This window comes from Ambystoma mexicanum, chromosome 3q, assembly GCF_040938575.1.
Source record: "Ambystoma mexicanum isolate Mex_15411 chromosome 3q, UKY_AmexF1_1, whole genome shotgun sequence".
Lineage (NCBI taxonomy): Eukaryota > Metazoa > Chordata > Amphibia > Caudata > Ambystomatidae > Ambystoma > Ambystoma mexicanum.
Genome location: NC_090926.1, coordinates 1,248,702,860 through 1,248,991,217, shown reverse-complemented (window position 1 = coordinate 1,248,991,217; position 288,358 = coordinate 1,248,702,860). Strand labels below are relative to the sequence as shown.

General features: G+C 46.7%; 1 protein-coding gene across 2 annotated transcripts; it reads left to right on the top strand.

Annotated features, from left to right (window-relative positions):
* Nucleotides 1-83,833: 83,833 nt before the first annotated feature.
* On the top strand, nucleotides 83,834-260,610 carry PRKCSH (PRKCSH beta subunit of glucosidase II). 2 transcript variants are annotated; one of them, XM_069604226.1, is made up of 17 exons: nucleotides 83,834-84,047; nucleotides 85,596-85,712; nucleotides 86,941-87,036; nucleotides 89,548-89,605; nucleotides 90,038-90,155; nucleotides 94,541-94,670; nucleotides 95,288-95,372; nucleotides 106,821-106,899; nucleotides 130,648-130,734; nucleotides 141,498-141,656; nucleotides 180,727-180,814; nucleotides 198,097-198,166; nucleotides 220,260-220,349; nucleotides 247,088-247,162; nucleotides 248,059-248,158; nucleotides 258,863-259,007; nucleotides 260,341-260,610. In XM_069604226.1, the coding sequence occupies exons 1-16, from the start codon at nucleotides 83,948-83,950 to the stop codon at nucleotides 259,001-259,003; spliced, it is 1,593 nt and encodes a 530-aa protein (XP_069460327.1). In that variant the 5' UTR covers nucleotides 83,834-83,947; the 3' UTR covers nucleotides 259,004-259,007; nucleotides 260,341-260,610. The 2 variants fall into 2 exon arrangements, with proteins under 2 accessions (XP_069460327.1, XP_069460328.1); XM_069604227.1 differs by lacking the exon at nucleotides 141,498-141,656 and having other exon boundaries at nucleotides 83,886-84,047.
* The last annotated feature ends 27,748 nt before the right edge of the window (nucleotides 260,611-288,358 follow it).

The window sequence follows — 288,358 nt, the reverse complement described above, 5'->3', positions numbered from 1 at the left end:
GTGCATAACATTGGGAGAATGTTCTGCAAAGGACCCATCTTGAAGTGTTTCCGCGAGATGAAGCAGTACAGAGCCTCGAAGGAGCGAAACCGCCCAATGCTCCGGAGACCAGAAACACCCGCAAGTAAAAACCCCCGACCCCTCTGTGGAAAAGGAACGGGCATGAAAAGCTGCCTTCAAAAGTAACTCGGTCAGGGCCATTGCCATCGCCAACTACTTGGGCAGCGATGGGGAACAGCAATACGAACCATGCAAACCAAGACAGGGGGAGACAGGAAGTTCACCTGAGAACCCCTCCGGACAGTGTCCAGAGCCCAACAATTCGAGCACCACTGGGCCCATATCGAAAAAACACTGCAAGCAAATTACCAAAAAGTTTGGAACCGTCAAAAGGAAGCTAAAGGGCAGCCTCCCACTGAGACCCCTCCAAACCCGCAGACGCACATGCCTGCGAGCCGACAGAGTAGCACCACGGCCACGCACTCCAGCAAATGCCAGATCGGACAAAAGTGCAACCTGCCGCAGCATGACAGCCAGCAGCGGGGCACAGTTAGAGCCACCGTCAATGGCCACCTTTAACCTCCTGAACCACTCAGCACAGCCTCTGCAGTGTAGGAGCCATAGATATTCCCCCCAAGGGCCAGATGTGCACCAGCAGGAAACCACTTCTGACTGCAAACCACCCACAGTGCACCAAGTCCCGGACAGCCGCTTCCTCGGCCGACCCAGAGGAGCTACCCACCAGACTAGCAAGGACATCATTGATAGTAAGGTACCAAAAAAGGAGTTTAACTATGACTCCGGAGGGGGACAGAGTAGTAAGGAAGGGAGCAATGTGCAACACAGCATTCCAGGGCTGCAGTCATGCTAGTTGACAGCTAATCGAGTTCAAAACAGAGAGCATGTTAGCTGCAACAGACATCCAGTGGGAAAAGGAGAAGTGTGCTTTAATTTCACAAAAACAGGTATGCAATGGTGAAAAATGGTTGCAAAAAGTAGCAGAGCTGTGAACTGCAAAAAACAAAGTAGCGGAACACCAGCCCCCAACCGTCCCCGCTCGCTTTGACCACTGCACCCCCCTTTTCCTTTCTATGACCTTCCTGGACAAGGAACATGTAGCCGACAATTTCATCCACCTCTTGCGAAGCTCAGGAGAGGAGGAAGATGAGGAAGAGGAAAAAAAGGGCAGGAGAGACCAATCACCCAATTCCCCCGGCAACGGGCCGTCACTGCCGTGATATACCTCCATGCCCACCGGAGAACACAACAACAACCCCGCCTCGCTCCCCTGAGGAGGGGCCAACCTGCCCTCCGAAGGCACAATCACCACCTGTAGTCCACTGGGTCCTGCAGCATTCCGGAGACAACAGCACGTGCCATGACTTCTTCATATGAAAGGAAAAGGAAAGGGCGAGGTGCCCTAGTGCAGCATAGCGATCACCCATGGTGTGCAGGAACAACAAACATGCATGCCACTAGCTGAGTTTAAAATATTGACTTGCACCTCAATCAGCCATTTTACTTTCACATACCTGAGGGGGATCCCGATAGCTCAACAGGTGGCACCTGGGTCCCCCAGCAACAATATGCGGGGTCCAGGCCACCTCTCGAGCTATCGGGATCCCCCGATACATATCAACTGCAAGCCAGGATAAAACCCCTCCAACAGGGAAAACAAACAATCCATCCCCATGAGAACGGGCCATTAGATTCAACGTTCCCCTCAAGACATGGAGAAACATGAACACAAAAAACTCCCCTCCCCTCTGGAGGAGGAGCCCCCCCCCCGTAAGGGTCACCAAACAGCCGTAATGCTGCAATAAATGGAACGCAGAGTCCCGCTGGGCCTACTGGAATGGAAAAAGCATGCAAATGCTCCCCACTCAGTCCCCGCCCTGGGGCATGCCTCCACGGCGGCTTAGGGCCAGGCAAAAACCGGGACCCAAGCTCGCAGGGGGCCCGGGAGCACGCCGCACCTGGAGGAAACCGAGGCCCTGCCACACAGCCCCACCAGTAACTGTAGCTCCCCAGAGTCCCTTGCTGGGAACAGTCCAACCTGCTGGGGGCAGGAACATTTTTACTGGATACCGTGGGTTAACGAGAGGAGTTATAGGAAATAAAAGAAATAGAAGAAGGTCCTGTGTCGGAGGCAGGGGCCTCATGAGGTAAGTACTGTGACGAGGAAGAGTGGACGTGGAGGTAATGTCAATATGTACATTTTACTGCTCGATCATCAGTGATTTGCGTGTGGTCTTGTGGCTAAGTGCCTTGCCTCACAGATAAAGGGTCTGAGTTCGATTCTATGTATTGTAATCTTCATAGGTCACCCCGTGTTCCTCTTCCCCCTCCCAATACTCATTTATGAGATATAATGATAGTATTGGAAGGCTGCTATGTCAGACCACATAGTATGGTGCTGCACACCCTATCACCATTTATTGTGGTCATTCTGAGCCATAGAGTGCAAGGCACAACAGAGCACAAAACATTTCAGTGTCACTCTCCACGTTTACATACTGCACAACTCATATGCTTTTGCCGGGTGTTACCTTCCCTGTAATCAGTTTATTCACCCACCACGCCCATTACACGCGCATACACTTCAATGGGATATTACGTGCCAAAAACAAGGTGTTTTCACCCTCCCTGGGGACACAAAAGGTAGAAAGTTATGTGTTTAACCTATAATGTCTGGTAAACGGGTTTTGCCAATGTGAGGGAGTAAAGGGCCGTTTGGGACCCCCCTGTACATTTTATACGAAATGGACCACTTGCGCACGCACTACCAGGGGACGCCTCCATTGCCCTTACGCTAACATCAACATAGGTGGAGCTATTGCGAGATACACTTGGGTTCCATTTTGTATACCCTCGACTCCATCTTTGGACTAGGCTGCACTCCGATACTACGAAAAAGGTTCTCTCCTCTCTCCAGTACCGCGCACAGCGCGCTCATGGCCCCCACCTTTTCTTCCACTGTCCGAAGCTTCACAAATCCCTTTTCTCAAGGTTGCGCCGGGGATAATTCAAACAAATAACAACATGTATCTTCTCACTCTTCCTCTGAGATCACTGTCCTGTGTGTGAACCGGCTCGAGCCATGACTTGTAGCTCATCCATCTCCACAAACCTGCTCCTGCCCTTTTACCCCCGCTGTTGGAAAATTAGTGCTAATGTAACCCTGTGCCCTCCTAAGGTATTTTCTTGATGTACCAGAAGTGTGACCCTGCTGTGCAGCCCACCCCAGAGTGCCCCCACTAAATCCAGACCTCTGTCGCAGTATATTGTGCCCTAAAAGTAACATATGTCATTATACTCCCCACTTGCCTTGATGTGCCGAGAACCACCCAGTCTCCCAGGTTATCACAGAGGACAAGCCCCCTAAGCCCTGTACCTCATAAAAGTCCCGATGAAAGATGATGTAATCATGTGTATGCAATTTATAGGTTTGCAAGATTTACTCAAAGGTAGACCCATGATTGTTGTTTATTATATGTCTAGTGGTAGTTTCTCATGCCATCTTAGTTAGTGTCAACTGTATCTCACTGCGCCCTAACCCTCACCCTCACCCCATCCAGACACAGGCAGCTGGACCTCGTGACACACACCCTCCCGCCAACTGGGCAGCCTATCCTGAGGAAGCAGCGCCCACAGAGCCATATGGGACATCACTCTCCAGCCAGTCATGTGCCAGCATTGTAACCTATATTGTGATGATGATATTTTGCTTTATAATCCTGTGTAATCGTAATGTTTGCCAGAGCGCTCTCGAGGCAGCAGAGTTCTCTGGATGCCAATTTCATATAAAGACTTATTAACCTTGCAACCTGTTCTCGTAGTCTCATTCCCTACTGGAATGTGTCTTTTATTATAAGTTTGTTCTGGTGCAACGGGGAGTGAGCCTTTACACCACTGAGGCCACTGTGCAGGGCCTAAGGCTCCAAAGGTGACTAACACATGTGTCTGTTTTCTTAGTTCTCTGAATGTATACCAGAGCTGCCAGGCCACAGACCTCTGAACTCACATGCTTTTGGCGGGTGTTACCCACCATGTAATCCGTTCACTCACCCACCAAGCACCTAATCTGCCTATACAATTCAATGGGCTCTCACCCGCAAAAAAGGAAATCTTCTGTTTTCACAAACCCCGGGGGCAGAAAAGGTAGAGCCATGCCTTGCCATGTCCAGACAGTGCCATGGCTCTTCCTCCAGAGAGGTGAGATTCTGAAAGAAGGCTGGTAGTAGAATGTCCTGTGATCTTGGGCAAAAGGGCAGGGTCACACTTCAAGATCAAAGCATCTGAATGTACTTTTAGATGGGCTGAATTGCCCATGGGGCCAAGGGCATCAGGGCTTATCATGGCTTATCATATCAAGTCTCCACCCCTGCCATGCATCCTTTCTGGACCACCACACTCCACTCCGCCTACCGTGGCCGTTGTGCCCTGCAACCGGCACCATTATTTCTGGACCGTCACACTTGGAATGCGTGCGTATGAATGGAACAGGAGGAAAAGTATAGTGAGGAACACTGGGCCACACTATGGTCATGGGATCCATCTCCCTGTTTCCGTGGCACTACAACCTCAAGCAAAATGTCACCAGCTATGTGGTCTCTGGTGAGAAAACCGATTCACCACTGGCTTCCAGAACCTTCCACATTAGTTCTGGGAGATGCTCAAGGGAGAAGACATCTCCTGGGAGCATGGGGACAATCTGCTGAGATGATCTGCTAATGTGGACTACCCCTGATGGATTAGATGGTTCTTTTCCTGATTTCCTTCTCCAGAATCTCCAACTTAATGGACCGTGTCCGTCCTTGGCTATCAATATACGTCATCACTGAGGATTTGCATGTACTGCTTGATTGGCTATCAACCCGAGGCCACCTGTTTAACTCTTCCGGTGGCTGCTAGCTTTACCCAATTCGAGCAGGAATTCCTATCCCACAGGGCCCATTTCTCCTGGCAAATCTTGGGCTGGGGCCAAGCCTGATTTGCATGTGATCTCTCCCCTTTTGTAATGGCTACCAGGTTAAGAGCGATGGTCTGGAGGGTAGCCCAGAGCAATGCCAGAGGTTGAGATTCATTCTAAACCTTCCAGCCATCACCCCTTTTGTTTTGCCCTATCACAACTCTACATCCTATACTGTAAATTCGCCTCTTAATTCTTTCGGGGCTGCTATCTGAGTCTGAAGTCATGGGAAGTTGGAACCCAGAATCTGTTTATGTGAGACAGTAATGGCCTCATATCGACTAGAAACACACAAGAGGTCATATGCCCTCCCGAGCATGCAGTCAGACCTCTCTGTCTTCTGGGAGAGACACTCATCCTATCCCGATGGAAATTGGCTCAAATGAATGTTAGCATTTGTTAGGGTTCCAGATAGGATTTCCTTTGTTTATTAGGAACCCCCACCTGGACAAACACCAGCATGCCCTCTGCACGTGAGCCACTGTTGCAGGCCTGGGCGCCGACCAGATCAACCAGTCATCTAAGTACAGGAATATTTAAAATCCCTCCAGGTGCCGAAATGAGACGAGTGATTTGTTGCTAGAAGCTTCTCAAAGACCCTGGAAGCTGTTTGCAGCCCAAGCAGCAGCAGCCGAACTGGAAGTTCCCCTCCTCTACTGCGAACCTCACTACTTTTTGGGTGAATCGACCTGATCAGCACATGGTAATATGCATCCTGGCAGTACATGTATGCCATTATTCTCTGTAAGGTTTCTATCCTGAATCTTGACCTGAGTGAGAGTATGAACCTGCTTAATCACTTCAGGTCTAAGACTCCAAAACTCAGAACCGGCTCTTGACCTTGGGAATTATACAAATAATTGCGTAAGATGGCACCAGCACTCTTGTTCTTCTCTGTGCTCCCCCTTGTCCTTTCTCTTCAACGAACTTCAGCCAGCAAAGCCTAGCATCCTCACAGCATATCTTATCAGCAACAATGTCACCATTGGTATTCAATGGCTGCTATATATAGCTTACGTAGAACTGGTTTCATGTTCAAGCTTGAGTCTGATTATATTCTGCCCCCCGGATGGCACAATTATTTGAAACTCTGGGGTAATTGAAATTGGTTATTTATAACATGATTAATACCCAGAGGTTTCTAACTGCGGACCCGGGGATCAAACCTGTGTTGCTTCACGTCGTCTTGCTTCCAAGGGGAGCTTCCATGTTGCTCCACATCATCTTGCTTCCAAGGCGAGCTTCCGTGTTGCTCCATGTCGCCTTCCTACCAAGACGAGCGCCCGTGTTGCTCTACATCCTCTTGCATCCAAGGCGAGCGCCCGTATTGCTCCACGTCGACTTGCTTCCAAGGCGAGCGCCCGTGTTGCTCCACGTCGTCTTGCTTCCAAGGCGAGCGCCCATGTTCCTCCACGTCGTCTTGCTTCCAAGGCGAGCGCCCGTGTTGCTCCACATCGTCTTGCTTCCAATGCGAGCTCCTGTGTTGCTCCATGTCGTTTTGCTTCCAAGGCGAGCGCCCGTGTTGCTCCACGTCGTCTTGCTTCCAATGCGAGCTCCCGTGTTGCTCCACGTCGTCTTTCTTCCAAGGCGATCGCCCGTGTTGCTCCACGTTGTCTTGCTTCCAAGGCGAGCTCCTATGTTCCTCCACGTCGTCTTGCATCCAAGGCGAGCGCCCGTGTTGCTCCACGTCGTCTTGCTTCCAAGGCGAGATCCTGTGTTGCTCCACGTCGTCTTGCTTCCAAGGCGAGCACCCGTGTTGCTCCACGTCGTCTTGCTTCCAAGGCGAGCTCCCATGTTCCTCCACGTCGTCTTGCTTCCAAGGCGAGCGCCCGTGTTGCTCCACGCCGTCTTGTTTCCAAGGTGAGCTTCTGTGTTGCGCTACGTCATCTTGCTTCCAAGGCGTGCTCCTGTGCTGCTCCACGTCATCTTGCTTCCAAGGCGAGCGCCCGTGTTGCTCCACGTCGTCTTGCTTCCAAGGCGAGCTCCTGTGTTGCTCCACGTCGTCTTGCTTCCAAGGCGAGCGCCCCTCCAAGGCGAGAACTTTGCCACTGAGCTAAAGGACATCTTTGCAGTGTGATATGGTTCCACACACACTTGTACAGGATTTTGTTGAATATATAAACACAATAGATCACAGAATCCAAGTAACTGCACAATTTGTCAGTCCCTGTCCATTTTCTTTATGTACCCCCCACAACCAAAGGTTTTACCAACAACATTTCCCGCACACTCAGATAAGAATAATCTTTTGCTTCATTGAAGATTTCATCCTCCAAAGTTGCATACAAGAGGTCCGTACAGTCAACCCGCAAGAGTGCAAAGATTTGAAAGTGATGAGGAGCAGTGTGTGAGAGAATTGAACACTATGATGCATGCACTCTCTTTTCATGGCTATCCCACAATGGAACTGATATCAGCTAATCCCAAAGTGCACGTTCAAAGTGCACGTTAAATCGTGATACTCGTTGCTGCACCCCGGGACTGAATTTAGTGAACAGGCTTTGCACTACATATCGAAATATTCTATACAGAGTAATAAAAGTAAAAACAACATACATTGGAGCATTTTAACATTTGACAGTAGGACAGAGAATTATTTTCGAACAACCCTGTTTTTCCATACAAGCATAGCAGTAATCTTTATGATTGATTAATATGTTCATTTATCTTTACTAGTCTCGTACTATTCTCTCTATCAAACTCTCCGATCACAGAATCCGCTTCTTCTCACTGTCCCCAAACCCCCCTGTGCTTCTTCCCGTTTCTGATCTTAGCTCCTAAACACTAGAATTCTCTCTCTCTCTCCGTTCATCTTCATCTCTTCGTATTTTTCAATCTAACATGAAAGGTCATCTTCTCTCCCTTCTTTCTACTTAGTGACTTTCTGTTTTTCTCCCCATCCTTTATTTATTAATGTATTTTTCATTTTGTACCGTTTTCAATATTTTGTAATAGCGCTTTAGCGAAAGGCGCTTTATAAATTCAATACATTAATTAAACATGTGCTGATGATACCGGGCATGAAAATGGAGCATACGCACTAGAATGGGGACCTTTACATGTTTACATTGCATTAACTGTAATAACATCATTAACAGGAAACAGGTGATTCACCCTAAGGCTCAAAAAAGGATTTGTCACAGATATTTTGCTACCTTCAATGCTGCAATTATTATCTATTCAATTCAGTGTCTATGCGGCTTCTGCTATTGGGGAAAATCCACAAGAAAGGTTGTGAGAAACCAGAGGGCGCCCTCACATATATTCCCCTTGGGTCATCTTCTCGGGTGGCCAGGGAAAGGCAATCGCTCTCGGATCCCGACCCTGGGGGTGGAGAAGCAAGGGATGATTGCCTTGGTGGAGGATCCTTGGGGAGTGTGAAAGAGATGTCCTCAGGTGAAATGCGGTATTCCACATTTCCATTTCAGGGAGAACCTGATATCCCAAAGAAAGTTGTAAGGTGTTGCTACCCCTCTCCCGCTAACCTGGAAATTGCCCAAAGATGGTATCACTCTAGAAGCCCCAGAAGAAGGGTAAAGAAGTGAAGAGGTAAGAATAACACAGGATAGACATGGTATCCCCCTTTTCCTAATCTTGACCAACCTAGCACTCCCCCAACCTTTATGGGTTATTGCAAGACCTTTCCCCTCATTCTCCCACATTTAACACTTGAAAGTACTGGGACGAGGAAGAGGAGACTAAGAGTAATAAACACCATACCTTCATTTGACCACTCTGCTACTGATACAGTGAAGATGCCTCTAAAGTATGGTGAGAGTCAGGCAAGTCCCCTTAATTATGGTCCAGCAAGTCTAATTAGACATCCACACCTGTAGCCTGTCAAGGGGCTGCAGGTGTATAAAAGGAGAACATTTAAGGAGAGAAAGGGAGCGACTGGGAAGCCTGTGTAGGAAAGACCAGGGGACCCTTTCCATGAGGAGGCAGCCATGGGGGGACCTGAAGTTGACCACGATGTCGGCTGGCAATCCGGGGGCGTGGGAGTTTCCGTGACGGAGCTTAAGCAGCTGGCAGCTGCTGGGGGGCCAAGCTAACTGGCCATGTGAGAAGACGCGTTTCCTGGAGCAGCTCCTTCGATCCGAAATTGATCCGTATAATGTGTGCACCCGCAAGAGCCCATAACAGCTGTAAGAGCAGGGAAAGTTTTATGAAGACCTGGTGTTGTGAGCAATAGCAAATGTAACAGTGCCCCTAGGCGAACGGCGATCCAAAATGGTGGCACAGAACAAAAGATTCGGCAAGGAATATTTGGTGTAACACCCTGAGTGCATGAAATGCAGAGCACGATCGGAATAGAAAGGCAGACCGTGGCGTTCTCGCACTGTTGTGCGCACTGTAAGCCAGCATGGCAACATCCTTGCATACTGATGTGAGCGAGGTGCAGGAGGTGGAGGGAGTGACACAAGGCGAAATCACTTAGCCCTGACACCGAGGGGATACTGTTGCACGCAACGGAAGCGGTTTGACTCCTGCAGACGCACAGGGCTAGGAGACAGCCCGATCAAACGGCTGCAGCCGGCTGAAGCTAAAGAAGGCAGAGAAGACACAGTTGCATTCGGCCTCTGGGGCAACAATAGCGAGACCCAGCAACACCCGTGCGTGCCTCAGCCCCTAAGCGTTACTTAGCAGGAGAGCACAAAGCCTGCAATCTACTGCACGTGGAGAGATGGGAGGAACGTGCACCTATGATGGTGGCCCCTCAACAAAAAGAAAGTACGGGCGAACTAAGTAAATGCTACAAACTTGAGAGAAACAGTACTGTGGATGTCGTAACATGTAATGCCCCGGATGGATTTTAACAGTGCAGCTAGACGGCCTATAGGAGTTGTGCAGATGGACACTGTAAAATGGCCATATGCATAATACAGATGAGACACACCAAGGAGTGCCCTAATTGACGCGGCCTCAGTGATAATGATAGTGAGCAAAAGGAACACTGGAAGCACCATACTGAGCGCCGGATAATAACAGTGGATGACACTGTTAGGCTGAATCCTGTGCAGTGCCCTTAGGGACCACTACACACAATTAAGACTACAGGTAGCAATACAAGTTTTACCTTTGGTACAAGCCTGTACTACTGTGTTAAAGTGGTAGCAGTAGTGGAGCAGCCAGGCTTATCTCAAGAGTATATGAGCAGTAGCAGAGATTACACAAAGGGCCACAATTACTGTGATTTCAAGCAAACACTGACTCAAGGTTTCAGGTAAAAAATATAAGTACATTTATTTTTTAACCATTGGTTATAAACACAACACTTCTATTAATTCAAAATCACACGTAAAATACACTATAACCAACCAATTCACTTTGGTACACTCTAACTCAAGGTAAGTACCCTATGTTTTAGCAGACCGGTGTTGGGAATACGTATGCGATCACTTTTTGACAGTAATGACAGTTCAGTCTTACTAAAAGAAACGCGTATCCGCGGCAAGAAATGTTACCGGGGCAAAAACACACTTACCACCTGAATTAACCAGAGAGAGTTGGGGGCAAAAATCATAGGCAATACTTTTGTCAAGGCAGACAGAATCAGAGAACACTAGTTGACAGGAATTCAAGAGTCAATAGGCCGGAGCCAGTGTCAAGTGGAACCGGGTTCCTGTTGTCGAGGATCACACAGTCGGACAGTTCAAGATTCAACGTTGCCAGGAGTACTTAGATATTGTCAACAGTGGAAGCAAAAGTTATAAAAAGGAGGGAAAACAAGGGCAAGCCTTGGAAGGGAAGAAAAGGGGTTCACCCTAATTCTTCAAGCAGAACACAGTACCTTATTCAATGAAGAAGCTGGTGCCACGGCAGTTGTTCCTGGTAGTTTCCTGCAGACCAACGGTTCCTGGAGCTTCGGTGCGAAGGAGGACGTCTGGAGGGGTCTGCACCACACAGGGATGAGGCCGGCAGCAGCGACGGTGAATAAAAGGTGCACTCCTTAAAAACAGGAGAGGCTCTTCAGATGGCTATCCGGACCACTACAGCTGTGTGCAGCGATTTCGACCAAGAAGAGGATCCTCTGGCTGTGGAAGATGAGCTGGTTATCCCCACCAGGCTCAAGGGAAGAAGACTCCGGACTGGACCTTCTCTAGTCGTTGAAGGGTAGATAGCTCAGGACTGCAGCAGGGCTTTACCGGGATGGGGTAGTTGCAGCAGCCGTCTTCTTCTCTGCTTTTCTTCGGTTCCTTGTAGTTCCAGTGGCGACACTGACTTCTAGCCCAAGAGACCTGCCTTTTATGTGAAAATCCCCCATTCAAACATTCTGGCTGTCAATCACGCAGCAGGGGGTTTTTCCAGCCCAGAAAACCACCTCAGCCAATCATGGCAAAGTGTGACTTGGGTTTCCTAGAATATCCTGTGCAGGGGGTGACTACACCCCTCCCTCACATTCAGCCCACCTAGACACCCAGGTGCCTGGAGGAGGGCTTCTTGGTAGAAGCCCGCCAAAAGACAGTGAACAAAGGAGGCAAACCTGGTTTTTCGTGCAAAGTAAAACACAAGAAGGACTTTAACAAAAAGAAATGGCAAATAAACCCAACCGGAGCCAAAAGAAAAAGTATTTGGTCAAGCGGGTTTAAGTTTGAGGATAATATAATAGCCTAAAACAATACCTCGTTTATATAGTATAATCATGGTAGAAAAGTTAGGGTAGATACCACTGCTACCAGCCAAGTCTAAATGTTAAAAGAGCGAAACAATGCTCTAGGAGGTACAGATACAAAGGACTAAGGATTAACCCTTTCCAGTACTCCATGTCAGATCGCGTGTACTGGATATGTGGTTAAATGACTAAGTTAAGTTAATGGCAACTTTACCCTTTTCTGGGGGACAGTAGTCAGCCTCAGAAATGGAGTCGGTGAGAAGTCTAAAAGACAACCCTGTGTCACTGCACTGAAGGTGCTGTGTAACACACAAAAGAAGGGGGCTACTGAAGTGGTGTACTCTAGAGTCCACAATCACAAAAGCAGATGAAATACACGTGCCAAAAACACAGGTAAGAGTGAGAAAAAGAGGCACACTCTTACCAAGTGAAGAAAATAACTCCAGAAATCCAGCAAAGCTGCTGGGGGACTCATTAGGTGAGGGAAATTAGCCATAAAATGAGAATTCTCACTTGCCCTCCCCAGACTAAGGGACAGGAGGATTTAATCCACTCCTGGATGGATCTCATATCTCTAGTCGGTTATAAACATTCTAGAGAGACCATCAGCATTTTGGTGGTGACTTCCTGCTCTGTGCTCGATGGAAAAATCAAATCCTTGTAGGCAGATTGACCATCTGAGTAACTTTGGGTTTTCCCCTTTCATTTGCATCAGCCATCTCAAGGGTTGGTGGTTAGTCTGAATGATGATTTAGATACATACAAGTATGGTCTAAACCTCTTCAGTGACCACACAATAGCAAAACATTCACGTTCTATTGTTGCCCTCCTTGTCTCAGGATCCTTTAAGTTCCTGCTAATGAAACAAATGTTTGTATAATGAAGGGTTTGTGATAGTCAGGAGCTCTTAGGACTGGAGCTTGACAAAGGGCTTTCTTCAGACCTTCAAAGGCTTGATTGCACTCCTCATTCCACCTGACCTTTTTTGGGAATTTGGGAGAGGTGATGACATTCAAGGGAGAAGGTATGGTCCCATAGCTCTCTATGAAGTTTCTGTAATACCCAGTGAGACCTAAGAAGGCTCTCACTTGGGTTTGAGTAGTTGGGATGGCCCAGTTTTGTACAGCTTGTACTTTGCTAGGCAATGGCCTTATTTCACCTCCTCCTGCCTCATGTCCAAGGTAGACCACTGTAATCTGACCAATTTGACATTTGCTTGCCTTTATGGTCAGAAGGGCCTGCTCAAGAACCTGCCATATATATCCTAGGTGGTCAATATGTCCTTTCCATGTAGGGCTGAACACTGCAATGTCATCCAAGTATGCCATGCAGAAGTCCTCCATCCCATTCAGAACTTGATTGACCATCCTCTGAAATGTAGCAGGTGCATTCTTTAGTCCAAAAGGCATTATATTAAATTGGTAGAGGCCAGCTGGGGTGGAGAATGCAGTTTTCTCCTTGGCATGGTCTGTCAGGGCTATTTGCCAATAGCCTGACGTTAGGTCAAATATACTGGGCTACTTGGCTGCACCAAGTTTGTCCACCAGCCCATCTGTCCTAGGTAAAGGATGGGCACCAGTCTTTGTGACTGCATGTAGAGCTCTATAGTCCACGCAGAATCTCAACTCCTTGGATCCTGCCTTTGGTACAAGCACAACTGGGCTAAACCATGGGCTGGTAGAGGGCTCTATAACCCCGAGATCAAGCATCTTGTTGACCTCATTCCTTATATGGGTTCTTACATTGTCCGACATTCTGTACCCCCTGCTTTTGACAGGCAAACAGTCACCAGTGAGTATGTCATGCTGTCCCCAAGGGGTCAAGCCTGGTGAAGTGAGAACAGGGAGGCAAACTGATTTAACAGTAACTTGCACTCATCCTGCTGGTCAGATGTGAGACTGGAAGAGAGATTAACTCCTTCCACTTTCTCATCTAAAGGTAAGCCTCTGAGGAGGTCAGACAGAGGTTCACTCTTCTCCTCCTCCTAAGCTGAAGCTAGAAGCAGAGCTCCTATGTCAGGTCTAGAGACATAAGCCTTTAAATGGTTGGTGTGAAAGACTCTGGGAGCCTCCTTAGGATTGCCTAAGTCCATCAGATAGTTCACCTATCCAGGTTTACCGGCAGCCTTGAAGGGTCCTACCCATTTGTCCTGCAAGGCCCTCTGCCTTGTGGGGACCATCACAAAAACAAGCTGGTCTTGAGAGAACTCAACCATGTTAGCCTTCTGGTCATGCCAATGTTTGACCAGAGCTTGACCAGCCTTCAAGTTATCACTTGCCTCTGCCATCATGTGTGATATTCTCCTCCGGAGACCTATCACATAGTCAGTGACTCTGACTGGCATGGGGGAAGGAGCACTCTCCAACTCCTCCTTAATCAGGGCCAATGGACCTCTGACTGGATGGCCATAGAGAAGTTCGAAGGGACTGAATCCTACTCCCTCCTGAGGGACTTCTCTATATGCAAAGAGAAGACATGGCAGTAGAAGGTCCCACTTTCTTCTAAGGGGTTCTTCTACAGCACCTATCATGCTCTTCATAGTTCTGTTAAACCTCTCCACCAACCCATTGGTTTGAGGATGGTAGGCAGTTGAGAACTTGTAGGTGACTCCACAGGTTTTCCACATGGCTTGCATGTAGTGGGACATAGAATTTGATCCCCTGTCAGATATCACCTCCTTAGGAAAACCTACTCTGGTAAAAATACCAAGTAGGGCCTTAGCCACAGCCGGAGCCGTAACAGTCCTCATAGGTATGGCTTCAGGAAGTCTAGTGGCATGATCCACTACAACCAGGATAAACCTGTTGCCTGAAGATGTGGGAGGGTCAAGAGGACCAACAATGTCAATCCCAACCCTCTCAAAAGGAACTCCCACCACTGGGAGAGGCACCAAGGGTGCCACATTCTTGGCTCCACTCTTGCCAGAGGTTTGGCAAGTGCCTGCAAGTGTTACAGGCTGTTTGGCTGCAGACTCTGCTGATTTAACCTCCTGGACTGACTGACTGCTGGACCTACTATCTTTGCTGCGTGCCGTTGGCAAGAGGAAGTGTTCTCTATTCGAAACGTGTCGTCTTAGGACTTCATGAACCATAATCCCCGGTGCTGCCGGCTGCCCCTCCCCCTTCCTACTGGGATTGGTGCACATTCTTTGAAAACAGCCGAGCACGCGCACCGCGCACGCACCGCAAGTGCCTGCAAGTGTTACAGGTTGTTTGGCTGCAGACTTTGCTTGTTTAACCTCCTGGACTGACTGACTGCTGGACCTACTATCTTTGCTGCATGTCGCCGGCAAGAGGAAGCGTTCTCTATTCGAAACTTGTCGTCTTGGGACTTCATGAAGTAAATCACTTTGTTTTGGTCCCACTACTGTGTCTTGCCCACTGGAGTCAGTGTCCCGGAGTCAGTGTCAGTGTCCTTTGCTTGTGTTGCCGGTTCTTCTCCAGCTTCACTCACCACCTACCTTTTTCTCTGCAGCCATAATCCCCAGCGCTGCCTGCTGCCCCTCCCCCTTCCTACTGGGACTGGTGCACATTCTTTCAAAATAGCCGTGCACGCGCACCGCAAGTGCCTGCAAGTGTTACAGGCTGCTTGGCTGTTCAGCTGTGCGGGTGTGTGATTTAAGAACTTAATTCTTTATTTTCTTTATTTGGTTTGCTAACCCTCCATGCTGCGTTATTCAAACAGTATCAAGGTAGGAACAGTGTCCTTTAGACATTCGAGTGTATGTAACAGTGTTTGATAGTCCAATGATATCCTTCTGAATTTACTAATACACACTGAAAACTGACTATCGCAAAGCTCTAGGCTCTCGTACTCCCCTTTAATATAAATAAACAATGGCAAACGGTCTCAGAAGTGGCAACTGTTCATGCATGGCGCAGCCCGCTAGTATTAGTAATGAGACCGAGATTGAGAAATGTTCCACACCCTCTCTAAACTGTGATGTTGATGCTGGCAGCACTAACCCTGACACACAGGATATGATACCTAATACATCAACTATCATGTCTCCAGGTCCAGCCAAGGAAGGGAACTCGCTTAATAGTGATTTTGATATCAAAGCATTGGCTGACCTGGATTCTCGTATTAGACTATCTATTGGTCTGTTGACTTTTCTTATTCCCAGAAATCATGACCTACAAGAAAATGTATTTGGAAATGATGCTCACTTGCCATCCAACACCACGCTGTCACTGTCTAGGTCAAATATCAGTAATTGTGGTGTGGCATCCTACTCGGAACTTCCATTAAGTCCTGATCCCGGTATTCCATACTCTCAGAACAACGGTAGTGACTCTAGTATATCTCACACCCCCAAAGACCAAGAACCTTTTACTTTTCCAGTAATAATAAGAATTCTTGATTTGCTAGATAAAGGGCACAACGTCACCCATTTAGAACTGAGAGACATTATATATACCATGAATGAGATCGATTCCAAGGTGAATAGGATGGAAGGATTCATTCTTGCTCTAGATGGTCTCTTTTTGAAGACAATGACACCCATAGAGGCCAAGATTATGATCATACACAAACAAAGCACACAAACTATAGAATCCTGTCCTGATAACACAGCGGACCATGTGACTGAACCATCAAATGAAATTGTTTTATTACGAGGTGAACTAGCGACTATCAATTCCGCCCTAGTCGATTTTAGGAATAAGCTTGATTCATCCAACCTTATTTCTTCACCAGAAAAAAGGGTGAAACCTGCTGATAGCCCCTCAGTTTTACTGACACTCATTGATGAACAGAAACAGTCTACAGGCTCTGCGGAATGCGAATCTGAATATATAGGTTACTCATCCAGAAGATTCTGCAAAAACCAAAAACGCTGCGTCAAATGTGCGGAAAAAAACGTAAAAAATTCCAAAAAAGAAAATCTGGTGAGCCCGGACAGTGGCGGTGAGGATGCAATAGACGTGGCACAGCTTTCCGTGGAATGTCAATCGAATCTGGGTGCTGACCGTAAAAATGAAGTTAAGATAAAAGAAGCCAAATTAATAGCAATTCCTTGCGGCAATCTGAAAACAGTTTCAGCCGAGGTACATGCAGAACCTGCAGATACCTCGCCCACACATGTTCTAAAGTCTGGCTCAGATAATATGAATGACACTGAAGGGGAAGTACTGAAAATTCCAAAAATACTTCCCAATTACTTTCAAAGTGCTGGTAGAAAAAAAACTTCTAACAGATCTACACTTTCTCCCTATCACTTAGCAGATCTAAATAAAGCATCCAATCAGCCTATTGGAGGAATGGCTAAAAAGGCTTCTCTGCTCTATTCGGAAACATTACTAAAAATTCAGTGAATGCTCAAGCTATGAACTCTATCAATGTACCTATTACCTTAAATGGAAGTGGTAAGCATGCCATACTACCTAATGATTCATCTAATGGTAAGACTCCCGCACAGAATGAGTTTGTGACTGGTGTTTCTGTTTGCGTTGTTCATGAAATAGACAAACAACCATCGCAGAGCAGTCATTTTACTGTTTCAAATATGCAAGAGTCTATGCGTAAGGCGTTAACAGCTGGCATTCCTCCAATTGAAATAATCAATCAGCTTTTAAATACACAAGCTTCTGGGAATGAATCTAACGCACACCTTGACTCTCCACATTGGGAATTATATCATCTAGGATATTGATCACATCGCATTAGCCCCAACTAACAACTTTCATATGACATGTCATTTGTTCTCTGAACATGTATTGAAACTTATTTGGTCATACAGAAGGGAACTTTTTGAAATGGGATTCTCATTGTTTACATATAATAATGAAAAACTGGCAGATGAATGTTTACATGCTAAACAGCGCTGTAACTCAAATGAGCAGAAAATTAATGGTGATTTGATACCTAGTGCTAAAAATGATAAATTTTGTATATATCAACTTTTGACAATCGCCCATACCAATAAAGAAATGGCATGGTTAGAACCATTGGTAAAAACTATATTTGCGGCAAATCCTGACTTGTTTACATCATAAGTTAAGGAGAAGTTTGTTTTTACTGTCCTTTCATGGAACTTGTGTGGGTTTAGCAATATTCCTATTTGGTTTTCCACGCTTGCAAAATTACCAACAATTTTCTTGTTCCGAGAAACAATGAAAATGGATACACTAGTTATCCCAGATTACTATTCATACTGCTCTCCTGCTTCTAAAGGTGTTGGAGGCAGGCCTTTTGGTGGACTAGCTATCGCAATTAACAATGCCGTTGCTTGTACGATAACTTGGTGTATTCATCTATTCATGTTTTAGCGGTAATTTTGTGCCTCGAAAAGCACGATAGAAATGCAATCCTAATAATTAATGTGTATTGTAATCCCTCGAAATATTCTATTCTGGATATCTTTGATGACCTAGATTGTTGTTTTGATCAAGCCTCAACCATTTACTCTATGAGACTACTGTAGGCGGGGATTTTAATTCGCAATGTAATGGCCTGCTCTTAAATCATCTTGCGTGTAATCAATCTAATTCAAATAGTCGGAAAAGAGGAGCAGAATTACGTGATTACTTTGAGAATTGGGGCATGTCATTTAACAAATTCATTCAATCTTCTAATGTACACACCTGGAAAAGAGGTAAAATTAGCTCTGGATTTATTTTTTTGTGTCTCTGATTCACTGTTATCTAGAACTGACTCTGCTAAAATTGGGGACATTACCTACAGCGATCATACACCTATTGTTCTTACCACTTCACTTGATACGATCAATGGCATTCTAACACCTGTTTACTCCCGATCGAAATCAAAAGGGATAACACTTCCTTGAGATGGAATCCCACTTTATGCAGGAAGTTAGCAGAGCGGGTGCAAAATCATCTTAAAGGCTTGACTAATTGGGATTCCATTAACTCATGATCTATTGATTACGTGAATTTAATTATCAATGATTGCATTGAAGACGCTCTTAATCATTACAGAACCAAAATACCTCTTTCTGAATCTACCCACAAACATAGATTCAACTACAAAATCAAAATGTTGAAAAGATCTAAAAATCGTGACATTAGAAGACTAGAAATTGGGAATCTACCGGTGTTGCAACACATGTTAAAAAAGAAGTGTATTGTCCTTGAATATAAATACAAAATTAAAGGTGTTCATCTGGAGTATTACAATGGGCAAAATTGTAAAATCATCAAAGCCATTTGTTGTCGCAATTCACGTGACATTTGGACTGCGCTGAAAAAGGGAAATGTGCCATATAGATTAGACAAGTGTGAAATAAAAGCTGAAACATGGTTATCCTATGTTAAGTAGAAATACATGATATCAGCCCGCTTTGCCAATCTAAATGATGGCATAGATCCCCGTTCGCCCTCTACTCACTTTGGTTGGTCCAGGTATGACATCATGTGGGCCATTAAAAAATTGTCTAATTCTCGTGCTCCGGGCCCTGATGGAATTCCATCTTGTGTATATAGATCTGACCCTATCTTTTGGAGTATGATCCTAAAGATCAAATTTGACAGTATCCTTCAAAAGGGTTATATTCCGACGTCTTGGGTCACCTCTATTCTTATACCTCTCTATAAAAAGGGTGATTCCAGCTTACCCGAGAATTATCGACCCATATCTTTGACAGATGCAGCCGCAAAGGTTTTCTCTATTTTAGTCATCTATGACTTAGAAAAATATCTAACTACCCATAAAATCTTCTCAAAATGTCAAGTTGGATTTTGACGCCATATGGGAACAACCCTAAATGCCACAATCATGGTCCATCTGATTGCTGGAGTTAAAAGAAAGGAACTTGGTACCGTCTACATTGCCTCTACTGACATATCTTCTGCATTTCATTCAGTTGTGCGTCATGTTCTATGGAACAAAATGTGTAAGTTTGGAATTCCAAAATATTTTATATACTGGGTCACCAAATTTCATACCAACACTTCATGCAGAATTCGTTTGACTCGCGGGGGACCTCTAACTGAATCCGTTCCTCTCCATCTTGGATTAAAGCAACACTGCAATTTTGCAGCCTTGCTTTTTAATCTGTATCTTGCAGATATAGACAATCTTTGGGAATCAGCTACCACATATCCTGCAAGGCTTTGCTCACTTAGACTACAGTGGCTAGCCTTCGGAGATGACCTAATTTTTTTTTTACTTAACTCCAGCTGGTCTTCAATCTAAATTGGACATATTCTCAAGGTTCGCCTATAATCATAATCTTGTACCCAATCCATCTAAGACCCATGTTATGATTTTTCAATCCTGCAAAAAGCTTAAGAAATTTAGATGGAGTATTGGTGATATCCCCATACTTGAACTAAAAGAGACCATTTATTTGGGATACCGACTGAGTAATGAAACTACTATCAACTCATGGGTATACTACTTTAAAGCAAAAAGCTAGACCTCTATTAAGTCAAATGAAATTCATTTTTTCTAAACTCTGCAAATTCTCAATTATACCGCTCCTCGAGTTCCTTACATTAAAAGTGGAACCAATTCTTCTGTATGCATTGGATATTTGTCCTGGTACCCTGCTTAAGGAATTGGATTCATTACAGGGCAGCATGGTTAAAAAAGCTCTGCGCTTGTCTTTATCCATTCCCAACTGCATTATCAGACACGAGATGGGTCTTATTTCCCTATCCACCAGATTTACATGGCGTGCTGTATCCAACTACTCCAAAATTCTGAATTGTCCCCATAATTCAATCTATCAAGATTTCTTTGACTTCAAAAAGGGTTGCTCCTCTAGTTCTATTACCAGCTATTACATAACTATGGATACAACTCTATCGAGCTTGAGTGTTGATAGCGATGATTTGTACAGGGGTCCAAATTATGTGAAACAAAAGCTATTTCAGAATGATTGGTGCAAAACCATTGATGAAATTACTACTTTGTGCACATACAAGGAATATGTGAAATTCCCCCGGAAAAGAGATGGTTGTAGTGATTACCTTAAAATGTTTCCATGTAACATAACTAGAATGTACTATATGCACTTCAGGTTAAACCAATATCACACCCTTGAACGAACAATGTATTGGGGATCAGCTAAAAATAAGCAGGGCATTTCTAACTGTCGGTTCCCTAAAAGTACCGAACGGAACGAAACCTTAAAGCATCTTATCCTAGAATGCCCTTTTTTTAGGGATGAAAGGACAAAGTCTTTTTTAAGATTTGTTAATGTGAATTATGAAGATTGTATGATCTCACTTTGGAGTCAACTTATGTAAGGTAACGAGAAGGCATTCATTTTTGCGTTGGTTGTTTTCCTAAAAGTAATTGAAAAAGAGATTATGTTACTTTAATGATATATTGTTCTTTTAATTTATAAAACTGTTTTAAATTTGTGTTTTTAATAATGCATTGTTTTGTAAAATTGTTCAAATCGGTATTGTTGAGTAATTTTGTAAAGGTTCTTTGAACCACATACAAATAAAAAAAAAAGTGTGGCAGCTTCAGCAGAATTTGTCTACTTGTGAACCCATTTTAGGCCAGTAGAAGTAAAGGGAGAGCCTTTCCTTGGTCTTCTTAAAACTTAAGTGACCAGCCAAATGTATCTCGTGGGCTAACTGCAGAAACTGGAGTCGGTTCACTTGAGGTACTACAAGTTTCTTGCAGTCTCCAGGGGTTGACTCAGTCGGTTCACTATAAAAGAGGACATCTTCCCAGTGCAACCTATACTTCCCAGGCTCAGTCCCTTTGAGCTGAGACGTTGCCTGTAGGCGAAGACCTTCCAGGGTAGGACACTCTCTTTGTCCTTTGCTGAAATCTGCCCTGTTGAGTCCACCTTCTGCCAGTAAAGACTGCAGCTCAGGATGGTCAACAGGGTCAAGATCTCCTACCGGAGTAAGATCTTCTGCTAGATCTGATTCCTCAGTATCTATCTGAACCATACAGGGTTGAACCTCACACTCAGCCTCAGCTGGTGGAGGAGTCACAGATGTGACTTTGGACAGTCTTGGAGATGTCCTCCTAGGCACAGGGGTGCTTGCTGATTTCTTGTTGGCAGACTTAGGGTTCCCCTTTGTCTCTTTCTGTCCTGCAATAGCAGTAAGTAAGTCCTGTGGACTTGGGGTGATAGTTTCCTCTATCATATCCCCAGGAGAGCCTCTCAAGGTTCTCTCCCTTGCAGACCTTGTGAGCTCCTGCTTCCTCCTACTGGGGGGTGTGGGGTACTAGACACAACTCCAAGAGTTTTAAGGTCATTACCCAGCAGAACCCTCCCAGGTATGTTATTTTGCACACTTACAGGTATTCTGACAGTCATGTCATTACACTGGATGAGAGCTGGTGACTGTGGAACCATTTGCACAGGGCCTCCAGCTAACTTGGTGAGGTGTTTGGGTGCCTTAGCAACATCCTCCACCTTGAAAAAACATTCATCAACCACAGTTATGCTGGCTCCAGTGTCTCTGATGGCAGGGGTCTCCTGACCATTCACAAGAACACTATCTTTGTAATACTCTTTAGTATTATCTGGGATTGAGTTATAGACATCGAAGTTCTGTTGTTCCCAAAGACCCACGGACACTAAAGGAACACTAGCTGAGACTCTCATGGGCTCATCAGCTAGTAACTGAAAGTTTCCACTGGTCATAAGTACTTCATCCACCTGGGAGAAGGCTAAGGAGACAGTGTTGATCCCTAAAGGTTTACCCTTACATCTGGGATCTCCTTTCACATGGTCAGTTAACCCACAAATGATCTCTGGAATGGGAGCTTGTTCTGACCGCCATATGATTTGGGACCAGATGGCACACTAGCCTGATTCAGTTTCCCTTGGGGCTTACCCTGGTTATGTTTGGGGCCCTCTTTTGGATTGGAGTTATTGGAATTCTCTTTGTTGTCTTTGTTGGGCTGCTTCCCCTCATTCTTTTTCTGAGTAGCCCCAGAATCCTTGTGATTAGCCCTGTTGGCAACCCACAAGTCAGCAGCCTTAGCTAGCTTCTTGGGATCTATCTCATTTGAATCAGCCAAGTGCTGGTTAAACTCAGGAGAGCAGACATCAGAAATAGACTCCAACATCACAAGATTCCTCAAACCTTCATTAGTGTTCACTTTGTAACCCTTAACTCAACCATCTACGTTTTTCAAACACTCACACACCCATGTAGCCCAATGGGTACCATCATGCTTTCTGAGGGTTCTAAACCTCTTAAGATACTGCAAAGGGGTCTTCTCAAACATAGCTAATAATGCTAGTTTCACACACTCATAATCCTGTTTATCCTCCTTCCCCAACTCCGTTACAGCATCACTTGCAACAGGGGGAAGCCAGGAGAAAAGCCAGGGAATCAGATGATTCCCTGAGATACCTTGAGTCCAATGATTGGACTCAAACATTGCTAACCAATCCAAAATATCAAGTTTAGTCTCATACATACCAATCATTTCCTTTGGCATACAGGGTCTCTTAGGGCAGGAAACCCTAGAAGACTCTGGGAGAGAAGCATTTTCTACATACAATTTCTTCATCTCTAGTTCATGATTCAGCTCCATTTCTCTGAGCCTCAACTCTTGATGTTTCATGGCAGTTTGTACATCAATTTGTTTCACTTCCAATTCAAGTCTCATTTTCTCAAGCACAATAAACCCAGGAGTAAGTGCAGGACCTGTGGGGGTCCCTGTGGACAGAGGTTGTGCTTTCTGAGCAGTTAAAGGAGTTGTAGGGTTTCTTAACAAGGTCGTATCTACTTCTTGTAAAGTAACACTCTCAGAATCAGAAACATCAGTATCCTCATTTGCTGGAGGGGTAGGCCCTTCTGACCCACTCTCCAGACTTTGCTTTCCTATTATCTTTGCAACCAATTCGGATTTCTTTCCTTTACCAGAGAGACTCCTCTCTCTACACATGGTTCCCAAAATCTCAGCAGTGTAGTTTAAGAGACCCTCTTCAGTGAAGCTTTCCATATTTGACATGATTTCTCAGTTAAATAGAAATAGTGGTGTTAGCCTTGTGGTTAGTTGAACCCAAGCAATAGCAGCACTCTAAGTGTAATCACTCTACTTCCAAATCCTCACCGCTGTACACCCGTGTTAGGCAGAATCCTGTGCAGTGTCCTTAGGGACCACTACACACAATTAAAACTACAGGTGGCAATACAAGTTTTACCTTTGGTACAAGCCTGTACTACTATGTTAAAGAGGTAGGAGTAGTGGAGCAGCCAGGCTTATCTCAAGAGTATATGAGCAGTAGCAGAGATTACACAAAGGGCCACAATTACTGTGACTCAAGCAAACACTGACTCAAGGTTTCAGGTAAAAAATACAAGCACATTTATTTTTTAACCATTGGTTATAAACACAACACTTCTATTAATTCAAAATCACACGTAAAATACACTACAACCAACCAATTCACTTTGGTACACTCTAACTCAAGGTAAGTAACCTATGTTTTAACGGACCGGTGTTGTGAAACAAAAGACCTTACCGGGAATACGTATGCGATCACTTTTTGACAGTAATGGCAGTTCGGTCTTACTAAAGAAACGCGTATCCGCTGCAAGAAATGTTACCGGGGCAAAAACACACTTAGCACCTGAGTTAACCAGAGAGAGTTGGGGTCAAAAATCATAGCCAATACTTTTGTCAATGCAGACAGAATCAGAGAACACTAGTTGACAGGAATTCAAGAGTCAACAGGCCGGAGCCAGTGTCAAGTGGAACCTGGTTCCTGTTGTCGAGGATCACACAGTCGGACAGTTCAAGATTTGACATTGCCAGGAGTACTTAGATATTGTCAACAGAGGAAGCAAAAGTTATAAGAAGGAGGGAAAACAAGGGCAAGCCTTGGAGGCGAAGAAAATGGGTTCACCCTAATTCTTCAAGCAGAACACAGTACCTTATTCAATGAAGAAGCTGGTGCCACGGCAGTTGTTCCTGGTAATGTCCTGCAGACCCACGGTTCCTGGAGCTTCGGTGTGAAGGAGGACGTCTGGAGGAGTCTGCACGACACAGGGATGAGACCGGCAGCAGCGACAGTGAATAAAAGGTGCGCAGGAACAGGAGAGGCTCTTCAGATGGCTATCCAGACCACTACAGCAGTGTGCAGCGATTTCGCCCAAGAAGAGGATCCTCTTCGGTTCCTTGTAGTTCCAGTGGCGACTCTGACTTCTAGCCCAAGAGACCTGCCTTTTATGAGAAAATCCCCCATTCACACAGCCTGGCTGTCAATCACGCAGCAGGGGGGTTGTCCAGCCCAGACAACCACCTCAGCCAATCATGACAAAGTGCGACTTGGGTTTCCTAGAATACCCTGTGCAGAAGGTGACTACACCCCTCCCTCACATTCAGCCCACCTAGACACCCAGGCGCGTGGAGGAGGGCCTCTTGGCAGAAGCCTGCCAAAAGACAGTGAACTAAGGAGGAAAACTTGGTTTACTGCACAAAGTAAAACACAAGAAGGACTTTAACAAAAAGAAATGGCAAATAAACCCGACCGGAGCCAAAAGAAAAAGTATTTGGTCAAGCGGGTTTAAGTTCGAGGCTAATATAATAGCCTAAAACAATATCACGTTTATATAGTATAATCGCAGTAGAAATGTTAGGGTAGATACCACTGCCACCAGCCAAGTCTAAATGTTAAAACAGCAAAACAATGCTCTAGGAGGTGCAGATACGCTAAGGATTAACCCTTTTTAGTATTCCATGTAAGATGGGGTGTACTGGATCTGTGGTTAAATGACTAAGTATAGTTAATGGCAACTTTATCCTGCAACACTACCATCCTTTCCAACACTCCATGCGCTTGGACTGATCACCACCTTATTACCTTCACCATCAACAAAGGCACTCAAACACCAGGGCCTTCCTCCAATGCCCCACCCACACTCACAAGAAACAACAAAAACATCACACTAGAGAAACTCCTCCCGTTACTCCAACCCATCATCGACTTCTCACCCACCATGACCAATCCGACTGAACTAGTAGAGTTATACAACACAACTATCCTTAAGGCCATAAACACCATAGCACCACTCAAGCTTCGGAAAGCCAAACCACGAGCACACCTCAATTCTTGGTTCACCCCCAAACTAAAAACACTCCGCAAATCCAAAAGACAAGCTGAATTAGCATGGAAACAGTCACCATCCACTATTAATAAGACATCTTACGCACTGGCATCGAACATCTATAAATCAGCCATCATCCAGTCTAAAAAAAACATGTACAATGAAAGAATCAGCAACGCCAAATCTAATACCAAAGAGCTCTTCAATATCCTGAGAGAACTCGAATCACCCTCCCCCACTCCAGACACTTGTAACAAAGACATCCACTGGTGCACGAGCATCCAGGAAGCACTCCTAGGCAAAATTGCCACACTACAAGCCAAAATCCTGACAAAGAAAGAAAGCCTCACCCTCACTGATAACACCACCCCCTCTACACACACCCACACCACCCCCCAAAACGATGACAATAACCTCTTTGAGTTTTCCACCATAACCATCAAAGAGGTTGAAGAAATAATCTACTCTCTTAAACCGTCCAAATGCCAAGGCGATACCTGCCCAGCCCCAGTCATTAAAGATGCAGCCAAACAACTTGCTCCCTTCATCACTTCCCTCATCAACTCATCTTTCACCTCCAACATAGTGCCCAACAACCTCAAGGACTCCTGGGTTCTTCCTTTACTTAAGAAGCCCACCCTTGACCCTAATGTCCCCACCAACTACAGACCCATTACGACCGTACCCTTCCTACTAAAAATCCTCGACAGAGCTGCCTATCTTCAGATACAGAACCACCTTGAGAAAAATAACTTACTAGGACTCAGACAATCAGGATTCCGCCCCAAACACGGCACTGAGACCGCCCTGATTGACCTTAAGATACAGATGGACAACATTAAAGACAATGGTAAACTAGCCATCCTTCTCCTTCTTGACTTATCGGCCGCCTTCGACCTGGTCAACCACGACATCCTCTGCAAACATCTATCCTCAGCAGCCAAATTTTCAGATAACGCCAACGCATGGATCCATTCCTTCCTTAACAACAGATCCATGAGAGTCTACGCACCCACAGCCTCTGCCATCCCAGCCCCAGTCACTTGCGGTGTCCCCCAGGGCTCCTGCGTCTCCCCCACTCTATATAATGTGTTCACGAAACCCCTCTTTGACATATTGGACCGCTTGGGTGTCATCTACACCAACTACGCAGATGACACCCAAATACTGATCCCTTTAACAGGCGACTACTCCACCGACCTCACTGCTCTCAACAACATTTATTCCATTATCCAAGAATGGATGGCCAAGCATGGCCTATGCCTCAATGACGACAAGACCGAACTTCTTCTCCTAGGTTCCCAACCCAGACTTAATAAACTCGACAAACTCTATCAAGCATTCACTATAGACGGCAATAACATCATCGTCTCTAACAGCGTCAAAACCCTAGGAATCTACCTCGACTCCTCCCTCACACTGACAAGACAGATCAATTCCATCTCATCAGCCACTGCTTACACCTGTAAACTCATCAATGCCAGCAGACCTTACCTCTCACCATCCAACTGCATCACCTTAGCCAGAGCGCTAGTCCTTTCCAAAGTTGACTACTGCAATGCGTTATACTTGGGAACCAGTCAGAAAAACATCAACAAACTACAAGTCATACAAAACAACGCCTTGCGAGCAGCCCTGAACATACCCAAACATGAACACATTTCGGACGCCAGACGCACCTGCCATTGGCTATCCATACCACAAAGAATTGAATATAAAACCATCTCACTCACACACAAATGCCTAGCTAACCAAGCACCCAGATACCTATCCGACAATCTCAATCACCACACCCCAGCGCGCCCTACCAGATCAGCTCAAACACATTGCTTAAATATCCCAAGATTTAAGCTCCAAAAAGCAGGTGGCTCCAGCTTCCCCGTGCTTGCCTCCAAACTTTGGAATTCACTTCCACTCGAGCTGAGATCAGAACCTTCCTTTCACAGATTTAGACACAACACCAAAACTTGGCTTCAATCCAAAGAAACGTAAACTGCCTAGCCCTACCTCTCTAGCATGCACCAAGACTGTAAATTTGTAATTATGTAATCGGTTTGTACATTTCTGTTGTATTATTCTTGTTGTATTCAGGGCAAGCGCCTGGATGCCCTAGGGCCAGGCGGCGCTATACAAATAATAAACTAAACTAAACTTTACCCTTTTCTGGGGAACAGTAGTCAGCCTCAGAAATGGAGTCGGTGGGAAGTCTAAAAGACAACCCTGTGTCACTGTACTGAAGGTGCTGTGAAACACACAAAAGAAGGGGGCTACTGAAGTGGTGTACTCCAGAGTCCACAATCACAAAAGCAGATGAAATACACATGGCAAAAACACAGGAGGTAAGAGTGGGAAAAAGAGGCACACTCTTACCAAGTGAAAAAAATAACTCCAGAAATCCAGCAAAGCTGCTGGGGGACTCACTAGGTGAGGGAAATTAGCCATAAAATGAGAATTCTCCCTAACAGACACAGCACTAGATACGGTTCAGCTGGGTTGACTCTCTATAACAGACCACATAAAGAGGCACTGTCATTCAGGAGGTGAACCAAGGAAGATGCGTTATTGCCTCAGGTGACCTAGGCAGCCTGTACCGGTGAGGTAATGTGGAGGCTGCTTGTGGGATAACATTGACGGATATACTGAGTGCCGGTATACGCGGCGCAAGTGAGAGGGGTCCACAAGTGCCCCAAAGGCCTACAGCCGGTAGGTGACGGAGGCCGAGTAGCTGCTGACCTGACTCTGCTGAATGCTCAGGGGAGAAGGACGTACCTTCACGACAGATTAGGTCTTCTATAAACAAGGCCCAGGGTGCCCCACTGTAGCGGCAATCAACCCGCAAGACCCAGAAAGAGGACCGCCAGAGAGGCACTGGGTACCGTAATGGCGGCAAAGGTGACTAAGGGGAAAGGGAAACAATCTTCACTGGAAATCTTCACAAGACCTGCTCAGACAAGAGAGGGAGTCAGCCCACAGGAGCAGACATTGCAGGGAAAGTGCGGACAGCCCAGGGAGGACCAGCAGATTCTGGCTACCATCGCGGAACTGAAGACGGCTTGGGAATTGAAACTGGGAGAACTCAAGATCTCCCTAGAATCCAAAATCGATGCGGTCAGCGTGGACGTAAACCTCCTGAGACAAGACGTCAGGGCAATAGCAGAACGCACGGGCACACTGGAAAAAGAAGTAAAAGCTAATACAGAGACCTGCACTGCAAACGCTAAGGAGATACACCCTATGACAAAGGGTGACCAACCTAGAGAATAGGGCAAAAGAAGCTGAAGGGAGAGCACGAAGGAATAATATCCGGATCGTCGGACTTCCTGAAGGAGTAGAGAATCCCGACCCCACCGACTATATTGAGAACATGATATTGCAGGAGATCGGCGCCGGGGCACTCTCTCAAGGATTTGCGGTGGAAAGAGCACACCGTGTCCAGACAAGGAGACTCCCACCAGCGGCCCGGCCTTGGCCGATTATAGCAAACATTCTGAGCTATAAGGACAGGGAAAAGATTCTTGAGCACTTTCGGAAAGGTGGAACGATAAACAGAGCGTCAGCAATGATCACCGTATACCCGGATTATACGTTCCTGGTCCAAAAGCAAGGTTTCAGTTTTGTGGCAGCGAAAAAGAGACTGCGAGACTCTGGTATAAAGTACAGACTGCTTTACCCAGCAAACCTGAAGGTGTTCCACAAAGACAAAGCGCTCTTTTTTGACCCCCCGAAGGATGCTTCTACATGGATGAACAGGATAAACTGCCCAGACAGGACGGAGGTCCCGACGCCAACTGAACAGGATAAGTGAAACGATGTCCTCCTTTTTGAAAGACGATGGGTCTGCTGGGTTGGGCCTTAACATGGTCTCCACTTGTGATATATTAATGAGTAATGCGGGGGACGTCACCAGGACCAGTGTGTCGCCATACATGAAACACTGTAACCTGCTGGAAGATATTTAACACATAGAGAGATAGATGCACTGAGATTAGATTATGGGAGCAATGCCGGAGACCTTATCCCCTTTAGTTAGATTAGTTAGGATATTAGTTGTAAAGTATCCACCTGCTGCGACCCTTAACCGGCACTAGCCGGACAAGGGCTGAGATGTGGGGGAGCCTGAGATCTAGGGACGGAGCTGGGCAACAGTTGGGGGGGTTGGGTTAAATGGAGGGTTTGGTTTGGGGGCGAGAAGGGTGGGGGGAGGAAGTATTGAGGATGATACAGGGAAACAACACGGTATGTCTAAAAACACAACTTAAACCACATGGGGGGAGGGCGGGCAGAGTAGGATATGGCTAAAATGGGAGACCTGAGGAAAGTGACCTGGAATGTGTGGGGATTAAACACATACATCAAGCATAACAAAATTATGATGTAGTTGAAGCGGCAAAAAATAGATATAGCAATGTTACAAGAAACCCACTAGACCAAAGAAAAATTAGAATCGATGAGGAGGAAATGGAAGGGGACCACAGTGTATGCAAGGGGGTCCTCATATGGATAGCACCTCATGTTCCCTTTAAATTGTTACAACAAGAAGTGGGACCAGACGGGAGAATGGTGTTGGTTAAGGGGTTGATGGGCAATAAAGTAGTCAACATGATTAACATTTATGCCCTGAATAATGACACCGCACAGTACTTTAGGAATGTATATACCACTGTCAGCTTACATATGGATGGTAAGGTTATAATCGGAGGAGACTTCAATTGCACACTAGACCCTGTGAGGGACAGGTCTGATGACAAGATGACCAGACCGAATCCCGCGGCAAAGGCCCTGGCCACATTCACACAAGATTTCCAGGTGATCGAGATATGGAGGGAGCTTCATCCGCAACGCCGTGGGTATTCACATTACTCAGCACCACATGATCTACACACCAGGTTGGACTACATATCTGTGGCTGACACCCTGGTGGAGGAGATTAAGGAAGCAGAGTACAAAGAAGTAGTCCTATCGGACCATGCGCCCCTGGTTGTGACGTGGCAGATATCGCTGCCCAGACCGAGTATCCGGTCATGGAAGCTTCGAGCGGAGGCGCTCAAAGACACTGGGCCTCATTCCGAGTATGGCGGTAAGGGATAGCGGCCACCGGTAACGAGACCGGTGGCGGTATTCCCTTACCGCCATACTCCGAGTTCCCTCTGCGCCCTCGCCCTTAACGCCTGCTTTGAGCAGGTGTTAAAGTCGAGGGCGCAAAGGGGCCTCCAAGCATATAACGGTGACCGTAATGAGCGGTCACCGTTATTTGCATCTTCCCCATTCCCATTGAGCCCTATGGGGGCTCATTTAGGAATGGGGAAGAGCCTTGGTGAATGGGGAATTACCGCCCTGCCAACCTTGGAATGGGGCGGTGATTCCGCCATCCACCAAGGCGCTGCCGGTCCGGGTACGGCGTCAACCAAGGCGTTAATAGCGCCATTGGTTAGCGCCGTACTCGGAATGAGGCCCACTATCTTTAGAGAAGACTTAAGGGAGGCCATACGAGAATATTTTTAAATAAACACAGGAAGTGTTGAATCGGCTGGTACGCTGTGGGAAGCGTTTAAGGTAGTGGTGAGGGAGGAGGCGATCTCAAAGGCGGCTAGTCTACAGGGGGCATACCGGCGGACCTGCTAACTACAGAAAGGGAGATTGAAGAAATAATGCATGTGGGGCGGGATACCCCAGAGAAGGCGGAGACCATACGACGCCTAACGGAAACATGTAAGGCCCACTGGGAGAGACTGTGCAACCTAAACTACAGAAAATACATAGAAAGACAACATGCTGAAGGAGACAAACCAGGCACGCTGTTAGCCTGGCTGTGCAAAAGCAAAACCCTGAGACAGGTGATAGGGGAGATGAGCCGCGAAGATGGCACACTCGAAGACACCCAGGAGGGGGTGAATGAGTGCTTCTATAGATACTAGTGCAAATTGTACATGGGCAAGATATAAGGGGAAGGACTCAATATGAACGAAGCATTAGAAGAGATAATCCTGCCCAGTCTAGGGGAAGCAGACAGAGATAGGTTGGAGGCGCCATTAGAACTGGAGGAATTGGAACATGTAATCCGTACCCTGGCCACTTGCAATGCCCCAGGGGCAGACGGGCTCCCAAGCAAATTTTATAAAACATACATAATAGACCTACTCCTGCCTCTGATAGCTATGTTGAACGGGGCGTTCGAAAGGGGCAGGCTACCAGGGACTCTGAGGGAAGCGGTCATCATCCCACTCCTCAAACCGGGTAAAATGAACATGGACTGCGGATCCTATAGACCGCTATCGATGCTGAATCAGGACAGCAAAATCCTCACTGCAGTGATGGTAAACAGGCTGAGACCAATGATCGGCGCCCTACTACACCAGGACGAAACGGGATACGTCCCCAAGCGGTGCATCTCCAACATTCTCAGGAGATTACACCATATTATAGATCAGACTGAGGGAAGCGCCCAAGAAATAGCAATAGTCTCATTAGACGCAGTCAAAGCTTTTGACTCAGTTAAGTGGCCATGGCTGCTGTCGGTCCTAAAGAAATATGGGATAGGACCTGGGTACCTGCGATGGGTGAAATTAGTGTATAATGAACCAACCGCCAGAGTCCGAACAGGATCCGTGGTTTCGGAAAGATGGACGATGAGCAGGGGAACTAGACAGGGATGCCCCTGGTCTCTGATGCTATTTATTCTGGCGTTGAAACACTTAGCAGCATACCTCAGATATCATTATGGGGAAGTGGGCATCAAGACGCAGGGGGAGCACCATCTGATATCAATGTACGCAGATGACATACTGCTGTATTTGCAATACCCGGAAGAAAATCTGCAATATATACTTGAGGTACTTGAACGATTTGCACTACTGTCAGGCATAACGGTAAAACCGCGAAAATCCAGCATATTCACTTTGGGCAGGTATATAGGTGTACCAAAATGTGCGTTACCTGTGTTACAGATTGAAGGGGCGGTGGACACCTTTCAATATTTGGGGATCGATATATACCATAAAGTGGAAGATGAACATGAGAATAAAGGCAGTGAAGGATATTCAAAGAAGTATGACATTCTGGACAAGGTTGCCCCTGAATTTGATGGGGGAGAACAGCATTGATCAAAATGATAGTATTACCTAGGTTGCTGCACAATTTTGCAAACGTCCCATATTTAATACCCAAACGTTTTTTCTCCAATTTACACAGTATATGTAGAGGGTTTATTTGGCATAACACCAGAAATCAGATAGCTCTTTAGAAATTACAAACCCACATGCTCAGGCAGGGATAAGACTGCCCAACTTCGAGGTCTATTACCTGGCTGGCCAACTCCAATTTGTAGCAAGATGGCTATCCGATGACACCACATCAGAGTCCAGGCTACTGAGGGTGGACTGTGCACCTTACTTTCTAAATGAGTGGATGTGGGTGACCGACCCCCCAAAAGAGAAAAGGTCGGCACTGCTGACCCTGGGCAGAAAGATCTGGCACAGGGCCTGTGCTGTAATGGGGAGCCCTCTGCCGTGGTCCCCACAAATCCCCCTTGTAACACTGGGTGGTATAGACAAACAACTGAGGCGAACCATCCGGGAACACTGGGAACCAGTGGGAGTGACAACAGTGGGAGATGTGTGGCGGGATGGGAAAAAGATGGAGTTCAACACACTAATAGAAGACATGGGCTTACACAGCGGATGGTATATCACATACGCTAGACTGATAAAGCTATTAACGAAGACATGGTCGGAAACTGAACTGGCCCAACGGCCAGATGCACCCATAGAAACATTCCAAGCAGTGTCAGAAGGAGGTCATGAAATCTCCAAAATTTACGAGATACTGATGGCCAAAGTGGGTAAAGAGGTGGCACAGGTCAGGCGGGTTTGTGAAGAGGAAAGTGGGGAGATCATAAACGATGGCTTGTGGGGGAGGATGCAAGGATATCATAAGAAAGTGTTGAGGAATGCCAGATTGCAACAGATTCAGCTGTTACATGGCAGGGCATACATGACCCCTAAGAAAATCGCCAAGTTTGCGAAGGCGGCTAAGCAACACTGCCCAAAATGCGGGGAAGAAAACGCGGGGATGGTACACATGTTTTGGGATTACCCTGAAATCGCTAGATATTGGGGAGAGGTAGCAGGCCGATTTGCTGACAAGGGGATTAGACTGGTGGTGGACTCCTTGTGGGCATGTATGGTGGGGGGTTTCCCTAGAACGCGAAAACTTAAACATGTGAGCAAGCTCAAAGATCTAGCTTACATTTTGGCTTAGCGTAGGATTGCCATGGGATGGAAGGCACGGGAGAGACCCAACATAGAAACCTGGTGGAGGGACCTCCTAAAATGGACTGAGGCAGAAACTGTGGTTTGGAGGGAGGTAGCTTGTAGAGAGGGTGAAGAAGAAGCAGGAACACTGACAGAGTGGCAGCACTTACTTGCATCCTTAACGGCTGCGAAGCCTGAAGAACTGGCCACGGATAGCTCCCCAGATGGTGACACAGGGGAAACAGTTGTGGACTAATATGCCGTGGTTGTTGATTGAGAAACTGGAAGGGGAGAGGGGGGTGGGCTTGGGGTTCCATGCAACGCATTGAGGTGCACTGTTTGTTGTTTGTTGTGAAAACCAATAAATATTTAATTTTTAAAAAAAGCAGCTGGCAGCTGCTAACGAGCAAAGGAAAGAGAAAGGACGCTGGCCACATCCACCCAGAGGCAACAATGTTGCCGGCATATGGAGAAGTGGAACTGGCAAGCAAGCAGGGCTCGCAGAGGTCAGAGCGCCAGCCTGGGAAGACTGAGAAAGCAACAAGAGTCGCCGGAGCAAGACGCAGCAGACCGGTGAATGTTGGGGAAAGACACGGACAGGCTGCGTGCAACAAATGAAGCACTGTAGGAATGAAAGCTTCAAAGCAAGATAAGTACATATTGAATGCCGAGGTATCTAAACAGCACTACACTGTATATATTGAATACCAACTTGAATGGAAGTGAAAATTATCGCTAAACTACACTCATTGAATATTGAACTGAATGGAAGCTGAAAAAAGCACTAAAACTATATATATTTAATACTTTACTGAATGAAAGTTGTAAATAGAGTTAAACAACACATATTGGGCCTCATTACGACCCAGGCGGAAGACGTCCATGCCGGTGTCCGCCATGGCGGAATGGGGAATTACCACCCCATTCCAAGGTTGGTGGGGCGGTAATTCCCCATGCCGCCATGGCCCTTCCCCATTCCCATTTTTGCCCCATAGGGCTCAATGGGAATGGGGAAGGTGCTAATAACGGTACTGCAAATTGCGGTACCATTATTAGAACCAAAGTCCCTTTGCGGGTCCCTACTTTAACGGCTGGAAAAACCAGCCGTTAAGGTCGGGTCCCGCAAAGGGACCTTGTAATCAGGCGTTAAGGGTTTAACGGCGCCGACACCTTTTACAGCGTCGTTAAACCCTTAACGCCAGGGTCGTAATGAGGCCTATTGAACGCTGATCTGAATGGAAGTTTTAAAACAATGTTCCCTCAAGCAGATTGCATACCGAATTTACAGAAATCCTCAAATTAAAACCAGATTGAATATTGAAAGGAAATATAAACTTTATAAACAAAGCAAATGGCAAATAAAGGCACATGTGGAAGTGTGAGAAACCTGAAGATGCCTCACCAGCTAGTCCCCGGGGATCTGTCGTCCATATGGCCAGACACAGCCATCTCTTTTGGATCCAGTTCCTGGGAGTGGACCAGTGCGGGAGGATCACCTAGATGAGGGGTCTTTGGGGAGTGGGAGTGGGGCGCTGGATGATGAGACGTGGTATCCCCTTCCCTGTAACACCTTTTCCCCATCCTACCAGGTAGGATACCTAGGAACTCAACCCACCGCCCCCTTTCCCGACACCAAACCTTTCTAACGGACAGTTCACTGTAAGTGACAACGGAGTAAGACCAGAGCCATATACCTGACATGTCCCAATACAATGGTCAGGCAAGGGCAGGCAATTACTGACCACTACTCACACTTGACTTCCATCACACTTCCCCACACAGACAAAAAAGGTGGAGCACAAAAGCACACTCTGAGCGAGTCAAAACACACGAGGAAACAGCCGTTCCAAGATGGCAGTTTAATATGAGTAGAAAGGCGGCAAGACCAGAGAGGGTTGCAAGGAGGGAAGTGCCCTTGACCTTTAAAGACTGTTACTTTTGTGAACCTTGGAAGGTAAGACACCTAAAACCAGGAACTAAAGCTGATCAAACCAGTACAGTGTATCAGAGGTACCCGGGGGTCTCCTGCGTCGATAACAGTGCCACTGTGGTACTGGCCTTGGCTCCTACAACAAAGCAGTGTCAATAAAGACAGCACGGCTGGTGAGTCAGAGAGATTGATACCAAACCAGCCTGTGTTTTGAACCAAGGTTGCAAGCAGCTACATTGTATTAAGATATCTAAACAGAACAGTGTGAGATGAATGTGACGCGCGACGCAAATATAATTGGAAACCAAAGGAGTAACTGAACTTTGGGAGGCCAGGAAAAGATACCGTAGACACAGTGTCATTCGAAAGTCTCTGTTAGGTATCCAATTGCTGCTAAGTGTGAGAAAAGGGGAATCTGGACATCCAAATTGTCCTGCAGTGGGCCAAGCTAAACACTGTGCACATTCTAAAGTTTTTGATGGTTTAATGTACACTGCGATTGGTCCGAGTCTGGCTGAGGGAGACTAATTGGGTAAAAGAAAGGGACCTGAGCCCGCTGAGGGGGATCTAGGGTGAACCGTGAGTCACCCAATAAAGAATATTCTTTTAACATTTTGATAAGGGGATCTGTTGAACTTTTGTTTTTGAAAGAGATCTGAGCCCGGCTGAGGGGGATCAAGGGTGAACGCCCATATTGAATACTTGTAAAGAGAAAAGAACTTTGGATCTTGTTTTTGTACATCAGACCCTCTGGATCAAGAGACTTTTTGAGAAGTAAAGAGACTTGGATACAGAAGGTCCTGATGCTGGGAATGGAACTGTATCCTTGTGCCGCAGAAGCCAGAGTGTGTGCTTTGCTCGAGTAAACCGCTTTCCCTGTGCTGAAAACATGGGGAAGGGAGCCAACTGTCATGATCTCTGCTTCCAAAAGGTCAGGGTTTTCCCAACTCCCTTGGAAGCGGATCCATAACCCAGGTTCCGAGTGCCAACCAGTCCCAATTGGGACCTTTTGGACCCAGTCCTGGCGCCAGTGGCACCAGGCTCATAAATATGCCCAGTCCCAGCGCTGGAAGCGCCGGGCTCATAATGCTTGGGTGGACTTACCTGCAGCAGACCATGCTGCTTACTTGCCTGGCAGTTGAGCCTCTGATCCTCTTCTGTTTGGAACTACTTTTCCTGTTGGGTGGGGCAGGAGCCACTCCCTAGATTCAGAACACTGGAACTCTTCTGGAAAGCAGGAACTCTTTTCTTACCTAGGCGTGGCTGTGGAAGGAGACACCTAAGCACTACAGGAGGCTATTTAAACCACACCCGATGGATGAATCTTGCTTTGCGTTATTCTGCATCCTCTGCAGCAGAACGCTCATCGTGTCTTCTGCATCTGATCCTGGGCCTAAGGAAAAAGGCTTACCATCCTGAATCCAGTCTTCAGCAACACCTATAAAGACAAGAAAGAACAGGTTAGCATTACGGTCTTCAGTGACAGCTCTTCACTTACCTGGTCCATCGGCTGTCACCAACGCCTCGCGCTGCATTCCGGCATCTGAAAGACAAAGGCTTACCTACTCTTCGTGCGCTCCGGAGGTCTTCACACTGCATTCCGGCATCTGAAAGACAAAAGCTTACCAACTCTTCGCACGCTCCGGAGGCCTTCGGCGCTGCATCCCGCATCTGAAAGACAAAACAAGGTGCGTTTAAAGACATTGGGGAACTTTAATACTCACGTGCCATTACTCCTTTCCACATCTAACCCAGTGGGTATTCCGGCACCCTGCAGCCGCTCCGAACTTGTACCTGCAAAATAAAAAGACAGTTAGAGCGCATCGTGAAGCAGGCAACAAGCGCTTACTTACGTGCTTCCAGGCGCTTCTATTCATCACACGGGCTCCATCTTCAACTCACTTCAGCCCGTCATCCGCCATCGCCGGAACCCTGCAAAACAAGAAACATCATTACTAAAGACTTTAAAGACATTAGAATTACTTGAAACTTACAGTTCGTGCAGTAAACGACGGACAGCAGTCCTCTGAAGTCAAGAGGCCTGCTCCCCTTATCCAGTGAAGAAACTGGTTACAGCACCCTGCCCCGAGGCAGATGGAGAGCACGGCGTTCACTTACCTAAGGTGAGAGCGTTAACCTTTGGGGTTCTACAGGAGAAGAGAAAGGGAAGAAGAGAGAGACATTCAATAACCCAGTTCCTTAATCCCATATTTTCTATCTGCAGACATCTTACCCTTCGAGTCAGACATACAGTGCACAGAGGTCCAGCCCAAAGAGACAGCCGTGTGTTACACATCACCTTTGAAGATACGGTATACGCCCAGTCAAGACCGGCACCTCTACGGGAATCAGGTGAGCGTTACACCAACGCCCGAACATTTTGACATATCATTTTGTGAACAGGTCTTTCATTTGCATGAACATTCCCCCACACTATTTGTAAATTGGCAGTAGGATTGGCAATAGGTTTTTTAGTATAGGCCCTTTTATTTTGACAAGACTCCACTAGGACTGTATTATTATTATTGGATGGTCGTAACTTGCAACCATCTGTAGATTTAGGTTTTGATAGGTGTGTTTCCCCCCTCCTTGTGAAAGTTCAATAAACGCCCTTGAATTGTGGTCACTTGTATCTATCTTACTTCATTACCATGCCTTACTTACATATGGTGTCAGGTGTGGGATGTGATTCAATTGATAAAAATTGAAGATCCATGCTGATAATTGTCGTACCACCAGAAGGGGAAAATAGAATAGTTGAACTCCTTGACTCTGACCGTGTATCCACTCTAAAATAAGTTTTACTTTCTCAACTACGTACCTCGACTGGTCAACAAGATCTGTTCTTCAAAATACAGGTACTCTTAGATACACTCCCACAACTCTCATTATAATATACTACAGTGGGGTTGAATAATATTGAAAGTTCATCCAGCCTTTACCTTTATTAGGCCAAGTGCCCTAAAACCCACCGATCCGGAGTGTTTATTTTTTGTTACCTCACTGCTATCCTTTGTCGGACCATCAGGGCTAGGGACCAAACTAGAAAAATAATTCCTTGCGGTGGAGTCAGCCTCAGAGGAATCAGATGACTTCAAGACTCTATCCAAAGGAGTCGAGACCTGTTTTTTTTTATTCAGAAAAAAAACACAGAAGGAACCCATAACCCATCGGAAGAAATGGCCGACCTAACATTGATTATAACCCAGTTAGCAGCCCATCAGATGCAGGCTGAAGTTAGAATCCAGGAAACGAATTTGGTTCAAATTTGGAAGCTAGGCCCCTCTTGCCCCCAGGGCATACTTCAACCGTACCTAGAAGGTAAAGATCTAGAGAACTTCTTTTTGAAATTCGAAAGGTTAGCTGACCAACTAGGATGGGAAGATGGGAAGAAAACCTAAAAAAGATGTTTGTTAAGAGTTCATATTCTTCCTCTCGTCCCCTCTCCTTCTTTTTCTCCTCTTTCTTATTTTTAAAGATGCAAAGTTCTGTTTTATTTACTATAGTTATATTTAGAAGTATAACTTTTCTTTTAATTCCAGTATATTTAGATTTTGGAAAATTGATGGCTTGTAAGATTATGCTGTCTTTTTTTGTTTTCTGAGTTCTTTTTCTATGAAATGTTTTGTGGAAAAAAACACATTTGTTGGTTAAATCACTAAATAAAAAAAAAATAAAAAAATAAAAAGATGCTATTTGGGTCCTCTATTGAAAGGCGAACTACAGACCGCCTACCAACTACTCAATCTTGCCCAGGGAGCCACCTTTGTATCCATCAAGGAAGGACTCTTAAAAAAAGTGGGGCAAACTTGCAATTTCTAGTGGAATACATTGTGGGCCATTAGATTAAATCCAGGAGAAACCCTCCTGGAAATGGGTGAACGTATCAAAAACCCTGTAGCCTTTTGGATCAATAACAAATCCTTAGAAGAGGTGATAAACCTGCCATCATCTCTTGACTGGGTTGTCACTGATCTCAATGTGCTGATTGTAACTGTAAATTCCTTATGTAACTACAACACCGTAAAGTGCCTTTGCATCTTACCTTTGCTACACTGATTGTAACCTGTAGCAATGTATGTACCTTGTAACTAAGACACATTTCCTGTCACAGCGCCTCAATGCATCCGGGCTGCCTGTGAGCTTTATAAATTTAAATAAAATAAGAAATAAAATAAAACATTATCACACTAGAACAGTTCACCAATTCCCAACCCCCTTTTTTTCCGGAGGCCGTTTTACAATTAAGTCGGCCTACCCTAGCCATGGCCATTGAAACCGCACAAACCACTCGGATGCGGCCAAACACTTCCACTCGGTACATTGAGGTGAGAACAGAAAGATTACAAACATGCCCACCAGCCCCAACCTCAGGGGGTCGACAAACAAGGAGGGTCACATAAAATCAAAGAATGGATACCAAGAGAAAGACTAGAAGCCAGGAGATCTGACCCTAAAACCAAAGATGAAAGTAAGAGGGAGGGACCTGAAGAAAGCAGACCACCCCTCTTATCTGCGTTTCATGTAGAGAAACTGGGCATTTGGCCAGTCTCTGTCTGAAAAATGTAAAAGAGGACCCTTTGGAGATAGGCTGTTGAAAGGGAGAAGAGTTGGAAGAGTTCGAAGAAGATCTAGAGACCTTCAGCATATGTTTGTGTCCGTCCTCTACTGATTTCACATATGAAAAGTCTTGGGTAAGAACTAAACGCATGAATTGACTCAGGCAGCAAGCAAACGACCATAAGAACTGACTTGGTCACAACAACAGATCTTGAGACATTTACCCTAGTTAGAGTTACCTGTGTACACAGAGACAAGTAAGTATACCCCAAATTACCTGTACACATTAACATCTGGGGCGAATCCTGTTTAATATTGTCAGATATCATTCCTGGACTCCCCGAAGAAGTTATTCTGGGTTGGGATTTCCCTACCTTTTCCACTCTCTTGCAGCAAACTCTACCTCCCTCTAGACATCTGCCATGTGGAAGGCCAAGAAAAGATACCATACACAGAGCAGTCCGGTGCCACGTGTGTGCTCATTCGAAGGTCTCTGTTAGGTATCCAACTGATGCGGAGTGTGAGAGAAAGAAATATTGAGAGTGGTCTTGCAACGGGTCAAGCTAAACCCTGTGCACATTCGAATGTCTTCGATAGTTTAATGTAGATCAGAATTGTTTGGAGCCCGGCTGAGGGAGACTAATTGAACACAAGAAAGGGATCTGAGCCTGGAAGAGGGGGATCTGGGGTGAAGCATGAGTCACCCGAAAAAAAACTATTTGAACATAGTTGGAAAGGGATCTGAGCCCGGAAGAGGGGGATCCAACGTTGAACTTTTGTTTTTGAAAAGGGTCTGAGCCCGGCTGAGGGGGATCCCGGGTGAACACCCACATCGAATACTGGAAAAGAAAAAAAAAATGTTGTGTTGTTTTTGTATACCAGGCCATCTGAGTCAAGAGACTTGCAAGAAGTAAATAGGCCCGAATATGCTGAATGATCATTTTATAAACACTTTTTCATGAACATTACCCCACATTATTTGTAAATTAGTGGTAAGGATTGGCAATCGTTCTTTTCTTTTACTATAGGCCATTTTTATTTGACAAGACTCCACTAGGACTGCATTATTATTATTTGATGTTCGTAGCTTGCTGTCCTTATCCTCCTCCAAATTCCTGCTTCTTCTCCAACCTGCTCCCTTCACCACTCTCCTCACCTGAGTCGCTTGCCTCCGTGTCGTCTGGTTCTAGATGACGGTGTGCCAGGTAATCCTTTTCTTTCTTAGGACGAATGTGCCTACCTCGAGTAGAAGCCACTGTGACACCAGTAAATGGCGACTCGGCGGCCCCTATTCCGGAGACAGGCTGTACATAAGGGGAAAAAGCCCAAAGGCAGAAAAAAAAACCTTCCAGCAAAAACAGGTACATAGAAATCTCGAGCTGCCTTAGTTGTAGTAGAAGAAGCAGCGTACCAGCAGAGCAGTCCGAGAAGGCACAGATTCGAAGAGCTGTCTAAGGTAAGGAAAAAAGGTAAATAGTGGTAGTGACCAGAAATCCACAGAGGAGGGAGCCGAGTAGCACAGAGACGGGGAGGAGACTCAGGAGACAAGGCAGACCACTATTTGAACAGACAGAGGGAAAAAAACAGAAAGCAGCCGTGGCCAGGGAGGATGCCAGCCAGGGCAAAGATACAAGAGAAAGAGAAAAAAAGAAGGGCTGCGAACACTAAGCGGAGAGAAAGCGCACCGCGAGCAGGAGCCAGGGAAAAGAGAAAGAGCTTTGGTTCAAAGCGAAAAGGAAAGCACTGAGCGTTTTAACCAAATGAGGAAAAGCTATCCGGAATGGTTGCAACGCGCCGACTGCTGGGGCCATGATGGAAATCGACTAGAGCGTGACTTCTCATTCCAAAACAACGTGATAGAACATTCAATGGCGAAACCGTCGCCAACGCAGTAGTAACCGCCAGTTGGTCGGGTGTATGACAGTATGCCCCCTCTTAGATCCCCGGAACACGGGTTTGCTTGGGTAGGTTTGTTGGAACCGAGTAAGCAATCTGGGTGCATGTACAAAGGAAGCAGGTTCTCAGGAGTCCTCCGACCTTGGGTACCCCTTCCAGGAAATAAGGTACTCCAGTCGACCTCGGTATTAGCGAGAGTCGCAGATTTGAGAGACCTCATACTCATCTTCGTTAATGCCATGTATGTTTTTGTGGTGCAACACAGGTTTGCGTGTTTCATCAGGACAAAGGTTTTAAGGAGTGAAGAGTGAAAGACAGGGTAGAGAAAGTTTGAGCTTGTAAGTTACAGGATTAATTCTAGCCAAGATGGGAAAAGGCCGTAAGAAGGGGGGAGACAATTTGGAGGGGTGATCCCATCTTGGCAGGAATTTGGTCGATTGCAACACCTTTGTGTCTACAGTCCAGTCAGGGCACTTTTGACGGTGACGATCTGCTTGTGTCTTGTATGTTTTAAGACTGGCTTCCAGACAGTTCTTTGCAGTTTTGTGAGCCTCCCCAATGTTTGTCAATGTAGTTTCTACCACCGGTAAGCTGCTGGGTTGTGGGAATATGGGAAGTATTGCTCGTGGATGGAGGCCATAATTACAGTAGAAGGGGAAGATCCCTATTGCTTTGTGTTTAGAGTTATTATAAGTAAATTCAGCCGTTGGAAGTAATTGCACCCAGTTATCTTGGTGTTGGTTACTGTAACACCTGAGATACTGTTCAAGTGTAGCATTGAGTCTCTCTGTCTGCCCATTAGTTTGGGGAGGGAAACCAGATGACAATGCACATTCCATGCCTAGACGGTCGCAGAGGGCTTTCCAGAATTTTGAAATGTACTGGCTACCACGGTCAGAAGTAATCTTGTCAGGAAGACCATGCAGCCGAAATATATCTCTGGCAAAGACCTCTGTCATGCCTGTCGCAGTAGGCAAACCTGTTCGGAGGGAAAATGAGCCACCTTTGTAAGAGTGCCTACTGTGACCATGATACAGGTACACGAATCGGATACGGGAGGTTTCACTATGAAATCCGTGGATATGTGGCCCCATGGATGTTCAGGTATTTCGGCTTGTGTGAGAATACCAAGTGGTTTGCCAGTGGGATTCTTTGCCATGGTGCAGACAGAGCAGGATTTTAGATAGTCCTTCACGTCTTGTTTGAGGCTAGGCCAATGAAAAGATCTTCCGATAAGCTCTGAAGTGTTGGATTGTCCTCTGTCTCCCGCGGTCTTACTATCATGACACCAGCTTATAATCTTCCTGCGTATAGGTCCTGAGGGAATGTACAAACGATCTTTGTAAAACCAGAGCCCATCCTTCTCTTCATAAGGACTATCTGGACGGATCCAAAACCAAATCCTCCTTGACCTCCTGAAGGAACGAATTGACCCGTGCTAGTATTTTATTTCTTGAGAACATTAATTCAGTCGGATGTGAAATGTCAGGGTTGACAGAGTCTTTGTGCGAAAGCGCTTCCGCCAGGGTATTCTGAGATCCGGGGAGATATGTAATCTGGAAATTGTATTGAGCAATAAAATGTGCCCAGCGGGCTTGATGAGAATTTGAGCATTCCATTGTCTGTAGGACCTGAAGGTTCTTATGATCGGTTCTAAGCAGAAACGGGCGACGGGCCCCTAGGAGCAGATGACGCCATTCTTCGTATGCCTGTTTCATAGCCATAACAGTTCCTTTTCAAGGACAGTATAGTTCAACTGACCGTCAGAAAGAGTCCTAGAGAGGTATGCAACCAGAGATTCCACACCTTCCTCTTCTTGAAGTAGAGCGGCACCGATAGCTGCTGCTGAAGCATCCGTCTGTACTATGAATGGCTTAGATTGGTCTGGTTGTCGTAATATTGGAGCAGAACAAAAAAGTGTTTTGAGTTGGCAGAAGCTATGATCCGCTTCAGGGGACCAAAAAAACGGTCCTGCGTTTTTCTTCAGTAGAGTGGTAATGGGAAGGACAACCTCTGCAAACTTGGGGATGAAACGTCTGTAAAAATTAGACAGACCTAGGAATCGTTGTACTTCTTAGACAGAGGTAGGGGTAGACCAGTCCATGATAGCTGACACCTTCCGAGGATCCATGGTAATAGCATGTTCGGACAGTATAAACCCCTAGTAGGGAATGGAGGTTACTCCAAATACACACTTTTCCGGTTTGGCAAGTAAGTGGTTGGTTTGAAGGCGATCGAGCACTTCTAACATGTGCCGGTTATATTCCTCCTTGTCAGTGGAATAAATCAGTACGTCATCTGGGTAGATAATTACAGACATACCCATCAAGTCTGAGAACATTCGGTCCATAAATCGTTTGAAACACTGCCGGGGCATTTACCAAACTAAATGGCATGACCCTGTATTCGTGTAACCCGAAAGGAGTACGAAAAGCGGTCTTCCATTCATCTCCATCAGAGATACGGAGTAGATGGTAAGCGTTCCTGAGATCAAGTTTGGTAAATATTGTGGCCCCCTGTACAGCCTCAATGATGTCATTAATCAAAGGCATCGGATATCTGTCTCTGATGGTCACCTTGTCTAATTCTCTGTAAGCAAAACAGGGTCTGAGTTCAGCTGAGTCCCTTTTTGAGATAAAAAGGAAAGAGGCCCCTGCTGGAGATTTGGAAGCCTGGATGAGACCATTGTGTAGGTTAGTATCCAAATAAGTCTGTAGAACCTTCTTTTCTGTTTGTGAAAGAGAAAACATCCGGCCAAAGGGAACCCATGCATTAGGCTCTACATCAATCAAACAGTCCTCTGCTCAACGAGGAGGTAATTTCGCAGGTTTCAATTCCAGGAACACATTTTCGTACTGAGAGCAGATTCGGGGCAAAGCATGTACCCCTGTGTGAGCCTTAGCTGGTACTGTAGCAGTCTGTACCTTGCTGTATTAGTTTGTGGAAGGCACTGGTGCTTACAATATGTTGACTCAAAACTTAATTGGTTGGTAGCCCAATCTATGCAAGGATTGTGCTTCCTAAGCCAAGTGATTCCGAGTATGATAGGAAAATGTGCCGCCCTAATGATGTCAAACCGGAGTAACTCCTTATGTTGAAATATGGTAACCGGTAGGTCTTCAGTGGTATGAGTAATGGGTGAAGAAGAGAGGGGGGAGCCGTCCACTCCTTCAACGGCCTGACCTTCCTTGCGGGCCAGTATCCGGATACCTACCTTTTCCATCCACAGTGTATCTACAAAATTACTTGCGGCACCACAGTCCAAGAGAGCCAGTGATTCCACATGTCAGCGATTGATTTCCAGGAGTACGGTGACAACCATCAACCGAGAATCTTCTTGGGTTCCTGTAGCAGAGATAGAGAGCGACACATATGGACTAGTGTTTGTGGCTACCCCCCGGAAACCTGTCCCTCCTAGGTCCCGGGGTGGTCGTTTCCCGACCGTCTACTTGGTAATTCTGAGCATTCTTTGAGGAGATGTTTATCTGAGCCACAATAAGCACATATCCCTTCTCTCTCCGACGCCTTCTTTCTTCGGCAGAGAGTGGTGCTCGGGTTGTTCTGATCTGCATTGGCTCTTCTCTGGGTAGTGTAGAAGAGGGTGAGGAGGAGGATGGAACTTCACTCATGAAAAGGTTTCCTCAATGTTGTCTGCGTTCTGTTCTTCTCTCCTGAAGGCGATATTCAAACTGTAATACAGACGACAACACGTATGAAAATGTCGAGGGGAGCGAGCCAATTCGTCTTTTATTTCTTCTTTTAGACCCCTTCGAAAGATGGCATACTGACCTTGTTCCGCCACACCCTGCTCCTGCTGCCAATGTTTTGAAAGTAGTGATATAGGACAGAAGGTCTGATGTCCCCTGACGAACATCCAGTGGGTCTTCACAGGCTGTGAACGACAATTCCGGCCTTTCAAAAGTTTGTTTCAGAAGGGCTTGGAAAGCCCCAAAATCTTGTAGTACGGGATCAGCATTGGTAACTAATGGTATCGCGCGCGCAAGGGCATTACCCGTCATGTTGGAAATGAGAAAACCTACCCGTGATTGATCTGTAGAAAATGCTCAAGGCCTAAATGTGAAATATACAGCGCAAGCCTCGAGGAATTCCTTGACCCTCTTTGGGGTACCATCGAATTTGCCTGAGGATAGAGCCATTGGTGGTAATTACATAGGTGGTTGCTCTCGAGTTCTGATTAACTTTTTTAAAACTGAGTTTTCAGCCTTTACCATCTGTAACTCTTGAGACAGACCTTGCACCGCGGTCCAGAGTTCTTGAACCTGCTCCGGTGTTGCCATGGTTTCTATCTGGCGTTGCAAACTTATCCTCCTTCAAACTCCTGTCACCCTGCTTCTTCTCCAACCCGCTCCCTTCACCACTCTCCTCACCTGAGTCGCTTGCCTCCGCGTTGTCTGGTTCTAGATGACGGTGTGCCAGGTAATCCTTTTCTTTCTTAGGACGAATGTGTCAACCTCGGGTAGAAGCCACTGTGACGCCAGTAAAAGGCGACTCGGCGGCCCCTATTCCGGGGACAGGCTGTACACAAGGGGAAAAAGCCCAAAGGCAGAAAAAACCCCTTCCAGCAAAAACAGGTACGTAGAAATCTCGATCTGCCTTACTTGTAGTAGAAGAAGCAGCGTAACAGCAGAGCCGTCCGAGAAGGCACAGATCCGAAAAGATGTCTAGGAAAAAAGGTAAATAGTGGTAGTGACCAGAAATCCACAGAGGAGGGAGCCGAGTAGCACAGCGACGGGGAGGAGACTCAGGAGAGTCTGACAAGGCAGACAACTATTCGAACGGACAGAGGGAAAAAGCAAAACAGAATGCAGCCATGGCCAGGGAGCATGCCGGCCAGGGGAAAGATACAAGAGAAAGAGAAAGAAGAAGGGCTGCGAATGCTAAGCGGAGAGAAAGCGTGCAGCGAGCAGGAGCCGGGGAAGAGAGGAAAAGAGAAAGAGCTTTGGTGTGAAGTGAAAAGGAAAGCACTGAGCGTTTTAACCAAAGGAGGAAAAGCTATCCGGAACGGTAGAAACGCGCTGACCGCTGGGAGTGCAAAGGCTATGTACTTCCCAGCGGCGGCCATGATGGAAATCGACTAGAGCGTCACTTCTCGTTCCAAAACAATGTGATGGAACATTCAATGGAAACCGTCGCCAACACGGTAGTAACCGTCAGTTGGTCGGGTGTATGACACTTGCTCCCATCTGTAGATTTAGGTTTAGACGGGCGTTTATCATACCCTTGTAAAAGTTCAATAAAGACCATCACTTGTGTCTGTCTTACTGTTCATACCATGCCTTCCTTACACCATTCTATAAGTACTTTACACTGGTTTACTTACCAGAGGTATTGCATTGGTTTTCTATTGTGTTTGCTAATTATGAATAGTACTTATCTGAAGAATTAGCTTTGCCTTTGTATATATAAAATAAATCATATCCCAAACCTGGGGGTGGACGACCGAGGGAGGATCACCTGGGTAGGGGATCCCTGGCTTATGAGCGGGGGAAGGCCCCATGTGAGACGCATTGCTATACCGGAGAAGAAGGAGAGAGAACAAGATCCCTAAAACCTTTGTAGGTTGTACCACATCTGTCACCCTTCTTCCCAATAAAGCTCCATTACTAGAATCCTACCACCCCTACACCTCTGGTAAACCAATTAAAAGTACAAACCCTGTTACAGTAGGAAACAATCTCTCTCAGAATCCTTTTTTTCCTGTTGCCCACCAGAATGGTCATTCCTGTCTGTTTCACAAACCCTATCAATCTTACCCTTATGAGTTTATCAAACCCTCTGGTACAAAGGCCATAATCCCATATAGCACCTTCTCCCCATCCCACTATGCAGGACAATCAGACACACTAACCCCTTGCCTTTCCGACACAAATGCTCTCTTACCCCACGAGAGACAACGGACTAATAAAACTGTTTACCTGACATGTCCCAACCCAAGGGTCAGGCAAGGTCAGGCAATTGACCGGAACCTAACATACCTGACGGCCCTTTCCTTTCCCCACAGGGATAAAAGGTGGAGCACGAGAACACAGTATGAGCAAGGCAGACTGCACAATGAGAGAGCTAACTCAGCACGGCAGTTCAAAAGGAGGAGAAAGACGGCGCAAACTGAAAGGGTGACAAGGAGAGAATTGACCTTGCCCTTTCTGAGCCAGGCCTGTGAGACCTCCGTAGAAGAAATCGTAAGACCTTGAACAATATTTCAAGTGTGTTGCAGCAGATGTCAACGGTACATGGAGCGTGCTGATAAGCAGGACCGAGGGAGACACATGCTACCGTGGTACTGGCCTTGACTCCCAATACAAGGAAAGCCAAACGGTTCATCACAGCCGGTGAGTCGAGGGGAGAAGCGATTAAAAACCGAACTGTGTTGAATTAAAGTCGCAAAGTGGCACATTGAATAAAGTTCAAAGAACTGTAAATTGTTAACGGAAGAGCAGCTGCAGAGGGGAGCGGCACTACGTGGGTGCTAACTCGAGAGACTCTGGTTGATCCCGGGTTGATTGAACTACTGATACCAGAAGGCCTTAGGAGAGCTGCCAAGAAAGGTCAAAGTGGTCCAGCAAAATCCCTGTACAGTCAAAAGTCTTTGATCGACAAACCATTGAAAAAGCAAGGTAAGTGAATCCCACATCAAGAGAGAGAAAAAGGAATTAAGAAATGGCAAAAGTGAACCCAAAGGAGGGATGCCAATAAAGAGGGGCGAAGACTAAAGTCCCAAGAAACAGTGTGCTGAAAGAAACAGTGTATTGACAAAAGTGAACACGGCAGAGGGATGTCCATGGAGAACTGTGTAAAAAGACATTAAGATAACTGTTTGAAAAGACCTTAAGATTTGAACATGCCAAGGAGAAAACATCTTTAAAAAAGCCAGAGTACCTGATGCAGGGAGGCAAATGTTGGAAAAGGGTCTGAGCCCAAAAGAGTGAGATCCAGAGGTGAGAAACCATCACTCAAACAAAAAGTGAATTCAATAGAGAAGTCATTTTGAATACAAGTCGGAGTGAACCCGGCATGAGGGAGGCTGATATTCGAGAGGGGTCTGCACCCGGAAGAGGGGGACCCAGGGTGTACGTTCCTAAATATATATACCATGGAAACAAAATAAGATCTCAACAGACACGAAGATAGATATTTAAATGGACCACAGTTTATTATGCATGGCAGTGTCAAGCTGATTGGCCCGAGAGGACCGCGTACCTGTAGTCTTGGTGGTTGGTCTCGCAGAGGTCGCCAGTCTGGAGTCCAGGAACTGATGAGATAGCGGCACGAGGAATCAGCCTCTCCACCACCCAAATGAGGAACTGGGTGAAGGATGGACCAACCCCCAATGTCACAAAGGCACTCTCCCAGGTAAGCGTGACAAGAGGATGTAGGCTCAGATGGAGGGAACCATAGTCCAGGTAGAGCTTGTTGTCCAGACCATGAATCTTCCAAGAACCTCAGTGCAGCGACAGTTGATAGATAGACCAGTGTAGCAGAAAGGTATTCGTAGTAGGCAAAGGAGCTTGGCTGGTGCAGATAGTTCCAATGGTACACAGGATGAGATTCGGAGTCAGGCAAGACAGGAAAGAGTGAGGACAGTTGGAACTAGTTGTCTGGCCAATTAGAGAACTGTAGGAACGTGCCCAAGATGGAACAGGGGGAATGCAGGCTAGTGTGGGATAAGTCCCCTCTACACAATGATGACTCAGGACAGAACTCCGGAATGGGCTGAGGGAAGACTGACCCAGGGCAAAACCTAGGTAGTAGCTGGAGGCTGGCTGGCCCAGGGCCGAACCCAGGTGAGGATTGAAGGCAGGCAGGCCCAGGACAGGACCCGGATAAGAACTGGAGTCAGGCTGGCCCAGGGCAGGCCACAGGTAAGGACTGGAGGCAGGCAGGCCCAGGACAGGCCACAGGTAAGGCTGGAGGCAGGCAGGCCCAGGACAGGCCACAGGTAAGGCTGGAGGCAGGCAGGCCCAGGACAGGCCACAGGTAAGGCTGGAGGCAAGCAGGTAAGCCCAGGACAGGCCACAGGTAAGGCTGGAGGCAGGTAGGCCCAGGACAGGCCACAGGTAAGGCTGGAGGCAGGTAGGCCCAGGACAGGCCACAGGTAAGGCTGGAGGCAGGTAGGCCCAGGACAGGCCACAGGTAAGGCTGGAGGCAGGTAGGCCCAGGACAGGCCACAGGTAAGGCTGGGCAGGAACAACGAGGAAAGCGAAGCGAACCGCGTTGAGACGCGGCCCGCTTTGACTCGCGGCCTCTTTTATGGGCCGCCGGCGCCCGAGAGGCCTGGAACGCAAACCGTTCCGTTTCCGGGCGCCGGCGAACCCAGAACGAGGCTTGGAAGGCAAGCCCCCACGGCGCATGCGCGGAACCGAGAGAGAGGACCTCCGCGCATGCGCCGAAGGCCGCCGGCCCTGTAATCCGTTGCTCCCCTCCCGGCGAGTCCCCAGACGCGAACGCGCGGGTAGACTCGCCAGGAGGAAATGGGAGCGGCAGACCCCAGTCTCCCGCGTGACATGACACTATGCCCCCTCCCAGGAAGACCCGGGGCCCCAGGCTTCCAGGGAAACCGTACGTAGAACTCACGTATCAGCCGGGGAGCATGCACGTGCTGGCGCGGTTCCCAGGTACGATCACAGGCCGGGTACCCCTTCCAGTCAACCAAATAGTGGAGCACCCCTCTACGGTACCGGGCATCACAGATCTCGTGTACCTCAAACTCAGGGACCCCCTGTACCAAAACAGAGGCCGGACGAGGAGAGGTGCGGCCATAATCATCGACCACATAGGGTTTTAACAGGGACACGTGAAAAACGGGATGTACACGCCAGGAAGAGGGTAGGTGAAGACGGAAGGCTACAGAGGACAACCGTTTGGTGATAACAAAGGGTCCCAAATATCGAGGGGCCAGTTTGACGGGCAGATTGCGGAGAGGCAGGTTCTTTGAGGACAACCACACCTTGTCGCCCTCCTGGAAATTAGGTTCTGCACTCCTCTTCCTGTCTGCCTGTCTCTTCATCCGATCCTTGGCTTCACTTAAGATCTTGTGTGCAAGTTCTTGCTGTTCCCGGATGTGTAAGACCAGACCATCAGCAGAGGGAACAGTACTAGATGGAACTGGTTGAAAAGGCATTAACCGAGGATGTAGACCAGTGGAACAGAAGAATGGGCTGACTCCAATGGAGGCATGAACAGTGTTGTTGTAGGATACTTCGGCCAGATCTAGCCCACCTTTCCAATTAGACTGTGTGGCATTGGCAAAACAGCGGAGGTACCCCTCCAAAGTCTGATTGGTCCTTTCGGTTAGCCCATTTGTCTGTGGGTGATAGCCTGAGCTTAGAGCTCTATGTATTCCCAGATGACCACACACCTGTCTCCAAAATGATGAAAGGAACTGGGTACCTCTATCCGATATGATTTTCTCCGGTAGGCCGTGCAACCGGTAGATGTCATGCAGAAACGCTGAAGCCATTTGAGTAGCTGTAGGGATTTTCCGGAATGGGATGAAATGGGCCAGTTTGGTGAAGCTGTCCACAACCACCATTATACAGGTGTACCCTTCAGATGGAGGCAAATCCACAATGAAATCGGTGGCGATGGTATGCCATGGATAGGGAGCCACTTCGGTGGGCATTAACAAACCCAATGGTCGTCTTCTGGGAACCTTGCACTGGGCACATATTGGACAGCTGTCAATGTACTTCTGGACCTCGGTCGCCCAACCAGGCCACCAGAACTGTCGGGATATCAATTCTCGAGTGGCTCTGACCCCGCGATGTCCTCCTATGGGTGAATCATGGAATCCGTGTAGAATGCCCCTTCTAATGGCTCCTCTGGGTATGTAGAGTCTTCTTTGAAAAAACAACAGTCCGTCTCGTTCTGATACTAGTTGCCGACTAAGAAGGGACGTTCTTTCTGGATCCGACCGAGTGGCTTCCGCGATGGACTTAAGGTGAGAGGACAAGGCCAGCAGAAAATGGCGAGGAGAAATCAGTGGCTGTTCTGGACAGGGCGTCCCATCTACGTTTTCCAGGGACCTGGAAAGCGCATCCGCTTTCGTATTGGAGGTTCCCGGGATATAAGTAACATGGAACTCAAACGGAGAGAAGAAGAAGGCCCACCGGGCTTGACGAGGAGTCCGACATTGCAGAGAGCGAAGATATTGCAGATTGCGATGGTCTGTCCGCACCTCCACAGAAAAGCGTGCTCCGAGGAGAAAATGTCTCCATTCCTCGAATGCGGTCTTGATGGCTAACAGTTCCCTTTCAATCACCGCGTAGTTTCGTTCGCTGGGACTCAACTTGCGAGAATAATAGGCTACTGGATGTTCTACCAACGTGATAGGATCTTTCTGAAGAAGGACCGCCCCTACAGCAAAGCTGGAAGCATCGGCCTCCACTATGTAGGGCAACTCTTCCTGGGGATGGCGCAGGATCGGGGCAGCCATAAAGGCCGACTTCAATACGTCGAAAGCCCGGGAAGCCACGAGATCCCATTCGAACGTGATCTTGCTGCTGGTTAGCCTGGTGAGGGGCGCCGAGATCTGTGAGAACTGTGGGATAAAGCGCCTGTAAAAGTTTGCGAATCCCAGGAAGCGTTGGAGAGCCTTGATATCGTGTGGATGTCTCCATTCTTGTATGGCTCGCACCTTCTTGGGATCCATCCCAATGCCTTCTTGATTGATAACAAATCCCAAGAATTCAATGCTGGGTTGGTGAAAGCTACATTTCTCCGCTTTGGCGAACAGGTTATTGACGGACAGCCGATGAAGGACCTCACGAACATGTTCCACATGCTCGTCTAAGGATTTAGAGAATATCAATATGTCGTCCAGATAAACCCAAACGGATAATCCTAACAGGTCACCAAAGATGTAGTCCATGAATCGTTGAAAAACAGCGGGAGCATTACATAGGCCGAAAGGCATAACCCTGTATTCAAAATGCCCAAAAGATGTCTTGAAAGCTGTCTTCCACTCGTCCCCACTCCTGATGCGCACCAAATGATAAGCTCCGCGGAGGTCCAATTTGGAGAAGATTCGCGCAGTATGCAGGGTTTCAAGGATACTGCGAATTAAGGGTAAAGGATACCGGTCCTTGGCTGTTATGTCATTCAACTGCCGGTAGTCGACACAGGGTCTCGATGTACCTTCTTTTTTCTTTACAAAAAACAGGGGGAATCCTGCAGGCGATTTCAATGGCACAATGTACCCCTTTTCTAGACTCTCCGACAAATACTCCTGAAGAACTAGCTTCTCGTCACGTGTCAAAGCATATAGTTTCCCATGGGGAATAACGTGGTCCGGTAGCAGGTCAATGGAGCAATCAAAAGAACGGTGTGGAGGAAGGGGTATGTTGCCAGGTTCAGAAAACACTTGTTTGAATTCGGAATATTCCTGTGGGACCAGAGACGTGGAACATAGATGAACCCCATTGCTGTCCGTTATTAGTGAAGTCGAGACGGTCCTGGTGGGAACCGGTAGCTTGCATTCTTGAGCACACCGTTCGGATGAAAAGGTCAAGGTCTGGGTTCTCCAGTCTATCAAAGGATTGTGGTGTTGCAACCAAGGTAATCCCAAAACCATCTTGTAGTTCGGTGACTTGATAACATCAAAGGCTAGTTCCTCGTAATGATCAGCAATCAGAAGGGCCAGTCCAACTGTGAACTGACTAACGGGTCCAGAAGACAAGGGAGTACCATCAATAAGCTCCACCGACAGAGGCGTGTGTCTGGAAACGAGTGGTATCTTATGTCTGGTGACGAACGTTTCGTCGATGTAATTGCCAGAAGCCCCACAGTCCAGTAGACCGGATACTTCCAGGTTCTTGTCTGGTAGTTTAATTCGGACCTTCAGGGTCTGTAGTACCGCTGGTTGCATGGGCAGACGTATAGAACAAATAACAGAAGGGTCTGAGGAAGGAATGGGACCTGTCGTTGCCCTTCCTGTATACGACAGGTCTCCTAGTTTCCCGACTTCTTCTTCTGCGGACGCAAAGGACACGTACCCAAATAATGTCCAGCTGCTCCACAGTAAAGACACAAACGCAAAGACCTCCTTCGTTTCTTCTCTTCTTCCGTCAAAGGTCCCCTCATGGCTCCTACTTGCATGGGCTCAGGTCCGGACTCGGTCGACCCAAACGAACCAGCAGGTGTGTTGGTTGTCCGGGGACCGCTTCTGTCAAGCCGACGTCTCTCAGCCTTTCGTTCGGCTAGCCTTTGGTCGATACGGAGTACTTGATCGATCAAGAGTTGAAGGCTCTCTGGTTCAGGGATGTGAAGTAACTCATCCTTGTACTCCTCTCTCAGGCCTCGACGAAACAGTGTCTTCTGTGTAATTTCGGGCCACTGGGAGTCAGTAGCCAAAAGTCGGAAACGGCTGATGTAGGTGATGACGTCATTGCTTCCCTGTTTGTAGTCCATCAATTGATTCTGTGCAACGGAGGCCAGGTTCGGCGTCTGAAATACCTCAAGAAAGGCCTTTTCAAAGGCAGCAAAGTCATTCAAAATAGGACTGTTCGTAACCACAAACGGAGTTGCCCAAGCTAATGCGTTCCCAGTTAGGTTCCCCAAGATATAACCAATCTTGGCCCTATCAGTGTTGAAGTAGGTAGACCTGAAGAGAAAGTGTATTCTGCAGTGGTTACAAAACTCCGCCACCCGTCTAGGGTCTCCGTCGAATTTGATGGGTGTTGTATGAGCCAATGATCCCTCTCCTTGAGAGGTACTAGGTGCTCCTTGCGTTATCATTTGTCGTAATGTTTGATTCTCCTGACGCAGGGCGGTCATCTCGGCCCTGAGCGCTAGCAACTCGTTCCTCATGTCCTGCGATTCATCCATCTCTGAATCAGGAGGAAGGCGTCTCAATCTGTCAAGCTGATTGGCCCGAGAGGACCGCGTACCTGTAGTCTTGGTGGTTGGTCTCGCAGAGGTCGCCAGTCTGGAGTCCAGGAACTGATGAGATAGCGGCACGAGGAATCAGCCTCTCCACCACCCAAATGAGGAACTGGGTGAAGGATGGACCAACCCCCAATGTCACAAAGGCACTCTCCCAGGTAAGCGTGACAAGAGGATGTAGGCTCAGATGGAGGGAACCATAGTCCAGGTAGAGCTTGTTGTCCAGACCATGAATCTTCCAAGAACCTCAGTGCAGCGACAGTTGATAGATAGACCAGTGTAGCAGAAAGGTATTCGTAGTAGGCAAAGGAGCTTGGCTGGTGCAGATAGTTCCAATGGTACACAGGATGAGATTCGGAGTCAGGCAAGACAGGAAAGAGTGAGGACAGTTGGAACTAGTTGTCTGGCCAATTAGAGAACTGTAGGAACGTGCCCAAGATGGAACAGGGGGAATGCAGGCTAGTGTGGGATAAGTCCCCTCTACACAATGATGACTCAGGACAGAACTCCGGAATGGGCTGAGGGAAGACTGACCCAGGGCAAAACCTAGGTAGTAGCTGGAGGCTGGCTGGCCCAGGGCCGAACCCAGGTGAGGATTGAAGGCAGGCAGGCCCAGGACAGGACCCGGATAAGAACTGGAGTCAGGCTGGCCCAGGGCAGGCCACAGGTAAGGACTGGAGGCAGGCAGGCCCAGGACAGGCCACAGGTAAGGCTGGAGGCAGGCAGGCCCAGGACAGGCCACAGGTAAGGCTGGAGGCAGGCAGGCCCAGGACAGGCCACAGGTAAGGCTGGAGGCAAGCAGGTAAGCCCAGGACAGGCCACAGGTAAGGCTGGAGTCAGGTAGGCCCAGGACAGGCCACAGGTAAGGCTGGAGGCAGGTAGGCCCAGGACAGGCCACAGGTAAGGCTGGAGGCAGGTAGGCCCAGGACAGGCCACAGGTAAGGCTGGAGGCAGGTAGGCCCAGGACAGGCCACAGGTAAGGCTGGAGGCAGGTAGGCCCAGGACAGGCCACAGGCAAGGCTGGGCAGGAACAACGAGGAAAGCGAAGCGAACCGCGTTGAGACGCGGACCGCTTTGACTCGCGGCCTCTTTTATGGGCCGCCGGCGCCCGAGAGGCCTGGAACGCAAACCGTTCCGTTTCCGGGCGCCGGCGAACCCAGAACGAGGCTTGGAAGGCAAGCCCCCACGGCGCATGCGCGGAACCGAGAGAGAGGACCTCCACGCATGCGCCGAAGGCCGCCGGCCCTGTAATCCGTTGCTCCCCTCCCGGCGAGTCCCCAGACGCGAACGCGCGGGTAGACTCGCCAGGAGGAAATGGGAGCGGCAGACCCCAGTCTCCCGCGTGACATGACAGGCAGCAGGAGAAGTCAGCTGCTCACTAACAGGCCAAGCCCCAACACTCAGCTGTCGCACTAGCAATGAGAGCCCTCTCTCTCAAATGAGCAATCCGCACCCTCTAGCAATGAGAGCTGCAGCACACACTACCCCATTTCCTCCTCTGAGAGCTCACGCGCTCTTCTACTGAACAGAAATCCACTGTTATACATAGTGGCATTGACGTACATTACATGCGTTGGGGCATTCCATGGAAACAGCATGCTTCTACCTACGTGCATATATTGTTATAGCATGAACTGTACTGGACATATTCTCTAACAAAGCAAGGCATATTGCGAGCATTCCTGTCTTTCGTACAAGTACAAGACAGCCTATCTTTGCAGAAACGAAAACATTAATCATGCTATCTCCGCAGTCAAGGCTGTTACTCTGTGCTAAGGGATAGCTGACAGTCTGCCAAGAGACAAGTTATTATGATAACATCTCTGCACTGTGTTCAGCTGCGTTCAGCATTAACACATTTCCTTTCGTACTCAGCAAAGCCCGATTCATAATGGACATAAACAGACCACAATTAGCGCTTAGAAAACTAGAATGTGCGCTTGTCGTGATATACAAAGTGCCAATTTGCTAATTAGGGCTTTAGATGACAGCATTAGCCGCTGAAAGCCAATAGTTCATTCAAAATATGTGTTAAATGCTGAAAGTAATGTTGACAGTAATCTGTGGTAGCGCCTCCATTATGCACTAGTGAGCTACAAGGAATATGCAGGCCTAGTAGGGGTGGTAGGTCACATTATGCATTGTAGATAGACAGGCAGGGCGAAGGCCCCAGTTCTGTAGCTAATAGAGACATTATTGGAGGGTTTGGAGCATTATAGTACCTATATAGCGCTTAGATCTTTGAAGTGCTATGGGCACTAAGCTATGAGTGCATGCCTTTTAGAGCTTGCTCACATGGGGTTAATTCATCTCGGCTTCTGTTAGAATATTCTGCCTTTCTAACTGTAGCCCTGTATGGCTTTGTAAACAAATCCTGTTTCCCTGAGAAGGCCTGGTACGGCCTTGCCGACACGCTGATAAGGACATTCCAGTGCTTTCGTGGAGAGGGCTCCAAGGGAGGGGTAGGAGCGAGCAGGGAGCATCTCAGAGAGAGTTGGGTTTTTCCATGAGCAAGCCTATATTTTGCACAGGGAAAGTTCTGGAACTGTGCGTCATGCTGATTGACGGCACGAGAGCACAAAAGGTGCACTCACCCATAACTGGGCGGGAGATCGATCCGTGGACTTGGTTCGAGAAAGATCGAGTGTCCAGAACCTGATGCTTTGTCGGAACCCTGCAGCGCTGTCATCTGAGCGGGGCTGGCAACAGCTAGCTTATGAGGGCCAGGGTCTCCCAGCGCTGATTGAAGGGGCGTAAGACTGTGTTTCTCTATGTTTCTCTAAGTTCTATGTTTCTCTATATTTTGTGTTTGCTCTAATGAGCTTTGTAATCTTTGCTAATACTTGAATTCCAAAGTGTTGCTAAATTCACTGTTTATGCTTTTTTGTCTAATAAATGCTAAACATTTTGAAGGTGTCATTTTTCACTGGCATGAGTTCACTGCTCAGCACGATAGAACCTGTATTTTGGGCTGAATTGGGTAATTTTTGCTCTCAAGGGCTGGTCCCGAGGAAGATTTTCTACTTTTCAAGACATTTGGTGGCAAGCTTTGGTGGGATTGTGCAAAGCAGTGCCTTGCTATGAAATGACAAATTGTGTGAGAGAAAACAGTGCAGATTGAGGAGCAGGCTGTCGCATTTCCTTGGTCGTCTCACTGCAGCTCTGAGACACCCAATAGACAGCACTTTTGTGTCGGCTTGCCGATGCCGATAGCTTGTGTGGTTAAGACTTTCCCCTTCAGTAAATCAGTCGTGGCTGACTTACTGCTTGGGAACGAAGCCAGGGAGCAGAAGGCGATGAACAAGCGGGAAATGGCTATGTTCAAAGCGCTCCGATGAATGATGAAGAAAGATTTATGTTCAATTAGGAAATAATTTTTTCATGCGGTTTCCCTTGACAAAGTTGTCATTTGGATTGCAAAGTGAGACGAACGTTCTTGCTCTATTTTGGCATGAGGGCAGAGAAAAGAAAAATAGTGGTGAGGATTTGACATGCAAATTGTGAATAGTGATTTAAACATTGAGATCCAGTCCCAGTGTGCTAGCGAGTGGGGGGCTGTAATGTAAGGAGGCGAAGGTTCGCTTTTTAAATTTATGCTTTTTCAAGTGTTGACACTCCTGAAGATAACGTGGGAATGAGCTGAGTTTAGGAGAAAGAGTAACATCTGTGTTGAAAGCCTAGAGGGTTGGTTTTTTTGGCAAATGTAAATTCCATGTGCTGGTGGTGCATTCTGTTTAAGGAAACACACTAAAATGGCTACAATGCGTTTTAGCTGTGCCATGCTTACAATGGGTGAGAGACTCACTTGAAAAAAAAAGTGAGTGAATGGTATTTGGATTTTCGATTTCTGTGTATTGATTTGGAATTGCAGAATCAGTTTGCAATGGTTTGGGGGAAAAGACAATTTATATTTTCTAAATTGCCCCTAAATTGCCCCTAGAATATGTGACTGTTCTCACGCTATGCCATGGATTAAAGCACTGTTGCTATTAAGTGATGTATGTTTTGGAAATTATAGTGACATGTTGACTGTGATACATGGTGAAAAAAGGTTGTTGACAAATTAACAGCCCACAAGCAATACAGAGTGTGGGTTATTCATGCAGAAATCGTGCAGGGAGCTGCACTAAAAATGACACTAAATGCACTATGGTTTGGCGCTGTAAAGGAAACAATTGGTTTTAGTTTGGCAATGGTACAACAGAATGAAAAGTCTGTGTGTGAGAAGACAGCACAAAGATTCAGTGGGCTGCGGGTTCTTTTGAAAGATCGCACATTGCATTGGAGTGGGTTTGTGTAGTCAAACTACAAAGTCACCAGAAAGAAACATGATTTTACATGGGACCTAGATCAGCAGCCTGTCTTTAAACAGGCTAAAAGATGCTTTGCAGATTTACAGAATTACATGGAGTTGAATCTGATGACAAGAAAAAATGCCTCTTTTGAAAATGAGAGTTCGTGTCGGCTTGCTGTGCAGAGCTTTTGGCTTGAAGATATGAATTGCAAGGACATTCCTGTCATGGGCTGGCTGAAATGGCTGTGGGAGGAAGGCAGGAAAGCAGAATGCCACGCTCCTGTTCAGTGAGATGGTGTTTACAGAAGCTGGCAGATATGGGAGCTTTTTTTTTTTAGTTGCTGAAGCAGCGCTGAAAACAGTTAATCTGGATGAACTGTCTGAAACGAGTGCCTTCCATTGAAGCCGCCCCAGTTTATGAGTTATAGGCAAAGAGACAAGCTTGCTGTGTGCGTATGGTGCTGCCATGTGCACAGGAATGATAAACAATAGCCGTTCCTGCATTCCATCCCCTGTGAGAGACACTGTCAGTGTGAGCAAAGAAAAAGGTGGGGGTGCAAAGCCAGAATGCTGAAACTGAACTGAAGGCAATAATTGCTGTGAGTGAGAAGATGAAAAAGAGCGTAATCTACCTTACACATGCTGATGTACGCATGCTTTCTGACACTGGCATGGAATAACAGAGCTGATCAGAAGCAAGGAAATTGCCCAGTATCAACACTGGAAGAAAAAGAAATGCTGCATGCAGATGGCAGGCTGGGCCCATCACGCATCTGAATATTTGGGGAAACAGTGCACCTGTGAATGGGCTAAGAAAAGACAGCTGCCCATTTCAAGAGACATTGCCGTGCAAGCTGCCTCCCTGTGCCCCATGTGATGTGAACTGGGGCACAGGGATGCTACATCTTAGACCATGCTGATATATTCTTTACCAACTATGCGGACGATACGCAGCTGGTACTGGAACTCAGCGGGGACCATAAAACTGACAACAACAATCTAAGCAGTATCTATTACATCATAGAACAATGGATGGATTCCAACTGGATGTGTTTGAACGCCAGCAAAACTGAGCTGATGATCTTCGGATCTACCCAAGCCAGAAACTCACTGCCCCACGACTACGCAAATTTCAAGATCAAGGATGCTAACATCAAAGTACTTGAGAAAGTAAAAACTTTGGGTATGATGATGGAAGCGTCTTTAGGAGCAGAGGCCCAGACTCAATACATTAAAAAAACCTGCAATTACTACTTGAGACTACTCAGAACTATTAGCCCGTATCTCACGGAGAACAACTGTGCCACAGTAGCCAGAGCAACCATCCTCTCCCGTTTGGATTATGGGAACGCACTTATGCTAGGGGCCAACAAAAAAAACATCCAAGCGTTCCAGATTATCCAAAATAACGCAGTTAGGATAATCAAATGCAAATCTAAATCAGACCACATCAGTGCATCTCGGAAGGAATTACACTGGCTCAAAGTGGAGAGCAGAACCCACTTCAAGGCTCTCACAATAGCCCACAGATGCATCCACGGGAAGGCACCAGGCTATCTAAAATCGAAAGTACGTCCTTATGTTCCAAGCCGTGCCTTGAGATCCTCGGATCAAAATAGGATCGCAGTGATGCCACACAAACTTAGATCTGGACTGGGAAAATCTTTCCCAGCAATTACAGCAGGCATCTGGAATAATCTGCCAGCCCACATAAGGAAAGAACCTAACTACTTACGTTTTCGTAAATTAGTGAAAACATATCTCTTCAACTGACCTCGACTTTCATGACCCACTAATTCCTTGATTCCAGGAACTGTACGGTCCATTTCTGTTGTCTTTGTGTTCACGTTTCTGCGCCCCGAAACTCGCGAGTTAACGGCGCAATACAAATAATTAAATAAATAAACTGAAGTAAAGCGCTGCGCACTGGAGAAGAAACCTCTAGGCGCTTTAAGAAGTGAAAATACACTGCTGGCAAAATGCAAACTACATTGCCAGGGCTGGAGTAAATGACAAAGTCATTATGGCGTTCCAGATGGAAGCAAAACTGACAAAGGTAGCCGTTTGGCAGGAAAAAACATGCAGAACTGAGTATAACATGAACACTGCACATTAGCCATGATCCAGAAGCCTCACGGCTTAGTGCATGAATGAATGATTTGTTGAAGCAAATAAAGAAACTGACTTAGACTATCGCTCTCAAAGGGATGGCCCAAGAAATCAACAGATATCCTTTGGGAAACTGACAAGTGGAAAACCAGAGGCTTGAAAGACACTAGCTGTATGGAGAAAAATAAACAAAGCTGCTTGTGCAACTGCAGGCGGTATTGGACTGAAGGACTTTACCTATGAAATATGGAGTGATGCCAGCAGGGCAACCTAAATCAAGATCATGTAACACTGGAAGCAAGTTGGCGCCTGGCATTCGTGATCGCTTTGGTGACAAAGAAAAGCATTGATCCATTGAGAAGTGCGACCTGGGTACTTATTATATGGCTTTTGTAAAATCACAGATCAGTCTAAAGTACCATTGACCAACTATGATCGCATTGCACAAATGAGTTTGTGATTAGGCAGCTACACCCCGTATGGTTGAGTGTAAATAATCCCCCAGTAACACAAAGAAGGGTGACCAATAATTGTGGTAGCAATGATAAAGTGGGTAGTTACCTGATGAGACTTCTGAAGGTGGGGGTGGTGTTAAGGGAAGGGGTGGGTAACGCTGATATTGTAGTTTTGATGACATCCTAACGTAGATAACAATGATATTGTACTTTTGATGAAATCCTAACATTTCTGTCTGTATTTTGCCTAGGCAAAATAAACCAAGACAGTTGCGTGCCATGATTGGGGTAGACGTGTGCAATTTGCGGGTGATTCTGATCAGTCAAGCAGACGCATTCTCAGAGAAAGCGGGTCACTGCGATGTGCTATGTGAACTTTGAACCTGTCCTGCACCGCACTCAATGCTGCTAATGTGCGTGACGCGTGAGGACATTTGTTCTGCAACCTGCGAGAAGTGTCCAACAGAGTAATAACTTTTGCTGAACTGGCACGGTGCAGACTTGGCTAGTTAGCAAACATTTGATGCTGCACATACAAATGATTCAGTTGCTGGAAATAACCTGGTTGGTATGTTTTGCCTTTCTTGTTTAAATGTCTGGGGACAATGGGTTGTGGACTGTGACATCATGCACCACAAACCGCTGTGGGAAATAGCACTTGATTACTAACACTTGAAAAAAAATGGTTTTCAAATGCATTTTTGAGATGAATCTGAAAAAGCGAAATGTTTTGCTCTTCCAACTGAATTGCTTTAACCAGAGATGCTTTGCCTTTTTTAAAACTACTACGTTGCACGTAGCCAGGAGTATGATTTATGAATTGTGGGGGCAGCAGGATTATGCGAGCAGGAGCGTAATATGTTTTGAGATAAAATGAGTGCGCACACCAAAGTTAGCTGTGCGTAGGTTAAGGTTCTTAATTTGAAGAAATGCTGCTGAGTATATGAACTCTAATTTGAGATGGTAACCTTTGAAACACAAGGATACTTTTACAGCCAGCCTTAAGGCGGGTAAATGAAACCATGACTGACTTGATACTTGATTTTATGACACAGTGTGTGCACACGGTTTATGTTAAAAACCAACAAGTTTTATGTTTTTATGGAGACGGCTGTCTCCAGCACATTGATGCAAGGAGTCACATTTTGATTGTAGACATTTAGAGTAATTCATTAGGAAAGCGCTACAAATGAGTATCCACATGGAACTGCTAGCGTACTGGCCTGGCACATTGTCTGGCATCTTTTGTCACTGACTCATATGACTGGTGCTTATGAAATCCTAGACCCAAATGTTTCAGTGAATGGATCCAACAATTTGTTTGATGTTTCATGTTTTTTCTGACCAAAGAACTGCAGCAAGTGTTCTCGCCAAGATTTTATGGACTATAACTTGACTAAATGCATTTCATACAATTGTACGATGAAACAGCCACTGCCAGATGGTAGTATGGTGTTTGTATCTAAAACTAATATTGTATATGGTAGGCATCCCACTTGGAGAAGGGTATTCTCCAAGTCACACAAGGTAGAAACTGTGAACATGCTAGATTTTCCAGTAGTAAGGCAACATTGAAATTGTAGGCTGGTAATGCACACCTCTATTATAGTGATACACTTAGATATAGTTTTGTCACAAAGCAATATGCCATTATTACAACCAAGCTGCTACAAATGGAGTCAATTTCTATGGCCCATCACCAAAGTGCGCGTAGCTAGGGAGCTAGATTCATTAATTGCGGGAGCAGCGGGGGGTAACAGGAAATTTAAACGCTTTTGACATAGAAACTGTGCGCAATAAGCTAGCCGCTATGGGTTCTGATGCCAGCTCTGCTACAAAACCTCTGGCCTAGTGGGGCCCATTGATAAGCCCTACCCTGCGCAACACTGCTACAAGTATTGGCCACCAATGCAGATGGAAAAACTTTAGCTATGAAGACATTTTTTCTGGCATAGGGCAGGTCAACAAGACTGCTAAATACACACGATGCATTTTATGGCAAACATTGTTAAATCAGCAGGTGTTGGCTTTTCGCTCCGAGTGGGGGCGACTATCCTCAACCCACTGGCACACAGAGCTACAGCTACCAGCAAACATATGGATTAAACCGCTTGCTTTTGATTGCATGAATAACACATGCCATGCTTTAATGCAAATTAGTAGAATTGTTTTTTATTTAGATAACCTGGTGCCCATGGATTCACCTTGCTCATGAAATTACATGGTTTTTGGTTGGGTTCTACTAACATGGAGGAAGTGTTTAATCACACAGCCCATAGTCACGTTTGAATCCCCTGGGATCAGGGGGGAGGGTAGGCCCTTAGAGTGGAAGGATGCCAGGTTTAGAGCAATAGTGCATTGTAGAATAGACTACACCAGATTGCCTTGATATTTTAACCGCATGCTGCTCTTTAACTGACAATCAGTTATATGATCATTTTTTAGGTATTTTTGTGTAGGCCAGGTTTTGGCTAGAGTAAATGTCCATGTTCACTTTGTGTACATTTTTGTTTAGGTAGTATTTTTACTAACCTTGCGTGCCACGCTGACTAACCGCTAGAAGATAGAAGATAGTTTGCTTAAATCTCTTGCAAAGCCCCAAGGTCTTTAACCACCTCATTTATCACTGCACTACATACTATGTTGATGGGTATTAGCCAGCATTGTCGCCCACACTTTGAAAAGGGGTGGAATGTCGTGATATACAAAGTGCCAATTTGCTAACTAGGGCTTTAGATGACAGCATTAGCCACTGAAAGCCAATAGTTAATTCAAAGTATGTGCAAAATGCTGAAAGTAATGTTGACAGTAATCCATGGTAGCACCTCCATTATGCACTACTGAGCTACAAGGAATATGCAGGCCTAGTAGGGGTGGTAGGTCACATTATGCATTGTAGATAGAAAGGCAGGGCTAAAGCCCCAGTTCTGTAGCTAATAGAGACAATATTGGAGGGTTTGGAGCATTATAGTACCTATATAGCGCTTAGATCTTTGAAGCGCTATGGGCACTAAGCTATGAGTGCATGCCTTTAAGAGCTTGCTCACATAGGGTTATTTCATCTCGGCTTCTGTTAGAATATTCTGCCTTTCTAACTGTAGCCCTGCATGGCTTCGTAAACAAATCCTGTTTCCCTGAGAAGGCCTGGTACGGCCTTGCCCACACGCTGATAAGGACATTCCAGTGCTTTCACAGAGAGGGCTCCAAGGGAGGGGTAGGAGCGAGCAGGGAGCATCTCAGAGAGAGTTGGGTTTTTCCATGAGCAAGCCTATATTTTGCACAGGGAAAGTTCTGGAACTGTGCGTCATGCTGATTGACGGCATGAGAGCACAAAAGGTGCACTCACCCAGAACTGGGCGGGAGATCGATCCGTGGACTTGGTTCGAGCAAGATCGAGTGTCCGGAACCTGATGCTCTGTCGGCACCCTGCAGCGCTGTCATCTGAGCGGGGCTGGCAACAGCTAGCTTATGAGGGCCAGGGTCTCCCAGCGCTGATTGAAGGGGGGTAAGACTGTGTTTCTCTATGTTTCTCTAAGTTCTATGTTTCTCTATATTTTGTGTTTGCTCTAATGAGCTTTGTAATCTTTGCTAATACTTGAATTCCAAAGTGTTGCTAAATTCACTGTTATGCTTTTTTGTCTAATAAATGCTAAACATTTTGAAGGTGTCATTTTTCACTGGCATGAGTTCACTGCTCAGCACGATAGAACCTGTATTTTGGGCTGAATTGGGTAATTTTTGCTCTCAAGGGCTGGTCCCGAGGAAGATTTTCCCCTTTTCAAGACAGCGCTTTACAAAATAACAAGTATATCTACATTATATCTTTCTGCAGGCCTCTCAGCAAACGTTGATCCATGATAGCTCAGAATGAACTATAGTGCTAAACAGAGTTTACATTAATGCATGAATGGATTAGCTCATGCTAACCATATAACATTGCAGATTCACAAGGGGTGAAGAAACCTCACCTCAAGTGCAATGCGAGAGGAACTTTTTATTAGTTATGTTGAACATATCAGGCCAAAGGAAGCAAGAAAGCTAACCTCCGAAGATCCGAATACCAATATGAACTGTTTGTCGGTCTGACCCCGGAAGAGGGGCACCAGGGGTGAAAGGCATCACCCAACATACATTTTAAAAGCAACTTTGATTTGTTATTTGTTTGCATCAGGTCCTCGAAGGCAAGAGACTTTTAGGAGAAAAGAGACTTGACCATCAACGCTCCTGATAGCTGAGAACGGAACTGTTGTCTCGTGCTGGGAAAGCTCGAGAGTGTGCTGTGCTCAGAATTCCCACCTTGCCCCGTGCTCTAAACGTGGGGATGGGAGACCCCGGCTACACATCCTGACTTATCATTATGAACCTTAACCCACACTCGTTTTGTATTAGTAGTAAGGATTGGCAATAGATATTTTTAGTATAGGCCCTTTTTCTTTACTAGCCGCCACTAGGACTGCCTTATTTTTCATTTGATGGTCGTAGCTTGCTCCCATCTTAACTGTAGGCTTAGATCAGGCGTTTTTTCCAACCTCCAAACTCAGTTGAATAAACGCACTTGCACTGTCATCACTTTTGTCCGTCTATTCTTGATACCGTGTCTTCCTTACAGAGCGCCATATTGTTCTGCACGCTATATTGTTGCTGATTCTCCCATTTGTGTGAGCGCATTCTTGAGATTTCGTGATAAAGCACTCACTCTCACCATTCTCACACACCCTCACTTCTCTCCTGCACCATTCTCCTCATACCCCTCTCTACTGTCCTTAGTCTCTTCCAACACCCACTCTCTCTCACTCTACCTACTACCCTCACTCCCCAATTTCTGTCTCACAGTCTTGCCTCACTGTCTTTACTTTTACAGATTTCACTCCCTCCCCCTTCCACCCCACTTACCTTCCCTTTCTAGTCCTGCACCATTAACAGTAGTGTTCCTGGCAAGTCCGCTCCCGATCTGCGATGCGCCGTCATATAAAGGAAGAAGATACTTTATAATCCCTTCTCCTCATTCCATGGCGGGCATATTTTCTTTTCTTCTTTTTCTTTCAGTTGTAAAGCGCTGACAGTGTGCTCCGATTAGGACTTGGTAGGTCTTCTTAAGAGGGCCCAAGGTCGCTTTTCCCGCCGTCAGCTACAGCCCTTGATGCACAGGGGTTGCAGGTTCCAGTACTTCTCTGGTCGGCGACAAATGCTGGTGCAAGGTCTTCTGGTTGGAGAATGCAGAAGAACTCGATGCAGGGCCCCTCTCAACACACAACTGAATGCAGGAAAAATGCTTTGGACGACGGCCACAGATGCACAGCAACGCAGGGGGACTCATTTGCTGGGGTCAGACTTCGCCTCCTATCTCAGATCCCCTTGTTGCTAGAACCATGACATTTGGCAGAGGTGAGTCTTGTAGCATAAGCTGGCGATCCCCCAAGTTCCAGGCCTCAACGTGGAATGGCGACATCTGCAACACAGTAGCCCAAACTCTGAGCTGATCAGCCACTGGGTACTCCAGGTGCACTTCCAAAGCCTCTTCTTTGCAGAAGTTTTGCAGCTGGACAGGATACTTGGCTCCTTAGGTTTCTTCCAGGATCTCTCTAGAGTGGGTGCAGGGGTCGTCTTCTTATCCAGAAAGCCAGGTAAGAGACACAATTCCCACTAGCCAATCACAGATCTGGCTCACACCCACATACACCCCAGCAGTGGTCCAATCAGGATCACTGGTGGCACAACTCATGAATACCACTCAGACACACTGAAACCAGATTGTGGATTGGGACCAGACAGTCCCAGCCCATTTTCTGGCAGCAAACACACATGCAGTATCACGTGAAAAGCCTCTGTTATCCCGGGCATTGAAATTCCATATAAGGATTTATCTGGCCACACAGGCCAGGAAGAAGGGTTAGTGACAAGATGACCAAGGGACAAGCAAATAACCATGAGACACAGCCATGTTTGGACACTAGCCACAGTTGGTAGCCAAATGTGATAAGGCTAAAGTAAAATACACCAGAAAATAGCAAAAAGTTGCTGCTGCCACCAGCTTGTCCCTTAGGCATACATACATTAACCAAAAGTCATCTGATTGTTAGTCTAGGGCAAAACGTGTACTACATTGTTCTGCATTGTAAGATGCAATGTACAATGATAAAAAGTTACCAAAAGTAGCAAGACTAAGGGAAACAATGTTTCCCAGTACTGACAGCCTGAAGGACATTTCAGATTCCACATATCAGATCAACAAAAGACCGTGTAGGGAAGCTGAAGGCTTCACTGCACTGCAGAAAGAGCAGGTCAGATTCAAGAATGTAAAGCAAAAAGCGTGGGAGTCAATAAAAATGGAAAGAAAGGTGCTGCAAAGAGAAATCTTTCCTAACAGTCACACATACACAAAATGAAAACTTGGCCTCTCTATCCATACTTAAAAGCACAGGTACTATTCAATGGCGCAACATCATTGAGCAGATCGGGCTCTAGTCCCCCCTATATTTTGGGCTATGTTGACTCGACTCAGCTGACCTACAGAGCCGTAGCTGGACACAGACGTTAAACAGCTCCTGGGCATCGCTGTTAACAAAGGCCCTGAAATTACTGACGTAAAGTATTTCATTGTTAGCACCTGCATTCACATGCATACATTTTTAGGCAATTGAAATTGTGATGTGGGGTTAGTACTTGAATGCCAGGGAAGTAATGTAAAGGTCGGTGGGACAGGAGACAGCTAATTCTGACATGATCTCTATGGCAAGGAGGGTGAACCAGCTCAAGACCGCCAAAATGGTAGATCGAAGACAAATAAACCTTTCTCCGAAGAGCGCAGCCTGCAGAGTAGAAATAATACCTGCCAGGCCAGGGGCTTGAGCAAAAAGTGAGGAGCAGCAACAGAGCTAGAGGGAAGAAACAATACCACAATGTAAACAACAAACCTCCGGCCACGTAACTCAGCAACAACCCGCCTTCAGCAACCCCACTCTTACCTGCTGTGTAAAGTGATAAAGTGAAGAACCTACGTATCCATACACAGGTGCTGAAGAATGAAGAACAAGGTCCCAAAAGAAAAGTCTTAATCCAAGTGCAAAGAGTCCAAATAACCTAACCCGAACGACATGAGGGCGCATCTAAGTAAGTTCCAACAATCCCAATAGAAACAGCAAAGCGCCCCAGATGAACTGCAGGTAAATGACCAGGGAGAAGTGCAGCAGAGCATGCAGAAGTCACTGGAGTGAAGATGAACTGCATGTAAGTGACCAGGGAGAAGTGCAGCAGAGGGACCAGAGGTCACTGGAATGGATGCCAAAGGAAGGATGATGCACAGAAAGTGAAAACAAAGTAACTTGCAATCCCTGCAAAAATCTGTTTTCCACGTGGGTGGCGATAATGTAGAAGTCTGGGCAAGTGCGCGGAGCTTGACAATTATCAGAAAGAAACCAAGCGTCTCTCAAGTTCAGGGGCTAAAGTCTAGCAGTGCCGGGGAGGATTCCAAATGTTCGCTAACCATGTAGAGAGCAGTGGAATGGACCGGGCGTCAAGAAGCAGATAAGGAGCCGGCAAAAGGCACTCCTTTAAACAATTCGGAAATCAAGATATCAGGAATACACAAATTATACGTGCGACTTAACTTGAGGACATAACGTAGTTAAGGAGAATCAGAGGAGTGTTTCCTAACGGTACTAATAGTGTTGCCATAAGGAAGTCAGGCGGCACGTCGCATACGCATCACGTGACCGCCTCTAGTTAGGGGATGTTGGGAAATGTAGTTTCCCTGACGTTTGCTCTGAAAAATAAGCCAAGGCAATCCCCAGATATTCTTGGTCAGACGTCTGTACAGCGGGATCGGAAGCCGGGTCATGACACATTCACACAGCATTACATAAGTGTGTGGTTTCAGACATGAATGAGAGAGTTAACTGCTTGTAACATTGGAGCTTCACCATCATAGTCTCAGAATGAGCAAGCAAGTTAGATGCCCCCACACAAGTAAGTTTGCCCCTCCCAGCCAGTCTCTAAAGTTAGCGCCTCTCCCAACATTTGAAGGGTTAGCCACCACCGAAATGTTATCCTAGGTGGACCCCTGGATGTTCGCACTTGCATTTTGTTAGGCAGAGAGGTGAGGGAAGCATTTCCCGAAACTGGCAGCATTAAAGCTTTACTGCGTTTGTGCAGAAAAATGTACTTAAACAAACACAGTAGAACTTTAAAGCTGCTACTTTCAATAAAAGCTTCGATTACCTCTTGCCGTATTGCGCTTGAAGGTGTACTATTTGATAGTTGGTCCTCACACCAGACCTTGGGGGTAGAACAGAGAGTACGGGGATTCCAAGTTTGCGCTGTCCAGTTTCTGAAGTCCCCCTGCCCCAAATATAGGTTTCTGACATCCGTGTTACTATTCAAATAAAGGTGTGATTTAAGCCTTTCCTACATATTACTTGAACCTTCCCTGATGTCTATGCATAGCTCTCGAGTTTTGGGGGCCATTACAAGGCCACCCAGTCACTTTTGCATGGGTTTCTGGGACCTTAGCTCACGCAGGTTTGCTTTCCTCAAGTCCAGAAGAGGGCTGTAAGAGGTGAGGTGTTGATTCCTCCTAAGTTGTTGATGGCAAGACTAAACAGAGTTGCGCATGAAGGACATTTGGGTATATCGGCTACATTGAGAAAAATTAGAGACGTTTTTTGGTGACCAAATATGGATTCAGAGATAAAAAAGTGTTGTGAGGCTATGTGTACCATGTCAAAATAGTGACACAGTTCTTACCACAAGAGTAAGCCCAGTGATTTCAGTGGATTTGCCAGCAGGCCTGTGGAAGAAAATAGCAATAGACATAACAGGTCCTTTCCAAGTATTTATTGCCAGAGGATTGCAAGTATTTGGTGTGCGTGATGGATTACTATTCAAAGTGGCCTGTTGTTCAACCCATAAGGGAGATGAATACCATTAATTTGATGATACTTTTAGAAAAACTATTTGCTAATGAGGGTACACCAGAGAACATTTTTCAGATAAGGGTGTACAATTTAAATCGAGGGAGATGGTGGAATTCTTGAGTGAATATAACGTGGAACATGTGTGCACCTCTTTATATCACCCACCATCTAATGGCATGATTGAAAGATTCAATAAGAGATTGAAGGAATTGGTCCAGATGTGTGTCTAGAATAACTGGAACTTCAAGAGAGAGATGGGTAAGTTCATTGTTTCCTACCGAACTACTCCCCAAAGTGTAACAGAAGTATCTTCTTTCCAATTAATGAGAGGAAGATTGCCTTGTTATAGATTGTGTACTGGATGGGTGATAGGTGAAGGAAGACAATACAAATGGGATGAAGGAATGCAAAGAGAGTTACCAGAGACAGTGCAAGATAAACAAATGGAGCAGAAGAGGTATACCGATGACAAACAAGGTGCTAAAATGCTTGGAATACAAAAGGAAGATTGGGTCAGAGTAAAGGTCTCCGGAAAGACGGTTATGGGTCTGTCAAGATTTTCAAATCTCAAAGGGGTGAGGGAGTGTAGGGGATCGTGTTAGCATTTGGAAAATCGGGAAAGATGGAACAAGAATAGGATAACATCAAGTAATGGTGGAAGAAGTGCATGGGAAGAATGAATTAGTGGTTTATGGCAGGATTTGGTGGAGGACCATAGAGATAATGATCAGAAGGATACTCCTGTTGTTGAGGAGATTCAAGTACAAGGGAGCAGCAGTGAGAGTGTGCAAGATGAAGGGAGAAACGGAACATGTAATGCAATTCAGAGAAAGATCAAGATCCATATTGAGGGGTCCTCCTGTGAAACTTAAGGATTATATAATTTACTAAAGTTCTGTTCCAATATGTTGTTGTTAATGAAAAGATAAAGATGATGTGTTGCATCCTTGGCTTGCACAGTTTTCTCTTCCTCGAGTCCTGTGCGAGCCATGGAACGTTTAGTGGTTGATGGTTGAGGTAGAGTGTCAACGTCTTTGTTCTCTCCGTCCACCACTCTCCCTCCACTCCACATTCACTAAATACAAGCAATTAAATTACCTTCTTCTGGTGCTTTATTTACATCCCACAAAGTCCCAATAGGAAAACCAGGAGAGTATCCAGCATTGGGGGTAGCAGGGGGTGGGGTGCTTGGGGCGTGTGTTAGGCAGAATCCTGTGCAGTGCCCTTAGGGACCACTACACACAATTAAGACTACAGGTGGCAATACAAGTTTTACCTTTGGTAAAAGCCTGTACTACTATGTTAAAGTGGTAGCAGTAGCGGAGCAGCCAGGCTTATCTCAAGAGTATATGAGCAGTAGCAGAGATTACACAAAGGGACCACAATTACTGTGACTCAAGCAAACACTGACTCAAGGTTTCAGGTAGAAAAATATAAGTACATTTATGTTTAAACCATTTGTTATAAACACAACACTTCTATTAATTCAAAACCACACAAAAAATATACTACAACCAACCAATTCACTTTGGGACATTCTATTCCAAGGCAAGTACCCTGTGTTTTAACGGACCGGTGTTGCGAGACGTTACCGGGAATACACTTGCGATCACTTTTTGACAGAAATGACAGTTCGGTCTTACTAACGAAACACGTATCCGCGGCAAGAATTGTTACCGGGGCAAAAACACACTTAGCACTTGGGTTTACCAGAGAGAGTTGGGGGCAAAAATCATAGGCAATACTTTTGTCAAGGCAAACAGAATTAGAGAACACTATTTGACGGAAATTCAAGAGTCAATAGGCCGGAGCCAGTGTCAAGTGGAACCGGGTTCCTGTTGTCGAGGATCACACAGTCGGACAGTTCGAGATTCAACATTGCCAGGAGTACTTAGATATTGTCAACAGAGGAAGCAAAAGTTATAAGAAGGAGGGAAGACAAGGGCAAGCCTTGGAGATGAAGAAAAGGGATTCACCCTAATTCCTCAAGGAGAACACAGTACCTTATTCAATGGGGAAGCTGGTGCCCTGGCAGTTGTTCCTATTGGTTTCCCGCAGACCCACCGTTCCTGGAACTTCGGTGTGAAGGAGGACGTCTGGAGGGGTCTGCACCACACAAGGATGAAGCCGGCAGCAGCGACGATGAATAAAAGGTGCGCTCCTTAAAAACAGGAGAGGCTCTTCAGATGCCTCTGGACCACTACAGCCGTGTGCAGCGATTTCGACCAAGAAGAGGATCCTCTGGCTGTGGAAGATGAGCTGATTATCCCCACCAAGCTCAAGGGAAGAAGACTCCAGACTGGATCTTCTCTGGTCGTCGAAGAGTAGATAGCTCAGGACTGCAGCAGGGCTTCAACGGGACGGGGTAGTTGCAGCAGCTGTCTTCTTCTCCACTTCTCTTCGGTTCCTTGTAGTTCCAGTGGTGACTCTGACTTCTAGCCCAAGAGATTCGAAAATCCACCATTCACACAGCTTGACTGTCAATCACGCAGCAGGGGGGTTGTCCAGCCCGGACAACCACCTCGGCCAATCATGGCAAAGTGCGACTTGAGTTTCCTAGGATACACTGTGCAGGGGGTGACTACACCCCTCCCTCACATTCAGCCCACCTAGACACCCAGGCCCCTGGAGGAGGGCTTCTGAGCAGAAGCCCGCCATAAGACAGTGAACAAAGGAGGCAAACCTGGTTTGCCGTGCAAAGTAAAACACAAGAAGGACTTTAACAAAAAGAAATGGCGAATAAACCCGACCGGAGCCAAAAGTAAAAGTATTTGGTCAGCGGGTTTAAGTTCGAGGCTAATATAATAGCCTAAAAGAATACCACGTTTATATAGTATAAACACTGTAGAAAAGTTAGGGTAGATACCACTGCCACCATCCAAGTCTAAATGTTAAAAGAGCGAAACAATGTGCTAGGAGGTACAGATACAAAGGGATACGAAGTAACCCTTTCCAGTACTCCGTGGAAGATGGGGTGTACTGGATCTGTGGTAAAATGGCTAAGTAAAGTCAATGGCAACTTTACCCTTTTCTGGGGGACTGTAGTCAGCCCCAGAAATGGAGTCAGTGGGAAGTCTAAAAGACAACCCTGTGTCACTGCACTGAAGGTGCTGTGTAACACACAAAAGAAGGGGACTACTGAAGTGGTGTACCTCAGAGTCCACAATCATAAACACAGGTAAAGACACATGGCAAAACATGGGTACGAGTGGGGGAAAAGCTCACACTCTTACCAAGTGAAATAAATAAACTCCAGAAGTCCAGCAAAGCTGCTGGGGGACTCACTAGGTGAGGGAAATTAGCCATAAATGAGAATGCTCCCTAACAGCGAGCCAGGAAACTGCTACATTCCCCCCAAATGCAGTGCACGTAATTCCATATGGTCTCATTTGCGCCTACAAACCGCCCACCTCTGCCCCAATCTACTTTTTTGGTAAGATTAGTGGCAGATGGCATTTTAATACATAACAAAAAAAAGAAAAATGTAGAATAATTACAGTTGCAGGGAACTCATCTATTGGAGCTCTGTCCAGGCGCTCTGGGGCAAATTCATACAAACCTCCTAATTTGCATATGGACTGCACCAAAATAAGTGACGTCACGGAAAAGGACTTGCAAGGAGCATCATCAGTCTTTGATACTTGGGGTCACCATGGAAGTACCATTAGAATAAGTTCCATAAGTAAGCCAAGTGGCAAATAACTTTGTGGTGCAAGATACCTAAATTGCACTATTGTTATATTTGGAGCAACTCTATAGTCATTCGTTTTTTTTAATGATAGCATGATACATTAACATAAGCTCTGAAGTGAATCACTAACAGAGATGCATATAAGACACAGTGGGCCTCCATACCGGGTTCCAGGTCCGGGTTCTTTCAATGAGGACTTACCGGGCCATTCCAACCTTGGAGGACCCGGTAAATCCTCATTGAAAAAACCCACCCCCATTCCCATTTGAGCCCATATAGGGCTCAATGGGAATGGGGAGGGAGCCGTTATTAGCTCCCTGGTCCCCTTGCGTGACCCGCTAAGGATGTCTGGTCTGACCAGACGTTCTGAGCGGGTCCTGCAAGGGAACCTCGTAATAGGGCAGGATGGGTTTACCGGCGACGGCACCATTACCGGCGACGGCACCATTACCGGCACCGTTAAACTCATTCCGCCCACCTCGTAATGAGGCCCAGTGTCATTAAATGATCTGCCCGGGATCACACACTTTGGTTAAATGGTGAAACTGGGATGTGGACAATTTAAGCAACTGAGCACATCTTCACAGGTTTAGTTGATATAGATATTGATCAAGGTTTCCCTTTTCATTTCATGTGCTTAAATAATACATTATTTATAGCAATACCTTGGAAGAAAAGCACATTACATAAGAAACTACCCTTTCATAATTAACTTTGCAGTATATACATCATAGAAATATGTTGAACAATAAGATGGCTTTCGTTTTATTCTACCCATCCTGCATGCAAAGTCACAATAGCATCATGCAGATGAATATGAGCCTAACAAATCCCCCTTCAGTTTTAAAGCAATAGTCATTATTTCATAAAGCCTGCAGCATTATGCACCCTTCTCATTGCTGATCACTCCCTAAAATGCACATTTCTAATGGGGCAAAAGTCCCTGTTAATAGTCCCGCCGCGCTCCCATCAGTGCCTAATGGCTCACATTCTGATGCTCTGTTTACACAGAGCAACGTGATAAGCCCTCTGATGTCCGGAGCTCCTTGAGGCATTGTCCTGGCAGTGGGACACCGCGCCCGTTCGGACAGGGTACGGTGCCCTGCTGCCAGGACAATGCGCGTGCTGGGCAGGAATTGCTCAGCACACATTTGTCGCGTCCTCTGCCTATGTCCACAGACACACACATTAGCCTGTCTGTCCTACTTCACTGTTGGGGACATTTAGAGGCGGGAGGTGGGGTTGCATAGTGATGGTGTGTCGCATTTGATATTTAACAATGGTGCCGAGGAAGCACTGATGCCCACTCGTGCCGAGCCCGGTTTTCTTTTCGGCGTTCTCCAGTCCTGTCCATCGAGACTTGCTGAATACTCCACGCTCGAGTGGCCCTCACACTCAGCTGCACACGGCGGTGCAGAGGAGCTGCTCTTCACTGCAGCCACCAGTTTTGCCTTGGATGCACGCTGCGCTCCTGCTCCGCACCGTGACCTCATTGCGGGGTGTCACGCCCTGCACATGACACCAGCTCGCCTCACTTCACGAGACAAGCAGCATGCCTACAGGAAGCCCAGCAACACCGCTGCCAGCGCACATGTTTTCACTGAGAGCCAACCATTTTGCTGTCGCACAGAAGGTGAGAGAATGAGCCCACGTGCACCATATCACAGTGCCCCTGTGCTAAACGTGGTGTCACCATGTCTGAAAATGAAGTGGACAGCAGCTCATCACGCTGCTAGGGTGGAAGGGAGCCATGAATCTTTGCAACTGCAGGCGGTCCCGTCTTTTGACATTTCCAATACCAGCAGCCTGGCACCACGCTGTAATAGGTGGCTTTAAGAAAAGAGATAAACATGTACATGGATGCCACAGGGTAAGGGAGGAACGCCGCCTCAGAGGCATATTGATGCATTCACTGGGCCGATTGTATGTGACATTGTATTTGAGATACCAGAGAGCACAACTAACACATTCCAGGGCATCATTGATTCATTCCAAATATTTCACACCGCTACTCAAGAAAAGGGAGAAATACTTGACAATGTTCTCATGAGATTGTGCAAAAGAGTGAAATATTGCGACTTTGAACATTATTCCAGAGAAGAAGCATTGAATCTCAAACGATCGATGGCTGCGAATCAGCTGAATTTCGCAAGAAACTGTTGCAGAAAACCAGATCCTTGGGGGAATTTCTGCAGCGCGCAAGAGCAGACATGGCGCTATCAATGCAAACTGAATCTCTGGGTAACTTTAAAATTATGCAGACAGCACCTGCTGCACCTCTGTGCCAAATGAGGTCGGCTGAGAAGGCACAGATGCAGGATCAGAAAAAGGTCTATCGCTACAGATACAACACCCCTCATGTCGGCACATGCCCGGCTGTAGGACACACCTGTGACAAATGTGGGGGCGACAACCATTTTCAGTCGGTATGCAAGAATATCAAATACTTACAGAAGCCTCGCACAAACGGGGAACAAAGCAGGACACGAGAAACCTCCCCTTCCAGGCACTGTCTCCAACCAGCAGAAAACATAGATCTACCAGCAAAAGACGAGAGTCTCCCCACAGATATAAACAGCAACAGGATAAGAAAGACGACACCTAGCGAAGGCACTCACCAGATGACTCAAGTTAGATACATGGAAGTCTCTCCTAGACATCGAAATGATTCAAATTCCTCATTGTCCAGTGGCGATTGGAAAAGTGGCAATGTCCACACAATAGGCAACAAGACTGCAACTGAATACAGTCCGACGATACTGCTCCAGATAAATGGAAGCTCACGTGAGTTCCTAATTGACACAGGCGCCACGGTCAACATGGTAAATGAAGAAACCTATCACGGACTCAAAATCAAAACGGCACTACAGACGCCTGACATAGTCATCTATCCCTACGACACAAACACTCTATTGAAATGCAAGGGCATGTTCAAAGCCATGTGCACCTACACGGACAAAACAGAGAGGGTGGGGATATATGTGGTGAAAGGTGAAGTGCCCGGAGTCAGCATTCTCAGTTTAAAATCTGCCATACAGATGGGACTGGTGCACATCATGTACCAAATCAAGACCGCTCACACAGTAAATCCAAAGGATATGATCGGGAAGACGATCCCGACACTATTCAAAGGCCTAGGCAAGTTAAAAGTAAAAACAGATCAAACTACACATCAACCCGGAGATCAAACGGTTGGCTCAACACTACCGAGGAATCTCATTAAACATACAAAAGCAGGTAGAAGATGAGATACAATCACTCCTCAGCCAGGACGTTATGGAATATGCTACGGGACCCACATCCTGGGTATCGCCCATCGTTCCTGTCCCCAAGAAAGAATATTGCAACAATATTTGCATCTGCATGGACATGAGGGCACCAAACATAGCTACTGGAAGGGAAAGACACGTGTCTCCAAGAATGATGGACATGAGGCACATGTTACATGCAGCGAAAATCTTCTCGAAATTAATAAGGGGTATCATCAGCTTGAACTGCATCCCGATTCCCACTATATAACTACATTTTCCACCCACCTAGGAATTTTTTGTTACAAGCGACTTAGTTTTGGAGTCTCGTCCGCGGCAGAAATTTCCCAAAATGAAATACACCAGGTGATCAAACATATCCCCCAATGTCTCAACTACAGCTATGACATCCTGGTATTCGGTGTGACACAAGAAGCTCACAATGATGCGCTACGTCGAGTTTGCATGGCGCTCAAAGAGGCCAACTTGACCATAAATGCGTCCAATTGTGAGCTGAGTAAAACAACACCCAAATTCTTTGGGCACATTTTCTCGCAGGACGGGATGCTACCCGACCCAGACAAGGTAGGAACCTTGGTTGAAGCACCCACGCCCATTTCTACATCAGCAGTCAGATCATTTCTAGGCATGGCCAGTTATTGTACCAGGTACATTCAAGATTTTGCCTCAGTAAGCACTATACTACATCTCCTCACAGGAAATGGGCACGAATTTGTGAGGTCCACGGACTGCGAAGATGTTTTCCAAGAAATTAAAAAACACATTGCTTCTGCCTCATGCATAGCCTAATATGATCCCGAATTGGAGATAGAGTTGACTGTAAATTCAAGTCTGGTTTGCCTGGGGGCCATCCTGGCCGAAGTAAAACCAAATTCTTCTGCACGCCACATCGTGGCCTGTGCAAGCCGAAGTCTGTCACCTAGTGTGCGTACTCACAACCCAAAAAAGAAAGCCTAGCGGTAGTCTGGGCATGTGAACATTATCATTTATACCTGTATGGCCATAAACTCACTGTCATCACTGACCATCAAGCCCTCACAACTATCTACGGCCAATCAACTGCCAAGATGTCACCCTGAATTGCATGATGGGGATTACGACTACAAGAAAACTCATTCACAATCATCCATCAGCCGGGGAAGGACAACAACCCAGCCGACTTCCTGTCGAGATATCCATTGCCCACAAAAGACAGAGCACAATCCATCAAGCTGACCAATACATCAAATACATAGTCAGCAATGTAATGCCCAAATCTCTCACCATCCCTGAACTGCTTCAAGGCATGCGTCAAACCCCCATGCTCATGACAGTGAAGGACATTGTGAACTCGGGGAGATGGTATTAATGGAAGAAAAGGGGAATGCCCTTATCTGAAACAGAACAAAAATTGCTTCCAACATTTCACCTACTGAAAGACTCTTTATCCATATCTCTGGAAGGTTTGATATTGAAAGAAGACCGAATCGTCATTCCAGAAGAGCTGCAGGACAGAGTCATTGCCATGGCACATACTCGACACAGAGGAATTGTGTCCACTAAGAGGCAACTGCGGACAAAAGTATGGTTTCCACAGATGGTCAGGAAGATCGAGAATGTGCTTGAACATTACATCCTGTGTAAAGCAGTTGCAGCACGCACATTGCCACAACCGCTCAAAATGACTGCAATGCCATTAAAGGTCTGGGACAAAGTTGCTGTCGATATGTTATGACCTTTACCGAATGGCACACATCATAGACGAAATGTTGAGATTCCCTGAAGTTCACCTGATACACTCGACAGCAGCACATGCAGTCATTCCAACTTTAGACAAGACATTTGCAGACTATTGCATCCCAACCATTGTAAAGTCGGACAATGGTCCACCGTTCAGTGGGCATGACACTGTAATGTTCACAGAACATCTGGGCTTTCAACAGAGGAAGGTCACGCTTCTATGGACACAGGAAAATGGCACCATTGAGCGTTTCACGGCCAACCTCAAGCGCACCTTACAAGTCTGCTCCATTACAATAGGATTGTTCATGCAAGCTGTCTGCATCCTTCTCAGAGGCTATCGCAACACCCCTCACACACATCTCCAAGGGGGTGTGCCCATTAGAACTGATGTTTGTCAGCGTTGTGAAAACCACTCTTCCACAAACCAGTGACAGAGAGGTGACAGTGGAGAAAGACCTAAAAGCCACAAACAAAGAAAGCAAGGAGAAAATGAAGACATACGCCGACGGCAGAAGAAAGTCAAAGGACTATGACATCCATATTCTGCAGCCACCATACCAGTTCTGTTCTGGATTCGGGGTCTAAGGGCACTGCCTGCTGATATTTTAGCCCTTGCTGCAGGTGCTTTAACGTGAATCTTTGCAGGGCCCGATAGTGCAGAGGCCAGGGGAATATCGCTTGAATCGATGTTGCTAATAGCCCCACTATTCTCGCTATCGTCCTCAGTGATACCACGCTCTTGTCCAGACAGCTCCTGATCTCTCTCTTGATGTCTCTCACTTTCCTGGCTGGTAGCTCCAGTGTCGCTATCTTGGTGTCTATAATGGAGCCGAGGAAGTCTATTCTCCTCATCAGGATCATGTCTGATTTCTTCACATTCACTAGCAAACCTAGGGACGAGAGGAGCTTCTTCACCCATCTCGTCTGAAATTGCAGCGTCTCCCTGCTGTCTACCATCATCAGGATGTCGTCCAGATATATAATCATACAGATGCCGTTCTCCCTGATCGCTGCGTCTATCAGTCTCATGAGTTTCGTGAAAGCCCATGCGCTGATGCTAAACCAAAAGGCATTGTCGTGAATTGCCAATATCGTTCGTCCCAGGCGAATGCTAGAAAGGGACGGTATTGCTCCTGAACTGGTATTGTGAGGTATGCGTCTTTTAAGTCTATCCTTGTGGGCCAGGCTCCTTGTTTTAGCATGTCTCACAGCTAGTGGATCCCCTCCATCTTGAAGTGGTGATATGCCACCCAGCTGTCCAGCTCGCTTAAGTTTATTAACGGCCTTACTTTCTCTTTCCTATGCACCAGGAACATATTGCTTATGAAGTTTGGTGATGAGGTGCATGGTTCAATAGCTCTCTTCTGCGCTAAGCGCTGAAGAGAGCTGTGTAGGCTTATCCTCTCTGTCTGGGCCATATGTATCGGAGGGGGGTTGGGCTTTGGTGAGGCTCCTGTAAGAATTCCAGCTGAAGCCCTTTGGCCGCCTGCAGCACCCAGGCGTTGCTGGAAAGCGTGCACCAGTTTTGTTAGAATCACCACGTTCTCTCCGCTACTGGAGGGTATGTAGTATGCCTCACCCGTGGGGAAGTGTTGTCCTCTTCCCTGTCCCCTTACTCAGCGTCCTATCGGGAATCAACCTGTCACAGGAAAGAAAGCATCCTGTTGCTTATTGTCCGAGTAGTCGGCCCTGTTAGTTTGAGGTCTTCTTGTGCCTTGGTAGCGATCGGTCGTCCGTCCTCGATAGAGACTTGTCCCGGTGAAAACCCTGCTCCGAAAAATTTCTTGATGGTTGCTTGGGCCTTCTCCAGTGAAGTGTATGTTCCTACGAAACTCCCCATCGCTTTTCCGAAAGTTTCACCAAATAGGATACCCTGGGCTTCCTCGTCAGCTTCGTACAAAGCTAGATCTCCTAGCTTTGAATCGATCTTTAGCAGGAGCCTTCTTCTGCGCTCTGAGGAGATAGCGCAGTTTACGTTGCCCAAAAAGCATACCTCTCCCTGCGCCCAGTTTGCCAATTTCTCTGGGTCTACTTCTTCTCCTGTATCCCAGGACCGTTCTACTAGGTCCATGATCTTGGGGAGAGGCCCTGTGAGGTTGAGGACCTTTTCCTGGCAGCTTCCCCAGGACCTATCTGTCCCTTTCCCAGGGTCTCTGGATGTCTTGGATACAAAGTCTAGCATTTTCGGATCTAGTGCCGTAGCCTCTGCTACCTTTCCAGGCAATTCCGGTCTCGGGCATTCTGCCCGCATGCGCTGCCTCGCTTCTTTTATGAGCGCCTTGCGTAACCTCTGGGTCATATCTTTGGTTTCTTGTGGCGACGGTTGCCAGTCCGAAGACCTGGGGTTTCTAATATTTTCTGGTTCTAACATTTCTGATATTTCCTCTATGTTGTTCTCTTTTCTCAGCTTTTTCTTTGCAATGGGTTGTAGGTCACTCTCCTCTGTTCTGTCCTCTTCTCCTTGAGAGGAGCGTGGGGACTCCTCTTCTGAGTCTAGCCCCTCATTTCCCATATTGTTTTCCCCTGGGTCGGGAGGCTTGGCACCACCGACTTGCGCATTAATGCGTCCATACGTTTTTTGAAGGCGTTGTTAGCCTCTGGGGCTTCCTTATCTGCCCTGTAAGGTAGATCCGGCGGGTCAGAAGAGGATTTCCTCTTATGGGTCTCAGTACACCCTAGTGGGTCTGCTAGCGTGGCCTTTGTGGACGTGCTCTCAGGTTTTTCAGTGCTTGTGTGTTTCTAGCTTAGAAAGGTCTCAATTGTAGCCAGACTTTCTTGTAGGGGCCTCACCCCTTATGCCAATGCATACACCAGTGAGTTACCTAGCACTTCCCTGAAGCTGTGGACCAAGTCCTCTGCCTGTTCTTCCTCGCTCCACTCAAATTCCGACATTGCTTCTGTGGGTGCTTGTGCCTTATTACCTGTGCTTAGGTCTTGTGGCACGTCCACTACTACACTGTGGTCAGATTGTGTGGCTTTCACCTCTCTGGCTGTGCTTATACAAGCTCTGTGCTCGCTGTGCGAGCTTCTGTCCAGCAACTCTTGCTGTTATATTGTTGTGCAGTAGTGCCGCACGCTGTGCAAATCCGACCTCTCCCTGCTTTGTGGGAGTTCTAATATGAGTTCCGGCATGTGCGGATTTGTTTTCTTTTGTAATTATAGTCTCTCTGTGATAGCCCGTTATTCGCTGAGGTCTTTCTTTATACAAAAAAACTGCTCGGCGATGAGCATTGAGTGGGTAGCTACTCCACTCTAACGGTGGGGGCTGTTCGCATTGCCCATTCCTTGGTATGGGATCTTTTGCGCTCCTTAGCGGGCGCTGAGACCTGTGGCTCTGCTACCCCAAGGGTGGGTGCTGCTGCTCCCCCTAGGCTCCGCATCCCCGTTGGAGGGGGCCGGTGTCTCTTACCTTACCTGGTGGGTCGCCGAGCATGGCGAAAGTGCGAGACGGGACCGCCCCTCCTCCGTACTTCAGTCCGTACTTCATGCTTCTTTGAAACTAACCTATTTAGATAATGTTTGCGCTGGTGCTTTGTGGTCCTAACGCTCCAGCGTGACTCTGCTACTCCTATCGCAAGTGTTAGATCTGATCAAATTCAATACATTACCATTATCGTGCTCAGCGTAGCTCTCAACCTTTCATGGCCCTTGGGTGTGTGAAAACCCCCGATTTTGCATTTGGCAGGTGAAAGCCCATTGATTCCTATGGGCGTGTAGGCATCTTGGCGGGAGAGAGAGCTGCCTAAGTGGTGGGTGACAAAAGTGTGTGAGTTGAGAGGTATGTGCTCAGCTAGGCAATTATAGTATTTATCTGCTTGAAGAGCAGGAAAAGAAGAGGAGGAAGGACTATGGCCATGTGACAGAGTTCAAAAAGGACTCCAGAAAGGACTATATTTTAAGGGAAATGTAGTTTCAAAGTAAAAAAAATATTGGAGATGTTGGACTTGTTGAAACTGCTGAAGACAGGAATAAATGAGAAGTTGCAGCATAATGCTCACGTCTTGACATAGAATGATCACATTATTACTGCAATTTTTCTTAACTTGCTTATATTCCTTTAGACATTGATGCATGTGATGGCTTATGCATTTTACTATTTACTAACCCATATTAAACTCGGAAACCACCCACAAATGCTCAGTCCTTCCACCGCAAATGGTTTCATCACTCCAACATGGCGGCGAGAGTGGCCGTGTTCCCTATCAACGTTGTCGGTTCAGCCTCAGGAATCGAGAAGTTCACTGCCTTCTGCCGTGGAGGCGAGCAAGTGGCTTAGACTTGAGCTTTTCCGGGCGCCTGTGGCCAGAGCGGAAGTGACGTGGGCGCGCTTTTCCGGGTGCTGTCCTGAGTCGCTGGTGCTGCTTCTGAGCCGGAAATGGAGGCGCTGCTGCAGCTGCTACTGTCATTGCTCGTCCTGGGGGACTGGGGTGCCGCCGCAGTGGAGGTGACCCGGCCCCGAGGGGTGTCCCTGTCTAGTGAGTACTGCCATGGAGCGGGTGCAATGCCCCTGGGCGTGAGCAGACCCAGTGGTGCAACCGTGAACCATGCCCGTCGGGTGCTAGAAGAGAGACGTCTCCCTTATCTTTGAGAAGTGGGGGTTTAGGGGCATTAACTCACCTAGCAAGGTGGAGTTGAACGGACCATGCATGCGCTTGCTTAAGGGCGTGCGGGATCAGGGATGCAGGGAGCATGCATAGTGCTTAGAATTAAATCGCCTACCCGATAAAGGGCATGGCAGAGCTCCAGCAATGACCTATACCGGGCTTTGTGATGAAGTGGAGGGTTTGATTACACTGTTCTCTTGCACGACACCTTGTGCTGACTGCAGACCATGCCTCACTCGTGCAACTTTTCCAGATTGCCAACAGAGCGTGCTGCCAGGGCCACCAGTGTTGACACAGCACTAAGAGTGACTTCAGAATACCAACAGGGTGTGGCGTGCTGCCAGGGACACCAGTGTTCACACAGCACTAAGAGTGACTTCAGAATGCCAACAGGGTGTGCCGTGCTGCCAGGGCCACCAGTGTTCACACAGCACTAAGAGTGACTTCAGAATGCCAACAGGGTGTGCCGTGCTGCCAGGGCCACCAGCATTGACACGGCACTAACAGTGACTTCAGATTGCCAACATGTTCCGGCGTGCTGCCAAGGCCACCAGCGTTGACACAGCACTAAGAGTGACTTCAGATTGCCAACAGGTTGTGGCGTGCTGCCAAGACCACCAGTGTTGACACAGCACCAAGAGTGACTTCAGAATGCCAACAGGTGGTGGCGTGCTGCCACGGCCACCAGCGTTAACACGGCACTATGAGTGACTTCAGAATGCCAACAGGTGGTGGCGTGCTGCCAGGGGCACCAGTGTTCACACAGCACTAAGAGTGACTTCAGAATGCCAACAGATGGTGGTGTGCTGCCAGGGCCCCCAGTATTGACACAGCACTAAGAGTGACTTCGGATTGCCAACAGGTCGTGGCGTGCTGCCAGGGCCACCAATATTGACACAGCAGTAAGAGTGACTTCAGAATGCCAATAGGCCGTGGCGTGTTGCCAGGGCCACTAGCCTTGACACAGCACTAAGAGTGACTTCAGATTGCCAACAGGTCGGGGGCGTGCGGCTGGGCTACCAGCAATGACACAGCACTAAGATTGACTTCCTGGTTCAGGTGGCTTTCCACAGGCCACCTTCAATCGGGGGCTGGAGCTGTCGCCTTTCTAGATTGGGTAGTTTTTATTTTGCTTTCTTCAAGATCTGTTTAGTAAAATCAAAGATTTTAGTTGTCTTTTTTTTCCCACTGTGCCCTTCAGTCAGTGTAACGTCACATTTACAAACTGGCATCTCCCATTCTCCCATTTGTGGAAAAGCTGCTAGGAGGTGAAACTCAATGGGTCAAATAAAAGTTTGCTTTTGTTGTGAAAGAAGCATGGGTGAACATAGTACTCTCTGTTAAAGTAGTGAACATTCCTGGCTTTGTAGAGGAACAATGTATGAATGTGTTTCATAGTTGCCTGTGTTCTCCCCTCAGACCGCCACTTCTATGATGAAACCAAACCCTTTACCTGCCTGGACGGCTCGGCGACCATTGTCTTTGACCGTGTGAATGACGATTATTGTGACTGCGCCGACGGATCTGATGAACCAGGTAGGACTTGGCGAATGTCTGCTTGTTCTTGTCACTGGTGCCAGCCGCCTTGAGACGTGCATTGGCATGTCCCAATCCCACCTAGTTATAAGTCTGTGAAAGAAATGCTATCTCAAAGTTTTGAGTCGCCCTGGCGGGTGAAATCGGATTCAACAGGACTTAATATATTGTAATCTATGGAGGAGTATGGGGCTAGCTCTGCTTATGTAGTGACTCAATGGCTGGTGACACCCGCCAAAGGCCTGTGATTTGAGAGGAATGAGGTGGAGCAGTTTGGTCCAAGCGCATCAAGCCATAAATTAGTTTTCAAAAATTGATGAGCAGACTTTGCTAATTAGAATGGACTTGATTAGCAAACAAACGTATTTGATTAGCAATTTTGTGCTGATATCTTTAATGGCACCAAACGTTATTTGTACCCCTAACTAAAATGAGCAACAATACAGCATTATATACCAATACTGTAATTTATGCATTATTTGTCAACTTGCATTATTAAAAATGTATTTGAAGGACTGTCTTTAAAAAAAATACACATACTGGTCCTTACCAAACAGGATATAGTTAACTTAATAAAGGAATCATCCCGATTACTTCTGGTTTGCATTTATTAGAAAAAGAAAGAGATTTTCTTGCCTAGCACTCCTACACAGGCCTTTGGAACGTTTAAGAGTGCAGGAGATGATTTCTGCTGCATTCTCTCCGTTAGTCTCATTGAACTTGCAGTGAGCAGAGAAGAGAGGGTGGAGAGAGGCTTGAGGGCTTCAGGTGAATGCAGGGTGAGCTGTGCTTCAATTGAACAGGGTAATTTTAAATAGATAGTTGTGCTACTCAAGTGTCAATTTAATTAGCAAATCTACAGAATTGCATAGAAAATTGCTATACGACTCTGCTTATTTTATGCCTTGTGCATCAATTTAACCTGGTGCGCAGGCAAATGAATGGTTCAGAATTGAGTGGCTTTAAAATGGCATTTCGGGAATATTATTGACAACATGTTGGTTATGGGGAGCTGTGCTGTTCTGTGGTTGGGGTTGGTAGGTGCTCATGAGAGCCACCCCGTTGTGCACAACGAACAGTGGAGACACTTTATAACTTCTTCTCAAATTAACTGTATGTACTTTACCCCTGTGGCACTTGTGCCACACTATTTGGGACACAGTAGCGTTGTAGGGGTATTGGTCCTACCATAACGCTTCATGATACTCTTCTGATCTCTCCACTGCAGGGACCCCGGCATGTCCTAATGGGAAGTTCCACTGCACCAATGCTGGCTATCGGCCCCAATACATCCCGTCCTCCCGAGTCAATGATGGCATATGTGGTAAGTACATACGAAGCCAGACCACTATCTTCTCTCTTTCACTGTATGGCTGTTCTGTTAGCTCCACACGTTTCTTCTTTAAGCTTGTTATCTCACCTTCTCATTTTATCTCAAATTCGGCATGCTTGTCTCTGTTCAACAAACATGTTTGCCCTACATGCATCGAAATAGATATTTAATAAGCATGTGCCCAAACAACCCATCGGTATCGGGCGTCACCCAGTAAGTAGGAGTTAGCCATGGGTCAAAGTGCCACAACTTTATTGGGCAAAAGATGCAAATCCTAACTTTGTCAATTGCGTATGTCTCCTTAATGCTTTTAAATATCTTCTGTATGTGTCCTAATGCTCCTTATTTTTTTTTAAATTTTTAAACATTCCAATTTACATAGTTAATGTCGCGTACATGTTTCTTACAAAATTGCCCTGGGAGTCAGAAGTATCTCTAGGCAACGGACAAGAGCAACATAGCCTCCATTGGGTTTCAATCCCTGCCAAATTTCCATCACCAATTTGGTCCCGATAATGGGAATGGCAGTTCTTCATATTGGTATTTCACATAGTCATGGTGCAGGCATCCTGCCCCATAGCTATTTTACTTGTGAAAGAAGCAGGGCATAAATTAGTTTTCAAAAATTGATTAGCAGAGTTTGCTAATTAAAATTGTTTTGATTAGCGAACAGACCAACTTGGTTAGCGATTTTGTACTAATATTGTTAATGTCACCAGAAGTTATTTGTACCCAAGATATGAAATGAGCAAAAATACAGAAGTTTTGCGTATCGCTGAAATAAGACATTAGCTAGAGGAGACAGCCCTTGCAAATTCTTTAAAATTCTGCTAGACTTGCAGGTCAGGTAACTTAGTTTCCCTATTCAACCTAAGAGAAATGCACTTGACCCATTGCGATGGAGGACAACAAATTTAAAATGTGATTTGTGTACAATGTTGCGTTTCACTACAAACCGCTTTGTTTGGCACACTGCCACCCAGAGGCCAGCCATGCACAGTGACACTTTTACTGCAAAGTAAATGTTACATAAAAGTTTCAAGCATCTCTTGCAAATGCTCCTCGCCCTTCATAAAATTTACTTGACAATATGACTGGGCGAAAGCATTTTGCGAGCCACAGCTGAGTGTCTGTAAATGTGAAAGGTAAGCTGCATGAAATGGACACAAATAGAAATGATAAAAAAGCTCTGAAAACAGTTTGGCCAGCTGTCTCCTGCAGTTGGTAATATATAATGCAATTATAATCATCAAGCAAAGCGAGCTCTGAGGGCTAACTACAATGTTTGGTATTGCAATAGATCTGTAGATGTTAAGATTGGATGGAACTATTGATCACTACTTTGCGTAAGCATCTAGTTCACTTTTTGTATTTATTATCAAAGAGGAAAGAAAGAGACTAAGCAGAGTGGATTGCGTAGCAGGCAGAGAACTGAGCAAACTAGATGAAATATTGTAGTTTGTGGTCATCGCAATTTCAGGATACCTCGTATAAAGCAACTGGGTAATAATATAGAATCTAAGGGAGTATGGGGTCGCTCATGGGTTGAGCACCAGTTCCCAGATTTATGCAACTTGCTGGTTACCGGACTAGGCTTGCCATCAAAAGCACTTAATCATGTGATCATGTACATTTTCAAAAGTGTTCACTCGTCAATATGATGCATCTTCCCCAACAAAATGAAATCCAGCTGACAGTGACATTTAGATACACTAACCTAAACTTTATTGTAAAGCATGGAGATGATGCATTGTTTTAAAGTATCAATACTCTAATTATGCATTATGTAACAACCTACATTTTAGGAATGGAATTGCAGGACTGTCTTTTAAAAAAAAAAAATATAAAGTTGTCACAAACTGGTCTTTGCCAGACAGGATATAGAAAGCTTATTAAAAGTACCATCCCAATTATTTCTGGTTTGAAATTATTTGAAAAAGAAAAAGAAATTCTCGTATTAGGGCTCCCATACATGCCTTTGGCACTTAAGATTGGAGGAGATGATTCCTGTGGCACTTTCTCTCCAATAGGACTTGAAGTGAACAGAGAAAAGGGGGGAAGAGAGGAATGCAGGGCGGGCTGTGCTTTCATTCAAGAGGGCAACATAAATAGCTATCTTTGCTACACAAGTGTCCATTTGATGAGCAAACTGACAGAATTGCATAGCAAATTACTACGCAACACTGCTTATTTTATACCTTGAAGAAGTGTTTAAGATGATACCTGAGTTTTTATATCGGTTTTGAGGTTGGATCCCCTCAAACTCTATTGGCTCTTAAACGCCACCTTTTGTTTGGAAAATGGACAGCAACCTTTTCTTTCGTTTCTACTCTTTCTGGGTTCCAGATAGATACTCACTGATGAAATACGATCCAGATCTACATTGTGGGATCGAGCAATGATTGGGAATTGGGGAATTCTCCTCGTGAAGCAACACCTGGGTGTTTGTCACAGTGTAATGTGAAACCATTATTTTACTGTTTCTGATTCTTTTTGCTTTAGATTGTTGTGATGGCACAGATGAATTCAACAGCGGGGTTGTGTGTGAAAACACCTGCAAGTAAGTTATTCTGGGGTACATGCTTTAAGAAACATGGTGGAGAAGCCAGCTTGGTTGGGGTAAAGGAGAAAGTCTATTATTCTGTTACTTTTCATGAACAACCCCCCATAAAGCTCATTCCTATGAGCCCACAAGGCTGATGTGCCCCCCTCCCTCCACTCACCCATCGACCTGCCGATTGGGTTTCATAGTATTAAGTCGCCACATGCAGCATCCTTGCATATGGCCACTGCAACCCTACTTATTCTCTGCACTCTCGGGGGCCTGAGATCATGTTATACCCTGACTGGGCATTGTGTGTGTTCTGCTCCCTGAGGGGGAACGTTTTCCTGCATGATTGATTGTTGCATTGTACGGAAATATTGTGTCTGGGACAGGGTGGTGAGAAGCTATGCTGTCGTTTACTAGAACATTTCTCTCCAATCTCATCAGGGAGAAGGGTCGAAAGGCAAGGGAAACTCTACAGCAGCTCGCGGAGGTGTCGCGTGAAGGTTTCCGCCTGAAGCAGGAGCTAATTGAAGGCGCGAGTAAGGGGCGCGAGGAGAAACGGGTACGTGGCACAATGTAGGGTGTACAGTGGACTGCCAAGACCAACTATGTACTCGAAAGGAGTCGCCATAGGTTGTAAGGAGAAACGGGTGTGCGGCACATGCAACACTGAGTTGTAGTCTCTAGGAAGTGGCAACAGGCTCGTACAAATGACTCACGCGGCTATGGGAAGAAAGAGTTGCATGGTGCACGCATGGAGACACATACCCAAGTCTTTTACATCAGTGCTATTTCCATATATTACCAGCATTTAGGTATGTGTCTTCCCTCTGTTCATTCATGTTCGGTTTCTGCCTCTTGTACTCTTCCCATTCCTACTCTAGCCTGCATTGACTTCAAGCACCCTTTGACCCTTTGCATCTCATTTACAAACCACACATTGCCCCCAACACTTCTCTGGCCCTTGTCTGCTTCAGCATTCCTTTGCTTGTTTGTTCCCCTTCTACACCAGTTCATAACTCGCCTGACCACCACCATTGGTGGGCTACTTTCTGCACACGTCACACTTTTCGGCTGCAGAATCTGAGACTGACCAATCTGCAGAAATGCCTGTTCTTCTTAACCCCTTGAAACAGTGAGATGGGAATGCACTTGAAACAAGAAGAGGTGAAGAGATATTTCATAAGATCTTGGCCGGCTTTGCATAACTACAATGGCGGAAATGCACACACGCATAGTAGCACCGCCCAAATTCGTCCCTGAGGGGGCGTTCAACCGAAAGAGCATTAGGACCATAATCATGGTGAAAGTAGCTATAACAAATGACTGAATGAATGAATGAACCACGCTGTTCCTCCCCAACCAACCAACCAGCATTCCCGATTACACCTCAACCCCATGCCAAAACCAGCCCTATACTACGCCGCTCACGCCTCTCATCTAGAACTACTTTCTCTACTACCCTAACAAGAACCACTGCAGCCACTAAAAGACACTCCAGAATCTCAGCACGCACCCATCTCCAGGACCTCCCAACCAACAACCACTTCCCCCACAACTGCCTCAATACCACCTTGTCACCCATAACCCATGAGTGCCAGAATAATGCAATCACCAGACACCAGCAGACAACCACCCCTAAAGTAACCACCACTCCCACCCATCCTACCCAATCTCCCATGTTTCCCAATACAAGACAACCGCTTATGGGAGCTTTACTAAATGTTAGATCCCTTGGTGCACACACAATCGAAACACACAATTGCATTCTAGACTTTAAACCTGACTTCTTAGTGATCACTGAAACCTGGCTACATTCTGCCTCAGGTCCACAGATCACACTTGCTGTCCCCACCGACTACCCCCTCCTCAGAACAGACCGCCCCGACGCAATAGGTGGAGGAGTGGCCATCATCCACAAAACATCACTACTCTTTAGCGAATGTAAAACAGAAGCACTTAGTGGATATAAAACCCTCTCTCTTAAACGCCATCAACCATCATGAAACCATCAATCTCCTAATAGTTTACAGAACTCTGAGCGCCCCAAGTAAACCAGACATAGACCTACCCCTACTAATTACACCTCTACTAAAAACGAAGTATATCCTTCTAGGGGATCTCAATCTAGGCTACAATGACCCAGCTGATAGCAAAGCGGCAGCATGCCAAAAGGCGTTCCAGGAGATGCAATTCTCGCAAATAGTGAACACCCCCACCCACTCGAAAGGCAGAATCCTCGTTTGGATACTCGCCCTTAATACCACAGTATCCATAATAGATGTTCTCATTGTGCACTGGTCCGACCACTGCCTTATTAATTTCAAAATAAACCCACATACCGATCACTCTACCCAAACCTGTAACCCACTACCCATCCAGGTAGAAATGTGCGCAGGCTCACCCCTGAGAACTTAAACCCAGTTCTCAAGAACCTACTCAACTCTAAACCACCAGAAATCATTAACTCTATTGCTTTGCACTACCACCAATGTCTAAAATTAGCGGTTGACGAAGTAGCCCCCCTCAAAACCAAAGTACCTAAATGCTGCACCCCCTGGTTCAACAATGAACTCATAGAACTTAGAAGAGAAAAAAGAGCATTAGAACACCTAATCAGGAAAAACAACTCTCCAGAACTTCAAACCAAACTACAACAAATATCTAAAACTTACAAACGTATACTGTACTCTCCCACAAAACCACGCTCCAAAATAAAATATCCTCGCAAAAAATACTACTAGAACTCACCTCCTGGCCCCCCCACCATCCAACCATGACCACTAGCTCAAAACTATAGCTTCACTCAAGCCTTCCAGTTGTAAAGGCGAAGGTACCCCAGCTAAAGTAGTTAGACTGCGCCTCCACACTAGCACCCACCATCACCAGCTTTGTGAATGAGTCCTTTAATTCTAGCGAAATACCAGCATCCATAAAAGTAACATGGGTCCCACCCCTATTCAAAAAACATTTGCTAGACCCAACTATCCCCACTAACTACAGGCCAATAACAGTGCCATTTCTCCTCAAAATCATTGACAAAATAGCCTATACCCGAATACAATCACACCTTGAACAAAACCACCTACTAGGGGACAATCAGGCTTCCGCCCCAACCACAGTACTGAAACCGCCCTCCTGGATCTGAAAAACTGGATGATCGCTTCCAGGGACTACGGTAAATTGTGCATCCTACTACTCTTAGACCTCTCAGCAGCGTTTGATTTGGTTGATCATGACAAACTATGCCAAACCCTTTCCACCAACTTCCATTTCTCCCAGAAGGCCTGGATAAAATCCTTCCTCTCTGACCGTACTCCAAGAGTCACCCTAGGGGAAGTTGCAGCGGACCCCATCCCGGTACCACAAGGCTCCTGTCTCTCTCCCACTCTATACAACGCTTACACCAAATCGCTCTTTGCTGCACTTGATGGTATGGGAGTACTTTACACAAACTTTGCTGACGATACACGGATCCTTGTTCCCATCACAGGCAACCTGGAACAGGACACGGCCACCATCAACACTTATCTATTCCCATATCCAAAACTGGATGGCGAATAACAGCCTGTGCCTTAATGGAGAAAAAACTGAGATCCTCATAATCTGTTCCCCCGACAAGACTCCGCAAACTCCACCAAGACTACACCCCAATAGTGATTGATGGCACACCCATCACCATTTCCCCTAAAGTCAAAACACTACGAGTACACCTCGACTCCAACCTCACCATGAACAAATACAACGCTCTCGCCTCCTCAACGGCCTACACCGCCAAACTCGTCACTCTAAGAAGGCCGCTCTTATCTACGGACAGCTGCCTAACTCTGGCTAGAGCCCTCATCCTAACCAAAATAGACTATTGAAACATCTTGTTGTTGGGCACTTAAAAACTTCTACAAAATAAAGCCCTTAGAGCAGCACTGGGCATCAAGAGAAATGAACACAACACAGAAGAGATGCACACTGGCTCCCAGTGCACGCATGAATCCTCCATAAAACACTAACCACCCACAAATGCTTATTTGATGCTGCTCCCACGTACCTCAGTAGCTGCATTACACGTAAAATCCCGCCCAGAACACTCAGATCCAATGTTAACACCCAGTTACTCATCCCAAGCTTCATCACCACAAGAGCAGGTAACGCCAGTTTCCCCATTGCAGCCCCCCGCATCTGGAGCTCGCTCCCCCCTCACCTGTCCAATGAAACTTCCTTACCTACGTTTAAAAAACAACTCAAAACATGGCTATTCAAAAAATATTAATACACCTGCTCTTCAACGGAGTGGGTCGCCCCTCTCAGTATCACTAGCTAACCGCAAAGTCAAATTATAAGCAAGCTGTATATATGATTGTACCATCTCAGTAAAACAAAATGTATGTAACCCCGACATGAAAACGAAGATATATGTAACCTATGCCGTGATACCCAAGGGTTTGGGCATAAAATCAAATGCAATAAATAAATAAAAAGAATGAATAAAAGGGTCTTAATGTTGCATGGTATATACTCTGTGTGGCCTATACCATCATATGGCTGTAATTGTGGTATTGGCCAGGCGAGGGGAAAGATGGTATCTGGAATATCGAATCTTGGAAGGCGCCTCTATGATTTGTGAGACTGGAGTCTCTGGGACACCTCTGCTGTTTCAAAGGTCTGTGTAACCCAGGTAGTAATAACTTTGGGAGATAGCCTGCTTTGAAGGCTAGTCATAAGATCTGTGTAACCCGAGGGCTCTGCCTGCTGTGAGGCCTGGATTTGTAGTATCGTTTTGGCCCTGAAGCTTCCCAGGCATACCACTGACTTTAATGACTGAAGGCTGGGCGTTGTAGGTTCTCATTTTGGTTTGTATTCAGGATGGGCTTGTACATTTCTACTTCTTTTGAAATCATACTGTGAGCTGTCCTCTCTATATATCACTCCTGCTCCTTTGTGCTCTCACAGGGTAAGGTGACTGAGTTGCAGCAATCCAAGGCATCGCTGGAAGAGCAGGTGGAGTTGCTGAAGGCAAAAAAGGAGGCGGCTGAGAAACCGGAGCAGGAAGCCAAGAGTGTTCACCAGAAAGCATGGGATGGTAACAACACCACTTGCTGCCTTTTGTTGGGAGGCAGGAGTTTACAGAAATGGGGAATGGGAAGGGTGCAGGATGTCACAGAGATGGGGGTGTGTCCTTTTATTGCTCTTTCAGACCCCATCTTCCATGATTCAAACGTGTACATATTCTGGCAAGACGACGTAAAAGTGAATGCACCTGCTGCATATATTTTTTTTTTTACTGCAACCGACAGGATTAAGGTTTATGTTGGCTATCTGACTATGATGTGATCCAAGTTACATATTAGTGGCATCTATTATTGTGCATGACTAAGTGCTATATAAAAGTTATTATTTTGCGAGTTGAGGTACACCCCTGGCTTCCGTGCTGTGTTTGAGACATTCTCATGGTTTTAAAAAACCCATAGCATTGAATTCTTCACAACCTGCTCTTGGGGGCAAGAAGAAATCCTATTGTGAAAGTCTAGCTTCACTTCTTCCTTGTACCACGGATTTTAACTATCTGTCTGGCACTCATTATGCGCAGCATATAAAAGAAAGCCAAACATTCCTCCCCAAATGTTGGGGAGCTGGAAGCTTGCTCCACTCTTAAACCACTGCATTAATAACCAATGTTGTTTTCTGTGCTTCTTCTAGAGCTAAAGGAGGTGCAGAAGGCGGAGAAAGAGCAGGCGCGGGGGACGGAAGCCTTCGCTGAGCTCGATGACGACGAGGACGGGATGTGAGTTCAGCAGGCAACAGCTGCTGCCTTTTTTTCCTTCGTTTTGATAGTCTTTCATTTTGTGAAACGTGTCCACTTTTGGACAGTCCTTGGGTCGCTCATGTCCTTCTTGCTTGGTTTCCAGCTCTGCGCCTCCTCCCTTCCACCTCACTGCTTCGATAGTCTTTTTTTCAAAAGTTTTGTGTGGCCTAAAATTTTCATGTCCTGTACCAGCATTTGCTGATCCAGCAGTGCAGGCCATCGCTGCTTGCAAGTCACAAACCCAATGTGAGTGCCATAAACTGTGGGGTCTTGCTATTCAGCAACGGTTTCCCGAAGAATACTGCACAGTGTGGGCTTAGTATTCCTTAATCCTCCGGTGCAAACCCCAACGCCTCCATGGCTGTGCAGCTTTTCCCGTGTGGTCCTCAGTTGTGGGGCATTCAGTATAAAGCATTATATCACCCCCCCGCAGATTACAGAATGCAAATTTGTAGGAATGTAAACTGTAAGGACATGTGATTCTGCCACTGTGCTACTTTTGGATCCAGAAGTCTGAGCACCAGAATATTCAGGCGTAGGTAGTGCAAGCATAATGACATTTGAGTCGTGCACACGGGAAAGGGTCAGATTATTATTTCTATTTTGAAATAATCTTGAGAATTTTAACAACTGGAAGGGAAACTCAAAGTATCATCAGTGACCTGTGCAGCTCACTTGGAAACCTGTCCACCTTTCGAGTACGTTGGCAGTCTCTCCTTGATTATGTTTAGTACAACGACCAGCAAAATGCATTTGTAGGAAAACGGGGGCGGGGTGGCAGTGGGTGCTGGTTACATACGCATTAGATGCATTGGCAGATTATATGGCAGTCGGTGGTGATAACATGGCCTTGCTGTTCTGTGCAGGCCCTCTCATCAGAACAAGGATGTATAGACCAGTCTGGTTCCAACAGAGCTTGTGAAGGGCATGTGTGCATTCTTAGTTTTGCTGAAAGGGACCAAACCAACTTTGACAAAGAATTCCCCTGTATGTAGTCTTTCAGATTGTTGTAGTGACCTTGTCATTAGGGCCTCTTTCTTCCAGGTGTGCATGCATCTTTTCTCGCGGTTCTTGATTTTGGCACATATACGTGTCACTTTGTGGCAAAAGCAATCCTGCATGGAAGATGAAGGGCGTTGAAAAGCTGTGATTTCCCTTCATTTTAGTCCCCATTCATCAGTCCATCTCCTCTGTCTTCCTGCGTCACAGTCCTTCCACCTTCTCCTTCGCCATGGTCCCTGCCGCTTCATCACAGACCCCCTCACTTTTGTCAGTCACACAACCCCCCCTTTCCTCCTTTGTAATGATCATTCTCCTTCAGTTGCACGTCACTGCCCTTCTCCTTCATCTGTCCATCATCCGCAGTCCATCATTCTTATGACTTTGTCACAGTCCATCCCACTCCTTCTACTTCATGCCAAGTCTTAACAGTTTGTTTTTATTTGAAGGACCAGTATTTCGGTTTCTATCAGAACTGACTTGCACTATCACATGTATAGGTGGCAGAGGAATTCCCACGAAGGGGGGGGGGCCTGTACGATGGTGAAAAGATGAGAACAAGTGGTGAGCCAGTTTATGAGGGTGTAAACAAAGTGGGACATGGACCAGGGGCAAAAACAAAATAAGACACGGGTGACTTAAACAAGGGAACCTTAACCTAGGGGGGGGCAAGTGCCTCAAATTAAAGAGTACTGTACAAATATACAAGCTATTAGGTTACTCTGGAGGGAGTGGTGGGGCAGATGAGGCAGGGGGCGGGGAGTGAGCAGAAGTGATCGGAGGCACGGGGTGGAGGGCATGTGACAGCGAGGTTGAGTGGAGGAGGTAACAAGATGATGGGTAGATAGAGATCCAGTCAGTCAGGTATTGAGGTCCTTGAGCGTTGAAAGCTTTGTAGACTAGAGGAAACTTCAAAAGGGAGCAGATGTGCATGGAGAGCAAACCAGTTTGGTGTCGGTAAGTAGAAGTGGTGGGAGGTTGAGAGTACGGCTAGCAAAGTTGAAGACTTTATCTAGAGGGAGAAAGAAGGCACAAGCAGTTGTGATTGCCAAGCACAAGGGTGGACGTTTGTTTTTGTAGCATGGTGGGCACATTTAAGCAGCAGCAGGTGCAGTGGTAGTCATGAGTTAAGAGATGGTTATCAAGCAGGACACCATGTTTGTCAGCCTGGGGTGACAGAGAAAGAACGTCCGGTGGGGAGGAGATTACAGAAAGGAGGGTAGCGGGTGGCGTTGGAGGGCAGGAGAAAGATGTGTACTGTTTTTTAAGAGCCGTTCAGTAACCAATTGCAGTGCGACAGTTGATCTGTTCCAAAATGGCTGGGTGAGGGAAGCAAAGGAGAAAAATATTTCAGTGTCAATAAAGAGGGAATAGTGAAAGCCACAGGACAATCTCAGTCTTCCTAGGAGTCGGGTACAGCAGGTAAAGAGTAGAGGTTCAAGGACTGTTCCTAGGGTGTCGCGGACAGGGAGATGGGAGGGGAGTCAGAGGCTTGTGAGTTCCAGGAGATAAGGACTGACATTTCAGGTAGGGGCAATTCAGGCAAGAGCTGATTTGCGAGACTTTGGGTCTTGGAAGTAGGGTGGAGGAGGAGTGGTCAACAGTGGCAAATAAAGCTGAGGTGCCAAAGAAGGAGTATAGAGAAGAGTTTGGAATGGTGTGCATTAGAAAGCTGGAGACATGCAAGAGTGCAGTGTCTGTGGAGCATTTACTGTAGAAGCCAACTTGAAGTTGGGCTCCAAGATCATTATCCTGATGGTACTTAGTGACCCAGTTGAAGACCATCCGCATAAGGACCTTTTTGAATAATGAGGTAGGAAGGAAACTGGTCAATTGTTTGATGGGATGTTTCGCAGAGGGTTTCTACAACCTGGGTAGGACACTTGCAGGTTTGAAGGAGGTAGGGCAGAGTTCAGCGGGGGCAAAGAGAGTGAAAGAGTTTAGATCTCAGAGGTAAGAGCAGGTGATTGGTAGTAAGTCTTTGACCATTTGAGGAACAAATGGGTCAATTTGAGCGCAAGTTGGGTTGGGGATGGAAAGATTGGGTGCTAAGTCAGTTGGCGAGGAGTTAAGTGGAGGGCTGTGAATGTCAGATTATAGAGAAAAGTGAGCACATTCATAAGCAGATGGGTGGGAGCCCATGGATATTGGCTTTGGATATGAGCCCATGGATATTGGCTTGGGAGATGTTGGTAAACCTTGGTGGGTAGATGAAAGTTTGCAAGGGTAATTGCAAAGGACTGCTATTGGGTATGTTTAGTAGGATTTGGCAGAGTCCGGTACAATGGTGAGGACAGCAAGAGAATTAAGTAGGCCAGGAATAGGGTGGCGGTCTGTGATTTCTACCAGCATCGTAGGTCACGATGTAGGTGTAGGTTTGTTGTGAGGGTCTCTATCTCAGAGTTGATTACGGGTTGAGGACTGGGGAGGTCTCACTGTGAGTGCAGGACAGTTTGTTAAAAGGAGCAATAAGTGCATAGTGAAAGCCCGAAAAAGCACAATCCATGGAAGAGGCTAGTCTAGGGGGAGAGAAACATGAGGTGTTCTCGAATCAAGGAGGACTCTTTCTCCTTAACCTGATGAATTTCCCGTTGAACGTTGAAGAGGGGAGATGAGGAGTAGAGGCTGGAGGGACCAAGAAGTGAACAATAAAGAGGTTGAAGGAGGAGAGTGAAGTAAAGACTAGATATACTGGTCATAGATGTAGTGGTTGGAGGTTCTAGGTCATTTGTTTGAATCTAAATGGTCGACGGGACAAAAGGTAGACGGGTCAAATGGTTGAAGTTTTTGGGGGGGGGGTCCCCCAACCTCCCTTTTATATATTTTTTTGCTAAAACCCCCTTTTTTCCCCTAAACGAAAACCTAAAAAATATATATATATACATTTTAAAAAATTCGACCATTTGACCTGTCGACCAAATTGTGTCGACCATTTGTCTGTCGACCAATTGACTAGACACCGTGGTCGGATAGGAGGGAGCCACATTCAAGGTGGGTGGCTGCAAAGGGCTTGGGAAGGGTAAAGTCCCCAAGCATGACATGGGGGATGTCAATGGTGTTGGGTACGTTTTTCTAAAGCCCAATTGGGTTTAGACTTCATAAAACCTGGTATTAGGGACCCAACTCTTAGAATAGGCCTGTATTACACCAGTCGGAAGAGTGGCTGAGCAGCCAGGCTTACCTTAGGAGGGAATAATCTGTGCTGTAGAGTAGTACAAAGAAGTCGGCACATGCAGAGATCCAAGAAAACACTTGCTCACTTAGTTATATTAAAATATATTTTTATATAGACACAAGGTACACAAGCAAATCTAAAGTGCAGCAACTACTAAACATTCAGTTGGAAAAAGAAGCAGATTATAAAAGGAACAATAAAGCATCCCTTGTTCTCACTCTCATGTATTTCGATCTGATTTGGACTCTGTTTTCCACAGGCATCTACTTTTTGTATGGTGACACACAGCACCCTAAGTGTAGTGTCACAGAGAAATCCTTTAGATTTCTCTTTAGTTCTAAAGACCTTTTCTTGGGTAAACTACTGTTCCCAAGAATAGTAAAGTGAAATTGACTATACTTCCCTTTTTTCTATGTAGGACCAGCACATCCCATCTTATGTGGAGTGCTGGGGGGGGGGGGGGTTACTTAGTAGCCCCTTTTCCTACTTTCTCATTTAACAATTTTTATGTTACCCTCACTACATTTAATGGCTGGTGGCAGTAGTTACATTTTCCTACCATTGTGCTTTTATTGACCACAAGCTGAATCCTCAGCTGCAGTACAGAACCCATGGGTGATCATTGTGTCAAAAAAGCCCTGGTCTTTTCTCTCCATTTCTTGTTTGTGAGGTCTTTATTGGGTTTTACTCTGCATGCCAAACCAGGTTTAACCCTTTTGTTCGCTTTGCCTTTGGTGGGCTTCAGTACTGAAACCCGCCTCTGGCTCCAGTGTGTCTGGCAGGGTAGGAAGCGAGGGAGGTGCCAGAAACTCCCTGTCCTTAGTCTCCTTGGTACCAGAATGCACCCAGTTGTGATTCGCTGGTTGTCCTTGCAGGACAGCCACCCTGCTGTGTGAGTGACAGCTAGGCTGTGCATGGATGGGAGAAACCTGCATAAAAGGCAAGGCTTCTTGGACAGAAGAGTGACCACTGGACGAAACATCTGACAAAGGAATCTAAGCTTGTTGCATCATCCTGGACTGTTGTACTGCCCAGTGAAGTCCTGCTGCTGTGCTGAAACTGCTTTTCCGAATCTACTAGAGAAGCTCCGGAAAGGACGACTTCTTCCCTTGGGTTGGTGGGACCAACTAGCCCCAAGACCCACTTTGCTGGAGGACCTTCCCCAACTGGCTGTACTTCCTTGCTGCTGCTGGAACTGAGTGCCAGGGGTTGAGAAATCTGTAGTTGAGTGGATCGTTTTTAAGCCAGACCTGAGCTCCAGGAAGATCCTGAGGACCCTCCCAAAGCAGGACGACCCAAGCTCGAGTCACCTCACCAGAGTGCTGGACTCGGGGAGTGAAGGAAGCCCAACCAGTGTCCAAGATCTGTGGTGGTGCTATTTGCCGGTAGCTGGAACCGCAAAGCACTGCTGAACTGAAAAGCCCGTAGCTGCCGCCGACCTCTGAATTGCTGAGTCCTCCAGACGTCCTCTTTCTTGTCCCCAAGACTGAGGCCCAGGAACACAGGATCTGCAACACTGCAACCAAGACAAAAGCCAGCTGGATCCTTCTAACCTAAGGTACTGTTCTGACTAAGGGGTATGTCTGTAGCTTGCTTTTCTCACTGGAGACTTGCAGTAGCTGCTTTTTCTAGAGTTGTGCTCAGCTTTCACAACTGCAACAGCTTGTGGCCCAACAGTGATTTTCTACAACTCCCTAACTCTGTGAGAGAACATTTGCTATCTAAGAAGTGCCTCAGCTCCATAGACTTTGTTCCAAATTGACTTTGGCTGCCCTGGTTACCTGCAGACTCTTTTAACCCAGTGACGTATATTCTTACTGTCCTTCATCGGTGATACATTGGATTTGAACTAATATTTGCTGGGAAAGGTTTTTATCTAGACTTCATTGGGGGATTTAAAGGTGCTCACATGCTCTGAGAACCTCTTAACCGTTTTCCTTCCTAAACCCTTTCCTTGTTAACAAACCTCAGAATTCAACTGGTACAAAAAGTGATATATAAATGCCAATATTGTCCTAGTTATTGAAGTCACGCCAGGGTGTAGGAAGTGTGTATGAAGCATCTCTAAAGAGTATCCACTTGCTTGACTTGATTCTGAGAGAGAATTTTGAAGTGTATTTTTGTTGTTGCACATTGCCCTTTTTAAGAAGTGCTTATTTAAAACTGACTGTTAAATAATAATTTTACTAGGAAACCTTGAGTGTAAGTGTTGTTTGGATTCTTGTATTTGTGGATTTCGATGCTACAGCTCTACAGCTTATATTTACCTCTCTTGAGAGGTCTGGCTGCTCCGTCACTCTACCAACTTGTGTAGTACAGACCTATACCTAAAAGTGGGTTATCTAATACAAAGAGTACAACGCTGGTGTAGTCTCCCACAGGGTTACTACATCAAATATTGCCCAACAGTAGCTGATGGGCCTTCTGGATGCACTGATTAAGACCCTGATTCCTGCTCCTTGGTCGTGGTGACGAAACGGGGGGGGGGGGACCTTCGGTGGGCTTCTGCGGTAGCACTCGAGAGAAGGGGTCGGCAGCAAAGGATTCAGCTCACTCTAGCGGCTTTGTGGTTTTGGCACCTTTTCTTAGCACCTAGAAGAAACGAATATCGCTGGTTGGATTCCCTTCGATTACTCTGTCTTGAACTCTTGTGAGGGGACATTGATGCATAATTCCTCTTTCTGTAGTTCCACACGGATGCCTGTGAAGTTTCAGTGAGATTCGATGTTCGCAAGATGCACTCGTAATGTCTATTGGTGTTCTGGAGCTCAAGAAAGTCGCAGAATGCCGGGAGGATGGCCCAAATTGGAGGTCTTCAGGCTAGTTGATCCCACCAGCCCAAGGGAGGAAGTCGTCCTTGGCAGAGCTTCCCTGTCGACATGCAAACGGGGTCAGCACAGCTGCAGGGCTTCACCACTGTTTCCGTGGCTGTTGAAGGTGCTGCTGGCATCTCTCCTCGTCTTCTGCTTTGGATTTCCAGTTCCAGTGGTCGACTCTCCTGTGATCCAAACATCCTTGCCTTATATGCTGGATCCCACTCATTTACTCCCATGGAGCTGTCAATCACCTGGGGGTTGGCTGTCCTACAGGCCAGCCAGCTGCCAACTTTAAACTGGTTTCAGCCAGGCACACCTACAAAGGACAGTGAAGTTTCGGGACCCTCCCTCAATTCCTACCTTTCCAGACACACTGGTGCCTGGGTGGGCTTCACACAGGAAGCTTACAAAAGGCAAAACTCACAAAGGACCCAACCCTACCTGGAATTATAGAAGAGCCCAGGATGAACTTGCAAAATGAAAAATGGCAAAAGAAAGGGACTGGGGGCCATTATGAAGAAATGGTCATCCATGGGTGCTGTACTGCCGCTGAGGGATCAGCCTGCTAGTAACTTGCATAAAAAGGTAGAAAATGTATCCACTGCCACCAGCTATTTAGGTTGTTAGTTACTGTAACAAAAAGTTACAGGAGCAGTCGGAGAGTTAGTGTTACCCCCCAGCACCCTACATAAGGTGTGAGTGTGCTGGTCCCACAAAAGAAAAGGTAAGTAAGATAACCTTACTACTCTTGAAAACTGTAGTTCTCACAAGAGAATACAATGAGGGGGAAGTCGAAGTGTGCTGTGTGTCACAATAGTCAATCACAGATGCCTGCGTTTAAATATATGGAGGAAAGCCTACTCCATGAAAGCAGTAAAAAGTTCCACTCACTCAGGAGAATGAATCCAAAAAGTCCAGAGTCCAGCAAAAGTGTTCGGGGTCTCTTAGTGTTAGGCATGATTTTATGCAGTACCCATAGGGTGCACTACAACATCCCTGACGACCTGGCAGTAGTAACCCAACCTTTGGTATAAGTCTGTACTACATAGGTTGGTAGTGTGGACGAGTAGCCAGGCTTATCTAAAGAGGGGTCAATGTGAGCTGTAGGGGAGTTGCACAGAGGTTCTCAGTGACAAGTATCCAAGCAAACACTTATACACAGGGTTTCTTGATAAAACAATTATTAATTTATTTACTAGTCTGTTAATGTAAGCATTCTTCAGAATGGAGCACTGTAAAACACCACACAAATATACTTCAAAATTACACAATCTCTTAGTTCAGAATCAGCAAATACCCATTTGGGATAATACAGCAGAGACCTACACCCGCAGGTGACTTCAATTACTAGGGTGCTGTTGACATTGCTAGGGTGCTGTTGACATTAATGTATTACTGTTGGCATTCAGAATTGGATAAGAGCAAGTAAAAAGGAAAAGATTATTAGAGCAAACAAGTTACCACAAATATTTCTTAAGCAGGCAAATACTTTCAGATCCCCCAATCAGTCATTCAGATAAAGCAGGCTAAGCCAAAGTCAATAAGCAAGAGTCTAGATAGGCTGAAACACTTCTTTGAAGTTAAGTAGAACAGTCTTTGCAACACTTCTTTGAAGGTAAGTAGAAAAGTCTTTGCACAATGTTTCAGAAGTCTTTGAAGAAAAAGATGAATCAATGTAGGGCCATAAGCTGTTAGACTTGTGAGTGGTAGAAGATGCAAGCAGCTCTACAGCAAGAGGTAAGTTCTCTTAGACTTTGTACAGTACCTTTAAAATGAAGAAAAGATGCAGCAGATGACTCCCGTTCCAGTGCAGCTCTGCAGGTCTCACTGTTCCTGGGCCTCAGTCGTGGGGACAAGGGGAGGACGTCGGGGGACCCCTGCATTGGGACAATCAAAACTTGCAACTGGCAAACTTCACTTTCAGTAGCGTTTCAGCTCCTCGCGTCTACCGCAAATGGCAACACGGCGGTTACTGGCTGTCGAGATGGACTTTCCTTGCTTCTGGCGTCCCGCACTCTTTTGGGGGGGCTCAGGCACGGGCAGTCCTGCTTCCTAGGAGTCTGGAGGATCTTCCTGGAGCTCTTGGCCAACTTAAAGCAACGCACAAAAACTGGTGTTCCTCTCCCTGGCTCTACGGTTTCCAGCAGCAACTCTGTGGAAATTCAACCATCTCCAAGATGGGTGTCCAGGTTGCTTACTTTGGAGTTGATTGGTCCCAATAACTCAAGAGGAGAAGTCATCCTTGCAGGGGCTTCTCTGTCGATACAAACTTGGCAAGTTGGCACTGCAGCAGGGCTTCACCGGGCAAACCAACGGTCCAGAAGTTTCAGCAGGCGTCCTCTTCAAGCTCTTCTTCGCTTCCTTCGTCCAGTGGTCGACTCTGCCTTCCAAGCCAAAAGACTCTCCTTTTATTCAGTTCTCTCCCATTCATTCCAGCCTAGCTGTCACTCACCCAGCAGGATGGCTGTCCTTGCCGGACAGTCAGTCAGCCAATCACCACAGAGTGCATTTGGGTCTCCTAGGAGACTAAGCACAGGGAGTTTCGGGCACCTCCCTCACTTCCTGCCTACCCCAGACACTCTGGAGCCATAGGCGGGTTTCACTCAGAAACCCCGCCAAAGGTGAACAAAGACCTGGTTTGGCACTCGGAGAAACTCTCTAGAAGGACCTTTCCAAAAACCGGGGACCATTTTCTCAAAGATGGCTCTGCGCCATTTTGAAAACGATTCCTCCCGCGGTTAGCGTTACCGGAGCTGCGAACAGCCACAGTAAATGAAAACCATGGTAGTTCGGAACAAAAACACTGCCGCCAGCCATTCTGTGTGTGCTACCAATAAGGTGAGCCACTCTCTAGAACAAATTTCCCTTGAAGCGTCAATGTCTGCTATTCCACCACTTGACTTCCTTGTTTCTACAGGTGTGGCACAGGAGCAGCGCTTGATTGGCTACGTACTGCATTTTGCACGCTGAAGTCGATGGCGCTGGTGTCACTGGAATCTTGAGTCCTTAATGCGGTTTCTGTCTCCTAACTGCTGCGTGCACCATGTTTCTATGATGGAAGCACAGCGTGTTCCGGACATTTTGTCACTGTCCTCCTTTATCACAGCTCTTCTACTTAATTAGCCTTTCAGCAGAGTTCTTCTCTTTCGTTACGTAGGGCTGGACTCTCTGATTATGATAATAAGACAGTTGAGACCATGGCACACAATTCTTACTCTTATACTTGCATGATTGCAGATTGATTTATGGTCTCGCTTTAGGGCAAACAACATTAAAAAATGTAAGGATTCCATGGAACACTGTAGCGCAAAAGAAGGGCCCTTGCTAAAATAGACAGGGAGAGCTGTGAGAAAGGGACATTGTTTTGTAAATTTGTATTGCTCCTGCGTTAGTATGATTTCCTTCGTTTACGGATTGTAGCCTGCCCGTTACATTTATGAGTGTTTGTATGATGCTATTGTATTGAAATTGCTTTTGGAGGAGGCGGGCTTGTATGAGAGAGTAGAGTGGGAGATATTTTTGCAGGGCGCAAATCCCCGGTCAGGTTTAAGAATAAAAGGCAGATTAAGTGATGCAGAAGAATGGCCAAAGAGACAGACTGTGCCAAGACAGTCAACTGTCACACTGGAGAAGGACTGTGACGATAGAGGAGGGCTGATGAAAGAAGCACTCAATGATAACAGAGTGACTGTGATAGGTCGATCTAGTGTTGTGTCTTGGTACAGCACAACATTCACATCCTGCAACAAAAAATGTATCGAGCAATAGTGTTTTTCTTCACATGCTATCTTATATCATGTGTGTCTGTAGTCTTGTTTTGGAGCAGTAGAGTTCTTCCTTACGGCCTGTAATTGTTGTGGGTTACACTGCTCTGTTGTACAACATTTGCATCCTGGGATCTAAAGGTATGTTGTAGCATTGTTTTGGCATGCTGGATGGTACATGAATCAAAGCCATTTTATGGACTTTCATAGCAGGCTGTGTAAGCTGCAAGCTTCATGCCTCCGATGCTGATTTGTAATGCTCAGCCAGCAGAGGCGACTCATCTCGCCTAGTAAGCCTCATGATAACCGGCACTTTAGTGGGCACGTTTTTTGAACTGGGACTCTTCTTTATAGAGCCATCACAAATTAATGTCCATGATTGTAAAATGCAATGAACTGCAAAAGAGAAACGGCTGTCTTTTCCAATGCTTGTTTGATATACCGACCATTCAAATATCCAAAACTATCATGAATGTGTGCAGCGTTCACAATTTGCTCTAGCCAATGCCTAGTGAAAATATATTCTCAGAGTAAGAAATGGTGTGCTTTCTGTTTGTATAGAATTGAGGTGGCCGGTAACTTTGTATGGCTGCTTGCAACTTACAATCTGGCACCCTGCATGTGGGGCTTTTAGTGTTTGTAATTTTATTTTTTATTTTCTTTTCCATTTTAGGATTTCTGTAAGTGAGCTTCAAAGCCACTTGGAACTGGATGAAAATGGTGACGGGGCGCTCTCGGAGGACGAAGCACAGGTAGTGATTGGCGGAATGGCAGATCATGGAGTGAATCCGATAAAATGCTCTTGCAAAGTGGGTTTCTGCTGGTTTATGGTGTTAACTGCGATTTTGTTTTTGCAAATCTTACCCTCTCGGTCCTGAGCCTCCCAGGCCTACTGCTAGGCTCACTGGGACTTTTCAGTGACTGAAGATGAGCAAGACTTTTTCTGGGAACACTGCACACAACTCTGACTACAGGTGTAAGCAAACCAACCTTTGGTATAAGTCTGTACTACACAGTTTTGGTAGCGTGTTGAGCAGCCAGGTTTATCTCAAGAAGGGAATGTGAGCAGGAATGATGTTACACAAAGGTTTACAATCACAGGTGTTCAAATAAACTCTTATACTCAAGGTTTCTTGGATAAATACTTATTAATTTATCAGTCAATTATAAAACATTAATTAGAAGGAGGCAATCATATGATAACACTCAAATATACTTCAATTATTTTCAAGCGGAGTAAAAGGCAAAAGTTATCAGAACATAAACGACTACAATTATTCTTAGATAGTGCAAATACTTTGAGTTCAGCAGACGAGTCAATTCAATTCAATAGGCTAGGCCAAAGTCAATTGGCTAAAGTCTTGGATAGGTTAAAGCGGTTCTGGTAAATAAAACAAATGTTTCTGCGCAAGTTCTTGGAAGTAGTTTATAAAAGAAAAAGAATTATATGTTAGGTCACGAGCTGATTAGGCCTACGAGTTGCAAAAGTTTCACGCACTTTCGCCGTGAGAGGTAAGTTCTCTGTCTTGTTTTACATTACCTTACAATAAAGAAAAAAATGCAGCTGATGACTTCTATACCTGTAGATCTCGCTGTTCCTGGGCCTCAGTCGTGGGGACAAGAGGGAGGACGTTAGGGGGACTCCTGCACTGCACTTGGATGGTCAAAGCTTGCAACTGGCAAACTTAAATTTCAGTGGCTGTTTCGCGTTTCAGCTACCGCACTGGTAACAACACTGGTCATGGCTGGTAAGGTGGACTGTCCTTGCTTCTGAGGTCCCACACGCAGCTGGGGGGGGGGGGTCAGGCGCTATCAGTCCAACGTCGTGGGGGTCCGGAGAATCTTCCAAATGCTTTCGGCCAGCTTACAAGTAACGCACACAATCTGGTGTCCCTCTCACTGACTCCACGGTTTCCTGCAGCACTCTGAGGAAATGCAACCAGCTCTGAGATGGGTGTCCAGGTGGCTTACTTGGGATTTGATTGGTCCTACCAACTCAAAGGGAGAAGTCGTCCTTTGCAGGGCTTCTCCGTCGATGCAAACTTGATGATTCGAACCTGCAGCAGGGCTTCACCGGGCAAACCAATGGTCCAGGAGTTGCAGCAGCCGTCCTCTTCAAGCTCTTCTTCGGTTCCTTCGTCCAGTGGTAGACTCTTCCATCCAAACCAAGAGCCTCTCCTTTTTATTCAGTTCTCTCCCATTCATTCCAGCCTAGCTGCCTCTAACCCAGCAGGGTGGCTGTCCTTGCTGGTCAGTCAGCCAGCCAATCATCACAGAGTGCATTTGGGACTCCTAGGAGACGTAAGCACAGGGAGTTTCGTCCCTTCCCACACTTCCTGCCTAACCCAAACACTCGGGAGCCAGAGGCGGGTTTCACTTCTGAAGCCAGCCAAAGGCGAATGAACAAAGAGACCAAACCAAAAAAGACAGAGAACCATTTTAGCAACAATGGCTGGGCGCCGTCTTGTAAAACATGGCTCCTGTGATTTAACGTTAGCGGAGCTACGAATAGTTTGCGGTTGGGAAAAATCATTGTAGTTAGTTGTTAGACCACTGGCACCAACCATTTTGAGAGGAAAGGGTAACATTTGACTGTTACATGAGTGGCTAGACACGGTGGATACTAGGTAACCCCTCCAGCGCTCTATAAGAAGATAGGTTGTGCTGGGTCTAGAAATGTTCTAGGAAACAGTAGTTTATCCCAGATAAGGTAGTAAAACCTTGGGAAAGCCTGGAAGGCTTCCCTGTGTCACTGCACTAAGGGTGCTGTGTGACACAAATGAAAAAGAGGTTGCCTATGGAGTTGGTTAGACTCCATAACCAAAGGAAACACAAAGGTAAAACACATGAGAGAGTGGGGAAAAAGGGTCACACTCTCTCCAGAAAAAAAGATCAAGTCCTCAAAATCCAGCAAAGTTGCTGGGTGTGTCTAAACTAGAGGGAATTAGCACATTTTTGAGAATTCTCCCTAACGGGCATTGGACCATTTTCTTACAGTTCCAGTGTGGGGAAGACCTCTCCTTTGTTTTGGCTTCCATGCTTTCCAGTGGCAGCATCCAAACCTGAGGTGGTGTTGCCAGTGGGTCCCTTTTACAACATAGTTTGGGTGGACTGTGTAGTCCATAGATCTGCCAGTACTTGAGTAGTCCTTGTTATGTTAGATTTTCATATTTATGCTGAATCCTTACATCTGAGAGCCCCAGCACATTTTGCTGGACTAGGGGATTATTTTTCTATGTTCGCAAAACGTAGGAAACTTTATCCCCACTCATCCTTTCTTTTAGTCATTTGTGAGACTCTGCATACTTTTTTATTTATATTTTTGGAATCCTACCTTCCTATATCTTTTTGGGCACCTACATTTTATCATTGTACCACACAGCACTTTCTGTGCAGTGTTGCTAGGGAACTCCTTGGGCTTCCCTTTTTATTTTCTCTTGGGTTTCTTGTGTCAGCTACTGTTTCCAAGGGTAGAAGAATATATAATCCCAGTTGTGAGATCCACACAGCTTATGTGGAGTGCTGAGGGTTCACGTAGTATCCTTTCTCACTGGTTCTGTAACATTTCTGTTAGTCCTTTACTTACTATACTTTGCAGAACACATGTTCTCCAGGGTAAAGAGAGCTAGTTTTATCCCCCTTACATTTTATATTGTGAGATCAGCACACCCCACCTTATGTGGAGTGCTGAGGGAATCCACCGTATCCCCTTTCTAACCGCTCTTGTAACATTTCCATTACAGTGACAAGCGTACCTTTATGGCTGGTGGCACTGGAGGTGTTCTTTCGGCTTTTGTGTGATTATTTGTAATGTCCATTCTTTCTACTTGCAGGCTGTCGACCCAGTTGCGGTAATGCACAGAGGGTTCACCTGTTATCTAGAATGGTGCTGTATTCTTTTCTTCACCATTTTTAGTGTGCTTTTCCTGGTATTTCTTCTGCCGTCCTGGGATGGGGAGTTCCTGGTCTGATTTGTCTTCGGCGGGATACCTTTGTGCAGCCTGCCGAAGCTCCAGAGTTTCTGTGAACACAGCAAATGAGGGAGGAGTCCGAAACTTCGCAGCCCTTTTTCTTCTGGCATGCCTGCCTAGAACTAGTCCTAACTGTGAGGATGTCTGTCTTAAGTGGCTATCCTGAAAGGACATCCACGCCCCAAAGTTTGAATGCAGCAGGAGTGCTGATTGGCTGGTTTCTTTGATAAATGGCCTGGATCTGGAAGCTCAAGTCGACCACTGGAGCTGAATCCAATGAGGAAAAAGGAGAAGACAGCTGTAGCTGATTCCATCAGCCGAACATGGCCTGTGTAACCACTGTCTGTGCTGACCCCTTCTTCCATGTGACAGAGGAGTCCCGAAGACGACAACTCTGACCCTTAGACTGGTGGAACCAATGCATTTTGAGTCCTCCCACGATAAACTGTGACCTTCCTGGCCTGCAATCCAGCAATACCCTGGGACCTGGAGGCCAAGTGCTGTGCAACATCTTACTGTGAACGAATCTCGCTGAAACTTCAGTGGACTCCTGTTGGACATCCAGAAAAAAATGCCACTCCTTGAAGTCCCCCACCGGATTGCTGGACGGAGATAGCGAGTCGAATCAATCAGACGGCAACCATTCTCCATCTGGTAGCTTGAAAAGTGTGCCAAATCCACAAATCTGCAAGAAGCACCGAAGAATCCTCTGCTGGGAGCCTTTCATCTCGACTACTGCTGCAACGTTACATCCAGTGTCCTTTTTTTACGTCACAACAACCAAGAATCCAGACACTGGGTCCTATGCTGCTGCTTCATAAAGGTGTCCATCTACAAACTCTTCTTCACTGCTAAGGGTAACACTTACCTAAAGTTTTTGTCACTCCTGTGTGGCTAGACTGGTGATTCTTGTAGTTGTGCGTTCACCCATTCTGTTCGCCCAGGGCCTAACGCTGGAACACATCTAGGAGCCTTCTGTGGAGTCCCTGAACACTTATACTGTCTTTTTAGCTGGAACCCTTGACTGTCTTACAGTTGGTGCTTCATCTTGACCTGCCTACTGTTGGCTACTGGACCACCAGTGTCCCCCTCCTGCCTCTGAAAACACGCATGCCCTAAATTAGGGAAGGGCTGCTAAAGTATACAGCTTCTGTACTTACTTGCAATGTGTTGGTGCTGCAACTGTTTATTCCTGAAATAGAAGCAAAAAGTGTTACAAAGTTGTTACTTACCTGTAAATTGCTTACTGCCATTCTGAAAAGTATTACAAAGTTATTTACTTACCTTTTTGACTTGTGTTCCACTATTCTAGAAAGTAACATTGTTAGTATAACTGAGTGCCTAGTGAGTGCTGTTCCCGCGGTGTTGCTCTGTCCTGCTGTTACTTTGCAGCACGTATCCTGCAATTACTGAGCGGACTGTGAACCTGAATTTGGTGGCTCCGCCCACAAACCATAGAGACCAAATATAAGCCTTGGAGCGCACTCAAGTATCCTGCAATTACCAACAATGCTGTGAGGAACTGATCATTGGATTCATACTTGGACACAACTACGAGGATTATTCACGTGTATGTGCTTTTTATTCCGATCTTTATAGCAGACTTGGAACCTGAATTTGGTGGCTCTGCCCACAAACCATACAGACCAAATACAATCCTATGTGCGCGTGCCCTGCACGCCCGTCCTGATCGAGTGCCCACGAGTGCAGTTCCAGCTGTTGGGGTGTGAGTGGCGTGTGTGGAGCTGCTTCTTCTGGGCCTTGGGTTCCTGGATTAGCCTGCTGTTTATTTAAAAAAACTACAGAGGAACGCCAAATTGGTAGTGAAAAAGATAAATGGTGGTTTGTCCCCTCTGAGGGATTGACGAGAGCTGTGATAGAAACTGTACGGGATAGGAGTGGTGAGCTTGCTTTAGCCCAAGTTAAGATTACTACGTACCTAAAACCGATTAATAAACGGGGTGATTCTATTACGGTCACAGCTGTGGAAGCAGAAATTAAGGTGAAGTGAAGGTTTGGTTGATATCGACCCTACTGAGATTGATCCGATGGATAATAATTCACTCTTGAATATGATGTTAAACCTAAAAAATCCCAAAACAAAGGAAACCCATAATCCAAATCAAAATACATGAAAGAGTGAGAAAAAGGACTCTCTCTCCAGGATTGAAATTAAAAAGTCCTAAAGTTCAGCAAAAGAGCTGGCGCTCTCTAAGGTTGAAGGGAATTAGCACATAAATGAGAATTCTCCCTAGCACTGTCGTTCTTATAAACGTACCTAAAGCAAGAGAAATTTAACTTCTCTTTCTTGTCGGGTGTTAAGTCTTCTCTGCAGTGGTTGTAGCATCCTCAACAAAGGATGTTTAAAAAAACTGCCTGTACAGGTACATTAGGGGCGTCTCAATACCATATACCTTAAGTAAGATGAAAATGGTTGCAATGGCAGGGGGATTCAGTAGAAGGCCCTTTTGCCACCAAAACAAGTCATTGATCCCAAACAATTAAGGGGGTTGCTAGCAGCAAAATGTTAAGAGGCTCCAAAATGTCTTTCTAGTCCCCCCCCGTCCCTCAAAATGTACTACTTCTGTCTTAACACCACTCCTCTCCCTTCATCTCCCGCATCCAGCCCATAGTTACTTCTCTCCCTATCGCAAGCGCAAACTACACCACGCACCCAGTCTGCCTACGAGACCCTGCAGTAGCTGTTATGCAGTTGCTGCAGGAAAGGGCATCCTGTACTGTCTGTGAGGTTTTTACATGGGGTGGTGTTTTCCTGCCAAGTAATCTTTCTGGTGCTATCTACAGGAAAGAGTTCTCCCATGTTGCTGTGTAAATCGTGTTTATTGCCCCACGGGCATGCATTGGTCCTACTAGAGAGTGAATGGAATGCGGATGCTGTCATGTATGGTCATACCTTTACCAAAACCAGATGTGACCTGTTTGTTAATGGGTCTGGCATTCAAATACAGCGCCTGGGAGAGAAGGTCCACAAATGTGGAAAGTTGTCCAGTGACTGGATGTCCATCAAATGTTTGAAAGACTGCAATTTACTGATTGGGAGAGGAGGTACTCTTTTAGTCCACATTCTCTCCCATAACATTAGTGTCTGCATACTTAAATTGTTGAATTGCGCGCCAAGTTCCAAAGCACAGAGGATGCCTACTCGAAGAGGAATCGCTGCTTCAGAGATTCTCTGCCCGGTATCTGTTGACGACAAATCACTGTTCAGACCTGACCAGAAGTGCCGGAAGCACCAGCATCCAATTTGTGGAGGCCTGAAGCAAAGAGGATGGCTACAACCCAATAGAATCCCTAAGGTTATTTCTGTAGGGTCCATTCCCTACTTAATCAGCCTCTTCTGATTTCATCTCCTGGTGCCACAGCTGCTGCTTCAACAAGCCTGTTGCAGCACTCTACATGGGCTCCATCGGTCCTTCTTGGCACAGCAGCCTCAGTGGTTGCCCCACAGCTTCTCCCCTTACTTGACAATCCCATTCAGCTGTAAAGGAATCATTACCATGCAACTGGAAATGCAAACAGTTGCAATACACCTCTCACCTTGTGAGGAGCCAAGCATAGACTGCTAGCAATTGGACATTGCCAAACATAGCTCACTGCAAGGTGCCAACAGCTTAGATTGCCTTCAGAATGGCAACCGAGTGATCCTGAGCAGTACCATCTGTACAAATGGCCCTTAAATAACATGAACAGAATGGGGACCAGATCCTGCTCTGCCAATAATAGGCCTTTTGTCTATTCCACTATTTAATGTGTGACACTGAATATAGTTGAGCAAATACAAGTCCTCTGCTACTCCTAGGATACAAACTGCCAGACTTGTAACTTTGGCACCCCAATTGAATTTTGATTTTGCATCAGACCCTAACAGGTATCGCAGAATGTTCTTTGAGACTTTGTGAACCCAAATTACTTACCCCTAGCCTACATCAACAGCCTTAACATGCCTCCTTTGAGATATAAAGTTATTTTACCATCTGTGTGAACCTTCCTTTTATTCAAAGCAGTACCTTTACTCTGTTCTTGTCTGTCCCGCTCTCCTGCTAAAGGTTGGCCTGGATTGCTTGACGAAAAGTACCATTGGGTGAGCCAAGAAGGGCACATGGGTTGCCTGTTTACCAAGGTACACTCCACACCCGAAACACCATGGTTTGCTTTGTTTGTTTTTTGCTTCAGAGGATGATGTGGCTCAACAAGGAAGGTTTGTCCACTGCAGAAAACCACCAGAAAGCATTTGCTGGCGAGCAGTATATTGGCTGGGCTTCAGGGTAGGCACGGGCCACCAACGTTCACATCGGTGGACCATTGGTCCTACAATTTATTGCAGCTGCAGCTGGAGTTTACTGACTGGCGTTTGTTTGGTCCAGCTGATGGTAGTGCGCCTTTGTTCATCTCAATCACGATGTGCCAACGATTTCCAGGGGCAAAGGCAAACGATTGGTAGTACCCATTAGGTACTGTTCATTTTAACTGCTATGGGGTGTGCAGGGAGGAGGGGGATTTGTTATTTTCCTTCCCTTACTTTTATTTAAGAACATTTGATAAAGTCTCGCATAATAATTTGTTGAGCGCTGCAGCTACTTCAGAGCTATATGTGGAGGTGTACACAGCACCAAATCTTTCATCATAGATAGTTTCTCAATTGTCAGGCCGAGCTGTAAGTTAGGTTCTGTTTGCTAGGTCGACATTGTAGCATGTGATAAACAGGAAAGCTATGGGGTTGAAAGGGCCCACTAAGGTCTTGCCTACCGCCCTATCTCCATTACCCCCTTCCTGGGCAAACTCTTGGAGAAGCTGGCCATCTCCCAACTGATTCAACACTCTGAATCTTTTGGTTGTCTCCACGACCACCAGTCTGGCTTCAGGGCAGCCAGAGACACGGAACTGCTCCACTGAAGACTTGCTCTCAAATCTCGATTTCCGACTCTCCATCTGTTTTTATTCTTCTGGATCTTTCCTCTTCCTTTGACACGGTCAATCCTGCCACCCTGACAAATAGGCTCTGTGACACCCTTGGCATCACAGGCCTGGCACTGGACTAGTTGACCTCATTCCTCTCCGATCGACCTTCCCAGGTTCAACTGGGCCCTTTCCTCTTTCCTATCACACTCTCCACCTGTGGCGTCCCTCAAGGCTCTATCCTCTCACTATGGCTATTCAACATCTACCTTGCCTCTCTGGCCCACCTGATCTCCTCCTTCTGTCCTCAGTTCCAGTGTTCTGCAGATGACACACAGCTCTCCTTCAAACTTCCCTCTACTGCCTCCTATTCCTCCTCTCATCCCTGGCTGTCTGACTGCTATTCAAGAATGGTGTGTTGCCAATGATCTCCACCTTAATGCCAATAAGACTGAGATCCTTCTCATTGGGACCCCAGCACCCTCCTACCATCTGGCCGCCCTCTATGGGTCCCCTCCCCTCGCCCACTTGTGAGGCAAAAAACCTTGGTGACATTTATTTATTCAGCATTTTTAAAGCTCTCACACAGCCCGCACTGTTAGAGTAATTGTTTTTATTTTTTTTGTCTTAGTTGCGTATTAACGTGCCTAAATACCCAGAGATTTCTAAGCGTGGACCCGGGATCGAACCTGTGTTGCTTCGTGTCGTCTTGCTTCCAAGGTGCGCACGTTGCCTTTGAGCTATCCTCCCTCTTTGACTCCTCTCTCCTTCTCTCCTCACATGGCGGACCTTGACAAGAATACCCACCATCAGCTGCACCTCCTCAGAAGCATTCTCCTTTTCCCCACCTTCACCCAGAAACTCAATGTTTCCAGAGCTCTGGTCCTCTCTAGGCTGGACTACTGCAACAGCTTTCTCAATCTTCCTTTATTCTCCCATCGCCCTCTTCGACTAATCCAGAATAGAACTGCAAGACTTATCCTTGGCCTCAAGCCCAGGGACTGCATCTCTCCACCCTAAAATCTCTCCACTGTTCCTGGACGCTCACTGGATACAGGTATCCGGAAGCTTCACGGGCCAGATGCCGCTCAACGAGGAGTTCTGTCGGGCGATAAGGGGGTTTGCTCCAACATCGCCAGGGGCCAGGGTTTCTAAGCCCCCCCCATACCAGGGAGTCACCATAGACTCTTCCCTGGAAAGCCGGGGAGCCCACACCGGACGTCTGCACACCAGAGGCCTGTGGCTGATGGAGGAGAGGGATCTTCGCATCAATATCATGGAGTTGCGGGCAGTGTTCTGGGCCCTCAGGTCATTCCTTCTGTCTCTGAAGGGCAAAGTGGTGAGGATCTTCATGGACAACACTACCACAATGTTCTAAATCAGGAAGCAGGGGGGCACTCGATCCCCAGCGCTCTTCAAAGAGGCGCACAACTTGTGGCTCTGGGCAGACTAGAGATGTTCCTCGTCCCCTTTCACCTGGCGGGAGTCAAGTACACCATCGCTGAATCCCTCAGGAGGGAGTTGCGCTCCTGCCACGAGTGGGAACTTCCGCAGGACCTGGTGGACTGCATCTTTATCAAGTTTGGCGGGCCCCAGATCGATCTGTTCGTGATGGCAGCGAACTCCAAATGCCAGAAGTTTGCCAGCAGTTTCCACCAACCGAGGAGCCTGGGGGATGCGTTTTCCTGCCCGTGGGAAGGCCCGTTTCTATACGTGTTCCCGCCGTTGCCTCTTCTGCTATGAGTCATCAACACACTCAAACAGTGCCGATGCAGGATGGTACTTGTCGCTCCGGCGTTACTGAGGCAGACTTGGTACCTGGACCTTCTCAGTATTATCCAATATGGGGGTATAATGAGTGGAAGTAGGCTGCTGTGTCGTGGTTTGGTGCGGAAGTGCTGATAATGCAGAACTCCATTTATTACCAATCCGTGTACTCCAATCATCCTTCCCTCTTTATCTTTAAAGGTCTTGAGAATCCTGAATGGTACGGACAGTGCTACCCATATCGGGACCCCTCTTCCGTATGCAGAATATGGCGAGCCCAGGGTTGTGCGACTCCAGTTTCCGGCAAGGCCGGCTAGCTTCTCCCCTTTAAGATGTCTCCTGCAGGAGTGCTATACAGGCAGAAAAGCTGCAACTGCATCTCGGTAAGTGCTATTTATTTATTTTTTTAAATAAGCACTAGCTGTGTTTTTTTTCTCTAAGTTTTCCGGGCTGGAGCAGCCCGGAAAACTTAGAAATAAAACCGCAGCTTTAAAAACGTTGTATTTATGTTTGCGGTCGCTTTTGAATACAATGTTATTGTGTTTGAAAACGCTGCAGTTTTTCTTTCTAAGTTTCTCGGGCTCCTCCGAGCCGGAGGAGCCTGAGAAACTTAGAAAGAAAAATTGTATTTGTTTGTGGTCGCTTCAAAAGCTACCACAAACATAAATACAACGTTTTTAAAGCTGCAGTTTTATTTCTAAGTTTTCCGGGCTCCTCCAGCCCGGAAAACTTAGGAAAAAAAACGCAGCTAGTGTTTATTTTTATAAAAAAAATAGCACTTACCGAGATGCAGCTGTAGCTTTTCTGCCTGTAGTCTCCAGTCCCCGTCCTCCGCGTACAGCACCAATGAAGGAAAAGCCACCCAGTGGTAGCTTTTGTTTACAACAGCTGGCTGGCTTTTCCTTCATTAGTGCCGCAAAAGCCAAAGCGAGCACAGCGGCGGGCATCCATTTCACAAAATGGATGCCCCCATGTGCTGTCTTTGAGCTTGAATTGCTCACAAGTTTACATAGGGACTTCGGAAAAAAAAGCCATCGTTTTTTTTAAATATTGCCTATCTATTTTTGAAATAAAATTTTTTGGGCAAACCATTCCTTTAACCCTTTAAGTGCCAAGGGCGAGGTATCTCGTCCTTGACAGTGCACACGCAGTGCCAAGGACGAGATAGCTTGTCCTTTTCGGCACCGTGTTTTTAGCGATCCCTGCAAAGCGGGGATCGCTCAAAACTGTAATCCAACCCCCGGGCTATGTGAGGGGGAGGTCCCCCCTCACTGCCAGGGGGCTGGATTACCTTCAGTTTCACGTTGCAACCCTCCCTGGGGGCTGATATCTGCTCCTAGGAAGGGGCATCTGACCCCAGGGAGGGTTGCATGAGGTAGGGCCCTCCATTTGGGGTGGGGGGGTTGAGGGCCACCCCCCGTTGCAGTACATCATTCGCTGCCAAATTAGGGTGCCCCTCAGCCCCCCCTAAAAAGCAGCCTATGAATTTGTATGATTTTTTTGGTTTACCCAACTTCTCTTGGTGCAGATGGCCACATTAGTGTGGCAATCTGCCCCCATGGTGCCCAAACCCTGCTGCACCATCTATTGGGGGTCCTGCCCCAAATTCCGGTCTGAAAACAGACTTGGGGTTATTTGTGTTTTAGGCTTTCCCCTTGGCAGCCAGGTAGGTGCACCCACACATGTGAGGTACCGTTTTCATCGGGACACCTGTGGAAACGCGGGATGGTAGGCCATGCGTTGTGTTTGTGTGGTTTTCATAACGTTTTGACCCATTTGCTGGTGCCCTTTGTCTCACAACCCTTTCATTTCCCAAATGTGACCTACATTTAGTCGCTGCTTTAGGCACCATACACTTTTGTAACCTGCACAAGTCACCTACCCTTGAAAAGGTCTGCCTGTGCTCTTTCGAAAAATGGATGCTTGCCGTTCCTCACCACATTGGTTTTCCCGATTTACACATGCTAAGTGCGTCTGGTCAGGCTGTGACCGTAAAACTCCTGTGTACCATGGCTCAGTGTTTGGCTTGTGGTATTGCTTGTTTTGTAAAACACTACAAAAAATGTGTGCTCTCCTAACTGCAAGATTCGGGGGAATGTAACGGAGCATTGCTTTTCTCAAAATTCATAGAAGCCATTGCCGTACCAAGCCAACCATGTCCAACACATACCTTTTTTTCTCGGTCATTTTCCCGCTTTTCCCCCAATCGATGGCAGTTTCCCCTACCTAGTTGTTGCCTGACCTATGCAAATCACCCCTTCCTAAACTTGGAATTTTGTCTACTTTTCAGAAATATATGCCTTTCTGTCCTCCAATTCGGCTTTCCTGCCCTTTTCTTCCATTCCGCCCATGCATGTCCAATTGGCAAAAATGGCCAAAATCGCCTACCTCTCACAAAACGGTTGATAACCACATCAAAATAATTTTTTTCCATTTCCACTCAACCTGTTCTTGAAAGCCAGGAAATCGGGGAACTCAGCACAGCAAACCATTTGTTCCTAGCTGTTACAAGGAAAGAACCACAGGCTTCTTTGTACCTCATTTTATTGGCATTTTTTGAAAAAACCCAACATTTTTGCCCTTTTTGCTTATTCTCTCCCACCCCCCCTACAGCAACCTGGGATTCCTGGGTGGCGTTACGACCGCCTACATGTAGGGAAAAAAAGGAGCCATTTGGCCGAGATATCTCATGTAACAAAAAAGTTACAAGCTGTTGTATGGCCACATACCGAAATCGCCAAAAAAGGCCCTGGCACTGAGGAGAAATACCCATGGCACTTAAACGGTTAATATAACTATTCAGCCCCCTGACATTCCAGGAAGCTATTTTGAAGTCACTCATCACATATAAGGACTGCTATACATCCCGTCAGTCTGATGTTCATATCGTATTGTGTGGACCTATAGGCTAATACCATCCCAACTTAAACTCCCCTCCCACCCCCCAACAATTGCCCAGCTCCATAGGCATCCCTGATTCTCACTACCACCCCAGTTGCTTGCTCTGGTGTCTGGAGTGCGGCAGGCGGATACGTAACAACTAGTATCCAATGAACAAAAAACAATCTTAGGTGAGAGACGTTTCCTTGCAGCGTACTCCTAACCAGAGTCTACGCTGCTAGCTCCTGCAGTCTACAGAAATGTTGGTGCCTGATTCTTTGTTTATCAGCTGGGTCGCTTGTTGCCGTCAATGAGCAGTGACCGCCCATATCCGCACTGCTCACACTGAATCTCCTCATCATGCCTCTACTTCGCTTCCCGCATGTCTGTCCCTCTCCGTTGGCAAATGTTCCATGTTCATCCACTTGTGCGCATCCTCAGGGGTGTCAAAGAAGATGGCTCTTCCTTTGTTTGATTTTCATCCTTGCCGGGTATAGCAGCATGTCTTTGTATTTCAGGTTTGCCACACTCGGCCTCCTTTTAACTGATGTAAAGTTCAGCCTCTGTTTTTGCACTTGCAAAGTGTAGTCTAGATATGCTGTGATATTGATGCTCTTTGTATCATACTGCCTTTCCGGAAGTGTTCAAGGATCTTTTCTCTGTCCTTATAGTTTAGTATCCAGACTATTATGGGCCGCGGCGGGGCTCCCGGCATTGGTTTCCTCATCAGGGACCTGTGTGCTCTACCTGTGTGCTCTTTCTGCTGTAAAACTATGTGTAAGGATTTCTGGGACAATTTCTTGCAGCATCATGTTCTCCACAAAATTAGTAGGATTCATTCCTTCTTCTCCCTCTGGAAGTCCAATGATTCTAAGGTCGTTGCGCCTCGCCTGTCCTTCTGCATCTTTCACTCTCCCTTCCTCAGTCGTTGCTGCAATATCGCTACTTCCTTGGAGGTGTCCTTCAAGCTGCCCGTATTTACTGCAACTTCCTTTTCAAGTGTACCGGTGCGTTCAGCGAGTGCCCGAACATCTTGCCTCAGGAGGTTCACATCGGTGCTAATGGCATCCTTTTTGGATTCTAATGCAATCTTCAGTGCTGCTATTGCTGCCAGGACCTGCTGGCCCCCCTTGTCTTGTTCTTGCATTCCTTTTGTTGTTGGGGCCATTGCCGTAGTGCTCTCGCCCGAGTTTACTGGTTTAGCGAACGTGTCCAGAGTGGGCTGTTTGGACCTGTTTTTTTTGCTGCTTAGTTTCGCACTGGCTCAGTCTTTGTATCTCTGGATGCTCACCGATACTGTGTGGAAGCTGCTTTATTATTTTGAGGCGCTGTCTTGGCACTGTGGTGTTCACGGTGCTCCCTGCAGGTGGGAGTCTATCAGTATCTCCTTACCGGGTAACATCTGAGCCCTGCATTGAGAGGAGATCCTGCACGCTTTTACGTGTTGTATGCTTGTAGAAATTGATATGTCCGCACCTGGATGGGCTAACAACTTCTCTGCGCACTCCTGTGTGACTGTGTGTACTTCTGAATGCCCATTCGGGTTATTTCGCTCCTTTCGGAGGTCTTCCCTGCCTGCAGATGTTGGCAGTCGAGCACCTTTGGTACTGCAGTCATGGGCTTCCTCACAATGCTCCTTTAACTCTCTCCTGAGGCCACGTATGCATGCATTTGACCCGCAGCTTGGCACACAGTTTATGCGCACAACTGGACCGCCTTCTATTTCAGTATAGCCGGCTTTGGTTGTAGCTGCCCAATTCCTTAACAGGGTTTGTTTATGTTAGGCTGGTGCTTACTATGTGATTGCCGTCTGTGGTTGATCAGTTCCTGATGTTTATGCTTGTTGTACAATAGCTTGCCCTTAAGGTTTTGTCTGCAAGGATGTCGGATTGCATTGTGCATGTAATGCACTCACTTGCAGCTCATTTTCATGTGTGTGCCCCCCGCCAGGCTCGCCACGGTCTGATTCGGCTCCTAATCCTGTCCCTCTATAGGCATTTAAACTGTAACCGGCTTGTGCAGCATTTTGATTGGTATTTCACCGGGCCTGGAGGAGAAAAGGTGTTGGAGCGGGGGCTAGGTGCTGCTGCCGACGTATCTCGCTCCCCTCTGTGTCCCTCAGAGCTTGCGCAGCCCCTGGCATAGTGCCGCTGCTGCCTCTTTAACGATTCAATGTCTCCTGAGCTGCAGCTATCCCTCAAAACTTACCACAATTTACCTCTTTGTCTTGGCAGTCTTGTGGGTGTTTCTGGAGGCATCTGCCGGACCTTGCTCTGCAAATCGGGCTCAGCTGCTTGATCTGTCGCAGCACAGCCCTTCCCTCAACAGCATTAGACATCCGGTGGATGTCTTCGTGCCTCCGGCTGATCTGCTGTTCTTGATGGCGCACCCCGTGCCTCGGTAGGATCTTGAGCTCTTTCACTCAGCCGCCCAGGCTGCGATTGCCTGCGTATACAGCGTCTGCCACACCACAATCACTTCTCTGCCTTGTTGGGGCAGATCAACTCTGCGTATCCCATACCTGCACCAGTTGGGACGCTGCAGCCCCACCGGCAGACATGTCTGAGCTTTGTACTATCGCGCTGCCACTGGGTCGTAGCGGGTCTCTGCGTCCTCACATGCCACCATCTTGCATCCACCGCAGCCTGTAGGATCAGAATCTTCAGCACGGCCGCATAAGTCAATTCCCGCATCAGATCGTTCACGCTTCTGCACGTGTGTCTCTGCACTCTTCCCCGGTCAGTTGGAGTGCCGACCGGATCCAAAATATGCAGGAACCAGTGTTTCCAGGCATGGGTCATGTCGGATCATCGGTAGCCGAGGGAAACCCGTCCCTACTGCATGGCTGCTTAGCCACGCCCCAGACCTTCTCAGCATGTCAGTGTCGCCTCTGGTAAATCTGCCAGTAGTCCTTTTAAGGATCTTTTAAGGAGGCGCAATCCTGCATCAGAACCAGGATCACTGAACCTGAGGGCTTGGCTTCTGTAGCCCTGGAGTTTGGAGGATACGAGTTGCCAGCGGACTGCAGGGAGGTCCTTGCCAATGCCAGAGCATCGTCGACTTAGAAGTGCTATGGTCACAAGTGGAAGCGTTTCGCTATGTGGTGCCAGTCGCAGAAGATAACCCCTCTGAGGGTCACAGCCCTGCAGATTCTTCCATACTTGTTTTCCTTGGCCAAGGCCGGACTGGCGCACGCCTCCATAAAGGTGCATCTGTGTACCTGATACGCATTACTGTGTTCACTGTGTTCTGATTTTTGTGGTAAGCTAGGGCTGCCGCTCTCTTCCTGTCCGCTTGCACTTGTCCTGTCTCCCCCCCACCCACTCCCTCCTATTCCATGGTGCTCTCTATCACACCGATCTTTTCTAACTGCTTCTCCATTTACTATCCTGCTCTCCTCACCAAATCTGGTAGGAAAAAGTTTAAAAAGGACATCCTGGTCTTCAACCCAGGCCTCCCTATCGCTGACATATACACTAGTTCCTTCTCCAAGGAAACTCTCACTGACATCCTCTTTTTCGTGCCCTCACCTGAACTATGGACCCTTCATATGGTCTCTGTGCTCTCTCCTTTCTCCTCTTCTCCCATTAATGGTGGCACCCGTTGGGATGTCCTCTTGGCCTCCTTCCACTCCTCTAAGGCCATCATTAATGTCTACGCTAATGGGACCGTCTTGGTCCAAGGCCCTCAGGCCAACCTTCACCTCTTCGATAGACGCTTCCCGCTCCTCATCAACTTCCTTTCCTCTCCTGCTGTGCCCCCTCCTCTGTCCTCGACTACCTTGCCTCTACCCTCCCTCCCCACCCCCTCTCGTGCTCGTTCTTCACTTCTGCAGGGCGTACCTCTGATCTGTACCCCTCCCCAGAAGTCCTTCAAAGATGGCAACCTTCTCCACATTGCCACTCTTAACTCTCGCTCTGCCGTCAAACATTCCTCTGATACCTGCTGCCTTCTTGAGGAACTTGACCTTGACGTACTCGGTCTCGCTGAGACATGGTTCACGGCCAGCTCTGTCACCAGCTTTGACACACTACTACCTGACGGTTACAAGATCCTCTCCGTGCCCAGGCCCAACCGTGCTGGGGGGGTGTGGCCCTTATCTTCCCTGAGTGGATTCCTGCCACTGTTACTCCCACGCAGACCTACTCCTCTTTTGAATGTCCTGTCTGCCGACTCTCTCTCTCCTAGCCATTCCCTTACTGTGGCTATTATCTATTGCCCACCTGGTCAAATTTCCTCCTTCCTCTCCGAGTGGGCGGACCTCTCCTCCTCACTCCTGTCCTCAACCGCTCAACTCCTCTTTCTTGGAGACTTCAACATCCACCTGGATGCCTCCTGTCCCCCCTCTGGACTCTTTCGCGACCTCTGCGACTCACTCTCACTCTCTATTCTCCCGTCTGGGCCGACTCATTCTGCAGGGCACACTCTTGATGCCCTGATCTCCTCTGACTTTCCCCTCTCTTTCCCTCTCTCCACTCCTCTCTCCTGGAGTGATCACTTTCTCCTCTCCTCCCACCTTAGCCTCCCTACCCCACAGGCAAAGCCACCCCCATCACTGCCACCTTCCTTCTCGGTCATCCGACCCATGAAGCGCGTGTCAGTTGAGGCTTTCGCTGCCACCTTCTCGCCCCCTCCTCCCCCTTCACAGCCCTCTCCACTCTGCTATATCTGATACTCTTGATATCCTTGCCCCTGTCATGAGAATCCGTCTGAAGCCCAAAGCCAAATGTAACTCCTGGTATAACTCTGATCTCGTCACCCTCAAACGCAAGTGCAGGGTGGCAGAGAGGAAATGGCGTGCTTCATGTTCATCCTCTGACAAACTGGCCTGTCGCCTGCTCCAAAGGCAATACCGGCTCTCCGTTCTCACCAAGAAGAGAGTCCTTATCCAAGCCCGCATCTCTGCGGCATCTAACAATTCGGCTGAACTCTTTAAAATCTGCAAGGAGCTGGCCAACCCTGCTGCAGTCTCTACCTCTCCTGTCCCCTCCCAGGCCCTCTGCATGGCACTGGCCTCTCACTTCATTTAAAAAACTCAGGACATCCTGTCCTCACTCTCCTCCTATCACCTCCCCCCCTCTATTCTCTGCCCTTCCTCTGGCCCTTCTGCAGCCACCCCTCCTCTCACCTTCTCTGCCTTTCCCCTTTTTTCTACTGACGAGGTTTCAAGACAAGTCCGATCTATGAAAGTCTCGTCAAAACAGGTCCACCCCTGTTCCTCCAAGACTATCAAGGACCACATCGACTCCTTGGCTCCTACCCTTGCTGACTTCTGCAATCACTCCTTCGCCTCTGGAGTCTTCCCATCCCCTCTCAAACACTCCCTTGTGCACCTCCTTCTTAAGAAACCCTCTTCCGACCCTTCCTGCCCAGCTAACTATCGCCCAATCTCTATCCCTCCCTTCCTGGGCAAGCTCCTGGAGAAACTGGCCATCTCCCAGTTTAATCTCCATGCTGAATCTTTTGGTAGTCTTCATGACCATCAGTCTGCCTTCAGAGCTGCCAGAAGCACGGAAACTGCTCTCCTGAACATCCGTGAGGACCTGCTCTCGAACCTTGACTCTAACATTCCATGTGTTCTCATTTTGCTTGATCTCTCTTCTGCCTTTGATACTGTCAACCATACCATCTTGCTCAACCGTCTCCGTGATAACATGGGTATCACTGGTCAGGCTCTGGCGTGGCTGACCTCTTTCCTCTCCAGTCGACCCTCCCAGGTCCAACTGGGGTCTTTCCTCTCTGACATCTTTTTCTCTACCTGTGGTGTCCCCCAGGGATCTAACCTCTATCCCTGGCTGTTCAACCAGTATCCGGCACTTCTCGCCCACCGCATCGCCGCTCTCTGCTCCAACTTTCAGTGCCATGCGGATGATACCCAGCTCATTTTCAGGCTACCCTCGGCCTCCTTCTCCTTCCCTCATCTCTGACTGTCTTTCTGCTATCCAGGAATGGTGTGCCGCCAACGACCTCTGCCTTAATGCCAGTAAGACTGCGATTCTACTCATCGGCACACCCACTCCCTCCTTCCCTGCAGCTCTCTGGCCGGCCTCTCTGTGCCCTCTTCCTGCTCCTACCTGCAAGGCAAAAAACCTTGGGGTCATCTTCGACTCCACACTCTCCTTCTCTCGTCACTTATCCGACGTCTCTAAGAAGTCACACTACCAGCTACACCTCCTCAGAGGTATCCTTCCTTTCCTCTCCTTCCCCCAGAAGCTCACTGTCTCTAGAGCCCTGGTTCTCTCGAAGCTGGACTACTGTAACAGCCTCTATCTAAATCTGCCCGCCTCTACTCTCCGCCCTTTGCAACTCATCCAGAACAGGACTGCGAGACTTGTCCTTGGCCTCAAGCCCAGGGACCATATCTCTCCAGGACTGAAATCACTGCACTGGCTCCCAGTGACTGCGAGGATCAAGTTCAAAACCCTCTGCATTGTCCACAAGGCCGTCTGCGGCCTTGGGCCAAAATACCTTCAACTCTCTCTTCCTAAATATCTTCCTTCTCGAGCTCTTCGCTCATCCGCCTCCAACTCCCTCAGGGTCGCCGCTTCTCCAAACAACGAGTTGGGGGCAGATCTCTTCCGCTGCAGGGGCCTCCCTCTGGAACAGCCTTCCTGCCTCCCTGAAACTTGAGGAGAACCATCTCCGGTTCCGGAAGCACCTCAAAACCTTCCTCTTTGCCTCCGCTTTCTGTCCCCCTCTCCCCTGCAAATACTACTGAAACTGCACTGAATCTGCAACTGGGCCACTCACCGTTCTCGGTCCTTGGCCCAGCCACTCTCCCCTGCACTGCCTCCATGGCAACCCCTGCACAACGGGACTGTGTCTGTATCCCTACAGCCACCCTTCCCAGCACTTGTCTGCACTTACTTCGCACTTGCCACCAGCTGGCCCTTTTTATTTATCCTGTATGCTGTATGCTAATAACCCTGTACTGCACTTTCCTCTCTCCCTTTCCCCCTTGCACTTTTCCCTTCCCCTCTACCCTTTGCACTTGCGCAATTTGAATGACACCTGGCCTAGTAGGATCGTTGTCTGTCTCCCCTTGTTCCCCCCTGCCTCGTCGCACCTTGAAACACTTGTGTATAGGCGCGTTACAAATGCCATATATCATATCATCTGGCGGCTATCTCCTGCTACACCAGGTCTCCAGGAGGATCTTCACTTTGGTCTCTTCGTCTCGTCAAGGAATTCCTCAAAGGACTGTTTCGATCTTACCCGCCGGTGAAGGCTCCCGCCCTGGCGTGGGAACTCAACGTGGTGCTGACGAGACTCATTGGGGGGGTGGGAATCTTCGAGCGAATGCATCAGGCCCCTCTCAAGTTTGTGTCATGGAAGACTGCTTACCTTGTGGCCATCACTTCTGCCAGGAGGGTTGGTGAGATCCAAGCCCTATCCTGCAAACGGCCATATCTGACTTTTCACGAGTCGATGGTGGTGCTGTGGACGCACCCCTTTCATACCAAAGGTTCCATAGGCATTCCACCTCAACAAGCATTCGGTGTTACCTGTGTTTTTCCTGAAGCCTTCGTCACCGGCTGAAAGGGCCTTGCACTCGTTGGACGTTGCGTGTGCCCTGAAGTTCTACGTGACACACAGAGTTTTCGGTAGACCTCTCAACTGTTCGTGAACTTTGGACCTGTGAACCATGGGAGAGCCGTCTCCAAGGCTTTCATCTCAAGGTGGCTCTCCGGCTGCAACACATGCTTGTCATCGGTTGGCGAACCGACAGCTGCCCGGCTGCCCAAGAGCCTACTCCACCAGAGCGATCTCTACGACAGCGTTTGTCTGATGTGTCCCTGCTCGACATCTGCAGGACTGCTACGTGGAGGTCGATGCACACCTTCACGAGGTTCTACTGCTTTGACAGGGATTCCATAGAGGAGCCCAGAGTCGGCCAGGCAGTGCTATGCAACCTGTTCGCTTGAGGGGAGTCTGTTCCAGAGGTAAGAGTAATTGTTTCTGTTGAGCCTTGCCACCTCCTGTGTTCATTTGTTATTCATGAGCAGGTGAATCCATGCCAGACCCCATGCTGGACAAGGGCCAAGTTACTTACCTGTAACTATTGTTCTCCAGCATTGACATGCAAACCCTCCCTCCTACCCCTCTACTGCTCTTCTTGGTCATACTGCCACTTCACGTGCTTACCAAATCTGAAGTTGGCTGCCAGAGGAGGGGTTTAGGGAGAGGACCGCCATTGGCTGGGGACAGTATGACCTAGAGGACAGTGATTGGTTTAGAGAAGAAATGCAGTTTGTAAGTGAAAGTGAAACATTTTTCTATTACAGAGGATTCCCGACCTGGCGATGGGGAATATTCAGGAGCATGTGAATTCATGCCAGGCCCATGCTGGAGAACAATAGTTACAGGTACGTAACTTGTCACGTCTCCCCAGGGTGAAACCTTCCCTTTGAGGCTAGGGAGGTGAGGCCGCTACTCAAAAGTCCACCTAGGGGTGGTGGGAAGTGGAACCTCACAGGGAGAGACTCCCCCTGTGGGGATAAGAATTATTGTTCCATGAAGGAACTCCATAATCCCTTTCCCTTGGGACCAAGTCCAGCTCAGAAATCCATGATGCGACTACTATCTGTTATGGTAATGTCTCCATCTTTCACTCACAAATTAATATGACCCAGACTAAGAAGAGCTCAAGAAACCTGCAGAGTAATAACAGGTTGCCTTCCAATAGTATTGAGAAGAGTAAGCCCCAAGGAGACATTCAAATTATTTCACCAACAGGAAAGAATGACCGACTTTATGCTGGGGAGGATCCAGCCACAGGGGGAAAAAAAAGAGCAAGTAAGGCCTGGCAAGTAGGAAGAGCAGCCTGGGAAGTTCGAACCTGGGAACTTGAAGCTGATATTCCCCCCCCTCCCCCCCACTCACCCACTGGCGGGGACATCCAGGAACAATCAGCGAGGCACTGCGTTTGAAGCCAAGCTCCTGAACAGTGGAAGAGGGAAGCCAGCAGTGGCGTGACCTTGGGGTGGTGGACTGTGTGGTCCTGCAACTGCGCCGGAGCCATATGGCTTAAGTCTCTGCAGAGCAGCTAGGACGAAGCGGGGATTGGAGGGAAGGAAGCGCTGAAGGAATGCGAGTCAGCCCAGCACCCCAGGAAGAACCGGTGACGCGGTCCTGACATGTTACAGGTAACTGGAGCAGTGGGAGACCTGCTAGGGGCTTGAGGCAGCGCAAGAGGCAAGAGAGCCTGCGTTTCGGGATCCCCAGGTCGATTGGAAGGAAGGGCTACAGCAGGCTCTCTGGTCGCTGGAAATCATCTCCGCTGCGTTTCCTTCATCATCCTTTTTGGTTATGGTTCCAGTGGTTGACTACCTCTTCAGATTCCAGGATCAGAATTTTATGCAGCATCCCAGCCAATCAAACAGCCTTGCAACAGCCTGAAATATATATAAAAGGTTCACTGCCACCAGCCATTAAAGGTAAGTTTGTCCTTGAAACATAAATGTTACATTTAAAATGAGAAAGGGGATACTGTGTATCTCCCCAGCACTCCCCATAAAGTGGGGTATGCTGGTCTCAAATAATAAAATGTAAAAGGGATCCAAAGATCCTTTCTACCGTTGGGAACAGTAGTTCTCACAAGGTTAGCCAGAGAACGTTAAAAGGGGAGCCGCTAGGACAATCCAGCAACAATAGGCACTTATTGCCAAAAAGTTGTCAAAGAGGATAACTTTTAAAAGACACTATGGAGAGTCTTAAAAATGACACCCATAAAAGAGTAAAAGGTTCTGAGAGTGTGGAAAAAGGTTCCCACACACCAGTATAAGGAAAAGGAATCCACCAGTAAAATGAAAAGGTTCTGGGGTTGACACGGGCCAGGAAGATGTATCATTAATATGAAAATCTTACCTACTATTATCAAAAACGATCTACACTCGAGAAACAACTTTAAATGCACCCTTTGACTGAGAGGAACCCCAAGCTTAATTGCTCCACACTGTTGAGCAGCTGCCTGCACTGTTTGCCTGCTGGATCTGCATTCTCGATTAGTCGGGAGCTGCACCGAACATCAGAATCAGATCACCTTTGTTTTTGACAAAGACCTCCAGTTTATCTAACGTTTCCCTTCCTGCTGGAGAGCCTTCCTTTTCCTCACCTGGATCATTGTTGCTTAACCAGTGTCTGTCTTTGCAGCTGGTCTCTGCTCTTTGACTTTCAAAACCTTTGGACAGCTCACAGTTGCTTTCCTATGATCAGAGGGCTTTTTTCTTTTCAAACTGCTACATTGACTTAATTGGAGCCAACTGGATAGGTTCCCTTTAGAACAAGCCTAACTTTAGAACTGTCCTCACCCTAACTTGGTGAACTTTGATGCCCAGAAACTATGGTTTACACAGAATTTTCCCAGTGATCTTAACTTGAGGGTCACGTACGGAGATGCCAAACTATCCATTTAGGAAAGTCACTTGCCTCTCATTTTTTGTTTTGTAAAGATATATTCTTTTCAATAATATATTGTTTGCACATTTCCTTGTGTGCTATACAGTATGTTCCTTGTCTTTTAACCACCCTGCTCCCCTCCTGAGAGTTGAGCCTTGGGTGCTCTGCCGTTCTACCGCTAAAAGAGCCAGGTGGACTTGAGGGTAACCCTGCAGTCCAGTTGTGGTGGACTTCTCTCTCTCTGACCACAGGGGCAGAAAGGAATCTTCTGAGTATCTTCTGACGTGAGTAAGATTGAGACTTGTTCTGCCAAAATTGTGGTTCGATGTAGCCTTCAATTTTAAGGTGCTGCACTCCTGTGTTTTTATTTTATTTTTTTATTTTTTTAATTATTGTTACTAATCTAAGTGACAGTTTTGCATGAATTTCGTTTGCTTACCCTCCCAAATTTAGGGAACCACCTTTTCTGTGCTTTGATCCCAGGGTGGAGTGTGTACCATTGGTGTCTTTTTAATTTATTGTTATCATGATGCAAGTATATGACACTGGGTCTGTTCTCTTCCATAGGCTCTTCTCGGAGGGATTGACCAGGCAGATGTGACCATCTTCCACGACAAGGTGTGGCCAGCCATTAAGGATAAATACAAGTCAGAGGTGAGTGTAAACAGGACCGAAGTGTCTAATGAAAGTAAAGTTTGCGAGTAAGAAGAATATATGCTATATCAAAGGTGAGGCAAGTATGTGTGACAAAAAATGTGTTGTGCTTATTGGAGGCAAGTGTGCTTGAAGCAGGAAAAAGGCTATGCATTGATTTTATCGAATAGAAAACAACTAATGCAATTTCAAACTAATACCAAAATAACTAATTTTCGAAAAAACAAAAAATGGGGTTGGGAGTAGCAATAGTGGTTTTGGGGCTGGGTGAAAAGTATTACTAAAAAAAAAAAGGGGGGGGATTTGGAGGGGGAAACCTCCCCAAACAACGGAAAAGACATGTTTTGTTGGTATTAGTTTTTTTTAAATTAGTTTACATTTCATTAGTTGTCTTTTCATTCGATTAAATCAAATGTAAACGTAAAAATCAAATGTAACCGGAAAAAGTATCACTTTAAACGTGAGTGTGCATGAGTAGGAATATGGGACTCTCAGATGTACTGTACAGAACAAGAAATGTCTACCATATAAGGTGATGGATTAAAGCATAAGAACATTTTTGCTAAGGAGTACCTTGCACAAGACACTACAATGTGCATTGCGGTGGTGAGTGCAGAAGGCATGAAAATGTGTTGCACAAGAGATGTATGTTGGGATTGAAATTAAACATTTGATGAGCAGGAAGTAAAAGAATCTTCTGGGTATCTGGCATCACTAAGTCAACAGAACAGCAGTCATTGAGGAGCCGAGCTGGTATGTAGCATATAGCAAATGTCACTGCCACATGAGAAGCAAACTATACATGTGTGTAAATTATGACCAATTATGCTTTAAATGTTTTTTGGGTGAATGTTTGCTTCCTGCACGGCACCGGTGGGGCAGGCCCATGCAGCACCCAATTCAAACAAAAACCCTCTGATGATGGCAGAAGAAGTCCGACCTGGGGGCGGTCGGGGCAGATGCTGGTAACTCTGTTAATAAATACATGTGTAGCTTAACTTATTTTGGCGGCGCCTGCATTCAATGGCATCCCAACGTTCGTGGTGACTACAGCACCCCGGCAACTACAGCACCCTGGCCAAGGAGAATAGTGCAGAGTGGGAGGAGTGGCGAGTGCTGAAGTGGAGGAAAGCATGACACACAAAGAACAACTTTGTGGCACCTAGCGGTGCCTAGTGGGAAAAGGAGGCACTACACCAGACTGATCAGTGATTGTGATCAGAGTACAGCACTGGATGAGTAACTGTTAGGGAGAATTCTCAGAAATGTGCTAATTCCCTTCTACCGTAGAGATCCCTAGCTCTTTTGCTGGACTTTAGGACTTTTCATTTCTATCCTGGAGAGAGTGAGACCTTTCTACCACTCTCATGTATTTTTCTTTAATTTGAACACTGTTTCTTTTGGTTTTGGAGTCTGACAAACTCCATAGGCATCATATGTTTACATTGTGGCACACTGCACCTTCAGTGCAGTGGCACAGGTAAATCATTCAAATTTCCCAAAGGTTTAAATACCTTCTCTTGGATATACAATTCCAAGAGCAGTGAAGTGAAATTTACTTTACTTACATTTGTATCTTTGTAGACCCAGCACACACTATCTAACAATAGGGCGCTGGAGAGGTTACTTAGTATCCCCTTTGTATACCCTCTCATGTAACATGTTTATGTTAGCGGGTGAAGGGCCCGCGGGGTTAGTGTATACCGATCTTGATTCCTGAGAGGGGCTTGCCATAGACATGCTGTCGACATCGCCATCGACAGCCCATGTCACTCTACCTTGCCTTCCATAGCATAGACTGCCATAGACTTTAATAATACATATCTAGGAAGACTTGTGACCACTGTAAATGGATTGTAAATGTTGCCTTGTGATGCATTTGCTAGTGCCACATATGTAGGGAACAAAACTTTAGCTTGTGTCGCATCTAGATAGAAATATGATTGTTAGCAGGTGCCACACTCAGGATTCTTAACTTTAGCTTGCGTCGCATCTAGATAGAAATATGATTGTTAGCAGGTGCCACACTCAGGATTCTTAACTTTAGCTTGCGTCGCATCTAGATAGAAATATGATTGTTAGCAGGTGCCACACTCAGGATTCTTAACTTTAGCTTGCGTCGCATCTAGATAGAAATATGATTGTTAGCAGGTGCCACACTCAGGATTCTTAACTTTAGCTTGCGTCGCATCTAGATAGAAATATGATTGTTAGCAGGTGCCACACTCAGGATTCTTAACTTTAGCCCGCGTCGCATCTAGATAGAAATATGATTGTTAGCAGGTGCCACACTCAGGATTCTTAACTTTAGCCCGCGTCGCATCTAGATAGAAATGTTATCCTTAACATGCACCACACTTAGAATTTTAAAACTTTAGCTCGCGTTTCATTTCGATAGGAATGTATATGTCCGCATGTGCCGCACCTAGATGGAATCCCATAATTGCAATGGACAGCAATGCCAACTAACCAACCAACTAACAATTCCATCCCGCTGCATACACCTCTCAAACTCTAACCAAACACAACCACAAGCCTAAAACACTGCAATCCGCACAAACTTCACAACAATGCAACAACAAAACACACCACACATAGACTTGCACAACAGCACACGACGACTACGGCCCGTAAAACACCCCAAGCCCAGCCAACGGACCCACCGGGCTGAGGCTGCCAACAGCACATCACTGCTCTCTTGCACTTTTCCAGCTTATTCCCACTAACCCACCCCTTCTCCTCCCCTTTTTCAGAGCCGCCAGAGCGCCAAGGGACCACTACGGTGGTGATAGTGCGCGGTACAAATGTCCTTTAACATTAACATTAGCCTTTTTACAATTCATGGCGGATGGCAATGGTTTACTTTTTTACTACCATTGAGTGTTTTTACCTTGGGCTGCATTCGCAGCTGCAGTATGGCACCCATGGGTGCCAATTTTGTTAAAATGGCCCCGGTCTTCTTTTTTGGCCATTTCTTGTTGGACAGGTACTTGAGATTTACTCTGCGCCAAGCCAGGTTTGGTCCCTTTGTTCGTTGTATCTTTGGTGGAATTCACTGGTGAAGCCCAACTCTAGCTTCAGCGTGTCTGGCAGGGCAGGAAGCGAGGGAGGTTCATGAAACTCCCTGTGCTTGGTCTCATTGGTTATAGTAAGGAATGCACCCAAAGATGATTGGCTGGGAGACTGCCCTTGGAAGACAGCCACCCTGCTGTGTGAGTGACAGCTAGGCTGCAAATGAATGGGAGAGACTTGCATAAAATGCAAGGTCTTTTTCAAGGAAGGCAGAGTCGACCACTGGGCGAAGGAATCCAAAGAAGAACTTGGAAGAGAAGCTTGCTGCAACTCCTGGACCGTTGGTTTGCCCGGTGAAGCCCTCCTTCAGTGCTGAAGCTCCGAATTCGCCTCGACTAGAGAAGCCCTGCAAAGGACAACTTCTCTGACTGGGTTGGTGGGACCAATCGACCACAAGCCGAACTCTACTGGAAATCCTGGCTGTACTTCCATTGCTGCTGCAGGAACCGAGTGCCAGGGAACGGAACACCAGAATCGGATGCATCGTTTTTAAGTCGGACCCGAGCTCCAGGAAGATCCTCCAGACTCGACTACCCAAGCCTGAGCCACCTCAACAGAGTGCTGGACCACAGAAGCAAGGAAAGCCCAGAAGGTATCCGAGAACCGCAGTGGTGCTATTTGCGAGAAGCTGAAAACGCAAAGTGCCACTATCTGAACTTTGCCCATTGCTGCTGCCAACCTTCGAATTTTAGTGCAGGAGTCCCCAGACAATCCTCCCTCTTGTCCCCATGAGGCCCAGGAACAAAAGGATCTGAAGTCGGCTGGAACCAATTTTCTCAGACCTAAGGTACTGTAAACTAAGGGGTACTTCTTATTGTGTAGCTTGCTGGCTCTCGGTTGCGACTTGCATTTGCTGCGTTTTCCCATCACAAGCCTCTCAGCTTGTGGCCCAACAGTGATTTATTTTTCTGCAAAAGTCTATAACCATGTGCAAGACTTTTTACTTAACTTCAAGAAGTCCCTCCGCTCCGCTAGACTTTGCTCAATTGATATTGGCTGTCCTGGCTCCCTGAAGACTCTTCTAAACTATGACTTTGTGTTTTGATGTGTCCCTCCAAAAGTCTTACTTTCTTTACTTGTATAGCTGGGAAAGGGTTAACCTACATTGCATTGGCGGGAGGGGGCAGGGGGTTCCAAAGTGCTTATCTGTTTGAGAAACTTGTTAACCGTTGTTTCCTTCCAGAACCTCTTTCTTTTGACACAAACTCAGCATTGCTCTTAATGTACCGGTGATATATCAATGCCCACTGTCTCCTAGTTATTGAAGTCGCCTCAGTGTATAGGAAGTGTCTGTGTGCCATCCCAAATGGGCATCTACTGATTTATTGAAACTGAGTGTGTCCCTTTCACAGAAGGCTTATTCAAACTGACTGTTAAAATTAATAATTGTTTAATCAAGAGTTATTTGGTGTCGGGCAAGATTGTGTGCAGTACCCTTTGGGAGATTACACCAACCTTGTCCTCCCGGCAATAGGAACCCAATCTTTAGTACAAGTCTTTACTACACAGGTTGGTAGTGTGGCTGAGCAGCCAGGCTTATCTCAAGAGGGGTCAATGTGAACATTAGGGTGGTTACAGAGTCACAGTGACAAGTATCCAAATAAACACTTACACTCAAGGTTTCTTGATTTAAACCATTATTAATTTAACAGTCAGTTTGAATAAACTTTCTTCATAAGGGGCAATATAATAGTAACACACAAATACACTCCAAAATGCACACTTAGTTTCTCTAAATCAGCAAGTACCCATTTGGCATGGCACACAGACACTTCCTACACCATCAGGTGACTTAAATAGTTAGGACACTGTGCACATTAATATATCACTGGTACATTTAGAGCAATACTAAATTGGTGTCAAAGAAAACTGGTTAAAATAAAGCAAAGGTTAAGCACATATTCTGAAACAGGTAAGTACTTTTGAACCCCCAATGCAAAGCAAATGAACCCTTTCCTGGAGGAAAGGTAAAACACAAAGTCAGAGGTAAGAAGAGTCTTTCAGGGAGCCAGGACAGCCAATGTTAAAAGTCTTGGGGAGCTGAAGCACTTACAGGTAAGTAAAAGTCTTGCTCAATGTTTTAGAAGTCTTTATAGAAAAAATAAAATCGATATAGGGCCACAAGCTGGGAGGCGTGAGGTGCAAAGCTGCAAGCAACTCTGCTTTTACAGTACTTTTGGTTCGAAGCAATTGGTTCCAGCTGGCTTCTGTTACTTTGTAGGTCTGCAGATCCTGTTCCTGGGCCTCAGTCGTGGGGACAAGCGGGAGGACGTCTGGGGACTCTTGCACTACGAATGGAAGGTCAGCGGCAGCAATGGGCAAACTTCAAATCGGCGGCACTTGGCGGTTTCAGCTTCTCGTGTCTCCAGCAAATGGCACCACCGTGGTCCAGATACCACTATGGACTCTCCTCGCATCTGGGGTCCAGCACTCTTTTGAGGTGGCTCAGGCTTAGTCAGTCCTGCTTCCTGGGAGTCCGGTGGATCTTCCTGGAGCTTGTCTGACTTAAAAGCGATGCACTCAATCTGGTGTTCCTCTCCCTGGCAATTCGGTTCCAACAGCAGCAGCAGTGGAAGTACAGCCAGCTCCGAGAGGATGTCCAGACAAGTTCACTTTGGGATTGATTGGTGCCACCAACCCAAGGGGAGAAGTAGTTTTTGCAGGGCTTCTCTAGTCAAAACTAATTCAGAGCTTCAGCACAGCAGCAGGGCTTCACCGGGCAAACCAATGGTCCAGGAGTTGCAGCAGGTGTCTCTTCCAAGTTCTTCTTTGGATTCCTTCACCCAGTGGTCGACTCTGCCTTCCAAGCCAAAAAGCCTCACCTTTTTCCCCATTCATTCCAGCATAGCTTTCAATCACACAGCAGGGTGTCTGTCCAAGGACAGCCAGCTAGCCAATCACCTTTGGGTGGTTCCTAGTGACATTTTCGAATGTCATATTTTCGAAATGCCATTTTTTCGAAACAAATTTTTTTTTTTTTTTTAAATGGGGTTCCCCCCCAGTCCCCTGTTAAAAGACACTTTATTTTTTTTACTCGCAAAACAAAACAAAACATAAAACAAACATTCGGAATTTCTTTTTTTTTTGCCAATTTTTTTCCGACAAAATGGCATGTTGAAAATATTTTTTAGATAATTTAACTGGATACCCCTTTGGGTGCATTCCTGTAACCAAGGAGATTAAGCACAGGGAGTTTCGGCACTTCACTCACTTCTGCCGCTGCCAGACATCCCGGAAGCCTGAAGCGGACATCAGCAGTGAATCCATCCAAAGGCAAAATGAACAAGGGGACCAAACCTGCTTTGGCATGCAGAGTAAATCTCAAGAAGGACCTTTCCAGCAAAAAACGGTGAAAAATAAAAGACCAGGGCCATTTTGACAAAATGGGCACCCATGGGTGCCTTACTGCAGCTGCGAACGCAGCCCGCTGTTAAGACACAATGGTAGTAAAAAGTAAACCACTGCCACCAGCCATTAATTGTAGAAAGGGTAACATAAAACTGTTACATGAGAAACTAGACAAAGTGGATACTAAGAAACCCCTCCAGCATCCTAATGTAAGAAAGTTACAAAAGTAAGTAAAGTCAATTTCACTTCACTGCTCTGGAAACAGTAGGTATCCAAGAGAAGGTATTTAAACCTTTGGGAAATCTGAAAGACTTCTCTGTGCCAGAATATAAAAAGATGATGCCTATGGAGTTTGTCAGACTCCAAAGTCAGAAAAGAAACAGTCCAAATCGCAGAAATATACATGACAGAGTGGGAAAAAGGTCTCACTCTCTCCAGGTTACAAATTAAAAGTCAAGCAAAAGTGCTTGGGGTCTCTAAAGTAGAAGGGAATTGGCACATTTCTGAGAATTCTCCTTAACACGTGGATACTTGTCACTGTGAAACTCCATGTTGCAACCCTACAGCTCACATTGACCCCTCTTGAGATAAACCTGGCTGCTCAGTCACTCTACCAACTTGTGTTGTATATACTTATACCAAAGGTTGGGTTACCTATTGCCAAGAGAACAAGGCTGGTGCAGTCTCCCGCAGGGTACTGCATACCATCTTGCCTATCAGTAGCGATGACAACCGGGGAGGAACATGGTGCATGGAGTACGTCACGTATATACAGCGGCATCTGGGAGAAGGTGGCACTACACTAGATAATCATTGTGATTGTGATCCAAGTGCACACATCTTGCATTGTACCCTATGCTCCAGAAACCCATGTGAACATCAGATTGGGCTGGGGAAGCCTTGTGGCACAATCAGGGCAGTGAAGCCCCTAGGTCATTTGTTTAGAACATAACAATTAAGTGCTGCGAAGTAAGAGTGTGGATAGAAAAAAAAAGGCTAGCTTGTGGGTCCACACAGCAATACAGAGTCACGAAATAGCCAGTGAGAATGCAAAACTTAGACTTGAAGACGAGTGTCCAATTGATGATGCATATTTGAAACCCTAAAATTCAGGAATGCTTATGGCAAGCGAAGAATTCATCACTAAAGGATGTGTTAGCAATGACTAAAGGCATAGAATTAACTTCAAAATATCTAACACAAGTGAATACTAAGCCAAGGTGGGAGAATGTACATGCATTGCACGTGCATTTCATGAGACGATTACAGGCATGTGATGAGATGTGAAGCTATGTTTGTGGAAGAGTGAACTTGGAAATGGGCACATCTGGGTGATCGACAAAGAATTCAGATGAGATGTGTGTTCTGAAAATCATAACGGTAAGAGTGTCCAGCACTAACAGTAGTTTGCCAAATGTGCAAGGAGGGGTGGGGGCGGGGTGTTAACCCGCCACAGTAGGTTAAGGTACATATATTAAGAGTGAACATCCTCCACGGCTTTACCCAGGTCAGGCTTCTTCTGCCGTTATCCTTTCCCATTTGTTTGAATAGTGAGCAGCGCAATCTGCTGTGCCCTGAAGGCAACCCTGCACAGGGCACGCAAGGCTTTCCCGCGCGGCACAGGGTACAACAGGTATGTATGTTGTTTTGTATTCGTATAGGGCCTCCTGCCATTTGTTATAACATTGAGTCGTCGTAGGTAGTCTCGCCCTCCCAAAGACCGTAGTCTGAGAAGACTAGAGAAAGGAGCATAGCAGTGCATGCAACAATAGTTGTAGTTTAAGGAACTGTTCAGGAAAAGCTGAGATGTGTAATGTAGATCTGTTTGAAGACCAAGGGTAGATGGAGAAAAGGTACTGGTTTTATTGAAATGGTAGAGCCTGACTGCTCTACAAATGTTTTGGAATCGACTGTACGATATGGGATGCTGTGCTATATGAGAATAGATGGGGGTGGAGGGGCGGAATAGGTCATGCATGGATCCCTAGGGAAACGGTCTACTGTCAAGGGCTGGCTACACTTCACATATAACGTACCTGCAGATGGTAGAGAATGTCAGCTGGATCGAATATGGTACTCTGCTGAATTCTAAGGGTGCATCGCTATAGGAGGAAAGGTAGCATGAACCACTCAGTTGAGGGCTCTGCTGTACATGGAGCGTACATTTAGAGTAAATCTGATGTGGACACTTGCAAATTAAAGGACTATTGTAGAAAGTCTGGAATCCAGATGGAGCAAGTTTACTTGAGTCAGGAAGAAGAAAGTTAACTACGACCTTAAGTCTGCTGTGGGGCACAGCGATAATTAGCCAATCTATAATAGAAATAGCCCTACATTGTGGGCCATTGTTTGGGCTCGGTATCAACGCTGAAAAATAGTGTTCATGGTTATACTTGTGTTAGAGCTCAGAAATTAGGTGTATTATGTTTATCCAGACAGCTAATATTTCATTGTATATTCCATCGAGAGGAAACCTCAAACATTCATTTTCTCCGTTTTGTAAATGCTATACATTTCATTTTGTGCTGCCGATATTAGAACTGTGCTCCAACTAAGTATCATGACAGCACTAGATTCCTGCTTTCTCAAGGCGTTAACTTCAGCGAGCCAAAACACTAAATGTGTGAAGAGGTCAGTCTCCATAGTTGTTTTAAATTTAATAAAGCAATATATTAAAAAAACTTCAAATCCAAATAATAAAGTAGAATACACCTGAGGTATAGTTCTTCGTTGTTGGGTAACTCCACAGAAGTATTGTAATTCATAAGAACATAGTGCAGCTATTGTGAATTCTAGTGGTTCTCCTAAGGACAGTTGTGTCCTGCAGATTGGTACAAACACTATGATACAAAAAATTCTGTAACGAAAGCACATATTGATTGACTCTTTCTCTAGGATTCTAATGTGCCAAACAAACCTACATACTTGACAAGTAGCCTTGGGAGTCTAAGATAGCCTCTGCTAGCTGGTGCTGTCAAGCTAACCAGATTCTTCTAGGCTACAAATCAGAGTGAAATATCTCAGAGATGGTGTTTGTGGCAGGAAGAAGTGTGACTCGAGGAAGTGACCATGAAGCGGGAAATAATGTGTGCAAGAGCAGAGTGTACATGAGGCAGGAAAGTACACCACATTGAAGGTGAGCGTGCATGAGATATGAAGTGCATGTGTCACTGCAGGATGTGTGTCATTAGTGGAAGAGCACCTCATCTGGGTGGAATGTGTATATTGCTCCTGTCCCTTAAGCTGGAGTCTATTATCGCTGCAACTTTTGAAAGTAGATGCAATGTGAAGGGCAAGGGGGGTGGGCACGTAGCCTGTGAGTGGGTACGTAGCCTGTGAGTGGGTATATTTATTTTTTACATGGCAATATTAGTACCTAAGATTATTCCCACCCACTAACTGCCTCTCAGCTACTTGAGTTTTAATTAATATATTCACATCTGTTTACTCCTGATAAATTAAATCCTTGTTAAAGCCAATTTCATCTTCATTTAGGGATTTGTTGGGTGTTTGCCAGGTACTCTCAATTGTTGCCATTTTATGGCAGAGTTGTAACATTATGGCATTGCCAGAAAAATGACTGACACAAAAGCCAAAACTGTTGGCTGTGCAGCGCTTTGTGTTAGATTATTCCCACTTTTAAGGGCTGTAATTAATGCTGCTATTACCCAATGTAATGTTTCCAATGTTGGAAGGAAGAAGTGCTGTCTGTCCGGATAGGGTTTGAACTTGAACATGTCAGGCTATCCCCAGTCAGGGGCAAGTACTTAATCTTTGAGCTATCCACCGCCCTTCTGGGACCTACCTGCTTTCTTTGTGCACTGATCCCATGCCTGAGCACCACTTGAGTTCCTTGCGCACATGTGCTTTTCCCCCCTTGTAATTGCCTGGTTTTCTCTGTACTCGGATGCATATTTGCCTTGTCAGCCAGACGGTGTCTTTGTGCTGTGTTACTACACCTGCCCTCTGCCTACAGGTTCCTCATTCCTTGGCACTACAGAGTTCTCTGCCTTGCCTAGGCAGCTGCTTCTTCCTCTGTTATTGGGTGCTTCCAGTCCTAGGTCTATCTGCAAAAGCCTCTTCCCCTGCCTGCTTGATCTGTCCAGTTATCGTTCTACAGTCGGTGCCCTTGTCCCTTGTCCGCAGGTTCCCCATCCTTTGCTCACTGCCTGCTACCTGTGATCATGCAAACTCCCATTCTGTATATGCTGCCTTCCTCCTCTGCTCACAGATACCACCATAACTTGGACATTCCCGGATTCTTCTGCCCAAAGGCCCTGCGATTCTACCTTCCCATTCTGCGTCCCTTGCTATCCCGCCTTTATAGCCTTGCATTGTTTCAGTCTGTAGCAGAGATCCCGCCCCCTCCACTTGAAGTGACCGATGAAGAGGACTCTGATTCTCACCTCGATTCGGAGAGCGAGCCTCCTCCCCATGATGACGAGGACTATGATGACGAGGAGGACGACGATGACGAGGATGCGACTGAGGAAGACCATAAGGTACTGGGTGTGCGGGTGTGTGTCTGTGTGTGTGGGGAGGTTGCAGTAGGTGCTCACAACTTTGTTTCCTGGTGGTGGAGAACGATGGTGTGTCAGCATTTGACTCTGCTAAGTTCCTTTGTACTTTCATTGCCTCCTTTCCCTTTCCGTCTACGTTCACTTCTTTAAGTGATGATGCAGCAGCCTCTGTTTTCCCATCGATCAGTTCTACACTGCATTTGCTCTATCATTCTAGACCTTTTTCTCCTTCTTATGAGCCCCCTCAATCTTGGCTTACTCCAGCTCTTCAGTCCTGTCAGACTTTGCTTCGTTAGGCCGAACATGCTTTAAAGAAATGCCAAAAATTGATGTTCAGAATCTAACCTGGGGTAGATTCTGAGAGGCCTCCCTGTTGTACTGAACAGGGGAAAGACTCTGATGTCTAGCCAAACTCAATCCAAGTAGTGTAGCACAGCAGAATGGCTTGGACTCAGGAGGGTGTGAGGGTGGTCTAGGGCTACAATGAGGCAGACACGCAGAGCACTCCAATAGTTCAAGTTAGACTGAAGATGTAAAAAATATACATCTAGTTCGGCTTTTGATTAAACTAACCAATGGAAACCTCAGGTAAGTATTGTTGCACATCTAATACTCTACACATATATACATTAACTGTTTTGGGGTGCAACACTTTACCTTTTTAAACAGGTATGCGATGTTAAGAAAAACACTTAACCTAACCTTGTATGGGAAAGCCGGTGAAGGAAGAACCATTAGCAGTTACAATACATGTAAGAAAAGAAAACTCCTACAAGAAAACCTAGATTTAGGTTGATGGTTATTAATCCGTTCAGTCTGGCTAGGAAGTGGGGCCTAGTGCCTAAAAGTCACCAGCTCCACAATATTTACATTGCAGGAGGGCTCACTTTGTGATTTGTGGACAAGAGTTGCTAAAACCAATGGTTGCAGGTAAATGTTCCAGAAGTAGAATACAATGGTAAGTAAAGTTCTTTAAACTTTCTCTCCCAACCCCACCACTCTAAGGTAACCCTGGGGGAAAGGGGATCTTTGACCAGACCACTACAACCTTAGTCAAGCAAGGGAGAGATTGGGCAATAACTTTACACCCATATAACATGATGGCAGGAGGGGGGAAGGAATAGATGTGCAAACAGCTTCAGCAACCACTCGCTTTGTCCAGTTGAGGGAGGGCCAGGGACCACGGATAGAGAGGTCACTTTCAGCATTCAATTGGGTCTGGCTAGTTTGTGTTTCCAGGCTAGGTCCAGATTCTGACCAGACTATTCTGGAGACTGAACAGATGCACTCCATAGGTTTGGCAGTTTGAAGACCTCCATGGAGCAGGTGACCTCCAGGATACAAATAAGGAGAGTTTCTGCAGTAGCCACCACGATCGGGTCCCCACAGGCGATCCTTGTGGTGAGAATAAAGAAGGCGGCCCTGCACAGCTTCTCTTTGATCAGGAAGGCCAAAACTGCAGGGAAAGGCGTCTTGGTTCACAAGGAGAAGATCTGCAGAGATCCAAGGCTGAACCTTGAATGTCAACTGCAAGGTAAACCAGGATTACTGCTGTGCGAAATTGTTACATTTATTCTGCCAGCCATGCAAGTGAAATCTAAGATTTCGATGTATTTCATCGCAGTCCCCATTCTACCACCCCAGTGTATTGAAAATAGCAGCGCAAAGTTTCTCCTGCCGCTGCTCAAACCTAGCATGAATCGAAAAGTGTGGCCCGAAGTGGTGTTGCCCGAACCTAGCACGGTTCGAAAAAGAACCCCACAAAGTTTCTCATGTTGCAGGAAACATGGGAACAAAACGACACGCTTCGCGAAACCACGTGTAATTTCAGTTGGAGGAGAACCGTAATGCTTATTTTGTGGAATGAGCGGAAGCAGATTCCAGTGCAGATTTTGCACTTTTCTCTTTGCGGGTGAATATTTTGCTCACCTCTACCCAGGCGAGAGCTGGTCAGTCCAGTGGGTGTTCCAGGGAATGCTCGGCGGGAACAGATCCCCGAGCACTGGTCGGGACAGGATACCACCAGTCCAGAGGTTGAAGCACTTACCAGGGCCTTCTGGAGATCTGTAGAGGGAAGCAGGGCTTTCTGGATGCTGATCAGCTGCAATGTTCGTCCTCTGGGCATCAGTGGGCTACACTTTTTGTACGGGTCTTGGCTCAACAACAATCTGTCGAATGACTGCAGGAGTTCTCTTTTTATTCTGGATTTGGGCTGGAGTCTCCCCCATGTGCACTAGTGGTAAGGATGTGCACCATTCAAACTGACAGGGGCTGTCCAATCATAACAGCCTCTGGCCAACACATCTGACAGCAACATACACACTCTGGCTTGAATGTGCACTGGGTTCAGACAGACCCAGCCCCCACATACGGCCACATACACAATCGGGTCAGTGTTGGGGAGAATTTTCATTTATGTGCCAAAATCCTTCTAACTTGGAGACCGCCAGCTCTTTTGCTGTACCTGGGACTTTTAAATTTTAACCCTGTTGTGAGTGACCTTTTTTCTCACTCTCATGTGTTTTGACCTGATATGGATTATGCGTTTCCTCTGTTTTTGGAATTAGGCAAACTCCATAGGCAGCTACTTTTTGTATGGTGACACACAGCACTTTCAGTGCAGTATCGTAGGGAAATCCTTTAGATTTCTCGTAAGGTTTAAATACCTTTTCTTATGTGAACTACTGTTCCCAAGAATAGTAAAGTAAATTGACTTTACTTACCTTTTCTCTTTGCAGGTCCAGCACACTCCATCTTATGTGGAGTGCTGGGGGTTACCTAGTAGCCCCTTTTCCTACATTCTCATGTAACGTTTTTGTTACTCTCACTACTTTAAATGGCTGGTGGCAGTGGTTTAATTGTTCCTACCATTGTGCTTTCCTGCCGCAGGCTGAACCCTCGGCTACAGTACAACACCCATGGGTGATCATTTTGTCAAAATGGCCCTGGTCTTCTTTCTTCGCCATTTTCTGTTTGTGAGGTCTTTTTTGGGTTTTACTCTGTGCGTTGAGCCAGGTTTGAGCCCTTAGTTTGTTTTGTCTTTGGCGTGCCTCAGCCCTGAAACCTACCTCCTGGCTCCAGTGTGTCTGAAAAGGAAGGATATGATGGAGGTTCCTGAATCTCCCCTGTCCTTTGACTCTAGGAATGCCTAGATGCACCAAGTCCTGATTGGCTGGCTGGTTGTCCTTTCAGGACAGCCACTCTGCTGTGTGATTGACAGCGTAGGTTGTGCTTGAATGGGAGAAACCTGCGTAAAAGGCGATAGTTTTGGGACTAGAGACAGTCGACCACTGGGAGAAATACCTGTCAAAGAAACCGTGAACAAAGCTTGCTGCATCCCCCTGGAACTCCGAATTGCCCGGGGAAGCCCTGCTGCTTTGCTGAAAATCCTTTTTCAATTCGACAGAGAAGCTCCGGAAGGGACAACTTCTTCCCTTGGGTTAGTGGGACAAACTGACCCTGAGATGAACTCCACTGGATCGTCTTCCCCGACTGGCTGTACTTCTTCGATGCTGCAAGAACCGAGTACCATGGTTCGAGAAATCCGTAGTCTAGTGCAATGTCTGAAATCCGGCTAGAAGCTCCAGTTGTCTCATAAGAACCCTCCAGTAGCAGGACGACCCGAGATGGAGTCCCCCCCCCCCATTAGAGTGCAGGACCCAAGGAGTGAAGGAAGCCAAACCTGTATCCGAGATCTGAGACGGTGCTGGTTACCAAAGCGCTGAAACCGGGAAGTGCCACTGAAACAAAAAGAGCCCGCAGCTGCCGACGACCTCCCAACTACCGCCGCGGGAGCCCTCCAGACGTCCTCCCTCTTGTCCCCACGACTGAGGCTCAGGAACACAGGGTCTGCACTGCTATACCAGGACAAAAACCAGCTGGACCACTCTTAGTCAAACCAGAGGTACTGTTTAGACTTGGGGTCCTTACCTCATTGTCTTTGGGCTGTGCTTTTCTCAGTTGAGATTTGCAGTGGCTTACTTTTGGAGTTGATTCCGGTTTCTCACAGGCTTGATAGCTTGTGACCCTACAAGTGATTTTCATAACAAACTCTCTACCTTTGTGCAATACTTTGATTCTAAGAGGTGCCTCAGCGTTATGGACTGTGCTCCAATTGACTTTGGCTATTCTGGCTCCCTGCAGACTCTTCTAGCCCATTGACTTTGATATTGTTTGTCCCTCATAGGTGGTAACTTGTTTTAGACTGTTATTGCTGGGAAAGGCTTGTTTAGATTTCATTGGAAGATTTAAGTGTCCTCACATGTACTGAGAACCTGTTTAACCTTTTCCTTCCTTAAACCTTTCCTTTCTACAACCTCTGAATCTGCCAAGTATAACTAGTGTGATATATAAATGCCATTACTGTCCTTGTGAATGAAGTCACCTCAGGGTGTAAGAAGCATATCCAAAGATCATCCACTAACTTAGTCTGATTCTGAAGAGTGAATTTAAAGTTTATTTACATTGTTACAAGAATTGCCTTTTAAAGAACTCTTATTTAAAACTTGATGTTAATTAAATACCTTGAGTGTAAGTGTTATTTGGTTACTTGTATTTATGATTTTCATTGTTACAGTTCACATTTACCCCTCTTGAGATAGGCCTGGCCACTCAGTCACACTACCAATGTATGTAGTACAGACCTATACCAAAAGGTGGGTTACCTAATACCAAGTAGATGAGTGTTGTGTAACATCAATTCTTCAGGATGCAGGCAATAGCAAAAAGGGGTCCCTGTTGAAGACTTAAGGGAGCAGTAAAAAGGAAAATCTTTCCTAGCACTTCTATGACCAATCTTTTCTTGTTAAAAACTATAGCATACTAATCTTGTTGTTACTCCCATTCTGCCCAAACCCCCCACCACCCTATCTTTGTCACCTTTTTGGCATTGTGGGCCAACTATTGTCCTCTTACAATCCCAATTCTTCTTCATTGTCTTCCCCCTTATTCGCCTCTGATTTAGCATCCTACATCGGCTCTAAGAATGAGTTTAGCAGTTTCTCTTTCCTTTTTGTCTCATTATACCCTTTCTACCGATTTCTAGTCTTCCGCACGACATGGAAAATGTTAGATTTCTGAAGAGCACCCGCCGTATTGCAGTTCCTACTGACCGACCCTCTTCCTTCTACCCTTTTCCCAATTTTATATCCGCTTTCGAGATCTTTGCACAACCCTCAGGTGAGGACTGCAAAATGCTTTAACTAATTGGGGGAGCAATGTGTTTCACAAAAGGAGGAAGGTTAGCAGGAAATGCAAGAAACCCGCTCACTGGTATACTGTACAGATGTACACTTTATTATAAGATCATATACAAAATAATTATGATGCGAAAAATCTTAAGTTACCCAGAATAAATGGGGCACAGTGTAGATAAAACACAGTAATTGGCCAGTAAAGGCCTAACTCAATCTTTAACTCAAACTAAAGACCCCATACCTGGTGGTAGGCAGCATACATGTAAGCTTTTCAATGTAAATTAATTGAAAGACCCCTAGACAATATTGCACACGGTAATGATCATGTTCAGGATCCGAAGGTACCAATTGCACAGGATTGCTATTCCCTCCTACAGGAAGTATTATACTTAACACATATGAAGATAACCCAGCATAGCACTTGAATGTTGGGCACACAGGGGAACACAATGTCCAACACAGCCAGGAGGGCAACCAAAGTCCAGGATCTCTTTCAGACAGTCAGTCTCTGGGCCTTTTGCACTCAAAGGAGGAAAACAGTAACAGCACACAGTGATGCAATGTATTTCCTTTGCAGTGTAGTAATGTACAGCTTTAAATTGTCCCCAGTGAATGGGGCGACTTCTCTAAAGATTCGAGGCATTGGTGAGGAAGTCGGGGAACTTAAGGGGACCCTAGAAAAATCTCAGTCCAGGTGAGTACCTTGTAGTCACTTGTAAGAGTAACAATGTTGAGAACCGTGCCCCTTAAGAAACTGGAAAAAGCCATGTAAGTCTGTTTCTTTCCACAGGTACTAAGAAGTAAGCAATTAACCCCATGGGGAAACTAGTGGAGATTCAGAAGAGACAGAGTGCAAGGTTTGAGACCCAGCATCCTCGGGAGCAGTAAGGCACAGCAGGATTCAGCCGCCAATGTTATCCAATGCAGTAAAAGGGGACCAGAGGGACCCAACAACCACAGACCCTGTGGACCACTGAGAGTGAGTATCTGGAATAATCCTTCAACCCAGAGCCCAGAGGCAACTATGTTCAGTGTTTGCCTCCTGAAATTCGGTTTCCTGAAGGAGAAACAATGTGGTTAGTAACTGCTTTTTTTTTTTAGGGCTAAATGAAGGATCCGGTCTCCCAAGGATTGGCACGACGAGCCAACAATGACCCCCAGCAGCCCAAAAGAAGACCAATTGTCCTTTAGCAGAGTGGGACCACCATCCAGAAGTGAAATCCATGACTGAGATGGCTCCAGGAGGACCGACGAAACTGCACACCTCAGATCCCGGCGGCCCAGCAGGTGTCATGAAGTCGGGGTGCATGCACAGGAGACCTGAGTGGACACTGTCCTGGCACCTTTGGCACCAGGCTCATGAACAAAAGTAAACGAGAACATCCATTTAACACCAAAAAGCTTTTATTATGGACATAGCACTTCAGATGCATTAACCTTGAACATTACATCCATTAAGCAGGATGCATTATCCTTGAACATTCCATCCATTAAGCAGACCCAAGTGTATTCTTGGGTGTGGCGGCTAATGAATTGCCTTCGCACATGCTCAATCTCTAGGACTTGCAGGGTGTGGCTGGTAAGCCAGCCCTAATGTGCCCACGATTTCAGCTCTATAATCTGCTCCGATCCTCAAGACAGACACTTCGCGTTATTCTGCACTTGCAAGCAGCATGACACTCACCGTCGCCTGAGGTCAGACTTAACTTTGAAGAGGCTGCTTCCTGGACATCCTGCTTCCTGCCATCATACTTACCAACTGGGGGAAGCTGTCATTACGTGTACATCTCTTTGGCGAACCAAGTATTGATCTTTACATTTTTCCGGAACGCCAAAATCTTCATCTTGGCACCGCAGCACGACATGCTCCATCGTCAACAGCAGCGCCTGCAAGGAGAAACAGAAGACAAGGTTAGACATCGAAAAAACTGTTAGTTTAAGGTTGCGCGTCACCATACTTTGCGCTTTCCTTAAACCATCACTTATCTGCTGTCGAACATTGCAGTAGCATCCATCTTCCATCCGACCGCGTCTCGCGTCTCACAGCTGCATTGAGGCCGCATTTCCATCTAAGGGAAGAAACCAGAAGAGACATTATTGAGGGCATAAAGGAGCAACATATAAAGACATTAAACAGAACAAACAGCATCACAAGAGCTCAAGAAAGACTTACCAATCATAAGGAGAAGCGTAGTCGCAGCTGGAATGGACTAATCCTTATCAGGGATCAGTGATGGGAACTAGATCCCATTCGACGCGCCCCTGCCAGAAGTAGCAGGATGGAGAGCTTATCTTCCATAATTCACAGGTGAGCATTATGGGCCGGCGTATGCTCACAGAAACTGTTCTTTGGGGTGAAGGGTTCGAGAGGTATAATCACAGATTGGTGCACTCAGACACTCACATCTCCACGCAGGAGCAGTATCACCACGTACTACTGCTCACAGCTTTTCTGAGGGAGAGGCCTGAAGGGGGTGCTTCAAGTTCAGGGAGGGATGCAACCGTGCCCCAACGCTTCCCCAGAGACCAGGTGAGCGTAACAGCAGGCCAGCATGGTCAGCACACCAACATACTGCCCCTGTAGTAGGACAGTGCTGAGGGCTATCGGATACGATCCAACCAGGCAAATTTGGTGGGTTTGGGAGTCTCCACATCTGTCCAGGTGGCCGCCGCTTCCAAAATCACGACGGTATACGTTGTCGAGAAACGGCAGGTAAAGGCGGTAAACAGCCCTAGGATGGAGGGCCTGCCTCCAGCAGATGAACAGGAACAAAAGTAGAAAGAGGAAATCTCGGGACGGGCAGCTAGCGGCCAAATATACAGACTGGGGCCATGCCCAGGCCACTGCATCCAGCCAGTATGGCCAGAAGAGGATCTAAAAATGCAGCAACAGGAAATGGATACAAATCCTCAAGCATGTAAGCAGACCTGCTTATCCTCCAAACCTCCAGCAGCACTGAAATCAGGAACCTGCTTTCCCCTATATGTTCCTTCACTCACCAGTCCTATGAGGTGATTTAAGTTTTGACAACCAGCCAATCAGGTTGGCCTAAAAAACAGCCAAAGACTCTGACCCACCCCCACCCAGGGCCAGGAAATGGTCTAAACCAGTCCTAAACCACCCTGGAGGCTGCCATCTTGGGCTCACAAAGAACCCCTGGGACTAGAACAGCCATTTTAAGGCCTGCCTTGTGGTTTCCCTGAACAAAGGAAGCCCACTCAACAAAATGTCCGAGAGTAGGACAGAAAGACCTGTTAGTACCCCAATTGCTAACATAAAGGCACATAGGGCTATGTGAGAAACCTGAAGGTGTCATCCAGGTGGCCAGGACACAGCCATCGCTTTTGGATCCAGTTCCTGGGGGTGGTCCAGTGCGGGACGTTCACCTGGATGGGGGGGTATAGGGGAGCGGAGGTGGGACACCGGATGGCGAGACACAGTATCCCCTTCCATGTGACACCTTTACCCCACCAGGTAGGACACGTAGGGACTCTAACCCTCCTATCCCCCCCCCACTTTATCAACACACGGACAACGCGTTGTGAGGGAAAACGGACTAAGACCCGAACCGTATACCTGACATGTCCCACTTCAATGGTCAGGCCAGGGTCATGCAATTACTGATCATTACACACATACCTGACTTCCATCACACATCCCCACACGGATGAAAGGCGGAGCCCGAAAGAACACTCTGAGCAAGGCAAAGCACACGAGGAAGCAGCAGTTCCAAGATGGCAGTTTAATACAAGGGCGGAAGACGGCAAGACCAAAAAGGATTGTAAGGAGGGAAGTGTCCTTGACCCTTTCACCAAAAGATCGTATCTTTCTTGAGCCTTCGAGAATAGGAAACGGAAGACCTGGAATTAAAGCTGAAGAATCCTGCATTGTGTGTCTGAGGTACCCGGGGCTCTCCCGTGTCGATAGTCAAGGCGGGGAGAGGCGTTTGCTGCCATGGTACTGCACTTGGCTCCTTGGCTCCTATGACAAAGCAGCACCAGTGAAGTCAGCACAGCCGGTCAGTTGGGGAGACTGATACCAGACCGCTATGTGTGAAAACCAAGGTTGTAAACGGCAACATTTTATAAAGAAAATTGAAGGAAACCGCGTATGAAGTGTATGTGGCAAGCATTGCAAATATTATTAAAACAGCAGATGAGTGATTGTAGTCAGAGTGGTTTGGCATCACATGGGTGCTCATTTTAAAGTCTGTTTTCCAACTGAAAGGAAACAAACGTTAAAAGAAAAGGAATTGTGAAATCGAAGTGGTCCTACAATGGGTCAAGCCAAACCCTGTACACATTCGAAAGTCTTCGATACTTGATGTTAGATTAACATAGGTCCGAGCCCGGCTGAGGGAGACTAATTGTGTCAAATGCATATGAGCCCAGCTAGGGGGATCCGGGGTGAACAGCGAGTCATCCGGAAAAGGGATATCCTACGAACATTGTATAGAAGGGATCTGAAACCGCCTGAAGGGGGCTGCGGGGTGAACCGTGGGTCACCCGGAAAAGGAATATCCTACAAACATTGTATAGAAGGGATCTGAGCCCGGATGAGGGGGATCCAAAGTGACGAACATTGTGCTAGAGGGATCTGAGCCCAGTTGAGGTGCATCCAGGGTGAATAGTGAATCACCTCAAGTGAATACTTGTGAGAATCTAAAGAGGAAACCAACTTGTTGTTTGTTTGGTTACATCATGCCCTCGAGGTGAAGAGACCTTTCAGAGCAAGGAGACTTGTATGTCGAAGGCCCTGATGCTTTTACTTGAACTGTATCCTCATGCTAAAGAAGCTCAAGTGAATCGCCTTGTCCCATGCTGAAATAATGGGGTAGGGAGGCCAATGGCCTGAACATCATGACACATCATTTTGAACACGTCTTTCTTTTTCATAACCTTGTTTCCCACACTGTTAGTATTTACAGGTAAGAATTGGCAATAGTTTTTTTAGTATAGGCCCTTTTTATTTTGACAAGACACGGCTAGGACTGCATAATTATTATTTGATGGCCCTAGCTTGCTCCCATGTGTAGATTTAGGATTGGGTAGGAGTGTATACCCTTGTTTGAAGTTCAATAAACAGCCTTGAACTGTGGTCACTTGCGCCTGTCTTACTGTTGATGCAATGCCTTCCTTACAGCTACTAATTATTGTAAATCAGCTTGCACCCCTGGTGAAGCCAAAAGTAGATAATGCCTACTCTGTCAAACCAATTTAGGGTGATACAATCACCCTATGGCAGTAATGGGGTGCCGGAGAGGCACCTCTGGGAATGGCCACCTTAGGGACGAACCCAATTCCATATACCTTGGAAAAAAGGTTGTAGTTGAAGGGGGACTTCAGTAGAAGCGCCTCTGACCACCAAAGGACATTTAAAAAAAGAGAGCGTTGGGAGCAAAAAACAGTAGGGTTACCATAAAATGAGACTGCAGAACACCAAAAAACTGAATTATACCCTACCAGATTGCTTATCTCGCTATTCTCTTTAATCTCTCCCGTGTCTCTTTTGCGTTCTCTCACAGCTATCATCTCATCTTGATGCACACGTTCTCCTTACCTCTTACCAATCCAGTTTGTGACCCTTGGTTCTACACAAACTGCCCTGAATTTTGTAGTTTCATCTCGTCATGCTGATCAAACCTCTTTGGCATTTCTAGATGTTTCTGCAGCATTCAACACGATGGACCACTCCATTGTCCGGTCTACTTTCTTCAGAGGGGCTTTCTGGCAAGGTTATTTGCTGGCTTTCAGCAAATCATTCTGGTTGAACCTATTCTTTGGCTGGGAGACCACCTTCCTCCTAGCGTCTTCACTATGAAGTTCACCAGGGATCTGTCCTTTGGCCCTTTTACTTTTCCCATCAGTGTGTCGTCTCTTTCTGACATTAAGATGGATTTCCAAACTCGTCCCTGGGGGGTGTATTTTGGGAGGACTCCCTCTTCTGGTGAACAGGGAAGACACGGAGGTGAGGTTGTAGAGCAGTCGAGGGTTAGTCGCAGGAAGGGTACGAGTCCGGTCTAAGGCTGCAATAAGTCCACAAAGAGCAACACCATTACTTCAAGATAGACAGGAAGTATAAAACACTAAGCAGATAACAATTCTAGGTAGGTATTGTCATACAAAACCCTTATAAGACAGATGTATTGATTCACCCTTAGGAAAGCTAGAATAGCATTCAGTTCAATGACCAGTGAAACAGCGAGGTATAGTCCAATGCATAGAAATAAACAGCACTCTTCAGAATAATCGCAGAACAGCTCCCCCAACTCTTATAAAGTCCAGCAATAAGATAGTTTTGGACCTTGTGCCCACTCTTCAGGGAGGTTTATACTGAGATTTGCAGAGGCAGTGGTTGTGATATAATAAAGAGTCATGAAAAGTTAGATAAAGTTCAGATTAAGAATCAACTCAATCCCAAAACACTAGTATAGGCCTAGGGAGGGATCCTTTACTCTTGTTCCACCACTAAAGGTCAGGTCAGAGTGAGTTAGGGTCAGGACGTTACACCCCTCTTACCCTATAGCAGATGGGGAGGGGGGCAGGGAAGCAGCAGATGTGCAGATTTACCCCTTCTTGCTCAGAGTACTCCGGAATCAATTGTGGACTGCCCAGAGTTTGCGCAGGCGTGTTCTTCTGTCTTTGTTCCATTTGCGAGCACCGTCTAGACTCTAGACGGAAGAGAAACTGTTTTGCAGGATTTAGTTTTGTTTGTTGCGTTACTTAGAAATTGGTTCCGGAGATCTTCCAGTAGAAGACCTAAATGAAGACAGATGAAATCTTCTGTGGGACAGTTGGTCTGGGGACGCCTCACGGACACAGACTACAAGATTCTACAAAGGTTATCATGGTCTGGTGGGGACAGGCGATTGTCCAGCAGCAAACACAGGAGCTTGCCGAGCACAGCTTCCCTTGGTGTGAGACAGTGACAGCTGTCACAAGGTAGCCCAGGAATGAGCTGGTCATTCCACCTGTTCTTCCAGAGACACTTAAGAAGGCTCAGCAGGCATGGATCATCAAGCATGGGTCAATACTGATTGTTCCCTCTGGTCCAGGGGTCCAAGCACTAACAAAGGCCTTCTTGAGATTAGGTCAGAGGAGCAGGGTTTCACCGTCCAACACTGGAGTCTATGCTGGTCAGCTGCAGGGGTCGTCCTCGAGGCTTTCAGCGTGCTGCTCTTTTTCGTATTGGTCTTGGCTCCAATCAGGATCTGATGATCATTTGCAGGAGCCCTCCTTTTATTAAAGGTTCAGGCTCGGAGCAAGCCCACCAATGATGAGGACGGGCCCCATTCAAACAGCCAGTGGCTATCCAATCATGGCTAGCCACTGGTCACCACATCTGCCCAGCAACGGACTTTCTGGCACCAGAGATGTTGGATTGTGACCTGCCAGTCTGAGCCACCTTATCTAGCACACTTGCACACCGCCCCTAAGCCACAAAAACCAGTTTTCTATCGGAAAGGGATTTTTATAGAAGACATTTGTTGAGCTCCAAAGTCAGAAAGAAGGCCAAAGAATATATGGCCAAAGAACAAGCGAAAACCCTTGTGGTATGGCCATCTTCGGGCGCTAACCCACCTTTTAGTAGCCATTTGCAGTAAATACAAACGCACACAAGTAAAAATAATACAAACTGTGAAACTATCACAGTTGCCACCAGCTTGTCTTGGGTACAGAAGTAACCAACAAGCTATTATATAAAGATATAAAGATGCAAATGATCCTAACTGCACTTCACTGTAAATTGGTCTGCAGTTGTAACACCATAGGAATTCATAAAGAGGGACAGTCTCAGTACTGACAGTCTCGGAGTTAGTTTCTTGACAAGAATGAGCAAAACTGGCAAGAGCAGTAAAGCATCAGGCTTTACTTAACCCCAAAAAGCCAGGACTCGTACTAGATGGGGCTAGACTATTAAGACAGGATTGGGTTGAAGTTTTAAAAAGTTATTCCGAGTTTTTGAAAATGTGCATATATGTTTCAGGTTGTTTTATGATGTGATTTGTTACTGTAAAAGCTACTCTAAAGTGATTACCTAAGAACATCTGTGGTTTACCAATGAAAGACTATTGCTAGTTATCCTATACGGTATATGTGTTGATTCATAGTACTTACCTGAACTTATAATTGCAGCAGTGTGCTTTAGAGTTTATAATAAATGTCTGTTTGTTTTATATAACTTCTAAGTGTGTAAGTGTTTTCTTGAAAACAAGGTATGCACTGGGGTCCCTGTGCATGTTCAACCTTAAACTAGAAGCACTGGTTAGCATTCTCAGTAAAGGTGGATTGGAGGGAGTATCTCGGAGGATAATGAAGTGGGTGAGCAGCATGCAGGATTTGCAGTTTAAGGCTGAACATGTACAGGGAAGGGACAGTGTGCTTGTGGATGCCCTACCAAGGGCAGCAATTACATCAGAGATGGAGGAGGAAGAGGATAGTGTGGAGTATATAAGGAGGTAGAAGGAATATTTCAAGTTCAGGAGTGTGAGCACAGAGAGTGGGATGAGGCTTGTACCCATGATGATGTTTATCAAACGGTTGTGCAATTGCTGCAGAATAATTGGAGAGGAACAGGCGAGATGATGGAAGTGAAGAGGTACCAGGAGGTTTGTGATTGATTTTGCTGGATGGATATTTGTGTAGAGGACATTGCTTGGTTGAGATGAGGGAAATGGAGATGAAGTTGGGTCACAGAGGAAACCTGGGTGTGGATAAGACAAAAGCGGTGATTAGACGTAATGTCTGGTGGCCTGGTATGGATGATAAGATTGAGAGGGAAGTTAATGAGTGTGTGGAAGGGGGTAAAGGATTGCGAGTTTTTACACTTCCAATGAAGACTCAGGAGGTGCCTAAATTTCCTTGGTTTGAGATATTCTTAAATCATTGCGGCCATTCAATATAAGGGGTGCAAGGGACACCTATCTTTTGCTAGTAATGGACCTGCTATCAGAATGGCCAGAGGGGTGTGTGTGTGTGTATTAAGGGATGTGAGTTTGAAAAGCATTTTTTGGACCATTGTTCTGGAGATAAGGTTGTCCTAAAAAATGTTTGTCGGATAATGGACCCCAGTTTGTGTTTAAAGAGTTGAAGGCATTTTTAGAGAGATATGGTGTGCAGCAGGTGACCACAGCACTATATGATATGATAGGGCATTTATAACGTGCACAAGTGTGAGGACAACTGGACATGCTGGAGCCTGGGCCCGAGTTCAGAAGGTATCCATGTGAGCATTGGGGGTACATCAGCCGGGGAGAGGAAGAGAGAAAGCAGTAGCGAAAAGGAAGTTCTTGAGTTGCTTCCGAAACCAGAGGTGTTCTGTAAGTTTGAGAGAGGCAGAGAGGCTGTTCCAGAGGGAGGCACCACCCGAGGAGAGGGCTCTCTCCCCAACTCTGCTTGTAGAAGCGTCGGACCCTCAGAGAGTTGGAGGTGGATGAGCGGAGAGCTCGAGAACGAAGATGTTTTGGAAGAGCAAGTTGGAGGTAGAGTGGTCCTAGGCCCCAGAAAGCCTTGTGGACAATGCATAGGGTTTTGAACCTGATCCTTGCAGCCACGAGGAGCCGGTGAAGAGATTTCAGTGCTGGAGCGATATGATCCCTGGGTTTGAGGCCAAGGACAAGTCTCGCAGTCCGGTTCTGGATGAGCTGCAGAGGGCGGAGAGTAGAAGCACGCAGATTTAGAAAGAGGCTGTTGCAGTAGTCCAGCTTAGAGAGGACCAGAAATCTGGAGACAGTGAGCTTCTGGGGGAAAGTGAGAAAAGGAAGAATACCTCTGAGGAGGTGCAGCTGATAGTTTGACTTCTTAGAGACGTCAGAAATGTGAGGATAGAAGGAGAGGGTAGAGTCAAAGAGGACACCAAGGTTTTTAGCCTCACCGGAAGGAGCAGGAAGAGGACCCAGAGTTGGGCGGCCAGGGAGAGGGAGGAAAGAAGGGAGTAGGTGTCCCAATGAGGAGGATCTCTGTCTTACTGGCATTAAGGCAGAGATTGTTGACGGCACACCATTCCTGAATTGCAGCCGCACAATCTGGCATTAGAGAAGGGGCAGAGGTGGCTGAGGGGAGGCTGAAAGAGAGATGGGTGTCATCCGCATAACTTTGAAAATTGGAACAGTAAGTAGCGATGAGGTGGGCAAGAGGTGCCAGGTATTGGTTGAACAGCCAGGGGGAGAGGTTAGACCCCTGGGGAACACCACAAGTAGAGAGAGAGATAGAAGAGAGGAAAGACTCCAGTTGGACAGGAGGGGGTCGGTCAGTGAGAAAGGCCAACCAGGCCAGGGCCCGATCAGTGATACGCAGGTTGTCACAGAGGCATTTGAGCAGGATGGCATGGTTGACCGTGTCAAAAGCAGAGGAAAATGAAGACGGAAGGGAGATTAAGTCCAAGACTGGAGAGCAGGTCGTCGCAGGTATTCAGAAGAGCGGTTTCTGTGCTTCTAGCAGCTCTGAAGCTATACTGGTGGTCGTGGAGGCAAACAGATTCAGTATGCAGATTAAGCTGGGAGGTGGCAAGACTTTCCAAGAGTTTGCCCAGGAAAGTATTGATGGAGATGGGGCGATAGGTAGCCAGATGGGAAGAATCAGCTGAGGGCTTCTTTAGAAGAGAGTGTGCAAGGGAGTGCTTAAGGGGGAGGAGAAAGTTCCATTGGCAAAGGAGTAATTGCAGAAATTGGCCAAGGCTGGAGTAATAGTGTTGGTGTGGTCCTTGATGGTTCTGGATGAGCAGGGGAGAACCTGCTTTGACAAGACTTTCATAGATCAGACTTGTCTAGAAACATCGTCTGGGGTGAACAGGGGAAAGGAGGAGGAGCGGCCTCAGACGGGCCAGGAGTAGTAGAGGTGGTGGTAGAGGAACAGAGGGTGGATAGGAGGTCCAGAGTTTTAGTGCTGAAATGAGAAGCCAGGGTCGTGTAGAGGGCCTGGGGGGAACATAAGAGGTAGAGACTGCAACATGATTGGCCTGCTCCTTGCCGAATTTGAAAAGTCTGCCCGAGTTAGATGCCGCAGAGACACAGGCTTGGATGCAAGCTCTCTTCTTAGAGGACAGTCTGTACTGCCTTTGGAGCAGATGGCAGGCCAGTTTGTCAGGGGGTGTGCCCGATGCCCTCATTTCCTTTTCGCCGCCCTACACTTGTGTTTAAGGGTGGCGAGGTCAGAACCGTACCAAGAGTTGCACATGGATTTGGGCTTTAAGCGGATCCTAATGACAGGGACAAGGCCATCCAGAGTGTTAGAGATTAAGTTTAGAGAGGGCTGTGTCAGGGTGTGAGTCAGCCAAAGGTGCAGGAGGAGGAGAGAAAGTTACGGCAACAGCCTAAACGGACTCATGCTTCATGGGTCGGATGACCGAGAAGGTAGGTGGCAGTGCTGGAGCTGGCTTGGCCTAAGGGGTAGAGAGGTGGGAGGAAAGGAGAAAGTGTTCACTCGGGGGGGGGGGGAGGGAGAGGGAAGGAGAGAGAGGGAGAGGGAGAGGGAGAGAGGGGGAGGGGGAGGGAGAAATATATGATAGAAGCATGGATCTACTCTGGGGAAAATCAAGGCTACACCTCCACCGGGACGGTTGGTTCTGGGTTTGAAGAGCATCTTGTAGCCATTGGGAAGGAGAGTGTCAAAACTCGTGACCGAGCTGGCCATTAACCAAGACTCACTAAGAGTACATCCAAATCAAGTTCTTCCAGGAGATGGCTGTGGGCTGTGGGGAGGAAAGGAGGGGCCCAAGCAGGGATGGGTGGGGTTATGCGGGGGGTAGGCAGGAGGTAGGCACAAGGGGTGGGCGGGTGTTAGGGAGAATTCTCAGAAATGTGCTAATCCCCTCCATTTTACAGACCCCCAGCAAATTTGCTGGAGTTTGAGGACTTGATTTGTTTTACCTGGAGAGAGTGAGACCCTTTTTTTCCCACTCTCTCATGTATTTTCATGTGATTTTGAACTCTTTTGATTGTGGAGTCAGACAAACTCCATAGGCATCATCTTTTACATTGTGGCACAGGGAAGTCTTCAGATTTCCCAAAGGTTTAAATACCTTCTCTGGGATAAGCTAGTTTTCCCAGAGCAGTAAAGTGAAATTGACTTTACTTATATTTGTATCTTTCTAGACCCAGCACACACTATCTTACAATAGGGTGCTGGAGGGGTTACCTAGTGTCCCCTTTGTCTAGCTTCTCATGTAAACAGGTTTATGTTACCCCTTTCCCACTGATGGCTGGTGACAGTTGTTTCATTTTAACTACCATGCTGTGGATTTACCGGGGGCTGCGTTTGCAGCTGCATTAAAGCACCCAAGGGTGCCATTTTTGTCAAAATGGGCCCAGTCTTTTTTTCGCCATTTCTTTGTGAAAAGGTCCTTTTTGAGATTTACTCTGCGCGCCAATCTAGGTTTGGTCCCATTGTTCGCTTTGCCTTTGGCAGGATTCATGAGTGAAGCCCGCCTCTGGCGCCCGAGTGTCCGGGGTGGGCAGGAAGTGAGGGAGGTGCCTGAAACTCCCTGTGCTTCGCCTCCTAGGAGACCCAAATGCACTCTGTGGTGATTGGCTGGCTGACTGTCCGGCAAGGACAGCCACCCTGCTGGGTGTGTGACAGCTAGGCTGGAATTAATGGGAGAGAACTGAATAAAAGGCGAGTCTCTTGGCTTGGAAGGCAGTCGACCACTGGAACGAAGGAACCAAAGAAGAGCTTGAAGAGGACAGCTGCTGGAACTCCTGGATCGTTGGTTTGCCCTGCGAAGCCCTGCTGCAGGTCCGAAATGCCAAGTTCACATCGACAGAGAAGCCCTGCAAAGACGACTTCTCCCTTTTGAGTTGGTGGGACCAATCAACTCCCAAGTAAGCCACCTGGTCACCTATATCGGAGCTGGTTGTATTTCCTAAGAGTGCTGCAGGAAACCTTAGAGCCAGGGAGAGGAACACCAGATTGTGTGCGTTACTTGTAAGCTGGCCAAAAGCGTTTGGAAGATCCTCCGGACTCCCACGACGTCGGACCGACTGAGCCTGACCCTCCTCAGCTGAGTGCAGGACCTCAGAAGCAAGGACAGTCCACCTTGACAGCCAAGACCAGTGTTGTTACCAGTGCAGTAGCTGAAACGTGAAACAGCAACTGAAATTGAAGTTTGCCAGTTGCAAGCTTTGACCAGTCCCCCAACGTCCTCCCTCTTGTCCCCAAGACTGAGGCCCAGGAACAGTGAGATCTGCAGGAACTGCCAGGAACAGAAGTCATCAGCTGCATCTTTTTCTTCATTGCAAGGTACTGTAAAACAAGACTGAGAGAACTTGCCTCTCACTTTGAAAGTGCTTGAAACGTTTGCAACTCGCAAGCCTAAACAGCTTGTGACCGAACAAATGATTCTTCTTTTTACAAACTACTACTAAGAACTTGTGCAGAGACTTTTCTGTTTAACTTCCAGAACTCCTTAATCCTATCCAAGACTTTAGCCCATTGACTTTGGCCTAGCCTATTGAATTGAATTGACTCCTGGTGAACTCAAAATATCTACACTTTCTAAGAATAATTGTAACCTTTCATGTTCTAATAACCTTTGCCTTTTACTCCTCTTGAAAGTATTCTGAAATAGTATTGAAGTATATTTGTGTTATTATATAATTGCCTCCTTCTAATGAATGTTTTATAACTGACAGATAAATACATTAATACGTAAAGAAAGCTTGAGTGTAAGAGTTTATTTGAGCACATGCGATTGTAGACCTCTGTGTAACATCATTACTGCTCACGTGTTCACAGAGGGTACTGCATTCAAACTTTGCCTAACACCATATATGACATATCATTCCCTGAGAGGGCAGAAAGAAGGCTAAAGGACAAGATGACCAAAGGACAGAGAAGCAAATCATGGCAAGGCCATTTTAGAATATATGGTACTCAAAATGGCATTAGTCTAAGTTAAGTAAAAAAGACCTTACTTGCCTTTAAAATGTCAGGTCAGGTCCACAGCAAAAACAAAATGTTGGGTATCCCAACTCTTGAGGGCTTTAAAAATGGCAAAAAACTGCAGGAATCTGAGGGAAAACTCCTTTAGCAGGTTGTCAGACCTGCCACCTCCAAGTTCATCACTGACATAGATTGGGGCTTTATGCCCTTAAGTCATCAATTCCAAACTGAAAAGCAGGGAAAGTAGAAAAAAGAAAATCTTTCCTAACTGTATATGGCTTATTTTTTTTATCCCAAAAATAAATGTGCATAGGAATGTTAATTCTGTCTGGATTTCACTTTAAGTATCATGACCCTCATTGCTGATCAGCAAACTGTTTAGACAGTGTTTGTACCTCTCTCTGTTGAGGATGCTGAAACCACTAACCCTACGGGGAAGGCGAACACAACTGGCAAGAAAGGGAAGCCAAACATCTCAAATTTAGTAAAGTGGACCGAGACCAGGCTTAACTCGGGTAGGGGTAGTAGGTTGACAAAGGGGTACAATTAGTCCACACACCTCAAGAAAAAACACTACTTATAAATAAAGTGTATATTTTTCAGTGCAAGTAACACATATAAAACTATGAGGTAACTAAGTGCTTTGGTAATAATGCACTATTAAAAAATCGGTCACCGTGTTTTCACAGCAGCTATATCTGTGGCTGTTATTTTAACTCTGGTGCTTTTACAGAGTCTGTTTTTGGTGATTTGTTTAAAAAATACATATATGTTTTTGCGGTAGGGCATTGGGGAGTGGTGGGCGGCTGGGTTAGATGGGGGCTGCAAGGTGTGGGGGGAATACCCCCATTTAAACCAAGTGTAATTATATAATCCAACCCTCTCTGCTCACATCCAATTTCACACGGGCACTCAACCCACGCATCGACAAGATATTCAGGCCAGCTATCTCAAACCCCTTTTAAAACCTGACTCTTGGGTAGTAACTACTACAAGAAAAATGGCGGGAACCTCTCGGGCATCTGCCGAGGCACCTCCTGACAAGGAGAGTAAGAAAATGTACACCTTTTGGCAGGAAGGTGGCTACTTCGGAAGCTTACCAAACTAGAATTGCTAATAACACGAAACTATTAGCCAGTTAAAACTGGCACAAGTGGGATGAAATCGCTCAAAAGATCGAATCCGCCCCAGAGGCACTCAAAACCTAGCTCTCTGACCATCGTAGAGGGGAAACAAGTGGCTAACTGCATCCTTAAAAAACGCAACCCTTCAACATGCCAATTGAACCCAACGCTTTGTTTGGCAAAGCAGTGGAAGATGCTCAAAAGAGCGCGAATGAGGAATATGACGCCCTCAAATCCCTAGGGCAGCTCACCAACAGACCCTTTGGGCAAAGAGGGGGCTCTAACTCTCGACGTATCAGAGGGCAAAACACCCAAACGTGGCTAAAGTTACAGTCAAGGTGGCCAAGGGTTGTCCTGTGGTTCGTCACAGGGACAATCCTCGCAACAGGGGTTTCAAAGAGGGCATCAAAGGTCTCGAAGTATGGGGCATATCCTCCTCCTCTAGAGGCGGCTCAACACCCCTAAGCAATGACCACCCGCTACAGGTTCCCTCCCATGCCACTCCAGGAGGTCATATTTCACACTTTACCCACGCTTGGGAGGGAGTCACTTCGGACAAGTGGGTACTTTCCACTGTGGCGGGCAGTTATGCATAGAGCTGATCCAACAACCAGCCAACCACCCGCCAAGACAGAGGAACACCTCCCAGGAAGAACATATCCTGTTGGAAGAGGTGAAGGCGCTGCTCCTAAAGGACACCGTAGAATTTGTCCCGGCAAATCAGCAAAACAACGGTATTTATTCAATGTACTTCCTTGTGTCAAAAAAAGACTTAACAATGCGCCCTGTCCTAGACCTGCGACCTGCAAACACCTATGTCATGCCACAAAAATTCTGCATGACAACACTACAGGAAGTAATCCCCTGCTGAAGCAAGGGGAATACATGGCAACCTTGGATATGAAAGATGCATACTTTCATATTTCAATGTTCCCAGCCCACAGAAGATTCTTGCGCTTCTAAATGGCGAACCAACACTACCAATTCCAAGTACTACCATTCTGCATTGCCTCTGCTCCAAAGGTATTCACCAAGGTGCTAGCTGTAGTGGCAGTGCATCTACTCGACTGGCTGATTACAGGGGAGAACCCCCAAATGTGCAAGCAAAATACCAAGAGAACAATCAATCTCCTGTTCCAATTGGGTTTCTCAATCAACTAGAAAAAAAATTCTCGTACCACGCAAGACCAAACAGTTCTTAAGAGTTGTCATAAAACAGAAGAGGGTCTAGTCTTTCCGTCAAACGAGAGTGCAAAACATACTGCTGCAAATACCTCAGTATCTAGCCGGTCGTCAAATAACCATACGCAAAGCAATGCCCTTGCTCGGGATGATGGTATCATGCATTTACCTGGTCCTACACCCACGGCTGCGCATGTGCCCAATGCAAGAGTGGTTGGTGAAACAGTGGTCCCAGGCAAGTGGTCAGTGGGATGATCTAGTGGTAGTTTCGCCGGTTTCGGTCGTTTTGACCGAAATAAAATGGCCGAAAGGACCAAATGTTCGAAAAATGATACCACCAAAGGATCGAACGCCAACAGTTCGATCCTTTGGTGGTGGCATTGGAGAAAAAAACAGGGGCTGCGGGGGTGTCCCCGCATTCCCCCGCTCACTATACTTTATGGTATAGCAAGCGGGGGCTGCTGGGGACATTCCCGCAGCCGTCCGTGTTTCAAAAAAAAAAAAAACGGGGGCTGCGGGGGTGTCCCCCGCATTGCCCCGCTCACTATACTTCATGGTATAGTGAGCGGGGGCTGCGGGAAAGCCCCGCAGCCTTCTGTTAAAAAAAAAAAACGAGAAGAAAAGGACCCTGCAGCGCCGGCTCCCTTTCACAGAAGTGAAAGGGAACCGGCGCTGCAGGAACCAGCGTGAAGATGAAGGTAAGTGGGGTTTGTGTATGTTGGGGGTGTGGGTGGGGGGGTGTTGTGTGTGTGTGTGTGTGTGTGTGTGTGTGTATATGTGTGTTTTTGCAAATTATCGCGGCTGTAATGTCCGAAAACAAAGTGTTCGAACTTTTGGTTATTCGAACACTTTGGTTTCGGTCATTTCAGCCTCGATAATTTTGGCTTTGGCCAAATCACTGGGATTCGTTTCGCCAACCCTAGTACAAGCTCTACGCTCGTGGACAAAGGAGAACATGTTAAAGGGAAAGCCCTTTCACAACTTTTCAGCGCAAGCGGTTGTCACAACAGACACATCACTCACCTGGTGGGGAGCCCATTACCTTCATCACACAGTGCATGGCCTGTGGACGCAGATCACAGCCCAGAATCACATAAACCTTCTGGAACTACTAGCAGTGCTCAAAGCACTGCAAGCCTTCCCAGTGCACCTGTCGGGTCAGACCGTACAAATACTCAGACAGCACTACTGCCATGTCTAACATAAACAAGCAGGAGGGCACACGCTCTCCAAGTCTGTCCAGGCTAGCACAAAGGTTTTGGAAGTGGGCACTCGAGCGGGGCATATTTCTAATATTGCAACATGTTCCAGGGGAACTCAATTCTCTAGCAGAATCACTAAGCAGAGATCCTGTACCTGAAGAACACGAGTGGCAGCTCGACAAAGATGTTGTAGACAGGATCTTTGCACAATGGGTGTAACCCCCCAGCCCCGCTAGACTTGTTTGACACAAAACTAAACACGCAATTCCCAGACTTTGCTTCCAGGTTGCCCAAACACGATTGCAAGGGGAACGTCCGGTGGACTAACTGGTCAGGGAAACGTGCCTACATTTTTCTCCCAACTCCAAAGTGGTAAACTGGATGCGCAAGGAACAAGTGACACTAATCCTAGTTGCTCCAATCTTGGTTTCCACATCTGCGCAAACTGGCGATGTGCAATCCAATGAAATTCCTGGGACCCTTCAACATGCTTACGCAGCACAGGGGGGACAGCATTACACTCAACCTCAGTCTATGAACTTGGTAGCTTGGCTCCTGAAGTTCTAGAATTTGGTCATTTGAATCTACCTCAAAGGTGTATGGACATCCTCAAGGAGGCACATAAACCAAATACTAGAAACTGTTACTTTAGCAAGTAGAAAAGATTTGTATTATTGTGCCAAATAAACCCGATAGAATGTACTCCATCACACATTCTTCATTACATGCTCCACTTTCTAGACTCAGGGCTAGTATTTAACTCTGAGTTCACCTGGCGGCTCTATCTGCGTGCACCACTTCTCAAAGTAAGGTGCCCTGGTGCTAAATCCCTGTCATTAAGGCTTTCATGGAGGGCGTAAAAAGACTCCCCTAACCCCCTCGCCCTCCTCCTCCCTTTCCATTTCAAACCGGTCTCCAGGGTGGGACCTAAATGTAGTACTTGCAAAGCTTGTACAACCCCCCCACCCCCCTTTTGAGCCTATGCACAAGTTCAGCCTTAAACACCTCACATATAAAAAAGCTCAAGAGTCAGTGAGCTACAAGCTTTTTCAGTGCAAAACCCTTTCTTTGCTATCCACAAAGACAAATTGCTATTGAGACAACACCCTAGGTTTTCACTGAAGTTCATTTCTACGTTCCATGTCAATCAGTCCATCGAACTACCACTTTCTTTCAAAATCCATCCAGCTCAGCTGAGAAAAAAAACTCTATACACTAAATGTAAGGAGGGTGGTTCTTTACTACGTAAACGAGACCAGACCGTTAATACCAACTGTTTTTCTCCATAGCCCCCGGCAGAGAAGGAGACAATGTTTCCAAGAACGCCATCTCCAGATGGATAGTCAGATGTCTACAGCTCTGTTACTCTGTCAAATAAAACAGAGGGCTCACTCTACCAGGGAGCTACCTATCGCAAACGTCCCGCTGGACGCCATTTGCAAAGCAGCTTCATGGAGCTCTATCCATACCTTTACTCTATCCATACCTTTACTCAGCACTACAGCATTGACACTCCCATTAAAGCAGAGTCCCAGGTGGGACAAGCAGTGCTAACACATCTATTTGCCACCGTACCTTCTCACAACCCACCACCTTCTGCAAACACTGCTCGCTAATCTATGCCTAGCATGTGATCTAAGCAGATTCCACAAGTCTCGGAAGGGATACATTATTCACCGTAATCGTATTTCTGATGCTTGTATCAGTTTAGATTCACATGCACCCACCCTTCCTCCCCTGTGGAGTAGAAGGTGCATAGATGTTTTTATGGGCTTCATCTGTTATAAATCAGCTTTACTACACCTGTACTCGCACTACCTGTAAGCAAGACCAACGTTTGGTATAAGTCTGTACTACACAGTTTGTGGTAGCGAGCTGAGCAGCCAGGCTTATCTCAAGAGGGTTATGTGAGCAGTACAAGGAAACAAAACAATCTGATGGACCTCGACGCATGAAGCACCATGGGTACAGAAGAAGTCGCACTAGGGATAGTATAACTAGCACACCCTGTCGACGTACCTTTTCGAGTTTCGAAAACAAAAACTTTAATACTCTGTAGATGTCATCCTTTGCATAGCATGGGAATCTAAGCAGATACAAGCATCAGAAATGCGATTACGGTGCGTAATGTATCCCATATATTACCATACAGCAAATAACAGTTGTAAACCACATGTAAAGGCATTTCACGGAAAATATACACATTATAAGATTTAGTCAGTGTTAAAATGCATTTACCATAACAGAAATGCAAGGAATGACTGTAAAAAATAAATATAAAATCAAGGTGCAAAATGTACAATTCTTGATCCAGAGCTCATTGGACCCCTTTTGGATCCAGGATGAATTCCCAGGAGCAGGTAAGTACCCAAGAGTTAATTTCAGGAGAGTTCCAGAGTGTGTTTAGTTCCATAGGAATGAATGGGAAAAGTTAAAGGGCAATCCGCCTTAATGGAAGCAAGGCTGATTTACCCCACAGGTGTGGATGCTGCAAAAATTAAGCCCCAGGGGAGAATCCAAGGAAGTGCTTCGGAGGTCTGGATGGATTCAAGACCCCAGAAAAAAGTATCAGAACAGGAGGATCCACAATGGACGCATACAGGAACTGCAGTAAAGACTCCCCTCCAGAAAGTCTCCACCATGGACTGAGGGAGGCAGCTACCTTGAATAATCGCCCAAGCCACGACCCCACCGTAAGCACTTGCGCCGATAGATTCAGCGGGGAAAAAAAAAAACTCCAGCACCCCGAAACAACCAGGCGTGTCAGGTGCGGCTTTCAGGATTCAGTTGCTAGGGATTCGAATCCTGGGGCAACAAAGATCCAAGCAATCCAAAAACGGAACACAGGCACTTCCCAGGACCTGGACCTCAAACCCTACATTAAAGATGGAAAGTGAGGAGGATGCCACCAAGAGTCAGGAAACTACAAAACTGCCTCCCAGCTAACACAACAAGGTAGCAGCACAGTAGCAAACGCCTGGTGTCACCCTCCGGCTTCTTAAGCTGAAGATCTGGCGGGCAGTATAGACATAAACCACCTTCTGAATATCAGTAGTGACCAGCCCTACAGATCAAGGTTGTATTGGCCACTTGTACTCTCTTAAATATAAAAAATGGGGGTACAAATACTCCCAATATAAAATGGGAAACAGACATGTAGGTGTTAGACAGAATTGCATGCAGTACCCTCTGGGACCGACCACATACAATTGGGACTACAGGTGTAAGCAAGACCAACGTTTGGTATAAGTCTGTACTACACAGTTTGTGGCAGCGAGCTGAGCAGCCAGGCTTATCTCAAGAGGGTTATGTGAGCAGTACAAGGATGTTACACAGAGGTCTTACAATCACAGTGGTTCAAGTAGACACTTGCACTCAAGGTTTCTTGGTAAAACACTTATTAATTTATTACATAGTCATTTAGGAAACATTCACTAGAAGGAGGCAACTTAATATTATACACAAATATACTTCAATACAAAACCAATATGTTTCTGAGTAAATTAGGCTCCCTTGAAATAGGAGCAAAATGGCATTTCAGTTACTTTAAATGGGAGTAAAAAGGCAAAAGTTAATAGAATAGATCACAAATACTTTCTTATGCAGTGCAAATAGTTTCAGTTCACTAGAGGACTCGATTCAGTTCAATAGGCCTAGGCCAAAGTCAATGGGCTAGTGTCCTGGATGGCAGTTCTTGTAGTAAACGGTAAAGCCTTTGCCAAAGTTCTCAGAAGTAGTTTGTACGAAAAAGAATCATATGTTGGGTCACAAGCTGATTAGGCCTGCAAGTTGGGAAAGTTCCATTAACTTTCACCGGAGAGATGCATTCTCTCAATCGGGTTGGCACTGTACCTTAATATGAAGCAAAAGATGCAGCTGAAGACGTTGGTTCCTGGCAGTTCCTGAAGATCTCACTGTTCCTGAGCCTCAGTCGTGGGGACAAGAGGGAGGACGTCGGGGGACTCCTGCACTGCACGCTGACAAAGTGGAGTTACTTCAGTTCGAGTAGCTTTAGTCAAGCACACAAGCTGGTGTCCTTCCCCCCTGGTTAAACCTAACCAGCTCAGAGAATGGTATCCAGATAGCTTACGAGTTGATTGGTCCCTCCAACTCAAGGGAAGAAGTCGTCCCTGTCGAGATGAACTTGGCGATTCGGACCTGCAGAAGGGCTTCACCGGGCAAACCAACGGTCCAGGAGTTGCAGCAGCCGTCCTCTTCCAGCTCGTCTTCGGTTCTTTCGTTCCAGTGTAGACTCTGCTTTCCAGTCCAAGAGACTCGCCTTTTAAACAGTTTTCTCCCTTTCATTCCAGCATAGCTGCCACTCACCCAGCAGGGTGGCTGTCCTTACTGGACAGTCAGCCAGCCAATCACGCCAGAGTGCATTTGTGTCTCCTAGGAGACTAAGCACAGTGAGTTTCGGGCACCTCCCTCACTTCCTGCCCACCCCAGACACACAGACGCCAGAGGCGGTCTTCAGTCCTGAAGCCAGCCAAAGGCATAGAAACAAAGGGACCAAACCTAGTTTGGCGTGCAGAGACAAACTCTAGAAGTAACTTTCCAAAATGAAATGGCGAGAAAAGAAGACCGGGACCTGTTTAAACAAAAAGGGGCTTAAGGCACCATCTTGAAAAACATGGCTCCCGCGATTTTTAGCTACCGGTGTTCGCGTCGGGAAAAAATCATGGCAGTTTGTTGTAAAACCACTGCCGCCAGCCACTTCGATAGGAAAGGGTAGCATTTGACTGCTACATGAGTTTCTAGACACAGGGGATGCTAGGTAACGCCTCCAGCACTCTATAGGAAGATGGTGCTGGGTCTAGGAATTTTACAAAGCCTAGTAAAGTCAATTTAACCTTACATTCTCTGGGAAACAGTAGTTTATCCCAGAGAAGGTATTTAAACCTTTTGGAAGTCTGAAAATACATCCCTGTGTCACTGCACTGGTGGTGCTGTCTAACATACATGAAAAGATGCCTATGGAGTTATCTTAAAACCCCATAATCAAAGAAAACAGAATTAAAAAGTACAGATTCCCAAAGTTCAGCAAATGAGCTGGGGTTCTAAGGAAGGTAGGGAGGAATTAGCACATTTTGAGAATTCTCCCTAATAGGACCTTGAGGCCCATTTTTCACCCACGTAGCTCCATGCATACGTTTGGACCAGCAGTGCACATAGTACCACAAGAAGAAACTATTATTACTGCCTGAGTTAAACCTGTAACTTTTAATGTGCATGAATAACTAAGTGCGAAGAAATATTACTATACAACATTTCCATTTTCCAATTCAAACATTTGCCTTATAAAATGCTTCTGCTGAGAATGGGGCTTACTTTTTTACTTGTTAAAAATTCATTTTACTCCCAACTTTAAAAAATGGGGAGTAACATACTCCCACTTCAGAATCTTATCTGAAGCACTGCTAGTGACCCGCAGCCAATCTGATGATTCTGTAGGTACACGGCTAGTGGCAGCTCTAAACGGCCCAGACAATGTTTCCAGAGTGGACCGCTCAACCCAGCAGATGTGGGGAGTAATTTAAGCCAAGACTGGACCTCTAATATAAAAAAACTCAAACTGGGATATGCACAAGCCACTGCACTTGGCAAGTCTTGAAGGCTTTAAAAATGGCAAAAACAGCAGGCATCGGAGGGAAAACCCGTGTAGCAAGTTGGCAGTGTTAGGACAGTTTTCTGAAGTCCAACTAAGGGCTCAGTAAAACCATATAACTGACACAGTATAACACTCAACTCATAGTATAAGGCTGTACCACCTGAATATTTGGTAGCGTAGACCGAGCAGCCAGGTTTATCTTAGGAGAGAGAGAGGACTGCAGAATGGTACAAAGAACCTGTAGCATACAAATGGTTCAAAAGAAAAACGAACACCCAGAAGTATTATAAAAAGTAAAGGTTTATTATAAATGCTAAAAGGCCAAAGTAAATCTTGGCGGGAAAGTAGTTTTTCATAGAATCATAAACCCAATATAAAAACACAACACAATGCTTAAGGTACACAGATGAAAGCACAGACCTTGTTCAGATTAGCCGTATTTCTAGGCAGCACAGACCGAATCATACACATTTAGAATAGAACACACCTATTCAGGGGGCGTAAAACCACAAGTTACATTTGTATTACTTATAAGTAATACAAGGGTAGTAGACCAGGTCAGTCATGCAGTGACACCCAGTTAAAAAAAAAATCACTTTGTAAACCAACCCTGTTACCAGGGTACGTTTCTGAATAGTGGAACACAAATTCATGGAACAGTATGAACCATAACTACATTAAGGATAACCCTCAGTTACACCAGGTGAGTAAGACCTAATGTTGTAATAAACTATTACAGTTCCTTTTCAGATCAGTGGAACACAGATTGAGGTAAGCAAGAACACTCTGCTTATTTTAGGATGGCACAAGGCAGACCAAGGTTAGTAAAACCCACAATTGCACACAGCTATTCAAGGTAAGTAACACATGGCCGACTTATTCTAGACAGGCTATACAGCAGGTCAATGGAAGCAAGACCCAGTTGGTGAGCCTATATACTTGTATTCTGAAAGAAATAGTTAGGTGAAACCAACAACATTCAGTCTGGGAAGAGGAGCAACCAGTTCACAGGTAAGTCAATTTAACCCTATATGTACTTTTTTTTCCACTTAGTTTTTATTGAACATTTTACTTCAACAGGCAAAGACCATTAGCAATGATTCATGAACACAAAGAAACATAGAACGAACCCCCCTCCCCCCCAGCCCTCCGCCCCCGCTCATAGTTAACCAGGCCCAAATGGGCCTTGTGGAGACAAAAAACAGAAAATGGGAACCATTGGACCTTACAAAACAAATAGGGTTCACTACTGACCATACACCACTAGCAATTAGGACTGACATACCTGGGGTATGTACGCTAGGCTGCGTCTAGGGCGGGAGCTTCAGAGTCTCATTTAACCACAGTCCTTGTGCAAGAGCAACACTGTCCAGTCCTGCAGGAAGGCGCTCATTGAATCGTGTACCAGAGCTGTTAACTTCTCATAAGTGAAAATGATGCAGAGTTTAGCCAGACAGTCCGCTCTGGATGGAACTACTCTGCTTCTCCACTTCTGGGCCAGGGCCAACCACCCCGCTCTCAGCATAGCCTGGACCACCTTAGGATAGACACACGACTCAAGGCCGAGGAGGGGAACCCAAACGGGAAGTTAATGAAACACAAGGGAATCGTGAGACCCACTATATCCTTAATCCAGCTCAAGAGCTCCGACCAGAAAATCGCCATAACGGGGCACTCCCACCACAAGTGGTACCAAGACCCCCCCTCTGGCCAAACTCCCTGGGACAGAGGTGGGGAAGTACCGCTAAACATTTTGGACAATCTTTCAGGGGGGAGGTGCCATGCGTAAGGATTTTAAAGTTGTACTCCATAGCAGCCATGTAAAGGGAACCAGACAGAAGCACCCCATAGAGCCTACACCAGGCGTTATCCTCCAAAGATTCACCCCACTTCTCCTCCCAGACCTCTTAAAACCCTGTCTACCCTCAAGCTGAGCTGTGATTAAAATTTTGTATATTTTGGAAAGGGTAGCTCTTCTTGAAGTAGTCTCCACCAACCAACTTTCCAGGGATTTGAGCGGGCGTGCCAGATCCACGCCCCACTTGGGGTCAGTCGGGAGCCCCTTCACACGGAGAAAGTCGAAGATAGAGATCGGGTGGTCTCCCATGAATTCCGCCAAGGATATTCAATGAAGGCACCATTCTGGAATAGCTGAGCAACCCGTTCTAGACCCATGTCAGACCACATCTGAGTGTCTCTGAAACCCCTCCTCCCCAGATCAAAAGGGGGCCCCCATAGAGAAGACAGAGGAGAAGGCCAGGAAGAAAGGGGCGCGTTGGACCTATCTTGCCTCCATAGGGACCACAGGACTGCCAACGTCGGATGGGTTCTAATCCTGTCCGGGAAGTCCTTGGCCTGGGCCCGCAAGAAATCTTACTTTCCTAGGATGAGTATGGGTATCTTCTATATACGACCAGTAGGTCCGCATTTCATCCTTCATATGCTCCAACATGACCCTTAACTGCGCACCTTTGTAGTAGAAGCGGAAGTCCGGCAGCCCAAAGCCCCCGTGAGACTTCGGAAGGGTTAGGGTGGCAAATTTGACTTAGTTTTTTCCCATTACAAATAAAGCGCAAAGCCATAGATTGTAGGGCTTTGAAGAACGAATCCGGCACTACAGTAGGAAGGGTGGAAAAAAGGTACAAGAGGCGGGGTAGCATATTCATCTTTAGGGACACCATACGCCCGAACCATGAGAGCGTCAGAGGAGTCCAACGCTTCAGGTCTGAACAAATCTTGGAGAGAACTGGGGGGAAATGAAGCTCAAAAGTGATTCCCAGTTCCCTCGGAAGCAGGACCCCCTGATAAGGCGTAGCCACACGCTGAACTCTAATACCACCCACCAAATCTTTCCCTTCAATGAGTCCATCGAGTGGCCCCATCGGCATGAAAGATGATTTTGCCAGATTAATTATTAGGCCCGAAAAAGCTCCAAACGACTGAATCGGGTTCAAGAGAGTCGAGAGAGATTGGTCTAGGTTGGTCATATAGACCAGAATGTCGTCCGCGAATAAAGATAGCTTAAAGTCTAGATAACTGCAGCTAATCCCAGTAATCCGGTGGTGCTGTTATATAGCTATAGCTAAGGGCTCCAAAGTAAGAGCATATAAGAGGGGAGACGAAAGGGCAACCCTGACGGGTACCACGGGAAAGGGAGAACGGGGCCGAGAGCGTTTCGTTGACAGACACCCTGGCAGATGGGCCATTATACAAAGCAGAGACCCACCCACAGAATCTTACCCCTAAACCCATCTTCCTCAAGACTCCCTATATAAGACCACTCCACACGGTCGAAGGCCTTTTCAGAATCCAACGACAACATGTAAGCCTGTACCCTGGTACTGCCCACTTCATACATCAAATCAAGGGTTTTCCTAATATTATCGGAGACCTGCCTCTTGGGGATGAACCCTACCTGGTCGCCATGAATAAGCGAGGGGAGATGCTGGGCGCTCCTATTCGTGAGAATCTTTACATCAGTATTTAATGGCGAAATGGGACGATAGGACTGGCAATTCATCGGGTCCTTCCCCTCTTTTAGAATAGCCACTATGCGTTCCGATAGCATGGTTTGGGGGAGCCTCCCTGGATCAAGAACCGCATTAAATAATTTGGATAGGAAAGGGGCTAGAGCAGAGCCAAATGACTTGTGAAAAAGGACAGTGAAGCCATCATCACCAGGTGTGGTCCCCCTTTCATGGAACCAGTAGTATCCAACACCTCTTGGGGCGTAATGGGCGCCTCTAAGGGATCTGCCCTTTCTAAAGGGAGGCAGGGGATCGGGAGAGAGTCAAGAAACTGGTTGGCCTCTGGACCCTCCTCTGTGCACACCGATGTAGAGGCGCTCATGGAAAGCTCATAATTGTTCAGCTATCCCCGGGTCGGTGAGGCATTTTCCACGCCCCGGAAGGCGCACTGTCTACCTTCCTACTGTTCCTAAGTTCACATAATCTCCAAGCCAAGATTTTATCTGCCTTCTCCCCCTTCTCCATGTATCTTTGCTTGAGGAGAGACAATTTTCTCTGTTTGCCCAACCATAAGGGTGGCTAGGTTCGCCTTAAGCTGTTGGAGTTCAGCCCACTTATTTGGGAGCATTTGGGATCAGAGTGTACCCCCTGGTTGTATCTAATTTATTTTATCTCTGAGAGACTTCTCCTCCCTGGTTCTGAGTCACTTCCTTGCTGCCCCCAACCCAATTAAGACTCCTCGAATTGTAGCCTTAAAGGCCTCCCATACTCCCGCCTCCCCAACTTCTTCATTATCGTTAAGCTCAAAGTATTCCTTGATATTCGCGAGGAGGGTCTGTGCCGTCTCTCTGTCTTTCAGCAAGAGGTTGTTGCACGTCCACCTTGAGGACATCGGGTGCCCCGTGGAGATACCCACTTGAACACGGGTCAAGTCGTGGTCCGACCACGGGATCAGCTCCACTCCGAACCCTGTGATGCACCCATGCAAGGCTCTGTCTAGTAAAGCATAATCAATCCTCGAAGGATGAGTGCGGAATGGAGAAGAAAGTACAAAGAGGATTTTGGTCATGATGAGTCGAATGGGATTCTACTAGGCCCAGTGTCTCATTCGTTGCATGAAACAATGCAGCCATTCTCCTCTGGGACTGTAGGTCTGCACACGGGCGAAGAGACTTTCTATCAAATTCAGGGTGAGGAACCATGTTAAAATCTCCCCCCACCAGGAGAAGTCCCTCTGCAAAACCCATAATCTTTGTTTTAGTCTCATCCCAAAATTGATCCTGGGCTTCATTGGGGGCATAAATGGACTCTAGGGTCACTTTCCTCCCCCTGATCTCTCCCTTCACCATCACAAATCGGCCATTCGGGTCCGATCGATGAGCTCTTGCACTGAAATGGGCCTTGGGGGAGACCAATATCGCTACCCCTGGAACAGGGGCAATGTACCCCGATTTTGTCCCCAGGGCCAGCTCTTCTGACAGATACCCATCAGAAATGGTTCTCAATGAATTCAGACCCCTGACCGGTAATTGCAAACAATTGTGACCCCAACGGAACAGAACACAACTCCCCAACTCACCCCGCCCCCCCCCCCCGGAACGCCTGGACTTCCTGCAACCTAAAGGATGCCTTACGGCAAGGCCACCATTGTCTGCCTCCACTACTGAGCCCCCCCACTCCCCTCTCTAGCCATAGCATAAATAGTGACATCATAAGATCTTCCGTCCCCCCCCTCTCCCAAAAACACATCAAGGCCTATCAACCAATTCGAAGTAAGGGCGCTCCCAAACTCACCACACAATGAACATTTTGGACAATCCTGAATGTCAGGTGGGGCCCAACGCCCCCCACTGCGCCCGACCGCCCCCTCCCCTTGGGAAACCAGCCACCACCCCCTCAACTACAAAGAACCGCTTACCCCCCCGACCCACCTAACAGAGTCCACCCCAGCGTCCTCTCTGTGCCTGTTGGACAAGGATCTCATCTCAAAAAATGTTACAACAAAAAGAACAAAGTTCCAAGATCAGCCCGGAGCTCGGAGGGCCCGGGGGAGAGCGGAACCTCCCCTCTGAATTTTCTGTGACCACAAGTTTGTAGACAAGCCACAGGAGAGACCCCTTCAGAAGTTAGAAGGCCCCGTTGAAGACGGGGCAACCCTCCTATACTTTCTGTGACCTCGAACTTTTCGTCCCTCCACAGACTCTTTAGGCCTTCAGGGACCAGATAAATTCTCCTCCCGACTGCTGTCCTCTGACGGCGCATTGGGGTTGCCCAGGAGCTCCTGCGAAACTCTTTGGATGTTGTCTTCTGTGACCAAGGCATATTTGTAGCCCTCAAGTTCAAAGGCAAGCGAAAAGGGGTATCCCCACTTATAGCGTACCCCCTTAGATTGCAACATTGTCAACATTGGGGGTGCACAGGCGGCGTCTTTTCAAAATGAAAGCAGACAAATCCTGGAATATTGAGATTTGCATATTTTCCCAGCTGACTGGGCACTTCCTCGTAGCAAGATCAAAAATTCTGCTCTTTTCCGTGTAGTAGTGAAACTTCACTAGAACCGATCTAGGACACCTGCCAGAGGCGCCTGCCCTATGTGCTCTGTCAAGTGTGGTTCATTAGTATTGGCTTCATCAAAGAGTGATCTAAGTACAGCATTGACGGCTTTCATGATGTCCGACTGCGTTTCGCCCTCCCGCTCCGGGAAACCCAGGAAACGCAGGTTGCAGCGACGCTCCCTGTTCTCTAAATCGTCGAGCTTTAGCATACATTTCTCTTCACTTCTTTCCAATTCAGCCAAACGCACATTTAACTGGGTCTCAAGCAAGTCAATTGATGTAGTATTTTCCTCCAGGGCTTAGACCCGATCATCCATGGAGTCAACTTTTTTATCTAAAGTGTCGAGTCTTTTCCCAATGTCCGCTCTAAAGCCTCGGATCTCCTCAAACAAGGCTGCCATTCCTTGGTGTCTGAGCTGGCATCTAATAGTTCAAGCTGCAAAGGGGCCGCCATATTGGGGTGCAGAAGCTTGCGGGCCGGAATGTGTCAGAACTTCTGGAGGGCTTCGGCCCAGTTCATGAAGGAGCTGCCTGCCAAGGAGGACAATCCGGGCGGGCTCAGGGGCACAACAAGAAGAGGGCTCAGTGGAATAACTCGGATATGCGTTGAGGGGGTCGGGGGGTGGGGCTCCGGGACCAGGCCACCCCGCGAAGGCTCAGCACGGGGCTCCGGTTTGACTGGTGCCTCAGCAAACCCCACTGCCGAATGTGAGGTACAGCTGATAAATTCCGCCACCCTAGCCCCCAAAGGGGAGGAGCACAAAGGTTGCACAGTGATGAAGTTGGGCTGCAGAACTTGGTCGAGAGATCAGGTTGCAGGGAGGCAGGGCGCGCAGGGCCGGTTCCAGCGCCAAAGAGAGGCTGAGTCGGTGCGCTGCGGGAAGGCCGGTAGACTGGAAAGGTTCACCTCCAGGGAGATGAGGTGTTGCAACAGCAAGTGCTGAGGAAGTGTCTCGGGAGATCACATGACCAAAGGTGCCACCCGGGCTTGCAGAGCGGACCACCCTCCCATATTTGGGAGAATATACCGTGGCCAGGGTCACCTGTTTGTGATCTATCAGTGCTGTCATGAAAATATATTGCCCCTGGGGGTCTCCTAGTTTGTCGGACCTGTGCGTAAAGTGTGTCTCCAAGTCCAGTAATTAACCCTGCTGTTTGCCCCAGGGCGTTCGCCTGGTATATTTGCGTGAAGTGGTGAAAGTGCGGTATTGATTTCTCAGTTCTTTTTATGAGTTTCTTGTAACATTGTAAAGTCGTCCCTAATGCATTTCACTTGTTCATCCACCTTTTTGTGATTAACCGGGGAGGTCAACCCCCTGACATTATGATGTCCCGCCCGCCCCATCACCTTACCCCCCCCTCATATTCCGACATGCCCCCCTGTAGCTTCCCCCCCAACCCCGGTCAGGGCCTGTGGTCCAGAGAACCACTCCAGCTTCTAATCTAGGGTATCGGACCTAGTATATCCCCGGGGATACTCCTGCGAGAGGTGAACTACACCCTTCTGGTGATTCCAAAAAGCCAGCCATGTCCCTCCGTCTCAGCCCACCATTATTGTCCCAACATCCATTCCCTGGTGTAGTGTCAGTAGGTTCCCTTACTTTCTAGCCATATCTCTTAATAATGGTGCCTCCGTCTTTGGTGATGGGCTGGGAGTATGGCTCGATCTTATTCTGGGGGTCCTGGTGTTCCTTTCTTGCCCTGGGGTCCCAGAAGCCTTCTTTCTCTATTGGTACTCCCTCTGCAGACTTTGGACCATTCCCAAGTATTGGAGTTTTTTGCTTCAGCGGTTGTGGAGCTTTGTGCCGTTAGGTGGTGGTCTTCTTTGATGTTTAGAACTGACAACCCCTCCTCGCAAGTGCACTCCCTCTGCTGGCAGCCCTCCCAGGTGAAGAGGTGGCCAAATGGAAAGGTCCACTTACAAGCAATCTGTTTGGCTTTCAGTGCTGTTGTCACTGGGTACATCTCTTTGTTTTTGTAGTGTGGTTTGCACTAGATGTTGGTATAGCTGGACCGGGGAGCCAGCCACCTTAACCTCTGTACTAGCTCTAGGGTTTTCAATATTTCTTCCTTTATCGCAAACTACGTTAATGCAACCAGAACGTCATGAGGCTGAAGACCCAGTCCTGTCCCTTTCGGGCCTACTCTATGGATGCGGTCCATTAGAATGTCTTCTGGACGCATGTCCGGCAGGAGCTCCCCGAAGCATTGCTACATTGTGCTTCTCAAGTCTTCCTCTAGGGTCGCCTCACAGAGGCCCTTCACTCGGATGTTAGATCTACGGGAGCAGTTCTCTAAGTCTTCAGCTTGTATCTCTAAATTGTGTCGCTTTGGCCAACTGATCCAAGAGTACACTATTTTGTCTGACCTCTTCCACGATGTTCAAAAGGCCCTGCTCCGTCACATCAACTCTGGCTCCTAAGTCGTTGATCTCATGACACACTTCTTGTACGGAGCTTTGTAAATCCACTTGCATTTTATTCAGTTGGTCTTAGAATGGTTAACTCCTTCCATGCCCTTCAGAGACTTTAGGGCTTGCCGGAGGACGTGAGAATGTGATCTCACGGAACGGCGGCCATCTTGGAATCCCAGAGGACATTTCTAAGGTGTGTGTATTAAAGATAAAGCCTATTGTTATGGGGTGTTCCCTACCTAACAAACCTAAGGTGCTCGTCCGTCTTCTGTGAATGTCCCAAAGAATCTGTCCACAGTACAAACTGACCCTACCACTTATTCTAATAACTAAAGTCAGGAGAATGTCTCCCTTCTACTGGGTGTTGCGTCTTACAAACAACTTCTTCCTGTTTCTTTGTAATGAGTCATTTTTAAATAGTCTTTTGTAACTTCTTTAATCGGCTCACTTAACGCTCAGGATTTTATTATACTTTTTCTCCTTCTCAACAGCTGGTCTATTTGACTTTGTACATGTATCTTGCTCGAAGACTATCACTATCCTTTTCCCAGGATAGTGATAGTCATTGGACATATCTCTCACTCCAACTTTCTCTCAGGTGTTTGTCCTGCAGTTTTAATATTTATGGTTTCTCTCATTCCAAACATTCCTTTCTTTTACTTTCCAGGTTATACTTTCATTAACTTGACTAGGACGAGTATGAGTGATCCCCTAACGATCCCCCCTGCAGCCTCCCGCGTCTTCCATTACCTTGTTACCTCTGGGATAATGTCACTGGGGCTGCTCTGGTTACTTAGATGTCCCGTACTCTGTATTCTCCTTCTGAATGGCGGACCAGCTCTTCGGATATCTGGACGCTACGCAGTCTTGACTGCATGGTGGTTTCAGTGTTGTGCCCCCCAGTCCACCCCGAGATCTGTAATCGCGCCACCACCATATGCTTGTTTCTCACTCTCTCCGGTTCACAGGACTCTGCGCGTTCAGCAATCTGCTTTTGGTACACGAGCAGCTTCCAAACTGCAACCTTTGTCCGTTTCACAGCCTCCTCCCCTCAGGTACTACATCGCTGTGGGGCTACTCTAGCTGACATTCGTGTCTCTTGCCGCTTGTTGCAGCATCTCGTTCCGATTCAGGCTGGCTTTGCTGACCCAGGGGCAGCCTTTTTATGTGCTTTACAATGGTTGCATCTGGCATCAGCAATTTTAGCTTTTTTTGGGGAACAAACGCTGTTCCCTGCTGGCCACCTTAAGTTTAACCTTATTTTGTAAGTTCATTGAGGCGCCATCATATTGACTACTACTGATTAAGCGGCTGCCAAAAATGTAGAAGGATGGATTCTGTGCAGTGGAGGAATAAGAAATAAAACCTCAGGTTGTGTTGGTATTAAAGGAGAGTAGAAGATGGAGACAAATCAGCTGGAGGAGGTTGAGAGGGTGCCGCAGGAGATGGTACCGAAGGCTGATCCAGACGTAGCTAGCCAGAGTTGAAAGGCCACAGGGGTAACGTGCAACTCGATCAACAGGAGTCAAGCCCAAAGTAGGAGGGGTTATGAGCCCATGGTGCAGCGACAAGGAGATACAAGAACAAAGCTGGGGTAGGAGTTGTGATTAGTGAGATGGTGATAGGGGCAGAAGTCAGGCACCTAAGTGAGGGAGGAGAAGGCGGCCTCCTAATTCTCCTAGCTGGGGCAGGAAAGGATGTCGAAACGCCTTATGCCTGAGATGGAGAACTAAGTCAGGAAAGGAGCTCAAGAGTAACACTGATGAAGGGTGCAGGAACCCCTTAAATTGGATATTGTAAACCAGAGGTGAAGAGAAACCAGAACTTGCTAATACAGATGCAGCAACGCCTTAAACGCGAGACTGATGACCAAGGAGCAGGAACTCCTAGAAGGGTCCGAGACATGCTTTGCTCCTGGGTTGGTGTGCAAATCATGAATGGAAGTGGCAGATGAGGGGTACAAGAAGTCTTTTAAGCCCAGACTGGTGCCCCCTTGAGGGTTGACTGAGAGGATCACCAGAGCATGAACCTACTTAATTTAGTTTGGATTATGATTTTAGTCCGTGTTTATTATTTTGCCCACCCTGTACATATTCCCAGAATAAAGAAAGTAGTGATTCAGTGCAATCTTGGCCTAGTAAGTGATCCTAGAGCGTGTTAGTGACTTTAGTGGAAGTCACCGTTCCAAATTCTGGACTTAAATTTACTTACCTTTTACATACTGCTTTTTCATCTCTGCATCTTTCTTACATGAACAGTATATTTAAAACAATTTGTCGTGTAGATGTTCCATTATTGTTACTCTCCTATTCATTTCCCTGATTCCCCTCCTGCCACATTTACCCCAGAGAGAACCAGGATGTAGGGATGAGTCCCGCCAACCTAGTTGTGGTATTCTGAGCCTGTTTTTTTCCTACTTTTCTAGGTGCCACATCCCAAGCAGCCGACCGAGCAGGAGGCTGGCGAAGACAAGATGCCACCATATGACGAGGCAACCCAGGCACTGATTGATGGTATGACATCTGGTGTGGGGGCAGACACTGTATCCACATAGTTTTGGATTTCACCAAAAGGGAGTATGAGATGTTTGAACAAGTTAGAAGGCGAGAACACACTGGCAAGTAAAGTGTGTGTATGCCAGGGTAGGATCCTGCAGAGTCTCTCACGAACCGGTGCTGATGCTCACTGTACTAGATTTAGAGAGGGTAAACTGGACAATGTTGGCTACTGTGCACATTATTCCACGTTGTAAGAACACACCAGGCTTCAGTGCCCAGGGGAACTACTTGTCTCCCTTCTGAGTTGCAAGGAGCTGTGCTGCCTGTGGGACTTGGGGACATCCAGGTGAGCTGATGACGTTCCAGCTGTAACACCGGGGACCTCTGGTAAACCGCTGTACCCACCACTGCAGTGTCTGATTGTTTTAAGACAGTTGAACACTCATGGCATGTAGCTGGTGAGTTGGGGCAGACAGAAGTCTCCGTCTCCCTCCCCCTGCTCCCCTTGGAGGGCAGCGCCATTTGTTTATTTGTCGACTCCCTCCTCGGGGACACCTCACTTGTTTTTCTAGTCTCCCCTGCATTCTTCCTCGTGTAGTCTGATCTGCTTGTCTGTGTCAGTTTCTTTTGCCAGCTCTCTCTCTCTCCCTTTCCCCTTTTCATCTTCTTCCTTCTGTTCTCTTTGTAACCCAAATGCGGTTGAAAGCTAGCCTTTAGTATATCGGACAGTTTATCTAAGCTCGGCAAGCAAGCAAGTCTTGCTCCAATTCTGCTGAAGTCATCCTGCACAATGAGGGAAAATGGCTTTCAAAGAAACACTTGCTCTCTTTTTGTCAGTGGGTTCGTGGGCACAACACATATTCTGAAAGTGTGGGTTTGCCAAAATCCAATATGCAGCGCAGTTGACAATAAGAAAATAAGGTTCAGACTTTCCCTATAAAAATACGTTTAAGAAACAAATTAAGGAAGAAACCTAACCGGTAATTTTTTTAAATAGCCTCGCCCGGAATATCATAATGTTCTCCTTGGTGTATATCATAGCTGAGTTTTTAATATGTGCTACACCGGACAGTCATGAATCCATTTTGGGGAAAGGAAATGAGTGTGGCTAGTTGTGAATTGCGCTCTGCTGCCAGGGAGTCTGTTTTCCTTAGGTGATGCTCCAGAAACCAAGGTGCCTTTACCCATAGGAATGTGACTGCAGCCAATCAGGCTAGGAGCAGTGCAAAGAGCCATCAAGCATTAAGAATATGTGTGTCCGTATTGCTGTGGAGAGGATCATTCCCTCATTCTGCCACTAGAGCTATGAAGATGAAGATTCCTGTTACAGGAGCCATCATGGGTGAAGCCGTTCACCTGTAAGGCAAAGCTTTGCTCTTCGACAGGGTAGACGCGTGCCTCTCTTAGACTGGTATACTTAACCAGTTGCTGTCCTAGTCATCCCAGAGCTCTGACGAGTTACAACGCTATTGTCTGTTTTACATCCTTCGGAGTTAAGACTACGCCATTACTGGAATCTCTTGCAGCCTTGGAACTCTTAACCCTGCCAGGTATCTTTGTTGTGAGACTGGGGCCTCCTTGTTCTGCTGATGCTGCTCTCTGCCAAGTAGTGGGGCCTTCCTGAAGTCTGGGTTCACCTGTCCTGCTACACGTTAGTCGGCCCTGTGGTGGGTTCATCCCAACTGCTTGTCGTACCATAAGGTGTCCTGGGTGTGTTCCAACAACATGGGAGTCATTGCACTCTTGCAGCGTCAGTCAAGTACAGTCAGGTGATGAGCCATTTACGAAAGGTTGCTGACAAGAGACTGAATCGCTGGACAGAGTTATCACCTAAAGAATTTCGCCATCCGCAAACCCTGGACCTCCAATTCCGGAAATAAATGGCGTGAGCATTCGTTAAACAACAACCTCAAATAAGTTAGGGCTGTTGGGTCATTCGATCATGCTTCAACGGTCTTGGTTGCTTACCTGTTTTGATGCCTCCATTTCCCGTTCATTCCTATAAGTGTAATGTCCTAACATTGGATCTATTTGGGCGTTCAGCTGTCCCTTTCATGAGACCACTAAACTTTGCCTATAGGGTGATTTTAACACACTACTTTGGTTTAAGGGAATCGTCTGGTGGCAGCTGTAATTTAATGTTGTCTAAGGTATCGTTTCACCTCCTGCTCTCAGGCATTTCCTCTCTAGTTTTGGTGGACCCCAGGAGGCAGGCCTGTATCTGAGCCCTGCACTGCATCCTCCGTAGTTGTTTGGGCTGGTTTAGACAAGTTCCTGACCCTAGGTGGTTCCACCCACACAGGATGTTTAATAGCCTATTTTTAGCTGTTTGTGGAGCCAACCTGATTGGCTGTCCAGCAAAACATTTGTTAGAAGCCCCTGTGTGTGATTGTAGGGATGGCTTATTGTATGGGGTTAACTAGCATAAACCCTGACATTGGTTAATTTCTGTTGGACCTCTGGTAGAGTAAAGTTGTTTACAACCTCTTCAAGAAGCTATGCTACATTTTGTGGCCAGTTTTGGCCAGATTGGCCGGGCTTGCCTCATTATCTTTGCTCCAGTATGGATTTTTGGTTGCTGGTTGTTTTTCATGGCTGTCGTCATCCCCTTGGCCCTCCTTATTGGCTGGATTGCGACTTGGGTCTTCTCTGGACAGTTTTACTGCCTTGGTTGTTCACATTGTTGTAGGTGTCGCCCAGAATGGTATTATGCCTCCAAAACCAAGCCTCTACTGTACATTTCGATTGTCCTATGTCACCCCCAGCATTGTTTCCTACGTGTGACCGTTTCTGCTAGTGTGCTGCTCTGCTTTGTCCATCGAACCGTCGGAATAGGTTCGGCTGCGTTCCTCCGTCTTCTAGGAGCCACTTTGCTGCTTCTTTTGCTTCTGGTTGGTGGGTCCCACGAATATGAAAGATTGTTCTTTTTGTATGTATGGGCCTTAGCTGGTCCCTGGATGTTTGGAACCTGTAATCCACACCTGTAAAGGAGGATTTGTACCCACTGAATTGCTTTGCCTCAACTGAGCCATCTGGTTGGTAACTGCCAGTGAGTATGGGCCCAGGGGTGATTCGTTATTTGAGACGCTCTCCAGGGTTTCCATGGTCCAAGCTATCTGCAGGCCCCCTTCGCCACATTTTGCCCTTCACTTGTGCTGGCCCGATTCCTGCTTTGGGGGCATCTCTACATGCGGCCGCTTGGTCTCGAATACAGTTGTTCAAGAGGGTCTCTACTGGCATCCCCTGGGGTCGTATGCGGTCTTCCGCACCTACTCGCCTTTCTTATCACCAAACACTGCAGATGTGCCTACTCATTTTGCCCATTGATTCCTATGGGGAGCTTTTGAACTTAACAAACTCGCCAAATGTGAATTTGAAGGTACTTTGCTGCCTCTCTGTTCTTTTGGGTACCCCTTTGGTCCAATGACCTTTAGGCCAAAGACTAGAATGTAGCCATTGCTACAGATTTTTAGATGTATTTTTAAATTCTTGCATTAGTTTCCTGCCTAATACGAATGCCTGGTTTCATTGTATTCATTTACGGATTACTGTATTAATTGTCTCTAGGAGCCTAATGAGTCTGGTACTGCGAGCCTAATAATGTTCTGAGATTTGGTGGCCTCTGGCAATATGTACTCCAGTGAATCCCTTTCATCCCTCTAGACACTATATTTACTATGTTGTGTGTGTTTGTATCATCTCCAATACTCTGACCTGGAGGTATAGAAATCTACTGTGACTGTTTTTTTGTTGGTAAATGTTGTCCTGATAATGGATGTATGAATGTATTTGTGAGGGAAGCTTATCATTTTGCTGCTTTTTTCCCATAGATTTATATGGGACCCCTGTTAGGCATGATTGTATGCAGTACCCTTGGGGTGCACTACAAGAACCCTGACCTCCTGGCAATAGCAACCCAACCTTTGGTATAAGTCTGAAATACACAGGTTGGCAGTGTGGACGAGTTGCCAGGCTTCTCTCAAGAGGGGTCAGTGTGAGCTGTAGGGGAGTTACAGATTCACAGTGACAAGTATTCAAGCAAACACTTACACACAGGGTTTCTTGATAAAACAATTATTAATTTGTTTACCAGTCAGTTAATGTAAGCCTTCTTCAAAAGGGAGCACTGTAAAACACCACACAAATATACTTCAAAACTATACACTCTCTTAAGTTCAGAATAAGTAAATAACCATTTGGGATGGCATACAGCAGAGACCCACAGGTGACTTGAATTACTAGGGTACTGTTGACCTTAATGTATTACTGTTGGCATTCAGAATTAGTTAAGAGCAAGTCAAAAGAGAAAGATTAGAGCATACAAGATACCGCAAATATTCCTGAAGCAGGCAAATACTTTCAGATTCCCCACTAAGAGTCATTCAGTGAAACAGGCTAAGCCAAAGTCAATAGGCAAGAGTATATGGGCTGAAGCACTTCTTTGAAGGTAGGTAGAAAAGTCTTTGCACAATGTTTCAGAAGTCTTTGAAGAAAAAAATGAATCAATGTAGGGCCACAAGCTGTTAGATTTGTGAGTAGTAGAAGATGCAAGCAACTCTACAGCAAGAGGCAAGACTTTGTACAGTACCTTTAAAATGAAGAGAAGATGCACCAGATGACTCCTGTTCCTGTGCAGCTCTGCAGATCTCACTGTTCCTGGGCCTCGGTCGTGGGGACAAGAGGGAGGACGTCGGGGGACTCCTGCACTGAGACGGTCAAAACTTGCAACCGGCAAACTTCACTTTCAGTGGCTGTTTGGTGTTTCAGCTCCTCGCGTCTACTGCAAATAGCAATGCCGCGGTTCCTGGCTGTCGAGATGGACTTTCCTTGCTTGTGGGGTCCCGCACTCTGTTGAGGGGGCTCAGGCTCGGTCCGTTCTGCTTCCTGGTAGTCTGTAGAATCTTCCTAGAGCTCTTGGCCAACTTAAAAGCAACGCACACAAACTAGTGTTCCTCTCCCTGGCTCTACCATTTCCAGCAGCAACTGTGGAAATTCAACCAGCTCCGAGAAGGATGTCCAGGTGGCTTACTTTGGAGTTGATTGGTCCCACCAACTCAAGGGGAGAAGTCCTTGCAGGGGCTTCTGTCGATGCGAACTTGCCATCTCACCACAGCAGCAGGGCTTCACCGGGCAAACCGACGGTCCAGGAGTTGCAGCAGGCGTCCTCTTCAAGTTCTTCTTCGGTTCCTTCGTCCAGTAGTCGACTCTGCCTTCCAAGCCAAAAGACTCGCCTTTTATACGGTTCTCTCCCTTTCATTCCGGCCTAGCTGTCAGTCAACAGGGTGGCTGTCCTTGCCAGTCAGCCGGGCAATCATCACAGAGTGCATTTGGGTCTCCTAGGAGCGGTTGGGTGAAGCCTGCCTCTGGCTCCAGGTTGTCTGGGGTAGGCAGGAAAGGAGGTGCCCGAAACTCCCTGTGCTTAGTCTCCTTAGTCTCCTAAGCACAGGGAGTTTCGGGCACCTCCTTTCCTGCCTACCCCCAGACAACCTGGAGCCAGAGGCAGGCTTCACTCGTAAATCCCGCCAAAGGCAAAACGAACAAAGAAACTAAACCTCGTTTGACGTGCAGAGTAAATCTCAAGTAAGACCTTTCCACAAAGAAATGGCGAAAAAAGAATACCGGGGCCATTTTGATAAAAATGGCACAATTGGGTGCTTTACTGCAGCTGCGAACGGAGTCCGCAGTAAGTGCACACCACGGTAGTAAACACGAAACAGCTGCCACCAGCCTTTCAGTGAGGAAAGGCTAAGATCAACATGTTACATGAGAAGCTAGACAAAGGGGATACTAGGTAACTTCTCCAGCACCCTATTGTAAGATGGTGTGTGCTGGGTCTAGAAAGTTCCAAATGTTATTAAAGTCAATTTCGCTTTACTGCTCTGGGAAACAGTAGTTTATCCCAGAGAAGGTATTTAAACCTTTGGGAAATCTGAAAGACTTCCCTGTGCCACTGCACTGAAGCTGCTGTTTGACACAATGTAAAGGGTGATGCATATGGAGTTTGTCAGACTCCACAACCAAAAGAAACCAAAATCCAGCAAAGTTGCTGGGGGTCTCTAAGGTAGAGGGAATTGGCACATTTCTGACAATTCTCCCTAACAACCCCCTTTCTTTTTGCTTAGTTTTAAATCTTGTTTTAGCTTTTCAGAGGTAAGTAAAGCCTCCTGCTTTACTTCCCTTGCTTTGTGCTCATTTTTATGGGGAGACTGATCAGTCCATAAGACTATCAGTGATGAGAGACTATGGGCCTCATTACGACCCAGGCGGTCCGGAAATAACGGTGGCGGTAAACCCGCCGCAACCGTTGTTTCCGGACCGCCTGAGTCCGACCCCTGCAGGTGGGGTCTAACCTGGCGGGTTTAACACCTCCCGCATGCAGGCGGACGAGGAAACACCGGCAGCATTACGAGATGCTGCCGGTGTTTACATGATCCCCATTTCCATCGAGTCCCATAGGACTCAATGGGAATGGGGATTTACACCATTCCGACTCCGTGATTCCTGGAAAACCGGGGTTGTAATGCCCCGGGAATCACGGAGGCAGAATGGTAATACGAGTCCGGCGTTAACCAGGCGGTTTTACCGCCTCGGTTAACGCCGGACTCGTAATGAGGCCCTGTGTCTCTTCATGGATTGCTTTTATTTTTACAACTGCACACATCACCCTTAAGTGAAATGTGGTTAGGATACTTTGCATCCTATGTTGTTCTTTTTTAATTTATGGGTTACAAATACAATGTGACCGGGATGGGCTTGTGGCAGTTGAGGCTTTTCTAACGTGTTTTTACTTAAGCACTTTTGCAATTATCGCAAATGGTTACTGAGAATGGCCAGCACACTAAGGTGGCTGTGCCATTAGAATTTTACCTGTCCTTTGGCCATATTGTTCTTTGGCCTTCTTTCTGCCCTTTTCAGGGATGAAATTGCCTTATATTGAATGTTCTTTCCAAGTTTCTGCTTTCACGTGATAAGGGGACAGCCTGTGTGTGTTTGCCCAGAGGTAGGGGCTAGGACTGTCTGGTCCCAGTCCACATCCTGGTGTCAGAATGTCTGTCGCTGGACAGAATGTGTGGCCAGTGACTATCCATGATTGCACGCCCCTTCCAGTTTGAATGGTGCAGGTCCTTACCATTGATGGACCAGGACACGCTTCCAGCCCAACTCCTGGATAAAAGAATGACTCCTGCAGCTTTTCAAAGATCGTTGGAGACAAGACCCCTTTGAAGAAGAGCAGCCCTCTTACGATCTGAGGACTCTTCCTGCAGCTGACCTGCACCAACTCCAGTGAAGTCCTGGTGAAGCCCGGCTCCTTTGTCCAATCTCAAAGACCCTTGTCTGTACTTCGACCCCTGGACCAGTGGGAGCAACCAGTCTTGTTCCCCTGCTCGAGGATCTGTGCCTTCTAAGCCCTCAGAGGTGTCCCTGGACCAACTAGTGGAATGACAAGCTACCCTGGGCTTCCTTGATGCAGCTGTCGCTGTTCCGCATGCATCCTTGGCACTTGGAGGATCTTCAGCTTGTACTACAAGACACCAGTTTCAGCATTTTCAGTCTTCCTGCATCAACAGAAGCTGTTCCTTTGTTCATCCCTCAAGATCGCCTGTCGCTGCTTGACCTTGGTGACTCCCGTTGCAATCTGTCATCTTTGCTTCCCACTGGTATCCTGAGGTTGCCTGCTGTGCAGAAGTCTTCATCTTTTCTTAACAAAGGTTTTCTGGAAGGTGCTTGGAACTGATATTCAAGCACTGTGACTGACCAAAAGTAAATCCTGCGTCTGAACGTGACTGCTGCACCCACGACAACTTGGTCTCCCTCGACCGTACGAAGCGCAGAAGATTGCTTCCCCAACAGAATCTAGAGCCTCAGCAGTGGTCTCTGGAGAAATAGAGTCAGGGATGTAGGTTAACATACCTGTTACTTTTCAGGATGTAAGGTTCTATCCCTTTCTCTCTTTCCTGACTTACAGTGGTGGTGGTCTTGTCAATGATAACTCTTAGGCCTATCCTAGTGTAGTAGAATTAAGGGAGTAACTTACTTGAACTTTCCTTAACTTTTTGGAACTTTGAGTCACAACCACTGGCACCGTCCAATCCATAGTATACCTTTCTGAAAAGTATAACTTTTGAACTGATGGCACAAGGCCCCAAACCATTTTAGGCCTGGATTTACTTTACTACGTGTTAGGGAACTGATTTAGTACGGTTTTAAAGTGATCCTACTTTATTGTATGCATCTGACTACTTAACTGCTTTATACAGGTTTTGGGTGCTGTGCTATTTCTGTCTTCTCGTAAGGGTGAACATATATGTATTTTATAGTGAATGGGTGACAATATTTGCCTAGAGGTTTCATTTGATTAGTGTGTATTTTGAAGTCCTAATAAATCATTGTATACTTGTGTACTTGCCCGTCAAACTGGAATGATTGTGTTGCTCTGTGTTAGGGGAGTTTTCCTAAGGTCTGCCTTGTTATACAGGGCCAAACTGTTAATCTAAGTCTGTACTACTCAGAGGTTTGTTGAATGGCAGACCAGCCAGGCTTATCTTGGGAGGATGTGAGATGTAGGTAAGTACAATGAACCCAGTAAATGCATTATTCCAAAGAAACGCTCACACACTTGTAGTTATAGTAAAATATACATTTCTTTTATATACACAAGGCAAAGGTAAGTAAATACTATTTAGACTAACCAACACACATGGAAACATAAGCAGCACTTGTTCTGGCGAAAGCTTCAATAGGTAGTGGCTTGCACCAGCAATGAACACAGTTCAATGATATCTCAATTCACTATAAGTCGCTGAATGTTCTGTTGTAAGGATAAATGGTTATTCAGCACTAGCAACAGCAATCTATTAATTTGTAATACTTTTCAATGAGTCTAACACTTTAGCAGTCCATTCCCTTCCTAGTTAAGAGTTCTTCAGTCAGTTGAGTTGGGGTGTAAAGTCTTATGCAGCAGCAGAAAAGGCAACATTCCGCTAAATTACTTAAGTAGAATGCTTTAGTGGAACACAAAAGTTAATCGGGACCTTGGAAAGGACTCCCTATGGGTGCACAAACTGTTAAGCCTCGGCAAGGGGTATGGGTGTCCACCCAAACACCTGGTATCGCACTTCATTCACACAGGAGCGACAATTCGGCTTGTGGTAAGTACTGCCTTGAGCCCCACAATAACCTCCGAGTATTGAAGTTGCAGCTGGATTCTTTCCTGTGCAGCAGCGGTGGACCCGGTCTCCTTGTACTTGGTATTGGTGACGAAAGGAGGGACTCTGGAAGAAATGTTGCAGCAGCAGTCGCGAGAAAGGACCCTCGGCAATTAATTATTTTGGACTCTCACGTCGGTCTGCAGTTTTGGTGCCTTTGTAGCCGCCCGGTCGATCCGCCTCGGTTCTGCAGTCCTGCACTCTGGTGGGCAGCCTTTGAGGAGGGGGATGCCTCTGAAGGGCCAACTGGAGCTCACCAAAGTTCTGGGAGGTTTTGTTCACTGGAAGATGGACTGCATTGGGTCGGAGGTCCCCTAGTAATGGCAGTTTGCATCCCTGGAAGGTCACAGCATGTTGAGGGATGGCTCGTTCTGCAGGTCATCTTCTGGTTAGTTGGTCCCACTAGCCAAAGAGGAGTAGTCCTCTACGGAGCTCCTCTGTCGTTAGAAAACAAGTCTGTACAGCAGTAGTCTCTTTGCGGTTACTGGAAGGGTCTGACAGTGTCTCTGATTGTCTTCTGCTTCAGATCTTCCGTTCTAGTGGTCGACTTGCCTCCTGCCTCAGGAACCTCAGCATTTATCAGGATTTCTCATTCCTATGCACACGCTCTGCAGTTTACAGAAAGGGGTGAGTGCCTGCCCAATCGGGACAGCCAGCCACCCAGTGGGATCTAGTTCCATTCAGGCACATCAGCAGACAAAGGACAGGCACACTGGAGCCTTGGCGGGCACACAGACGAGTCCTGCCAAAGACAAAACTCACTTCAAGACCTCCCCCTTTCAGGATGGTAGTAGAAGGGCTAACAAAGAACAACCACACAAGAAATGGACAAAAAAAGAAAGGAACCACTATGTTAGAACATAGGTGACCCTTTTGTGCAGAACTGCAGCCGTGAATAGAGCTTGCAGTGGAAAATTGCACAAAAGTCGAAGAAACACATCCACTGCCACCAGTCATAACTATAGGGTCATTACTGTAACCAAAAAGGTACCAGAGCAGAGAGAAGAGGGATACCAGGTATCCCCTCAGCACTCCTTTCATTTATAAGGTGGGATGTGCTGATTTCTCAAAAGTAAAAGTTTAGGAAGGATGCAAAGTATCCCTCTTTCCTTAAGAACCGTAGTTTTTAAGGAAAATATGAGAATATAAGAAGGAGAACCCAAAGAGCCCTCGGCAACATTCCACACAAGGTGCTGTGTGCTGCAAAGGTGTATTACAGATACCTCTAAGAGATATGGAGGAAAACAAGACTCCATAACATAAGGTAAAACATAAAGAACAGAGTTCCCATGTTTAGAGCAATTAAGAATTAATGAGGGGGAAAAGGTTCCCCTCATTCAGAAGAACAAGAAAAAGGTCCTAAAGTCCAGAAAAAAGTGCTGGGGTCTCACCTCACTAGGAGAGGGGATTAAGCATAAAACTGATCAATCTCCCTCACACTCTGAGTGGACTAACTGTAGCCATAGGCCACTCACGAGTCTAAGCCGTGCCGCTATGCTGCCTACCTTGATTAGGTTTTGCTAGACCTCATTGTCTTCCTGTTCACCATAAAGGGATGGCCTCCCAAAATCCACAACAGAGTTGATTTTGTAAATCCATCTTAATACTAACCTCCTAACTTGAGTGGGATCTCATTTTGTCTGACATCATCTAACTCCTAGACTTGGTAGGCATGCGGTTTCCAGTATCTGACATGCTGGCGCCAAGGTGTCAGTCACTCCTGGAGTCAGTGAAAACAAGGAGCAAACTACCTAGGCAAAGTTTGGACCTCACTTTTTTGTTTGTGTCGGTTGCCGGGACAATAAGACACCCTTGATGGAGCAATCTCAAGGGCTACTTTGGAACAGGTCAGGGAGAGGCTCTGACTTCTATTCCTCCCTCTCTGAAACCAAATGCATGGCTCCCATGTCTACCATAGGGATGACAGCCTTCAGTCTATTTATATGGATCATTTAGGAACCTCTCAGGGGTGTCCCAGCTTACTTAGTTGGTTTTCAAATCTGTAAGGCCCTGACCATTTGTCATGAAAAGCTCTAGGCCTTCTAGAGTGAAGTTAAGGCTTCTGGTCATACCAACGTTATACCAAAGCTTGATCTGCCTGTGGCTTGTCATCTACCTGTGCCATCAGGAGAGCAGTTTCTCAGTCCAAACACACAGTCCTCCATGTTTAAGAAAGGTGAATTGTAAGGGGTTTCCTAACCTTTCTTTAAAAGAGCCAGAAGGGCCTCTGGCTTTGAAATTCCCTTTGGTCATCCAGTCAACCACTTCTTGTGGCACCTCTCTATAAGTAAATAAACGATATAGTGTGAAAAGGTATCGCTTAAATTAGGCTTTTCAATGTCCTGTTGAATCTCTCCACCAGTCTTCTAGTTTATGAATTGTATACTGAGGAAAACCTCTAGGAAACCCCATGTTTCTTCCACATTTCCTGTATGTAGTGGATTTAGCAGTCACTACTTAGGTGGAATGGCTTCTGGATATCTGGAAGCAGGTATACCCACTACTGGAAATGGTACCAAAGGAGCTTGGTTCTTTGCTCCACTTTTGCCAGCCAACTCTTGCAGTGATTTTCTAAATGGACCCCCATTTTAGGCCAGTACAAATACATGGATTACCTCTCCTTGGTACTCTTTATTCCAAGATGACCTGCAAGGGGGACCTCATGTGCCAACTAAAAGAGGATGGGTCCCAACCCACCCCCGCCTGGGGAAGTACAAACATCTATGGTCTCCAGCTGAGTATGCTTTGGCTCACCATATAGCATTTCCCCGCTTTGCTCGCCAGAGGGCAGTGTTTTTTTTTGTTTACTGTGTTTCTTTGCTGCAGAGTGTGAGATTTCCCCAGTGTAAAGTTTATACACCTGATAATTAAGACATAGGTGCATGTTGCAATGGTGTATGTGAGAGGGTAAACACATTCTGCAAAGGTGTCCTTTGAAGCATAGGGGCACACTCTTTGGTTGCTGTGATTGTTCAAAAACATCTGCATTGGTGCCCGTGTTGAGGGGTGGGTATTTGTGGAATATGCTGCCTTAGTCTCTTTGGGGGGCTTCTCCTTGTTAGGGAGAATTTTCAGTTTCTGTGCTAATTCTCTTTAACCCCCTTTAACCTGAGACCCCCAGTTCCTTTTTGCTGGACTCTGGGATTTTTTTCATTTATTCTCCTGACTGAGTGGAACTTTTTACCACTCACTCCATTCTCTTGCTCTGACTGGTAATCTTATTTTACTGGTTTTGTTTTATCTTTTCACTTTAATGGAGTTCTGCTTTCCTCTATATATTTCAATACAGGCATCTGCTATTGACTTATATGACCCACAGCACCCTATGTGCAGTGTTACTGAGGAGACCTTTGAACTTCCCTTTTTATTTGGTTCTTACATGTGAACTAATGTTCCCAAGGGAAGTAAGGTAACTTTTATCTTTCTTACCTTTTTTTGTGGGACCAGCACACACCACCTAATGTGGGGTTACATTGTAACTCTGTTCCCACTGCTCCTGTAACTTTCTAGTTACAGTAACTAACAAACCTAAATCGCTGGTGGCAGTGGATACTTTTTCTACTTTTTCTTCAGGTTACTTGTAGGCTGATTTCTCATCTGCTGTACAGCACCCATGAGTGACCATTTTCCAAAAATGTTTCCTGTCTTCTTTTTTTGCCATTTTTCATTTGTAAGTTCCTTCTGGGCCCTTCCTCTATCGTCCCAGGTGGGGGCGGGGTGAGTTTTACCTTTTACAGGCTTCTTGTGTGAAGCTCGCCCAAGCTCCAGTGTTCCTCAAAAGGCATGAAATGGAGGGTCTCAAAACCTCAGTCTTTTGTCTGATGGTGTGCCTGGCTAGAACCAGTTCAAACTGGGCAGCTGGCTGTCCTGAAGGACAGCTGAAAGCTCCATTGGAGTGAATGAATGCGTTCCAGCATATAAGGTGAGCATTTTTGGACCACAAGCGGTCGACCACTGGAACTGGAAATCCGAAGCGGAAGACGAATAGAGATGCCTGTAGCACCTTGAAGAACCAAAAAGTACCAGTGAAACCTTGCTGCTGCCATGACCCTGTTTCCAACTCAACAGGGAAGCTCGTCAAGGGCAACTTCCTCCTTTTGGGCTGGTGGGAACAATCTTGCTCAAGACCGTCTTTGAATTAGGCCATCCCCCTACATCCTCCGACTTTCCTGTGCTGCAGAACACCATACCCGGGGTACCTGGACCCTTTTCTGGGGCATCGTCTTGCAATCAACAAATTGCGCTGAAACTTTGCAGGCACCCTTGTGGACCTCCAGAAGCTGCAATTCTTCTACAAACATCCCCTCACCAGAGTTCAGGACAAAGAAACGGAAGATAATCTGACCAGCGATACCCGTTAACTCATGGCGCTAAGAAAAAGGCGCCAAAACCCCAAACTGCCGCTGGAGTCAGCTAAATCCTTTGCTGCTGACCCCTTCTTTCGTGTGCTGCTGCAGACGCCCACCAAAGGCTTCCCGCCTTTTGTCATCACGACCAAGGAGCAGGAATCGGGGTCTTCATCACTGCATCAGGAAGGCTAGCTACATTTTCATCTTCACTCTTCCAATACTGTGGGTATTGGGACACTTACCATAGGACATTTGCGGTGCTCTTTTGCTTTGGGAGTGCTATTTTCCACATTTTGGGAGTTGACCTCAACTCCATTGTGCAGGTTGTTGGGAAAGAGCTAGCGCCTTCCTTCATTCCCAAGGGCTTTGGAATTAGGCAAGACTTACCTTGACTTGTTTCTAGGCACTAGAGCACTGAAAAAGCTTTTTGCATGCAAATATAATCACACACAGACATGCATGGGCACTAAGAGAGGCAGTTATTTAAATATAAGGTGCAAAGAACTATTAGCTGAATACATTTGTAAAATGTTCTATTTAGTTTTTCTCAACGCACGTCAGAAGCAGGCTCTGTGCCAAAAGGAATGCAGCCTGTGCTAAAAAATCGACTATAGGCACTGCCGTGGTGTTCACTAGTTCTGGCAGAGCACCATGCAACTCAGCAGCTGTTGGTTGGTTGTCTGTCAAAAACCCATATATGCTAAAATGGGATTGTACATGCTCCATGCACGACATGCAGAGTTATGAAAAACAAGTGCTTAAGGGAATTACTGGACCAGATAAAACTATGAGGAGAATGAATTAAATGGGGAGAGCATGAAGGGAAATTGTTTTTATACATAAATGTTTATAATGTAGCAAAATGATGAACAACAGGAATTGGTGTATTCTTGCATAGACTAGCATTGACTAAAATCACTGAACATGAAGAAAGGAAGACTTTGCAGCACCCCTTGTAGGGAAGGACGACAGTTTTTTAAAATTTATTTTAAGGAGGACAGTTTTGTATAGAGCCATGACAGTATCCAGTGACCAAGTCAAGAAGTATATAAACTGCTGTCTGGCTCCAGTCTGCAGATCTTGGAACGGTTGAGGGACAGAACAGACCGTTTAGGAGCAGAGTTCTTTGCCCCATACTCATTTCTGTAAAGATTAAACTTGTTATCCTTGCAAGAGAAGACTCTTGGCCTTAATTCCCTAGAGGGGTGAACTTTAATCTGGTGTGATTGTGATTAGGGTACCCATATAATTAAGTGGTACCCCTGTAATTAAGGGCCTACCTTTCAAGGTCTTGCATCCTGTCTACCTACAGGAAAATGCCTTTTGCGCTCCTGTGCTTTCTACATGAACCACTGACTAGTTACTTGGCTTTGCTGGTTTTTCAAAAGTCCATCTTCTTGATCCTACTTGTTTGGGTAATTCTTGTTCCTCCACAACTTGAACTTTGAACCCATTTCTAGTTCGGAAACAGACCGCCTAAACTGCTAGGCCATAAAGACTCGTCTATCTTGCCTTCCTTCAATTTCAACGTATGCGATGGAGCATTAATGGGAGGGTCCCCATTTGGGCGCCATATTTGCTAGGCCATAAAGACTGCATATGGAAACTAAGGCACAATAACCAAATACTATGACATGTCAGACGCAAGGTTTGTTTTCCAAGCAAGTCTGGTTTTATTCAAAGTTTTTCAGTTGGCCGACTGGGTCTCAACGCCTCACGACGTGTGTTCCCAGACACCGTGAGATGCGAGAGAGCAAACAGCACTCAAACAGCAATATATGTACATCATACATTATCTTATGTTATGGCAATTCGACCTGCTCTCATACATGTCATACAGGCTAGGGTTCAGTGATTGACAATTATGACACGTTATGACAGGTCTTCATTCAGTCTAAACATAGTTATTCTAGCAAAAGCAGCAGAGACCGCTTTCTGTTATGGGGCACATGGAGCTCTGGCTCGGTAAGGATATCTTGTTCTTAGCAGAGAAACATTCCATACTACGTTATGTGTGTTACAGCTCATGAGCTAAGGGTCAGATAGTTCTGAAGACAGAATACCATTCTCCCTGAAGGAGCACGCTAGGAGAATACAATTCATGTTTTAACTGCCTTTTACAACAGTGCTTGCAAGACAAACCGGCACCTGGACTACTGATTAGATCCCAACAAGAAGCCAATATGACAACCAACTCCAAGTTCCCTCTATAAGAAGAGCTAAAGCTGGAGGCATTGGCTTCCCACACATAGCTCCCAAGCTCTGGAATGACCTTCCCATCTCCCTCAGAGCCGAGCCTTCCCTACTATCCTTTCGAAAGGCCCTCAAAACCAAACTCTTTACATAACCAGCGCGCTCCACCCCCACCCAAGCTGTACCGCAAACACTTTTGCTGACGAAAATGTAACAAACACAATGTAACAAAATAACGCTACTGTAAACGTAATGCCTTGTAAATATCACCTTGCATGCACAGACTGTAACCCAAAACGCATGCATAGTCTGTAATTCATAATGCCTGTACCCTAATCTACCTTTACTCTCTGCAACCAGACAAGTGTCTTCTGGAATGTAACAGCGCCACGATGCTCTCGGGCTGATCGCGCGCTTTAAAAATCCGAATAAAATAAAAAAAATAAATGCGGCTTCAGCTCGACTTCAAGGGCTTAGTGATAGAGAAAAACAATGTATTTCTGCACAGTTTGACATTCCTGTCTGCGTTAGCATTTCAGCGTTGAAGCCATGGCCTTGCACTGTGGGAAAATCTAAAGCATAGAATATATTTGCAAAGCTTAACAGAAAACAGAAAAAGCAAATGGCCAACTTTTCAAAAAATGGACGCCCTTTGGTTAAATTCAGGATTCTTGGATTGCAATGTTTGTCACATGATGCGATTCGCTTCTGGCCAACATGCTATACGTATCATTCGACTATGGGGTTACTTTTCTGGTCTAACAAAACCACTCTCCGAGACCGTTACATTGTTACTTACCCATTGCTAGCGGTGTTCTGTCCATCTAACCTTTACTTCCCCTGAACTGAATATTGCAAAGGCGATACATATAAATGCTTTTACTGACCTTAACTGAAGTCACTCTTGTGTGCTGGATGTGAAAAGTATATGGAACGTTGCCTGCATTATTGTTCCTTTTCCAATCTTATTCCATTTTTAATTGAGTGTTACTAGTAGATTCTGCATTTGTGTGCCTTGTGTATACATAAATGAATATCTTTTTTGATATAACTTTAAGTGAGTACGTGTTTTCTTGGATATGTGTATTTGTTGGCTTCATTGCACTGCTCTACAGCGCACATGCCTCCCTCCCAACTAATCCTGACTGCTCAGCCACTCTACCGACTTGTGTAGTACAGGCCTATATTAAGCGTTGGGGCCCTAATACCAAGATATAAGTCTTATGAAGTCTAACCCCAGTTAATTGTACCTAACACTCCTCTTGCTGCTTTTGTGGCCTAGGCTCACTTTGCTTTGCTGCCTGTACGGGTGTTGTACGCTCTACGTTGGTGCCTGCTGGGGCTGAGACACACACTGACTTGGGAACTGCGTGGGTGTCGGCACATTCTGCATTGATGGCTCTCCGGGAGATGAGACGCATACATCCTTGGTGCATATAGGTGCTGTGCCATTGCCTGCAATGGGGTTGAGCTGTTGTCCTGTGCAATAGATATAGCAATGTATTTACCTGGTCATGGACATGTCCTTACTCTGCTTCTTTTCTGTTAGAGGCGCAGAAGGCCCGAGATGAGTATGAGGAGGCAGTTCGATCGCTTAAGGATATGGAAGACTCCATCAGGTGAGCCCAGGCCATCGTTTAACTAAGCATAGTGTATAAAGTCCCAGCTGGGTGAATGTTGTTCCATTGATTGAAGACTCTCATTGGATGAGCATGAATAAACTTTGTTCTTGAATGCTAGTGTATGCTCAGTCTTGTTGCTAGAAGACTATCGGGTGATTCAGGACCTCCTAGATCATGTTTTATTTTAAAGCTTTCTGCAGCTACACGTTGTTCCATTGCTTCAATACAGCCAGTAGGTTAATCCAGGACCTTACGCACTTTTTTTTAAACCTTGGTATGTACGTATACATCCAAAACGAATGGTCCCATTTTGACTATGCACATGAGTATATCTGAGGCTTGTGAATGCTTAGATTCGCATTCTTTGCATTGGCCGCTTGTGTTTGATGCAGTGTTACATCTTGTCCTCGTTTTCGAATTCAAAAAGTGGGCAGTTAAACAGCTTGCAAACACTCATTAGTGATAATAATCTTGAAATCAATAAATGAAAGAACAACATTCTGACGTTTGAGAACTCAGAGGAAAAAACGCACACTCGTGGAGACTTGATGGCGAAAACATCGAGCAAGTTACAACATTCAAGTACTTAGGGGTGTGGCTGAGTGATACTGTATCAGAAGTTCCCATGGTGTGTCGCCTGAAAGCCACCACTAAGGCCTTGTCAAGTCAGGCAGGTGCAGTCAATCAGACTTATGGCCGGTTTTCCATCTTACCTGTCCTAATGGTCTACCGGTCTAAGGTAGTTCCCATGTTATCTTATCTGAATCGATGTCACATATTCCTGGAAAAAAAGTGGGCCTCTTTAGAGAGTCTTAAATGCTTGGCTTCCCTCAATCGATGCCAATGCTAATAGTAAGACGAGAGTTGGGCCTTTCATCATTGAAGTCGAGTGTCTTATGGAAGAGCTTGAATCTATTCAGGAAATGTTTTGTACCTGCACGGCCTGAGATTTTGGAAATGTTTTGTAAGGAAATTATAGCATCTCAGACCCCAATGTTACAACACTAGAGGGCGGGAATGTGTCTTGTGTTGAAAGATATTGGGAATGCCTTAGAAGAGCTGATTGCCAATCCTATGCGATGCCCAATCCTATGCGATGCAAAAGGAAACTAAGAGAATTCGATTGGATTCAAACCTTGACTCTGCAGGAGGATTCCAATCTGTTGAACACATTTCTGGCGAGTCACGCCGAATGGATACTACCTGTGACTATTTGAAACAATTCCCAGATAAAAAATGAAGAGCCCAATTTCTGCGCATACTACTCATACTTTCGAGGGCTATGTGTGAGTAACAATTGTCGCAACTGCAAAAATGCATTTGAGATTGAAACCTTGGAGCATTGGGTGATTTCTTGCCCAGTACTCATTGAGAGGGTGTACTATCTTTTTTAATCATCTACTCACTGACTTCCAAAAACAGGACATGGATGCGTGTTGGTCAACAATGATTGCAGGGAACAAAACAACAAGCGATTGCGATGACAGAATTTCTAGCACCCTTATTTGTTGACTTATAATGGTGTGTACACCATCCAGGGATATAGCACCTGATCATGGTGAATGTCGTGATCATTAAGAAATTTTTATTTTTTTTTATTTTAAAACTTCAACTTGATATTTCATATCATGTTTTTGTTACATTTCCAAAAGAAAGAAAATTTAGATACATTTTCTTTTTTTTTTTTCCATCTTTTCATCTTTTTTTCATCTCCTCCTTGGGTAGTCTTAGTCAAATTTAACAATAGATGTTATACTATAGGGTCACACAGTTACCGGAAAGGGCAACCACCAAGAAGGCAGATCTTTCAGATACTAGCGGCCTTCAGTTGGGTACTGACTTTAGGGCTTCATCAAAGAAGGTGATGAGGTTGCAGGAGAGCTTGATGTTATGACCTGCTGTGGCGTGGTCCCACCAATCGTCAGGCTCCTGGGATTGTGTTTTGAATTCGTTAGATGCACCTCACGGAGGTGCTTTAGAGATTCAACTTCTGTGGTTTTGCAAAAGCGGCAGTAATTATTTGCTGTTTCTTTATTCTTTTGCCTCCAGAGCATCTCATTAGTATTTAGAGCGTTCAGTCGCAGCCTTAGGAATTGTGCCCTGTGGTGGTGAGACGGACAGTTCGTGAGATATTTTGGTTGACAGTTCAGTTTGACTTGACTTCTGGAAGTGGGCAGGGTTGATTTAAGGGCTAGGCGGGTATTGTAGGTTGTGATCCAATCCCATTTTGCTAGCTTCTGCTTGGCGTGTTGTGGGCGCTTGACTAGCTCTTCCTCCGAAATGCCTGCATCAGCCATAATAGAATTTAGTTTGAGCTTCCATGTGTGAATAAGGACATTGTCGGTGGATTCTTGCCCCGGCTTGAAGATGTTATATGCCGGGATGGTAGAGCCGAGTAGTATTTTGCGCAAGGTAGATAGAGATTTCCAGACAATTGTCATATACATGGAGTTCAAAGCTAGCTCATATCTCAAAGCTGACATAGAGATATAATTCGGAAGGCTCAGGACACGTCTCCAAAACTTTCCTTCCAATTGGCACCATAGGTTGTGATTGATATTCAAGGCTGCTTCGCCGCCAAAGGTGATAGTTGGAATTTACTTTTTGAAGATAGAACATTACTACGGGAGTGACAGAAAATTTCCCGTAGTCATTGTTTATTTTGGCAGCTTGGAGACTCAGGATCTTTATTTTGTCCATCAGATCACTGGTCCATGCAGCTTCGCAAACCGAGTCATTGACCATTACTCCAAGGTAGCAGATAGACTTGACAACATTTAGCACTTTTTTTTCTATGTGCCATTGGAAAGACCTGTCTTTTTTTGACCTACCTTGACTGATGCACATGATTTTTGTTTTCTCTGCATTTAAATAGAGCTCGTTAAAGGTTAGAAACTCATGCAGGCGAAAAAGAAGATGTTGAAGGCCAATTTGAGTTTGATCAACCAACACTATGTCGTCAGCATAAACCAGGTGATTAATGAAGGTTCCATTTAGCTTGGGTGGAAAACAATGGACAGACTTTAGCCACTCTGGTAAATCAGCTATAAAGAGTTTGAAAAGGTCTGCTGCGAGGGGGCAGCCTTGTTTGACGCCTTTAAATGTTCTTATTGGATCTGTGAGATCGCCTTGTGAATTGACTCTGATTTGAATGGACGTGTTGGAGTACAGGGCGATGATGGGCTGTAGCAAATGCTCTGGACAATGCCACAAACGTAGTTTTGCCCATAGTTTGGTCCTATTTATAGCGTCAAAGGCTTGTCGAAGATCGACAAACGCCAGGAAGATTCTTTTTTTCGCCTCCATCGCTGACAACTTTAAGAATGATAATATTGTCAGATTCACGTCAGTCCCCACGTTTTTCGTGAACCCTGTTTGGCGACAGTCAAGTTTTCCTGCTGAGATTGCCCAATTCACCAGCTGTTGGTGCAAAAAAGAGCCGAATACTTTCCCAATAGTATCTAGGAGGGCGATCGGGCGATAGTTAGTAGGATCGGCTCGACATCCCTTCTTATATATCGGAACTACAATTGCCCTGCACCAGGAGGAAGGCAGTTTCCTGCTGTTTGTAATCTGACAGAACAACTCGTGGATGAATTTCGCCCAGTGTACACTGTGTTTTTTGAGCATGAGATTTGATATTTGGTCCGGACCAGCAGCTCTTGAATTTTTCAGCTTAGAAATTGCATGTTCAATCTCTTTGCAAGAAGGTATGATGTCCCAAGTAGAAAGTGTCACGTCAGGCTGCGAGGGATCTTCAGACTCAGGTTTTTCGTACATTAAGGTGAAGTATTCGCACCATTTGTCGCTGGTGATTTCATTAGATATTGCTGGGGATGATTTTGGAGCGGCCCTTATTCAGGATGGCCCAGATTTCACGGGTATTTTTCTGTACGAGGAGTTTTAACATCGTTTCTGCTCGATCTTGATCGATGATGGTTGAGTGTGATCTCAGCCAATTTCGATAATCTTGTCGTCGGTTCTTGATCTTCATTGCCTTACAACGTAGGTCGCACGGCTCTTTTAATTTGCCTGAGATCTTTCCTTAATAATTTTTTTGCCAATGCAATTTCAGAACTATATAGATGTTTCGGCAGTGATCCGAACGTTCTTGAATTGGAAATTATTTGAGTGTGGTCCATCAGCAGATGTGTATATTCTAATGTCTCGAATTCGTTTACACTGTGGCTTAGATTAACAATAGCAGATCCATTGATTACTAATCGATTGCCTGCTGCATTTGTTTGTAATTGAAAGGAGTATTTGTCTGGCGTTTTGCAGAGCTCTTCATGCCAAACAAGCCGCAGCAGGTTATGATCGCTAGATGACATCGGCCGCACTTTAAGGGAAGAGACTTTGTGGAAGAGATCCGCCGAGGCCCAAATATAGTCGAGGGTATTTGTTCGAGCCATGCAATGCCATGTCGGATTTGCAGGAGAATCGCCCTTTATTGTTCCATTTAGCATCTGGCAGTTGCGTTCCAGAAGATCCTTTGACCAAGTTTGGCCTCGCTGAGCTACTTCAAGATCGGGAAGCCGAACGTTTAACTTAGTAAGTGGATCATATTTAAACCAACTGCAGTTGAGGTCGCCGCAGAGGAGTACAGAAACATTGTTGTATTCTAAAAAGGTGTGATCTATTTCATTCAATACTGACTGAATGAAAGATGTTGATGAGATCATGGCGGGATTCCAGTATCCATTTATTATTACAAGATTGGAAACGGTGGCTCTTAGTGAAAGTTTGATCAAAGTGCTTTGCACGAATGGATTAGGGTTCGTGGAGACAACGAGCGACCACCAGTTCTGGATTTTCAAAAGTGTTAACAAGCCCGCAAAAGGTCGACCCTTTGGGTTCTTTCTAGCTGGATTTATCAGCGTAATGAATCCATCACGAGTGGGGGGATCCCGTAGCCACGTTTCCTGTAGGCATATCGCAAACACATTCACCAAAGATTCTTGAAAAGTGTTAAACAAGTGCGTGAATCCTCCCGTGTTCCATGACAGTAGAATTAGTTCTTGTTGTTTGACGTTGGCTCATTGTTATTGACGTGGTCCATTTGGGAATCGTTTTGCATTGTTGGCTCTTCTTTCGAATGACTGATGCGTGGCAGCATCTAAAATGTCGGGTGATGAGACTAGAGATTGGCGCAGGGCCAGTCGCCTGGCGGTGCCGTGACTTGCTTCATGGTCACGATTTGCCTTGGAAGATGAAACGGGTCTCGTAGTAAGAGGCTAGAGGGTGAGATCAAAGCCGTAAAGCAGGAGATCTTCGTTTGCTTGAAGTAGGATGTTTTTTACCGCCGTCGATGAAATATGGAGAAACACTTGGTCGGAAGACGTTTCTGTTATATATTCCACAATTTTGATGTCGTCTGATGAGATGGCTCGCAGTGGTGGTATGCATGCGAACAGTTTTAGAATGTTTCCTCTATTTAGGTTAACTTCGTTGCCGTCTGAGTGAATATTTTGGAGACAGAGTTTCCACTTGCTAGTTTGAGACTCGAAATTGGCAGGACCGGAAGCGCGCTGAACTGGAGGCAAGCGCAATTTTAGCTGATTCGACGTGTGTTTGGGATTTAGCAAAGAACTTAGTGGTTGCTGGGCTTTCCTCTTTATTGAGGGTGAGATTTGTCGAACATTGGTCCTTGATTGTGCGATCTTCGAGGTTTTATTTGCCTCTAGCTTCACCCTCATTGATGGCCCAGTTGATATTACAGCTGGGGCTACAAAAGAAGCATTGATGGAATTCTCAAGGTCAGCTGAGTAAGTCGATAGATCACATAGGTCAACAGAGTCATGAGAACCATTTCCAATGGAAACATCGTTGGAGGCTATGCGCCGGCGTTTTGTTGAGGTCCTTGAGGGACTCGGTCTAGCACCCATTGATCTTGATGGTGCATTGTTTGTAGGTTTTATTTCAGTCGTTGTGTGAACATGCCGAGTGAACAGACTTGTCTTCTTGGGGGTTGTTAGGTTCCTTATAAATTTTTTTTTTATTTGCTGTTTTTGTTTAGGTTGTGTACCTTTTTTGTTAAGAAGCTCTGCCTGTTGTCCGGCAGACTTTTTCAGATTAGTTTCGGCGCTTGTAATGATTGTTTTTGCTGGCCCTTTGAATATATTAAATGAATTCACTGATGTGGAGGTTTGTGCCGGTACATGTCCTTGTGACGAGATTTCTTTTGTTGTGAGACTGCTTGTTTGAGGGACTGATCCCTGCGTTTTCGAGTTTGAAACCGAAGTGTCATGGGAAGGAGCCGGAAGGCTCATTGTTGGATCAGACTGCGGGGGTTCGTTTCCAAGTGTCTCAGGTGCGGTCGAGACTTGAGGATGGGGGGATCCTGATGAATTTTCTTGTGTCTTGCAAGCGTCTCGGGAGGCAAAGATTGTGTTTTTTCGCATCCATTTCACGGCGTCCAACAAGTCTTCCATTAGAGAGTCGTTTTGACAATGATGACGAGCAGCGAGATCGCTCAACCTGTCTTGCCATCTCGCCGCATTTTCAGCATTTGATGTCATTTGGGCTTGAAGGAAGCACGAAAAGTGTTCAAGTTTATCGATTTTTGCCGTTAGGCAAGAGATGGCAGCTCCTTGATCACTTATAGATCCTTTCAATGATTCAAACATTTTGGTGAATGGAGCTAAGGCAACAGCCGAGGCAGCTAAGACATTGTTATGTATCTGAGAAAGCGCTTCGGGTGAAATGCCAAGCGATTGAGGTGCAGAATCATGAAGGGACAAGGAGCCAACAGAATTGTCCAAGTTATAATGCGGGTTAAAGGTGGAAAATATTTTTGCAGAAATCGTCGGATGGACTTCTTCGCCAAACTGAGATGGCCTTGGGTGTGGAGTACTTGCATTCAGCGTTGAATTTTCACATACAGGAGGTATGATGGAAGTACGTTTTGCCTTAAGCTCGGCGACTCTCTGTAGACGACTAGCGCGAGCAATCGCACTCCGATCGCATCGAATGGGGAGTGGATTGAGTTCTGGTGCCGGTGGCTGAGGGGTGCTAAATCGCTGAACATCGCTGAGCTGATCATTTGCACTCGAGATGGAAGAGCGACCAACGTCTGGAGCTTGACATGCCAAAGCGCTGTCGTTATCAAGTTCGGTGCCTTCAAAGGCTGCTCCTAGAGCAGTAGGACCTGCTGTTTTTAGAATGGGAGGATCAATTTGGATTGATTGTGGCCAAAAAACGTGGAATGTTAGCAGGGACCATCAGTGTATTTTCGGTGCTGACCAAGGCGCAATTGGGGCCGCGCGACTGAACCGGAAAATGACAGGCGCTTCCCTCCTGTAACAGAATGTCATTGACTGTGGGGAGACAAGTCAACCCCAGAGTTGGTGTAGATGGTCGTTTATTGTTCAGAGCTTGTTTGGGAAGTAAATCGTTCATCGCAAGGTTTCCCGTCTCAAGATTCGGGATTTTTAACAGTTCTTCGTCGGTCACTAAATGTGACAAGAGACCTTTGTCTGTAGAAAGACCAGCAGCATTCATGAAGAAGTTGTTATGAAAGGGCGTAGGTACCATTATAGCCGGTTGTGTCGTTCATAGTGTATCAGATGTCTTAACATCGGACCGAGGCACCGGAAAGTCGCCTAGAACGCCAACTGAGTTCAGTGAATCCACCTTACCCGCTCTGTTTGCTGATATGTCTGTTTCATCCACAAGTGAAATTTCATCATTAGAAGCTGGATTGCATTCCAAATTGATAGTGGGGAGTCTCGATGAATCGGGATTATCTGACTGTGCTGCTAAGGCATTAGATGGAACTGTGAGCAGTACAGGTGGAATTAAGGCATGGGTTTGCGCGCATTGCTCTTAAAGAGACAACAAGACTAGGGGCTTTGGAGAGCTGCTAGCTTCTGTTGGTAATAATTCATTTGTAGCCATAAGCGCACGCCCAGTAGCTTTGCTTACCTTAGGGCCGACTGCAGCTTTCATCATGGACCAAGGATTTGTAGAGCGCCGTTGCTGTAAGGATTTTTTTCGGGTCTGTGGGCCGTCTGCCGATAAAGTCATTATTTGTGGCGGCTCGGCCGGCCCGAGTCACGTGATAGGGTCACGTGCCGATGTTGCCACGCCTCCTCCAGGAAGCGTGTTGGAGCGGCGTTCGCGGTAGGAGCAGGGGGCAGCTCGCAATGCCGGATCAGGTAGAGGCAGCTTCTGTGGGCAGCTTCTGAGGACTTCGAAGTGCTTTCTGTGGTAAGTTCCACATACTGAGCGGGCGGCAGCCTCTGTCCTTTCAAGGCCGGCCCGAGTCACGTGATAGGGTCACGTGCCGATGTTGCCACGCCTCCTCCAGGAAGCGTGTTGGAGCGGCGTTCGCGGCAGGAGCAGGGGGCAGCTCGCAATGCCGGATCAGGTAGAGACAGCTTCTGTGGGCAGCTTCTGAGGACTTCGAAGTGCTTTCTGTGATAATGGATGATGAAAATGTGATTTAACATACGTTGGGTACTGGTGTGAAATGCGTTTTTGCTGGAACTGAATTTATAAAAATGCGTGTAGGTAATTTGTGTGTTTTTGATTTGATCTGATTTTGTTTTGACTGTTTGTCATTCTGGTTGTTGGTTGTCCTTTTTTATTTTGTAATTTCGTCATTTTGTTTTGGTAAAAGAATTGTCATGTAAAATTTAAATGCAAATAAAAAAATTAAAAGAAAAGTGCTTTGACAGGGGCATTGCTGTCACTCTATCCCTACACTATTTGCACAACTACTCATGGTCGCTCACGCGTCAACGTCCTCAAATTGTTTCTTTACCGCCATCAAGTTGGATACTAAATGCGGGGCTTTTCAAAGTTATTAATTATCAATAACTGAGGAACATCCCACCTTTCCCAGGTCATGCCACCGCTCACTCTATTCTCCTTTCTCCGGGTTCTCTTCCCTTGCGCAACACAGAGCTCTGTTTTCCCCGTACCACTTCGGTACGCCAACTGGCCAGGTCCTCAGGAGGACCTCTCGATTCTCAACAGCTCCCAGCTCCTCCCAGGTTCATACTACCCAGGCTTCATTCGCCATCTTAAGTCCTTCTTCCATTTTTATATCAAAGTTCTGGGTCCTCCCCAGCGTAACATTAAAGTCCTTTCTTTATCTTTGGTGACTAATCTCGTCTTCATCACAGTTTGGTTAACTTCAGCCCATGGAGCGATCTATATTACTTGCTCTTCTTTGTCTCAGTGATATGTTAAGGGATCTACGTGATCCGACTGCGGCTGATTTTCCTGCGGCCGGAAAGTTTGCATGTGAAATGTACTAACCACAAAAGGTTCCTACATATCCACCCCCCACCAGCACCCTCAACACCCCCCCAACCCACACCCTCAACACACCCCCACCCACACCCCCAACATAAACCCTACTTACCTTCTCTTCACGCTGTGTCCCTGCGGCGCCAGTTCCCTTTCACTTCTGTGATCGGGAACCGGCGCCACAGGGTCCGTGTTTTTTCTTTTTCTTTTTGGGAGCTGCAGGGGTTTCCCCCGCAACCCCCCTGCTCACTATGCTCTAAGATATAGTGAGCGGGGTGTTGCGGGGGGGGGACTCCCCTGCAGTCTTTTTTTATACTTACCTACAATGCTACCACCAAAGGTTCAAACCTTTGGTGTTCGAACCTTTGGTGAAAGCATTTTTCTAACTTTTTGTACGGTCAGGCTTTTTTTTTTTTTTTTAGTCCGATCGTACAGTTCCTAGGTTAAGTAGATTTTTAATTTCTGTGCCAAATCTCCTTCACCTGTGAGACTCCTAGCACTTTTTACTGGACTCATGGATGTTTTTATCAGTTTCATGAGTGAATGGGAGCCTTTTCCCCCTTCACTCATTCTTTAACTCTGTCTATGGGAACCCCTGTTCATTACTTCTGTACTTTATTTTATGGAGTCCTGTTTTCCTCCATATTTTCTAAGGCATCTGTAATTTACCTTTTAGCACACAGCACCTTTTGTGCAGTGCTGCTGGGAGCCCTTTGAGCTTCCCTTTGCATTTTCTTTTATTCTCCTTGTGCGAACACATGCTCCCAAGGGTAGAGGGATACTTTTAACCCTTTGTACCTTTTTATATTGTGATATCAGCACACCACACCAATATGTGGAGTGCTGAGGGCTTGCACTGTATCCCCTTTGTCACTGCTGCTGTAACATTTCTGTTACAGTGACGAGCATGCCTGAATGGATGGTGGCAGTGATGATTTTTACCCGCAGGCTGTGTTCACAGCCCCCGTAATACACAGAATAGTCACAATTGACCCAACATTGTGACTGTATTCTTTTTTTTCACCATTTCTTGTGTGCTTGTCTTTTCTTGGTCCTTCCACTATCGTGCTGGGCGGGGGTGGTCCTGGTTTAACTTGTGTTCAGCCAGAATCCTTGGGAAGCAAGCGCGTTGAAACTATATTAATGGTAGAAGGCGCTATATAAATTACAATTACAAGCCCGGCACGGCTACAGAGTGTCTGTGAAGACAGTAAACAAGGGAGGAGTCTGAAACTCAGCAGTCCTTTGTCTTCTGGCATGCCTGCTTGGAACCAGTTCCAACTTGGAGACTGGCTGTCCTGCAAGGACAGCCAACCCTAAAGTTTGAATGTAGCCTGAGTGCTGATTGGCTGTGTTCCTTGATAAATGGCCTGGATCCTGAAGCTGAAGACATGTCGACCACTGGAATAGAAGAACCGAAGATGAAGACCAGAGACGCCTGCAGCCCCTTCCAGTGACCGGAAAAACCTGCTGAAGTGACCGCTGCTGTTCTGACCCTGTTTTCGAATCGACAGGGATGTTCCAAAGAGGACGACTTCCTTCCATGGACTGGTGGGCATAATCGGACCTAAGACCACCTGCAATTTGAGCCATCCCAAGACGACCTGCAACGTTCCTGAACTGCAAAACCGCCAATACCCTGTGACCTGCAACCATTCTGCAGTGCATTGTTTTCCGAAGAACAAATCTTCCTGAACCTTTGGATTCCTGGATCTCCAGAAGCAAGATTCCACTCCTCGTACCTTTACCAGAATGCAGCATGGAGCAAGTGAGGCAAATTGATCAAATGAGAACCGTTCTTTACTGGTGTCTCTGAAAAGGTGCCAAAACCACAGATCCGCGTTGGAGCACAGAGAATCCTTTGCTGGGAGTCCCCTCGTTCAACTGCTGTTGCAAAATCCCACCCAGAGTCCCTCCTTTCGTTTCCACAACCAAGGAACAGGAGACTGGGTCTGCAGCTTCTACATTGTGAAGGCATTCAGCTTAATCTTAATCACTCCTAAGGTACTGTGGTACTCGAGGTAATATTTACCCTAAAGTCAATGTGTCGCTCCTATGTTGCTGAGGTGGTAATTGATTGTGTTTTGGGAGTTCACCCATACACTGGGTTTCCAAAGCTGGAATGAGTTCAGGGAAGGACTCCTAAATCCTAGGCTCTGTGAAAAGATATCTAACTAACTTACCTTGTGCTGGTGGTGTTTCTATCATAAGGATCTGAAACAAAGTGTTACAAAATTGTGTCACTGTTCTAAAAAGTAACTGGAAAGTACTTATTTGCTGCTCTTGGTAGGGTCACTGTATTATTCCTGAAACAGAATAAGTTACATAGTTTATGTTGGGGAGAATCTTCCTTTTAGTGCTAAATTCCTCCCACCTTAGAGACCCCAAGCTCTTTTGCTGGATTTGGGACTTTTTAATTTTAGCCCTAGAGTGAGCGAGACCTTTTTCCCACGCTCTCGTGTGTTTTCGACCTGATTTGGATTACATGTTTCCACTGGAGTCTAACAAACTCCATAGGCATCTACTTTTTGTATGGTGACGCACCACACCTTCAGTGTAGTGTCGCACCGAAATCTTTTAGCTTTCTCATAAGGTTTAAATACCTGAGTTAACTACTGTTCCCAAGAATAGTAAAGTGAAATTGACTTTACTTACCTTTTCTCTTTGTAGGTCCAGCACACCCCATCTTATGTGGAGTGCTGGGGGGGGTTGGGTTACCTAGTAGCCCCTTATCCTACATTCTCATGTAACATGTTTTATGTTACCCTCACTACTTTAAATGGTTGGTGGCAGTGGTTTAATTTTCCTACCATTGTGCTTTTCTACCGCAGGCTGAATCCTCGGCTGCAGTGTAGCACCCATGGTTGACTATTTCATCAAAATGGCTCTTTTATCGCCATTTTCTGTTTGTGAGGTCTTCCTTGGGTTTTACTCTGTGCGTCGAAGCCGACTTGAGCCCTTTGTTTGTTTTTGCCTTTGGCAGGCTTCAGTCCTGAAACCCGCCTCTGGCTCCAGTGTGTCTGTAAAGGCAGGATGTGAGGGAGGTTCCCGAAACTCCCCTGTCCTTCGTCTCTAGGAATACCTGAATGCAACCAGTCCTGATTGGCTGGCAGGCTGTGCTTTCACAACAGTCACCCTGCTGTGTGATTGACCGCCTAGGCTGTGCATGAATGGGAGAAACCTGCTTAAAAGGCGAGGGTTTTCGGAAACACCCGACGTAGAAACCGCGAATGAAGCTTGCTGCATCCGCCTGAACCTTTGAAATATCTGGTGAAGCCTTGCTGCTGTGCTGAAACTCCTTTTTCTAATCGACAAGAGAAGCTCCGGAAGGGACAACCTTTTCCCTTGGGTTAGTGTGACCAACTAACCCCGAGACAAACTCTGCTGGAAGACCGTCCCCAACTGGCTGTACTTCTTTGCTGCTGCAGGAACCGAGTTCCAGGGGTTGAGAAATCTGTAGTAGAGTGCAACATTTGTAAGCCGGCCAAAATCTCCAGGAGTCTCCCCAGGTCCCTGCAGAAGCAGGACGACCAGCGCTCGAGTCACCTCACCAGAGTGCAGGACTCAAGGAGTGAAGGAAGCCCAACCGGTGTCCAAGATCCGCGGTGGTGCTATTCACTGAGCGCTGACACCGCAAAGTGCTGCTGATGCGAAAAGAGCCTGTAGCTGCCACCGACCATCGAATTGCTTCTGCAGGAGTCCCCAGATGTCATCCCTCTTGTCCCCACGACTGAGGCCCAGGAATACAAGATCTGCATCGCTGCAACCAGACAGGAGCCAGCTGGACCCTCTTTTAATAACCAAAGCTAGTGTTGTGACTTGATATGATTTGGCATTTATAACGCGCCAATACACAAGTGTTTTAAGGCGCGACGAGGCAAGGGAGGGGGAACAGATGGAGGACGGAGACAACGATCTTACTAGGCCAGGTGAGATTGAGATCGCGCAAGTGCATGCGAAGGGGAAAATTGCAAGGCGAAAGGGGGCAGTGCAGTACATGGGATCGACAGTAAAAATAAATGGAATAAATAAAAGGTGTGGCTAGCTTGGTGGCAGGTTCACGGGTAAGTGTAGACATCAGGTGTCAAGTGCTGGTAGGGGGCTGTAGGGAAACGGAAAACAGTCCCCAAGTGCAAGGGTTGCCAGGGAGGTAGTGCAGGAGTGCAACTGGTGGGGCAGGGGACCTGGACCCAAGATCAGAGGGTAGCCAGATGCCTGTTTCAGTTTTAGCCAGGAGTTCAGCAGGGGAGAGGAGGAGAGAAAGCGGAAGCAAAGAGGAAGGTTTTGAGATGCGACTGACCCTGAGGGAGTTGGCGACGGATGCGCAAAGTGCTCGAGAAGGAAGGTACTTACCTCAGTGTCTGTAGCTTGCTCTTCTCAGTTGAGACTTGCAGTAGCTGCTTTTCTAGAGTTGATCTCTACTGTAGTTTTCACAAGTGTAACAGCTTGTGACCCTACAGTGATTTTGCTCCAACAAACTTTGTGCAAGACTTTTTTTTAATCTAAGCAGTGCCTCAGCTCCATAGACTTTGCTCCAATTAACTTTGGCTTTCGTGTCTCCCTGCAGACTCTTCTATTCTATTTGATTTTGATTCTTGCTGTCCCTCATAGGTGATATATTGGTTTTAAACTAATATTGCTGGGAAAGGTTTGTATCTAGACTTCATTGGAAGATTTAAAGTGCTTGCATGATTTGAGAACCTGTTTAATCTATGTCCTTCCTTTTTACCCTTTCTACCAACCTCAGAATTTACAACGTGTACTAGTGATATATAAATGCCATTACTGTCCTAGTTAGTGAAGTCACCTCATGGTCTAGGAAGTGTGTAAGAAGCATCTCTAAAGAGTATCTACTAACTGTGAATTCTGAACAAGTATTGTGGAGTGTATTTGATTGTTGCATACATTGCCCTTTTTAAAGAATGCTTCACAACAGCAGGAACCGCAAAATGCAAAAACGTTGCCTCTCCTTCTGGAGTCTCTAGGCAATGCCTGTGGTTAAGTTGATCCGGGATATTCGTTTACACTTTTTCCCCAGCACTGCTGCTGCTCCCAGGAACTTTGAACAATGATTCTCATTGCACCAGTGTGGGTAAGACAGCCGTGGTACTCCCTGCACCCTCCCCCTACTGACCTTGTCCAGATGTCCACCAATAAAGCTGCCTCTATTGCACAGGCTACTAACCCAACAAGCAGATCATGCACACATCCATCACCTCACACAACCAACTGAGCAGCTTAGCTCCTGGGGTCTTAGAATTTGGACATTTGCCTACTTGGTGAATGGAACTACGTTGAGGCACACAAACCTAATAACAGGTATTGCTACTTTGAGTGGGAAAGGTTTGGCTTTTGGTACACAAAGGAACCGGTCAGTCCCATTTATTCTCACAAACGAATGTACTCACTTATGCCCTTCATCTGCTGGACTCCTGTCTGCTCCACGGTTCACTTAAGGTGCATTTGGCAGCACTGTCGGCATACACAACCATCCCAACATAAGAGCTCCTCGTGGAAAATTCCTGTAGTCCAATCCTTTATGGACCAGTGGCTCATCCGCAGCCTTTGTGGGATTGAAACGTTGTGCTATGTAAAACCATGGGTCCACTGTTTGAATCATTGCACAAAGCTTCACTAAAGGGTGTTGCATATAAGGTTGCATTCCTCATTGCCATCACTTCCATTTGAAGAATAAGTGGACTTTAGGCGTTATCTGTGTCAAAACCTTTTGTCTCAATGCACAATAACAGAGTGGTTCTGAGAACACCTCCAAGGTTTTCTCCAAAATAAATTGAAAAATTCCATTTCAATCAATCTATAGAACTGGTACAGAACAAGGGTGAAGGAGCAGTCCATATGGTAGATGTATATGGTAGATGTATGTCGAACAATAATGTATTACAAAACCGAGCATCTGTAAAACGGATACATTCTTTGTTTCCAGGGCAGCAGGAAGAAGAGATCCAGTGACGAACACTATTTAAAAATGGATCTTTAGTTGTGTACAGCATTGCAATACCCTTTCTAAGAGAACCCTTCTGTTTAAACATTAGGCACTTTCCACACCGAGTACACTTGCTTTCATTCCTAACGTACCTGTAGAGTTCAGTGCACACATTTGCAGAAGAGAACATACTTTCTAGTGGGATAAGCAGTTTTAAAACCTCTAAACCCAACCTTCAGCCCTCTTGCCATCCTCATCTGCTAGTCTATGCAAAGCATATGAATCTAAGCAGATTCACAAGCTTCAGAAGAGACACTAGTTGCCCAGTAATGGTCTTACTGTGGTTTGTATCTGCTTGGAATCACATCATCCCTGCTTGGGTGCGATGTTGCAGCAAAACAAAAAACAATACACTTCATGCATTCACCTCAAAGCAGAAAAATAATTGCAGGACGTCGAAGCGTGAGGGATCATGGGTAGCTGTTACATATAGAGTAGGGATAGAATGACCATGATGCACACTTTTATTATGTTTCCATGGCATGTGCCTGTCACTTGCCCAATGCTGGAGACAAAGTGGGGGTGATCAGGGGATCCTCTTAATTACTTCCCTGGCGCCATCTTCCACTAGCATGGGATCCCTGGCCCATTGATCACCCAACTGGAAGTCCTAGAATCAGTCATGGAACTGTCACAGTAAGTGTATTTTTACTTTCTCCACATTCACTTGCTTTGCCCCTAAAATTTGTTTTAGTTTGCATATAAAGCAAGCGATAACCCTTGCAAGTTCTCAACTGAGATCTCCTTTATCCTTGCTTAAACAAACTTTAAATATACATGTGGACATTTGTTTATCCTAAAAATTCACCTGGAACCTACAGGCAAAGGTTCCTTGGAAGCTTACCCTTGTTGTGGTTATGAGGGTTAACCCAGCGTGACGTATACTGGGTGTTAGACCTTGTACCTAGGGCAGGGGCATCCAGCCTGCGTTCTCTGGAATGTTCAACTAGCAAAACCATTTGCTATGCTCGTCATGGCTGATGTGAGCTGCTGTCCAAAATGTGTGGAGACCCAGTTTGCAAAGCCCTAGCCTAGGGGACTGAACCTTGTCTGGGCATCCCCTTCCCTCATTCTGACACTACAAGACTCCTTGTCTAGTTTTACTGTTTCTAGGATTATGGGACAGTTTAAAAATATATATTTTTAGCTTCTTGTTAAATGTGTCTCTTTGATCCGTTAGAATTGCTTTATCTGGCCATTGCTTTCTTATTTCCTTTTGTTGCATTGCCCTTGGGCACTTAATTATGGCACACACATTTTCCCAAAATTGTACCTACCCCGGCCATGCTCTCAGAAGCAGTGTAAGGGTTACTATGGGCATGTTTCTTGGCCTTTATCCTCCCCACCCTTTTCTCCCCCTCTCATGTACAACCAAAAGAACTGTAGGGGAAGGTTGAGCTTTTAAAGAGAAGGAACAATGTTAAACTGCTTGGGTTCCTTCAGGCAAGTTCATCCGTTTTGATACCCTTCCTCATACTCTTATGGAAGCTGACTGTCCCAGGATTCATGTCTACATAGGTTTCAGAGGAACAGGGCGATATCTCTGCTGTGATAATTGCCTTCCTGGAGACGACCAAGATTGAAATTCTCTCTAGTGAGAGACCTGCCTTTTTAGGCAAGATTGTGTGCAATACCCTTTGGGAGACTACAGAAACCTTCACCTCCTGGCAATAGGGTTCCAACCTTTGGCATAAGTCTGTACTACACAGGTTGGTAGTGGGGCTGAGCAGCCAGGCTCATCTCAAGATGGGTCTATGTGAGCAGTAATGTTTTTCCATTGAGGTCTACAGTGACAGGTATTTAAATACACTTACACTGAAGGTTTCTTGATTAAACAATTATTAATTTTTAACAGTCAGTTGAATAAGCCTTCTTCAGAAGGGGCAATATGTAAGTAACACACAAATACTCTTCAAAATACATGCTCTTAGTTCCTCTAAATCATTAAGTACCCATTTGGGATGGCACACAGATTATTCCTACACCCTGCAGTGACTTACATAACTAGGACACTGTGGACATTAATAGATCTCTGGTACATTTAGAGCAATACTGATATTGATGTCAAAGAAAAGGGTTTAAGAATAAAACAAAGGTCGCATAAATATTCTGAAGCAGGTAAGTACTTTTTAACCCGCCAATGCAAAGTAAATTAACCCTTTCCTGGAGGAAAGGTAAAACACAAAGTCAGAGGTAAGAATAGTCTTTCAAGGGGAGCCAGGCCAGCCAATGTTAATTGAGCAAAAGTCAATGTAGGGCCACAGGCTGGGAGGCTTGTGAGGGACAAAGTTGCAAGCAACTCTGCAAAAGCAACCAAGACAAGTCACAACTGAGAACAAGTAAGGTTACACAACAAGAGGTAAGTCCCCTTAGTTTTACAGTACATTTGGTTCGAAGAAATGATTCCAGCTGGCTTCTGTTCCTGTGCTGCTCTGCCGATCCTGTTGTTCCTGGGCCTCAGTCGTGGGGACAAGAGGGAGGATGTCTGGGGACTCCTGCACTACAATGGGAAGGTTGGCAGCAGCAAAGGGCAAACTTCAATTCTGCAGCACTTCGTGGTTTGAGCTCCTCACGTCTCAGCAAATAGCACTACAGTGGTTCTTGGCTACTGTTAAGTGACACGCTTCAGTCTGCTCAGGATTCAGAACGTAGTATTTATTAAGTATAACAGCATAAATAAGGACCTTCAGCTGAGCGGCTGCTTATGTGTGAATCTCCTTTCACCAATAACACCTATAACATACCTATCAATGCAATACAAACATGACTTCATATATATATATATATATATATATATATATATATATATATATATATAGCTACCACTATGGACTTTCCTCACATCTGGGGTCCAGCACTCTGAGCCTCAGGCTTGGTCAGTCCTGCTTCCTGGGAGTCCAGAGGATCTTCCAGCAGCTCGGTCTGACTTAAAAGCGATGCACTCAATCTGGTGTTCCTCTCCCTGACACTTTGGTTACAGCAGCAGTAATGGAAGTACAGCTTGCTCCGAGAGGTTGTCCAGATGAGTTCACTTTGGGGTTGATTGGTCCCACCAACCCAAGGGAAGAAGTCGTCCTTGCAGGGCTTCTCTAGTCAAGGTGAATTCAGAGTTTCAGCACAGCAGCAGGGCTTCACCGGGCAAACCAACGGTCCAGGAGTAGCAGCAGGCGTCTCTTCCAAGTTCTTCTTCAGATTCCTTTGCCCAGTGGTCGACTCCCTTCCAAGCCAAAAAGCCTTGCCTTTTATGCAGGTTTCTCCCATTCATTCCATCCTAGCTGTCAATCGCACAGCAGGGCGGCTGTCCTCCAAGGACAGCCAGCAGGCCAATCGCCTTTGGGTGCATTCCTGTAACCAAGGGGATTAAGCACAGGGAGATTCGGGCACCTCCCTCACTTCCTGCCCCTGCCAGACACTCTGGAGCCAGAGGCAGGCTTAGCAAGTGAATCCCTCCAAAGACAAAATGAACAAAGGGACCAAACCTAGTTTGGCGCCCAGAGTAAATCTCAAGACGGACCTTTCCATCAAGAAATGACGAAAAAAGATCAGGCCATTTTAACAAAACGGGCACCCATGGGTTCCTTACTGCAGCTGCGAACGCAGCCCGTGGTAGGAAACGCACAATGGTAGTAAAATGTAAACCACTGCCACCAGCCATTTAATTGTAGAAAGGGTAACATAAAACTGTTACATGAGAAACTAGACTAAGGGCATACTAAGTAGCCCTTCCAACACCCTATTGTAAGATAATGTTTGTTGGGTCTAGAAAGTTAGAAATGTAAGTAAAGTCAATTTCACTTCACTGCTCTTGGAAACAGTAGTTTCACCAAGAGAATGTATTTAAACCTTTGGGAAATCCCAGTGTCACTGCACTGAAGGTGCTGTGTGTGATGCCTATGGAGTTTGTCAGGCTCCAAAGTCAAAAAGAAACAGAGTGCAAATCATGGTAAAATTACATGAGAAAGTGGGAAAAAAAGGGTCTCACTTCCTCCGGGTTAAAAATTAAAAGTCCTAAATTCCAGCAAAAGTGCTGGGGGTCTCTAAGGTAGAAGGGAATTGGCACATTTCGGAGAACTCTTCCCTAACATGCCTGATGTGGTCGGTGTGTGTTTCAGCAACTCTGTAGCAGCTGCGTTAAAATGTGCGTTACAGTGCTCTTTAGGGGTTTGGCCATAAAGGATCACCCGTTATGTAGAGCACTAAAAAATATCAGAAATGGTGGACGCTATATAAAATATATTTAAGTTTATAATTGGGGTAAAAGCTCTTTTTGTGTCAATGTTTTAAAGGGAATTATCAATAACTTAATTCAATACCATTTGTAGTCAAAACATCTTACTTCTTGACTTGTCATCTAGGATCTGTTATAACATCCCATAAAAACAATCCCTTAGTAAAAATAGAGTGGTAAAAACAAAGCAGTTAAACAATCAAAATGTACATAGTAATTCATATAAACAGGAATAATAATGAATTTTAAAATGAAGAATCTATTTTTTTGTAAAATAACACATTTCCGAGTTTAGTGTTTACTCTATGGAAAAACCATTTAAAAAGGAACCTGAAATGGCAAAAAATACCTTTTTAACCATCACATGCTCGAGAGCATTTCCTAGAGAGACTGTTTGAATTACAGTGCAAGTGAGCATGCTGCTTTAAAAATTAGCCATATAACGCTGGCTCAAATGGCTGGCACCAATGCCGTGGTGGTGTTTTTACAACTGCTCCCCTTGTCAAGCAAGACAGCTGAAGTAAGTTCTACTTATGATGGTGGCTGAAGGTCTAGGCAGGATTCTGAGTGGAAGTAGGGTGGGTGTCATGAAACAAAATTCCTGTCTGGGAGCTCTGGAGGCCTGATAGGAGTTGGGCCTCGAACTGCAGGACGAAAGAGGGGCTTAGTATGTGCCTACTTGTTGAGGTACCTCCTTATTTTCCAAGGATAAGTCCCATGTTTCTTCTGCCTCACTCTTGACAGGACGGAAAGGTTTTATGGCCTTGTTTGAAATGTTTTTGTCTGTAAGCGTGACTTACCCTAACTTGTGTCTGCCACACTGTTCAAATTCGGTTCCATGTAATAATGTCGCCACAAAAATCTCGCCATGCAAAAATATCACCGAAAAATTGCAGTTTTTTGTGGCGACATTATTGCATGGAACATGCGGGGGACACCCCCGCAACCCCTAAACTTTTTTCTTTTTCTTTTTGAAAGAAATTTTTTTTTGCCCCTGTCCCCATATATATGGTCACCCAAATAATATCGCCACATTTTCCCGGCGATATTATTTACGGCGACCATATATATGGCGATATTACCTGATACCTCAAATTCTTGCATTAGGCTCTTTTCCTCACGGTGTTCAGTAAACACTTCCTTTTTTGTTAATTTCTTTTGGCGCGTGGATGTCTCGCGTTGGTTTGTGTCCATAAACAATATACATGGAATCAGCCAAGGAACAAACTAAAGTGCTAAGTGCAGGACAATGCCTCATAAAGTGCTGTTCACGATTTGAGCCTTATTGCTATTTGCTTGAAGAGCAATGTGCAAAGAAGGATTACCAGAATGTCTACTGTATTGCCAGCAATCACTACTTTCAATCATATCATAGTTGTATACAAATTTACCCAAGGTGCGCATGTAGATGTTTCCCATGGCCTTGCATTCTGTCATGACATGCTTATATACACCAATCTGAGAATCCGGCACGATCGTTCATCCTGAGGCAGATGCAGCTGTGGGCCGCATACCGTCACTGCGGCGGACGGACTACGTATCGGATACCGCTGTGTTTCCACCATACTGATATCTTGATACATTTTTAATCATGCAAAGTGAACATCGTTTTTATTACAATCCTATATATTGACCTTCTTTTCAAACATTGATTTTAACATAAACAATATAGTTAAAGGAACCGATTGCGAGTTAACATTGTTAGTTTCTCACTGATTTCAAACGTTCCCTGTATGTACTAACTATGTGGTGATAAACACCTACTGTATTGGAAAATCTTGCATTCATATAAAAAACTTTGTTATATTTAATAGTATTTTATACATTTATTTTTGTAAAGAAAGCACATCATTAAACATGTTTGTTTTATTTTTTTAATTGATCCTCCTTTCATAAGTTTGATGTGTTCCATTCGGCATGATTGTTTTTTGTGAGATTACTGCGCTGTTCTAGCGAGTACTGCCATCTCGTAGGGATCGTTTAGAATCCCACATTTGTACAGAAGTGTCGGAGAGAAATGGTATGTAAATACATAAAGGAAAGGCTGAGAACTCATTTGGAATGCAATCTAGTAAAAGCAGCGAGCAGAGAAAATAAATGTCCAGCTTTAGGTTCTCCACATACCTCCAGCCCATGTCACTCGGACCCACACAATGAACATTGGATAGTGCTGCTACAAAATAAATAAGTTACCAGTATAGAATAGACCCACTCTGGGTGTGTCAGCAAATCCTCAATTCAGATCCCTTAGGAATGCAGGACAACCAATCCAAGTAGCCCCCTGTTTGTAAACCTCTAGTTATGATATGAAGTGGCTTTTATAATGCGCCTGTACACAAGTGTTTCTAGTTGGGCCTGACTGTTTACACATTTGCTTGTTTAGGTTCAGAGCAACAGTCCCTGCTTACCCTTGGCCCCGTCTGTCTGTGCATGAGTGCCCCTGGCCCTTTGTGTGTCTGACTGCATGCTTGTTTCTTTTTGTCTCTCGTTTGGTCTGACTGCATATTTGCCCCTTTGCCCGTCCTCGCCTGCTTGAGACAGACTATGCGTGCTTGCACCTGCTCGTGTCAGAGACAAACGTATGTCCTTTTTCTTTCTTGCAGGAATTTGGAGAAAGAGATTTCCTTTGACTTTGGTCCCCAGGGAGAGTTTTCATATCTATATGGCCAATGCTACGAGCTTTCAACCAATGAGTAAGTTTCATTTCTCCATATGTTCTTGTAGAAGAGATTTGATGACTGAGGGTAACCGGAATCAGCGGTGAAGGGAAGATCGAATGGGAATCTAATCTCAGTGGCTGTGAATCAAAATGTCGCCATGCTAAAATGATTGAAAAAAGAGTTACGAAATAGCCGTTTGATCATGTCAAAATATTAAACAGAAAAACAAATTGGAAGTATATGGCAAATGATTTAACGCTTAGGGTGTAGTTCCCGTCAGCACTGGTCTCCTCGATCAGTCCACTGTCCTTTATACTAAAAGATCGAATGGGATGCACAGGTGGAGCAAATGGACCAGTGGATGATAAACTGGGGAGAACGAGTTGAGGGTTGATGTTGGGGAGACTTTTCCAAAGCCCCCTGTTGAGGGAATGAAATCCTTTAACCTAATGCGAAACAGGCTTCCAACGAAAAGGAAATGCCAAACCTCGCTGTAGTGATAGCTGTGTGTTTGCAATGATTTTCTTTTCACTGCTTTTCCTCCACACCCCCCTCTTCAGGATATTGGAGGAAATGAGAAGCCTCTAGTGACGTGCCATGTCGAGGGGAGAGGTTCGCCACAGCCCTCACCCTGTCCAAAGTGTGTGTTTGTGTGTCTGTGTGTGTATATGAAAATGTTCTCGGATTCCCATGTGAAAAATGGTAGTGTGTTCTGGGCGTGCGTATGCATGAATGTGAGCGAAGGTGCATGGGTGAGGGACTGGTGGGTGAACGCGTATGACCTTTGTTTGCGTGCAAGGATGCTGGGGGGGCCCAGTGAGCACTGTTGTCATTTCCTTAATGTGACATGTCATGTTTACTGGAATTTTTTAACAAAGCTAACCTGAGTGTTATTACATGACTACACTGGCATTTGCTTGCAGTCTAACCATTGTTTTACTGTGGCATGACATTTTGTACTGGCATCTATAATAGATCAAGCATTTTAAGTGTCCTTGCGTGTCTAGACTGGTGTACATTGGAGCCACTTTGGACAAGTTTGGCTATTGTGGCTGTTGGTACCGTTTTTCTGAAGGGTTTAGTAAAACCATAGCACTTAGACAGTACAAAACTCCACTCTTATTATAAGGCTATACACACTGAGTATTTGGTAGCGTAGACAGAGCAGCCAGGCTCGTATAGAAGGGGAGAGAGGGCTGTAGGAAGGTACAAAGAACCTGTCGTATACCAAGGGTTCAACAGAAACTCTTACTACCAGAGGTATCATAAAAAATAAGGTTTATTTTAAATACAGTTAGGACAAGTTAAGTTTTGGGGGTTAGTACTTTGTCATAGTCATAAACTCATTATAAAAACACAACACAATTCTTTAAAGTACACAGACCAAAGCACAGATTCTGTTCAGAAAACAAACAGTATTTCTAGGGAAGTCTGACCTTATCAAACACATTTAGTATAGGACACACCTATTCACGGAGAGTAAAACGATCCGGTACTTTTAGATTACTTTACAGGAAGTCAAGGGTAGTAGACCCTGTCATCATGCAGTGACACTCAGTTAAGGAATCACTTAGTAAACCAACCCTGTTATCAGGATTCTTTTCTGAATAGTGGTACACATTCAAGGAACAGTATAAACCTATAATTACATTTAGGATAACAGTTAAACCAGGCGAGTAAGACCCTATGGTGTAATAGACAATTACAGTTGCTTTTCAGATCAGTAGAACACAGACTAAGGTAAGCAATAACTTTCTACACTAATTTGGGATTGCACCAGGCAGAGCAAAGTCAGCCACACCTACAGGACACTTTTATTTTAATAATGGCACACAGCTATTCTAGACAGGTAAACCCCAAGGGTGTAATATACTACAGTTGCTTTTCAGATCAGTGGAACATAGACTAAGGTAAGCAAGAACTCTAACTTATTTTAGAATGGCACACAGCTATTCAAGGTAAGTAAAACCCAAGGCAGACTTATTCTAGACAGGCTATAAAGCAGGTATGGGGAAGCAAACCCAGTTGGTAACTTTATACACTAATATTCTGAAAAGAATAGTGAAGTGAAGCCAACATCATCATTACTTTTGGGAAAGCTGCATAACCAATTCACAGGTGAGTAAAATAATATTACATCTACTTCTTTCCGAATGGGAGAACACATTTAAGGTAAGTAAGACCGTTTGTAACTGCTCACTCTCAGAGGGGCAGTTACCAACCAACTCTTTCGCAAGTAAGTAACTTTTAAACACTTGTTATATTTTTCAAGGCAGAATTCTTTTCTTATCCAGTCCTTCCCAAGTCTATTGCATGAGTTCTCTGAGGTAGAAGAGGGACCCTATGTTACGGTCACCTGGCTCCCACAGAGGCGTTGTTCGGAACTGGACAGCTGCGGTCTCCACCAATGTGACGTTTAGGGCCGAGATGACGGACTGGACTGGCCCACCTAGCTTTGTTTGCTTGGCCCATAGGGATATTCTTCTGCAAATGGAGAAAGGGAATTAACCACCCGTGGAGTTGAGCGAAAATACCCCCACCCCCGCTGTTCTTCCCACAGATCACCTTTGATGTCCCCTCTTATAGTCTCACCTGATGGTTTGAAAAGATGAGCTCTCCATCCTGCATTGAGCGCAGGGGCACGTTGATGACCAGTTGCTTCACTGGCTCGAAGGAATTGGTGAGTTCCAGAACAATGTTGACTAGGAGATTCCCGGCAAGACGCTGTAAGTGTAAAGTTCGTAAGAGTTCAAATGCCTGACTTTCACTCTTGTCCGATTCCTTGCAGGTTGCAGATTGACCCTAATGAAGAGTTCCTCGTGGCAACCGGTAGAATTCTGGTAAGGATTTGTATTTTCCAACACAGTTCAATAAAATAATGTCAATATGTAACCTGTTGCTTTCTCCCTTATTCAGGCGCTGAGAGAAAGTATGAAGTCACGGAATAATACCTCCGGCGGTAAAATCAGGTAAGTCTATTGTGGTGAGGAGGGTTCCCCTTGTTAGACCCTTTGTTTCACCTTGCTGTCCTATTGTTTCCCCTTAGGGACCGGGGTTCGGCGAAGATGCAGTGGAAGCTGCGCCGACCCGTGAAGAGGAATGGTACCCCCGGTGGTAAAATCAGGTAAGTCTATGGGGGGGTAACTAATATTCCTCTGTGTATTCCCTTGGCTCACCTTGCTGTTGTCTTCTCCTTAGGTGCCGGAGTGCTGCGGGAACATGCAGGAGGATGCGGTAGAATGTGAAGATGCTGCGAAGGCCGGTGAGTTCAGCGCGGCGCTGCAGCAGGCGAGGTGACGCGCATAAATGGCTCCTTTCTTCCAGCTCGAAGGTGCGATGGATCGGGAATTCAGGTAAGGATCAAAGGTATTGCTCTTGTTCTAACCTTTTCTCCTTCTTTCTCCCTTTTTCTAGGAGCTCCAAACTTGAGGCGGGCGTGGCAGAAGGCTGGATGCAGACTTGCAGGCACGGTGAGCATTCCGATGCTGGATGCAGAATAACGCGAAGCGTGTGCTGCTCTTCGGGCGTGGTTTAAATAGCCCCCAAAGTAGTCCCAGGTAAGTATTCCTCTCCAGCCCCGCCTCAGTAAAAAATAGTCCCTAAGTAAAGTAGTCCCTTCCAAGCCTCATTTGGCTTGGAGCTCTTGCAGCATGGTCTGCATCAGGTAAGTTTGCAGCATGGTCTGCATCAGGTAAGTTTTAATTTATGAGCCTGGCGCCATAGGCGCCTGGACTGGACCCAAATAGCCCATAGCAGGGGTTGTTGGGCTAGCTTGGGATAACTTGATGCCTGCTTCCGGGGTTGCTGGACTTGGTCTGGGTCCCCGGGGGTAGGCATCATGACACCCTAGTGGTCTAGGTGCCAGCTGTATGCAGGGTGAGATGGGGTTCAATTGCAGAGTTCCTGAGGAAGTCTCTTCATAACAAGTAAGTAGTTCACTTTAGAGTTAGAAAGGGTCCAGGGACTTCTGAGAAGACACCCTAGGAGGATTCCAGCAGTGGGCCTGGGTGAACTGGATGAGAGGACCCCCAATCACAGAAAACACCCCAAAAGCTTTACAGAAATCACACAGACTTAAGGTAAGTAAATACCCCAACCAACACAGTAGCTCAGCACAGAAGAGTTGCAGCAGGAAGACTTCAGGATCTGCAGCCAAAAACCTGGTCGATGAATTCCTTTGTCATGAAGACTGAAGATAGAACTGTAGAAGGGATGTTGCAGCAGGGATCAATGGGGAAGGCTCCAGGCAAGAGTTTCTTCGTGGCTGAATGCCGCTCTGTGGTTTTGGTGCCCTTTTCAGGAGCCAGGAGAAGACTGAATATCGCCAGTAGGATTCTCGGTTCTTATCTGGTCCAGCACTCTGGTGAGGGGGAGGAGGCTCCAAAGTTTCAGCTCGATTGAGATGACCATGCATCACACAATGGCTCAAGGTCCCAGGGTAGTAGGGTATTGCAGCCCCGCAATGTCGCAGCGCGACGTGGGATGGCTAAAAATGCCGGTCTTCTTGAGTCTAGTGGATCTCACCAATCTCTTGGTCGAATCTTCCTTATCAGGATCCCCAGGCATCTTCCTCTTCGGTTTCAGCTCCAGCGGTAGACTTGACAGCCACTTACAGGTTAAGAGTATTCAACAGGAACTACAGCACAACTTCTGCAATCTCTCCATGCATTATACAGAAAGGGGCAGTCAGGCTGTCCAATCAGAACAGCCAGTGCCCCATTGAGACTTGGCTCCTTTCAGGCATGGCGAAAGACAAAGGGCTGCAGAGTTGTGGACTTCTCCCTAGCTTCCTGCCTTCTCGGACACTCTTTAGCCTTGCCAGGGAATACAAAGCATTCCTGCTGAAGACAAAACTCCCACCAATGTCGTTCCCTCCTAGAATCGTAGGGGAAGACTACAAACACTCAAGAAATGGCGAAAAAAGGAGCCTCCCACCATTTTGGAAAAATGGTGGCCCTTTTGTGCATCACTGAGGCTGAATTTAACAGCCTGCGAGTAAAAATGACTAAAAGTAAAACCACTGCCACCAGCCATTCAAGCAAACTTGCAATTGTAACAAAAGTGTTACAGGTAAGTAAGAAAGGGAATACATTATAACCCCCCAGTGCGGTGTACTGGCACACTATATAAAGTGTAAAGGGGGATGAAAATCCTTCTTTACCGCTTGGGAACTGTAGTTCACCAAGTACATGAAAGGAAAATTAACAGGACAAACCCAGCCTAAGCGTCAAAAGTTGTAGGAAATTAAGTTCAACCATACACTTTGGAGAGACATAAAAAGGTCTCCCATAAAGAGTAAAAGACTGGGTGAGCGGGGAAAAAGATCACCAAGTCCAAGCAAAAGGTTCCGGGTTTGACATGGGTCAGGAAGATTTATCATAATATGAAAATCTTACCTAACAGTGGCATGGCATTTTTAATGGCAAAGCCAACAGGAGTATATTCTTACGTGGCGGTACTAGCATATATTTGGCAGTGTCAGGTTAGAAATCATTATTTACAGTATCATTTGTTAAGATGGATTTCCAAAATCTGCATTGGGCAGAGGATTTTGGTTGGGAGGCCACCCTATTAAGGTGAACAGGGAAGACGGAGGGTGCGAGAGTGGCCTAGGGCTACGAGTACACACAGAGCAACACCAATAATTCTAGTTAGATAGGTAAGTATAAGAATGAGGCTTGTGGGTCGGCTTAGAATCGCATGATGTGCATGTAGTCTGACATCTACTGGAAGTCCCAGAGTATTGCATATTGTTTTCGAAGTTCGCAAAGGGACGTGACTTGGTATGACTGTTAACACCATCTCTGTGACCTGTACTGTACCCATGAGTCTTTACGCGTTGAGGTCCTCCAGATTGTTTTTTTTCCGCCATACTAATCAGTCACATAAATGCAGAGCTCTTAGCTTGCTATGTGGTTATATTGCTTAGTGTCTCTATACTTCAATAATAATTATTGCATCTTCTGCATTTGCTTTCGACAAAGACAGATTACTGCCCGAAGACTTCAACTGATTTCTCAACAACAGACAGCTGTTTCCTTCAGGCTTCGGCCTTCGCACTAGGGAGAGTGAGGGTTGCTGGGGAGATTTATCATGTGCTAACATGGAGGCCCCTTTATTTTGTCGCCATTTCATGTGTGGTTGTCCTTTGTTAGCCCTTCTGTTACCATTCTGGGAAGGGGAGGTCTGAATGTGAGTTTTGCTTTCGGTGGGAACTCTTAGTGCCCCCGCCTAGGCTGCAATGTCTGGTAAGGCATGAGCAGGGGAGGAGCCCAAAATGCCCGTTCTTTGTCTGCCAGAGTGCCTGAATGGAACCAGTTCTTACTGGGGGGCTGGCTGTCCTGATTGGACAGCCACCTGCCCCTTTCTGTCAAGTGCAGGCAGAGTTTGCAGAGGTGTCAATGGGAAATCTGACTAAAAGGTGAGGTTCTTGAGGCAGAAGGCAAGATGACCACTGGAATGGAAGATCCAAAGCTGAAGATGACCAGAAACTCCTGCAGACCCTTCCAGTAACCGTGAAGCGACCACTGCTGCCCTAACTTCTGACACAAACTGCAGATCGAGACATTCCCCAAGGTGCTGTTGCCTTCCAGGGTTGCAAACCGCAAATACCGGGAGACCTTGGAACCATTTGCAGTGCAACCTCTTTGCGTGAATGAATCCTCCAAGAACTTTGGTGAGCTCCTATTGGACCACCACAGGCACTAGCCCACTCATCCAAGTCCCCTCACCAGTGTGCAGGACTGCAGAATCGAGGGAGATCCACCGGGCTACGGTTCACTGTTGGAGCTGATAAAAAGGCACCAAAACTGCAGACCGACATGGGAGACCCAAACAATCCTGATTGAGGGGCCTTTCACGCAACTGTTTCAGAGTGGTTCCTTTCCTCACCAGACCGAGGAATCAGGAGACTGAGTGTTAGCAAATGTTTGAGAATTCTCCCTAATTCCCTTCACCTTGGAGACCCCCCAGCAACTTTGCTGGATTTTGAGGACTTGGTTTTTTTTTACCTGGAGAGAGTGTGAGCCTTTTCCCCCCTCTCTCATGTATTTATTGATATGTACACTTGTGTTTTCTTTGGTTATTGAGTCTAACCAACTCCATAGGCATCATCTTTTACAATTGTCACAGAGCACCTTCAATACAGGAAAGTCTTTCAGATTTCCCAAGGTTTAAATATCTTCTCTGGGGTCAAGTACTGTTTCCCAGAACAGTGGAGTGAAATTGACTTCACTTAGCCCTGTACATTTCTAGACCCAGCACACCCTATCTTACAATAGAGTGCTGGAGGGGTTACTTAGTATCCCCTATGTCTAGTTCATGTAACGATCAAATGTTACCCTTTCCTCTCAGAATGGCTGGTGGCAGTGGTTTTGCAACGAACTACTATGAATTTTCCCGACCGTGAACTATTCGTAGCTCCGGTAACGTTGAATCGCGGGAGCCATGTTTTTCAAGATGCCGCCCAGCCATTGTTGCTAAAAACAGGTCCCGGTCTTCTTTTTTTGCCATTTGTTTGTGGAAAGGTCCTTCTAGAGTTTTTCTCTGCGCGCCAAACCAGGTTTGGTCTCTTTCTTAATTCGCCGTTTGCGGGCTTCAGGAGTGAAGACCGCCTCTGGCTCCAGAGTGTCTGGGGTAGGCAGGAAGTGTGGGAGGTGCCCGAAACGCCCTTTGCTTAGTCTCCTAGGAAACCCAAATGCACTCTGTGCTGATTGGCTGACTGACTGTCCGGCAAGGACAGCCACCCTGCTGGGTGAGTGGCAGCTAGGCTGGAATGAATGGGAGAGAACTGAATTAAAGGTGAGTCTCTTGGCTTGGAAGGCAGAGTCAACCACTGGAACGAAGGAACAGAAGAAGAGCTTTAAGAGGACGGCTGCTTCAACTCCTGGAGCGTCGGTTTGCCCGGTTTAGCCCTGCTGTAGGTCCGAATCGCCAAAGTCGCATCGACAGAGAAGCCCTGCTAAGAACGACTTATCCCTTTGAGTTGGTAGGACCAATCGACTCCCAAGTAAGCCACCTGGACACTTATCTCGGAGCTGGTTGCATTTCCTCAGAGTGCTGCAGGAAACCTATAGAGCCAGTGAGAGGGACTCCAGCTTGTGTGTGTTACTTGTAAGCTGGAGAAAAGCGTTTGGAAGATCTTCCAGAATCCCACGATGCTGGACCGACCAAGCCTGACCCCCTTTCCCCCCACCCCAACTCCCTCAGCTGATTGTGGGACCTCTGAAGCAAGGACAGTCCACCTTGACAGCCAGGACCAGCGTTGTTACCAGTGTGGTAGCTGAAACGCGAAACAGCCACTAAAATTGAAGTTTGCCAGTTGCAAGCTTTGTCCAGTCCCAGTGCAGACATCCTCCCTCTTGTCCCCACGACTGAGGCCCAGGAACACCGAGATCTGCAGGAACTGCTAGGAACAGAAGTAATCAGCTACATCTTTTTCTTCATTGTAAGGTACTGTAAAACAAGATGGAGAGAACTTGCCTCTCACTGTGAAAGTGCTTGAAACCTTTGCAACTCACAGGCCTAATCAGCCTGTAACCCAACATATGATTCTTCTTTTTACAAACTACTTTCAAGAAGTTGTGCAGAGACCTTTCCGTTTAACCACCAGAACTGGTTTATCCTATCCAAGACTTTAGCCCATTGATTTTGGCCTAGCCTATTGAATTGAAATGAATTGAATTGACTCTTCTGGTGAACTCAGTGTTTGCACTGTCTAAGAATAATTGTAGTCTTTCATGTTCTGATAACTTTTGCCTTTTACTTACTTTTTAAAGAGTGTACAGTATTGAAGTATATTTGTGTATTACTATATGATTGCCTCCTTCTAATGAGTGTTTTATAATTGAACTGATAAATTATTAATTTTTATAGAAGAAACCTTGAGTGTATTTGAATACCTTTAACTGTGAATCTTTGTGTATCTCCACTACTGCTCACATTTCACCTCTTGAGATAAGCCTGGCTGCTCAACACGCTACCAAAACTGTGTAGTACAGACTTATACCATAGGTTAGGTTGCCTATACCTGTAGTCATAGTTGTGTGTAGTGTTTCCAGAGGGTACTGCATACAAACTTTGCCTAACACCGTGTCCGTCGCTGCTGCACAGGAAAGAATCCTACTGCATTTTCTTCAACCACCCTAACGTACTGTGGGGCTCAAGGTAAAACCTCAAGCCGAATAGTCACTCCAGTGTAACTGGAGTGCGATGCCAGGTGTATGGGTATCCACCGAACCTATCTCAAGAGAACTGTCTTACTATCGCCAGGGCCATAATTGGATCCAGACTGGACCACTGTAATGCCCTTCTATAGGAACCTCAGGAAAAAATCTGGCTAAACTACAACTAGCTCAAAACAATGCCCTTAGGGCCGCTATAGGGCTATCACATAGGGAGCATATCTCAGGGCTCATGAGGCAGGTCCACTGGCTACTAGTCAAGGAAAGGATCATTTTCAAAACCCTTGCCTTGACACACGACTGTCTCCACGACCTTGCCCCCCCGCCTCTCTACCTGGTCCAAAGAATTTCCAAGCCCCTTGCTACCAGGCCAGCCAGAACGCCATACTCTAACATGATATCTGTTCCTAAAATACGTAAAGCGCGTGCTGGTGGCAGTAGCTTCCCAACCTTAGCTGTTACCCACTGGAACGCCCTCCCTCCACACATTAGGCTCATTGAATCTCATGCGGCCTTTCGCAAGGCCATCAAATCTAGGCTCTTTGTTTAATTCTGTATGTATCCATTCTGTATCCACCTATGCGGCTGCAACGTTGTAACCTGTACTGCATCCACCTCTGTAACTATAACCATGTAACGTGCAAGAAGTCTCCCTCTGTGGGTGGCATTCGTGTAACCCAGAAACAAGCCTTCTTACGCTCCCCTTATAGCACCTCAATGCCCGCGTGCTGCAGTGCGCTCTACAAAACCAAATAAATAAATACCCCCTGTCCAGGTTTAACAGCTTGTGCGCTTTTAGGGAGTCCTTTGCAGGGTCCTTAATAATTGTTATCCTACTAAAGCATTTTATTTCAGTAATTAAAGTGCTGCTGCATGAGACACTTGCTCCCATCCTACACTGACTTTGATGAATTTTTGACTAGTTAGGGATTGGACGGCTAAAGCATTAGGAGTCTTTAAAAGTGTTGCTAAGAAGTAGATCACTGCTATTCGTGTTGAATACCCCTACTTTTCCTTCCAACAGACTTTCTCTGAGTTTGTTAATGAATGAAGCTCATTTCACTGTAACAAATGCGTGTGCGCGCCACTACTATTAAACAGTGGAACTGTAATTGCAATAATTTTCTTTAACAATTGTAACCGCAAGCAACTACTATTAAAGCAGTCGCCTATGAAAAGTATTGTTGATATTTCCTACGTGTTGGCTAGTCTAAAATAGTGTGTACCTACCTTGCCTTGTGCATATAAAAAGTATATTTTATTATAACTTTCTCTGTTGGTAAGCTTATTGACTGTATATCTGCATGGAGACCGTGCGGAGTCCTGCGATGTGTCCTGTCTACCGATTGTCCTGGGTGGCTGGACCGTTAGTGCTGTGTAGTGAAATAACAGCAAAACGACCAGGAAAATCGTCAGATGCGATCAGGTCTAGACCAGAGGGCCTGCAGACCGAGCTACGAGCCTACAGAGTGAAGTGTGAGATCCCTGTCTGAAGACTGCAAAATAAACTAGTGAGGGAGGATCACCTGGATTGGGGGGGGGGTCCTTGGGGAGTACAAGTGTGACACTGATGGGTGTAACACAGTATTCCCCCTTCTTGTTCTACCTTTGTCCCATCCTATGCCATAGGATACTCTAACACTCTACCCCTCCCCCCACCCCTTTTCCGACACTAACACTTTCGCACACCGCTAGAGACGACGGACAAACATCAAGGCCATTTACCTGACATTTCCCAATGACAGGGTCAGGCAATTAATCTGAATTGCACACACCTGGCGGCCCTTTCCCTTCCCCACAGGGATAAAAGGTGGAGCACGAGAGCACAATACGAGCAAGGCAGACTGCACAATGAGAGGGCTAACTAAGCACGGCAGTTCAAGAGGAGAAAGACGGCACGAATCGAGAGGATACCAAGAATAGAAGTGACCTTGCCCTTTTGACAGAGGCCAGTGAAACCTCCAGAGAAGGAATCGTAATACAGCCAACAATAGCCAGCGTGTGTTGCAGCAGATGTGTCGAGGGGAGAGCTGATAAAGATGCCTTACTGTGTTGAACGAAAGTAGCAAGCGGCTGATTAAAGAAAGTACAAAGAACTATTGATAGGCAAGGGGAATGCCAGCATAGCAGATTCAAGCGCGTGGGTGCTCACTTAAACTCTGGGCGAGTACCCTGTTGTTGACTACTGTAACCAGAAGGCCTTGGGAGAAAGGCGAGAAGGATGTCAATGTGGTCATACAGGGGTCTAGTAAAATCCTCTGTAAAGTCGAAACCCTTTGACTGGCAAATGATTGTGAAAAGTAAGGGAAACTAATCCCTCATCGTGAAGTTGGCAAGAGTGAACCAGTCCGAGGGATGCCGACCTGGGACGACGTCTGAAGTCCCGATTAACAGTGTGTTGACAAGCGTGAATCCAGCTGAGGGTTGTCCACAGTGAACTGTTTAAAAAGACACTGAGATTTGGGAATGTTACAGATGAATATTGTGTAGAAAGCCATAGTGAACCCGGTTGAGGGAGGCTAACAATCGAGAGGGATCTGAGCCCGACCGACAGGGAACGCACCCAGGGGTGAAGAACTATCACCCAAACGCAAGTGAAGATAATCAAAGAACAACTTTAGAACCCGTATTGACTTTATCTATAAATATTTAGAGAGCCTGTCAGACGCTCAGAAACGAGAAGCTTGATTATTGAGGGGCCTGATACTGATTGAAAACTTCTTGTAGATCTGAGTCCGAATGAGGGGGATCCAGGGTGTTAAGGCATCACCCAACCTGCAAGCTTAAAGGAACTTGGAACTTTTGTTTGTTATTTTGTTGACGACATCAGGTCCTTGGAGGCAAGAGACTTTCTTTAGTTGTAGAGAAAGAAACTTAACCACCGAAGGCTCTGACGAGCTGAGAACGGAACTGTTAGCTCGTGCTGGGAAAGCTTAAGAGTATGCTGTGCTCCAACTTAACTTGAGGTCAAAACATGGGGAAGGGAGACCCAACTGCTGCATCCTGATTTATCATTTGTGAACACTATCCCACACCCTTTATTTGTATTTAGTGTAAGGATTGGCAATAGGTTTTTCTTATTATAGGCCCTTTTATTTGACAAGACGCTACTAGGACTGCCTTATTATGATTTGATGGTCGTAGCATGCTCCCATCTTCGATTTAGGCTTAGATTAGGCATTTTTCCAACCCGCATATGCAGTTTAATAAACACACTTCAACTGTTATCACTTGTGTCTGTCTTTACTGTTTCCACCATGAGTTTCTTGCATCTGACACTGTGAACGATGCAGTCAGCACTCCACCGCGCAGAATGGCAGGTAAGGCAGGTAAGCCAGCAGGAGTAACTGGAACTGTACCATCAGTGTGGCTTGAAGTGGGACGTCTCGCAGCACCCGTTATGACGTCCACTCAAGCCTTGGTGTCTGTTCCTCGCCCTCAGTGGGAAAACAATACTCCCCAATCCCCCTCTACCCTCCTCAATCCCCTCTCGCGCCCGACATGCACTCGGATAATGAAATTACTCTGATGGGAACCAGCTCTAACGATGAAGGGAGTTACGGGTTAACAACCTCAACAGGGGAATACAACTTGGCCCATATTGTTACGCTCACCTGGTCTCTGCGGAGGTGTTGGGGCACGGTTGCAGCCCTCCCTGAACTTGAATCACCCCCTTCAGGCCTCTCCCTCAGTAGAAAACCTGTGAGCGGTGGTAAGTGGTGATTCTGCTCCTGCATGGAGATAACAGTGTGTGAGTGCACCACGTGGAGATAAGTGTGTGAGTGCACCAATCTGTGATTGTTGTACCTCTCGAACCCTTCATCCCAAAGTATGGTTTCTGTGAGCATACGCCGGCCCATAAAGCTCACCTGTGAATTATGGAAGATGAGCTCTCCGTCCTGCTACTTCTGGCAGGGGTGCGTCAAATGGGATCTAGTTCCTCCACTGATCCCTGATAAGTATTAGTCCAGTCCAGCTGCGACTATGCTTCTCCTTATGATTGGTAAGTCTTTCTTGAGCTCTTGTGATGCTGTTCGTTCTGTGTCTTTTATATGTTGCTCTTATTTATGCCCGCAATGTCTCTTCTCTTTTCTTCCCTTAAATGGAAATGCTGCCTCAATGCAGCGTTGAGATGCGATACACTAATGCAATTTTCGACAGCCGGTAAGTGATGGTTTAAGGAAAGCGCGAATTATGGTGAAGCCATGTTTTTTCGATGTCTAACCTTGTCTTCTGTTTTTCCTTGCAGGTGCTGCTGTCGACGATGGAGCGTGTCATGCTGCGGTGCCAAGATGAAGATTTCTGCGTTCCGGAAAGTGTAAAGATGACCACTTGGTTCGCCGAAGAGATGTACAGGTAAGAACAGCTTCCCCCAGTTGGTAAGTATGCTGGCAGGAAGCAGGATGTCCAGGAAGCAGGATCTTCAAAGGTAGGTTTGACCTCAGGCGACGGTGAGCGTTGCGCTGCTTGCAAGTGCAGAATAGTGCGAAGCGTCTGTCTTGAGGATCGGGGCAGCTTGTATAGTTGAGATCATGGGCACGCCCATTAGGGCCGGTTTACCAGCCACACCCTACCACTCCTAGAGAGTGAGCATGTGCGAAGGCAGTCCATTACCAGCCACACCCAAGAATACACTTGGGGCTGCTTAATGGATGGAACGTTCAAGGTTAATGCATCTGAAGTGCTATGTCCATAATAAAAGCTTTTTGGTGTTAAATGGATGTTCTTGTTTACTTTTGTTCATGAGAGTGGCCCCTTTGGTTCCAGGACAGTGTCCACCCAAGGCCTCCTGTGCATGCGAGCCCTGCATGCTTGTGCCACTGACTTCATGACCATGACACATATAAGGCAAAATGAAGAGATGGAGAGCCAGAGCTGCCTCTCTTCGGAAGTAACTGCCACACCAGCAGCCATCCGAGCATCACCCTCGGAGGCGGTCATCTGGAAATCAAAACAGAACCTCAATTCATGCACAGCGATAAGTGCCCATAGTCTCGGCACACAAGACTGCTCCGTGGAATACTGGGACGTAGACTCACTTCATGCCGTAGTTTTATCATTTACAGCCCCCTGTGTTAGGGAGAATTCTCAGAAATGTGCTAATTCCCTTCTACCTTAGAGATCCCCAGCACTTTTGCTGGACTTTAGGACTTTTATTTGTTAACCTGGAGAGAGTGAGACCCTTTTTCCCACACTCGTATTTTTGTGAGATTCTTTTGACTTTGGAGTCTGACAAACTCCATAGGCATCATCTTTACATTGCGACACACAGCACCTTCAGTGCAGTGGCACAGGGAAGTCTCTTAGATTTCCCAAAAGTTTAAATACCTTCTCTTGGTAAAACTACTCTTTCCAAGAGCAGTGACGTGAAATTGACTTTACTGACATTTGTAACTTTCTAGACCCAGCACACACTATCTTACAATAGGGTGCTGGTGGGGTTACTTAGTATTCCCTTAGTCTAGTTTCTCATTTAACATTTTTATGTTACCCTCTCTACATTTAATGGCTGGTGGCACTGGTTTACTTTTTACTACCATTGTGTATATTTACTGCAGGCTGCGTTCGAAGCTGCAGTAAGGCACCCATGGGAGCCCATTTTGTCAAAATGGCCGGTTTTCTTTTTTTGCCATTTCTTGTTGGAGAGGTCCTTCTTGAGATTTACTCTGCACGCCAAACCAGGTTTGTTCCCTTTGTTTGTTTTGTCTTTGGCAGGATTCACTAGTGAAGCCTGCCTCTGACTCCAGAGTGTTTGGCAGGGGCAGGAAGTGAGGGAGGTGTCTGAAACTCCCTGTGCTTAATCCCCTTGGTTACAGGAATGCACCCAAAGGCGATTGGCCGACTGGCTGTTCTTGGTGAAGCCACCCTTCTGTGTGATTGACAGCTAGACTGGAATGAATGGGAGAAACCTGCATAAAAGGCGAGGCGGTTTGGCTTGGAAGGCAGAGTCAACCATTGGACGAAGGAATCTGAAGAACTTGGAAGAGACGCCTGCTGCAACTCCTGGATCATTGGTTTGCCCGATCAAGCCCTGCTGCTGTGCAGAAGCTCCGAATTCGCCTTACCTAGAGAAGCCCTGCAAGGACGACTTCTCCCCTTGGGTTGGTGAGACCAATCAACACCAAGTGAACTCGTCTGGACATCCTCTCGGAGCTGGCTGTACTTCTGCTGCTGGAACCAAAGTGCCAGGGAAATGAACATCAGATTGAGTGCATCGCTTTTTAGTCGGCCCGAGCTTGTGGCAGATCCTCTGGACTCCCAGGAAGCAGGACTGACCAAGCATGAGCCACCTTAAGAGTGCTGGACCCCAGATGCGAGGAAAGTCCATAGTGGTAGCCGAGAACCGCAGTGGTGCTGTTTTCTGACACGTGAGGAGCTGAAACTGCAAAGTGCCGCTGAATTGAAGCTTGCCCTGTGCTGCTGCTGACCTTCCTATTGCAGTGCAGGAGTCCCCAGATGTCCTCCCTTTTGTCCCCACGACCGAGGCCCAGGAACAGGATCTGCAGAGCTGTACAGGAAAAGAAGCCAGCTGGAACCATTTCTTTTAACCAAAGGTACTGTCAAACTAAGGCGACTTACCTCTTGTTGAGTAACCTTACTTGTTCTCAGTTGAGACTTGTCTTGGTTGCTTGCAGCTTTGCCCCTCACAAGCATCCCAGCTTGTTGCCCTACATTTATTCTACTTTTTCTTCACAAGACTTCTAAAACATTGTGAAAGACTTTTACTTACCTGCAAAAAGAGCTTCAATACACCTAGAGTCTTGTTCAATTAACATTGGCTGGCCTGGCTCCCATGCATGACTCTTCTTACCTCTGACTTTGTGTTTTACCTTTCCTCCAGGAAAGGGTTAATTTACTTGGCATTGGGTGTTCAAAAGTACTTACCGGCTTCAGAATATTTGTGTGACCTCTTGTCTTATTCTTAATCCCTTTGCTTTGACACCAATCTCAGTATTGCTCTAAATGTACCAGTGATATATTAATGTCCATGGTGTCCTAGTTATTTATCACCTCCGGGTATAGGAATCATCTGTGTGCTATCCCAAACGGTTACTTGCTGATTTAAAGAAACTAAGAGTTTTTTTTTTTTTTTTTTTAAGTGTATTGTGTTATATGTTGCCCCTTCCGAAAAAGGCTTATGTTAGGCACGATTGTATGAAGTACCCTTTGGGTGCACTACACCAACCCTGACCTCCTGGCAATAGGAACCCAACGTTTGGTATAAGTCTGTACTACAGGGGTTGTTAGCGTGTTGAGCAGCCAGGCTTATCTAAAAAGGGGTCAATGTGAGCTGTAGGGGAGTTACAGAGATTCACAGTGACAAGTATTCAAATAAACATTTACATACGAGGTTTCTTGAATAAACAATTATACATTTTTTTTATCAGTCAGTTAGAATAAGCCATGCTCCCTTCTGAATAAGCCTTTTCAGAAGGGAGCAATATAAAAGCAACACAAATGCACTCCAAAACTACACACTCTTAGTTTCTAAATCAGTAAAGCCCCTTTTGGGATGGCCCAGAGTTACAACCTACACCCTCAAGTGACTTCAATAGCTAGGGTGATGGGGACATTAATATCTTACTGTAGCATTTAGAAGCATGTTAGTAGTTGGCCAAAGGAAAAGGTTATTTAGAACACCCAAGAGATCACAAATCTTCTTAAGCAGGCAAATACTTCTGGGTCCCCTAAGCAGAGTCATTCAGTGTAAACGGTTAAGCCAAAGTCAATGGGCAAAAGTCTTATATGAGCTGAAGCACTTCTGGTAGGTAAGTAGAAAAAGTCTTTGCACAATGTTTTAGAAGTCTTTGAAGAAAAGAAGACTCAATGTAGGGCCACAAGCTCTTTAGACTTGAGTAGTAAAAAATGCAAGCAACTCTACAATAAGAGGTATGTTCTCTCAGACTTTACAGTACCTTTTAGAATGAAGAAACAGTGCAGCAGGTTCTGAGGCATTTAAACTACTTTGAAGGAGGAGCAAAATGGCATTCAGAGCATTGGAGGTAGGAGCAAAAAGGCAAGTTAATAAAACGCAAAGTAGAGTTATTCTTAAACAGTGCAAATAGTTTGAGTTCACCAGAGGAGTTGATCCAGTGCAATAGGTATACCAAAGTCAATGGCCTATAGTCTTGTATCAGTAAAAATGGTTCTGGTAGTTAAACAGAAAAGTGTTTGTCAGGATTCTCAGAAGTAGTTCATAGAAGAAAGCTTTATATGTCGGGTCACAAGCTGACTAGATCTGCAAGTTCAAGTTTCACGCACTTTTGCAGTGAGAGGTAAGTTCTCTCGATCGGGTTTTCACAGTACCTTAGATTAAAGAAAAAGATGCAGCTGAAGACTTCTGTTCCTGGCAGTTCCTGCAAATCTCGCTGTTCCTGAGCCTCAGTCGTGGGGATAAGAGCGAGGACGTTGGGGGACTCCTGCACTGCACAGGGACTGGTCACAAAGCTACCAAATCTTCGATTCCGGTAGCTGTAGTCAAGCACACTAACTGGTGTCCTCCTCCCTGGCTATTCGGTTTCCTGCAGCACTCTGGGGAAAATACAACCAGCTCCGAGAATAGTATTCTGATAATGATATCCAGGTGGCTTCAGTTGATTGGTCCCACCAACTCAAAGGGAGAAGTCGTCCTTGAAGGGCTTCTCTGTCGAGATGATGAACTTGGTGATTCGGACCTGCAGCAGGGCTTCACCGGGCAAACCAACGGTCCAGGAGTTTCAGCGGCCGTCCTCTTCCAGCTAGTCTTCGGTTCGACTCTGCCTTCCAAGCCAAGAGACTTGCCCTTTATTTAGTTTTCTCCCTTTCGTTCCAGCCTAGCTGCCACTCGCCAAGCAAGGTGGCTGACCTTGCCGGACAGTCAGCCAGCCAATCACGCTAGAGTGCATTTGGGTCTCCTAGGAGAATAGGCACAGGGAGTTTCGGGCACCTCCCTCACTTCGTGCCCACCCCAGACACTCGAGCGCCAGAGGCAGTCTTCTGTCCTGAAGCCCGCCAAAGGCGTAGGAACAAAGTGACCACACCTAGTTTGGCGCGCAGAGACAAACTCTAGGAGAACCTTTCCAAAAAGAAATGGCAAAAAAAGAAGCCTGGGACACGTTTAAACTAAGGAGGCTCAGACTCCATCTTGAAAACATGGCTCCCGCGATTTAACACTACCGGTGTTCGGGAAAAATCATGGTGGTTCGTTGTAAAACAACTGCCACCAGCCATTTCGAGAGGAAAGGGTAGCATTGGACTGCTACATGAGTTTCTAGACATTGGGGATACTAGGTAACCCATCCAGCACTAGGTCTAGGAATTTAAAAAGACTAGTAAAGTCAATTTAACTTTACTTTCTCTAGGAAATGGTAGTTTATCCCAGAGAAGGGATTTAAACCTTGGGACAGCCTAAAAGGCTTCCCTGTGTCACTGCACTGAGGGTGCAGTGTGACACATATGAAAAGATCATGCCTATATAGTTGTCTAAAACGCCATAATCAAAGAACACAAGATTAAAACACACATCCAAATACATGAGTGGGGAAAAAAGGGTCGCACACTCTCAAGGTAAAAAAAATCAAGTCCTCAAAATCCAGCAAAGTTGGTGAGGGTCTCTAAGGTGAAGGGAATTAGCACATTTATGAGAATTCTCCCTAACACAGATGATTCCTGTTCCTGTGCAGCTCTGCAGATATCACTGTCTTGTCCTCAGTCGTGGGGACAAGAGGGAGGACTTCTGGGGACTCCTGCACTGCAATGGTACGGTCACCTCACGCAACCGGCAATCTTCAAACAAGTGGTACTTCGGTGTTTCAGCTCCTTGCGACTACCGCAAAAAGCAACACTGCGGTTCCTGGCTGTTGAGATTGACTTTCCTTGCTTCTGGGTCCTGCACTCTGTTGAGGGGGCTCAGGCTCAGTCAGTCCTGCTTCCTGGGAGTCTGGAGAATCTTCCTGGAGCCCTTGGCCAACTTAAAAGCAACACACACGATCTGGTGTTCCTCTCCCTGGCTCTTCAGTTTCCAGCAGGAACTCTGTGAAAATTCAACCAGCTCGGAATGGGTGTCCAGGTGGCTTACTTTGGAGTTGATTGGTCCCACCAACTCAAAGGGAGAAGTCGTCCTTGCAGGGGCTTCTCTGTCTATCCGAATTTGGAGTTTCAGCACAGCAGCAGGGCTTCATCGGGCAAACCAACGGTCCAGGAGTTGCAGCAGGCATCCTCTTCATGTTCTACTTTGGTTCCTTCATCCAGTGGTCGACTCTGCCTTCCAAGCCAAGAGCCTTGCCTTTTATTCAGTTCTCTCCCATTCATTCCAGCCCAGCTGTCAGTCACCCAGCTGGGTGGCTGTCCTTGCTGGACAGTCAGCCGGCCAATCACCACAGGGTGCATTTGGGTCTCCTAGGAGACTAAGCACAGGGAGTTTTGGGCACCTCCCACACTTCATGCCCCCGCCAGACACCCCGGAGCCAGAGGCGGGCTTCACTTGTGAATCCGCCAAAGGTAAAGCGAAAAAAGGGACCACACCAGGTTTAGCGCGCGCATAGTAAATCTCAAGAAGGACCTTTCCACAAAGAAATGGCGAAATGCAGCCCGCGGTAAATGCACACCACAGCAGTTAAAAGTAAACCACTGCCACCAGCCATTCAGTGAGAAGCTAGACAAAGGAGATACTAAGTAACCCCTCCAGCACCCTATTGTAAGATAGCGTGTGCTGTGTCTAGAAAGTTACAAATATAAGTAAAGTCAATTTCACTTTACTGCTCTGCGAAACAGTAGTTTATCCCAGAGAAGGTATTTAAAGCTTTTGGAAATCTGGAAGACTTCCCTGTGCCACTGCACTGAAGGTGCTGTGTGACAATATGTAAAAAAGAGGATGCCTATGTGGTTTTTCAGGGTCCATAACCAAAAGGCACACAAAGTTCAGAAATCACATTAAAAAACCCATGGGAGAGTGGGGAAAAAGGGTTGCACTCTCTCCAGGGTAAAAAAATCAAGTCCTCAAAATCCAGCAAAGTTGCTGGGGGTCTCTAAGGTGGAGGGAATTGGCACATTTCTGAGAATTCTCCCTAACTGCTTATTCAACTGACTGTTAAATTAATTGTTTAATCAAGAAACCTTGAGTGTAAAAGTTTATTTGGATACTTGTCACTGTAGACCTCTGTATAAGAACACTACTGCTGATATTGATCCCTCTTGACATAAGCCTGCATGCTAAACCACACTACCAACCTGTGTAGTGCAGACTTATACCAAAGGTTAGGTTCCTACTGCCAGGAGGTCAAGGTTGCTGTAGTCTCCCAAAGGGTACTGCACACAATCTTGCCCAACAGCCAGATAAAGAGACAGGAGCAGAAATAAGCCATGATGTGCTTGACGAATTTCAACAAGAAGCGGATTGATGCAGGTTAGTAGAAAACCGGGAGATCTGGCGGCCAGTGGAAGAGGCCTCTATCAAATCCCTCGGACGCAGAACCTCTAAATCTAGCTTCCCAGATAATCCGATATTGGGACCAGTAAACGTGCAGATTACCACCCCTCTGTTAAAATGGAAATGGGTGGTCCTGCCAAACAAGCAGAAGGGCATAGCCGCTCCCGCACATGCAAAGTGCCTGACGAAACACACTAAGAGCTTGCATTTTAATATTAAAAATGGTGCGAATAGCCCTGTTCGAACTCCGACGAGCGAGCTAATGGACTTCGAGCTGTTGCAGGGCTTAAGGGGAGTGGATGGTCATTCTTTAGCCCCAGTACAACCATCTGTGTGACTCGCTCCTTATCATGAGGGGTCTATGGAGAGATGTCGACGGGCTCAAAATAGACCCAGACTAACATCAAACACATCACAAATCGAAGACCAAGAGCTATAATTCATCGACACCAATACTGATTGTGTGGGGAAAGAAGAAACAGAGTACAATAAGAAGACTCAAAGCTCTGTGGAACCGGCGATGCAAAAGTCTGAAGATCCTTGCAGCGCTGCTCAACACGCTACCAAAACTGTGTAGTACAAGCTTATACCAAAGTTTGGGTTTCCTATACCTGTAGCCAGAGTTGTGTGTAGTGGTCCCAGAGGGTACTGCATACAAACTTTGCTTAACAGTGGTTGACTCGAACCAGTACCGTTCTGACCTAAGAAAGCTGCTAAAAGACTGCCTGAATTACGTGCCATCATCCTGCACCAGCACATTCGTTGACTTTATTCACAATACTTTTTTTTGTGCATTCCTTTATTGAAGCTAGTGCTACTCTGGTCCCTTTCAGATAGTTTGGCTTGATTGTTCAGCAACATCTAATGCCATGGGAAGCATAATGAAGGGCTGTTTGCCTTGGTTTGGCAAGGTTCCTCCACACCTTAAACACTGGGCTGGGATGTTGTTTTCTATCAGTCAGAATGTTTGTTTGTTTATTATTTGTAATGCGCGTCATACCCAGGGGTAACAGTGCGCAGCAGATACAAGAATATGCAAGACTTGGTTACACACAGGATTATACAATGGTATACACCACAAATTATACATAGAGTAATACAAGACTTATGTACACATCAATATACATAATGCAGGCAAGGGGGGTTAATTACAAGGAGACAAGTTTTCAGCATAATATACAGAAGACCAAAGCGAGAGATACAGAGTAAAGGCTAGTGGCAGGCTAGCGTGGTCATATGGGTAGGTCTCATTGCTAGGTTAGGAGAGTTGGTTGTTAGTTTTTAGCCATATGGTAGTGTTAGCTCTGAATTTGTGTTAAGTTTGGTTCAGTCTTACGCTAGGAGGCAGGTTGTTCCATAGTTTAGAGGCTTTCACCGGGAAGCTGTTGCCTGTTGCTGTGGCCCGTTTTAAGTTGGGTACGACAAGACGGTCTTTGTTGACAGATCTGGTGGGTCTGGAGGATGTGTACTTGTGGAATCTCTCTATTAGGTAAATGGGAGCAGCACTATTGAGGGATTTATAGGTCAGAGATAGAGTTTTTAGGAGTACTTTCTCGTGAGTTGAAAGCCAGTTGTTTTGTCGACTGATCTGGGAGATGTGATCTTTTCGGGACATTCCTAGTGCCGCTCTCGGGGCATTGTTTTGGAGGATTTGGATGCGTTTGATAATGGCTTTGAGTGATCCTAGGTAGAGTGCATTACAGTAGTCCAGGCGTGAGAGGATGAGAGCTCTGGCCAAAGTAATGCAGCTGTTATCTGAGAGGAATTGTTTACCTGTGCGTATCAGTTTGCACGTGTAGGCTGTAGACGATGCAAGGGAGTTAACCTGTTTTGTGAATGATAATTGAGAGTCAAGGTAGAAGCCGAGTGTTTTAACCTCATGCTCTACTTTTATGATGTTGCCATCAATTATGAAAGATGAGTACTTGGGTCCTAGTTTATGTAAATTGGAATGGGTGCCAAGGATGATGAGTTCCGTTTTATCATCATTCAGGCATAGGCCATGAGTGGCCATCCATGCCTGGATGATGATATACACTCTATTCACCAAGGCCAAATCCTTTTCATAATCCCCAGAAAGCGGGAGGAGGATCTGTGTATCATCTGCATAGTTAGTGTAGGTGATACCAAGATGATCCAGATCATCGAAAAGGGTCTTAGTGAAGATGTTAGAGTGTTGGTGAGACACAGGATCCCTGAGACACACCGCAGGTAATGGGTATGGGGTCAGCGGCCGCTAATGACGAGAAGACCCTCATTGTTCTGCCATTTAAGAAGGATCTAATCCAGGTGATGGCTTGATGGGAGAAGTGTGCTGCTGTGTTAAGGTGGTTACATAAGATGGAATGGTCGACAAGATCGAAGGCAGCTGAGAGATCTAGGAGGAGGAGTAGTGCTGCTTTCCCCTTGTCTCTCAGCTCGTCAATTTGTGTCTTTAGATCAAAGAGGGCAGTTTCCGTGCCATGCTGGGGGCGGAATCCAGATTGTCTAGCTCCTAACAGGTGATGTTGTTCCATATGTTTTTGAATTTGAGTATAAACTACCTTGTCCAAGATTTTTAGGAGAAAAGGCACTGTGGTGATGGGCCTATAGTTGGTGGGTATGGATGGGTCGAGAGTGTTTTTTTTTAGCAGAGGGAGTACCCATGACTGTTATCCAGATTGTCTAGCTCCTAACAGGTGATGTTGTTCCAGATGTTTTTGAATTTGAGTATAAGCTACCTTGTCCAAGATTTTTAGGAGAAAAGGCACTGTGGTGATGGGCCTATAGTTGGTGGGTATGGATGGGTCGAGAGTGTTTTTTTTTAGCAGAGGCAGTACCCATGACTGTTTCAGGTTGGTAGGAATAATGCCGGTGGTGAAGGATGCGTTAATGAGTTTGGTGATGAAAGGCGATAAGTCGCGGGCTGCATCCTTGATAAGTTGGGCCGGACATAGATCCCCTTGACAGTTTGACGGTTTGAGGGATATAATTATTCTTTCCACTTCAATAATGGAGACCTTGGTGAAGTTGAATAGCGTGGCATCGCCTCTACTGGTTTTGCCTGTGGAATTGGAGGCAGGAGGGATCAGGTAGGCTAATTCGTTTGCGGGAGATTTTGTTTTGAAGAGTGGCTATTTTGTTAGGGCGAATTGGATGTCCTCACACCATTTTTTGTCTTTTATGCAAGTATCAGGTGGTGCTATTGGGGTCTCTACTTCTTTAAGAATTGTGAACAATTCCTTTATGTTGGACTTGGCATTAGCTATGCGTGTGTCAAAGGAAGTGCGTTTTGCAAGGTACATTTCTTTTTTGTATAGTGTGGACAGTTTAGCAAGTTTGCGTTTGTTGGCTTCAGATGGATGTTTGCTCCAAATGGCCTCGCATTTTCTTTTTTGTTGTCGTAGGCCTTTTAGGAATGGTGTGACCCAATTATTCAAATTAGTTTTTTGTTTGCTTGGTCTTAGTTTCGCTGGGGCAATCTGGTTCAGGGAGGTCGTCATGATATTATTAAATTCTTCTACTAAGCTCTCAGGGTCTGAGTTATCATGAAGAGAGTTAAGAGTGGGGAGTAGTATTGGTAGGATCCTGTCCGCAGTAATGTTTTTTTTTTGTTTCTGGTTAGGGTGGGAGGCGCCCTGATGGCCACAGGGGGTGGAGGCTTGTTGGTCGAAAGCAGGAAGGACACTAGATGGTGGTCAGTCCAAGCTAGAGGCGAGATGGAGAGGATGTTAGCCTGACAGTTATAGTCTGCAACCCAATCAAGGATCCTGCCTTTCTCATGGGTAGCAGTGTTACTTCTTTGGGTGAATTCCAGGTCTGACAGGGTGTTGGCTACAGTTGTGGCAAGCTTGTCTGAGTGGTCATTAAAACCCATGTTCAAGTCTCCAAGAAGAAGTACTTGTGAGGTACTTTTAAGGTTATTAGTTAAAATGGAGTTAATATCATCCATGAATGTTCCAGGAGGGCCAGGTGGGCGGTATATTAGGTGGATATTTAAGGTCTGGTCATTGGACAGGGGAACTTTAACTGAGAGTGATTCACAGGAAAGGAGGTTAGACTGGGTAGCCAGTCTCATGTTAAGGCCGCATCTATAGATAAAGGCGATACCTCCGCCTCTTGCATTTTGTCTGTCCTGTCTTAGGATGGAAAATCCCTCTGGGACTGCTGGCATGATCATAGGGCCAGCCGCGGGGTGTAGCCATGTTTCGGTGATGGCGAGAAAGTCTAGATCCTCATTCACGATCAGATCGGCTACATCGGTGGCATGTGCTACCAAAGATCTGGCGTTGATTAAGGCACCTTTTATTTGTAGACTCGTAGACTTGAGTCGTGGGCCGAGGAGAATGTGAAGTTTTAGGTTTACTGTGTTTTATTAACCATTTTTTGGAGGGATTGGGGCTGCGCAGAGGTGCCGAGGGCAAGCTCTGGGTCCTGGAGGCATATGATATACTAAGCGACCTAGCAGGAGGCTCATATATCTTAGCTAGTCTGGCTCTAAGGCGTAGATTTGTCAGTAGTTGGACATGGCTTGCAAGGTAGGAGATTTAAGACGTCTGTTGGGCAGGAGAGGGGCGCGGTAATTGCGTAGGGTGAGGTGGTAGGTGTTGTAGGTGGCATTATCTTATTAGTGGTGATGAATACCATGATGTGGAGTGTGATGGTTAGGGCAAGGGGTGTCGAGAGAATGTCTGGTTAATAGTAGATGGGGGCATGCTGATGCTGATACCGTCAGGTCAGGTGGTCTGTATGAGACAAGGTGATAGTATGGTTTGGTGATCTAGGCAGGTGTAGTACGTTATCTCAATGTTGAGGTCTGGAGCTTTTGGGTTCAGTAAACAATAGTCATAATCAATATTATACTTGAAATTGAACGAATAGCGATATATGTACCAATATGCAATAGGCACAGTTGGCCTATTGGCAAGCTCCTAGGAACAGGGGTAACAGTGCCGGCTACTAGGCAAGGCAACTAAGGTAAGAAACAGTATAAGTATGCAATGATGCCGCTAAAATCGAGAGTTTGCCATCCACCGTACGGGATAGTCTTTAAGCATGTCCTATGCAGTAGAGAAATATGCACCATAGATAGAGGCAAGTCGTGCAGTGCAAGCAGCAGTGGGCATTTAAACTAAGGTCGTACGGTGCCTGGGTCACAGGTGTGCATTACAATCTTGACGAACTGTAGGATCAGGTCGGGCAAAGGGTACACAGTTAATGCTGAGCAGCTAGTGTAAGAGTAGCTACTGGACACAAGGCAAGGAGAGTACCATGGACAATCGTAACAAGATAGACTGCTCGGAGGATAGTATTGAGAATGCAGTGCTAGTCCCGGTGAGATGGGGACATGAGTTAGTGTGGGCATTCGGTAAGCGTGAGGGTAGATTATACAACTAGTTGATGTACAGGTTGACACTTCACGATATCAGTCTTACCGATCTAGAGTTAAAACAGAGTATTCCAGTAGCAGAGGGCCATGTGTGATTATACTTTGCAGTCCAGTGACACATTACTTGGTTGAAATAGTCACAGAGCAATGTCCGGCGCCGTGGCGCAGGTGCGGACAGGGGCAGACAGGAAGGGGCCTTAGTCGGAGTGGCCATTGGGAGAGGAGGGCCGGCTTCCGCCTCCGTATTGCCTCGTTCCCTAAGGCTGTACGGCAGAGAGGTTGCTAGGCAACCAAAATAAGCAAAAGCTCCTCGTGGATGGCGGCGGCCATTTTAGATGCAGCAACGTTGTTGCTGCGTTGTGGATCTTGTCTCGGGGGGCGGTGGGTGCTCGTGGGAGGTCGCCTGGGCACTTGGGGTCGTGCTGTTATGAAGATATGCCTCGAGGGGATAGTGGCATCAGACAGGCACCTTGCAGCCTGGGTTCACGGGTGCCATACAGGCAAGCTGCTCCGGCAGCGTCGCTCCTTAGCAGGAGGGAGAGGCAGTGCTACTGCATGTAGCAGGGCTCCTGCCCTAGTACTAAATGAGTGAGTGGGTAGTTGTATTTAACACAGGGTGGAGCTCAAAACAGAAGGGCAGAACAAACATTGGGCTGCGGGGGCTACTGGGAGAGCACAACCTATGGAAATTGAGGGGCTGGAAGTGGGCAGTTTGGTATTCCGTATCTGCTTTCAGGTCCTCAGTCCAATAATCCTGTGACAAGTGTGCTTTGTTCGTCACTAACTATCACTACACACCCTTTGTTCCCTGCAGATACGTGTATCGGCTTTGCCCATTCAACCGAGTCTCTCAGAAGCCCAAAAATGGAGGATCTGAAACCAATCTAGGGTAAATCGATTTTATGTGTTGGTTGTGGTAGGTGCTTGTCATCTTTCCTTTTACACGTTGATTTCCTTGTTTTAATTTCCGGTGGGCTGGGATGTCTGCAGTCTGTCTTTTGATCATTGCTGTGGTATTTTGAGTCCTAGTCCTGACCTTAGGGTCAGTTATTACACCCTTTTGCACAACCATTTGAGCCTTAATGTACTAGTAGAAACCGCGTGGGCCACCTCCTGCCTGTATCATGTAGCTCGTTATGCACTGGGCTATTCACGTTTATGAAAGCTGGTACATGAATACCAGGACTCAGTTATGAGATAGACAAATGAGAACTCATGCTTGAACGTTTTTTTCCCTCTTCTTTTAACAGTGCTTTTCGATTGACACAGCAAAACAATTTGGGGACCTGCTAATTACCACCCATGCTATTTGGGAATTAAGGTCACAGGGCGGGATGTTGCCCTGTTTTTTACAGTGTCAGACATTTTAGCACCTTTTTTCTGCCTGTAGGCAAGTGCCAGCACTTTGAGAACTCCCTGGGAACAGGTGTAATGGCACAGCATAAAGGGACACTATAATGGACGACATTGTGTCCCAGATAAAGGTCCCAAACCCTATCATGCTTTTCACCCCTCAAAAGCCCCTTCTCCTTGTGTTTTCAATGTAGATCCTTGTGCCCCACGTTACCCGTTATTTCAAGATGAACAATGCAACAGCCTTGAAGTTGTTTGTGCTGTAGTCCTACGTCCCAGCACCTTCACTGTACCATTAGGGTGTTCCAGTAGGTTTGTTCCTTGTGCAATTTTTAAATCCTTCTCCACCCGAAGCTTTACTCTGGGAAGAGGCTTGCTCGACGTGCAAGCCACTTCCTTCTAAACAACTAAATCTCCCTCTTTTCTCCTCAGCACCTGGGGTTTCTGGGCAGGCCCAGAGGATGACAAATTCAGCGTTATGAAGTATGAACATGGGACTGGCTGCTGGCAGGGACCAAGCCGATCGACAAATGTACGTAATCTAGGCACTGCATGTGAGCTCTGTGGGGTTCATGGGACATATAGTTGGGCTCTTATTGCAACACTGGGGTAAGGCATATGGACACATCTTGATAAAAATTCACAGCACAAGATGGTATAGGGTGGTGAGGGTGGCTACAAACTAAAGTGGCAGGGGAAAAGTCACATCTTAGTCTCATCTAAAATGTTATGACTCTTTCTGGGATGGTCAGATAACTGTTTGCAATGTTTTTCCCTATGCAAGGGCGAAAGGCTGGACTCTTGGGGTGCTCAACCTGGCTGTGTGTCTCTGAGTGACAGACCCTTCTCTGCTGGTGCATATTTTAACTCAAGTTGTGCATCTAGAAGCTATTGTTGGAGCCACCCTCTGTTCTTTGCCTTCTGCTCTGTCAGTGCCTTTTTCTGGCAGGAATGGCTTATGAGAGCAGCGTTAAGTCTTTTTGTCAAGTCTCTCCTGCTCTGTGGGTGTGTCAGCTGCGGTTGAATTGACTCATTCTTTCCAGTCCCCCTTCCCGTCAGGTGGATGCATTTCAAAAAGCTATAATCTGACAGCCTTTGCTCTGCTCTCTTGATCTCGTCCCCACGTGGCATTCTCACATTCTAATGGATTGTGTCCTCCTACAGTTTCCTCATCTTAGATATTTATTGTCCTGCTTTGCTGCTCTCAAACTTTTTTCCCAGCAGGGGGGCATTGTGTGCACCGGCGTTGATGGCCGTCGAGTCGTCTCCATGACCAGAAGTGACATTGATGTGGGTACAAAAAGCGTGCTAAACATCCCATTATCTTTTTTTTCCAGATGCCTAGCACTACTCGTGACCTTTGCTTCAGAAATCCTCTGATACACTGTTTTCTCAAAATCGTTTTGAGTGTTCTAGTAAACTTTACAACTTGTCTACTCCAAAACCCTCCAGTTTAAAAAAGTGATGTTATTGTGGCGCATAAATGTCTCTTACCGATCCTCAGTTTGTCTTTGGTGCCTAGGTACCAAATGCATTTTGTCAGATTGTGGTTTGTGTCCTGGTTCGATTTATCTTAGAAGTCTCCAAGTACGACACCATCGAAGACCCGACGAAAAGATCTCTGCAGCTGATAAAACACCTGAGAGGGAGAAAAAACGGTCAAAAAAACTGTAAGATCCCACCCGAGCAGCCACTCCCCTCCTTCCTTGTCCAAGAAGAGAAGAAGGCTTTTGTCGACTGACTCCTCCCCAGAAAAAGAGGTGTGGTTCTAATCTAAAACCGCCTCGGCAGAAATTTGGGATGAGTTTTGCATCAAGATGATGGAGGCCCATTCTCTCTTCCACTGGGAAGACCTCAGAGCCCACCGCCCGACAAGGGCAGCAGGGACTTGACTCACCAACCACCTTGTGGGCCTAAGAGCCAGAGACCAGTGAAATCCTTCATCTGACTGTTGGCACTATTGGCGCAATCAGCGTTTGACATTCCCTCGGCTCCTCAACTTCACAGCCTTAACGGTCAAGGATCCCTCGAGTAGATTCATCCCAAAATTGACTAGGTATTTGATTTTCTTTTTCAGGACATTTTTGATGAGGATTACGACCAGGTTCCTTTCGGGCTTGAGCCATAGGAGTTCAAGGACTAGGAAAAGAGGTTGTCTGGCTTAGCTTTGGCCATGCATGACACAGGTGGCCTGGCTGGACTGAGGTGGAATCCCACAAGGAGATCCTAGAGCCCATACAAATGTGCTATAAAGGAAAATTATGGCTAATCCCCCCGCCCCCCCAACCTGGTGACATAACAGAATGTGACTTTGCTGACATTCTGGACAAGAGCACCCGTTTTACCATTACATAATGCCATCATAAATCCTCTTAAGAGCTATGCATGACTCCCTGCTCGGGGCTAGCAGTCCACCAGGATGTTGCCAAGAAGTACATACCAGCCCATTCTCACCCAGAGTTCCTAACCAGACATCTGGATCATGAGTCTGTTCTTACAGGCTGCAACTGTGAGCAATAAGGCAGGCGCCTATCCATTTTTGCCCCCTGACAGGGATGACCTGCATTACAGCGCTTTGGTGAAAAGGGTTTTTGCCGCTGGCAGTATGGCACTTAAAGCACACACAGCCTTTGGTCTCTGATAGATGAGGTAGCCAAACACATCCCATAGGGTGAAATGAGGAACAGTTTCCTCAGCCTAGTGAAGGTTGGCAAGGAAGCAATTCACCAATCCCTCCAGTCAGGACTCGACAAAGCAGATTTGTGTGGGGAGATCTATGGCAGCAAGTTCTGTCATGCTAAGATTCACCTGGCTGAGGTAACCTGAATTTGCGCAGGATGTCCAGGTGAAGTTGCTTGACATGCCCTTTGACGGCTCACATCTTTTTGGCCAAACCATGGGTGGGTGTCACTTGACCTACAGGATACTTACTTCCATGTGCTGATCCGTCAAAAGCACAGGGAAGTGCCTGAGGTTCATCATAGGCAACACTCCCTACCAGGTTCGAGTTCTGAATTTCGGGCTCACCTCTGCCCGAGGGTCTTCACCAAGTTGTTGGCGGTAGTGGCAGCCAGTCTTGGGATCCAAGTCTTTCCCTACCTGTATAATTGATTAATCAGAGCATGGTCCCTGAATCAAGCCCTAGATCATCTCAATTGCACCCGACAACGTCTCCACAATCTTGGCTATTCCTTGGATTCTCCCTCTGGCAAGGGTTTCCCTCCCTCAGATAGGGCTTTACACATCCTCTGTCATCCCTACGCCGGCCTACTCCTCCTTTGAATGCCTGGTCTGCAGGCTCTCTATCTCTCCTGGCTTGTCTTTAACTGTGGCCACCATCTACAGGCCACCTGGCCAGGTCACCCTCTTCCTCTCTGAATGGGCCAACCTCTCCTTCTCTCCTTGCCTCTACTTCTCAACTTCTCCTCCTTGGAGATCTCAATATCCACGTAGATGCTTCTAATCCCTCCTCTGGGCTTTTCCGCAACCTTTGTGACACTCTCGTTCCATTCTGCCCTCTGGGCTGACACACTCTGCTGGACATACATTGGATGTTCTCATCCCCCTCTCTAACCCTCTCACCACGCCTCTCTCTTGGACTGACCACTTACTACTCTCCTCTCATCCGAAACCTGTATCCCTCGGGTAAAGCCCCTCCCTCCCCCCCAACACTGCCACCTACCTTCTCGGCCATTCCGCCCATGAAGCGTGTGCCAGTGAATGCCTATGCCTGTACTTTCTCTGCTCCTACTCCTGTGGCTGACTCACACCCTGATACAGCATTTTCTAATCTGCATCTTACTATTTCCAACACCATGGACATCCTTGCCCCAGTCATGAGAATACGGCGGACACCTACCTCCAAGTGCAACGCCTGGTATGATTCTGACCTCGCCGCCCTGAAAAGCGGAGGACTTTGGGGGCATCCTCTGACAAACTGGTCTGCCGCCTGCTCCAAAGGTAATGGACTCTGTCCTGTCCAGGAAGAGAGCACACATTCAAGCCTGCGTCTCTGCGGCCTCTAACAACACGGCCAAGCTCTTTAAAATCTTCAAGGAACTGGCCAATCCTATTGCAGTCTCTACCTCTCATGTTCCCTTCTAGGCCCTCTGTACGGGTCTGGCCTCTCACTTCTCTGCTAAAACCTCGGACACCCTGTCCTCTATCTCCTCTTCCTCTCTCTGCCCTCCTTTGCCCATCTCTCCCTCTCCTCCTTTCTCCTCTCTGATAACACCTGATGAGGTTTCTAGACAAGTCTGATCTATGAAGATGTTGCCCAAACAGGTGCTCCCCTGCTCCTCAAAAACCACCAAGGACCAAATTGACACCCTCGCTTCAGCCTTGGCCGATTTCTGTAATCACTCTTTCGCCACTGGAAATTTCCCCTCTCCCCTTAAGCACTCCCTTGTAAACCACCCTCCTCAAGAAGTAGCCTGCCGCTCCTACCTGCCCAGCAAACTATCATCCAATCTCCATCACTCCTTTCCTGGGCAAACTCTTGGAAAAGCTGGCCATCTCCCAGCTTACTCTGCACACTGAATCTGTTGGTCGTCTCCATGACGATCAGTCTGGCTTCAGAGCTGCCAAAGGCACGGAAACTGCTCTCCTGAACACCCATGAAGATCCGCTCTCTAAACTTGATTCCAGCATTCCTTCTGTCCTCATTCTCCTTTATCTTTCCTCTGCTTTCGACAGTCAACTACGGCATCCTTTTTTTTTTTATTTAAATTTTTGACGGCAGAGGTTCACAACAGTACATACAATGGGACAACAAATGTATAAAGCAAGTATACTATGGAGCAACACATAGGTCTTAATACATTGATCAGAGCAATTGGAGCACTGTCCACAGAGCTGCACTTGAAGGAGGAGCAAGTAAGCGTTCATGCTACAGAAGCGGTCCCTGATGGAGCAGGAGACAAGCCTGACTCTGGCGTACCCTCGCTTTGCCTGTTAAGATACGCATCGAATTCAGCCCAGATGTTCTTGGGGCGGGCTTGGGCAGGGATCATGGTCCGGTATTCCTCCTCGCAGTTCCGTGACCAAGTGAGCAAGCGCAGCCATTTCTGATATACCGGGGGGGAGAGGGGGAGCTTTTCCAGCTCTGGAGTATACATTTGATGGCAATCATACAACTCATATTTAGAAACTTAGCCAAACGTCTAGTGTCATCCATTTTCCAAACCCCAAACAGTCCCGCTAAAGGATCAGGATCAACCACAGTTTCAGTAATAACAGTGAGTGTTTCTAAAATGCTTTCCCAAAATGCAAACAGTCTATCACAAGTCCTCAACTACGCCATCCTGATCAATCGACTCTGTGAGAAGCTAGGCATCACGAATCAGGCCCTGGAGTGGCTGACCGCCTTCCTCTTAAACCGCTCCTCTCAGGTCCAACTTAGTCCCCTTCTCTCTGCCACCTCTCTACCTGCGGCGTTCCCCAGGGCTCTTCCCTCTCACCCTGGTTTTTCAACCTCTACTTGACCCCTTTGGCACCCCTGATCTCTACCTTCTCTATCATTTAGTGTTATGCAGATGACACTCTGCCTTCCTTCAGGCTCCCCTCCACCTCCTCTCCTCTCCTCTCTCGCTCATTCATGACTGTCTATCCGTGATTCAGGATTGGTGCACCTCCAACGATCTCTGCCTGAATGCCAGTAAGACAGAGATCCTTCTCATTGGGACCCCTGCTTTCCCTCTCACTCTGGCCGCCCGCCTTGGGCCTTCTTTCTTCTCCTTCCTGCGAGGTACAAAACCTTGGTGTCACTCCACTCTTTTTCTCTCCTCACTTCTCGGACGTCATCAAGAAGTCCCACTACCAGCTGCACCTCCTCAGAGGAACTCATACCTTTCTCACTTTCCCCCAGAAGCTCGCTGTCTCCAGAGCTCTGGTTTTCTCTAGGCTGGACTGCTGCAACAGCCTCTTAATCTGCCTGCCTCTACTCTCCACCCTCTGTAACTTATCCACAACAGGACTGCAAGACTTATCATTGGCCTGAAACCCAGAGACTGGAATGCTCTATCCCTGAAATCTCTCTACTGGCTCCCGGTGGCTGCATGGATCAAGTTCAAGACCCTTTGCATTGTACACAAGGCTTTCGTGGGCCGGGGCCCGCAATACATGGAACACGCTCTTCCAAGATACCTTCCTGCTCGAGCCCTTTGCTCAGCTACCTCCAACTCTCTAAGGGTTAGATGCGTCTCCAGGCAGATCTTGGGTGGTAGAGCTCTCTCCTCTGCAGTGGCCTCCCTATCCCTCTCAAACTTGAGCCAGACCATCTGAAGATCCTGAAGCAGCTCAAAACCTTCCTCTTCTCTGCTTTCTCTCTCCCTCCTATGCTGACCTACCTGTCTGCTGTACCGACTGGGTACTTGGCTTCCCTTAGAGTCTCACTGGGTACCAGGCTCTTTCTTGATCAGTCACCCTTGCACTGCCTCCGGGCCTACCACACACTTAGGGGCTGTAACTGTAACCATACAATCCCTTGTTCTCCTTGCGCTACCCAGAGCTGCATTGCCCTGGCTGCACTTACTCCGAGGCTTGCTGCCCTGTTTTCCCTTCCCCTCTCTCTTGCACCTCACCCCCCCTCCCTTTACCCTTGCACTTCTTGTTCTCACACTTGCACGATCTGAATGGCACAAGGCGTAGTAAGATAGTTTATCTTGTCCTATCTCTGTTTTCCCTCTCTTGTCTTGTCGCGCCTAGAAACACTGCAGGATATGATATCAAATTCCAGAACGCCCTAGATCTGCCAGCCCCAGACTTCCTACAGTTGCTCGACCTCATGGCATCCTGCATTTTCATGGTACCACAGGCTCTGCTGAGAATGTGATCGCTCCAATGGGTCCTCAGATCTCAGTGGCTGTAGTTCTCTGGCAGTATAACAGACCTGATTCAAGTCCCAAGCATAGTCGCGCATGATCTCCTGTGGTGGACTCGCACAGAACGTGATGGCAGGAGATCCTTTTTTGGCAACCGTGGTCAGAGCCGACCACGGTGACAGACGCATCTCCGAATAACAGGGGTGCTTGCCTGAACAAGCTGACTGTGAGCGGTTTGTGGTCCCTGGTGGAGACAAATCTTCCCATAAACCTGTTGTAACTGAGGGCGATCAGACTGGCTCTGATAGACTTTTTGCCCTCCATACAGGGGAAGATTATCCTGATCATGATGGACAACAAAGTGGCCATCAACAAGAGAGGTGGTGTAGGGTCACTTCGCCTGTGCAGAGAGGAGATGCTGCTCTCGTTCTAGGTGTTACAGAACATGATCTCCCTGTCTGAAATTCACCTTGCCAGGAAGGAGAATACGACTGATGCCCTGAGCAGGTAGGGCTTGGGGTTCCACGAGTGCGAACTGTGCCAGGAGGTTCTCCTACCGATCTTCTTGCTTTGAGGCAACCCTCAAGTGGATCTGTTCGCCTCCATTGAGAACACGAAAGCAAACTCTTATGCTCCAGGGCATTTCCACAGAGAAGAGCATTGGGGGAAGCATTGGTCGTGAACTGAACTTTCAGCACCTATATACGTTCACAGTGATTCCTATCATCCCTCAATTGATCAGGAGATTGAAGAGGTACGGGCAACAATGAGCCTGATTGCCCCAGGTTGGGCAAGGAGAACGTGGTAGCCGGACCTTCTGGACAGGACCTTCTGTCCTCCACATAGTCTTCCCCGGTGGCCAGACCTTCTCTCTCAGCTTATTTATTTATTTTATTTCTTGTAACGCGCCACAAGCCCATGGGCCTCATGGCGCACAAGTAACGGGAGCAGAAAGAAGCAGAGAAAAGAGGGCTTTAGTTATGGCCTGTTATTAGGTCGCTTTTGACTGCCTTTTTGAATACCAGCAGGGGGTTACAGGCTCTGATTGGTAATGGGAAGGCATTCCAAGCTTTAGGGGCTTGTACTGGAACGCTGGCACCTCCAAATGTAGACGGCAGGAAGTCGGGCTGTATGAATTTGTGGTTGTCACTAGAGCGGAGGGATCGTAATGGTTGATCAACCGTAAGCTGTTCTGAGAGATAAGCAGGGGCAGTTGGGGTCCAGCATTTATAAGCTAGTGCCAGGGTCTTGTGCAGTATCCTGTGCTTAACGGCATCCAGTGCAGAGCGCTCCTGAAATCAGAAATCTGATTGTGCTTACAGAGACCAAAGACTGCCTGCGCTGCATTGCTCTGTGTGGTCTGGAGGGCTAATGGGTTAGTTTGTGTGGTCCCACTCAGGAGACTATTACAGTAGTCAAGTCTTGAGTTGACTAAGGCAGATGCTAGGGTGGATCGGTTGTTGAGTGAGATATAGGGCCTGAATCTACATCCAAGCATACATGCACACCTGGCTTCTAAAAGGCTAAAATACAGGGACTGGGACCTTCCGGAAGACGTCATGGAGGTGTTGCTTTCGGCCAGAATGCCAGCAACAAGCGCTCTTTAACGCTGCCGTTGAGAAGAATTCTGAAGCTGGAGCTGAAGGATGTGGATCCCTTTTGGTCAATGGTGACCAATTTGGTGACCTTCCTTAATTTGGCAAAACTGGGCCTTCAGGTCACCACCATCAAGGGCTACCTAGTGGCGCTATCCATTTGTAAGCGCACGCCAGGGCAAGGATTGTACTTCTCGATCTCTTTTGGTGGTGCAGTTTTTAAACGGGCTGACTAACGCGTTCCCTGCGACACCCTTCGTGGTACCAGTATGGGACTTAATTTGGTAACTTTTCTCATGGCTTCCCCATTTGAACCATTACAATTGTATCCTCCTAAGGATACTATCCTGGAAGACTGCATTTTTGGTTGCCATTTCCCCGGCTGGAGAGTGAGCGAATTGCAGGCCCTGTCCTGTAAGCAACCTTTCACTATCTTTTCCAATGACAAGGTGATTCTTAGAGTGCACCCTTCGTTCCTCCCAAAGGTAGTATCGGAATACCACCTGTCGCAGACAATTTGTTTGCAGGCCTCCTATCCGCCTCCTCATCCATCCAAGGAGGAAGTAAGGCTACATAGACTCAACACGAAGAGGGCTTTTGTGTTTCTACATCTCCAGGATAGGACAATTCCGTCTGGAAGATCAGCTATTCATTTGATACATGGGCCCGAAGACGAGCAAAGGAATAACAAAGCAAGCCATCTCCAGATGATAGTGATTTTTGTTTCCTAATGCTACACCAGAGCGGGTAAGGAAATTCCTGAAGGTTTCAGGGCTCATTCTACTAGCGGTTTGGCAGCTACCTCCGCTCTCCAAAGAGGTCTGTTACGGACCTCTGTCCGGCTGCAACGTGGTCATCTATACACACGTTCGCAAACCACTACTACCTGGAAGTATCCTCAAATGAGTCTTGTTTTGGCAGTGTTAAAACGGTCCAGAAAATTACCAACTAAACCAGAGGTCAATCCAAACCGGACTCAAACACAGGGCAGACAAAGTGCAAGGCAAAATCCAGCTTTATCATCCAAATAAAACCGGGACACCAAATCTTGTGGCTCTCAGAGGATACATGGAAAACCATTGGTTCTACAGATTCCTCATCACTGACGTCCTAACATAATCTTAGTTACAAAAACCTATGTGGATGAGGGATAGTTAGTGGGGTTTGACTACATATAGACACTATATGTATTAAACGTTTGATTGGGTTAGACTCCACCTGGAACCACCTCTAAATTGATAAAGGTAAAAATACATCATCCCTACACCAAGTGATTGTTTGGCAAGCTATTTCATTGGTGGCCTAGCATTGAGGATTCTGATAGGTTGGCTCCTTGTTGACCAACCTTGGATAATTGACAGGTCGTCAAGACATGAGCCAGACAAGGGGTAGGGCGAGAGAGGCCCATGGACAGTTCATTGTTCATTTAAAGAAGTTACCATCCCACAAATTATAGACCATCAGACTCGGCAATCTATCTGTATTTGACCTTGTGTGGCTTCTTGTGTCTGTGTGTACGTGTAGGGAGTATGGCAGGTGTTCTATCTGGGTTTCTTTTCTAATGAATAGGCAGTGTTTTTCAATTATGGGTCACGTGTGATGGTACCATGTATGAAATGGATTTATCTCCTATTTATTGGGATTCCAGCTACTACCAATGGTTGTGCTGTTTTCTGTTGCCACCGTGGACACTAGAGTTATTGTTTATGAAGTGTTTTGGCTTAGAGGGTTACTGCACATGGCCTACAAAGGTTGGTTGTGATCTTACTTTTATCTGGGAATTACTATTTTGTGCCTTTGCTCTTCTGCTCTGACTCTCCCTTCTTTTCTCACAACCTCGGCACTAGTTGTCAACTCTGGTCTGAGTGTATTTTTGTGGATTCAGCATTTTGAGTTCTCTCGAAAGTCTTGATGCCTCTTATTTAATTAAAAGCCCATTTAAAAAAAGATGGCTACCCAATTACACTCTTGTTAATGTTAGTGAGCTATAGTTGCATGCCGTTTGTTGCATTGCCTTATACAGTCGGGATGTTGGTATTCTTTGTGTCTTGTGGATGCTATGTTAATATTATTCATGTATAAATGCATATTTTACCTAGTGTCTGCGTTTCTTCATGTGGAGTGCATGTGTGCTTCGTGTCTTCAACTTAATTGGTCTCTGTCTTGCTGTACCTGCCTGAGATAAGGGCAGTACGGTTGCCTCGGTGAGTAACGTTTCTCACTTGCGCGATATTGGGCCGGGGGAGGTGCAGAAGCTACAGATGGCATACATCGGCCTCTCAGCAGCAGGGCTGTCCTCCAACAAGTGGTGACTTCGCCATGGAGATCGCTCCTTCCCCCCTCCGTAATAGTTTTACTGCTGTGAGTCCATTTAAGAGGAGGAATCCGTGGGAGGATACAATTCATTAGAAGAGCAAATGACTTACCCCTAGTAATGTTTTTTTCTACTGGATGTTCCTCCCACGGATGCCTCCTCGCCCTCCCAGCCTACCCCACTGTTAAGGAGCTCCCTAACACAAATATACAATGACTCGCCTTTAATGCTTCATCAGCTATCATTGTCTCTAATTCCTAAGGATGGGGGAAAAAATGACAATGCGGTGCCGAGCGTGCTATTTGTACCTGCATTGACTTCCCATCACGGAGACGAAAGCTTGACGGCTATCGATGCCAGTGCGCACAACACTCCCTGCTGGGAATACGGTTTCCGAGAGCTGCAGAGCAGAAGAATAACTATCTATGATGAGGAATCCATGGCGGAACATCCAGTAGAAAGAACATTACCAGGAGTAAATCATTTGTTTGTTTCTCTGGCCCTAGGTTAAGCTCTCCTGTGGTAAAGAGACAGTTGTGACATCCACCACGGAACCTAGCCGTTGCGAATACCTGATGGAGTTTTTCACGCCGTCTGCTTGCATGGAACCTCAGGAGGTGGATCCTTCTGATCATGACGAACTCTGAGCAGGTGAGTCCACACCTTATATCACTTAGTATCAATCATGTCAGAGGGATGTGGTCCTGTAAGTCAAACAGTAGAAGGTTAGGAAAGGGACTTGTGCAGCAGGCCACCTGGTGAATGGTGCAGGAAGTAGAAAAGACCCAGAGATTTGAGGGCACGGGATAGGGAAACTGCAGGTATGGGGAAAGCATAAATGCATGCATACAATGGGATGGATATGGATCCGAGTTGGGGATTACCAATGGGTTACCCCAGAGTTGATGGCTTTTGGTGGGAATCCCCAAAGAGATTGTGACGGGCAAATTAGATGCTAGCATTTATCAAGTCAACAGATGGCCATGCAGTAAGGGGTGAATGCAACAGCCTGCGAGACAACCACTGAGTGAGCACTAGGCCGAGCAGAGCTGTCCTGGTCTTTAGCGAGATTTATGTTTTGCCCTGGCTGGACAGGTGGGCATTGGTACACCACAGTGAGCCCTTGAGAGGACAAGCTGCCCATTGGAGCACAAAGTAGCGGGGGGCTTCGGAAGAACACCAGATGGTGGGCATGAGGATTGTCAAGGGCCAAGCAGGAGTGATCCCATGTGTTAACTCCTGAAAAGGCACTAATTGGCATGGAGTCCTTCTAAAGCCCCAGACAGTGGTCCAGGAAGTGTGTCCCTCTGAAAGAGAGAGGCCGTGAGAAGAGATTAAGCTATTGCTATGCAATGCAAGTGGGATCTCGGAGTAGCAGGGGTACTGGGTGGTCCCAATCAAAGCTGTGATCCAGGAGCACACATGGCAGCTGCTGGTCTTTGGAATGAGGCAGCAGCTGTGGAGTATTGGATCAGCCAGCGATGAGGGCTATGAATGGTGCCCCAACTGCAGAAGAGCCAGCGCAGGATACTACTGACTGTTCCTATGGATGGGAAGATGGCAGGCATGGTGATGTTCAAGTGGTGGGTAGCACCTGGAAGTTGGGGCGCAAGGGCGACTGCTAGAAGCTGTTGAGGTGGTGGTGACAATTGTTTATTTGAAAAAGTGATGATTTTTGATCTTTTCCCCTTCTCTACCCTTTCCTCCTTTCACATTCTAGATCTACCCTCTTTCTCCATTTTGCCCAATACTTCTCTACCTTGCTCTCTCCCTGACATCATTATCACATCATTATCATTATCTCTCTCCCGACCCTTCTCCCTTTCTCTGAACCTCTCCTCCGCTCTAATTTTTCACTTCTCTTGACCACTCTTTTACCTCTCCTTTCTTTTGCCCTCTTTCACTCTCTCCTGATCTTTTATGTATCACCCAATAATTTTCTCCTTGCCTCTCACTTCTGTGCCCTTCCTGTATCCCCCGACAGGCTCAATTTGCACCAGCTGAGGCCTTTTGGACCAAGCTCTGGAGAGAGGATCCCTCCAGATGGCAGAGCCCAGGAATACCAAGTGATCCCAGCACTATGTAATGAAATCAGGAGTACAGGACCACCACCCAAAACATTCCACATCCCCTGTCCGCCTCCCACAAAGACAGTCCCATCACCCTTGAAACCTGTGAAAATTTCTCTTTATTCTCTGTTCTGAGATTATGAATCATGTTTTAATAATTAAAGGAGAACGCTCTTGAAGCCGTATTGTTGTGTTTTTAGTTTCTTGTGTTATGGAAAGGAGGGATCTTTCCCCGCCGCCTGGGGTACCCGAATAATGGTTGTATGTTTTTTGATCGAAGTAAATTACTTAATTGTAATTATCTTCGAAACAATAATTTTGGTGCTTTTTAAAAAAAAAAATGCATTTAATGGGCGGATCCTCCCTCCAGCTCCTCCAAGCTCCAACCTACACAGATACCACCTACTTTCCAATAAACCTCCTTTACTCCCAAACACGTTTATGTAAATTACTTAACTACAAAATAATTGCAGTCATGTGAATTACAACAAAGCAATTAACTTTGAAAGAACGCTAGACAAAAGAGCACCACAAGACTACTGGCGGCTTCTACATGTTCAATAGCGTATGCTGTGCAGGACTGTTGGCAAGCTTTTTCTCCATTTGGTGTGGTTTGGAGCATGGTATTTTACCTGTTGGCACTGTGATTCAGGTGTAATGGGGAAATAGTCACTACAACTAAGCTCCTTCTGCGAAACTGAGGAAAATCATTATCTGTTTTTTTCTACTGTTAAGTTACTGTCGGTGTGATGGTAGCGTTGGGTTATCACATTTGCTTTCTTTCCTGCAAGTAGATATTGTGACTGTTTTTAATGGTATCCGGAATTGTGACTAGTTTGTGACATGTAATCAACACATCACCACCACACTTCTAAAAAAAAAAAAAGAATGTCTGGTTTTCTAAATGACTCCATAGTAGGAGTCCAACTAAAATACAATGAGCCACACTTCAAAGCTCTGTTCAGGACCACCACAGCAGACATGTCTTTGATTGAAATTCTCTTCATGTTTACTTCAGTATCAAATTTCAGTATAGGGCTACAATGAGTCCACACAGAACACCACCAATAATTCTAGTTAGACAAAGAAGTATAAAAATATCATATCATATATATCGTATCACTGAAATTATATCTTGCGGGAGGAATCCCTGAGGTTGGAACTTCTTGTTGTCTTGAGGACAGAGCCTCAGGATATTTTGTGTTTTGAACTGTGTTCTGGAACTTGGGGAAGGAAACCCCAAGTATTGGTCATTTCGAGGGGATTGGGTCCTCCGACGTATTCCATATCTGACATGTAATCACCACAGCTGTGCTGCTTCGGAAACTTTTTTCTGCGTCCTGCGTCGATGACGTCGATGCGCCGTCGTCGAGGACCTCCTCTGACGTCCGACGTCATCCGATGTGATAAGTAGGACGCACGACGCCCGTAGCCTCAGTTCCGTTTTTTCTGCGAACGTGTTGCTTCGTGATTCTCGGTTCACGCCTCGACTCTTTAGAGTTCTGTTCTTCTCGGTTCTTCGAACCTGTTCGTTTTGTGAAAATCCTTCGTGTGAAGATGTCTTCTACTTCGTCTTCGACCCCGCGTCCGGGTTTCAAGAAGTGCGGGGAGTGTGGGTCCAAGATGTCGGTGACGGACTCGCACGACGCCTGCCTCTGGTGCCTCGGGGAGGCCCACGACACGGATGACTATATCGACTGCCAGTCGCTCACGTCCAAAGCCTTACGCGAACGTAAGAAGAAGTTGTCGGTAGGTCGGGTGTCCAAGCCCAGGAAGTCGAAGTCTGCGGGGCTTTCGACGGATGATTCGAGGGGTGACTCTCCGCGTCATCGTCGGAAGTCTCGTGGGTCTCCTTCTAGGAGTCGGTCTCGCCACTCCTCAGCCTCTTCGAGGCATTCTCGGATGCGCCGACACCGGTCGTCTTCCAGGTCCTCTTCGGAGGACTCTGCCCGGCACGTCGCTTACCCCACCAGCCGTGCGACGCCGGAGGAATGGGCTTCCTTCGGGAAGAAAATGCTGGCGATTCTTGAGTCGCAGGGTACTATGCCATCCGCGCCCCCGAGTGGGGTCGGTCGTGAGAGGTCGAGAGACACCGCTCGCAAGAGTGGTCGGCACGAGTCACGGGAGAGGTCCGTTCGGACAAGGAGACTCGTTCTCGACGTACCCGTTCCAGGTCCCGGTCCTCGACGCGTTCGAGACCGCATGCGCCTGTGAGGTCTTCGAGGAAGACATCGACGTCTGAGGCGTCGAGGGCGTCGACAGGCTTTCTCGAGGCTCCGGCTCCGAGGAAGTCGTCGAAGCCGTCGACGCTCAGGTCGTCGAGGGACACGCTCGGGGCTCCGGCTTCGAGGGCTGTGTCGACGCCGCCGTTGCTGGAGGCGCTGCATCTGACGTCGACGCCGATTTCTTTGACGCCGATCCTCTCGGCACCGATGCCGGTTCTCTCGACGCCGGCGCCGATTCGCTCGACGCCTTTCGTGTCGGAGGTACCCTGTGGCACGGGAGAACCCCCTAGGAAGGCTCTGGTTAAGAGCAAGCACTCTCGGGTGCCTTCTTTTCGCCACCTGGAGTATATTTCAGAGGCGGATGAGGATTCTGATGGCCTGGTTCCTAGTCAGGTTCCAGATAAAATTGTCTCGGGCCACAGTCAGTTTGACGATTTGAGACAGTCACTGCATGATGCCAGTGGACTGGACACCTCTCCGGAGGTGGAGTTTTGTAGGCCTGAGCCTGGCTCTCATGCCGATTCCTCGTACCGGCGCCTTATGGCTAGGGTTTCTGAGTTATTGGGATGGTCTGCTCCCCCAGGGGAGTTTGTGCAGGATGATCTGACGGACATCCTTGATGTTGGTCCCCCAACTGATCCGGTACTGCCGTTCCATATGGCTTTACAGAGAAGGGTGGCGGCGGCTTGGACTGCTCCGGAGAGTCTCCCGGCGGTGGGCAGATCCTTGTCGTGAAAATACCGTCCAGCCAGTAGCGACCCCTGCTACTTGACCAGGCACCCTACTCCGGAGAGTTTGGTGGTGCAGGCGGCCACGGCCCCGGCAAAGCAGGCGTCGTACCCTACCATCCCTCCTGATAGGGACGACAAACGTTTTGATGGCTGGGCGAAGAAAGTGTTTTCTTCTGGTGGTATGGCGCTTCAGGCGGCCAACACCATTTGTGCCTTGTCTCGTTTCACACACACTCTGTGGAACTGTGTTGCGTTAGCGGCTGAACATATTCCCGAAGGGGACGAACGGGATGGTTTCCTTGCTATGGTCCAGGATGGTAAGGATGCCATGTGCGAGTCCGTTCAGTCGGGTTTGGACTTAGCTGAATGCGTCAGTAGGTCCATGGCGGCGAGCACCGTGATACGCAGGTTTGCGTGGTTGCGGAAGTCGGGGTTTGCTCCTGATGTGCAGTCTCGGCTCCTCAACATGCCCTTTGACGGTGAACACCTTTTTGGCAGCAAGGCTGACGAGAGCCTTGAGAGGTTGCAGACCTCGAAAGCTGCAGCGAAGTCGTTGGGCGCTGCAGTTCGCCAACCTCCGCCTTTTCGTCCTAGGGGACAGCAGTGGAGGGGTGGTTCCTTTCGCTATTACTCGTCCTTCAGTAAAGCGAGAGGAGCTGGCAGTCAAACAGGCCAACGCAGGGGTACCAGAGGTGGACGACAGGGTACCCGTGGTGCCAAGGCCACTCGGGCAGTTGCCTCTTTGCCCTCAGGTAACGCCGCGGCCGCTCCCACTCAGTCATGAGGCCATGTCCCATGTTTCGCCGGTTGGGGGAAGGCTGGCGCAGCATCTTGTAGAGTGGCAAGCCATTACTTCAGATGTGTGGGTTCTGGAGATCATAACCCACGGCTACTGTCTTCCCTTTCGGCACAGGCCTCGCGACAATCCACCGGGGAACCTCTCTTTGCAGAGTCCGGATCCGCTCCTTGAGCAGGAAATTCAAGCCCTGCTGGAGAAAGGCGCCATACAACTGGTGCCTGTAGCGGAGAGGAACATGGGATGGTATTCCCCTTATTTTTTGATTTCGAAGAAAGACGGGGGATTCAGACCCATCATGGACTTGCGCGGTTTGAACAAACTCCTCAGGAAGGACAAGTTCAAGATGGTTACTCTCTCTCAAGTCCTTCAGGACTGGTTGGTGTCACTCGACCTCAAGGATGCTTACTTCCATGTGCCGATCCATCCCAAGCACAAGAAGTACCTGAGGTTCGCGGTTGGCGACTCGCACTTTCAGTTTCGGGTCCTGCTGTTCGGATTGACCTCCGCCCCGAGGGTTTTCACCAAGCTCATGGTGGTGGTGGCAGCGCATCTCAGGCACGGGGGGGATTCACGTCTACCCCTACCTGGACGATTGGTTGATCAGGGGGAGCTCTCCCGAGCAAGTCCTGGATCATCTGTCCGTCACCTGCCACTCTCTTCACAGGCTGGGCTTCTCCCTCAATTTAAAGAAGTCCCATTTGACGCCAACACAGCGGCTCCAGTACATCGGAGCAGTGCTCGACACTTCCCTGGGGCAGTGTTTTCTTCCCCAGGTGAGGGCTCTTCACATTCAGCAGATGGTGCACAAGTTTCAGCATGCCCAGACGCTCCCAGCGTTCGAGTTCTTGAGGCTGCTCGGCCTCATGGCATCCTGCATTCTTCTGGTGCCAGAGGCTCGCCTGCGGATGAGATCTTTGCAGTGGGCGCTCAAGACACAATGGTCGCAGTCCTCCGGCAGGATGTCGGACCCGGTTCAGGTGCCGCCCTCGGTCGCCCGGGTCCTTCTGTGGTGGGCCGTCGAAGGCAACTTGATGAAGGGGGCTCCTTTTTGGCTTCCCTGGCCGGAGGTGACGATCGTGACGGATGCATCCCTCACGGGTTGGGGAGCTCATGCCAACGGGCTGACAGTCAGCGGTCGTTGGTCTCCGTCGGAGTCCAGACTCCATATCAATCTGTTGGAGCTGAGGGCCGTCAGGCTAGCCCTGAAGGCTTTTCTGCCGACTGTGCGAGGAAAGAGTGTCCTGATCCTGACGGACAACACAGTGGCCATGCACTACCTCAACAAAAAGGGGGGGGGGCCAGGGTCACTACCTCTGCAGGGAGGCGATGCAGCTCGAGTTCTGGGCCATCCAGCAGGAAGTTTCGATCTCGGCAGTTCATCTGGCCGGAGACGAAAACGTGACGGACGCTCTGAGCAGGCAGAGCACGATCTCTCACGAGTGGGAGTTGGCTCAGGAGATTCTCCTGGAGATCTTCGCCCTTTGGGGGACCCCTCAAGTGGATCTCTTCACCTCCAGTGTCAACCGGAAGTGCGAAAGGTTTTGCTCGCGGGAATTTCCTCCAAAAGGAGCCTTGGGAGACGCGTTCGTGGTGGAGTGGTCGTTCCCGCTGCTGTACGCGTTTCCTCCAGTCCCCGTCATCCCGCAAGTGCTGCGGAGGTTACGGAAGTTCGGTTCAAGGATGATCCTCATTGCTCCGGCGTGGGCTCGGAGGACGTGGTACCCGGACCTTCTCGACTTGTCCATCTGCCCTCCGCGTCGTCTTCCCTACCGAGACGATCTGCTCTCACGGGAGGGGGGTCAGGTTCTCCATCCAGAGGTCAGATCCCTCAACCTTCACGCTTGGCTTCTGTAAGGTTGAGGTATATGGATTGGGACCTCCCTGAAGACGTGATGGAGGTGTTGCTTTCGGCCCGAAGGCCAGCAACAAAGTCTCTGTACCGTTGCCGTTGGCGTAAGTTCTGCGACTGGTGCCGAGTTCAGAATGTGGATCCTTTTGCATGTGACATCCCCATGGTTCTGTCCTTTTTACTTTCTTTGGCCCACAGGGGCTTGCAAGTGGATACCATTAAAGGTTACCTGGCGGCGCTGTCCATCTTTAAGCGCTCGCCTGAAGAGTGTTCTTACTTTAAAATCCCTTTAATTTCACAGTTTCTGAAAGGGCTCACTAATGTGTTCCCTCCGTCACCTTTCCTGGTGCCCGGTTGGGATTTAAACCTTGTTCTTAAGTTTCTTATGGGTGCTCCGTTTGAGCCTTTACATTCTTGCCCTTTGAGGCTGTTAACTCTGAAAACTGTGTTTTTAGTTGCGGTTACTTCCGCTCGCAGAGTGAGTGAGTTACAGGCACTTTCAGTTAAGCCACCCTTCACTGTATTTCACAAGGACAGGGTTGTCCTTAGAGTTCGTCCTTCTTTTCTTCCGAAGGTAGTGACGGAATTTCATTTGGCCCAGAAGGTTGTTCTTCCGGCATTCTATCCTCCTCCGCGTCCTGGTAAGGAAGAGGAGAGGCTCCATAGGCTTGATCCTAGGAGAGCTTTAAGCTTTTATGTTTCACGCATGTCCCGGGTCAGAGTGGACGATCAACTCTTAATTGGTTACGCTGGAAAGCGTTTAGGGCAAGCTGTGACGAAACAGACTTTGTCTCGCTGGATTATTTTGGCCATCTCGGAGTGCTACCGCTTGGCGGGTAAGGACCCACCGGCTGGCTTGCGGGCCCATTCTACCAGGGGTATGGCTGCGTCTACTGCCCTGCAGAGGGGTGTTCCTATTCGCAACATCTGTGATGCAGCCACCTGGGCTTCAGTACATACATTTGTACGTCACTATTCCCTTGGTTCCATCCGAGCACAGGATCTGGCCTTTGGCAAGGCGGTCCTTTGCTCTGCTATTTGATTGGCTATTCTAAATTTTGATTCTAAATTCTTTCCCTCCTCCTTGCTCTGGTACTGCTTTGGGAGTCTGTCATAGATATGGAATACGTCGGAGGACCCAATCCCCTCGAAGAACAAGTTACTTTCTTACCTGGTAACGTTCTTTCGATGGGATGGTCCGACGACGTAGTCCATATCGCTCCCGCCCTGCCTTCCCCGCTGCAGAATTTCTTTTGCGATTGCAGCTTACGTTCCGCAAGGCTTTGTGTCTGACTGGCAGTTGACTAATGTCACACGTTCTGGGGGAAAAAAAACTACAACAGAGGCTACGGGCGTCGTGCGTCCTACTTATCACATCGGATGACGTCGGAGGAGGTCCTCGACGACGGCGCATCGACGTCATCGACGCAGGACGCAGACGCCAGAGAAAGTTTCCGAAGCAGTACGGCTGTGGTGATTTTATGTCATAGATATGGAATACGTCGTCGGACCATCCCATCGAAAGAACGTTACCAGGTAAGAAAGTAACTTGTTCTTCTATATTTCTTTGGAACTCAAGACAATCCTAAGACTTTTGTTAGAACTGCTTTATACTTGTGGAAGAGAGCTGCGAACTGGACCAAGTTCCGAACTTTATGCTGAACACTATTTTGTTTGTTGCTGACATCCCTACCAATTGTATAGATTAGTTCTGCGGCAATTATAGGTTTTGTACACACAGTTTCTTAAATTGAACTATTTGACTCAGACTTTCCTTAGTTTCATTTAGGTAGGGAAATCCCTCTTTATCATAGGGCAAGTTAGGCATTTTTTCATCCTGACATTTTAGTTAATAAATGGTTTTATTTTGAATTCTGAATCTGTTGTCTGTGTCTTGCTTCATGATACCTTCACAGATGGGGTCAGAAGAGGGATGTGGCTCAAATGATACAAGTTAGGGAATCCTACCATTTGAAAAGTTGTGTGCCAGAGGATCAGGCCCCTCAGTAGCCAATAAAGGCTCTATATGGTTTGATATCTGTAGTAGTAGGGATGAAATCATCCCTCCAGGAGAAAGGAAACATACCCACTGACTTGAAACTGATTCCACCCCCTGATACATATATTAGACTAGCACCCAGGTTAGGTTGGGCATGTTGATTTGGGATTGATGTCTTAGCAGGGGTAATAGTCCCACATTCCAGAGGCAAGGTTAAAGTGTTACTACAAAACCACGGGAAAGAAGCCCTTCCATGTTCACCAAGGCCATTAAATTGCTCAGTGGGTGATTGAGAGGGCAATTCTTCCGAGAGTAGCAAAGCAATAAGACACTGAAAAGGAGACTCGGTGGTTTCATGAAGTCGAAGGAAACTTCAAATGATACCCTCCCCTTTCCTCTGAGTCCGAAAGAGAAGGTCTTGGAAAATCGAATTCCCTTCCAAACTTAGCCATGGCCCAGAGAAAGGACCCCTTTCTAACTAAAACATTTTCACAAGTGGTTTCAGAAAAGGATGTGGAAGAAGAGAACCTTTTTTCTTCTGAACGAAGGGGTTCTTTTTAGGGGAAGGACAATCCCAGAAGACAAAATAAAGCTACAATTGGTGATTCCTGAAAGTCATAAAAAGATGGTCTTGGAAGACCACACAGACCATTGGAAACTTTGAAGGTATTTAAGAGAGAGGTTTTTTGGTTTGCACTGGAGGCCGATATAGAAGCCCTGATGCAGGCCTGTATGACTTGCCAGAAAATGAGTACACCTATACCATCTGCATGTTCCTTTAACTAAGGGATAGGTACAAGCCAACCTTTTTCTCATGGATCAAGCCCACAAGACCTGTGTTTTGAAGAAAAACAATGTTCCCAACCCGTGGGATCATGAGATCGAGGTGACCTTTCAGGCTTTGAACACACAGGCAATCCTTCCCATCAGGAAATCTGTAGAAGGGAGTGATTATCATCTTTATTATCTTTATAACTTTTGAATACCAGAGAGAGACAAGATGATAATCTTTTTGGTCTCATGGCTTGATTTTCCCCAGGGTTTTGGCATTTATATATTGCCACCTAAGGGAAACGGATTAGAATTGGAGTCTTTACTCTTGTGGGGGGTGGAATAAAAATCCTTTTGAATTTTTCTGATGGCCCCGTTGAGATAAAAAGGGGTCAGCTGATAGGAATTCTGAGGTATGACATTTTATGGGAACTGACAGAAGACGGAGGGTACCCTGCAGTAATAAATCCATTACTCTATCCCTAGTGGAAGTGTTATTCTTGGACATATGGCGAGAGGTTGTCCACTGAATGTGGTTGACCCCCCAACGTCAAAGAAGGCTGGATGCCTTTTTGTATACACAATGGAAACCACACATAAAATCCCTGTTTTCTCAGAAAAAAACAGATTTTGACAGAATTGGACACCGGAAGTAAAGAAAGTGCCATAAGAGAAGAGGTACTTCCCTAGGGGTGAAAAGACGAGGGAAAAGGACAGGTAACCTGGGTACACGACCATTTTCAGAAATATCCATTGACTCAAGTCCCTATTTCTATTTCTGGGAAGAAAAATAGATTTGACTGTAGCAATAATTTCCATCTTGCCAACTCGGTTAATACTAGGGAGAGATGTACCTCACTTTGATCAATGGGTTTCACGAATAGCCCAAATAAACCATAAAACTCTTGTAGTTGGACCTCCTTTCCCTTTGAAGAACCGCCCCAATTAAAGCAAAAAGCTCATGAGGAGGACAAGATTGGTTCATTGGAAGCAGAGTTAATGTGTAACCAAGAGGACCTAATCTTAGAGAAATTCAGGTTTTCTTGGACCGTCAACCCGGTAGCTCCACAATAGAGCCTTTTTTTAAAAACAATTTGTATTGGTTAATTCAAACAAAAACAATACAAACCAAACTTGCAGTGCAGCATATCAACAGCTCAATTTTGTTTTACAGATTTTAGCCACTGCTCCCCTCTCCCTTGCAAGCCTATTTGTTCCACATGCTCTGTGTCCGCTTCACGCGGTTGGGTCTCACTTCCAGTGGAATCTGTCAGATCCTGTAGAGTTCCGAACAATTCTGTTATTAATGATTTCCATGCCAACAGGGTTCCTACCTCTTCTCCCCCCACAGCACTCGCCTCTTGCCATACCGTGGTTTCTGCCTCCGCCCATTTCTGTAACTCCTTCCACCACACCTCCACCCGTGGCCTGTGGCATGTCTTCCATGCCATGGTGATCCTTCTTTTTGCAAGCACATATGCTTGATCTTTCAATTTGCTAACGTGCTTAAGTTTCTGCGGTCTAGGGACCCCCCCCAACAAGCATGTCCAAGCCATGTCAATAACCATTGTGACCCCCTTTTGCGCTAGTTTCTGCGCTACTTCGCCCCAAAAGCATTCAATTACCGGGCATGACCAAAACATGTGTACCATACCAGCATTTTCTTCGTCACATTTGGGACATGCTTGTCTCCCAGCCTTTTCAAATCTGGATATTCTATGGGGTGTCATGTATAGCTGTGCGTGATATATAGTTGTATCTGTTTTAGCCTCGCATTTCTTGACACCTTCTTGTGGTACCCCAGGGCCCGTTTCCACATCCCATCCTCTATCGAGGTTCCTACTTCCGCTTCCCAGTCTAATCTTAGTTGCGTTCTTTCCCGACTCTGGACATCATCTCATACAGTCTGGAGATCTCATGCCCCCCTCCGTTATGTCATAAATTGTGTCTATACTAGCATCTGGTTCTTCTTCCAGTACTGTTTCGGGCCATGTCCTTCTGATTCTTTGCACCATTCTGTGGTGCGTAATATACTGGCCCACGTGCAACCTCATTTCCTCCCCCAGCTCTTCAAAACCTATGATAGTCCCCTCTCGCCAAATATCTCCCGTCATCACTAAACCAACCGACTCCCAGTGGTTCCTAATTACCATCCTTAGCTGCTTATCTCCCCCGCCAGCGCAACTAGTGGTACCTGCGGGGAGCATGGAAATGGGTTCCCCATCATCTGGCATGCTCGACGCCAGATCTTCCAACCCAGCATCATCATTTTAGGGCGCCCTTCCATTTCCAACCTAGACAACCAGATCATCTTAAGTAAAACGGGGCACAATCCTGTCCAAACAATCTAGTTTCGGGGGTCTGTTCGTCTGAGAGCCATTTGGCAACATATTGCAGCTGGCTCGCCATGTAATAAAACTCGTAATTGGGCAGTTTTATTCCCCCTTCTTCGTAAAAGTTCTGCAGCTTCCATAGTGCCACCCTGTTCCGGGTACGATGCCACAGGAAATCCCTACACATGCTGTTCAGTTTAATGAAGAACTTCTTGGGTATTAGGTATGGAATATTCACAAAATAGTGTAAGAGCCTAGGTAGGACCACCATCTTAAGCATTGCCCCACGTCCCATCATTGCTAGGGGTAACTTCACCCAGAACTGCATACACCTTTCGATTCTCTCAATGGCTACCATGGTATTGTGCCTATGCTCCTCTTCCACTGAGTGGTACACATCTATCCCAAGGTACCGAAACGTACCAACCGCCCATCGTGTTTGTAATACTGGCAACCATTCCACAGGAATACCCTTATAGCTGCCTAGCGGGAAAATACTAGACTTTTTGTGGGTTCACCACGATACCCGACAGCCCTGCGTATCTATCCATCACTTCCAGGATGTACTGGAGATTTTCCTCCGGGTGCTTTAAGTACAGCAGCAAGTCATCTGCATATAAGGAGATCAAGTGTCGTTCCCCCTCCAACCTCAATACCTATGGTGTCGTATTGTTGCCTAAGGTATATTGCTAGGGGTTCTAGGTCCAGTATATAGAGCATTGGGGATCATGGGTACCCTTGCCTGGTGCCTCTACTGAGCTGCCAACCCTCAGATATCACCGATCCTGTTTTGACCCTGGCCAGCAGTTCGCTATATAATATCTCTGCCCACCTTATGTAACCAGGTCCCATACCATAGCCTGCCAGGGCCGCCAGCAACCATGGCCACTTGACCGAATCGAAAGCCTTTATCGCGTCCAAGGACACAATTGCCATTTCGCCTTTGTTGTTACTTCCCCATTCAACGACCCGCTGGAGCTGTCTGTGGTTGTGAGTGATATTTCTATTCGGGACATAGCCCGTTTGGTCGGGGTGTATTAGCTTGCCAATAACTCTCTGTAGTCTGTTCGCCAAGACAGCCGTTAATATCTTGCTGTCTTGGTTCAACGTCGACAGAGGTCTGTAGGAGCCACAGCTATGCCCAGGCTTGTTGGGTTTGGGGAGCGGTATTATGATCGCCTCTCTGAGGGACTCCGGCAGTCGTCCTACCTCAAACGATTCATTCAACATTTCTAACATTGGGGGGGCACTTCCTCCTTATACACTTTATAAAATTCACTTGGGAGCCCGTCCGCCCCTGGAGTCTTACTAGTAGGCAGCTGCCTCACCACTTCTCCCAACTCATCCAAAGTAATCGGTGGATCTAGCTCTCTTTCCTCGGCACTTATCTTGGGCAGTCCTATATCCTCCAATGTTTCTGTTATCTCTCCATGACTACCTCCCTCCTTATTGCCGTATAGTGACCTATAATAATCTGCAAATTCCTGATTAACTCCCTCTTGGGTGTCCGCTACGCTACCATCTCCTCTCTTTATTGTTCTAATCGGGGGTCTGGGTGTTTTGCTCTTGTACAACCATGCCAGAAGCCTTCCTGTTTTATTCCCTCCCGCATGCTGCCTCTCTATGAATTTTTTATAGTTGAGGTTGCACAATCTCTCCCATTGCTCCGCACATTTCTGCTGAAGTGCAAGTATCGGCTCCATGCCACTCTCCCTGTCACCTCCCCCCTGCAATGCCTTTTCCAATTCCTTTTCTGTTTCCTGTAGGTCAGCCAAGATCCCACACTGCAGGCCCTTTGATTTTGCTATGGCTGCACCCCGCACCACCACCTTGAAGGCTTCCCATAATATGCTTGCCGAGTCCACACTACACGTATTTGTCTCAAAGTAGTTCATAATCTCCTCCCTTATGTCTTCTCTAAAACAGGGGTCCTTGAGTGCCTCTGCCCTGAGGCGCCATGTCGGAATCCTTGCCCTCGGGGGCCAGTATTGCCATCCGAGAACGAGGGGCGAGTGGTCCGAAAGGACCCTTGCTTTATATTCCGCCTGAGTAATTTCAGTACTGACCTTCGGTGTGGCAAAGGCATAGTCCAGTCTCGTATGTAGCCGCTGCGGGGCAGAATAGTGCAAATATTGTCTTTCTTGGGGGTGTCTCAATCTCCACACCTCTACCAGCCCAAAGTCGTCTAGTAGTGTCTGTAGCGCTTTGGCCGCTGGGGCGGATCTATCAATCTTCTCGTCCGATCTATCTACTCTGGGGTTTAGTACACAGTTAAAATCCCCACCCCAGATCACTGCGCTCCCCATACACATGCTAAGGTTAGTACTCAAGGTTTTAAAATATGCTGCCGTGTTCTGATTGGGGGCATATGTATTTACAATGTTTATCTCCTTATTCTCCACTAATCCCCTCAATATGACCATCCTTCCGTCTGCTTCCGCCTTTTCTTGCAACAGATGAAACGGGACATGCCGCGCCACCCAAGTGAGCACTCCTCTAGCATATGCAGAATATGTCGAGCCCGCAGTCACCCCTTTCCACTTCTTCGCAACCATCTCCAACTTTTCCCTTGTCAAATGCGTCTCCTGTAATAACGCAATGTCTATCCTCTGTCTACGCAAATACAACATGACCATGTTCCTTTTTAGATAACTGTCAAGTCCCCTGACATTCCACGTGATTATTCTAAGGTCCCCCATGGTATATTAGAGGTCTCTTTCCCCTTCCACTAATGCGGTCCAGATACCACTTCCATCTCCGTTTACATAGGCTCGTTTACCCCTTCAAACTTCCCCTAACTACAAACCCCCCAAACACCCCGAACTCCCCAACCTCCCGCCTCTCTATCCCATCCCAACAACACCCTTCCCAACTTTTGCCCAGCTCCATCCCTGGATCTCAGGCACCCCCGCATCTAGCCCTTTCTGGCAATAGCCCGTACTCGTGGCTCAGCAGGTTCAAGCAGCCCGAACGGCTGTCTTACTAATTCTTGGGGTGTAGACTGCCTCCATTTTATTACTCCTATTTATTAACGTTAGTATTTCCCAGTCAACTCTGTACTTATTATTAACTATATTCCAGTCCAACAGGGTCAATAGTTCAAAAGTAACACAATGCAGGTCGGATATTGAGGCAAGACATAATGAGCTTCCCTCTTCTCAGCCCCCCAATGGTTTTACTGCATCCCTCTCACTTGTCGCGCTTTTCACGGTTTTGGTCTTCCTCTCGATCTGGGAAGTCCTGCAGGTCCAGCCATGCCGTCGCTTCCTCCGGGGTTTCCAAGAAGAACACTTTACTTTTGTGGAAGACTTTCAGTCTTGATGGGTACAACAGCATGTATTTGATCGCAGCCGCATGCAGTCTCCTCTTGACTGCCACATAGCTGTATCTCTGCCTTTGCACTAGCATCATGTAGTCTGGATATGCCGTAATGTTAGTAGATGCCCTTTCGATCGTCCCGCCTTTACGAAAATATTCCAGGATTTTTTCTCTATCCTTATAGTTTAATATTTTCGCAATTATAGCTCGAGGAGGGGCCCCGGGCCGTGGCTTTCTCATCAGGGCCCCGGGCCGTGGCTTTCTCATCAGGACCCAATGTGCTAGTTCGACAGTAAACCCTTGTGACAACTTGTCCGCTCCTATCTCTTGCAGGATCATGTTCTCAACATAGTTTGTGGGGTCCTGGCCCTCCTCTCCCTCCGGCAGACCGATCACTCGGATGTTGTTCCTCCTTGCCCTCCCCTCCATTTCCTCTGCTCGGTTCTCCAGGTTCGCTACTTGCTGTTTCAGTATGGGGACTTCCTTAGCATTGTTCGTACTAGTTTCTGTGTTCGCTTTCACTGCAGTCTCCAGTCCACTTGTCCTTTCCGCCAGCGCCCTGACATCCTGTCGCAGCAGGGTAACTTCGATTCCCACTGCATCAATCTTGTTCTCTAAGGCCGTGCGTAGTTCCGCCATTGCTGTCCCCCATGTTTTCCTCAGCTCAGTTATTGCTTCGAGGACCTGATGATTTTCTCTCCCTGGAGTGTCGCCTGCGGAGACCACTGCTGTGTTCGGCCCCGGGGCAGCAGGAGTTCGTGGCGTCTTGGCAAAGGCGTCCATTGTGGGTTGTTTGCTTTTAGCCCAGAGTCCCTTAACTGACATAATGCAGTCTTGTTTGTGCGTTCAGCTTCAGGCCACTGTGTGTTGCTCCGAGTCTGTTCCTTTAGCACCACGGTGACACCCGGGCAATACGGGCCCAGACACGTACCCCTCAAAGAACCGCAGTATGCAGCAGCGTGCGTTACTTATTTTATGGATGGGCTGTGCTCTCCCACGTATCTTGTTTTCAATAGCAGATGGTGCTCATCCTAGTCATCTTCATTGTTGCCACTCATATTTTGCCCAGGCCGACTTCCAGACCAACTCAGTGCACACGTATTATGTCCCACACGCTCAAATTACCACAGCGCCTTGACCGCCGGCTAGTATTAGGTCCTTGAAGGGGTGCAGTCCACCCTGCCCCCCAGTAGTGGTGCTGAGTCACTCCAGGTGCAATGCTGGGATCTGGGTGCCTTCTATAAGGCCTTGCAATGTGCAGGGTCTCCCCATCTTACATCGCGTGGATCTGCGCTGCCAGCCCACATGGGAGCGGCACAGCACGAACCAGCCCACGTGTGCGCAACGCAGCTCACAACTTGTATTGCGCTGCTTGTTAGTCCGGTCCTCTTCCTTTGTCCCGTTATCTGCTGACTGTGCGCATGTCCCGCCGACCACGTATTGTTTAGTGCTCAGGGGGTGCTCTTCAGTGCCCTGAACCCGGCTTACAGTCATAGTGCGCAGGCCCTTATTTCTCACTGGCCTTGCAAAATGTTATCACACACCGTACTTATAGACCCCGCTTTAGGTTCTAGGTGCCTCCTTCAGAGGCCTTGCAACCTGCAATGTCTCCCTTTCTTCCACCGCATGGCGCTGCACCTCCAGCCCTCAGGGGAGCAGCACAGAGCGAAGCAGTTCAATTCAACGCCTCGCCGCTCACCGCATGCATAGCGCTACACATTAGTTAAAGTTATTGTCCGTACCTCTCGGTCGCTGGCCAAGTGCGTATCCAGCCAGCCACGTGTTTTCAGGTGCCCAGATTATGCTCTTCAGTCTCCTAGTGCAACTCACATACACAGTCCACTAGGCTCTGTATCCACCCTGGGTCTGCCAGTAATTACTATGCCCGGCTGCCGCACACTTCATGTGCACGCGGTGCCGGCATCTTCGCTACACACGATCCAGCAGCCTCTCCGGCAGCTCCTCACCATCCTGCGCTGCTCTTTAATTCGGTCTCTTCTCCGTTCCCTTAGCCTCCTGCCAAGCGTGTCTCTCGCCGGCAACTCGTGCACGGGTGCCCGGATGGGGTTCCTCAGTCTCCTGAAGCCCGCTTACGGACGCATCTGTGCTCCTGTACTGCCTCCTTAAATCCGATGCTAGTAGTCACCGGCAGCCGCACACACTGCTGAAGATAAGTAATGGGATAATTCGGCATCTCCTCTCCCACACCGATGGCTGGATCCGCAGATGCAAACAGCCGCCGTGCACTCCTCCTTTAGCGCCTCTCCGTGCCCAGCCTGCCCTTTCCTCAGGGTTCCGCTGTTACAACGTTCAGCGCGGCTCCAACCCGACCTTTGCTCGTCTCCACTTCAATCCGTCTGGTCTTGCGGGTCCCTTTGTCCTGTTGCGGCCGCGATTTTGACAGACAGCCGCCTTCAAGCTGTGTTAAAATGTATCAAATCTCCCGCATGCTTTGTTGTATTAGTTCGCGGGTGGTCGCATCTTCTTCCCGACACTTTTGGACGCCCTCGCTGTTATTTCTTTATATTAGTTCGTTGGCTGGTAGCATACGCTTCAAAAAAATCAATTGACGGATCACAGAGCACAATGGAGTCCCACCCTACTCCATCGCTGCCAGGCCACGCCCCCCCACAATAGAACCTTGAGAGGAAAAAGAGAAAGATAAGGTAACTCTCCCCTCTCGGTTTCCTTGTGAAGCACCTCTGTCCAGTCCAACCCGCACTGGGGAAGGGTATGTGAGAAACCTGAGGGTAGCCTCACTCCTACTCCCCATGGATCCTCTTCACGGGTGGCCGGGGAAAGGCATTGCTTTTGGATCCAGACCCTGGGGGTGGACAAGCGAAGGGGGATCACTTGGGTGCAGGCTCTGTGAGGACTGGGAGTGGGATGACTTCCTCATACATGGCTACAAAAATGTCAGAGATTAAAAAGCTGCTGCTGAGAGCAATAGAGGTCAGGCATGTTCCCTTAATGATGGTCAAGCTGGGCTAATTGTGAACTCGCACCTGCAGCCTGTTAAAGGCTTACAGGTGTATAAAAAGCCCCACCAAACAAGAGTGAGAGAGGAGGTGGTCTTCGTACGGCGGGCATATTTAAAAGCAAAATACGATATATTACAACAAAGCTAATTGAAAACAATAACAGAGTTACTTACATGCAAACCTTAAAGCATTATTGAATGCTGAACAGAAAACCATTACTTATGAAGATGCTAAAAGAATTGAACCTTTTCCACCTTACTAAATACACTGGGCCTCATTACAACCATGCCGGTTCGGTAACAGCAGTGCCGGTAAGTCTACCAGCACCATTGTTACGGGACTGCCATAGTATGACTGCGGGCGGGTGCTGTCCCACCCACCAGAGTCAGACCTGGCGGGCAGAACGGCACCCGCCCGCAGAGTTTAACTGCAGCACCGGCACCGCTATTAACAGTGCCGGTGCTTCCATGGTCCCCATTCCTATTGAGTCCTATGGGACTCCAATGGGAATGGGGATTAACATTTACCAGTGCTCGACTTCCCAGAATGCCCGAGTCCTAATCCCCCCCCCCCCGGGTGTTTCCAGCAAGCCAGGCGCCAGTAAATATTGCAAGTCCGGCGGCAACCCACGGGTAGCACCAGCAGGGTTACTGCCAGACTTGTAATGAGTCCCACTCTGTGCCAATTCTTAAAGAGAATAAATGTTACATTGCAAGCAATGTTCACATATATTATTTCTACAGAACAATTGTGTTACTTCAAAGAAACCAATGTTTAATGCACTCTAAAGTGAATACAGCTTTCACAAGGACAGCAAATCTATTGTGTATTTACACCAATAGTGAATAGAACTCTGGGAAATTAACGTTTTAACATGTGAATTTACCTGAACTGCCATTTTCAAGTAAAACATTTTGTGGTGCAAAGACCAGTCATATGCAGAGGGGGTAAGTGTGGCACAGAACACTAGGAAAATTGGGAAACACCATCATATTAAAACCTCACTGACATTATATCTTGGGGAAGGAATCCATGAGGTTGGAACTACTTGTTGTCTTGAGGACAGAGTCTCAGGATATTTTGTGTTTTAAGTGTGTTCTGGAACTTGGGGATGGGAACCGCGAGGATTGGTCAATCCTATATTGGTTTGGAACTCAAGGCAATCCTAAGACTTTTGTTAGAACTGCTTTATACTTGGAGAAGCGGGCTGTGAGCTGGACCAAGCTCTGAACTTTATGTTGAACACTATATTGTTGGTTACTGACATCCCTACACATTTTATAGATTAGTTGTGAGGGCAAGTATAGGTTTTGGACACAGACAGATTCTTAAATTGAACTCTTTGACTCAGACTTTCCTTAGTTTCTTTAGGTAGGCAAATCCCACCTTAGCATAGGGCAAGTTAGGCCTTTTTCCATCCTGACATTTAAGTTAATAAAGTGTTTTATTTCGAATTCTCATTCTGTTGTCTGTCTAGCTTCCTGATGCCTTCACAGAACCCACTGATCACCCCCTCCCAGTACTCACTTAATTTGGGGCACGTGTACCACATGTGCAGTAGATTTACATCGTCCCACGCACACCTGGGGCATCGAATTTCCGATGGTGGGTAGTGCAGCCTGTTCGCAATCTTAAATTGTATGAGCTGAAAACCTGAATTCTACGACACATTCTTAGTTAGGTTACACACATCAGACCACTGGTTTTCCGTAAGCTGTACCTGGGAATCGCGCGCCCACTTCCTCTTATTACCTGGGCGTTGCCACTTTAGGCTACTTAACAATCTCTTGTATAATACAGATAGGCTTTTAGGCCCTGTGCAGCCTCGCGCACATATGAGAGCCCTGAATTAATTGGAGGCCCAATGTGTACCCTCTGTGTAGGAGCGAGTTCAATGAGATCCCACCCACAGCTCCCTTCTCCAGCCGAACATGCGGAGGGTGATCGGCCAATTGTTCCCAATATGTTACACACAGTGCCTGCGCAGCTAGATAGCACACCTCATAATGTGTCAACAGCTCACCCTCTTCTCACGGTTGCGCCATCGATTCCTAGCTCTTCCTCGCTTTTCGATTCCCCCAAAAGAAGGATGTACTTATCGATTCCAGCTCCTTGAAAAAGGCTTGCCCAGGCCACGTCGGGATGTTATTAAACAGATACAACAACTTTGGTAGTACTAACATTTTGAGCAGTGACGATCTACCCATCAGCAGCATAGGTTTCCTAGCCCACTTCCGTCACATAGACCGTAACTGTGTCATGAATGCAGTGTAATTCAATTGCAGCGACCCTGCCTGTGATTCTGCCACAACTATTCCCAAGTAGTACATGGAGTTTGCCGCTACCTTCAGACCATGGGTATCAGCTGTTGTTAGGACAGTGTCAGTGAGGGGGGAATATCTCGGATTTCCCCCTGTTGAGGTGCAGTCCTGAATACTTCTCGAAGCCCCCCACCACTTCAAGTAGACCAGCCACAAGTTTCGATGGCTGGCGGACATGCAACAATATGTCATCTGCATAAAGTCATATCAGCGTAGTGGGGCCACCCAGTCTGAGGCCACTCTCCCAATACCTATCCCTCAAGGGTTCCAGAAGAGGTTTGATAACAAGGGTGAAAAGCAGCTGTGATAGAGGGCATCCCTGCCCTGTGCCACCTGATGGCTGTATTGGGGAAGACAGAGTACCATTTGTATTAACCCTAGATGTGGAGGGCGTATATAATAATCTCACCCGTGACTGGGGGCCTAAACCCGTAGTTCTGGAAAATGCAAAAAGAGAAACGGCCAATATACTGTGTCAAATGCCTAGTGCATGTCAAGCGAGATAGCAACCAACGTGCCCCAATGGAGACCAGTGACATTGCACCATACAGTCTCCATAGATCGTGCCATAGCCCTCCCAAGAATAAATCCACTTTGGTCTTTGTGAAACAAATGAGGCATCAATGGGAGCAGTCGACTCGCTATAACTTTTGCAAAGATTTTGACATCTAGATTGATTAAGGACAAGGGAAGTTATGATGTGCAGTCACTAGGCAGCCTATACGGTTTTAATAACAATATTATCACAGCCTCCTGGAGCGATTCCGGCAGTTTTTCCCTTACTAGTGCCTCCTCCCATAAATGCAGCAAATATGGACCAATTCCCCCTGCAATTCCTTATGAAATTCGGCAACCAGGCCATCGGACCCTGGATCTTTCCCATTTGGCTGTCCTCTAATAGCGTCCCTAATCTCGTCTGGCGTAATGGGCATTTCCAATGCCTCTGAGGCCTCGCAGGACAACTGGGACGTCGCTATGGACTTGAGATGCGCATCTGTTACTTCCCCCAATGCTTCCTCCTTTTGCAACGGAGTGTTAATGTCTTCCTCTGTGTAGGCCTGGTCGCCCGATTCAGCATCTACATATGCTATAGGGGTCTTCCCACATTCCTGGTGCAATAGCTGCACCAGCAGGTGACCCGGCCTGTCTGCTTCCCCATACCTTCCAGCCATCCCTGTTCTATCCATTAGCCAAATCTCTTGAGCTGTGAGCTCCCTAAATGTATCCAATTCGGTGTTAGTCTGCAAAATCAACCCTGGTGTGGGAGTGTGATCATCTCTCTCCTGGAGTGCAGTCAGCCAACGTTCCAATTCCCTCATATCCCTCTGGATGTCCCTCAGTACGCCAAACTCTGGTGCCATCGCCATGCCCCTGATATATACTTTGAAAGCTTGCCAAAGGGATGATGCGGTGAAAACGCAGCCGCCGTTTTCTTCAAAATAATGAGCTATGCTTTCACAGAGGGCGAGTGCAAATGTGGGGTGCCGGAGTGCCTCTGATTTAAATCTCCATGGGGGGTCGTTTATGTGCCCCATCTGCCCAGGAGAGCATCAGGCAGATAGGAGAATGGTCTGAAAAAGTTCAGGGGAATTTTTCACAGTGAGTGTTTCCGATATACACCACAGTTCTATACGCGAGTGCAAATTGTGCGCTGAATACTAATGTGTACCCCTGGTGTTCCTTGTGCAGAGCCCTCAGGTATCCACCAACCCTAATTCATGCATGCCCTCTAGAATTGTACTGGCTATTTTTGTCTTACTCCTAGTATGCATGGAAGACCCATCTAGTATGGTACCCAGTATGGTATTAAAATCACCACCCCAAATAATATCAGCCATGGGGAACCACCCGGCAGTGGCACCTTGGCCTCAAACTTCAGCACCTCCTCCAGTACTGTAGAGAAATATAACGTCCTATTAAACTGGGAGCTGTGTGCCTCTCTACAGAGTAGGGGGATTCCTTCAAGTGCAACTCAATTTCCCTCTAGCAAACTCTGTCAGCACTATTATCCTACTGAAAAAAGGGCTCCTGGCTTGGCCCTGATCTACTCAGGTAGGTACAACATTATATAATAACACAATGATCAGGGTGGCTGAAATCAAATACATTGATAATACTACCCCTACGGGAAGAAAGACATTATTATGGAGTGCTGTGCCAAAAGAAAGTTTTGCCCCAAAGCTTTTAATGCACAACAGTAATAATCTCCAGATTGGTCTTTCAAAACAGGACACACTTTACTTTTAAAATTCGGTACATAATACACAAAAGTAAAGTCCAGTCATACTGACTGGAGTGAATATCTGTGAGCATGTTTCATCCCTTACAACATCTAGGGAATTCAGTTTACAGAAAACATGTACACAAAATACATCACAGTACACAATTGACAGTGTTGATACTCGAGACTGGTGAACAAAAAAGGGTAGTCGACACAACTGTGTTTCGGCCAAAATTATCAGCCGTTTGATAGAGCTGGCAAGTGGTTGGCGATCATCGCGGGACGGAAGAACAGGTTGAAAACAGGGGTGTCCTGTTCTCGTATAAGCAGTGTTGCTACGGTGGAAGCTGGTGAGCTTGTCCCCTGTGTACAGTCCAGGAGATTGTGGCAACACAATTCTGTGCTGTTTCTGATATACCCGAATGCCAATTGATGGCATTTTACTGGGCTTGAGATCTCAGGTTCTATTTGATGGGCCTGGGGATCCATGCCCTAGGTGTGGATCGTTCTGCCAGGGTACGTTTCCAGTCAGCAATGCCGTGACTAGACGCTCTGCTAGAGAGCTCTGCGTTCCACTAAGAAGCAGCGGCTTGCATTTCGAGACTCTTCTGTACCACAATCAGCTCCTAGAGTTTTGGAAACATACCCCGGTGGCACGAACCACACAGAGGACATGGATCCTCAGGCCCATCAAATAGGAACCTGAGTAGGCTCTGACATGCTGTCCGGCAACCACCCTTTCTCATACGCCACTTCTTAGGTCTCGAGCAATCTTGGTGCTGGGGTGCCCTTGTATTTCTAATAAAACTCGCCCGGAAGCCTGTCTGGTCCAGGGGATTTAGCAGCGATCACAATCTCTTAATACGTCCACTGTGAGGGGGACCTCGAGTATGTGAGCCTGCTTCTCCGTTAACTTAGGTAGACTGATCTCGGCTAGGGCATCAGCTATATCACCCGTTTCCACCGGTGGGTTTGGGTGTATAACCTCCCATAAAATTGTAAAAATATTTTATTTATGCCCTCTTGGGTTCTGACCTCTACCCCTGCCTCGTCCTTTATTACCTTAATCGGGTCCATCCTTCTCTCCTGCTTGGTAAACCAGGCCAGAAACCCGCCGGGCTTATCTCCCTCTGGGTGTAATCTCTGTATAGACTTCCCATAGTCCAATCCCCCCGTATCTCCCAGACTGCGACACACCTGCCTCGAAACTGGGATCTGGAGTTACGTCACTCCATTGGGTTCGTCGTTGTGGTGTCCTGCAGGCAGTCCTCGGGGTGTGCTGCCTCCTGCTTATAAATCTACTGGTCGTCTTATTGCAAACTGTAATACTGTTATTGATGTGCTGCGTGCCTTATTGGGGAACATTCCTGTTCTGCTAATTTCCGACTCTTAGTTGTGGGATGCCCTACTTGTCCATCCAGTCATGGGCCTCTGTCAGGGTATCCAAGAAGTATGACCTGCCGTTGTGTATAACCTTTAGCTTAGCGGGATACAAGAGCATATATCTTACATTAGCTGCCCTAAATCGCTCCTTGGTTTGTCTGAATTGAGCTCTTTGCCTCTGTACCAGTGCTGTGTAATCGGGGTATATTGTTACTCTCTCAGCATTTCTCGTGATCACCACTCCTTCTCTTGAAAATGTCAATATCTTTTCGTGGTCTTTAAAGTTCATAATTTTTGCGATCATTGGTCTGGGTGGTGCTCCCGGGCGGGGTTTACTTATTAGGGCTCTATGTGCTCTCTCCACAGTGAAGGCTTGGGATAAGACTCCTGCTCCCACCTCTTGTAACAGTAAGTTCTCCACATAGTTCATTGGGTCTCCACCCTCTGGCAGTCCAGCAATACGCACATTATTCTGTCAGGCTCTGCCTTCTGCGTCCTCTACCCTCTTTCCAGGGTGTGTATGCGATCCATCGCTTCCAACATTTGTGTGCGGGTGGTCGTGATGTCCACTGTGTTAGTCTGGACCTGCTGTTCTGCCGTATTTACCTGGTCTGCCGGGGCTCACATTCTGCTTCAGCAGTCCCACATCCACAATGACCGTGTCCATCTTGGACTCCAGCCATGTCTTAAGTTTGCCTATGTTGAGAATGAGGCTCTCCTGCTGACTCTCATTCGGCTATGTGGAGCTGGATGCACTCATCCCGGTCTGCGGTGCTGCAGATTGGGCTGTCACCTTTGCGTGTGTATGTCTCCATACTAATCTGCTTGCCTCTCCGTCCTTTCTGTTTGCCTGGCATTTCAATCCCCCACTGCCGTGGTGCGCCCTCAACCACTGTTGCGTGTGGAGGCCGGGATTTGTCTTGTTAGTAGTGGCTTCTCCCTGGTGTATTTTTAGAGGCAGCTCCATCTTGCATATGCATCTGATGTTCCCCCATGGCGGGGCAGCCAGCTCATCCTATGGCAGTGCGCAGCAACCTCGCCTAGTCCCAGAACTACAGTCTTCCGGTGCCCCTGTGGGTATAATATCATCCTCTTAAGTGAGCCCCTACTATTCTTTTCTCCACATGGAGTCTATCTGCTGTGTGGCATCTGCCGTCTGTGATGCGACCTCACTATGTCTTGGCGCTCGTTTATCACTCGTCTTTTATTCCTGCTCTGTCTGTGCCATGCTGTCTCGGGTCATGCCCCCCCCCGTTTGGTGGCACCTTTAGTGCTGTGGTGAATGGGCTATGACCCATTGCTTTGTTGCGGAACAAGTATCCCTGGTCACCCACGTGGCCTGGCCGCCTGTTTCTTGGTGGACGTCGGTGGTGCTTGGGCTCGCCTATATGCAGGCTTGCAGTTACACCAAACTCTGGTCTTGCCTTCGGCTTCCATCAGTCCCCAGCCTGTGGTGGCCCGCCTGCTTCATCTACCGCCACACAGACCTTCACGCATTCCAGTTCAGGCTCTCCTGCCCTAGTCGGAGCTCTTCCAGAGTCCGTGCTTGCTGATGTCACAGGGGGGGTTCACCCCTTCTGTGTGCCGGGTGGGTGCCCTTGACTCGCCTTGGTTGCTGGCTCTGAGCACAGGCCTGACGCGGTCCAGGCCATGGCTCACAGCTCTCCTGTCGTCTCCATGGTTTCTGGAGCTGTTGCAATCTTGGGCTTATGACCGAATGATTGTTGGGCCGGGTTGAGCAGTAATCATGCCTTTCTCGACTCAGCGGGCCCTCTCCAGAATCAGTGCGGGCACTACCCCATCTGTCTGGGGCGCCTGTCTGCCCCAGAGCGGGCTGTGGTGCAGAGTCCGGGGGGGGAGACTCCATGCACCCGCTTGTTGAGGGTCTCAGGGCTGGGGGGCCCACGTATCACCTCTTGCCACCTCTGTCTCTTTCTTCCGTCTTCTTGCCCTGCTTCAAGGGTTCCCCCCCCAGTGTTCTCTGTGGTTGCTCCCGTTCCCTGCACATGGTCACAGTGCACCTAGGGCCTTACTCGTCTCATCTCCCCTGCATAGTGGTCTGGGTCTGCTCCGGTCATTGTGGGTCATTGCAGGATCACAGTCCCATAGGCTGGGTGTCCCGTTTCGCTTCTGGTACCTCTCCCTTATGCCAGTGTTGTTCGCTTCTCACGCTCTGCTGTTCGTGTTGCTTCTCCCCCTTTGATGCTACAACAATGCCTATTAGCTGGATCGGCGAGTCCCGGCCACCATTTTTGTGATGGCACGGCGATCGCACCGATTCCTTTTTCTGGTGGCTTCACACTCCGTTTTTTCTCAGGTTCCTCTCAAGTCGTCCCTCAGACCGTCAAACACCTTTCCAAATCTTTCTGTGGATTGTGGTCACAAATTAAGCCAGCTTAGTTCATCAGATTGTCGGATCTTGCGGTAGCTCCAAGATACTGCTCCTTATCACATGGCCGCAAAGCCATGCCCCCCTGCTTTAGTTTTAATTTCATAGGAAGGGCCATTTATGTTAGGATAGGAAAAGTTAAGCCTTCATCCTTACCCCTTTTTCTGTTAATAAAATGACTAATGCTGAGAAAATTATCTCTTTGTGTCTGCCTCTCATTGCTGACCCCTCTTATATGGTGTCAGAATGGAATCGGACTCCATTGATACAATCTGGGGGATTCTTAAATTTGAAAAAAGGTAGTAAGAGAGCCTCAAATCCTACCATTGCCACTGAACATTCTATAGGCTTTGTCCTGTGCAGCAGTAAGGGAGAATGAATTCAACCTGGTGTCTGAGTTTTGGTAACTACTGATTTGATTATTATTCCCTTGCCAGGTACTTATATAAGATTAACCTCTAAGTGTGGCTTGGCCTGGCAATAGGGTTTAGATGTGTTGGCCGGTGTCATAGACCCTGATTATAGAGACGATGTAAAAGTAATGATGCAAAATAATGGAAAACAATTCTACCAAATCAAAGCTGGGGAGAGAATAGCCCAAGGAATCCTAGAGAAGGCTCTATTTCCAAAACCCCAAGAAATCAATGGATGTGATGAGACTGGGAGAGAAACAAGAGTGTTTGGAGAGGCAGACACAGAATCTTTACTGAAACCACCAGTAAAAGACATCCATCCCTTTAGCAGAAGAGGAACCTGAGGTTATTGCAGACCTAGCATTTGCCCAAAGATATGACCCCTTATTAGTGCAACCCTTTCTTCAGGTATTACCTGAAGAATAAGGAAGAGAAAAGAGTTAACCATATTTTTTTCCCGAAAGACTGGATTGTTATATCAGGGAGATGTTGGGGCTGATGGTAGTCTTAGGTCCCAAATAGTGGTACCCAAAAGTAATAAAACATTTGTTTTTGAAATTGCTCATTCTCAACTGACAGGGGGACATTTAGGAACCGCTAAAACTCGAGCAAAAATTGTGAACCGATTCTATTGGCCAGGAATATATGCTGACATAAAGAGCTTTGTCAGTACTTGTTCCCTTTGTCAGAAAACAAGTACCCAGACACCTCCTCCAGCCCCTTTACGACCCTACCCTATAATTGATGTACCCTTTTCCTCTATAGGTATGGATATAGTTTGAACTATCAAAGTTAGGAGACTGTTACAGATTAGTGATAGTAGACCATGCAACCCGTTACACTGAAGCATTTCTCTAATGGAACAATAACTCATGTAATCCCTTTCTATTGAAAAGTGGCTTTTCTAAAAGAGATCTTGTCTGATCAAGGTTTTACTTTTATGAGTACACTTTTGTTTGAGGTAAAGGAAATCCTTCAGATTAAAAAATTGCGTACTTCCATCATTCCAAATTTATGGTTTAGTTGAACGCTTTCACAAAAATTAAAAAACACATTCTAAAGAAACTGGTGGAAGTAGATGGAAGAATTGGGATACTATGACCCCAAGGTCACATTTTTTCGGTTAGGAAAATACCTCAATCCTCCACGTGATTCTCCCAATTTGAATTGTTGTATGGGAGGGAACCAATAGATGTGTTAGACATGCTGAAGGAGACGTGGGAAGATTGACAAAAAGCGGTCCTACCTTTATCTCAAACATCTCAGAAGTTGAAAGAACATATGACAGAGGTTCGCTCTATAGTACAGACCGATATGATCAGAACTCAGGAAAATTAGAAGAGTTGTCATGATAAAAGGGCAGTGTTGAAATCCTTTTCTATAGTCCTCCTTCCCTCTTCAGAAAACAAAATGCTTTCTAGATGGCATGGGCCTTATGAAATTATAGAACAAAGAGGGCCCTATAATTATTGAGTATCACAACCAGATAGAAGAATTAAAACACAACACTGTCGTATACATCTTCTTAAGAAATGGAAAGAGAATCCTGGTGAAGATATTTCAGTGATGCTAACCAGTCTGCTATCTGATGAAAATGAAATTAACACCTTAATTTCTTCGGATTTAGCTCAAAATCTACAACAGGACCTAATGGATTTACTAGAACAATTCCCTGAAGTTTATAGATCAAAACCTGGAAGAATAAAAGGAGTATATCGTTATATTCATACTCCTGGGAAGGTTGTTCATTGGAAACCTTATTGAATACCTTAAAGCAGAAAGATAATCATTCAAGAGGAGTTGGAAACCATGATAAAGGCTGATATCATATAACCCTCTCACAGACCCTGGTCTTCACTGATTGTATTAGTTTCTAAACTGGATCAATCTTGAAGATACTGCATCTACTTTAGAAAAGTCAATGAGGTATCTCAATTTGATGGTTAGGCCATTCCTAGGATTGATGATCTCATTGATAGACTATGTGATGCAGTATATCGCTCCACGATCGATTTAACGAAAGGATATTGGCAGGTTCCCGTTAATCCATCCGATTAATGGATTGGTATAACCTCAAACTGAAACAGTTAAGGCAGTTAAGTAAACTACAAGATCCAAGACAAAGAAAGAGCTACAAGCCTTTTTGGGTTCAGTAGGATATTTCTAAACTTTTGTTCCTAATTTTTCATCTGTGACATGT

Bases quoted from the DNA above. Each gene is read 5' to 3' on its own strand.
- PRKCSH (XM_069604226.1), top strand. From the start codon at position 83,948: ATGGAGGCGCTGCTGCAGCTGCTACTGTCATTGCTCGTCCTGGGGGAC. The intron at 90,156-94,540 runs GTACGTGGCACA...GTGCTCTCACAG, and splicing joins AGGGGCGCGAGGAGAAACGG to GGTAAGGTGACTGAGTTGCA. The intron at 95,373-106,820 runs GTGAGTTCAGCA...TTTCCATTTTAG, and splicing joins GATGACGACGAGGACGGGAT to GATTTCTGTAAGTGAGCTTC.